The following is a 286,006-nucleotide window of genomic DNA, read 5'->3' as shown; positions in this document are numbered from 1 at the left end:
TCTCTACCTTTATCTCTGCTCTCCTCTCTGCAACTAATTGGTTTGCTTTTTTTTTTTTTTTCTGTTCGAAGAGCAGCTCTCCTGGGGCATCAATCTACTTGGTGGAAATCACTCCCAAGTTTACATGGTGCAGGTCCAGCCACTAACCTTCTCTCAGTCCCAATTTCTAGTTTCTGGAAGGGATTCTGGCTCGGCTTCAGTCAAGAGCCCACTTCTGCACAGTCAGAGGTAGTAGGGGTGGGGTGAGGCAAGGAGCCAGCACCAGCTCAAAGCTGGAAAACGGCTGCCAAGAGCCAGCCTGGGGCTGTAAATGTCAGTGTCAGGGAAGACGGGCTAGTGGGACAAACAACCCTAAAGGTGACTTCTGTGATGTTTTAAGAAGCTTCTCTAACAAGCCACATGGACACAATGGTAATGTCAAGAGAAAACTGGAAATAGACCAGATAATCAGCTCCTTCCTTGTTCTCAGTAGGACTCAGAGATGGGATTAGGGGACAAATCCCAGTGATTGACACGACACCAAGAGTTTCTCCTCCTCTGGCTGCTATTTGTCTCAGTATAAATTCTCTGGCAGGAGATTCCTCAGTCCTTTAAGCAAATAAGCTCTGTTAACACCCATACGCCAAAGTGCAAAAAGAATAAAGTTCATCTAGAACACAGAGTGTGGGCTCTATATCCAGAGCTGATGTAGGAGTCGGGTTAAAGAGAGGACATGGTTCTTTTAGAGGATACTTTTCTTAAGAGGATGGGTTAATTGCCAAATTCCTTCTCCCCACTTCCTTCTAGAGAACACAGTGTCGGGTGTAGGGACACAAGTTATTGTATGGAATGTTCTGGGTTCAAATCCTTTTCCTACATTACCACTAGGCTTGGGCAAAGACAAATACTGTATGGTGTCACTTATAGGTGGAACCTTAAAAAAAAAAAAAAAAGAGCCTATAGAAAAGGAGAAGAATGGCCATTGCCAGAGGCTGGGGGTTTTCCCTGGGAGATATTGGTTAAAGGGTACAAACTTTTAGTTATAAGGTGATTGAGTCCTGTAAATCGAACATACACATGGTGACCATAGGCAGTAATACCATATTGTATATCTGAAATTTACAAAGAGAGTAGATCTTTTAAAACATTTTTTTAATGCTAATTTAGTTTTTGAAAGAGATTGAGAGACAGAGTGTGAGCAGGGGAGGGGCAGAAAGAGAGGGAGACACAGAATCCGAAGCAGGCTCCAGGCTCTGAGCTGTCAGCACAGAGCCCAACGTGGGGCTTGAACTCACCAACTGTGAGATCATACCCTGAGCCCAAGTCGGACGCTTAACTGACTGAGCCACCCAGGTGCCCCATGGAGAGAGAGTAGATCTTGTCCCACTGCCCCTGCTAAAAAAAGAGACAATTATTTGAGGTGATGGATGTGTTAATTAACTTGATTGTGGCAATCATTTCACAATGTATATGTCTATCAAATCATCTCGTTGTATACTTTAAATACGTACGATTTTATTTGTCAATCACACCTTAAAAAACAAATTAAAAAACAAAAAGCCTCAAGCATGTTACTTAACCTTTCTAGACCATAGGTACGGTTGTAACAGTACCTTCCTCACAGAGCTATAAGAAGTAAATGAGATCACCCACGACAAGTGTTTAGCATGGCATCTGACTATTCTTTGACAGCTGTTATGTTACAGCCATTTTCGACGTACTACCTTTTACTAAGAAAAGAGCCTACCACCCTTTTCTTGTGTGATTTTATTTTCCACAGTGGGGAAGATAACCCTAACACAGATTGTGAAATCTCAGGTGCCGTTTTGCTTTAAACAGAAGATCCCCACCCCCCGCCCCCCACACCCAACATTAGAGTTAGGGGAAAACCACCAGCCTTCCCATAAAACTGTAAATACCACACAGCGTGTGACTTTGGCCTCTCTACAGCTGAGCTGGGTATACGGGGGTTACGGAAGAAGTTTAGGATGCTTGGGGGAAAAAACAAAGGAAAACAAAATATTATTAGCACTCCAGTAAATCAATCACAGATGGCCTTCAAAAATTAACCCAGAAGCAGAATGCTCATTTTCAGAAAGCACCTGCCTTCTTGAAATGATCTGGAAAAACCCCAAGAACATCTCCCATGTAAGTGATCCAATATTCACCACTTCAGCTGGAAATGCGGGGGAAAAAAAATCTTTGTTCTTTGTTCTTTCAGCCTTTGTTGCTCCCCCCACCCCCCCCACTACCCCCTGTCAACAGTAGATAGAGGAAAAGCACATAATGATTCTACCAGATACGGATAAGGGGACCCACCTCCCACCCTGGGAAAGGGGCTGGCCCACTCAGGGCTGAACATCTCTGCAAGCAGGTTGCAAAAGGGAGGCTGTCTCTCCGGGTCCAGGCCATGACTACTGTCTAGAGGGCACAGAATTGCCTTCCCTCCCCTGCCTCCCATAACCAGCGGGCCCTTTTCACTGAAGAGTTGTTTATTGTGTAATTGATGAAAGGTAATGGCCCTTGCAGATAATTTACCAGAGAGCCCCAAATTTAAACTCATGCCGCTGATTAAGATGGACATTCCCTCCCCTCCTCTTGGTCACCCAGCTCTCTAAAACATTAAGAAAAAAAAATTTTTTTAATGTCATTCACTCTTAAGAGACAGAGAGAGACAGAGTACAAGTGCAGGGGGGACAGAGAGAGAGGGAGACACAGAATCCGAAGCAGGCTCCAGGCTCTGAGCTGTCAGCCCACAGAGCCCCATGTGGGGTTTGAACTCGCGAACTGTGAGATTGTGACCTGAGCTGAAGGCGGGCGCTTAACCGCCACCCAGGCGCCCCTCTAAAACATTTTTAAAGCTCATAGGGCCTCCAAGAGTATCCTGGGTTATTAATCCCCAGCATCAGCACCCTTTTCTCTCACCTAAGATTCCTACAAAAAGCACAAAAAGGCCTACCTAATTTTTCCCTTTAAGCCTATTACCTGCTTCCTCTTTGGGGAAAAAGAGCTCAGCCAAAGGTTCCTGGCTGGTTGACCAGAGCCCCGAGCTGTGTGTCTGCTCAAAACTTCCAGTACATGGTTAAAAACCATTGCTAATGCTTCATGGAAATAAATATTTCAAAACCCCTTGCTTTCTGGCCTGCCAGATGGCTGTATTTCACACTTCTGACTGTGTCAGACTCCAAAAAACTTAGCAACTCAAATTTTTGTGGTGGGGTTTATGATCCTGGAATAGGGGTTGGGTGCTGCATGGGTAATATAGTATAGGAAGGCTTTTTCTCACTTAAAAAAACATTTCTTTTTTAATGGAATGAGTTCCACTTACTTCACTCCAATGGCACAGCCCCATGGTGGGAATATCGTTCGTGGGCCATTCCAGCTAGGCAACACAGCCAGCAAAAGTTCTTCTCTTATTTGTATCTACTTTTACACCCCCTCCACCTTCACCTCAAATCCTGTGTCAGGTTCGTTACCCTTATCTGTCTCGGCTCCCTGCACGCACAGTCTCAGGGAACACCGGTCTTTGAGATGGGTCCACACGCTGAGAATTCCTTGCACATCAGACACAGACACGCACAGGAGCCCAAGTAGCACTTAGAGCCAGAGAGTCCTATGAATCTTTTTAGATTCAAGGTGTCTCAGTCTGTTATAATAGAATCTCACAGACGAAGTGGCTTCTCAACAACGGAAATTCATTTCTCACAGGGCTGGAGGCTGGGAGTCCAAGGTCAAGGCAGATTCAGTGTCTGGTGAGAGCCCACGTCCCGGTTCATAGAGGGCTGTCTTCTCACTGTATCCTCACACGGCAGATGGGCTGAGAGAGCTCTCTGGGCCTCTTTTATAAGGGAACTAATCCCATTCTTGACCTGTTCCCATGACAGAATCACCTACAGAGGACACGCTTCCTAATACTTTCACATGGGGGGTTAGGCTTTCAACATACGAATAAACATTCAGTCCACTGCAATGATCTTGATTTTTCTTAGTTCCATTCTGACTGTTTTTCAGGCCTTAGGCTAAAAAGATACCTGGGTAGTATACCTTGTGTTTGTTCCTGCTAGTAGTCCTGTTATTATCATATAACGAATACATTTATTAAAGAAAAATTAGAAAATAAGAATAAATGAAAGAAGCCAAAATTCAAAACATATATATATATATATATATATATATATATATGTGCAAACAGAGTCTTATAATACAGAGAAAAGCACTACTAACATTTAAAAAAAGTTTTTTAATATTTATTTACTGTTGAGAGAGAGAGAGAGCACACCTGCGCGCGTAAGTGGGGGAGGGGCAGAGAGAGAGGGAGACACAGAATCCGAAGCAGGCTCCAGGCTCTGAGCCGTCAGCCCAGAGCCCGACGCGGGGCTCGAACTCACGGGCTCCAACGCACGAACTGCGAGATCATGACCTGAGCCATGAGCCCAAGTCGGACGCTTAACCCACGGAGCCCCCCAGGAGGCCCAGCAGTACTAACATCTTAGTATACATTCTTTTATAATTTGTCTGCATGTCACTACATCCCATATGTAAGTACTCCTATTTTGTGCCATCAGGCACACCGTATACTGTTTCGAAACTTTCTCATTTAACAATATGTTGAGAACATCTTTCCAAGGCCACATAAACCCTTCTGCACCCGCGTGCACACGGCGTCGGGATCGCTCGCAGATAGAAAGTGCTCCTTCCCCAAGTATGCCCACAGATTTCAAGACGTTCAGGGTCGGGGATGAGTTTAACCACCTCATGAGAGCAGGAGGATGACCTTTTCCTCTGACTCCCGCAGATGCTCGAGTCTCAGCTCTGCCTGCTCTGGGTGGAAGGAGGGGCTAGAAGAGCCCATTGGGGGCAGTGTGAGAAGGGGCGGCGGTCAGGTACCCTGTGTCCAAGGGAAGACAGAAGATCACCTCGAAAGCTCTGGGAGCATCAGCTCCGGGAGTGTTCCAAATGTAGAGGTCCTTGCTCTCACCTAGCCACGGATGAAACCTGATGTTCAGCATAGAAACATAAATCAGTGGCGCTATGGCTGCTGCCTCCTTCCCTAATTAGCATGAGAAATGTCATGTCCTTGGCAGGCCCCTCCCCCCCCCCCCCCCCCCACCTCACTCTCAGTCCAGGAAGCCAGTCGAGAGAGTTTTAGCAGCTGGGAGCCTCCTGCAGCCTTGCCAACCAGCCTTTCCCCGGGCCCGAGGGGACTGACACCATTCCTCGTGTCCTCTCCCAACAAGCCTGGCAGGAAAGCTGCCCTCCAGAAGTCAGCACCTCCCAAGAGCCTCCTGTGGGGTGACTCCTCACCTTACAGGGGGCCCCAAATGGCCAGAGGCCATGGTAGTCTCAGAGCACCAAGTCCCCTAGAGCTCTGGTGGCCAGCAGGAGCTGCCCGTGCACAGAAACTGTGATGTATGTGGAAAATTGTTCTTTACAAATTGGTTTTTTTAAAGAAGTTATTGAAACTAGGGGCGCCCGGGTGGCTCTGTCGGTTGAGTGTCCGACTTTGGCTCAGGTCATGATCTCCCCGGCGTTGGGCTCCCTGCTGTCAGCACAGAGCCCGCTTCAGATTCTCTGTCCCCCACTCTCTCGGCCCCTCTCCCACTCATGCTCTCTCTGTCTCAAAAATAAAGAAAAAAAAAAAAAAGAAAGAAAGGAAAAAAAAGAAGAAGCATGGACGCCTGGGTGATTAAGCATCTCACTCTTGACCGCGGCTCAGGTCATGATCTTGCGGTTCGTGAGTTCTAGCCCCCCATCAGGCCCTGTGCTGACAGTGAGAAGCCTGCTTGGGATTCTCTCTCTCCTCTTTCTGTCCCACTCCCCCCCCCCCCCCGCAAAAGAAAGAAATAAACTTAAAAAAAAAAAAAGATATTGAACCTCTCCCTTTGTCCACAAGTTCAGTTCTTCATGAGTTTTTGCCTAAATGAAGCTGGTTGTGGCTGATGCACTTTCATTTGTCCTACATGCCCTCAGTTTCGTCTTCTTTGGATAATTGCACCAGCTTTCCTTTTAGGGAAGTGTCCTTCTCCCAGTCCACAGGGGTGGGCACGTCACTAAGGCCTGGACAATCATAGCGCCCAACGTACCTGTCCACAGGGAGACTCTGTTCCATGCAGAGCCAACCAAAGTGCTTCCGTGAAATTTGATGTAAGGATTCTGGGAGGAATAGAGTCTCTTTCACTTCTGCATCAAGAAACAGTCTTGAGATTTCCAGCAACCATCATTCCCACCGTGTGGACGTGATCTGTCTGTAGTGTGACAGAACGTAACACACATAGAGAAAACTAGCAGAGTCCAGAGATGGAGAGAGAGATCTGATGGCCTTGTTTGCACTCCTGGATACAGCTGTCCCTGAAGCCTTTACAACCTACTATATGGCTTTCTCCTTCTTTATCTGTGTATTCAGCTTATGCTAGCTTAAATTGGGTTTTTGTGACTGTCAACTGAAGAAATTGACAGATACACCTCGAGACGATGTCCCTGCTTCTAGTCTCTTGCCCCCCTCATTCAACCTGTTCCCCTTGGTGTTACCAGAGGAAACTTTATACAGTATATTATGATGTATAAGACATTTATAAACTACAAACATGATTATGTCATTTCCTTATCTAAGAACTATCAGTGACTCCACATGATCTGCAGGATATTTCCAAACTCCCTATCATGGCGTGTTAGTCTCCTGAGGTCTGATTGCTGACTTCCTCAATCCTCACCTCTGATCGTTTCCTCTCATGCCTTCTTTATGCCCCTAAACGCTATCATCCCTTCACATCTGTCACTTCATACTCTATACGCTTCATATCCTATCGTCACTCTTCATACTCTGGCTTTACAAACATACCGGTCCCTACTTTAGCGTGTCTTGTTCTTTGCTCATGTTTTCCCATGTCCCTGCTTCTTGGCTGCCAAGGGAATTCAGATCTACCCTTCAAAACTCAGCTCGAGAGGCGCCGACTCTTTCCGGTAGAACTGGTCAATTTCTCTTTTGTGTCCTATTACGTCCCGTGCGTGCCTTCATCACGGTGCACGTCCCTCTGCCCTTGCTTATTTAACACGGCAGTCTCGATGACTGGACCCAAGCTTATTGAGGTCAAGGCTGTCAAGGCTTATGTGTTATTTGACTTTGAGCTCCTGGCACTTAGCTCTGTGCCTGGCATACAGTAGGCATACTGAGGATGTTTAATAAATGATCGAACGAATGAATGAATCATGAGTGTACCCTAAGGATGGAATGGCTCTGGGAGGCTATGTCGACAATCCCATTTAAACACATCTGGGACAAGTCAGCCCTACCATTTACACACTTATCTTTTCCTTTGGCGTCTCCATTTCCACCCTGACGTTGTGCTGTCCCAATCCGGAGGGCACTAGAAGGGATAACTGATAAAGCAAAATCAAAGTTTATCTCCCACATACTCAAAACATTTTAGAAAAAAGCCACTTACTTGGCTTTTCGTCACTCAACATCATTCTCAGGAGGGCAAAAATGGCACAGAGACAGTCAGTGTCCCCCGATTCTTGGCTCCATGAGGCCCAGGGCCACGCATGGCTCCTTCATGGTGATGGGCCCAGGCACTTAGAAGAGTACTGCATGGGGGCCCCCAGGTGGCTCAGTTGGTTAAGCGTCCAACTCTTGGTTTTGGCTCAGGTTGTGACTTCGTGGTTCCTGAGTTTGAGCCCTGCATCAGGCTCTGTGTGGACAGTGCGGAACCTGCTTGGGATTCTCTCTCTCTGCCCCTCCTCTGCTCTCACTCTCTCAAAATAAACAAATAAGCTTGAAGAAGGAGAAGAAGAAGAAGACGATGACGATGACACTGCATGAATGAATGACTGACAGATCACACGTCCAAGGCAGAGCAGCAACAGAATGCCAGCATCTTGAGCGCACCCAATATCTCATCTTTCTCTAGCCGGACACATAATTCTGTTTTCTAAAGCCTGTTGACAATGACTGACTCAGTCAATGACTGACTGACAATGACAATGACTGCCACCGCCTTGCTCAAGCACAACAAGAGCTGAGCCCTCAGCCTCTGACTTCAACCTTGTCTGTTCAGTCGTAATCCAGAGAGCCAGGCTGCACCACTGTTCGTGAAAACTGGTTGTCTTTACCTTTCTGGGTGACAACACCTAAGGATTGATCTAGGGAGGCAGCTGGCATTCGGGTGGGGCTGACACACTGTCAGAGAAGGGAGACGACACAGAGTCAATCCTTAGGAGACCAGAAGAGGCTCGCCCTGACAGCAGAACCTCACTGTGTGCCAGCCCGGTCAGGGATTCTAACCAGGTCCAGGGGAGAGGGTCTGTGTTGAGATGAACAATATATTATCCACTGACCCTGTGGATCCTGAGGGAACTTGAGCAAAGTCGGGCAAACCAGGAAGAAAAAGAGAGCATTTTATATTATGGTAAATACAAGTAAGTGAAACACTTCTGTTGCTGCATCGAAAAAAACTAACTTCATGGGGGCGCCTGGGTGACTCAGTCAGATAAGTGCCCCACTTCAGCTCAGGTCATGATCTCACAGTTTGTGAGTTCGAGCCCCGCGTCGGGCTTTGTGCTGATGGCTCGGAGCCCGGAGCCTGCTTCGATTCTGTGTCTCCCTCTCTCTCTGCCCCTCCCCTGCTCACACTCTGCCTCTCTCTCCCCAAAATAAATAAAGGTTAAAAAAGTTTTGCAAAGAAACTGACTTTACAAGGTCACTAAATTGAAGAGTAACAACGAAGTTAGAGTCCACAAGAAGACTGCCCTTCCTCTTCTCTGTCACCAACTGACAGTGCTTGTGACATGGGCGACAGACAAGGCCCACAGGGAGCAGGAGAGGAATGAAGCAGGGGGGTGGTCATGTCACCGAACTCACTGGGCCAGCACCTTCTCCAGGCCCCCAGGAAGAGAGAAGGCAGGGCCCCCAGGAGGTCTGAGAAGGAAAGAGAGGGGATAGGAGGTGGGGGAGCACAGGTGGATCGGGGCCCAGGGCTGAGAGTCCAGGGGGTTGTGCTGGGAAGAACGTGGAGCCAGACCTACAAGGATTTTGAAGGGGCCTGGAAAATGGGGGCTCCCAGTAGAGACCCCTTGAGAAACTCTCAGTGAATGGGGTTATTCTGATTAAAACAGCCTTTTATCAAGAGGAGGGGCGATAAGAAAATGCCTTTGCAAGTCTCTGATGTTGGTGGTTGAGTATGGACTCTTGCACTCACTCCCTTTCCCACTGAGCAAGTTCATTACCTCCTCATCCATAAAATGGCAGCAACAGTACCTTCGTTATGGAGTTGTTGGGGGATTAAAGAGATGATTCATGGGAAGCACTGAGCACTGTGCCTAACAATACTGCACTTTCAGTGTCACTATTTCCTTTATTTGCAATCCCAGGTGGGTATTGGTGTTGAGCAGGGCTCAGCACATTGGCAGAGGCTATGGCCCAAAACAAGAACCAACTATTCTTTGTTCAATAAACCTTTTTGAGCACCTTCCTTCCAGGCACTATTGCCAGGAACTCGAACCCACAAGGCAGCAGAAGGGTTGGTCACACCCAATCACACCCTTGCGTAGGATAGGCATCCGACCCAGAGAACATCTCTGTATTAAGTAGCAGTAAGCCGTCAGCTCTCAGGGAGCCGAGGTCAGTTTTGCAGGGCACATGCGAGGCAGAAGTATAACCACAGGAGGGCATGGGGAGGGAGAGCTAACTATGCATCTGCAAGATGGATTTTTGTGTCTGATTCTACGAGTGTCCGGGTTTTCCATTCTACTGACATCGTGACCAAGATGGCTCTCATCCACTAAGAGAGGGTAACGAGCTTTCTGAACACTTGGACCTTTAGTAAAAATTCCTCTGAAAACAATGCAAGAGAGACATCTCGACTGCCTTCCTCTGGGAGTGCCATGGGTCAGGTCTGTGCAGAGGAACCATCCAACGTTGTCATCGTGTGCCTGGCAATGACACATGCTAATGAGACTGAACCATGAAAGACACACGATTGGGCCCAGTGTAGGTGAATGCCTAGATGTAGGGCAGTTCCCAAGCAAGGCACAAAATATGGTTTGGAATTCAAGTGCAGCTGGTAAATCTCTTCTTCCGGGCTTCCCAGTCTTCCTTAATAGACGGTTTTGTGTGCCTCATCAGGGTTTCCATACCAGGCTAACCATGAATATCATTTAGGGAGCTTTGGAAAATGCGGATTTCTGTGCCCCACCCCCAGAGACACTGATTAAATAGGTCTGTGCTGTGTATTATTAAAAAGCTCCTTCGGTAATTCTAGCTAATTCACAGCTAGGTTGAATCACAATAGTAGATAATGATGCAGCAAGCCCGTGATCAGGAAGGAAGCTGAGGCTCACAGGCAAGGGTAGACCCAAGGCCACTAACTTAGGGCTTCCGAGGCTCCAACTCTTCATTCCCAGAAACAGGGAACTAGCGACTGCCTCTTGACCCTTACCACGGACTCCCTTTCACGGAGACATAGAGGAAATTCTAAAATCTGATACCAGCTGGCTTTCTAGAATTCTCTGAGACTATGAGTATAGAGTACTAGAATATTAAAGATGGGACCACTCAACAATAAAACCCAAAGATTCCCAACCTTTTATTTTCAAGAAACGTTCCGGTTGCTAGGAAAGTCGCGGAATGGTACTCTACCCTTAAGACAAGGAAGTACATGTTTTTCCTTTACCTTCCTGGCTTTGATTTAGGAGGGACTCAGCATCACCGACCAGGGCCCCGGCTACCACATTCTGACATCCAGTGGGCAAAGAGGACATGCCTCCCAGGGGCTGTTCCCAGGCAATGACTGTGTGGGGTGGGGATAATGGGGCAGACCCTTCTTGAGAGACGCTGACCATCCTTGACAGCAGTGTTGGCTCAGAGACTCCCAGACTGCTTTGCCAAACCCTCTCTAGACTGCACAGAAGTCGAGGATGCCTTTCCCAACCTTCCTCCCTCTGCTCACACTTGATTCGTGATCAAAGAACTCTCCTTCTTAGTCCTTCTTAGCCTCCTCTCTCCTTTCTCTCATGCGGACATTTCCTTTAACCAAGTCCTCACACATTTAATCCCGCTTTGCCCCCACCCCTACTTCTGGGAGGACCCAGACTAACAGGCCTACTTTGGAATAGCTGTAGTTCTGATGCTATACTGGTCCTCCAGGGACGTTCAGATCTGTGGCCTTTGGGGTTTGAGGCCTTGGACGTTCAGGGACTTCAGGCTTATGGCACCAAGCAAGGGTTGGGAAGAAAGACACAGAGTAGACATTTAGGAATAAATCTCCATAGCTGACTCAAAAGATGAGAGCCTCTGATTTTATTTCTTCATTACTACAAGGTAGAAATTCTTCTTCTTTTACAGATAATAAAACGGAGGCTCAGAGAAGCCAAGTAACCTGCTCGAGATCACTCAACTAATAAATGTCAAAGCCAAGGAAATTTCCAACCTCAAAGGTCACCTTCTGTCTACTCCGCTGCAGGAATTGTTCACAGAATGCAGCATAACGGGATGCTTAAGAGCACAGTTTGGAACCGGACTGCCTCGTCTGTAAAGGAAGGATAATGTACCTGCCTCGGAAGATGATGTGAATTAGTTTCGGTAAGTGCTGATTAAACATCTGCTGGTAGTGTCGTTGGCAGTAATGGCAGCCGTAGCAGGCTGGGTTTCCTCTGTGTGCGTCCATGAGGAAGTTGGGAATGGTAGACGGGTTCTAAGGGGACTGTGACTGCATCTGCGAGTGTGTGAAATAATAAGTCATTTATGTGACTGAAGCATGGGACACCTGGAAGGAAAAGTACTGAAGGGAAGGATTGACCAGGACTGTCTCTCCTGAAGGGTGAGTAGGACCCAGGGGCAGAAGGACACTGGCCACTGAAACCAGAGACTGTCCAAAAATAAGGGGATCCCCCGACATGGGGAGTGCAGGAGCGAAAGGACGTGGGCTATTTCTTCCAGAGAAGCAGGGGCAACTTGAGGGACTGAACACAGCCTTGCTCCAGATTTTCTCAGATTCCCCTGAAAGTCAAGAAGAACCTTAGAAGAAAACAGATTTTTTAGAAACTAGTTATTAAGCATGTGATTTACTTAATTGCTTAAAAAAACATGACTTGTCTTAAAATACTAGGTTGGGTTTTTCTGTTTTTTTGTTTTTTTAAGGAGAGAACAATTAGATAATGAATTGCATCTAGGTCTTGTGGGAAATAGGACCTAAAAAACCCCCGATGACCTAGAGAGTTTTTTTCTGGCAAGTAAGGAAAGAGAGCAGGTTTCAACGTCCACACGATCCCACCTTGTTCCCAAGGGTTTTGCGTAGACAAACTTTGTAGCTCCAACAATCTGAACGATTGGTGCATCAAGATACTCACAAGTCCTTACAGATGTTGCTGCCTTTCCTCGTGTAGAAGAGCATTGCCGTGACTCAAGCAAGTTCAGGACACAAGCTGGGAACCAGACTGCTGGGGAAGGGAAAGGCACCAGACGAGGCCGAGGCCGGAGCTCTGGTACCACTGAGTTCAGTGCAGCATTTACTGAGCACTTCCTATGCACTGTCTTCTGGGCTGGCCCCTGAGAATATAAAGACAGGGACTTCACAGAGCTCACAGGCTGGTGGGGACAGAGAGGCAGGCAGATATTCACGCAAAAATGTGACACGTGTTAAAAAAAAAAGTAACACATCATGGCACCGGGTTTGGCCCACTTCGTTGAGCACCTGATTCTTGATTTTGGCTCGGATCATGATCTCATAGTTGTGAGCTTGAGCCCCAGGTCGGGTTCTGCGCTGATGGTGTGGAGCCTGCTTGGAATTCTCTCTCTCTCTCTCTCTCTCTCTCTCTCTCTCTCTCTCTCTCTCTCAAAAATAAATAAAGAAACTTTAAAAAACAAAAAGGAACACATCATGCATGCTCAACACCCTAGCCCTGCTGAACTTCTTCCAGGCTTGTCGGTGGCCACACCCCAATCTTACTTCCAGTCATCATGCATAGTCTTCCTTAGGCCTGGAATCCTTTTCCTCCCCATCTCTTGCTTAAATACACTCCCTCAGAGATTCCCCCTTGGTCCTCAAGACGAGCTCCCCAGCTCTCTTCTCTAGGAGCTTACCTAGTTGATCCCCAAACAACACAGGTTTGAACTGTGCGGGTCCATTTATATGTAGACTTTTTTTCCCAATAAGTACAGTCTTATAAGTGTATTTTCTCTTCCTCATGATTTTCGTAATAGTATTTTCTTTCCCCTAGCTGACTTCATTGTAAGAATACACTATAGAATACATATAACAGCCTTTGTTGTAGGGCAGCTGTGAAAATCAAGTGGGTGTTAAACTATTTGGCACAAGGCTTATCATCCAGCAGGTGCCCCGTCCACAGCAGTTTCTGGGTTGTAACTAGATGGTGAAGGAAGCAGGCTTGTCTTTGGAACCCTCCCTCCTTTCATCTTGGGCCCTTTCTCCACCTTCCAGGTGTACGCACTCCCTTTGTCCGCCTCCCAGATGGCCTCTTTTTTTTATGTCGCCAAAAGCCCCCTCTTGTTCCCACATCACCCCTGTCCCCAAATCACCTCTTGCCTCTCTTCCTCTGAAGTATTCTGTATACTTGTTGAATTCGATCTCAAGTGCTAGGTCTCTGCCATCTCACATCAAGGCCCAAGTGCTCTTGAACAGAAGGTACTTGATCACACAGCTGTCTCATGGGGCTCCTGAGCCGCTGATCTCCGGCCGCGAAACACAAGAGCGAGCCCGCGAGCTCAGGCAGAGGGGCTTTCCTGACCCCTTCTAACTGGACTGAGCAGATTGCACTAAGTTTCTCAAACCTGTCTGTGCGGCCAAATCGCCCAGAGATCTCTTAAGAAAATACAGATTCCTTGGTTCCACCCCCAAATTTCTTTTTTTTTTTTTTTTTTTAACATTTATTTATTTTTGAGACACAGAGAGACAGAGAATGAACGGGGGAGGGTCACAGAGAGAGGGAGACACAGAATCCGAAACAGGCTCCAGGCTCTGAGCTGTCAGCACAGAGCCCGACGCGGGGCTCGAACTCACGGACCGCGAGATCGTGACCTGAGCCGAAGTCGGACACTTAACCGACCGAGCCACCCAGGCGCCCCACCACCCCCAAATTTCTTACTCAGAATCTCCAGGGATGATATGCCTGAAGACCAGGTGACGGCTTCACTTGCTCTTTTTGTTGTTGTTATTTATTTATTTTGAGAGAGAGAGAGAGACAGAATGCAGGAGGGGTCGAGAGAGAGAGAGACAGAATCTCAAGCGGGCTCCACACTGTCAGCACGGAGCCCAACGCGGGGCTCAAACTCACCAACCATGAGATCGTGACCGGAGCTGAAACCAGGAATCAGATGCCCAACCGACTGAGCCACCTAGGTGCCCCTGACTTCATTTGCTCTTAAAGTTGAGCAGATACAGGGCCACCCTGAGCAGGGGTGCCGTCCTTCCCTACCAAGTACGGGGGCTGTGAAGGCACAGCGAGGGTGCCCCATGGCCTGGAGAAGCAGCGGCCGGCACCAGCCTGGTGTCCCGGCTGATGCCTTTCTCTCCCACCTCTTCCTCGGTCTCCAATGCCACCCCCCTGTTGTCCAGGGAACCTCCATCTCCCCGCTATCACCGCAGCGACTGCGGGCAAAACGCCCGCCCCAACAGACTAAACGCGGGCAGCTTTTATTGAACGCAACGCCAGCTATGACATTTATCATTTCCCTGAATCACCACAACGATAGGAGACAGTCACCATTACCTATTTCATCTTACAGGTAAGAAAACCAAAACTGAAATTAAGTATATGCCCATGGGCACGAAGTCAGTATGTGGTAGGACTTGAACCTAGGGAAGTCCGAATTCGGAACTGGAATTCCTAACCCCTGCACTCTGTTGCCTTTATTATTTTTTTTTTTAATGTTTATTTATTTTGAGAGAGAGAGAGGGAGAGAGAGCGAGCGAGCATGAGCAGGGAAAAGGGGCAGAGAGAGAGAGAATCCCAAGCAGGCTCCGAGCTGTCAATGCAGAGCCTATCTTGGGGCTCGAACCCACAAACCGTGAGATCGTGACCTGAGCCGAAAATCAAGAGTCGGACCGCTTAACTGACGGAGCCACCCAGGTGCCCCGCTTTTCTGCCTTTATGTACTCGGTCGCTAGGCTTCACGATGTGTCTCCTTTGCACCGCAGACGACCGATTCGCCGTGTTTCGGGAATTTTACGCATTCTGCCCTGTGATCGTTGAGGATGAGCCAGCAGCTTGTACTCAGCAGCTTGGAGACCCCTTATTCCAGCACAGAATCAGAGCCTCCCTTTCTCTGTAGGGAGCCTCCCGGCCACTGAGTCACAGGTGCTGTCTTCCTGGGCTCTCGAAACAAGGCTGTTAAAGTGGCTCCCTTGTGTCACCTGCCTTCACAGCGGCACCTGCCTTCACAGTGTAATGCCCAGGGCCCTGGTCCTCCACCACAGCAATCAAATCAAATCGAAAACACAACACCTATAAGTAGACACCCTGTACTTCCTTGGTCCAGCCAAATGAATGTTTGGACCACTAGAAAGACCTCAAAGAGAGTACAGACTATCACCTCTACCTCTCACGTGGCGTTCCTCAACCCTGGATGCGCTTTCCAATCACCCGGGAAGCTTTGAAAGAAATATCAATGCCCGTGCCCTACCACCCACACTTTCTGATCTAACTGGACTGGGATGGCCCCCGGAGTCCCCAGTGATTCTAACAGGCAGCCGGGTTTGGGAAGCCCAGCTCCGGGATGCTGCTGTTGTTCTGTCACTAAGAATGTCTTTTAAACTTGGGGAGGTGGTTTTCTGTCCCCCTTAAGAAACTGACATAGCTCTTCCCCAGTGAGGGGGAGGGGGGGCGGCCAGGGCTCATTTTGAAAAATTTCCTTAATGTTTATTTATTTTTGAGAGACAGAGGGAGACAGAGCACAAGTCAGGGAGGGGCAGAGAGAGAAGGAGACACAGAATCCGAAACAGGCTCCAGGCTCTGAGCTGTGCGCACAGAGCCGGATGCGGGGCTCGAACCCACTAACCGTGAGATCATGACCTGAGCCGAAGTCGGACGCTCAACCTGACTGAGCCACCCAGGCAGCCCAGCCACTGCTTATTTTGAAAGAAGGTCGTTTCTCTTTCCCTTCCCCATGTAATTCATTGGTCCTCCTGGAAGGACTTTGATCACCCCATGAAGAGAGCTGTCTCTAAAATCTTTAGCAGATCTGTCTCTGTCTCTCTCTGTCATAACTCATCCCTTTGCCTCACAACACTTGGGGTCTAACAATCCTTCCTCACATCTAATCCAAATCCCTCCTACTGCAAACTCCAGTTTTCTTGTTTGTCCTTGTCAGAAACAAAGGGCAGCTTTCTCACTCGAGCAAAGCTCTTGAGGACTGATTGGTGAGGAGGCTGCCAACAGAGGGTAAATGCGGAATTGTCTGACCTTGGTTTTACATCCGCCCTCAGGTGCAATTCGTCTCTTCCTCCAGGACCCTGATGAGCTAAGAAGAAGGGCATTCTGGTTGAGGGTTCTCGATTTATTTATTTTTTTTAAATTTTTTTTAATGTTTATTTATTTTTGAGACAGAGACAGAGCATGATCGGGGGAGGGTCAGAGAAAGAGAGACAGAATGAAGCAGGCTCCAGGCTCCAAGCTGTCAGCACAGAGCCCGATGTGGGGCTCGAACCCACAGACCGTGAGATCATGACCTGAGCGGAGGTCGGATGCTCAACCGACTGAGCCACCCAGGCGCCCCGAGGGTCCTCGATGTAATTCCTGGGATGAATAAGGATGACTTGGGGTTTCTTTGTTATTTTTAGTCTTCCCATCTCTTCACTTATAAAGCAGATAAAATTGTAGGGGCGCCTGGGTGGCTCAGTCGGTTAAGCGTCCGACTTCGGCTCGGGACATGGTCTCGCGGTTCGTGGGTTCGAGCCCCGCGTCGGGCTCTGTGCTGCCATCTCAGGGCCTGGAGCCTGCTTCGGATTCTGCGTCTCGCTCTCTCTGCCCCTCCGCCCCTCACACTCTATCTCTCCCTGTCTCTCAAAAATAAAGAAATGTAAAAAAAAAAAATTTTTTTTTTAAATAAAGCAGATAAAATTGTACTGAGGGGCACCTGAGTGGCTCTGTCAGTTGAGTGGCTGACTCTTGATCTCAGCTCAGATCTTGATCTCGGGGTCATGAGTTCAAGCCCCACGTTGGGCTCCACGCTGGGGGTGGAGCCTACACTGAAAAAAAAAAAGTGTGTTAAGGAAAGGCCACCTCTAACGAACAGCTCATTCTTCCTCGCACTCGTTTCCACTGCTCCTCCCCCCACCGGAGTCTCCTTGAACCGATATCTCCACCTGAGTTTGTGAAGCAAAAGGAAGGAAAGCTAAAGCCAGTGTGTGAACTGGCTCTTTTTCTGTAACCTACAGAAACTAGGACACCAGCAGCACGAGGCTGTCGCATTTAATGTCTGTGGATTTGTTCCAAGGGACACGTTCATGGGTTGATCAACTGAACAGAGGTAGTCACCCGAGAACCTTAGGGGACTTACCCCAAGTGTCATGTTCCTGTTTGTTTGTGGCTGGGCAGACCGTGGTCACTGCTTCATAGCCACCCCCAGCGCTTGGAGGAAAAAGAGTATCCTACCTGCTCGGTGACTAATTGGTTGAAAACAAGTCTGCAATCTGTTAAGCAGAATGTGTCTCCCTTCTTGCCGCCCCCCTCCCTGCCCTATTGCCATGCTGTTAAAGTTATGAATGTCTCTTTCCAGTTTCCCCACTGGGATAGCTATGTTCTCGATGTTGTCTTCGGCAAATTACCGAAATAGAATTTATGATTCATTGACCCAAATTATATTCCCACTGACAATATCTGCAGAAATTCTGTTCAACAATGGCTTGCTGAGTTTACAGAAAACATACATCACTCCCTGGAATTCACCCTCCCCAACAAGGCCAACAGAAGTGCAAATTAAATCTTATCTGCTCGGAAGTCCTTGATGAAGAACACCCCGGTCTTGGCAACTCGACGAATATTTTCAAAAAGCTTTGAGAAAGCAAGCTTGTTAGCGTTCTTGCAGTTAAATCCCGAGGCATGTATGAAAGACCTCTCTGTATGGACCACATAGCCTATTTTCTTAAACTACAACTCTGACCTTAAGGTCTCATGCTTACTTTGTGCTCTGAGTACCTTAAGACGTTGTAGACCTTTTTCTCAGCAGGTGCACATCCTGCATGGTAATCAGGCTCTAGCTTTGATTTTTCTTGCTCATGATCTTGAAGAGGAAGCAAAGTGATCTAAAAAGTTTAGAAACCAAACTTAGGTTACTTTCCTTACTAGATAAACTTCTTCCCTGGTGACTTTTGCCTTTGTGAACTCATCTCAGAATGAAATAAAGGTTAAAACCCTAGTTTATCAGTTTACAGTCTGTTAAGCAGAGTGAGACGGAATCCCTGCAAAGCAAAATAGAAGGATTGAAGATATGATGGGCACCTTCCACCCCTCTCTCCGAGTGAATGCAGCCCTAAGAACCAGCAAGAATGCACAGGGTAGCTATTTGAGGACCCTAAAAAATAAGTGATAGCAGGTGGACTGGGAAAGCCCAGAATGTGAAATGCCAGAGAACCAGCATTGTCTGCCCTACCCCTGCCCGCCCCCCTTTTTCTCCCTGATGTTTCCTGGCTTGGACTCAAGGCAGCCCCAAAACTGGAAGCAAGAAGCAGATATGGATAGAGAAAATTCCAGGAGAAAGCCCTCTACTTCTGGCTCTACAAGCAGAAAGGAGATTCCGGATGCTTAGGAGGAATGGAGAAAATGGTCCATTTTTCTTTTTCTTCTTCTCTGTTCTGTTGTGCCCAAGTCCCAGACAACCCTGAGGTCCTGGAGGCAATGACAGCAATGGCGCCCGCAGGTACCTCAAACTCTCTTCCTTCTGGGTTCCTCTGTCTTTTCTCTCCTTTCCCCCTCTGCCTCGTCTCCCCAGATCTCTTTTGAATCCAACTCAGGAAGACAAAAAGCTTGTCATTAATCAAAATCTTTACACCAGTAACTGCTCAGGCCTGTGCTTGGAGCCCCAGTTCGGGAAGCTCTGTGTCAACTATAAGGACATAGGGTGTGTGTAGGAGTAAAGGTGCTTCCAGTTGCCTTGGGCTTAGGTATGGATTGATACTTAGAGAAAGGGGCTTTAGAAAGGGGGTTTTGTTCCCTCTGAAGTATTTACCTAAAATTCCTTAATCCATGAAAGCATTTTCACGTGAATCCTTTTTCCATTTATTCCTTCACGGAAGTGGCACACTTTCAAAGCATGAATGATGATTACAAGTCACTGGGGGCAAATATTCTAGTATCGGCTCAGACTCATTGAAAAATATAAGAACATTGTCGTGCCCTTCGACCACAGCAGAGGGTATCTTTTTATATGTAGATATCACTTAATTTCAGGATGATAACTGATGTATCGTCATGAATTTACCATCCACTCACTGAGAACCAACTATGTACAAAACACTGTTCAGACTTGGAGAAACAGATTTTGACTTTTAAAAGAGGATTTATTTGCACCGGTACATCCTGAAATAGCAAAGCGTTTACTGGTCTGCTTCTCTAGAATCCTGGTTGGAGCTTTGGACATTAAACACGTAATGCATTGACGTTAAATTTACAGGTATACAGACTTACAGAAAAATCTGTCGTCCCTACATAAAAGGGCAAGTTAGGTCTAGCAGAGAGTAGCCACCCCTGATGGTCCACCCCCCCAGAATCAACAACCCCCTTTGCAGTCAGGCACAGGCCCCACCTGAGACCCCGTGAATGGCCACATATGTGGGTGTGACCATGGCCACCAACGATGAGGACCTTGAGAGGGTGAGGAGGCCAAGTTTCCCCTAGGAAAAGCAGAGCTTCCCAGATTGATCCTGGACTTAAAGACAAGACAGTTCTCTCTGGAGTACAGGGGCACCTGAATCTACCTCCCTCCCTTCTCACCAACACTACCCAATGGCCCCAGAGTTCACAACTCCCTTGGAAAAGTCGCTTGGGGCACCTGATTGGCTCAGTCGGTTAAGCATCCGACTTCAGCTCAGGTCATGATCCCACAGTTTGTGGGTTTGAGCCCCACGTCGGGTTCTGTGCTCATAGCTCAGAGCCTGCTTCAGATCCTCTGTCTCTCTCTCTCTCTCTCTGCCCCTCCCCTGCTCACACTCTCTCCTTCAAAACTAAATTAAAAAAAACCAAAACATTAAAAAAAAACTTAAAAAAAAATCAGCTGCTCTTCCTTGGGTGGGACCACCTCATGGCAGTAATTCCCTGCCTGGGACGGTGGTCCAGCCTTATATCTACTATCCCTCTTCAGACAAGCTTCCTTGTCAGCCTGATCAATCCCAGGGCCTCGTCTAGGGCGCCATGATGACTTGTGTGTATCCACGTGAGCCAGAAGGGGATCACCGGACTTGTCCTCAGCTCCGCATCACCCCTACCCCATGTTTCTCTGTAGATCACCATTGCAAAGTGACATTCAGGGTCCCCTGTCGGAAACGGGACTGGCCAGGAGCTAGGATAGGGATAGAGGGATAGAGTTTCACCTTTGAAGCCATTGAAGCCAGAGAGAATGTGAAGTCTTTTCCATGCCCGAGCATCAGGCTGATAGGGTGCCGGAACATTTGGTGTGTCCCACACAGCGAGTCTGTAAGGCCTGAGCTTCCTGGTTTCTAAATGCAGTCATGTTGATCTGCACTGTTGCCTTGGTAGAGTTCCCAATCCTGACGAGGCTTCCGAGTTACCCAGCAGCTTGTTATAGATTCCAGACAGGCTGGTTCCTTGGGTCTGTGAGGTGGGGCCCAGCAATATTTTTTTTTTTTTTAAACAACCCACAGGGGTGATTCTGAGGCAGCATGAGCTGGCATTTGGAAACGATTGGTGTACATGATTGCCTCTGGACAAATTAAGATACGAACCGATTTGGCCTTCCTGAATCTTAGATGGTGACTGTGGCATTTAGACTACCCCAAGGGGTTCTGGGATCCCCAAGCATCCAGTTTACCACGGCCGTTGTACTGAAGTTTTATCCGAACTCCGTTTCTGCACATCTCTAACTTGCCTCCGGGACAGAAAGTGCTGACGGGAGCAAAGCAGAGGTAAGTAATGTGGAAAAGCTCTTAAGCACGGGGAGATGCTTGAGCAAACTGGCCTTCTCCTAAACAGTTCTCAACAGCCCTTTAAAAATGCAACAGAGCCGACTGTAGTAGTTTTAATCATATTCTGCTTGCCCGCTGGCTCCCCACTCTCCCGGACGCCTTCCTCTGGAGGTCACTGAGAACATAAAGTTCCCAAAGTGCTGGGCACAGGCCAAGTGGAAGGTCTTCGTGGAATTTTCTGTTTGTTTTTCACGTGGCAAGGTTACAAACTAAGACAAAGTCTCCAATCAGAAGATAATAGAGCAGCCATTGTCACTAATCCCTTCACAGGGCCAAAGTCTGGAATCTATCGCTGTGCTCGCTCAAGTCCTCTAGAACTGAGGTCACACAATAGCAGCAGAAGGGAAACAAATGAGGTGGCCGTCAGTAGGGGACCGGGGACAGGAGTTCTGATATGGCCGCACGATGGAAAATTACGCAGCCCTAACAAAAGAATGAGAAAGTGTTTATGCCCTGATTTGGACAACTCTTTGTAAGTGTAATGTTAATTGAAACAAATAAAAGCAAAAACGCAGAAGCAAGGAGGTGACATATGTACGCATTTGTTTATATCTGATTATATGTGCATTTCTGGGAGGACATGTTTAAAAAATACCATTGTTTGCCTCTGGGGAGAACTAAGTGTGGCAGACGGGGAGGGGAATGTGTAAGGGAGGGTTCGCACGTAATCTTTTTTTTTTTAATTCAAGCATAATTAAGATACAGCATTACCTTAGCTTCGGGTGTCCAATATAGTGATTCAACAATCCTATGCATTTCTTGGTGCTCATAGAGGATCCAAAGCAGGCTCCACCCTGACAGTGGTGAGTCCCAGTGTGGGGCTTGACCTCACGAGCTGTGAGATAATGACCCGAGCCCGAGTCGGGCACTCAACGGACTGAGCCACCCAGGAGCCCCACGATAAGTGTACTCTTAATCCCTTCATCTTCCTGCCCACCTCCCCTCTGGCAGCCACCAGTTTGTTCTCTGTATTTAAGAGTCTGGTTTTCGCTTGTCCCCCCCTTTTCTTCTTTTAAATTTAATTTTTTATTTGTTCCTTTGGTTTCTTCCACATAGGAGGGAAAACAACTCTTAAGGATCTACATTGATTGCGGGAACAGGTAATCCGAATGAAGCTACATGTAAAGGTATTTATATTTAGTTTTGGTTCGATTTCACTTTTTTTTTTTTTTTTTTTGCCACAAATTCGCCTCTCTAATCATGTTTTGCTCACCCTAATTTTAGACCAAGCCTGAGTTATATGAACACACACCAGCTGGACAGTGGGAGGAAACAGCTAAGAAGCCAGTCTGGGAAAGAACATTTGCCTTGGGTGACTGATGTGCAAATAATAAAGAGTGGCTATGGTTTGCAGCCCAGTTGTCTCCAGAAGGTGACAGCATTAAGGTCACGATCCACTAGTGGTGTGCCCTGGAATTTGCATACTCTTACTAAGAGTCAAAGAGTCTGAGTCAATCTAAAATTATGGCAGCTGGTTGCAAAAATGGCCCCAGTTACGCTGCCCCATGCAGTCACGAGCTTACTCTATGAACTGTAACTCTTCCTTTCAAGTAATAGAACCTATTTCCTCCCTTCTTGACCCTGGACTGGCCTTTTGACTAGTTTGGGTCATTAAAATGAAGCCAAAGTAGTATCGTGCCATACGCAAGCCTAGGCATCAGGAGACCTCCTACACTTCACTCCGTCTCTTGGAGGACTGCCACGGACGTGAGCCCGAACCTGGCCTAACGGCTGGGGTGACGGCCCTGAGCTGGAGCTCCAGGTGTGCAGGAAGGCCCAGCCAAGATCAGCAGAGCCAATCTGCCAACTGAGGGTAGACACGTGAGGATTAACCTGGGATCAAAGCTGTCCATCTGACTCCTACCCTCATGAGTTGAATACAAGCCTCTTGTTTTAAGCCACTGAGTTTTCTGGTTGTTTCTTGCATAGCCTTCCTGGGACAGCAGATGACTGGTACAGAACTTCTTTGCTGTCCTGGCTTTGCTTCCTTTCCATATCTAGTAGGCTACCGTTACTTTTATGATTGGAAAAGATAGGATAAAATAGGCAGAGAGGGAAAGGATAGAACCTGAGATCCCCGGGTGGGGGAAAACACCTATTTTGGAACAACGCTAGGAGCCTCAGACTACAGCAAACCCCCCTCGGGTTTAAGGTTCCCCTTAAGAATGTAACAGACACCGCCTACTCCCCCTCAGGTTCCCCTCGGGAATTTGACAATCAAAATACCTGACTAAAAAAAGTAAACCATAAAACTTATGGTACATGAGGGACAGTATGACCAGTCTGACTCCTCACACAATGGAAACGAGCCAATCAGGATTGGACAACCCAATACCCAGAGCCATCCAGCCAGTAAGGGTCGAGCCTGACAAGAAACGAGGGGGAAGTGAAGGCGGGCAAGAACCTTATGAAACAAGGACCCTTGCCTATAATCTGTAGGTATTCACCATCGAATGCCCCCTCTCTGTAAAGAGAGCTTTCCTACTATTCTTACTTCCTAATCTTATACTCTAATAAATTTTTGCCGGCTGCTCCTTGTGTCCAAGGAGGGTCTCACTTTTTTTTTTTTTTTAATTCAAGCATAATTAAGATACAGCGTTACATTAGCTTCGGGTGTCCAATATAGTGATTCAACAATCCTATGCATTTCTTGGTGCTCATAGAGGATCCAAAGCAGAACTTCTTTGGAAGTTCTCTTCACTCTTCAAAGAGGTGAGACAACAAATCCAGGGTATTGAGGTACAAAAAATCCTGCCATGTTTCCTCGTTACCTGCTCCTCAGTCTCCATGAAATTCAGCTCATTAAAGAGCGACCATCAGGTGTCAGACCTTTAATGCACAGTCCCTGACCTCAAGGCATGGACAGTCAGGTTGATGAGGTTTTGGGGTGATGGTGGGGTTCGTGGGGTCTGGAGCCGACAGCCAAGAAAGAGTTCTTGAAGAAGTCTTCAGTGTAGAAAGGTGATTTTCCTAAAGCTCGGGGCCAGGACCCATGGGCAAAAAAGAGCTGCCTCAGGACCCTGAAGAGACACTGGTTATATTCTTGGGAGCTGGGGGAATTAAAGTCAAGGGGAAGTTGCCAACGAGATTTTCATATGCTAAAGAAGACTCACAGATTACGGGAGGCTTAGCTATTGTCAAGCCAAGGTTGTTTTTCCCTCTAGCCAATCATTAGCATTAAGACAGTAGGGAGTCCCGGAGACACGTTTTGCTCTGCCTGCCTCACTTATTTGCCAACCGGCCGCAGGTTATAAGGAAATTTAATTTTATCTGCCATTTCCTTCTGCCTTTGTTTCCCACATCAGGGCGGGGAAGCCGGCCGGAGTGAAGTATGCACTGATTATCGTGATCACACAGGAGAGGTACACTAGCCCAGCCTGGAGGTTCGGCAAAGTTTCCTGGCAATGACCTCTGAACTGTTTCAAAGGATACATAAACGTTCGTCAGTGAAAGAATGTACAAGGCATTTCCAGGCAAAGAGCACAACGCAGGGAGAGGTAAGGGGGCAGGCACTTTTCACCCATTTTGAAACCCTTCTGGTTTCTAACCTCCACACCTCCCCTCACCCCTGCTTTTCTTCCAGTTTCCCCCAATTATAGTTTATGGTTCAGTCTCCTAGAGCCTTGCTACTCAAAGTGGGGCCAGCAGAACAGCAGCGGTGACATCACCTGGGGGCTATTGAGAAACGCAGATTCTTGAGTTCCACCCCAAACATGCAACCGAATATTCATTTCAACAAGATTCCCCCAGGTGGTTCAGACGCAGATTAAAGTTTGCAAAGTGCTTGTTTCACTATAACAGACGCAGATTAAAGTTTGCAAAGTGCTTGTTTCACTATAACACTAGCATCAGGAAAGCTAACAACTCGCCCTGTAACTTCAGCCATAGAACCTTTTATGGGTAAGTTTTACAGAAGGGAGGTGCACCAGCAGCGGTATATTACTTGTACCAACTACCCTTTTAGACTGTCTTCAAATACAGCTATTTTTCTTGAAGGCATGTTTTTTATTTTTATTTTTTAACGTTTATTTATTTTTGAGACAGAGAGAGACAGAGCATGAACGGGGGAGGGTCAGAGAGAGGGAGACACAGAATCTGAAACAGGCTCCAGGCTCTGAGCTGTCAGCCCAGAGCCCGACGCGGGGCTCGAACCCACGGACCGTGAGATCATGACCTGAGCCGAAGTCGGACACTTAACCGACTGAGCCACCCAGGCGCCCCTCTTGAAGGCATGTTTTATCTCCCTAATTAAATGGTAACCAAGAACTTCATTTCCTTGATGCACCACTCTTGAGTGCCTCGGGCAGAAAGGAAATGCCAAGATGACGGACAGACAGGCTCTTCCCTGTAGGAGTCTGCAGTCTAGTAAGAAGAGAAGTTCACTGTGAACAGCAACTCACATCCTCAAGCCTCACTCGGCTCCCTGCGGAGGAATATCCCTGGACCCATTTCTTGACGGCACTGAGCCTCAGTTTTCTCATCTGCAAAATGGGGGTAACACTTAAGTTGCAAGTTCACTGCAGGGATTAGAGATCATGTGTGTTCAGCACAGACCTGGCAGAGAGTCGGCATTCCACAAACAGGTGGCGTGAAAGAGAGATAAACACATGCGCTGACGGTGCAGAAAAGGGAGAGGTTACATTTCATTGAGGGAATCAGAACAGGCCTTGCAAAAGAACGAGTACAGGTAAGCACGAGACAGGCTAGTAGAGTTTTTGTAGGTGAAAGAAATTAAATGAGCAAACTCGTTCTCATAGAGATTACATAAGGAGACCAAGAACTCATCTGATTCCCCCCACCCCGCCCCTGATTTGTGAATTTATTAGTAGGTATAGCCATTTATTTTTTTTATTTTTTTTAATTTTTTTTTTAATTTTTTAACGTTTTATTTATTTTTGAGACAGGGAGAGACAGAGCATGAACAGGGGAGGGGCAGAGAGAGGGAGACACAGAATCCGAAACAGGCTCCAGGCTCCGAGCGGTCAGCACAGAGCCCGACGCGGGGCTCGAACTCACGGACCGTGAGATCATGCCCTGAGCCGAAGTCGGCCGCCCAACTGACTGAGCCACCCAGGAGCCCCATATAGCCATTTAAAAGGTAAAACAACTAGAGCCCTTTAAAAAATATTTATGCAGTTTATGCATTAACAAGTCGCCTTTACCGTAAAGATTAAAATGATGGGAAAGAAGATCTCCCAGAAAATCTGGGCCATATGGCTCCTTCACATCGTGGTTGTGCACTCAGATTCAGCCGTTGTGTTGACTGCCTGCTGCCCAGACAGAGCGGGGTGAAGTCAGGACAGAGCCCTGCTTCAGCATGAATGCCTCTGCCTTCTCGAGCTAACACACTCCCTCCGCCACTTAAGAATGCACAGAGCATTTGCCAGGTCGGGAATGCCTGGCTATGACAGCACCATTTGCAAAGTAAAGAGTCTATTTATGAAGATAATGGCAATACCCAGGCCAAGCCCACCGTGGGAGAACCTTGGCTCCTAATTAGCAAGAGCAGTGCATTTTAATGAGGACGCCTCTGGTAGGCAGTTGGCTCCTGCCTTGACTGCCAATGAATCTGGGGCAGAGTGAGCTTGTTGGCAGAGAGAACACAGAGCAGGTGAGGAGAACAAAACAGAGAGATGCGCTCATCTCTTGGAAACTTGAATCCCCAGAATTATTTGATTTCCCCATTATGCTGGCTGTCGTCCCAAAGGCTGTTTCTCTGGGAGCAAATAGCTCATAGAAGCAGCTATGGATTTTGGGTGAACTAAGGTAAGCAGATACATCATTTTGAACAGCCCTGGAACTATTGTGGGGAGCAGAGGCCTGAGAGGGTTGGAGGCCCAGAAACGTGGGCACTTGATACCTGGAAGGCAATGAAGCCACACCAAGAGGCCCATGGAGAAGCCCGAATCCTTTGCCTTCTTCTGATTGGGCCAGAAAGCCACAACGGCCCTGGCCTCCGTGAACCCCATGGAGGTGATCTAATACCTTCAACAGTCATTTAAGGCAGGACGTCAAAGTTCTGCTGAACGCTCACGGCACGCTGCTTGCTGACGGGCGCCCTTAAGAAAGCAGAACACCTCCAGCATCTGAGTCGTTTCTGGATTCTGTCTCAAGGAGAGTGATCTTCCCGCTGAAAGGGCAAAGGACTATTCATAGATGGGGACCGGTGATCTGCGATGCATGAAGGAACCGGGGGACCGCCCTAACGCTTTAAACAACGTCAGGGGCTGAGCCCTTGCAGCTTAGACTGAGTATGAGTGACTTGGTGGGTCCCTCACCGGTTACCTCTGAGGCACCAGAGAGGCCCGTGGGTTTGACAATGAGCCCCAGCAAGATAAACAACGGGATTTTCAAAAGAATGTTTGTGAGCAACTTGAAGAGGAAGGAGCGATCTTTAGGAACAGGCGTTAAGACCACTCTGAGAGAAAGTCATGGTAGAGACTGCTAACCATCCCCCAGTATCTTTTCTTAGCTTTTTCCACAGGAAGGGCTATTTCAGCAGAGTAAATGGCTACTGTATTCGTTTCCTACTGCTGCCATAACAAATGACCAAGACTTTAGTGACCCAAACCAACACAAATTTAATATTTTATAGTTCTGGAGGTCAGAGGTCTAAAATGCGTGAGCAGGACTGCATTTCTCTGGGGGCTGTAAGAGACCATCTTTTGCCACGCCTTTTCTAGCTTCTAGAAGCCGCCTGCTTTCTTTGACTTGTGGCCTCGTCCTTCATCTTCAAAGCCACCAGCACAGTTTCAAACGTCTCTCTGTCTCTCTTTGATCCTCTGCCTTCTAACTCTCCTGTCTCCCCTTTACAAGGACCCTTGTTATTACATTGGATTCCTGTAGATAATCAAGGATCATCTCACATTTTGAGAGCCTTTACTTAATCACGTGTGCAAAGTCCCTTTGCTGCATCAGGGAATCTATAGGACCTAGAGATTAGGACATGAGTGTCTTGGCTGGTGGCTGGGGGTGGGGGAGAGCAGGGTAGGGATTATAGGGATTATTCAGCCTACTTGAGCTACCTGAAATAGAAATGAATTATCCAGCCCTGTGACCAAGTCCTGGCTATGCATGTGAGCAAAAGCGAGGTATGTCCTTTTTGAGTCATGCCCTAAACCAAAGACGCATGTTATTTGCTAAAATGTCGATAAGGAAGTCCTTTTAAACCATGCAGATGAGGGCAGTACCTGGAAGTGTTTCAGAAACAAGAGCCCATGTCCCTGATAATTTCTTGGAGCAAAGCCAGCCTACCAGCTTGGACTTTTACACGAGAGAAACATAAACTGCTGTCTTGTTACAGCGCTGCAGACAGAACTCCGTGCAACTTAATGCATTATACTAGCAGGCCTCGGAACTATACTTGACGAAGCGTTTCGGAACTCGAGCCGCGTTTAACAAGGTCTCCTTTGATATCCGTGCGTTCGAGATGGAGAAATATGGGTTAAAGCCAACAATTAGGTGGGTTTATAACTGCTTGAGTAACCATAAGGGTACAGATTAATGGGTTGGTGTTAATCTCTACACAGAGCTTTTAATAATATGGCCTTGTTACAGTCCTTGCTCTGGACAGTCCAGACTATAGCTGAGATGTTTAATTTTCTTACAAGGGCCTCTTGGAGAGGGCTACAGATATAGGGTGGTATGTCAGGGATCACAACACACTGGTGAAGGGACTTAAGACTATGAGGAAGAGTTGAAAAAGCAGCAATGAAGATAGGAGCAGGGCCTTCAGACTGAGCGTTTGTTAGGTATAAGGTACAATGCTAAGTGACGTGGGATAGAAAAGACGAGAAGGACACATTTCCTTGCCCTCTTCTGATGGGGGAGATGAGGCATTTATATAAATGTATGCAAGGTATCACCAAAGCCTCAGCTTGCAGGGTGGCCCATAGAGAGCCTACAGCATGGGGGTTCCTTTGTCAGTTTCTATTTTGTTTACGTTTTGTCAGCGGTAGCCGAAGGTCCTTTTGTCCACCCCTGGTAGATGATGACTCATCAGAAAGTGTTGGAAATACTATTTTACTCTGGCAAAAAATCAACTTGTGTTTCCAGGAATTGGGTCCTTCCCAACCCCACAGGGAAGGCAAAGAAGTGTTGGGTGTTGCTAAGGACTGTACAGACTTTTTACTCCATCTATCAACCATCAAACTCTTTCGGGGAACCACTGAGCCCTTTTATGGTTAAAAAAAATAAAAGTGAATGAGAAGAATAAGGGCTTTGAAGAACGAGGAGAAAAAAGGGAATGAGGAGGAGATATGGAAAGGGGCCCTGAGTCTAGAGGGCATCTACTCCTGAGACTGGACCCATGTGGACATGGTCCCCAAAGTGCTAGGGGCCGTGGACCCCAAGAAGAAGCGTGGTGGGGGTTAATGCACGAGTGTCCTAAGCGGGTCCAGGACCGCAGCCTAGGTCTCCATCAAGGCAGGAGGGGATACCGATCTTGCCTGTGCTTCAAGTCCTCGCCTCCAAATCCCCTGCCCAGAGGCCCCCAGGACCCTCATGAATGCTAGAGAGCCACCATAATTGTTCTCTGGGGCTGACCTGGGGGGTGTTAGTGCACTCTGAGCTGGGGATGCCAGCATCACCAGTGAGGAGAGCACAGGAATACCTTGGATTCCCAGTAGCAGGGGCACTTTCAGCAGCTCGGAAAGACCACCACACCTGGATAAGCTGAAATGCCCTTCATATCCCATTATGGACAGGTTCTGGATGTCTGCTTTCTTTCTCTTTCTATGTACGATTCTTAAGAAGGTTCAGGACAGTTTATAGGCCAGTTGAGCAACAATGTCATTGTCCCCTAGCCCTTCCTGCCCTCAGGAACCAGTCCAAGATCCTCTCCCTGCCCCGGGGACCCCTCGCCGCCTTCGGGTCTCCTGGATATTGTTTCTCTATCCCATGGTAAGCGCGGGTTGCCGCCTGTTAGGGAAGACAGGTAACTAAACAATGCTATATACTGATTCGGTTTAGGATAAATGCCAATTAGAGACCATCAAAAAGTACTTCACAGGCAGAAAGAGTATTGACCCTCTCTTGGTCCCCAGCTGATGCAGGGTGTTCATTTGTCTAGGTGATAGAGCCCTGGGGATGGGTGATAAAATGGGGCACGATCTCTCCCTGGCTGGCAACGACAACTCAGAGACCCCTGCCAGAAATCTGGGCCGAGCCTGCAAGTTGCTTAGGAACGAGAGCTCACCAGCAGAGTTAGGAAAATGATCACGTCTTCGGGGGGGAAAAAAATAAAATAAGAAAAAATAAAAATACATTTTTTTCCCCCAACGAATCTTGATGACATTTTCCCAATCTACAAGCTTTATGCTGAATCCTGCTGGTGTTCCACAAACATCACTGTAATAGCTCCCATTAATTGGATGCTTGCTGTGTTTCAGAAGCTTTCCATACCTACAGCACGTTAGGTGGACAGTATCATTGCCTCAGAGAAGGGAAGAAGGCAAGCTGAGAGCCCTCACGTGATGTGTGCACTGTCCTTTGGGTGAAGGTGTGAGGCTGGGACTTGAACCCAGATTTGTCTGGTCCCAGAGCATGGGTTCTTTCCATGATGCTTCCCCAGGAACACGGTAATAACCGCAAAGAGCAAGTTTAGATCACAGGAATTACTTTCCACTTTCCACATCGCTCGGTGCATCGCCGTCCATCTGATCATTTTTTTACCTCCTTCTGCACTACACGTTGTAATGGCTGAGAGAAGTTTCATCACAGGCAGCTGGCTTCGGCTGGTTTGCATGCTCACAAAGAGAGAAAGAGCTGCAAAGATCCCAAGGGCATACATCTACCTTTGCTCATCCGGGACTTCTTGTGAAAACCTACCCTTCCCACACAGCTGCAGCTGCTTTGAATGAATGGGAGTTCATCTGGGGGGAAATGGTCTATTGCTCTGGGGAATTGCTGTCCTCCCCAGAGGCTGGAGGGCATGTACAGATTGCTAGGAACACCTTGATCTACCTGGGCACATGGGGTGTTTGTACACTCAGCAAAGGCCAGCAAAGGAATGAAGGGTCCCAGGTCTTCTATAAATGCCCATGTTCTCTTTCTCAAAAGAGTGAATGAGGTTCACTAGTTAATCCACTGCCTTTTTTTTTTTAATTGTTATTTATTTGGAGGCGGGGGGGGGGGGGGAGGCAGAGAGAAGGGGAGACACAGAACCCAAAGCAGGCTCCAGGCTCTGAGCTGTCAGCACAGAGCCAGACGCAGGGCTCGAACCCACAAACCACGAGATCATGACCTGAGCTGAAGTCAGAAACTTCACCGAGCCACCCAGGTGCCTCAAGTCTTGCATACACTAGACAAGTCAAATATCGGATGTGTTAAAGAATGAATACTACTTAGCATATAACATTTGGGGCGAACCAAAGACAGGCTCCAGCCTCTCTTACCACCTGAACCGAAACCCAAAGTACCAAAATAAGATAGGTAGTCAGAAAATTGGGTCATTAAAAAAAAAAAAAACCGGCTCCTTTTAGCATCACTACAATATGGTTAATATTCTGACTTTTCTCCCTGCCTCAGTTTACTTAAATGACAGATGAAGAGTGTGGATTAGATGATCACTAAGGTTCCTAGCACTTGGGTTTTATAATGTAAAATATCAAGGGCACCTGGGTGGGTCCGTCAGTTAAGCATCCGACTCTTGGTCTCGGCTCAGGGCTCGATCTCACCATTCGTGAGTTCGAGCCCCACATGGGGCTCTGCGCTATAAGCACAGAGCCTGCTTGGGATCCTTTCTCTCCCTCTCTCTCTGCTTCTCCCCAGCTGGCTTACTCTCTCTCAAAAATAAATGAATCAACTTAAAAAAAAAAAAAAAGAAAGATTATTTTTAGGAGAAATAAATGAAACTGAATTTTTCTCCCAGAAAAGTTGTTTTTTTCCCCTTGAGCTAAGACAATTTAGGGAATTGAATCTGAACTACTTCTCTTCCAAATTTCTTATTTTCTTTTTTTTTTTTTTTTTGGAAGTAAACTGACAGAAATGATGATTTCAAAAGCTAGAATAAAAATTCAGTCATTTCACAAAATTAGAGCCTCATTCTGAGTGACACATTAATAATGGAACAAGTGTACTGAGCAAATCGCATTAACTTTGTCACTTCGTAACAATAGGACACCAAAGGGGTGATTAAATTTATCTCCTTGACACAAGTGATAACTCCATACCAAATGCAGTGTTATATTGTGTAGGAAATGGCATCTTTCCCCTTCCTGTTCTAAAATGTTAGATAATGACACATAAAAAGTAATTAATAGATTCCTAGTCTGGGGCTTATGGAGCAGGTCGAATTAAACTGTTTCTTTTTTTTTTAATTAATGTTTATTTTTAACAGAGTAATAAATGCACATAGTAAAAAGAAAAAAAAAAGTCAAATGGTACTGAATGGAAAGAAGGAAAGTCAGCTGCCTCCTGCCGCCTGCCTCGTGTCCACAGCCCCACTCCTCAGATCCATCTACTTTCAAATGATAAGCTATTTCTTCTAGGATTTATTGCTGTGTTTGTAAAGAATTTCCTTATACTATTACATCTCGGTTCCCCAATTTTAGTTAATATCTATCCTTCTGTTTTAGAAGGTGAGGAGTTCATGCTCCTACACTCCTCTCTTTTCATCTCTTGCATTACTTTTCATCTCAATCTTTATTCGTTTGTGTTCAGTACTTACATCATTATCGCTACGTAAATAACACTCATTACTATTCATGATAGTATACTTGTAGAATACTACTAGGAATTAAGAATAGTATACTATCATTGCCTCTTTTGTTGTACAACTTTTTGTGTTTTTTTTCTAGAGTTGATAATTGTTTTATTTTTTTATTTTGAGAGAGAGCACGCAAGCTTGTGCTCAAATATACTATTAGTAGCCTGCTTACGATTTGAGAGCAGAGAGAGGGGGAGAGAAAGAATCCCAAGCAGGCTCCGCCTTGTCAGCGCGGAGCCCAGTGTGGGGTCCAAACCCGCAGATGGCGAGATCATGACCTGAGCCAAAATCAAGAGTCTGAAGCTTAACTGACTGAGCCACCCAGGCGCCCCTCTTTTGGCTATTTAATTTGCTTAGAATTTTTTTGCAATCCATGCTGGAAGTTATAGGTAATAATAGATTAGGAGCTGAAATCCTATTGACATTCTAGAACCTTGGGCTAAAAGAAATAAGATGAAAAGTAATAAGGATATATAGACAGGGTAGTACGTGAAAGTTCATAAAATCGTTGTGACTATAAGATGGGGACCTCACTTGACCGAAGTCTGAGATAGAGAGTCGTGTTCTTTCACTGATCTCAAACGCCACACGTCAGTAGTAGATTCACTTGTTAAAACACAATCAAAGCCTATATTAATTGAAATACACTTTCAGAACAGGAAAGATGGAGGTCCCATTTCATTCATGTTGCATAACGAGTTCCACCAGAGGGTGTACAGAGTTACATTGGACAAGGTCATGAGAATCTGGAAAACATGCCATGTGAGAAATAAAGAGGAAACTGAGATTGTTAGCTTGGAAATGACTTCGGGGGAAATTACAGTTGTCTCCAAATACGTGCAAGGCTTTCATGTAGAAAATGAGACTGATATGCAGCTTGACTCCCGGGTCAGATAGACGTAGGGCCAATCGGTGAGTGTCAGGGAGGCAGGTGCAGCTCAACGATGATAGAACTTTCTAACAACTAGATCACTTGTAGACATTTCCCTTGTCCCTCCAGCCTCCGTTCTCGCATTGTTTCTTTGGTCATAGCAGTTTAGACTGGGCCCTTGGCTGTCCGCTGAAGATTATATTTTCTACTCTTCCTTCGTATGGCCCTGCAATTAGGTTCAGATCATTGGGATATAAACAGATATGATGCATGCCGCCACTTGCTCATGCCTATTTTATTTTATTTTAAGTTTATTTTATTTTATTTTATTTTAAAGTTTATTTTGAGGGAGACAGAAACAGTGCGAGTGTGGGAGGGGCAGAGAGAGAGGGAGACAGAATCTCAAGCAGGTTCTGCAATCAGTGCAGAGCCTGACATGGGGCTCCAACTCCCAAAACCATGTGATCATGACCTGAGTGGAAACCAAGAGTCAGACACTTAACTGACTGAGACATCCGGGTGCCCCGTTGATGCCTTTAAAAGGAAAGGAGTGTGCCCTCTTCCTCTGTCTCTCTTCCTATGGTCTGGAATGTGGTCATGATGAGTCTTCTTCAATCTTGTGGGTAAACGTGCAGAGCAAAAACGATGGGAGGAACTTGAGTTCCCAATATCGATACTCAACACCCCTTCCTCAGCCTTGGACTATTTGAATTTTTTTAACGTTTATTTACTTTTGAGAGAGAGACACAGCATGAACAGGGGAGGGGCGGGGTGGGGGGGACACAGAATCCGAAGCAGAATCTGAGTTGTCAGCACAGAGCCCGATGGGGGCTTGAACCTGTGAACTGTGAGATCATGACCTGAGCTGAAGTTGGAACTTAGCCAACTGAGCCAGCCAGGTGCCCCTCAGCCTTGGACTATTGGAACTGTTAACTAAGAGAGAAACTTTCCATCTGTAAAATTTCTACCTGGTTAAGCCACATATTTGGATCTATGTTATACTATTGTACCCTATAAATTAAATAATAGAGATACTTTTTTCATGATCCCTTTGGTGAAAGATTATTTTTATTTCTACATCTGTATGTATACATATGCATCAAGACATGTCTGGAGAGATGGTTGTGATAATAGAGATACTTTTTAAGCAGTGGTCTTTAGGGGGTCATCATTGAGTCCTTCTTTTCTCTTATCGCACCGTTTTTTCCAACACTGAGCAATGAACTCAGTTCTGACACTCTTTACCTGGAGTTAGCATCAGATGCCACAGGTCAAGAGCTCGGTCCTATAAGCCTGTCCCCCCTCCAGATGGCAGTTACAAGTCCCGGCTGTCACCTGTGCTTCTGACTATAGGTCAGAGATTCCCATACCCCTTCCTTAGGATTTGCTAGAGCAGCCCACGGGACTCGAGGCGAAACATTTGCCTATATTTACCAGTTTATTATAAAAGTTATTATAAGGAACAAAGATGAACAGCCAGATGAAAGAACTGCGTAAGACAAGATATGGGGGAAAGGGCATGGAGTGTCTGTGCTCTGAGCATGCCAACCTTCCAGAACGTCTACGTATTCACCAACCCAGAAGCTCTCTGAACCTCGTCCTTTTGAGATTTTATGGGCACGTCATTGCATAGGCATGATTGATGAAATCATTGACCATTGGTGATTGAACTTGTAAACTCAGGCATGATTGAAAGGGGTTTGTTATAAATAACAAGACACTCTTGTCATCGTGATGGCTGTGGAGCTATTTCAGAAACCAAGAACAAAAGACCAAACACTATAACAAAAGATTCTTCCATTATTCTTACTGCTTAGGAAATTCCAAGGTTTGGAGGAGTTAAGTGTTAGCAATGGGGACCAAGACCAAATATGTATTTCCTATTCTAAATCACAGTATCATGCTTCTACTCAGTCAGTTACTATCTTTTTTTTAAATTTTTTTAATGTTTATTTTATTATTTTTGAGACAGAGAGACAGAGCATGAATGGGGGAGGGGCAGAGAGAGAGGGAGACACAGAATCGGAAGCAGGCTCCAGGCTCTGAGCCATCAGCCCAGAGCCCGATGTGGGGCTCGAACTCATGGACCGCGAGATCGTGACCTGAGCCGAAGTCGGACGCTTAACCGACTGAGCCACCCAGGCACCCCAGTCAGTTACTATCTTAATATCTCTATAATCTAGCCACTTCTCTCCATCCCTACTGCTACTACCTTGAATCAAGCTGCCATCTTTCTGGCCTCAATTGCTGGAGAAGCTTCCCAATCAGTACCTTCCCCTTCAGTCCCTGGGATATCCTCTATACCTCTCCTATCATATCTGAAATAACAGTTCTTTTTTTTTTAATTTTTAAAAATGTTTTTTATTTATTTTTGATACACAGAGAAAGAGAGAGAGAGAGCATGAGTGGGAGAGGGGCAGAGAGAGAGGGAGACACAGAATCTGAAGCAGGCTCCAGGCTCTGAGCCGTCAGCACAGAGCCCGACGCGGGGCTCGAACTCACGGACTGCGAGATCATGACCTGAGCCGAAGTCAGACGCTCAACCGACTGAGCCACCCGGGTGCCCCTGAAATGATAGTTCTTAAACCTAAGTCTTATTATGTATTTCTCTTCTTAAAATCTTTCCATCGCTTCCCATTATATTTAAGATAAAAGTAAAGTCTTAAGATGGTGTGATAGACAAAACAATGCCTTCCACTCCCAAGATGCCCCTATCCTAATCCCTAGAACCTGTGAATGTTACCTTACATGGCAGAAGGAACCTTGCAAAAGTTGACTAACATAAGGATCTTGAGATGGTAAGATTCTCCTGGATTATCTGGGTGGGCCCAAAGTAATCACAAGCGTCCTTACAAGAGAAAAGCAGAAGTGAGGAGAGTCAGAAAAGAAGATGGAAACAGAGTTTTGAGTGATGGGGTCTGAATGTGGAGGAGGGTGTCACAGCTCATGGAATACAGACAGCCCCTCAAAGCTGGAAGAGGCAAGGAACGTTATTGTCCCCTGGTGCCTCTAGAAGAAATGCAGCCAACACCTTGATTTTGCCCTCAAAAGTCTCATTTTCGACTTTCGATCTTCAGGACTATAAGATAGTACATTTGTGTTATTTTCAGCCATGCATTTTGTGGTGATTTGTTCTAGCAGTCATAGAAGACCAATACAGATGGCTTTCATCACCTGGCCCTCGCTTATTTCCCTTGTTCCATCTGTCACCAAGACCCTGCTTTCTCTGAACCCTGTCCCTTTGGGATTTTATTCCATAGGCGTGATTGATGAAATCATTGACAATTGGTGATTGAACTCATGCTCCAGTCTATGCTCCATCCCTTTTCAATGATTTGTAGCTCCCAACAAGCAGGGTCCTTAGTTTATGCTTTTTTTCTATGATCGTTTTCCTTGCCCCTTGCCTTCTCTCCTTTGTCTTACTACCTTTTCAGCCTGGGCTTTGATATAAATTTCTCTGGGAAAACTTCACTGACTACTAGGACTGGGTTTGGTGACCTTGCTATAGACGGATCCCCTTGCCAGCTGTTTGTAGCACTGTTAAATGCTTAACACACCGTATTCCTGAATTGTCCGGTTTGTAGTTATCTCAGAGCTTAGCATATATGTCAACAAATGTTTGCAGAATGATCTTTCACTGGAAGTAGTGTAGTAGAGCTTGGCTAACTACAGATGCTACAGTTACTAAGATACAGAGATACTATAGAATGGACCTTTTCAGTGGTTGAGGAAAGGGACCCTATCATTTGAAATGTCCTACATAAACACTACCCATCCCTTACATTAAGGTAAGTCAACTCCTGTGTATCTTCTAAGTCTAGATAGATAGATAGATAGATAGATAGATAGATAGATAGACATTAAACATACATAATTTTTAGGGGCACCTGGGTGGCTCAGTTGGTTGAGTGTCCGACTTCGGCTCAGGTCATGATCTCGTGGTTCCTGAGTTCGAGCCCCACATCGGACTTGCTGCTGTCAGCCTGTCAGCGCAGAGCTCATTTCAGATCTTCTGTCTCCCTCTCTCTGCCCTCCCAGCTTGTGCTCTCCCCCCCATAAATATTTAAATGAATATATAGAATTTTTAAATATATAATCAGCTTTATTGAGATATCATTTATACGCGATATAATTCATTCATTTGAATTCAATGGTTTTCAGTAAACTCAGTTGTTCCACCATCCCCACAATAAATTTTAGATCATTTTCATCACCCCCAAAAGAAACCCTGTGCCAATTATCATTCCCTTCCAAGTCCCTCAGCCCCAGGCAGCCCTCAATTTATTTTCTGTCTCTACGGATTTGCCCATTCTGGAAATTTCATATAAATGCAATCACATAATCTACGGTCATTTGTGACTGGCTTCTTTCACATTTTTAAATCTGTTCATCGGTTGATGGACATTAATGTTGTTTCCACTTTTGGGTTATTATGAATAAGAAAGTATAAGTCTTTGTTTTTCTTTTAACTTTGTTCTCCTTTTTTTAAGATTGTAATTGGCTATTCTGGGCCCCTGGCATTTCCATATGAACAATAAGTTTAGCTTCTCAATTTCTGCAAAGAAGCTAGTTCGAAGTAGGATAGGGTTTGTGTTGAATCTGTATAGGTACTTACAGCTATTCATTTTCTTCCAAGTATTGCTTTAGCTGCATCCCGTAAGTTTTGGAATGTTGTGTTTTTGTTTTCATTCACCTCAAAGTACTTTCTAATTTCCCTTCTTTTTTTTTTTTCCCTTCTTTTTTTAATGCTTATTTATTTTTGAGGGAGACAGAGCATGAACAGGGGAGGAGCAGAAAGAAAGGGAGACACAGAATTCCAAGCAGGCTCCAGGCTCTGAGCCATTAGCACAGAACCCGACGCGGGGCTTGAACCCACAAACTACGAGATCATGACCTGAGCCGAACTCGGACGCTTAACCAACTGAGCCACCCAGGTACCCCTCTAATTTCCCTTTTGATCTCTTCTTTGAACCATTAGTTACTTGGAGTGCATAGTTCAATTTCTGCATATTTGTGAATTTCTCAAATTTCCTTGTCACTGATTTCTAGTTCCATTCCATTGTGGTCAGAGAATGTACACTATACGGTTATTATTTCAATACTTTTAAATTTGTTGAGTCCCATTTTATGGCTTCACATATAAGCTTTCCTGGAGTATGTTTCATGTACTTTGAGAAGAATGTGCTTTCTGCTATTTTTGGTCGACTGTTTTATGGATGCTTGTTAGGGTTGTTTCATTGATAGGATTGCTCTCAAGACTTCTCTTTTCTCATTGATCTCCTGACTAGTTGTTCTATCCATTATGGAAAGCGGGATGTTGAATATTATTATTCAATTGTTTGTTTTCCTTTTAGTTTTTCAGTTTTTGGTTCATGTATCTTGAGGGTCTGTTTTCAGGTGGACAAATGATTGTAATTGTACCTTGATGATTGACGGATGCTTTTATCATTATACAACGTTCCTCTTTATCTCTGGTAATGCTTTTTTGTTTTAAATTTTATTTTGCCTGATTGTATTATAGCCACTTCAGCTTTCTTATGGTTTCTGTCTTAATGACATATATTTTTCCGTCCTTTTGCTTTCCACCTACTTGTGTCTTTGAATCTCAAGTATCTGTCCCGTAGATGCACATTGATACATATTGCTTTATTAATAAAATCTGAAAATCTCTGCTTCTTCATTGGATTGTTTATTCATATTTAGTGTTATTATTGATACAGTTGGATTTGCATCTGCTGTTTTACATTTTGTCTTCCATCCGTCTCATATGTTTTTTTTTAAAATTTTTTTAGTGTTTATTTACTTTTGAGAGAGAGACAGAGTGAGCAGGGGAGGAGCAGAGAAAGAGGGAGACATAGAATTGGAAGCAGGCTCCAGGCTCTGAGCTGTCAGCATGGAGCCTGACACAGGGCTTGAACTCACAAACTGTGAGATCATGACCTGAGCCGAAGTCGGACGCTTAACCGACTGAGCCACCCAGATGCCCCCATCTCATATCTTTTTTGTTCCTCTGTACTTCGTTTACATTCAGTGAATATATTTTAACATTTCAGTTCCTTTCATTTTTTCACCATACTGCTTTGAGTTATTTTGTTGGTGGTTGCTCCAAGGCTTACCATATGTATCATAACTTACCAGAACTAATTTTATTAACTTAATTTCAGTGAAAAAACTTACTCCTGTATGAACTATTCCTTCCTCCTCGCTTTTGGCGATTATTGTTATACATGTTGCACCTATACGTGCTACAAACCCAAATATACATTGCTATAATGACTACTTTATATAACTTTATGCCTATTTAAAAAGCTGATAAAAGAAAAGAGATCGGTTATATATTCATACAGTTTCTTATATTAGCCTTATTTTCTATTTCTGGCCTTCTTCATTTTTTTCTGTGGATCGGAACATCCATTGGTGTCATTTTATTACTACAGTACAGCTTTGCTCCCAGCTGCCTCCTTTGTGCTGTTATTGTCAAATACGTTGTATTTCTATATGCTATAGGCCCAACCATATAATTTGATAGATACCAGTTTATACAAGTGCGTTTTAAGTCAGTTAAGAGAAGAAAGAACACAGAGGCATTGATACTGTCTTTTAAAATTACATAATTCGGGGCGCCTGGGTGGCTCAATCGGTTAAGCGGCCGACTTCAGCTCAGGTCATGATCTCACAGTTTGTGAGTTCGAGCCCCGCGTCGGGCTCTGGGCTGATGGCTCAGAGCCTGGAGCCTGCTTCTGATCCTGTGTCTCCCTCTCTCTGCCCCTTCCCCATTCGTGCTCTGTCTCTCTCTGTCTCTCAAAAATGAATAAATGTTAAAAAAAATTTTTTTTAAATAAATAAAATTACATAATTATCTTTACTGATGCTCTTTGTTTTCATTGCATGGATTTGAATAACTGCTTGGGGTCACTTGCTTTCATCCTGAAGAAGTTCCTTTATTATTTCTTGAATCCAGAGGGGAAGGAAACCTGGAAGAGGGCGGTTTCTTGCAATAGTGAGCAGCAAAGGGAAAAACGGAGAATTGGGTGAAATCAAACAGGCAAATGACCGGCCAGCTACTCCACAGCACTTGCGTATTGCTTTACCAGAAATTTGAATAGGTCTGCTTTACTGATTCATCGAATTTCTCCTACTTGCCAGACGTGGGTCTTGGAGGTTTTCAAATGTATATTAATTTAATCTTTATAGAATGACACAATTACACAAGAGTTAAGAGCTTGGGTTTTTATTCTGGTAGAGATGAATTCAAATTTTGAACATACCCCCTAAAAAGCCTGTGACCTTAGAAAAGTTACTTAACCTTGTCAAGTCTCATTTACCAATCGATAACACCATAGTATGTGCCAGAGAGCTGCGTGATGGTCACATGAGAAAGTGCATGTAAAATGTTTATCCTCCCACACAAATGCTCAGTCAATAGCAAGCTTGAAAAAACACAGCAATATTGGATTGTGGTTTTGACCGTGATAGGGTACAGCTGTCAAACTCATTTTTATATTGTAAACAATGATAAATCTGAACAAAATGTATGAAGCAACACTTTTCAAGCTTTAGACAAGATATATAGGAGGGATTTAACCCCTTGAAGAATAAAAACACATTAGGTGGGCTCCATATTCGCTACAGCTTTCTGCGTGGGATTTGTTTACAAACTGTAGCATTAGACGGAGAAAGAAAAGATGGAGGAAACAGAGACTGAAGGTGGAGGTGGGGGTCACCAAGAGAAAACAAGTGAAAAAAAAATGAACAGAGCCTTTGGCGTTTCATTATAGACAACATCGAGTGATCTAAACAAAAAAGAATACCCATTTTGCACACCTTCCAATTCATTTTATGAGGCCAGAATTACTCTGACATCAAAATAAGAGAACGACACTACAATGAAAGGAAATGACAAATAAGTAACTTTCACAGACATAAGACAAAAAACATTGCATGAAATATTAGCACACTGAATCTAGCACTATATAAGTCATGACTAAGTAGGTTGTACACAGGCATGCAAAGTTAGTTCAATAGAAATCAATCAATGTAATTTACCACGTTAGAAGAGTAAAGGAGAGGGGCGCCTGGGTGGCTCAGTCGGTTAAGCACGAGCTTTGGTTCAGGTCATGATCTTGTGGTTCATGAGTTTGACACCCATGTCAGGCCCTATGCTGTCAGCTCAGAGCCTGGAGCCTGCTTCGAATTCTTTGTCTCTCTCTCTCTCTCTCTCTCTCTCTCTCTCTCTCTCTCTGCCCCTCCTCTACTCATGCTTTCTCTCTCTCTCTCTCTCTCTCCCTCTCTCAAAAATAAAATAAACATTAAAAAAAAAGAAGTATAAAGGAGAAAATCATAAGATTAGCTCAATAGATGCAGCACAAGAATTTGACAAAATCCAGCTAAAACTTTCAGCAAACTAGAAAAAGATGGGAACGTCCTCAATCTGATAAAGGGCAACTATAAAAACCCATAGTTAACATCATACTTAATGGTAAACAACTAAAGGCTTTCCCCCCAAAACTGGAAACTAGCAAGGTTGTCTGTTCTTACAATTCTATTAGTATTAGCTAGTGGAAAAGGTGTGGAAAGAAATTTTAAAACAAAACAGGAGACTTATTGGGGTGCCTGGGTGGCTCGGTCGATTAAGCGGCTGACTTTGGCTCAGGTCATGATCTCCCGGTTCATGATTTCGAGTCCTGCGTCTGGCTCCGTGCTGACAGCTTGGAGCCTGGAGCCTGCTTTGGATTCTGTGTCTCCCCCATCTCTGCCCCTCCCCTGCTCACACTCTGTCTCTCTCTCTCTTTCTCTCCCTCTCTTAAAAATAAATAAACATTAAAAAAAAAATCTTAAAAAGAAAGAGAAGACTTACAGATTATAAAGAAAGTTGTAAAAGTCCTTCATTCACAGACAACATGATAATGCGCTTGGAAAATGATTCTAAAAATCTAACCCCAAAACCCAAACTTAATAGAAATAAGGGAATTTAGTGAGGTCAGAGGATACGGTATCAACATAAAAAAAAAAAAAAAAAAAAAACGGTAATGAATATTTATATACTAGCAATAAACAACTGGAGATAACTTTTCAAACTATTATAACAGTATTAAGAAAGATCCTTGGGGATCAGTTTAATGAGCGACATGCATGATCTCTGCATTAAGAACTGTTGAGAATTGAAAGGCCTGAATGGGGGCGCCTGGGTGGCTCAGTCGGTTGAGCATCAGACTCTTGGTTTTGGCTCAGGTCATGATCTCACCAGTTTCGTGAGTTTGAGCCCTGAGTCGGGCCCTGCACCGACCATGGGGGGCCTGCTTGGAATGCTCCCTCGCTCTCTGCCCCTCCCCCGCTTGTGCTCTCTCTGTCTCTCTCAAAATAAATAAACTCTTTCGAAATAAATAAACTTAAAAAACATACTGAAAGGCTTACATAATGGAGAGAGAGACCATGATGGCAGATGACTCACCAATGCTGGGGAGACTGGGGGAATGGCATTGCTGCACATTATTTGTGGTTACTTTTTCTAAATACTGTTTAAACTATTACAAAATAATAGGATACCACCAATAGCTACCACTTGTTAGTGCCAGGTGTGACTAACAAATTCCTAAAAGGGCAGCTCTCGGCTCTTCTCTGCCGGGAAACTCCTTCTGGTTCATAGGATCAATGACAAACTCCTCTGGTATTCACAGGCCATCCACTATTAGCTCCGAGATTCCTATGTTCACCTCCCACATTCTGCCACACATACATCCTATACTCCAGCCACGCTGGATTCTCCAGCCAACTGAAGAATTTTCTTTTCTTCCATCTTCCAGGTACACGTATTCATGCCACGAAGGAAGCCACACTTGATACAAGCGGACAGTGATGGTTATGCTCCCATCTAACAGAGCTTGCTTACGTTTACGGCCAGGCTGATGTCCTACCTGATGTGCACTCCAAGTAAAGGTGGTTAATGTCGACCAGGAGCTTCTCAGGATTCCCAGCTTTGAATGCTAAATTTCCTTCTTTTACCAGCACTCCTGATTCTATAAACAATGAACCCCATCAACCCCAGCATTCCCCAAATCTCCCGGTAACTTGGGTTTAGTAGGATTTCATCAGAATCCAGGTATGTTATGTATCTATTTTCAAATGTTTATTTATTTTTGAGGCGGGGGAAGGGAAGAGAGAGAGGGAGAGAGAGAACCCCAAGCAGGCTTTGTGCCATTAGCGCAGAGCCCAACATGGGGCTTGATCTCCTGAACCATGAGATCATGACCTGAGCTGCAACCAAGAGTCCGATGCTCAACCGACTGAGCCACCAGATCCAGACATTTTAAATAAGGTTTTGAAGCATCTTGGCACAGGACCAACAGCTCAGCCCACTCCAAAGCCTCACAGCCAAATGGCCTGCAAAGGTCGCCCAGTGACTCACTTAAGGTTTTGACCTTCACGTCTTGGCTCATGATATTCCCTTCTTTTTAGATGACTCTTCACCCCACCCCGCCAGCCATCCTTAGCGGTGGACTGGTTCCCACAACCTAAAATACTTAGTACAGTGTGGGGCAGTTTAAGTACTGAAGGTATGATAAGTAGTTGCTGACTGAACCAGAGAAGAAAAATGGTTCACTGACACCAATCCCAGAAGAGAGAATAAACGGATGCGTTTGATTCCGAGTAAAGACAAACGGAGATAAAATGTGTGTTTAAACAATGCAGGCAACTCCCCTTAATTGGCAGCCTTCTTCAGAAGCAGATTGTCATAATAAACCAAACCCGCAATCATTCCAATTTTAGGGAATTCAAGGAAATTTGTTGGATATTTATTTGTTTCTTCTATTGTGTACTTATAGAATTACAAAGTTTTTTAGTATATAAATGTTCAGGGAAGCTTCAAATTGTTTTTCTTTTTTATTCTACTATCGTCTATTACAGCCAAAGGAGAGTTTTGAAATGGACTATACAAAGAGCCTCAAATCTATTGTTTTATATTTGTTCATTTGATACGGGGTGTTATCATATATTCAGGGCTGGCTTCATGGGCATACGCCCTATACAGTCACATAGGGTCCCACACTTAGAAGGGCCCTGTACTTGGTTTAATGCTCTACTCTTGCGGTCTCGAAAGTCTCGTTAATTTTGAACATTTTTGTTTTGCAAAGCGCCCTGCAAATTATGTTACCAGACCTGCACATATCCCCTCGTTCTCCACCATTCCCTCCCCTCCATGCACTTCTCTAGCTATAAGGCAATCCCAATGGCTAGAGAGAGCTGGAAAGCACGTGGAACCCTGAGACAGTTAGGAACCAGGAACAAGCCCCAAGGAAAAAAACATTGTGCATCCCGGTTGCTTTCTGTTGGCTGCTATAGCTAAACGGCTGCTCTTATCAGAGCAAATCCAGGATGCTGCTAGAATGAGCTGCTTGAGTTGCATTATCGACCAATCAATCAGGATGAAGCATTTTTTTTCTTTCCCTCATTAGCATATTGGGAGGGGGAACCTGGGCAGGAACTTTATACAAGCAGGGCCTCCCCATTGCTACGGGTGGCCAGCCTAGGTACTTTCTGGTAGAGCAGTGTCTCCCCTCACCTCTGTCTGTAACCACCTTGCCTTTGATTTTTGGGTCTGGCCTCGTTTCAAGTTCAAGAACCCAACTGCAATAACAATACCGGAGGTCTCATTTTCTCAATTCTCCAACCTTTGGGATTTCCTCTCAGTCCTCCCCCTATAATCTCTAGTAGGAAAGTCTGGAGACTTCTAAGCTAGTCCACGCTTCCCAGTTTGCATATGAGAAAACTACCATCCAGGGAGACAAGATCATCCAGCCACCGCTTAAATAATTTGAATGAATGAAGTTAGAGCAGGATACAGGATAAGGGGCGGTTCCTATCTCAGATGGAGCCTTGGTCTCTTTGCAGGCAGAGTTCCATGTCCCCAACCTCTCTCCCCTATTTTTCCATCTCCATTTCAATACCACAGACTCTGGAAAATTGAGCCCTGCATCAGGCTCCTCATTGGCAGTGTGGCGCCTACATGGGATTTTCGCTTTCTGCCCCTCCACTGCTCGCGCTTTCTCGGTCTTAAAATAGATAAATAAAAACTAAAAAAAAAGAAAGAAAGAAAGAAAGAAAGAAAATACTTCCTCTTTATAAAGAACAGAAATTGGCTCTGCTAATGCCAAACATGGGAATGAATCCCCTACAAAATGACAAAAAACTCTGCTTCTTTCTTCCCATAACAGCTTTTCTTTTCTTTTTTCTTTTAATTTTCTTTTTTCTTTTTTAAAATTTACATTCAAATTAGTTAGCATATAATGAAACAATGATTTCAGGAGTAGATTCCTTAATGCCCCTGACCCATTTAGCCCATCCCCCCTCCCTCACCCCCTCTAGTAACCCTCTGTTTGTTCTCCATATTTAAGAGTCTCTTCTGTTTTTTCCCTCTCCCTGTTTTTATATTATTTTTGTTTCCCTTCCTTTATGTTCATCTGTTTTATCCCTTAAAGTCCTCATATGAGTGAAGTCATATGATTTTTGTCTTTCTCTGACTGACTAATTTCACTTGGCATAATACCCTCCAGTTCCATCCACGTAGTTGCAAATGGCAAGATTTCATTCTTTTTGATTGCTGAGTAATACTCCATTGTATATATATACACTACATCTTCTTTATCCATTCATTCATCGATGGACATTTGGACTCTTTCCATACTTGGGCTATTGTTGATAGTGATGCTATAAACATGGGGGTGCATGTGTCCCTTCGAAACAGCACACCTGTATCCCGTGGATAAATGCCTAGTAGTGCAATTGCTGGGTCGTAGGGTAGTTCTATTTTTAGTTTTTTGAGGAACCTCCATACTGTTTTCCAGAGTGGCTGCACCAGCTTGCATTGCCACCAACAATGCAAAAGAGATCCTCTTTCTCTGCATCCTCACCAACATCTATTGTTGCCTGAGATGTTCATGTTAGCCATTCTGACAGGTGTGAGGTGGTATCTCATTGTGGGTTTGATTTGTATTTCCCTGATGATGAGTGATGTGCATTTTTTCCTGTGTCGGTTGGCCATCTGGATGTCTTCCTTGGAGAAGTGTCTATTCATTTCTTTTGCCCATTTCTTCACTGGATTATTTGTTTTTTGGGTGTTGAGTTTGATAAGTTCTTTACAGATTCTGGATACTAACCCTTTGTCCGATATGTCATTTGCAAATATCTTCTCCCATTCCGTCAGTTGCTTTTTGGTTTTGCTGATTGTTTCCTTTGCTATGCAGAAGGTTTTTATTTTGATGAGGTCCCAGTAGTTCATTTTTGCTTTTGTTTCCCTTGCTTAAGGAGACGTGTTGAGTAAGAAGTTGCTGCGGCCAAGATCAAAGAGGTTTTTTCCTGCTTTCTCCTCGAGGATTTTGATGGCTTCCTGTCTTACATTGAGGTCTTTCATCCATTTTGAGTTAATTTTTGTGTGTGGTGTAAGAAAGTGGTCCAGGTTCATTCTTCTGCATGTTGCTGTCCAGTTTTCCCAGCACCACTTGCTGAAGAGACTGTCTATATTCCATTGCATATTCTTTCCTACTTTGTCAAAGATTAGCTGGCCATATGTTTGTGGGTCCATTTCTGTGTTATCTGTTCTTTTCCATTGATCTGAGTGTCTGTTCTTGTGCCAGTACCATACTGTCTTGATGATTACAACTTTGTAGTATAGCTTGAAGTCTGGGATTGTGATGCCTCCTGCTTTGGTTTTCTTTTTCAAGATTGCTTTGGCTTTCCGGGGTCTTTTCTGGTTCCATACAAATTTTAGGATTATTTGTTCTAGCTCTGTGAAGAATGCTGGTGGTATTTTGATAGGGATTGCATTGAATATGTAGATTGCTTTGGGTAGTATTGACATTTTAACAATATTTGTTCTTCCTATCCAGGAGCATGGAATTTTTTTCCATTTGTGTGTGTGTGTGTGTCTTCTTCTTCTTTTGTGTGTGTGTGTGTCTTCTTCTTCTTTTGTGTGTGTGTGTGTGTGTGTGTGTGTGTGTGTGTGTGTTATCAATTTCTTTCATAAGCTTTCTATAGTTTTCAAGTGTATAGATTTTTCACCTCTTTGGTTAGATTTATTCCTAGGTATTTTACAGTTTTTTATGCAACTGTAAATGAGATCGACTCCTTGATTTCTCTTTCTGTCACTTCATTGTTGGTGTATAGGAATGCAAATGATTTCTGTGCATTGATTTTATATCCTGCAACTTTGCTGAATTCATGAATCAATTCTAGCAGCTTTTTGGTGGAATATTTGGGTTTTCCATATAGAGTATCATGTCATCTGCAAAGGGTGAAAGTTTGACCTCCTCCTGGCTGATTTGGGTGCCTTTTATTTCTTTGTGCTGTCTGATTGCAGAGGCTAAGACTTCCAATACTATGTTGAATAACAGTGGCGAGAGTGGACACCCCTGTCTTGTTCCTGACCTTAGGGGAAAGCTCTCAGTTTTTCCCCATTGAGGATGATATCAGCGTTGGGTCGTTTGTATATAGCTTTTATGATCTCGAGGTATGTTCCTTCTATCCCTACTTTCTTGAGGGTTTTATCAAGAAAGGATGCTGTATTTTGTCAAATGCTTTCTCTGCATCTAGTGAGAGGATCATATGGTTCTTGTCCTTTCTTTTATTGATGTGATGAATCACGTTAATTGTTTTGTGAATATTGAACCAGCCCTGCATCCCAGGTATAAATCCCACTTGGTCGTGGTGAATAATTTTCTTAATGTATTGTTGGATCCAGTTGGCTAATATCTTGTTGAGGATTTTTGCATCCATGTTCATCAGGGAAGTTGGTCTATAGTTCTCCTTTTTAGTGGGGTCTCTGTCTGGTTTTGGAATCAAGGTAATGCTGGCTTCACAGAAAGAGTTTGGAAGTTTTCCTTCCATTTCTATTTTTTGGAACAGTTTCAAGAGAATAGGTGGTAACTCTTCCTTAAATGTTTGGTAGAATTACCCTGGAAAGCTATCTGGCCCTGGACTCTTGTTTTTTGGCAGATTTATGATTACTAATTCAATTTCCTTACTGGTTATGGGTCTGTTCAAATTTTCTATATCTTCCTTTTTCAGTTTTGGTAGTGTATATGTTTCTAGGAATTTGTCCATTTCTTCCAGATTGCCCATTTTATTGGCATATAATTGCTCATAATATTCTCTTATTATTGTTTTTATTTCTGTTGTGTTGGTTGTGATCTCTCTCTCCTCTTTCATTCTTGATTTTATTTATTTGGGTCCTTTCCTTTTTCTTCTTGATCAAACTGGCTAGTGGTTTATCAATTTTGTTAATTCTTTCAAAGAACCAGCTTCTGGTTTCATTGATCTGTTCTACGGTTTGTTTTTTGTTTTTTGGTTTTTTGTTTTTTGGTTTTTTTTTGGTTTAGATGGCATTAATTTCTGCTCTAATCTTTATTATTTCCTGTCTTCTGCTGGTTTGGGGTTTTATTTGCTGTTCTTTTTCCAGCTCCTTAAGGCGTAAGGTTAGGTCATGTATCTGAGATCTTTCTTCCTTCTTTAGGAAGGCCTAGATTGCTATATACTTTCCTCTTATGACTGCCTTTGCTGCGTCCCAGAGGTTTTGGGTTGTGGTGTTATCATTTTCATTGACTTCCATATACTTTAATTTCCTCTTTAACTGCTTGGCTAGCCCATTCATTCCTTAGTAGGATGTTATTCAGTCTCCAAGTATTAGTTACGTTTCCAAATTTTTTCTTGTGGTTGATTTCAAGTTTCATAGCGTTGTGGTCTGAAAATATGCACAGTATGATCTCGATCTTTTTGTACTTACTTAGGGCTGATTTGTGTCCCAGTATATGGTCTATTCTGGAGAACGTTCCTTGTGCACTGGAGAAGAATGTATATTCTGTTGCTTTAGCATGAAATGTTCTGAATACATCTGTTAAGTCCATCTGGCCCAGTGTGTCATTCGAAGCCATTGTTTCCTTGTTGATTTTTTGATTAAATGATCTGTCCATTGCTGTGAGTGGGGTGTTTAAGTCTCCTACTATTAAAGTATTACTATCGATGAGTTTATGTTTGTGATTAATTGATTTATATTTGGGTGCCTCCACATTTGGTGCATAAATGTTTACAGTTGTTAAGTCTTCTTGGGCTATAGACCCCTTGATTATGATGTAATGCCCTTCTGCATCCCTTGATACAGTCTTTATTTTAAAGTCTAGATTGTCTGATATAAATATGGCTACTCTGGCTTTCTTTTGTTGACCATTAGCATGATAGATGGTTCTCCATCCCCTTACTTTCAATCTGAAGGTGTCTTTAGGTCTAAAGTGGGTCTCTTATAAACAGCATACAGATGGATCTTGTTTTCTTATCCATTCTGCCCATAACAGCTTTTCAAATACAGTAAAACCTTGGGTTGTGAGTAACTTGTTCTTCAAGTGTTTCGCAAGATGAGCAAACATTTCTAATAAATTTTAACTTGATAAATGAATGATGTCTTCTTACAATACGAATAGTACGTGATGCCAAACATCACATGATCTCAACTGAGCCAATGGTTCCTCCCTCTCTCTCTCTCTCTCTCTCTCTCTATTTTTCTGTGGGATTGTGGGTAATCATCTCCCATGCTCAGATGCTGGGTCTCAGGCTGCAGTATTTGGCAGAAACTGGTGATTTTTCAGACCATTAGAGGGTGCCCACAGCTGGCACTAGTGTATTTTTTGTCACTTCGAAGCATCAATGGACAGTCCTTTGCTTTTCCATACAAGAGTGAGCTTAGGAATATTTTACTTCATTCTAGGTCCAGCTTATAGACCCTTTCCTCTGCTGCCTTATTGCCAGTTACATTAAATACACTATATGACAAGAGTTTATTAATACTGTACTATAGTCAACATCCATGGGAGCGTATACAATGGCCCCCCGTGCAGAAAAAGACTGAAAAGAAAGGCGGTAAGAAGGAGAGGATTACGGTGGAAGTTGAGAAGGAAACCTCCGAGAAGTATTTGAGTGTATTCGAGTGGCCAAAATTGCACGATTTTGTAATAAGTCTACATGTACATCTCATCTGCCGAGGAGGAGAAGGAAAAGGCGGAGGAAACCCTCACCTCAAGTGACACCAGGGAGATGCGTAAAATGTGGGAAACAGTGCAAAATTTTGTAGAAAAGCACCACCCGAATAAGGCTGTAGCAGTGCAAGTGACGAATCTGTTTGACAATGCAATATCGCATTTCCAGGAAATCTGCAGAAGGAGGCAATAGCAAGTGTCGTTGGATAAATTCCTTATTAAGTTTGCATGAAAAGAAAAGGATTCCGTTGAGCCAATAGATAGCAGTGATTTTCGGTAGTGGTAGTGAAAGTCGTCCTACACTAAACCCTCCCCTCTCTTGTCTCCCTCACACCAGCCATGAAGGTTTACAAAGGTGAGTGCAGGTTAATTTGTTTGTTTTTCTTTATATCTTGTATTTCTTTACAATTTTTCATTATATTACAGTATCATAATCGTTTTTATATGAATATTTTGGGGTGGTGGAACGAATCACCTGAGTTTCCATTCTCTCTTATGAGGAAATTTGCTTTGATATACAAGCGCTTTGAATGACAAGCATGTTTCTGGATCGAATTATGCTCACAAACCAAGGTTTTACTGTAATTGCAATTAACTTTACTTTCACCACACCTTTCCCAGAGGCTGTTTGGATTTTCTTCTAGTTGAACACCCAGTCGTCTGCAATGCTCCAGAGTGAGCAGTTTCTAAGCGCCTTCCTATCCTCATCTGTTCCGTCTTGTTAACCTCAGAGCCATTAAAAAGTGAGATGCTAGGGGCGCCTGCTGGCTCAGTCAGTTGAGGGTCCAACTTCGGCTCAGGTCATGATCTCGCTGTTCATGAGTTCGAGCCCCGCATTGGGCTCTGTGCTGACAGCTCAGAGCCTGCAGCCTGCTTCAGATTCTGTGTCTTCCTCTCTCTGCTCCTCCCTGCTTGCACTCTATCTCTCTCTCAAAAATAAATAAAGGTTAAAAAAAAAAAGTGGGATTCTACTCCTGAAGCCAAGACTATGCTGTATGTTAACTAACTTGAGAATAAACACACACACACACACACACAACAAACCTAGGGCCCACTAATCCCTTCTTGCCTCATAAAAAAAATAATAATAACCTAAAACTAATAAAAACAAATAAATCCTTAGGTTATGAAACAGAAATAGGGCAAAGCAAAAGTATCATGGTGTGTGTTTTGTTTTATTTTAATTCGCTGATTAAAAAGTGCGTGACAAGCTTCTAGGACCAGAAAGACTGGCTAAGATTGTAGGAGAGAAGTATGTACCTAAGTTGGGCTTTTGGTTGCAAGTGAGAATACCCAACTGAGAGTAGCTTAAGCAAATATGAGCATATGTTGATCAAAGAACAATAAGTCCTCTCGCTTCTCCTTAAGTTCCAGTTGGAAAAGTTCCAGGAAAGGACTCTGATTGGTCAAATTGGGTCATTGTCTACCTCTGGGTCCAGGTCAGATGAGGAAAGCTCTACTTGGATCACACGGCTGGAGGAGTGGGTCAGAGCGTTACCAGGAGGAAGGTGAATATTCCTCCCAGAAGGGAAAGTTGCTGGGCAAACAGAAACAGATGTGCCCTACAGTGGGTGAGCCAAAAATTCAAATAGAGGAAAAGTAGAGACAACGACGATATAAGAATAGAGTTGATAAGATACGTTTTTTTTTTTTAAGGTAAACAAGTAATGAAATAAGATGTTGAGTGTATTGAATTCTTATTTGATACGTACTAAAATGAAATTTAGGATTTTGTGGTGGAAAAGAATTAGAGTCATGTAAGTACATCTTTTGTTAGGTTCTAAAACCCGTGCTGAGTTCAGAGGTGTAAGAAGGTGCTTTGAAAATTCAAACGGAAACAACTTGTGACCACTTGAAAGTGGACCAATGCCGACTGCTGAGGTGGGAGAACCTGGCTGAAAGACCCTGTCATTCTCCTGTCCTTGGCAGTGCTCCCTGGGAAGAGCAAGTGCTGTGGGCAGACATTTGCACTGCATTTCTAATGCACTGTTTTCTTGAGCACTGGGGAAACCCAGAGAGGGACACTTCATTTGTCCAATTAAAGATGGGCTTTCATTAAGTGCCACCCCAGAGCCCACAGACCAGAAGGCATATATGCATTAGTGGCTGTCCAGAGCTAATAAGACAGCTAAAATGTCACCAAGCAGGACCACGGAGTGGCTCTAGTTTCCTTGCGGTTGGAATCTGTTGAGTTAACAGCCCAGATCTGACCACACAGGCCTGGAACAGCGTGCAAGAGAGCCAGTGGGAGGAAGTTAGCCAATGTTGGATCGAAGCCAGTCAACCTTCTAAGAAAATGTGCCAGCAAGGGGGCAGGGGAGACCCTTGCCAAGAGAAAGCTTGTCTCCTGTGACGGTTTCTCATGGAGACATGACGCATTGGCTGACCAAGTGCTCCCACTGGCCCAGCAAAAATGTGTCCTGCTTCTCCAAGCCCACAGAACAATTCCTCTTCCTCCTTGAGCTGAAAAAGGTCAGCATGGCTGCCCAGGAGATAATCGTGACCTGGGGCTCTTCAGATAGCTTGTCCTGTTCTCTCAGAGGGCTTTGGTTGTTTACACAAAATGGAAAAACAATTAAAAATAAAAGGTTTTGATACTTCACTTTCCAAAGGGAACTACTGAGGGCTTTTTTAAAAACCAATCAGCAATATTTATTAAGCAGCTACTATCTGCAAAGTACTGTGCGAACTAACCTGTTGTAAATTCACAGGAGTGTGGTATCATTTAGCCATACACATGAGATTAACTATTTCCCAACCAATATGCCTGAGACTATATATCAGATGAATACAATCTTCTTCAGAACAATTCCTTCTTAGTCCAGTTGTATTATCTGTAGAAAGAATTTTCGAAAAATCTTTTCTTTGGGCATCACCTCTAGATCCCATGGTATAGTCTTTTGAATAGTTTCTTTTTTTTTTTTTAATTTTTTTTAACATTTATTTATTATTGAGAGACAGAGAGACGCAGAGCATGAGCAGGGGAGGGGTAGAGAGAGGTAGAATCCGAAGCTGGCTCCAGGCTCTGAGCAATCAGCACAGAGCCCGACCCGGGGCTCGAACTCACAAACTGCGAGATCATGACCTGAGCCGAAGTCGGTCACCCAACCGACTGAGCCACCCAGGCGCCCCTCTTTTGAATATTTTCAATGTTGCGAAGCTAGTGCGGGTAGAGGCAAGATAAAACTGAGAGATGTATTGTCTGATAAAGAAGAAATCAAATCCACACAAAGACCAGTATGTGAATGCTCAGACAGCTTTGAACTAGAAACAGCTCAAGTGTGGATCACCGATGAATGGAGAAACAACTATGATATATCCACCCGGTGACTAATAACTCCACCACAAAAAAGAATGGGGTCCTGATACAGGCCACCACACGGATGAACCCTAAAAACATCACGCTAAGTGGAATAAGCCAGTCACAAAGGATCATACATCATATGATCCCGTTTATAAGGAATACTCAGAAAAGGCAGGTCTATAGAGACAGAAAGTCAACTACAGGTTGCCAGGGCTAAGGGTGGAAATGGGTGATGGAGGTGTCCTAAAAATTGGATGGTGGTGACTTTTGCACAACTCTGTGACTTTAATAAAAATCATTGAAAATGCACACTTACAATGGGTGAGTTTTATTATACGTAAATTATACCTTAATCATTCCTTAAAAAAGAATTATTTAAAAAACTTCTTGAAACAATTCTTTATTTATTTATTTATTTTTAACATTTTTTTTTTCAACGTTTTTTATTTATTTTTGGGACAGAGAGAGACAGAGCATGAACGGGGGAGGGGCAGAGAGAGAGGGAGACACAGAATTGGAAACAGGCTCCAGGCTCCGAGCCATCAGCCCAGAGCCTGACGCGGGGCTCGAACTCACGGACCGCGAGATCGTGACCTGGCTGAAGTCGGACGCTTAACTGACTGCGCCACCCAGGCGCCCTGAAACAATTCTTTAAAAATGAAGTGTGAGGATGGTAAAATATCCCTACGGATGTGGGGGTGACTTGGGAACCAGATCCAAAGTAAATGCAGTACATGGAGAGAGCTAGAAACCACCCCTCTCCCCTGCCCCCACCCCGCCACCTTGCAAAGTTCCAAAATCAGCTGAGCAATTGCAGCACCTTGGGAATGAGTGCCTATCACCTCCCAGGCTAAGGGAGGGGATGTCAATGCTCATTTGCATACAGACTCAAGGGCACGGCTCCCGGAGGGCTATAACCATTACAGAGCTAATGCTTTTCCCCAAGCTTGCGATCCACGGTGGAGATACGCGATCTATAAAAGTACTGTCATCTATCAATAAACAAAGAAAAATAAATTCGTTAATGTCAAACTAGTAAAAGCCCTTTTTTTCCCTCTTTTCAAAGTGCGAGTTGATAGCTGAGTAAGAAATAGGCTCCCCCCCTCCCCCCATGGCTAATTTGCAAAACCCCTACATACAGGAATAAGAAAAAGCAGTTACAAGGAGGAGAGAAAGTCTCCAAATGTGGGAACATATTGCTCTCTCTTCCAGCCTCCCCTCCCTGAAATGTTACTGTAGTAACGGGCAACCTTCCTCTCAAGTCCTTTTGCCCCACGTCCAAGAGAAATAGCACCATGATTGATACTGGATCTTCAAAGTCACAAATATATAGAAATAAATTCAAGCCCTAGTTCAAATGAACGACTGCATGTTAGATGTCAGCTGACACGGGGTTGAAATCTGTCTCTCTTTGGCTTCAGTCCCAAAGCTGAAGTTGGCAACCTGAGATTTTTCTCTGGTGGTTGCACCAATGGCATCTCTCTCTGCCAACCTCGGTTTCTTGTCTTGAGATTTCTTTCCTGGAGGTCAGAATGATTTTTCCCCTTGCGCCCTGAAGGATAAACCCACACGGGGTGGCTATGACACTGAGCTCTGTGCCAGGATGCGGAAGTCAGATTAAGGATTTTGTAGGTCCAGGTTTGTATGATTTTGAGAAGTTTAGCACAGTGGGGAACTGGCCTTGTTAATTACTCAGATAAATGCTAATTGACCTATAAAATGCAGGATGAAGTTGTTAAGATCTGCTCCAACTGGCTTTATGGAAAGACGGAGGGGCTCAGGCTGTGGCTACAGCTCTCCTGAGGCAGGCAGGCAGGCAGCTATGTGTCACAAAACCAGATGGCCTTTCCATGTCAGTGAAGGGCCTCTTAAGGATATCTGAAGGATAAGAAGAGGCTCAGTTAAAGTACACTGTGGCGAACCAAGCTCCTTAACACGTTCTAGCCAGCTGAAACCTAATATCGAAACAAAACACCAAGCTACAAGTCACCAAGAGGGAACTCCAGGGTAAAAACATTTGGAGGACCAAGCCTAGGACTTGGGAAGCTGTCACTGAATATTCTCACCGTTACTGGGCGAGCAACAGGCAATTCTAGTGTATTTCAGCAGGTCTGGTAGGAGGGGGTGCTCAGCGCTTAGTTGTTAAAAGTTTAGCTAGGAAGCAAGTGTGAATGCATCATTACCACACGTGAGCACATTCCATGGTATTATGTCTGTTTCATGTTTGTGTCAGTTTTGCAATATAAATATTCAAAGGACACCGACTCTCTCCTCTTGAACTCAATTGCTAGTATTTAGCATAGATTCTACAAGGATGCTTGAACAATATTATCGGATTTTGCTGACTTTTATACAGGTCAGCAAGCTCAGCTGAAGAGTTAGAAAAACACAGCCTCTCATCCCAGTAAAATAAATTATGCGAGCCAAGAGTGCCTCCCAGATTTGTCATATAAATTAGCAGTAAAAAAAAAAAAATATATCTCCCAGACAAACTAAGCCTCGAATCTAATCCCCATGTCGGTCACCTCTTTTCTAATTATCACTAAAGCATGACTTAGCTGGATGAACCATAGCTCAAGAGGGAGCATTAAAGTGCAGACATTAGCCATGATGACTTCTCCCAGGCACTGAATAGAGTGGAAATGTATCTCTAAGACTGAGCAGTGGCCTGAAGATATTCTAGATTTGTGTTAAGGACTGACGATCAAAAGCAAGGAGAATCAAACCAGTGCCCAAAGGCAGATAAGAGGGAGCCTGCAATCTACAAGGTGCGGTGTCAAGACCCAGCGAACTTCAAGAAAGACAAATGGTTCTACCAAGAACCAACCCATATCCATCTTCCAAGGCTCCGAAAGCCTGAAACACACGGGTCAGCCTGCACAAGCCAAGAAACCATATGTGCGTCATGACAAGGAGAACATTAGGGACCGAACAAAGGGAAGGAAATGTTGGGCTCAAAGAAAGAAGAGGGAGAGGGGAGGAAAATGTTTTGGGCAGATGATTTGCAACCGGGTCTTAATTTATAAAGGTGACTGAGTGACAACACAGAGAGGTCAATGCCTTTGAAAGACGTTTTGTTACTTACAACTCCCAAGGGAAGGGGATCACACCATGCCACCCAGGGCCACGTAGTGAAGCACCAGGTTTGGTCAGGAGACAGAAGCAGGAGTGGGGAGTGTGGGGGCGGGGGGAATAGAGGCCAATAGAGGCCACAGCCTTTATTGGGATTTCTGCGGTAAGGATATGATAGGACAAGGTAAACAGCTGAGGATTGACTTGTTTGAATAATTCCTGAGAGCCTTGGGGGCATAGGGACTGTCCCTGGTTGTCTAGTACCTGAGTTGATTTAGGGCAGGGGAAATACTGGTTTGATGTGTGAGTCAGGTAAGGAGGTGGTTGGGAACAGGGCCTCAGGATTGGTTGGAAGGTTTGTAATATGGTTTTGAGGTTTCTACCGAAGCTGGATCACAGAGAAGATGCGAACAATTTTGGCTATCTAGTTTGGCCCTGTCATTGATGGAGGCCAAATAGACAAATACAGAATCTAAGAAGGCACAGAGCAGGGGAATCTTCTACATCCCTATATATTCATAGTACCCAATCCATTGCTGTACATGTGGTTGAAGATCAATAAATACTGGTTGGTTGGTTGATTGGTAGGGCAGACGGTTGCATAAGACTTTTTGGCCATCGAGAACCCTTGAGAGAGACAAATGGCACTCTCCTTTTTTCCCTAAAGCACACCCTCCTGTAGCAGAATTTGCCAGCCGCAAGCTTGTATCCCAAGTTGCTCAAGGATGAAATGGCTTGGGTAAGAGATATGTCGATATCTTTCTCGTGTAGGCAATCTTTGCTAGTAGCGATATGCGCACTTACGTCTTTATATTCCCGATCTATTTTTTATCCTTCGCCATAAACTTGCCAGGGATAAAACGTTCCCTCGTTTACTGGGAACAAGGCAGGCAAAGCAGAATCTTTGGTGGGTCCTCAGTAACGTTAGACATGCTCCAGGGGCTCCTCGTCTGACAGTCAAATCCAGATGTCTCACAATTATCCTGTGAGGCCTTTAAGAGCTGGCCCCACCCCCTCTCTGATCTCTCCTCCCACCCACTACCCCTCTGTGACTGTGCCCTGGCCACAGAAGCCAACTTGTAGCTCCTGGAGCACAGCAAGCAGGGCCTTTGCATTTACTGTTCCTTTACCTGGAACACCCCCAAGATATCCGTGTAGCTTCCTTTCTCGCCTCCTTCAGCTTTCCAATTCAATGTCACCTTTGTCGATGAGGCTTTGGCTACCCCATATAAACTACCAAACTATTCCCCTTACACACACGCGCGCACACTTCATTTTTTATCCTTTGCGTTACTTCCTTGTATACATAGCATTTATCACCAGTTCTACCACTTGCTGTCTTATATACTTATTTTTGTGCACATATGCCCCTTCTCCCCCCTAGTAGGATATAAATTCCGTGAAAACAAGAATTTTGGCAATCAAAAGCTAGAAGAGGGTCTGGCCCATGATTGTGCCCAATACACATCTGGTGAATGAATTAATGAATGGCCCAAATAAAAGCATACATTCCCTCTTGTTCTCTCGCTCGGATTTTTTTTTTTTCTCTTAGTTCCACACCCAGACTTCCCACGGGGTAAGAGAAACTGGCCACCGAATGACACACAAATTTGTTCTGTAAGAAAATCATTCCCACCCTCCATAGCTCTCCTCCTGTTAGCCCTCATCTGGGTAAATGGCACCACCATCCAGAAACTGGGAGCCACGTTTCCTGTCGTCTCCTGGTCCCCCCACGCTGGGTGCATGAGCAAGTCCTACATGGTCAACCCCCAGAACATAGGTTGCCCAGACTAAGCCACTATCCTGTTTCACTCAACCTCCTAACCTGTCTCTCCTATTCAATTCCTGACCCACCCCCATCCCCACCCCCACCCAGTTTGCCCACAGTAACCAGAGAGGGCTTTCAAAAATTATCTAAGATCAGGTAAGTACCCTAGAAGCCCTTGGATGTCTCCCCAGATTTCCTATTATCGGCCCCCATATTCCGTGTGGTCTGGCCCTGCTCACCCTGGAAACTCATCCTTTGTCACCCTCCTCCCCCTGCTCACTTTACTCCCGCCCTGCTGGGTCCATGCAACCTTTTGAGGATCCCAAGTTTATTCTGTCCTGGAACCTTCTTCCCACTTGCTTCTTCCGCTCTTCTTTGCATGGGTGGTTCACAAAGTCCATTCTTTAGACGTCAGTACAATGTCACCTCCTTAGAGAGGCATTCCACAGACCCGGTAGGTCTCCTCATGCTATATTCTATCATACCGTCTTGTTACTTCAAGTACTTTACGATTACTCATTATTTTATTTAATAGTCCATGGGGCCGTCCTTTCAGCTGGACCCTGGGAATTACACTCTCTAAAATGTTACCCTTATCCAGAGAGGTATCAGGCCAGAGAACTTGCACCTTTTTCCTCTCTGGGTGCCCTTTCTTAATGTCTCCATCCAGCAGTGATTGTTCCTTTACCCTCTTCCTGATATCAAATTCTGCCCTTCTGAAAGTAGCCAGTGTCAATGATGTATGTGTTAGCATGAGGGGACAAACTCCAATCAATTGCTAGTGTCTGCCTAGAGTCCTGTGTGGAGAATTCTGAGGTGTACCACAGGCTAAGCGAGACATTCTACTTTGACCAGTTCATGATGTGAAGCCCGGGTAAGGGAAGGAGCAGACAGGATATGTGGTCATGTATTTATCACATACTTAAGTTTATTCTTACTTGCTCCAAGATCATTTGCAATTTTATTCTTTCTCTCTCTCTCTCTCTCTTTCTTTCTTTCTTTCTTTCTTTCTTTCGAGAGAGGGCACATGTGAACGAGGGGCAGAGGGAGAGAGGGGGAGAGAGAGAGAGAAGCGGGGCTCGCCCAAAGAGGGGCTTGTGCTCACTCAAAACAGGGCTCGAGCTCACAAACCGTGAGATCATGACCTGAGCCAAAGTCAGATGCTTCACCAGCTGAGCCACCCAGGCGCCCCTTTATTCTTATTTCTAATTTGGCAGAAAGGATTTGGTCTTCTAGAAAAGCATTTCAAGTATCAACAACAAATGAGAAAGTTATTTCATAGACTCAGTACCTTCTTCAATCATATCACTAAGGAAACAAATACTTCTTAAAGGATCCTCAAGCATCCTTAAATGTTTTTGAATACGTAACTTATTTAATTATCACTTTTTAGAAACCCTCAAGAATTTATTATCACTTTTTCACGTAAGAAAATTAAGCTTTTACATATTGATCTTTTCCCCCATACAGCTAGTATATAACAGAGCTAGAATCTCCCCTCTGCTCTGGCATTTTGCAGAGTCCAGGATCATTTGCTACACATAAGTTCCTCCGTTGTCTTTGCTTAAAGCGGTCCTGTGGATCAGGGGGATGGGAAAGGATGGTTATGTGGACACAGAAGAGAAAACCTCTGCCCATGAATTGTCACCTACTTGGAGAAGTGGAACCTATCTATACTCACAACCCAAGACTCTTGAAACTTTAAATCCATAGACAAACAAGGGAAGGTGAATCTAATTAGAACTATACCTATAATGAATATTTAGATGATGAAAAAAATATGTAATTAGATCTGGCAGTGATGAATCAAGGAAGACTTTCTGGAGGGAATCATTTGTATGAGGTTTTGAAAGAGTATTGATAAAGGGGGGCAGGGATTCTGGGAATAGGAAAATGAGAACCTCATGTCTAAGATGGTTAGTTGTAGCTTCTCAGGTGGACCGTACTTGCGAATGTGTTAGAATGGGAGAAGCTGTGTAAAGAAATCCACCATTTATTTCTTTGGAAAACTCTATTATGTTCTGCTTAAATGGCTGAAATGTCAGGGTGCCTACAAAAGTTATTTTTAGGGGCGCCTGGGTGGCTCAGTCGGTTGAGCGTCCGACTTCGGCTCAGGTCACGATCTCGCGGTCCGTGAGTTCGAGCCCCGTGTCAGGCTCTGTGCTGACCGCTCAGAGCCTGGAGCCTGTTTCACATTCTGTGTCTCCCTCTCTCTCTGACCCTCCCCCGTTCATGGCCTGTCTCTCTCTGTCTCAAATATAAATAAACGTTAAAATTAAAAAAAAAAAAAAAAAAAAAAAAAAAAGTTATTTTTAAAAATTGATCGTTAAATTGAAACTATCTAGTGAAGGAATTATAAAAGCCAGCTGTCAGAAAAGCCCCCTCACTGAAAACTAAGGAGGCATCGCGGAGTTGTCACAGGGGAGTGATGAATAGATGTTGGGGACGTCTTCTCATTCTGTCTTTTTGGTTCTACCGCAACGGAAAGAAAAAGCAGATTGGGGAACTGAGAGTATGAAAAGATAAACGTGACTGTTGCTCGTGACCTATTCGGTGCCAAGACCCTTTCTTTTTCTGTCTCACAGGTGCGTCTTTAGCTACTATCTGTGGAGGTAGGAGGGTAAATTGGGGAGGCAGTGCAACGGAATGACCGTTTCATTGTTTTACATCCAGACTGTAATCGCTGAGTAGATTATCACCATCAACCAGGGGTCCGCCAGGAAGTACAAAAAGTTCTGAGAGTGACCGGGCAGGCAGGGATGACCTCTGACCTGCCTTCGAGGTCATCAAACCCACAGTGCTCCTCTTCCCAAACCAAATATAGACTGAGCTCCGTGAGTGTTAAAACAGCTTTGCATTTGGAGATTTTAGAAAAAATGTCCCAGCCAACTGGAGTTGGAGGCTGTTGTGGATCGCTGTTCTCCCAGCCTTCCTTCTGAAAAGGGCTCTTTCCACACCATGGGACTATGGTGGGCACATCGCTCTACAGCTGAACAATCCTGGATATAGACAGACAGGCATGTGACCTCACTACGGTCCTCTTCGGTCCATATATGGACCACTACGGTCCATATATGGACTGAATGATATGCTAGGGAGGGAAGGTTTTTCTCTCTTCTCTTTACCTCTAAGGAGGATATAAACCAGGGAGAACCAGAGATCACCTTCGTTGTCACCTGGAGAAAATCTGTCCGGAGTCAACAGAACTAGCTGCCTGCAGAAGTAAGAGGTGGTGACAACCGTCATTTGAACCCCAAGACCCGGCTGGGGTCGAACTCAGGTCACCTCTCGGCCTTCTGGCTTAGAGGGATGTAATACTGTGATTTATTATAAGAAACGTACATTTGGTGTCCATCCACATTTCTGGCTTCTAGAGCTCCTAAAACCCTTGGGATTTCATAAGCAATACGAGAGGCCAAGGTGTGTTTTGTATTCCGAACAAGCTCCTTTAAACCATACCTGAGTTTATGTTAATGAGGTGATTTTGGAAAGCCCCTAAGGATTTGGGCTGGTTGCCAGGAGAAGCAACCACGGTCATTAGGGGGTTGGAACTTTCAGCCCCAACCCCCTGACCTCCGGGGAAGAGAGAAGGGTTAGAGGCTGAATCACCAACAGCTAATGATTTGAGCTAATGAAACCTCCACAAAACCCCAAAAGGATGGGGTTTGGAGAGCTTCTGTGCTGGTGAACAAGAACCCATCTATGTTCTGGGACGGTGGTGCATCCCAGACTCCACGGGGACAGAAGCTCCTGTGCTCAGATCCCTCCCTTCCAGATCTTACCCTATGTATCTCCATCTGGCAGTTCATTTGTATCCTTCGATATCCTTCGAAGAAACCAATAATCTAGCAAGTAAACTGTTTTCCTGCGTTCTGTGAGCTGTCGCAGGAAATGAAACAAACGGGAGGAGGGAGTCATAGGAACAGCACCCCACCCCTACCCCCTGCCACCTTGACCCAGCCAGTCCATGGCGAAAAGATAGCTAAGATCTCATTCAGGAGTGTAAGGAATGAAAGATTCAAAATTTGGCTTGAAATCACTTCTGATCCTAAGCAGACCCGATGCTTAGAAATCAGAACTTCAGGGATGCCTGGGTGGTTGAGTACATTAAGCATCCGTCTCTTGATTCCAGCTCGGGTCATGCTCTCACTGTTCACGAGTTCCAGCCCCGCATCCGGCTCTGACAGTTCAGACCCTGCCTGGGATATTCTCTCTCTCTCTCTCTCTCTCTCTGTCTCTGTCTCTCTCTCCCGTTCATGTGCATGTACATACTCTCTTGCTCTCAAGGTAAATAAATAAACTTAAAAAAAAAAAGAAAGAAATCATGTGCTCAGGAAGGTTTTTGACTACAAGAGAAATTTCAGGGTAACGTTAGAAGGTTATTTTCTATTTAAGCCTGGAGGGAAATCCAAAAGTAGTTTGAGAGATTGAGAATAATTAAAAGGCAGAGAGAAAGGAATCAAATTATACCTAGGTGTTTACACTTAAGTATTATTATTTAAGTATTAATTAACACTCCTGTCACTTTTAGCTATGTGCCAGGTACCCTTCTAAGCACTTAAAAGATATTAGCTCATTTCACCTTTATAACAACCCAATGAGATAAAATAATGATATACTTGAAAATAATTTAACAGGATTTTACCATTGGTAATAATATCTACCATTTGGGGGGCTCCTGGGTGGCTCAGTCGGTGAAGCATCTGACTCCTGATTTGACTCAGGTCACGATCTCACGGTTCGTTGAGATCGAGGCCCATGTCAGGCTCTGTGCCCCAGGTCAAGCCTGCTTGAGATTCTCTCTTTCTCTCTCCCTGCCCCTCCTCCACTCATGCTCTCTCTCTCTCTCTAAAAATAAATAAATAAACTTAAAAAATATCTACCATTTTTAAGTGCTCACTGTACCTTTATTTTATGTCCAATATTTCATTCAATCTTCATGACAAACATAAAAAGCAGGTACAGTTACTATGACTATTTTATGAATAAAAAAACAAGCAAACAAACAAGAGAAGTTAGGTAGCTTTCCAAAGGCCACACAGCCAAGTGGTGGTATACTCGAATCCCTATCCGCCTGCCTTTAAAACTTGTACTTGGAATCACTGTACTATAGCCTATCAATATTTAGTTACTCTATCTTACTGTTCTAATATAGTTTTATATTCTCACAGAGTAAAACAAAAGCAGGCATATCCAATACCTATACATATTTAACAAGATTATTACCCAATACCATCATCTGTCTGAAGGCAGCTTATTCAAATTGGAGGCAAGGCACACAGGATAAAATTAAGAGCTTTCGAAAGTTGTCTTTGCAACTATCCAAGCTAATGAAGCCAGAGGATAAAACCATAGGCAGCATATCAACTTCCCTTAGGGACAGTTATTCTCATCTTAATTTCCATGCTGTCCGTTGACGGATGTTGATTGAAAGTCAGGTTGATGGGAGATCACAAGTGTTCTGAGATATTTTAAGGAGAGTTTGATAAAGCTACGATTTACAAAGTGTGGAAAATCTGCAAGGAAGAGTGCAGTGTCTTGCATTAATCACAGCAGGAAACCCTTAGACCTCCTCTTGTCCCCTTGAAGGTACATAAAGAAGCAGTTCCTAGAACCCAGGGAGGGGAGCTGTATGGAAAAGGACTGCCCACCCACACTGGGCCTTCATCAGAGCAACGTGGCTAACCCACAGCCACCTGGAAAGTAAGAGACTGGGGGGAATAACCCCCCCTGACTGCCTTTCTTTGCTACACTGTGATCTCCTTTCAGTGCCTCAAAGCCAACCCAAAGCCAGAGGGTCAAGGATTCTGTTGAATCTGCCAGCATGTGGGACCACAGGACAGGGTGAAAAGGGGGTGGGGACTGTCTGAAAGGCAAAAGGACAACATCCAAGAAGTTGATGATGGCCCACATCGGTGTATGTGCCTTGAGAAAACTGAATTTCCAAGCCTGCCCAAGTGTAGGTCCCTGAAACAGCCTAAGTAACCGGTCTCTATCCTCCTTCCAGTCGTGTCAGTCCAAAATGGCCTCGGACCCAAGTTGGACCAGCCTACAGCTTTGGTCTCCTTTGGTGTTCTTCCTTAATCGGTGGGCACCGTGGAGTGCAGAGTGCTGAAGGTCCCCCTCCCCCCCCCAGCTCAAGGCTAGCGCGGCATTCGCACCTCGAACCAACCTGTGGGGTGGCCCCGTTTGTTGTTCAAGCCAAAGGCTTCCTTGGGAAATTTTACCGCCGGTCTGCTCAGTAGATACCTTGCCCTGAGGTAAGCTTGGAAAGGTTACAAGTTTAAGCAACAGCCAGAAACTCTGGCTCCCGTTTCTAGACTTGTGCAAAGTACGTGTGGTTGCTGCACAGGCAACCCAAAGAGATGTTGGAACTAGTGTGTTTGTTTAAGCTGTCCGGTGAGATAAAGTGTCAACATGTTGGCTCAGTTCAATTTCCTTTCTTCATCCTTCCTGAGAAACCACTTGACGCAGGGGTTGCACACACACACAGCTCATCCTTTACTCATTTACTCGTGTGTGTTCTTATCCAGCTCACCTCGACGAAGATGTCCCACTGCGTCTTACTCAGCCTTGGGCCCTTGGGTTAACACTCTGTGCGTTGCTTGTTTCCCTCTGCTCTCGTCGCTATAAAAATTATCTGCTCTAGTCTCAGTCCTTACACCTGGCTGAAAAAATGGGGAGATGAAAAGAAAAACCTAATTGCTGCTAAGTTAGTGACGTGGCTTTCAACGTGTGCTCTGCCTGCGACTAGCTCTTGAAACGTAGCTTTAAAACCTCCCACTCACCAGCTCAGTGGTCTGAGTCATTTGGGGTTGCAGCTCTGAGGACTGAGGTCAGGCTCTTGAGCAAGCGGGACCTGTATCCTCGGTTCTCAGGGCACTGTTTTCGAAAGCAAGGATTTCTCTGTCATACAGTCACATGCGCTACTGAGGAGGAAGAAGAGCGGATGGAGAAATGAGTTCCCAGCAAGGGCTGAGCCTATCTGACACGGTTTTTAGTTTATTTAGACAAAAGTGACCAAGAGGAGAAGACTATTGCAAAACTTCAGCGTAACATTGCTACGGTTTCCACTACTTGACGTGGTGCCTTGCGTTCTCCTTGGCTAGACCACAGTTTCAGGTAACGATAGACTCCGTGGTCTCCTGTGCTTACACCTTAGTGAGAAGGAATCCATTTCGCAGTCTCCTTGATACGCGTTTTCTTTTTGACGCGTCGTGTCCCTTCATCAGCCACCTTTATGTGGTTCTAGACCACGCTGGTAGGGAAACCTGGCAGAATTCAGACGCCCCAGCAGTTTCCGCATCCCCCTTCTTCCACTGAAATTATAACTGGAGCCTCGAGCTCATGTGCTGATAAGACAAGAGAAGAGGGGACTCAGATTAAAGACAGAGATGAGCACCCTGGATAAAGATGTGAGAGACCCCAGACCAGGTTACTTGGGAACGCTGTAGACGCTTCTTTTCAGATAACCTAAAAAATAACGGGGAAGGAGATTGTCAGTTTGGATCGGTTGAGGTTCCTGGAACAAGAGACAGGGTAAGAGGACTTGGGCAATTTCTTTCCGGGGTACAGTTAGAGCCCAGTGAGGAAGAGTACAGATTTCGGAGTCAAAGAGACCCGGAAATGAGACCTGGTTCTCTGACTTACTGGCTGCAAAATCTTGGGCACAGCACTTAACCTCTCTGCAGAGACTTATAATGAGGATTAAATGAGATTAATGGAAACACAGTACTCAGGATAGAATCTGGCACCAGAGAAAGTACTCCATAAATATTAGCTTCTGTATTTAGCCTCGAGTTTTTTATTAATCCTTTCCTTTCAAACCCCCATGCCCAGCACGTGCACAGAGACCCATTCTCATGCAACCATGGAGCTTAGTCCTTTTGTATCCAGCCCCAAAGCTGCCTGTCTCCAGCTTTACCCAAGTTCCACAGTCTCAGCTACCTCTTACTAGTCAGCTGATATTGTAGCTTCTGACCTAATTCGATTATTTTTTAATTTTTAAAAAAATGTTTTATTATTTATTTTTGAGAGAGACAGAGAACAAGCAGGGGAGGGGCAGAGAGAGAGAGAGAGGGAGACAGAATCTGGAGCGGTCTCCAAGCTCAGAGCCCGACCTGGGGCTTGAACTCATGAACCGTGAAATCACGGCCTGAGCCGATGTCGGCCACTTAACCAACTGAGCCACCCAGGTGCCCCAATTTCTGACCCAATTTAAAGTATTGTACAGTTGACCCTTGAACGACATGAGTTGGAACAACGCATGTCCTCTTAAACATGTTTTTAATTTTTAAAAAATATTTTGATGTTTATTTTTCGGAAAGAGTGCATGCAAGCGGGGGAGGGGCGAAGGGAGGGAGGCAGAGGATCTAAAGCGGGCTCCACGCTGACAGCAGAGAACCCTACGTGGGTCTTGAACTCACAAACCATGGGATCATGACCTGAGTTGAAGTCAGATGCTTACCTCACTGAGCCACCCAGGCGCCCCCCCCCCCTTTTTTTTAGATTTTTTTAAATGTTTATTTAAACATGATTTTTTTAAATACAGTACAGTACTGTAAATGTATTTGCCTTATCATTATCTTAATAACATTTTATTTTCTCTAGCTTGGTTTACTGGAAGAACACAGTACAGAATACACATAACATACAAAATACGTGTTAATCGACTGTGTTATCTGTAAATCTTCCTTCCGGTCAACAGTACGCTATTAGTAGTTAAGTTTTGGGGGAGCTGGAAGGAACACACAGAGTTTTTACTGCACAGGGTGTCAGCATCCCTAGCCCCTTTGTTGTTCAGGGATCAGCTATAGTTGCCCCATGTCTGTTTCTTTCATTCAATCTCCCTCACGTAGAACCTGATGAAGATCCTATTATTGAAGGCTTGCCTATTTCTCTTCAATCTTCGAGTCTGGAATCTGTGTTCCAAGAGCTAAAATCTTTGAGCTGGAGGGAACGTTGGCATCATCTAGCCTAGGGTAAAAGCAACGTTGCAGCTAAGTCTAAGATGGGCGGAGAACTCAAAGGGCAGGGAGTAACATTTGTAGAGAAGTCTTCTCGGTGTGGTTCACTTCTGTAGAGAATCTTCAAAGAGGGTCAGAAGTTGACAGTAAGTGGAGGAGGGGAGGTTGTTTAACAAAGGAAATGTGCAAACACTGCATGTTCTAAGGTACAGGAACATAGAATGGCTAAAGGCTTGGGTGTCAGGAGGGAAGTTGAGATAAGGCTAGATATAGGAAGAATTTCAGAAAAGAAAGTCATGCAAACATTGAAAGATGTTTTCAGCATTTTAGGAACACAAATTTCTTTACCCACGTTGAGTGCCCTAAAGTGGATGGTGAAGACACACACTGTCTTTTCTGAAATAGATGATTAGTTCAATACCGTGTACATCAGGGTCTCGAAACCTGAGTTTATGTTTTCTTTTCTGTGATGACTTAATCTGAACTCTCACATCTGAGCCCTCCGCCATATTTCCAACAAACATTTAACGTAGCTTGAATACCTCCAATGCCAAGGAGCACAATCCTGGGAGAGGCAACTAATTCCGTCCTTTTAAACTTTAAATTTATTTTTCAACTGAGGTATAATTACATACAGTAAAACGCACAGACCTTAAGTATACAGTTTGAGACATTTTGACAAATATACCTGTGTGTCCAATGGCTTGATCAAAATGCAGAAAATTGCCATCACACAGAAAATTTCCCCATGATCCTTTCCTGTTAACCATCCTGCCTCCCTTCTCCCCCAGGGAGACCCAATTCTGATTTCTATTCCCACAGATTAATTTCGCCTTTCCTGGACTTCCCATAAGTAGAATTATTCAGTGGGTGTACTCCTGTCTGGCTTTTTTCCACATAATGTAATATTTTTGAGATTCATCTATGTTGCTGTGTGTATTAATAGTATTCACTGCTGGTCAGTATTCCACTATATGAATTAAATTACCTCCATTTGTGTATCCATTCTGCTACAGCTGAACATTGGCATGGTTTCCAAATTCTGGCTTTTAGAAATAACGCCACAGTGAATATTCCCATACTGTTGTTTGTAGACATAAGATTTCATTTCTTTTGGAATTCCTAGATCACAAAATAGGTGACTCCTTGTGAGAAAATGCCAGTTTTCCAAAGTGGTTGTACCATTATGGATTTGTAGTTCTTTATTGTTTTTGAGTCCTTTGTCAGAGATGTGTATTTCCCCCAGTGTGTGCCTTGCCTATTCTTTTTACTAACAATTATTTCGATAATCAGAAAATTTAATTTTAATGAGGTACATTAAATCATTTTTTCTCTTATTGCTATATATTTTTTGTATTCTAAGACATCTTTGTCCATGCCAATCTTTGCAAATATATTCTCCTGTGTTTTCTTCTAGAAAGTTTATAGTTCAGCCTTTACATTTAGGTTTATGACCCATCTCAAATTAATTTCTGTGTGTGATGTGAAGTAGGGGCTGAGGTTCATTAATTCCATATAAGATATCAATTATACAAGTACCACTTAAAAATGACGTCCTCTTCTCCACTGAATTTCATTGGTGCCTTTGTCAAAAATCATCTCAGTTTATATATGTGATTCTATTTCTCGATTCTCTATTTTTTTCTATTTATGCCAACACTACATTGTCTTAATTACCATAGCTGTACCGAAAGTCTTGAAATCATGTGGTACAAGCCCTTCAAATTTGTTCTTTCTCAAGAGTGCTTTGGCTATTCTCGGTTCTTTACATTTCTGTTAAAAATTTACTATCAACCCATCAATACATTTCATTTCTGAATAGCTCGATTCTTAGAAGTTCTTTTTAAATTTGAACTTAACTTTCCCAGCTCTCCTGTAATGTCTTAGTCTTGCTCTACTATGGAGGCGTGTGAATATGTTCACTTCCTGTTTCACAGAGGAGGCAGCATAGCACCGGGGAGAAAGCTTCCCACTTTGGAGCCAGACATCCAGGGGTTTAATTGTTGACCCTGGTTTTACGTCTTCCACAAGCAACTCAGTGTCTCTGATCTTCAGTGCCTTGGTCGGTGAAATGAAAATAATTTCCACCCTACAGGATTGCTCTGAGAATCCGAGAAAGTACATATAAAGCACCGAGCCCAGTTCAGGTCTTGGCACGTGATAGACACTAAAGAATGTTTAAAGGTAGTGATTGTTATTATAAACATTTAAAGATGATGGTTGAGCTGTTCCTGCCAAACCTCCATTTTAGGTTAAATATCCCTAGTTGTTCAACTTTTTCATAAAATATGATTTCCAGACATTGCTCTTGCCAGTTATATTTGAAATATTTAAAAAAATCAGTAAGACAAGGGCAGTGACTTCTCAGAAGAGAAGACACAGGCCATTGGGCAGGATCTGGAGGGCCCGTGGCGGACCAAGCATTAATCGATCTTTTATTTACTGGATCCTAGGGGAAGTCCATGGGGACTGGGACAGCGGAGGTTGGGGGTGGTGCTCAGAGGCTAGAGCAGTGACCCTTTGCCAATGGATATGCAAGTATTTCAATGTTTTTAGAACCAGAGCATCAGTACTGGAGGTTGGCCGGGGATTCTCAGCCCTCTTCTTGGCGAAGAGAACCTCTGATTTGTAGATGGGCCTCCAGATGCTCCAACAGTGCCCCTACCTCCTGACGTCCCTTGCAGGTAGGTGTGGCCCCATGACCAAGCTCTGGCAAAGGGGGTGTGAGCAGAAGCGATGTGTGCACTTCGGCTTTGTGCCTTTTCTCCCTCCCACTGTCGGGAATGAGCCTCTGCCTGTGAGCCATCGTGGACCACATGAAGGAGGTACCCTAGGATGACAGGGCCACAACACAGAAGAAGCCTGACCTCCTGACAACTTTGCAAGAGCAAGGCTGGCCCACCATCTAAGGTGAGAGCTCAGCTGTCTGCATAAGGGCATCGTTTTGGGTCTCCGTGGCCTGCAGCTGACGTTTTATCACAACTCATGAGAACATCGTGTGACCCGCTGTTCCCAACCTCACCCTAGTTTTCAGACCACTCTATAGCCACACGTTAAAACTGACCTCAGTCAGTTCGGTTCTGCCTCATCATCAGTTCTTTTTAATAGAAAAGGGTAGCTGCCAAGGGAGAGCAGGTATACAGGTTAGTTACTTCCCGTTATGGGCTGAATTGTGCCCCCCTGCAAATTTATATATTAAAGTCCCAGCTCCCCGTACCTTAGGAATGTGACCATATTTGGAGACAAGGTTTTTAAAGAGATGGTTACATTCAAATAAGGCCTTTAGGGTGAGCCCTCATCTAATATGTCTGGTGTCTTTATAAGAAGAGGAAGAAACTCCAGGGGTGGCCATGCACAGAGGGATGACCATGTGAGGACACAGTGAGAAGGCAGCCATCTGCCAGCCAAGGAGAGAGGCCTCAGAAGAAACCAACCTTGCTGCCCCCTTGATCTTGGACTTCCAGTCCCCAGATCTGTGAGAAAATACATTTCTGTTGTTGAAGCTACCCAGTCTGTGGTATTTTGTTAAGGTGGCCCAAGGAAACTAACACCCTGCCAGTTCCCTCATTGCCAGATTTTAATGACAGCAAACCTCACGATGGATTCTGCCATGCATGCAGGCACTTATTGATCATTTATTAGAAACAGGGCAGATTAAGTCTCTCCTCTTTTTTAGGAGAGCTCACCACACTTTACTTGAATGTGCTTTGCTAGGTGCAGAGACAACATTCCGGCGGCAACATTCAGTTAAACTTATGGTCTGTAAACAGGCAGCGAGAATCCCCAAGACGCAAGCAGACAGGACCATTTACAGAACACGATTCTGTTGCTGTCTCTGGAGCGAGAGGACTTGTATCCCTACACCTGTTCGCCTGTTCATGCGATAGATGGGTGTGTCTGTAAAATATTTGTGACAAGCCATTTTCTTGAATACTTCTGAATTCACTAACGTTAGCCCCTTTTTTTAAAAAAATTTTAAGTGTTTATTTTTGAGAGAGAGAGAGAGAGAGAGAGAGAGAGAATGAGCAGGGCAGGGGCAGAGAGAGAGGGAGACAGAACCTGAAGCGGGCTCCAGGCTCCGAGCTGACAGCACAGGGTCCGACGCAGGGCTCAGACTCTTGAACCGTGAGATCATGACCGGAGCCGAAGTTGGACCTGAGCCACCCAGGTGCCCCAGGAGAGTCTATTTTTAATGCTCATTAAGCTAATTAGCAAGCCACTAATGAAAATCCATTTTTTAACGTTTTGTGTGTGTGCTGATTAGTTAAAAAAAAAAAAAAAAAGAGAGAGAGAGAGAAAAATCACTTGTATTGATTGAGATTAGAATAACTAAAATATTTGTAACAGCTACCTCCCAGGATGGGCTTTCTGATTAGGATGCGAACTGACACCTCCCCTCCCCCCCTCCCTTAGCATGAATTTCTGATTAGGGCAAATGACTGCCTTAGGGTGCTCTCAAACCAACACAGTAGTATTTCATTGTCTAGGCTGAAGTACCTTTAGTAAATTACAGGCCTGACTGTAGCCCTTGAAGGAGGATCTTTAGTTCTAGAGGAGAAACACTCCTCATATAGGTTACTTCATATGGTATAGGTACACCACACACGGCTACGACACACAGATTATGTGGGTTTTCCACACATCGAGCAATTCTGTGAGGCCAGGTGGTTCAATGGAGTTTAATTCAGTCCAAACACTATCTACTGAGAGACAGCAGCAGATTCCACAGGTCAAGGGTTCAGACAACCCTACCCCCAACCTCAGATGCAAATCGAAAAGTCTAGTTTGTAGCACCTGTGCTTCTGACCAGCCGGCTGTAGATTGCAGGTCCCCACATCCCCCTCCTCAGGTTTGCTTAACTGGCTCACGGAACTCAGGAACACGTTTCACTTACTAGGTTACCGGTTTATTACAAAAGGATGCCATTCAGGAACAGGTAGATGGAAGAGACGAGTTGGGCGAAGTATGGGGGAAGGGTGTGGAATTTCCTTGTCCTCTCTGGGTGCATCCAGATCTCCATGTGTTCACCGACTTGGAAGCTGCCGAACCCCATTCTTTTGGGTTTTCATGGAAGCTTCATTAAATAGGCATGATTAATTAAATCATTAGCCATTGGGGATTGATTTGATCTTCAGGCCGGCACTGGTTGGGACTGAGAGTTCCAACCCTTTAACTTTAGATGGATGGTTCCCCCGGTAACCAGCCCTGCCCTGTCCTTAGGTTACCTAGGGGCTTTCCAAAAGTCACCTCATTAACATGAACTCTTGGGGTGCTTGAACGGGGTTTGTTATGCATTACAAAAGACACATTTACTGCTCCTATCACTTCGGAAATTCCAAGGGTTTTAGGAGCTGTGTGCCAGAAATGGGATGAAGACCAAATATGTATTTCTTATTATAAAATCACAATCGTTCACATCGCTCTCCTATTCCATGGATGCTGGAAGCTTTTCCTTACTCGTAGTCGCTGTATTGTCTGTAACTGACTTTTAAATACTTCAACATAAAGAGCGTCATGTACATGTATATAAACTAACTTTAATCCATGGTGGGGGACATATAGTCAACATTTGAAGGGTCCCAGTCAAGAATCCGTGCTCTTGTGATCAGCAGTTTGAGCCCCCCACACCCCCCCTCACCGCCGCCCCGGGGCAGGAATTCACGCTTCCAGAGAAGGCTCCCTCCGCCAAGAACTTGCAATATCATTATTTAAATCTGAATCAGATGATGCGCTAATTAGCATATCAGAAATAGTTTTTCACTGATGAAATCAGTGCTGTATCGGAAAGGTGGTTGGCTGGAACGGGCTTGCACGGACAAGCTAGAAGAATCCAGCATCCAAATGGCGTGCTGACTCCAGCCCCGGGGATGTCTGGTCTTTTGTACCTCTGCTTAAAGAGCAACTCTGTTGCCCGATGTGGCCCAAGAGTTTGGTGGACTCCCTGGCCTCAGAACACTGCTGCGTTTTCCTGGGGCCCTGGTTTTCCTGCAGGAAAAGAAGAAGAAGCCAGAGAGAGAGAGAGAGAGAGAGAGAGAAGCCAGAGAGCAGGGCCTGACCACCTGTGTGTGTGTGTTGTCTGTGTTGGCTAAGAACCTGCGTGCATGTGATAGAGCCAGATCGGAGACTTGCTTTAGAGCAACGTGTCACCTGGGGGTGAGGTCAAAGGGACACACAGAAACCCGAATAAAACACTGACAATTGCTGAAGGCCCAGATTCATTTAGCAACGATACCTGACCTGAATTCTTCACAATAACCATAGGTCTCATTTAGTGATCAAGTCTTTTGTTCAGGGTTTGAGCCCAACCCATTTAATCCTTTAAACCTGCCAAGGTTGGCAATTCATTTATAAGGGAAGAAAATTAGGTTTTCTTCCCTTTTCTTAGGAAAAGAGCCAGGTGAGCTCTTTCCCGAATGTCCAAACCAGTGCCTTACGTCTGCCCACGCTGCTCCCCAAAGCGGGTTAAGCGCGCATCGACCTCTTGTTACCTTTATGCGATTAAATGATCCTGGCACGATGAAATCCTGAGGAGGAGGAGAGGTGTAGGGTCAGATCTGACTTCAGTGGGCAGGGAAAAAGGGACACAGTGGGTGCCCCCCTGCTGGCAGGTGACTAAGACAGGTGGGGGGGGGGGCAGAAACCACACACTGTGCTTGGCAGACTGTGAGGTATTCCATGGCGTCATTATCAGAGAATAGCAGCCTTTTAGAATTAAGAATAGTCTTAATTTGCACTTCGTTGGGGTTTTCATTTACATAATGTTCGAATGCAAAGAAAATTCATACAAAAAAAAAATCCACTGCTAATTTAGCATTGGAGTTCTTGTTTAAATAACCACTGAAAGAGAAAGGATTTTTCACTTAGCGCTCAGGTTTAGGTGGTCAGGCAGTTTTCTAACTCTAGCATTGTGTCAAACCCCAAATGAGAAGGTGTTTGCCTCTGAGCAGATCTGTTGGTATGATCCAAACGCTAATCACCATTTCAATAACGTAGTTGGTGTGGAGGATTTAATATAATTTGTTTAAGGGTTCAGAGAAAATGTTTTATGCAGGGTCTCATTAAAAGTGCTTGCAGTCTCGAGTCTGGTGGGAATGATCATTATAACAGGTGTTAATTCAGCTGATGACACCACCCAGAATTTCAATTGTGACGGATTTAGGGATGGGAGGCAGAGAGGAGTAGGATCCATAGTGCCCTGGGAAAGATCCCGTATGTGCTAAGCAGGTGCCTCAGGAGGTAGATGGACCAAATGACAGTTTGGAGCATGTGCCATGGTCCTGGTGAAAGGGGTGATTGAAGGACACTCTTCAGGCCTCCCTGCCTGCCCGGCACCCCCTGACCACCCTGTACAATGGTGCTGACAAAAGGCAGTGAGGCACTGCATTCAAGGTCTCCCTACACCTTGCCCCTGGCCTTCCCAGCCTGTGTGTGGCACCACCCTACCCATTTGAGCCCACACCCTGCCTCGCTGCCACCCTTTGCCCTCGAAGCCTTTCCTCATTCTCTTCAGATGCATAAAATAACTTCCGGCTCCTCTTGGAAACAGCAGTTTCAGCCTCCCCCTCCAGTCCCCACACGTCCAAAGACACACGCTTGAAACTCCCCTGCTCAAAACGGCTTGTTCTGTGAAAACTCTTCCCCAGTTCACCTTCCCCAAACCCATTGATCATCTTTCTTTTTTTCAAAGCATAGCCTTTTCTGTTGCCAAAAGATAAACCGGGGTATAGGACAGATTTTAAGCGTTTTCGGAGCCAAAATGGGGGCCCCCGGGTGGCTCAGTTAAGTGTGTCTGACTTCAGCTCAGGTCATGATCTTGCGGTTCTTGGGTTTGAGTCCCCCTCCCCCCCACCCCACTTCGGGCTCTGTGCTGACAGTTCAGAGCCTGCTTCAGATTCTGCGTCTCCCTCTCTCTCTCTGCCTCTCCCCTGCTTGTCTGTGCTCTCTCTTTCTCAAAAATAATCAACATTCAAAATAAATTAAAAAGAAAAAAAGAGTTCATTTGAACAAAAGTTAACTCAAGTTGGGCAGCACCAACACGTTAAGTGGTTAGGAGAGCTCCTGGGAGCCGGGGAAAATACTTATATAGGGAAGGTGCAGAAGGGAAAAAAAAAAAAAAAAGGTAATTAGTTGATTGGCTCCAGCCTAAAGCCTGGTTGGCTATTTATGATGGGTTATCCTTAGGTTTTGATTTCTTTTTCTGTTTTTGGTTTATTTGTTTATTTTGAGAGAGAGAGAGAGAGAGAGAGAACGTGAGCTGGGAGGGGCAGAGAGAGAGGGAGAGAGAGAGAACCCCAAGCAGGCTCTGCACTAATAGTGTGGAACCCGACTCAAACCCACAAACTGTGAGATCGTGACTTGAGCCGAAATCAAGAGTCAGATGCTTAACCAGCTGAGCCACCCAGGTGCCCCTAGGTTTTGATTTCTTAAACTTGATGTATTTACAGGCTTAGGTCTCAGTTTGCTCACGTAGGCCACCAAAGCATTAGAGCCACTTCAGTCTAATTTAACTTAGTAGTGGCTCGGTCCTTTCCAGATACTTGTTCCCTATCTTCCCTATCATCGGGCGGTCGGCAATGACCGGATCACACATAAAAGTTTGTCACGACGGAAGGACTCACTTTTCTTCACTAGGCTGACTCACTTGGTGCTGACAGGAACCTCAGCTATCTTTCTAGTGTCCTTTGTTGCGGCCACTGGGATGGGGAAATTCCTTCTCCCTAGAGCAGTAATCATTCCATCCCCCCCAGCCATTCATTTCCACTCTGTAACCTATTATAATCTATTAAGTGCCAGACAGGGGGATAGGTCGGAAAAACCTAATTATAAGTTAGAAAAGGAGGTAAGTACTGTTAAAAAAAAAAAAAGACAACAGGCCCCAAATGGAGTCACTTGTGCTAAGCCCCATGCCACCAAATTTAGACTTAATTATAATTTCAGTCTCCTCCAGGAATGGACTCTTAAACCAGTCAATTTGGAATTACCTGGTCAGCACTTCTAAGGTATCTGCCTGATAGACCCCTGCGGTCCCCTAAAGAAAGGTGACCTTGCCAAAAGTAATCCATTCTTTGCTTTTGTGAATAACTTCCTCCTCCTGCCCCCTCTGCCTGTATTTCTTTTATTTTGTACAGCTCTTTGGAGCTCCTTTCTGTTGGATGGGATGCTGCCTGGTTCATAAATCATCAGATAAAGCCAAGGAGATCTTTAAAATTTACTCAGTTGAACTTTTTTTTTTAATGTTTATTTTTGAGAGAGACAGAGTGCGAGTGGGGGAGGGCTTTGGAGAGAGAGGGAGACACAGCATCCGAAGCAGGCTCCAGGCTCTGAGCTGTCAGCACAGAGCCCCACATGGGGCTCAAACTCACGAACCGTGAGGTCATGACCTGAACCGAAGTTGGATGCTCAACCGACTGAGCCACCCAGGTGTCCCTGAACTTTTGTTTTTTAATAGCACTAAGGTTGTTGGTCTAATGGAAGGAAGAATATGATCAACATCTCAGGAGAGGCATGTATCAAGTTTGTAGGGCTTTGGAGTGGTTGGGGGAGTATCTGGGCAGAATCAAGAAGTGACCTTTTAGTTGAAGAGTAAACAATGGCAAGGTGTGTGGGGCGTTTTTGTCTCCATTTTTGACTGGCACAGGAAAATGGAGGAGGGTTTCTGGGGATTCTATGTCTGAGTGGAATGTATTAGACAAAGGAGGGCCAAAAAGCCAGCATGGGTTAGTCTACTCTTCTTGTCTTGAGAGTGCCAAGAGCAATTCCGGTCATCACACACTTAAACTGAGTCTGTCCAAGTGGCTTTCCATGCCTCCTTACGCTCCAGTGCCTAAAGCCATGCCCACCCAGTGTTACTTGTTTTTAAAGTTTTTTTTAATGTTTATTTTTGAGAGAGAGAGAGAGAGACAGCGCGCGAGCGTGAGCGGAGGATGGGCAGAGAGAAAGGGAGACACAGAATCCGAAGCAGGCTCCAGGCTCCAACCTGTCAGCACAGAGCCCAACGCGGGGAACTCACGGACCGTTTAGAGCATGACCTGAGCCGAAGTCGGACGCTCAACTGACTGAGCCACCCAGGCGCCCCTCAGTTATTGTAAAGGCTCCAAGGGAAGGACATAGAAGTCTTTGATATGCAATTTTTCAGAGGTTTTCAAAGAATCTCCAGTTTTAGATCTTCTCATTCTGCCCAAACCCGGGAAGGGGCGTCCCAGTCTATACTCATGGAGAAGGAGATAATTTCCCAGTGTCCCTCAGCAGACCTGCCAGGAGTTTTTAATCCCGGAGTCTACATAACAATAATGACCTTTTCTATGTTTTTGCACCACACACTTTCTTGTCACAGAGGTTCAAGAAGTTGAGTTGCGGGGAGATCAAGGCAAGACCCCTAGGTGAGCAGTGGACCCAGAGGTTGAGGGCAGCCTTTAAAGCCTGCGCTCCTTCACGGGAACAAAATACCCCATTTGAAAATTCACAAGCAAATCCCTCATTACGTTTTTCTAGAGGAGTATAGAAAACAGGATTTGACCTGGGAGCACTATAACATAACTCCCCACGTGGCCCAATCGAGGGCCTGAGGAGGGAGAAAGGCAAATGAGCACCACGAGCCGCCTGTGGGGGGTTGAAGCAGGGCTGGGCCGTGAGAGGGGAGAGGACCTGAGCAGTTCTGTCTTTTGTGCTGGTTCTCAGGGCCTTGCCCACCCCTGGACTTGATACACCGGCTCTTCTCTCTGCCTCAGGGAGATCAGATGGTGGCAGAAAAAGTCAGAGCGGCTTGGTTTGAATCTACCTCGTACAAAGTGTGTGGCTTTGAGCCAGTGATGTGATCTTCCTTCCTGAGCCTTTATTCTCAAAATCTGTGAAATGGGGATGTCAGTAATGCCCGCGTTGGCCCACTTCCACGGGTTGCTGGGAGACGCCATTTGATAGATGATGTTGTTATAATGCTATGCAAATGTAAACTTCTGCTCTGCAAAAGTTACTCCTATTTCCAGAACCTCCTCTTTGAAGTTAATTTATTCTAGAGTGAGAATCTAAGTTACTTGTTCTGGGTGCACCGTATTTTTAACTCCATCAATTATCCCGGACTTTGCCTTAACGAAAGGAGTTTCTGACAACAGCAGGGGGGGTACTTCTGTCTTACCCTGGATGGTGAGATGGATGATAGTTATTTGGCTAACGTGATGGGTAGGGGGATAAATTTGACCACTCTAAGTGTTGGGCAGGGAGAGTCCCTTTTCTGTCTCGGCGACTTCTGGGGTCTGGTTGTGACTCAGAGAAGCCAACTTTGGAAGAAAGAAGTGGTGGGGGGTGGGGGGAGTGGTGGTGGTAAGAAAAGGTTAAGATTCAGCTGCATTGGCTCTTTAACCACCCCAAACCCTCGCCACAAGCAAAGGTGGGGGGGGGGTCATCCCTCCCCTCATTCATTTGCATTCATTCTGTAAGTATCACTGGATGTTGATTATGTGCCAGGATTATGCTGGGCACTGGGAACACACATGAGCAGGACAAGCCCATTGTTGGCCTCCTGCTGCTTATAGTTGGAGAGGAAGATGAGGTTAAGTAACGTGACCAGAGAGGAAGTATCAAAGACTGCGGGGGACTTAGAACCTTAGTGTGAGGGCTTGTAACCTACCTATGCTGGGTACAGGTGCTGGGAAGAGGGACAGGAGTTGGGGAGGCCGGGGGCAGCGGGGGAGGGCGAGCAGACAGATTCTGGCATTTGGGAAGGCAATGAGGGGAGAAAGAGAGAACAGAAAGAAGTTCAGTTAGGCTTTTGGGATTTTTTTTCCCTTCTCCTCATGGCTGTCCTTGTTACTATTTTAAAAGTGACTCCATCTGGATAAAAATGTGGGACGCCAAGACCTCTGGGTGGTTTTCGCCTAGCTTTATCTCCAGCCGGAGCTCCGGATGGCCTAGAATGGGCAGGACAGAGGAGGGCCGCTTAAAGGCTGACCACAGGCTCAAGACTTTGTTACGCAGCCGTGAGTCTAGTATTCCTACGCCTGATGATTTTCCTTGTGATACTGCACAGCACGGAGATCGAGGCCGTACACGTTGGGGCAGAGGGTGATGAGAGTACTGCCTCCCTCTGTCTACATTCCCACCCCAATGGTGATGTTGTTTTGGAGGCATGGAGGAAGTGGTGGCGTGTTTACAACCCAGATCCGGTTTTGAAGCTAGGCAGAACACCCCGCTCAATTGCACAATCCAGCTCCAACCCCTCGTAGGTGGCCTCACCTGTGGCTGCTCCCATCTCACGCTCACGTGGGGGTCCTGAAGCGGGCAGGGAACAATCAGGGCTGCAAAACCTCTTTTCGTGTCGCATATGAAGAAACCAGCGCCCAGACGGGCGAGATGACCAGAACAAAAATCACATGGTCACTTGGTTGCAAAGCCAGGACTAGAATGCATGTCTCTAATGCCACTCGTCCATAATACTCCTTTCTGCGGCCTTTACAACCGTAGTTATTTTATTTTATCTATGTGATTCTATCTGATACTCTGAGCAGTCTCGTGTGATAGATACGGATTAAGGTCCTTTTTTTGTAGATGAGAAAATTGAAGCTTGGGGAATTTATTCGGCCAAGTCCTCCAAGTTAGAAAGCAGATTTCCTAACTCAAAATTCAGTGTGCTTTCCATCGTGCCCTGTGGTTACGGGGCATACACAGTCTCTGGCTTTGCCGATTATCCACCTGAGAACGGCCTGGAATGTAGATAACGACCACAGAGGAGGGCTTTCAAGGAGTACATTAACCATGTTTGAGCATTCTTGCCAGGCTTCCTGCATCCAAGTTGCATATCAAAATCAAAATCAGCAAGTAGCTGGCCCTTGCAAATTGCCATCTGAGCCTCAAGCCAGCAGTTTTGTGTGGGAAAAGCGGCTCCTTATCTTCAAATCCACACTTAAGGGACCTGTGTCTCTGTTTTCTGCTGCCATCCTCATGCTGCTGGGACTCTGACACTTGTTCTTGTAGAGAAGTTCTCGTTAAATGTACATGGAAAAAAAACAATAATTGAATCATCTGCACGGTGTTGTGACTTGAACTGTGTTCCTCTCATTTATCCTTGGGGGTTAAGTAGGGGTAGCAGTGCCTTTGCTGTTGGTCCGGGGAGGCCACAGGGTGGTCCGCTTCTGGTAAGGTGGTCCTGACAAGACATCACTGGTCTAGATTGGGGGTGGGAGCTGGCAGTGGTTCCGTGGCTTTCCCAGAGGATAAGCGATCTGCTAGGTGGGGAGAACCAGGTGGTTCTGTGATTGTATTGAGATGGACGGCAAGATGGGGTTTGGAGGGAAACCTGCTTCGGGGAGAAAATGGGCTGGGAAGAGGTAGGGGACTGCAGAACCTGAGGCCTGGTCCCCAGCAAGTCTGGCATGGGGTGGGGAGGGTGGCAGAATGCTGGGTTTAAGGAGGTGAGGAAAGGCTGTCCCTCCTTTGGAAGGGTGACGCTTGGCAGGGGAGGGGGCCTCTGCTAAGCTAACTGGAGAGGACTCTAGGGCAGGGTGGAGAAATCAAGCTACTGTGGTTTGTTGAGAACAAGGAGCATTTTGGGAGAACTGAACCGATCACCCCCTGCTCCCTCTAAACCAAGGACTGGACGACCGTAGAAGCGGCCTCATCTTTAGCCTTGCTCCTTCTGTCTTTAGTCTTATCAAAACCCAGGATCTGAGACCTGAGCACAGTGAAATATAAAATGGAAGAGAGGAGGCCACAGTAGATAGGTCTTGACTGCTGCTACAAACCCGCAAATCCATGTTTACCTTGGGTGTGCCTCCGTAGTTCCAACCAGCGGAAACTGTATCTCGCGGTTCAAAGAGGGTCTGGATCTTTAAGCTGAATTGAGCTGTAACCTGTGTCCTCCTCCCTCTTTTGAGTGTCTGTCCCCTCCCACCCCCAGTGGCAAGCTTTAGAGGCTTGCGGCAGGTGTTGGCCGCAGGCTGAGAGGACTGGCATATTGTGCCCGTTTGGCAGCAGCGTAGGTAGGGTGGCTCAGTGCTTGGTCACCCTGGAGGGTCACAGGCGAGCCGCTGTGCCGGGGCCCAGTGTCAGGCACAGGCACTCACGTGTGCAAGGAACCACTGTATAACTGTGTGCTTGTCCCCTTTTGGGATGGTCCCTGGCTCTTACTGCCTCTGTGCGGGCGCGTATTTACTGTGCTCGGGGCCTGGGCAGTTGAGCTCGATGGAGGGTAGTTTTTGGCTGTGGCCACTTCAAATACGTTTTGATGCCCAGAGTAGTAGAAACCGTGTGAATTTCACAATGGGGGCGGGTTCATCTGGACCGTAATTTGCCGGCTGCCGTGTTCTGCCTTCTCAGAGCTCGTTTTCTTTGGCTCCGGGCTCTCCCTCCGAGGTGGGGATGCGGCGGGGGGCCGGGGGAGGTGGTCGTGCGGCGAGACAGGACCGGGGGCTGTGCAGTCAGGGAAGGAGACCGGTTTAGGGCGACCTCGACGCGACCCTGCGGAGGAGGCAACTAACTCCGGGGAAGACGAGCGAGCCCCACACAACTCTCGACCGCCGCAGGGAGGACGACGCGGTGCGCCCGCCGGCGGGCCAAGGGGACGCACGCTCGCGGGCGCTCGCTGCCTTGACTTCCCCATCCCCGCGCGGGGGAGGGGCCCGAGCGGCGCCGAGGCCGCCGAGCGCAGAAAGTGCGCGAAGGGGGGACGCGGCTGCGAGCCGCACACGTGACGGCGCCGCGCCAAGCCGAGCGGGACCCGGCGGCGGCGGCGGGCGCAGCGGGGCGGCCCCGAGCGGCGCGGGCGGCCTGGAGCCCCGGGAGCGGCGCGCGCGGCCCCGGCCCAGCCGCCGTCCCGGCCTCGCGCTGCACATTCTCTCCTGGCGGCGGCGCCACCTGCGGCAGCGTTCGCCCGAACATGGCGACACGGAGCAGCAGGAGGGAGTCCCGACTCCCCTTCCTATTCACCCTGGTCGCGCTGCTGCCGCCCGGGGCTCTGTGCGAGGTGTGGACGCAGACGCTGCACGGCGGCCGCGCGCCCTTGCCCCAGGACCGGGGCTTCCGCGTGGTGCAGGGCGAGCCGCGCGAGCTGCGGCTGTGGGCGCGCGGGGGGCCCCGGGGGGCGGACGAGAAGCCGCTCCGGAGGAGACGGAGCGCTGCCCTGCAGCCGGAGCCCATCAAGGTGTACGGACAGGTGAGCGGCTGGCCACCCGCCTTCCTCCGGCTCTTTCCTCTCCCCGCACTTCCTCAGCCCCGCATCCATCCTCTGCGGTGGCCTCCCAGGTGCAGGCACCACTGGGGACTTCCCGGCTTGCATTTGTGTTTTCCCCCCCTCGCACGAGTACAACCGTCAGCACTTGAATTGCATTGATCTTTCCTTCTTCCTGTCGATTTTAGCAAACGTCTGCCAGGTAAACTCGCGGGGTGCTGTGCACATTTCCCCGGGGTGGGGGCACACCGGCGTAGTTTCCAGCAGGTAGAGGAGGGGTGCAGCTTCATTTTACATGTGGCTGAAAAACGGGGTTTCTTTAGTGTGTATCGTCAGTTGGCAGTGGAGGCGAGGACCCCGCAGTTGCAGGATACTTACACAGAGCAGGCAGGGGAGGGGGTTTCCGCACCACAATTAAGGTGGGCAAACCTGAAAGCTGACTATCTTGCCGTGGTCAGAGCAAGGGGTGTGCGTGCGTCTGTGTGTTTGTGTAAGGGCTGAATTTTGTTGTTGTTGGTTGCGGGGGGGGGGGGGGGGGAGGGTGGTCTATCCATTCCACCTCCCCCTTTGAGATACTGACTTTATTTTTGGACAGGGATATTAACTCATGACACTTAGGGGTTTGAAAGACTGCAAGAATTTGGTGGGCATTATTCAGTAACTGATTTATGTCTATCCAGGCAATGGGTTTATTAGCTCATAAGTAACATGAATTTCGCTTTTATGGCCAGACTTACTGCTAGGAATAGCAAACCGAGTTTGTGGGGGTTAGTATCAGCATTGGCGAAATTAATTTGACCATGTTCTTTGCCTCATGAGACTCCCAGCCCTGTGGTTAAGATTGACATCAGCAGAGCTGGAAGGTCAGTGGTGGGGTGGGGGTGGGGGGAAAAGTGGGGCCAGAGGAGATGGCAAATTGCACGATTTCTGGAGTCAAAATGTTCCCATTTAAAGTAGAAGTTAAAAGATGAGTCCGAGTTCTGCCTCCCTTCACTGATTTTCTTTAGCCATGTCTTCAGGAAATACAGAGAGTTAAATATTCAACCCTTGAAGCCAGGAAGAACCTTATAAACCACCTCACTGATTGTGCCATTTTGTCGATAAAGAAACACAAGCTGAGAAAGGTGAAGTGACTAGCCCAAGGTCACGTGGGGCAGAGTTGCCTGCTGTTTCGTTTTTTGTTGGCATTGTCCCGGTGACCTTTGGGTGATCAAATAGTTGTGCTCTCTTTATACAAGGCTTCTTAAATAACTGCTTTCTAAAATTAAAAAAAAAAAAAAACAAAACACGGCTCCAAAGGGGCTTGGGATGGTGGCAAGTGGGTGGGAGCATCTGATTTCCATCAACCATCAGTCCCTGGGAAAGAGTGTGTGCCAAGGGGGCATGTAACTGCTGTGGGCAAGGGCTGCCGGAGCCCGCCTGCTTGATTTGTTTGTGGGTCCCGACCTTCTTCCCCTCTCCACCCCCATCTGAAACTTCTTTTTGTATGTTGAAAAGAAAACAGCAAGGTCCTTGCTCTCAACTGGGACAGCAGCATCCCCATGTTGGGTGGGGGCGGGGGAGGGGAAACAAGAGATACTGCCTTGTTCATTGAGTCTTAACAGCCACCCAGCTCTGCTGTCTTGAATCAGCTCTCTGGGGGCTGGGAGTGGGGAGGGGTGGGAGTCCATTCTTTCTGGAGCTCATGTCCCCCGCAGCTATAGTTTTGGCTGAGGGAAGAGCTTCCTAGGGGGCGCCCTGGTGGCTTAGTCGGTTAGGGTCTGACTTCAGGGCTCAGGTCACGATCTCGCGGTTCATGAGTTCGAGCCCCACGTCGGGCTCTGTGCTGACAGGTCAGAGCCTGGAGCCTGTTTCAGATTCTGTGTCTCCCTCACTTTCTCTCCCCTTCCTCCGCTTGCGTTCTGCGTCTCTCTCTCTCTCTCAAAAATAAATAAACATTAAAAAAAAAAGGAGCTTCTTAGTCTCAAAAATATGCATACAGGTGCCATTTCTTGCTGGGGTTTGGTTTGTGAGGGCTCCTGGGGATGTGGGGCAAGTTAAAGATGAACTGTGTTCTCATTGGGAATGACTCTCAAACCCTCCGCTTTTGTATTTCTGAGCCAACCAGATGGCGTTTGGTTCAGTTGAGGAATGGAGAGCTAGCAGGCGAACTCATAATGAGGAATTCCTACCACGAAGGCCCAGGGCAGTGTTTTTCTCTTCTCTGAGGCCCCGAGGTTAATAAAAGTGGGATTAACTCGAATCTTTAAGGATCTGAGTTAGGTAGAAGGAAGAACTTCCCGGTACTGGGCTATCTGCCTCAAGCATGTTTGGCACAGCCCCTTCAGGCTGAAAGCTCAAGAGTAGGTGACTGAAGGGCTTTGGCGCGTCCCTCTTGGAGCTCCGGAGTCCCTCATCTATTTGGAATGACCTTTCTAGCAAGGGTGACCATTCGCCTCTGTTTTCCCTGGGACAGACCTAGTTTGTAAGTTGTCTGTGCTGGTTATGAAAGCGCTGCCTTCACTCTCCAGTGTCAGGATGCGGACTATAAATTATATGTCCCTTCTGCTTCTAGCTCTAAGCCAAGTTCACTTCATTCCTCCCCTCCCCTCGCCTGTCAGTTTTTTTTAAACGTCTATTTATTTTTAATATAATTTATTGTCAAATTGGCTAACGTACCGTGCGTAAAGTCTGTTCTTGGTTTTGGGGGGTAGATTCCTGTGGTTCATCGCTTACCTCCAACACCCAGTGCTCATCCCAACAAGTGCCCTCCTCAATGCCCATCACCCGTTTTCCCTTCTCCCCCACCCCCCCATCCACCCTCACCCGTTTTCCCTTCTCCCCCACCCCCCCATCCACCCTCAGGCTTTTCTCTGTATTTGAGAGTCTTATGGTTTGCCTCCCTCCCTCTCTGTTTGTAACTATTTTTTTTTTCCCCCTTCCTTTTAACCTGAGGAATTGCAATATTTTCCCACAGTAGCCCGTGGAAGAGAGTGCAGTTCTAAATCGAGACGGGCATGCAAATGAGGGAGGGCAGGACATTGTTCATCTCTCACCCCCCCCACCCCAGAAAGTTTTCAGTTTAAGGGAGTAGATACAGCAGATGCAAATCCAGGCGTGTGACCGTGCTGGACAGGAGCAAATACACAATAAAGCGGCTACAACCCTAAGGTCGGATGTTAGTGGGTTGTGTGATACGGGAGGGCATGGGAGATGGAGGGATAAAGGGTCATCGGGCTCAGCCACTGCAGCTTCTTGCCCTCTGACCTTCGAGTGAGGTTAAGTGGATGCCTGGCAACACAGATTAGGGCTGGAAGCTGAAGCTGTCTGACCGGAGAAGCTGTAGGGGTGACGTTGAGGCCACCGGCTTCGGGAACAGGGGAAGGAGAGCTTCTGCAGGGAGGTAGCTGGCCTGCAGCTGAGAAAGAGCACTGTGTCGGAGGCAATGCCGGTTCTCTTTTTCTCCGGCTCCAGTCACCTACGGAGCAAACTAGGCATGGTTCCTGTGACGATATTCCTCCTCGTGTTCTGGAACGTGGGAGAGTGGTTTCTGCCGTGATCCCTTGCGGGCATGTTTGTAATAATAAAATATGGGAAGAGCAGTGAAAACAAGTTGCTGTCAGATATTAGGACTTTTCTGTCCCGGGTTCAGAGTTCCGAGGTTGAGCCCCGCCGAAAAAGGGCCAAGTCGAAGTCCCAAGTTCAGAGTTCCGAGGTTGAGCCCCGCCGCAAAAGTGCCAAGTCGAAGACGGGGGCCTCCATCGTTCTTGCCACACTGACTTTCTTCCAGACTTGACGCCTGCTCCCTGCCTCTGTGTCGTCATGCTTGCTTTTCCTCTGCCTGAGATGGTCTTCTCCCACTCCTGTCTTTGCTCGCAAAGCCCCTGTTCCCTTCTTCGGCATCCAGGGAACACCTCCAAGCATTCCCGGGCAGGCGCCAGTGGGAAGAGCTCTTTTGAACTTGGTTGCAGCACTTACTGCCTTGTGTTATAATTGCTTGTTTGTCTCATTTCCCTGTTTGCTCCTTGAGGGCATGGACCAAGCCTTTCTCTTCTCTGTGGCTGGCACTTGGGAAGCCCTTAATGAATATTTGTGGACCGACTGCCCGCTTGGAAGAGGAGGAGCCCAGAGGGTAGGAAGCACATCCAAGTTACAGAAAAGGTATTTAGGAGGAGGACCATGGCGAGCCCACAAACGGAGAGGGAAAGTGGGTTGGCTCTCTCCGTGGTGAGGGTAGTGAAGTCCTGATTTTGCTGTGCTGTCCTGGGGGTTATGTGGAACAAAGAGCTGGGATTCTGTTGTACAGAAGCCTCCCTTTTAGGGCTATCATGGTATTGCTAATGGTATTGTTTTGGGGAAAAAATCCTTTGGAATGAAGCGCAAAGCCTAACAGGATTTACAGGTTTATTTTCCTTCCAGTGAGCTCTCTCTTCATAATTCCTGCTTTTTTAGAGGCCAGGGAGTATTCAATGTCCTGATTTGAGACTGAAAATAAAGTGTCTGTTACAGCACAAGGCCCGGGGACAAAGAGCCTCCTTTGGGGGTGGGGTACTTGTGGCTTTAGATCTCTTTGGAGTAGATTCTTGCATGATACCCTTGCTTGGGAAAGAATCGGCGGGTTGATTCTGACGTCAGGATGCTTGACCTGTTTGCTTCCAAAAGATGAGAAGGCAAAGCATTTGTTGTTTCACGGGGCCTTCTATGTAGGTGAAGAGTTGGCCTGGGGTGTTGGGTTGGGTCGGTAAAGGCCGTGACCTTGAAAAACTTCCTGGTTCCACTTGGCATCTCGTCTTCTTGCGGGCTGCTCCTTGCTCAGGCTCTGGCCACCCTTTAGTTCATTAGGGGCTTGTACATCTTGGGGCACGGTGGGTGGAGGCTGTGGGAGGTGGAAGGGATGGGAGGAAGAAGGGATGGGGGAGGGGCGAGGAGACGGAGAAGTAAACAGAGAAAATGAAAAGCCTTCCAGTGGGTTCATTTAGCCTTCAGTGGGTAATACATGTTTATAAGATATGATTTGTGCAAGAATATAGCGAGAAGTAAATTTCCCTCCTTCTCGCGTCCCCTGTTTATGTTTTTGTGCTGCCACTGTCCTCAGTTTTTCTGTGTGTCTTTCCGGAAACATTCTACCCACATGTATGGCATGTATGTTCAGAAAATTTGGAACTTGCAATATCGATGGCTTTCTGTTATCCATAGCCGCTGATACCATGAGTAATGAATGAGATTCGCTCTGGCTCCAAAATGTTATTTATGGTATATGACTATCAAAAGGCAGGGACTTACGTGCAGTGTCAGAGTGTGAGATAGGTTGTTACTTTTCCTCCAGGCCAGGTGAAGGAAAAGGCAGTCTCGTTGCACTCAGGGCTCCTGCAGGCGGGAAGAGCAGCATGGTAGCTCTTGTTTCTTGGCAAGCTGCTGGAGAGCCGTTCCCTAGAGGGGAAGAGCCCAGATTTGCGAGAACGTCAGAACGCAGACATCACGGATCTTGGTTTTGCTCATGTTCTTTTTGAGACTATTTTCTTTATATTCTGCAAAATGAAGTCAGTGGTGTGTTTAATCAATTGCTCTGGGACCTGGGATCCAGGAGGCAGGTCCTAAGAGCAAACTAATATCCCACAGCTGAAGATGGATGTTGTCAGGGCATTTCATTGTCATATTTGGGTCTGTTCCTCCTTAGAGGTGACAGCCATCTTTGTATTGCCATCGTTCCATCCCAGGGCCGGAGGTAGATGGAGCCAGTCATGGGCAGACACAGGAACATTCTAATAACCTGGAAAGGAGGTAATCCAAAAAGTAACCGATTTACCTTTGCTCTGTATTTATTTAGCCTTTTCATTTAAAGCACCAGGTTACCCTCCTGGTTAAATTTTGCTTAGGTGGGGGCGCCTGGGTGGCGCAGTCGGTTAAGCGTCCGACTTCAGCCAGGTCACGATCTCACGGTCCGTGAGTTCGAGCCCCGCGTCAGGCTCTGGGCTGATGGCTCTGAGCCTGGAGCCTGTTTCCGATTCTGTGTCTCCCTCTCTCTCTGCCCCTCCCCCGTTCATGCTCTGTCTCTCTCTGTCCCAAAAATAAATAAAAAACGTTGAAAAAAAAAAAAAATTTTGCTTAGGTGAATATTGAAATGAGTTTGCTTTCTTGAGTAGCTGATCTGTGAAATGGCTGGCATAAACGTGTTCAGGGAAAGCCAGTTTGGCGTGTAGAATTTTCGACAACAAGTCAGATGCCGATAATTGAGAGTTAACTGCACAGAAATCTCTTCAAGCTGAGGTATTACGTTAACTTTTCAAAACATTTAAAAAAAAAGAGTTAGTTGTGATGGCAGTAAAGGAGAGCTCGCTACATTTTGGTTTGAATAATCGAGGGCTAGTATTTCTTCATAAGTGGTCTGGGCTGCTAGGGGTAGGGCGTTCACTTTGTTGAGCATAGAACCTTCCCGTGTATTCTCTAGGTATGCCCGAATCCATTGGCACATGGCATATTCAGTCCAGCCACGTAGATGCAAAAATCAATTTCCCTCAGTTTAAAATGAGCCACAGTTAATTTCGACCTAATTGATTGGTTTATCGACCTGTGGACCTGGGGCCTTCGAAGAAGTGGCATGGGCAGCCTTCTGGCATTGAAGTGGCTGATGATGCTATAAATCAGAGAAGGCAGGGTCGGTGGCTGATCAGCATCAAGATTTGGATTGTCTCTTACGTTGCTGTGAGACCTTGAGGTCTCGATTGTCACGTGAGGCATGCTTTGTGCATTTTGGGGCGGGTCCCCTAGAAATAGGACTTCATGACAATCAGGACCACGGTGGGGAGTCAAAAATAAGCACAAAATTCTGTTATCCACGGGGTCATTGTTAGCAACAGTGGTGACGTCCATGATCATGTCACTGCTGCCAGCCAAGAGCCGGAAGACCCTGTCTTCCTGGCCCCACGGCAGGTCTTCAAACACAGCGCTCTTTGCTAGCCCTTCCTGCGGCGACGGAGACGTTCTGTGTCTGTGTGGTCCAGCGTGTCGACTGGCACAGGACCGGTAGGACTGAGAACTGAATTTATTTTCTTTCACTTACTTTTAGTCAATTTAAGTTTAGGTTGAAACGGCCACATGTGGCCCTTGGCCACTGTTTTAGAAGGCATAGCTTTAAAAAAAAATTTTTTTTTTTTAATGTTTATTTAGGGGGAGACACAGACCCTGAAGCAGGCTCCAGGCTCTGAGCTCCAAGCTGGCGGCACAGAGCCCGGTGCAGGTCTCGAACCCATGAACCGCGAGAGCACGGCCTGAGCCAAAGTCGGACCTTCAACCGACTGGGCCACCCAGGCGCCCCTTAGAAGGCACAGCTTTAATGGATTGAGGGAGGCCTGCCTTTTGCAGTACTGGGCAACCTCTGCCTCACCCAGGAGAGAAGCCGTGGTGACAGCAGAGGCCAGCACTTGTTTCCGCCACAAATGGCGGGAGCAAAGCAAGAGCCGAGGGCTGTAGTCTAAAGCCAGGATTCGGTGGCCGCCGACTGCCAACTTGGATGTCGGGAGACAGTGGCCTCTCTTCCCCAGGTCGGAACGCATCAGCGGCCACGGGGCGTGCAGTGGGTGCAGCGTTCCTCTGAGAGGGGGGGCCCCTCTGGGCATTAGCCACTTGGGTCGTGAAGGCTGACCCCTGGGCCTTCACCTGTGACATGGCCTTGCACACCCAGCTCCCTCGTACCGGGCTTTGCCGGGGTGGTGTTGCACACACCATGCACGTCTGTTGAGCGGTGCAAGATGCAAGCCGTGCCTCGCCGGTGGGGCCGTCTCCTCCCCGCCCCTGCCCTCCGCTTCCTGTGTGCTTATTGATTTACCTCCGAGTAGCTGGGTCTGTCTTTCATCCCTGCGACCCTGCAGGCTGGCACGAAGACAAACATCACGGGCGTGTGGTCTTCATCACTGCATGCGGCCCCCCCCCGCCCCCTTCCTGGCCGGCCCCTTACCTTAGCATGCCATCGCTGTTCCTGCTGCTGCAAGCTCTTGGCTCGGAAAATCGGGACCCTTCACGATGATTTATCTCCAGTCCCCGGAATTAGATTAAAAACACAGCTACGAATTCTCAGAAAGGCAGGCTGATGTGATTATGTCCCAAATCTGAATGGCAGACAAGGGCAATAAAAAGATGTACTTATAGGCGTTTTGCGCCGCGCGGGGGCCGACGTGCTGTTTATTATTTATTCAGCCCCCTCCCCCCGCCCCCTTGTTGGTTTTTTAAATGAAGAAAGTAACGTGGCTTCCGTGTTTTAGAAAAGAGACTAGCCTGTTCAGTAGAAACTTTCCTTCCCCAAATAACTGTGGATCAGAGTGTGGGGGAAGATGGCTAGGGTGATTCTTACGTAAAATAAATGTGGGTTTGAGCCAAGGAGTGGATCCTGAATTTAAGACGCTAGCTGGTACTGGGGTGAGATCCATTTCACTCTGCCAACCGGGGGTGGGGGGGAGCTGAGGAGTGTTGTGATGGATTTGAACTCTTAGGAAACCTCTGTGCCCAGAAGAAATCGGGAAAAGCTGGGATGATCTCATTGAACCAGGAGGGCCAGGGTTCAAAGCAGCCTTGGGTCGGGGAGCCTGGGTGGCTCAGTCGGTTAAATGTCCGACTTTGGCTCAGGTCATGATCTCACCGTTTGTGAGTTCGAGCCCTGCGTCGTTGGGCTTGTGCTGACAGCTCAGGGCCTGGAGCCTGCTTCGGATTGTGTCTCCCCCCCCCCCCCTTCTCAAAAATAAATAAACATTTAAAAAAATTGTCAAGGCAGCCTTGGATGAAAGGCTGGTTTGGAGACTGTCACTGTGGACACTCAAGTGAGTGCCTCTGAGATGAGCTGTATATGGGGTAGTGGTCCAGGTAGTGGAGGACCCTGTTTCTCGTTAGCCCAGGGGATGTGTGCAAGGCAGTTCCATGAGGGTCTGCCCCGGGGACCTGGGAAGAAAGGCCAGTGCTGGCCTGCCTAAGGATCCCCGCAGAGGAACCTGCTGACAGCAGGGTGTGGGAACAGAGTGGAGGTGGGAGAGCAGCCGGTGACACCGTGGGAGCTTTTGGGGAGACGGGAAGCGTTTGAAACCTGTGCTGAGTTCTTTGCGTCACAGGAGACAGTGCACCTCTGCCTTACCTCGTCTGTATATATTTAGTCCCCTGGGCTCGGACAGGGGTGAAAGGCTGGTTGGCTCTGAGCTGGGGCGTTGAGCTCGCAGAGAGATGCCTGTGGGGCTTCCCACGGGCGCCTTGCCCTCCTGTGAGCTTAGGGGGCATCTCGTATTACCCTGGATCACATCCCTGGATGGGATGTGTTCTCCTCTCTCTCAGCTTCCCCAGTGTGTTAAAGGAGCCACCGGTAAGGTGAGAGCTTGATGCATGATTTGAATGTGGTCCCTTTGGGGCAAGGAAAGTTGTAGAAATCAGTGCCACCTCTGCACTGGAGCCTCGGGAACGGGAGCTTGGGTTACCCCACATTGCGGTGAGGAAGGCTTCCTGGCCGCGAGCTCTGAGCTAGGCTCAGGCGTTTGGCGTTTTCATCATTGTCCTATGTACGATGTCACCGTTGGCCCTTGAGGCCTCAGGATTCCAGCCTCGGTGATGCTGATGTTCATTTTTTTATACAGAGCCATTTTGTGAAGAATGGCTTATTTTGGTGTAAATGACATACCAACAAGAGGAAATAACGTTTTAGCATTTTGCAGGTTATGAAACGTATTCACGGGTAACATCTCGTTTGATGCCTCCCCCCCCTTTTTTTCCTGTTTGATACTTCTAACAGCCCCCTAAAATCAGGAAGATAAGAATTCTTCTCATTTCACAGATGGGTATTTGAAGGCTCAAAAAGATATAGCGACGTACCAAACGTCTTGCCGCTATTAAAATCGTAGAGACCAAGACTGAAAACCAAGCCTCTGACTTGTCTCCAGTTTACTGTGGCACATTTGCCTCTTGTAAATACTCGAGCGAAAGCTTCGCTTGCAGCCAGGGATCCACAGCCTGTTTGCTGTGAACTCTCTTTTCCTCCTGTAAAACCTAGAGATTCATAGAACTCTCCCCTCCCCTTGGCTCTCCTGGTTATACTCATTTTCTTCCAGCTTTTCAAATGGGACGGTTCCCGTGTCCCTCCCAGCTCCTGGCTTTTGCTCTGCTCTTCCCCCCGGTGTGGATCTTTCTCCTCCATCCCGTTTCTCCTAACTTCTCTCTCTTCATCTTTGTGGTCCCCACTGTAAGTCACGCCTTCTGGGCACTCACATCCTCTCCCTGACCTGAGGTTATGCCCCACTCCCAGAAGTCATCTGTTTCCTAACACCTGGCATGGCGTTTGCTGTATAGTAAGTGCTCAATAAACATTTATGAATGAACGAGGTGGAGGGTGATTTGTGGTGAAGCTGCCAAACCAAAGAGGCAGGGCAAGGTAAGTGCATGTGGTAGAGCCATCCTCTAAAGAGCTCTTAGAAATGGCTTGGGTTCCTAGGTGAATCCTCATTTGCGGTTAGCCCTGGCTTAGCGGGTCAGCAGCCTGTCCCGGCTGCTGAGCTGGCTCGCTGTAGCCTCTCCCTGTAATGCCCTGCTCTGGGGGCCTGTGGAACAGCACCTCTAACTCTGTCTGTGGACTTAACCTCATCTGCAAAACGTGCAAGTTGGTTTAGTTGTTCTCTGAGGTTCTTTCTGGCCTGATATTTTCTTCTTTTTCTTACCACCTGGTAAATTAGGGGCTGCTAATTTTCATGACAGGTTTTTTATAGTTTCTTATAAATTTTAATTAATTCATTAATTAGTTCATTATTTAGAGAGAGTAGGGGAAGGGGCAGGGAGAGAGGGAGAGAATCTTAAGTAGGCTCCATGGTCGGTGTGGAGCCCAACATGGGGCTCGATCCAAGGACCCTGGGGTCGTGATCTAAGCTGAAATCAAGAGTTAGACGCTCAATGGGCTGAGCCACCCAGGCGCCCCTCACAGGTTCTTTTTAATAGGGAGCCCTCCTGGAATAGCGGGGCTGCTATTGGCCAAATGACAAAGTGGGGTTCACCAGGAGGGGGTGCCACAGATAGGTCAGTGGTGGATAGATTCTTCTAGCCAAGGATCAGTCAGAAATACAGGTCAATCTTTCTGAACTGGTATTGTAAGTCATTGAAAATATGATTATTACCCTTTTGGTAGAGGGAAAGCAAAAGATATCCCCCTACCGACCTACCTACCTAGCTCTTCTCTAAAGCGAGCTCATGACCCCAGTGAAGGAGGTGGTAATGAAATGCATTTTTTTCACCCAGAGTCATTCTCTGTTTGTTTGCTCATCTGTAAAGTGGGCAGCTGAATTTATCAGCAAAGTCATTTATGAGTTCTGTGGCTGAAGCGTCTTGAGCCAACAGAGAAGTCAAATGTGTGAGCTGAGCAGGGGCTCTCTGCAGGGAGTTCTTAAACTAGATCGTAGCTCTCCTTCCGAGGTGGAGCGCCCAGGGAGGATAATGAGCTTTGCTAAATATAGTGAGGACACCGTCCTGAAAGGGGACACTCAGGACACGGAGGGGCCATTTGCACACCTAGCATTTAGGTCATGCAAATGGATGGTTTGACAAAACCTTGTTATTCTTGGGCCTCGGGAGTCTGTCTTTGGTTTCCTCAGGCCTGTCCTATAGTCCAGGGGATTTAGCAGCCTCCTGTCCTCGAAATTGAAGGACAGGGTATTTGCTTTATCCTTCATTGTAGAATTTAAAAAATCCTTCTTCGCATTTCGTTGCTGCTGAGGCGGAGGAGTGAACCAGACTGCCTTGTTTGTCCTCCTCATCCTGCGAGCTGGAAAGAAGCTGTGTAGGAGTGGTGAGGACCACAGGCTGTGCGTGTCCGTCTAGGACATCCCGATCTTTGGCTTTGACCACTTTGAAAGAGGCGATGGCAGAAGAAATGAAAGGAGATGATACGGGGCCTGTTCCATCAACAGCCCCCATCCTCCTGAATAAGCTTCAGCGAGTCTATGGGTTTTGACGGTTCTTCGCACCGGTCAGACTTGCAACACTGATTTCCCCCAGAGGGGCTGTGTGTCCTCTTGATGGGGGAAGAAACCATTTACGAGCCTCAAAGAACGCCTGGCACCTAGTAGGCCCCAGTGCCTTCATCAGTAGGGGAAGGCCGGAGCGGTCAGGGCCTCCATACAACAAGCAATTTATTTGTCCTCCTTTCTATTTATAACAACCCAGAGCTTGGGGCTGGGGCGGTAGCAGATTCTTTTTTTCCCTCTGAATAATGAGGCAAATCATTTAACCTCTTCGGGATGCCAGGGCACCCCGGGGGCCGGGGGGAGGGGGCTGAGAGACAACGTGGGGGTGGCTTGCACCGAGGTGTGCGGGGGTCCTGAGGATTGTTTGAGAGCTGGAAGTGGATGCTAGCTCGAGGCTGATTCTCCAGCAGGGGACTGGGGATCCTGGGAGCAGGGACCAGGAGGCCTGTGGGGACGCCGCGGCTCTGCGGATGCTGCTGACGGCCCTTTGAAGGATTGCTTTGGCCAGAGACCCGCTCCTCAGCCTGCCTCTTCTATGACTCATTCTGACTGCATATTTTGGTAGCAGGAAAGAAAGAACGAGATGAGTCAAAAAAGCAGCTAAGAGTGGGAGTTCTAGGTATTAGATCAGCACTTCGGAAGTAATGATGTTCTTCACAGGTCACCGATACAGGCTTAACAAAAAAATTATTGAGGTGGGGGTGCCTGGGGAGCTCAGCTGGTGAAGCATCCGACATCGGCTCGGGTCATGATCTCGCGGTCTGTGGGTTCAAGCCCCGCGTCGGGCTCTGGGCTGACAGCTCAGAGCCTGGAGCCTGCTTTGGATTCTGTGTCTCCCTCTCTCTCTGCCCCTTCCCTGCTCGTGCTCTGTCTCTCCCTGTCAAGAATAAGTAAAAGCATTAAAAAAATAAAATAAAAAATTATTGAGGTGAAATTCACATAACATAAAATTAACCATTTTATTATTAATTTTTGTAGCGTTTATTTTTTAAATTTTTTAATGTTTTTATTTATTTACTTATTTTAAATTTTTTTTATAATGTTTATTTTTTGAGACAGAGACAGAGTATGAACGGGGGAGGGCCAGAGAGAGAGGGAGACACAGCATCCGAAACAGGCTTCAGGCTCTGAGCTGCCAGCACAGAGCCCAACGCGGGGCTCGAACTCAGGAACCGTGAGATCATGACCTGAGCCGAAGCCGGTTGCTTAACTGACTGAGCCACCCAGGTGCCCCATGTTTTTATTTATTTTTGAGACAGAGAGAGACAGAGCATGAGCAGGGGAGGGGTATAGAGAGAGGGAGACCCAGAATCCGAAGCAGGCTCCAGGCTCTGAGCTGTCTGCACAGAGCCCGACGTGGGGCTCGAGCCCACGAACCGCGAGATCATGACCTGAGCCGAAGTCGGATGCTTAACCGACCGAGCCACCCAGGCGCCCCAAAATCAACCATTTTAAAGTGAATAGTTCAGTGGTGTGTAGGACATTGGCAGTGTTATGTGGCCACCACCCCTGTCTAATTGCAAGCCGTTTCCATCTCTCTAAACGAAAATAAAACCCCTTACCTAGTAAATGGTTACTTCCTGTTTCCCTTTCCCCCCAGCCCCTGGCAACCAGCAGTCTACTTTCTATCTGTATGGATTTACTCATTCTGCATATTTCATGTAAATGGGCTCATGCCACGTGTGACCTTTTGCGTCTGACTGCTTCCACTAGTGTAGTCTTTTTTTGAGGTTTATCCACGTTGTGCCATATATAGGATCATAGAATTGTAACAACTACTCCAGATACCCAAAGACGGCCTCCTCCCAAAAAGAGTGAGTCTTTTTTTCTTTTTCGATGTTTACACATTTTTGAGAAAGAGAGAGAGAGAGAGCTCACGTGCGTGCGAGTGAGCATGAGCGAGGGAGGGGCAGAGAGAGAGAGACACGGGGACAGGGAATCCAAAGCAGGCTCTATGCTGATAGCATTGAGCCCGATGCGGGGCTTGAACTTGGGAACCGTGAGATCACAACCTGAAGCCAAAGTCAGCCGCTCAAGCGGCTGAGCCGCCCAGGCGCTCCAAAGAGTGAGTCTTCCAGTTACCACGAGTTTGGTCGCAGGTACTAGGAGGGGAATGGACTAGATTCATTGCTCCCCAAAGAAGCTGCATTATGGACAGCTGGAGCGTGTCTTTTAAAAAGATGAATTCCTGGGCCCCAGTCAGGGGATCTGAATCCCAGAGTCTGGGGTGGGTTCTGTCCGCTGGGTTTGGGAGCCCCTGATCAGGTGACCTCTCGGGCCTGAAAGAGCTGTCTGTGAGCCTAGCGGGGGTGCGGGGGGTGCTGAAGCACCTCCCAAGTGCTGTTGGTGGTTGATGACGCTGTTTCTGTGTGGGGAGATTTTTCTGGCATGCGATTTTTCTCTGCTTTCTGAGGGGAGACCTCGGCCCCTCCCTGCTGCTTTTCCAGCTCCAATTAACTGTGTCTCATTTATCAAGTCTTTTTTTTTTTTTTTTTAAGGTGTTTCTCTAGGCTTGCCTTCGACTTCCTTTGTAAGAAAGCCCTTGGACGTTGTGATGCTCGTCCTTTGTGCCGCTCTCACCCCTTCACCTCTGTTAGGACTGGTGGAGGGGGCCTCGTAAATCTTACGTCCTCTGAGTAGAAAGACTTCAGCAAGGAGCATTGAGACCTCTTTCCTACTCTCCTCACCGAAGGCTTTGTCACCTATTGCCAGTGTGATTTGATTGTCACCTGCCACAGGGGACCGTGCTGAGGTTGCCCAAGTTAAATATTGGTGGGCTCTTTCATCCCAGACCCTGAGAACTTGGGTGATTCTCGTAGGTTCTGAATCCTTTATCGTATAGATGTTTGCATACGGTCTGTGTTTATTCCCCTCTGGTTCTAAGGGTGGGAATGTTTTTGGAGGGGAAAGGCTTGTGGCCTGAATTCCCAGGGCACCTGTGCTAGTGGGCTTCTGATCTGTAGGTGCTTCTAGATTCTTCCCAGAGGCATGAGCTGGAAGGGGAGAGGTGGGGGAACAGGAAGGCTGGAAGTAAGGCATGAGTTGCTGGTGGAGATTCCAATCTTAGCTGCTTTTTTCCCCTCTAGCGTTCTGGGTTCAATTATTTACTCCTTTCTCTTTTTTATTTGTACCTCTCGCTTGATGGTCGCCTGGACTTTCCTCTGGGAGTGAGAAGGGACATTTTGGAATGACATGTTTTCCTAAAAACATATCAGAGGTCTTTTCTTGAAAGAGGTCTCATTTCCGATAGATCAAATTAGACGCGGGCGCTCAAGAGCCAAAGCAAAGTAGTTAAGGATTAGCTCCTTTGTCATCTTGTCTGCCAGGTTTTATGGCACTGTTGTTTTCTGTCTCCCCTGTGACATCTGGGAGCACCTCAAGGAGGGGGTGGGGAAAGCTAGGGCAGTGGCGGGGTAAGGAACAGAAAGGAGAAAGGAGGTGTGGGGAGGGGAGGGTTTTCTGCTGCAGAACCTTGATAGGAAGACAGCTCAGAGGGCACCGCAGCTCAGGCTTGGACTCTTCATCAGCCCGAGAGGTGAGGGTGGTGGGGTGTGTGTATAGGTGGGCTATACAGAGACTACCCAGAGACCAGGATCTTGATCCTTCTATGCGTGCCCAAGACAGCTGAGGCTGGAGAAGCAAGAGGCTTCTCCACGACGTTGCTCCGCAAGAGGGAGCATGCACTCTCCTGACTGTTGGGGGCTGGTGGGGGGGGAGGCGGGCGGTGGTTTGGCCTGATTCTGACCATTAACACCAGCTCACGGCATTTTTGTTAGTACGATCCTTGGTTTGCTCATCACACGGAGGGGGTGAAATGTTAGCTCGGGGGTTGTGAGATGCCAGCCCTTGAACGATCCATCGGTGTCTGGTGAAGTAGGACAAATAAAAGTAACGTAGCTGGTTTTTCATAAAGTGGGACTATCGCACGAACTGTTCTTTGTTCTGAGATAGATCCTTACTGTGTTTTCGGTGTGAAACTGTCCTTCCTTTAAAAAATGGCAGTGATTGTAGACGGTGGTTATGTTGCTTAAGAGGGCTAACTGCATAACGGACGAGTCCCGGCAGTCCCAGTGGTGTCATTGGGTTGCCCAACTGTGGGGAGTTCAAAATGAGCGTGACTGATTAGGGGAGGGCTTTCTCCTCGGGGACGTGGGCTCCTTCCTGCTTGTGGTTCCGCTCACCTTTGGGGCTCTGGAGTCCCGGACGGAGCCTGCAGATGGGGAAGAAGCAGAAGGCCGGGAGGGGGCTGGGGCTGGTTGGCACCGCCACCTTCAGTCAGTCCCAGGCCACACCCCACTGCAAGGCAGCCTGGGCAACAGTCTGCAGTGTCCTCAGGAAGCAGAAAAAACCGGTTCAGAGACCAGCAAGTCAGGCTCTGACTGCTGTTTTTGTTAACGTCCCTACCTGGCAAAACAGAGTTGGCCAACCAGTCGTCTGTTGGCTTTTCTAATTTATTTTCATTTACTGGTTTACAGAATCCAGGAGTCCGGGAACTACTGCTGGCAATAATCCAAAGGTCATTTCTGGGGAGTCCTGGAAAAGATTTCCTCGCCTGGGACACTCTAAAACTAATTAAATAAAACTGTGCCATCATGTTTTTCTCTTGTTCCTCCTTGTTAGGCCCTAAGGGTGAGCAGTGGCCCCTCTAGGCCAGCCAGCCGGAGCACCCGGTGGCACAGATGTTTGCAAGCGCGTGGTCTTTCGGGGAGCCCGGGTGGCTCAGTCGGTGAAGCGTCCGACTTCGGCTCAGGTCATGATCTCACAGTTTGTGGGTTCGAGCCCCACGTCGGGCTCCGTGCTGACAGCTCAGCGCCTGGAGCCTGCTTTGGATTCTGTGTCTCCCTCTCTCTCTGCCCCTCTCCCGCTTACACTCCTGTCTCTCTCTCAAAAATAAAATATTCAAAAAAAAAAATTGAAAGCGTGTGGTCTTTCTGGCCTTAGCACTTTTTCTGAATGAGGAAGATGTTCCAGCGTTTTGGTTTTAAGCCTTAGGGGGTGCATGTCCTGTGTATGGGTTGGGGATGAAAGTGACCAGAGATTGATTACGCAGAAGACAAGAATAAGCGAAGTCATTGGTGATGCCAGAGAGAGCCTGAGAAGTTGGTTTTTTTTTTTTTTTTTTTGCAACCCATTTGTATCTAAAATAGCAAGGAATTCGTGTTTCTTTTTGGGGAAGTTGTGTCTGGTGGCATCTGCATTGGTGGAAAAATAGGCCGCCCTGGCCCAGTGTTCCAGATCTAAGAACCTTAGCTATTTGTGAGTGACAAAGGAGGAGTCTTGCTTTAGAACATTACGGCCTTCGCTCCTCATCGGTCCTAATGCCTTTGTTGGTTTGCCCTCTTTCAGGTTAGCCTGAATGACTCCCACAATCAGATGGTGGTGCACTGGGCCGGAGAGAAAAGCAACGTGATCGTGGCCTTAGCCCGGGACAGCCTGGCGCTGGCGAGGCCCAGGAGCAGTGATGTAAGTATTGGTGTTGTTCTGCACACTCCTGTGCCGCCAGCACGCCCTTTTGGAATGTGGTGGGGTTATCCTGCCAGAAAAAAACAGTGGGTAATTAGAGAAGGGATGGGGATACGTTTTACAACAGGGGAGAGACTCTAGAAGGTATTAAATACCCCCTTGTTCGTCGAACAGAGGGCGGCGCGGTCAGTTTTGCAATGAGATCCACGGGATGTGTGATTACTTTTGTGGAGTGATAGGGTATGATCTGGCTCGTTGCGTCTGTTCCACGAAATGCCAGAAGTGCATTCCGGGCAGGGCTGCGCGTCTGCCGCGGAGCCCGAGGGAACCCCTTACGGTTGGGTGAGCGGTGTTGAATCCCATTCTTTCCACAGTTGGCTTTCGGTAGCATTTAATCGTCCAGGTGCTTTGGATGTGTGAGACCAGGGGTCACAGACCCAAAGGCCCACGAGAGACCAGGTGGGTGGCCTCCACATTTACAACACTCTTATGTCCCCCGAGAAAAACGACCTCTCCCGTTTTTCTTGACGTGTGTGGCCTCCTGGTACCCTGTGGGTCGTTTTCCCCGCTTCGGTAGAGATACAGGTTCAAGAAGCATTCCCCCGTATGTTAATTTGAACATGGTGATTGATCCTTGGTCTCCGTGTCCTAGAGACACGAGGAAGTAGAAGGGATTTGCGTGCTTTGGAGGGGCCTGCTGTCATCGGCCCCAGCTCTGGTTGCCGTGGAGGGCCCGGCGTCGCCAGATCTGATCTCCGAGAGAAGCTCAGAGATCGGGCTTTTTCTGTGAAAACTGCTGAGTCTTACAAGTTGGCAGCTCATGTGTGGTTTTCGCAAATAACGTGGGCGGGTCAAGCACAATGTATGTGAGGGCCAGAGCTCGTCCTTGAGTCCCAGCAGTGCGGTCCCCGCTCCAGACTTCCCCGTGCTGGAAGAGGAACAGCCCCTGCCTTGGGTCAGGGACCGATGTCACCACAGGGTAAATCTGTGGACAAAGAAACACAGTGTGGAGCTTTGTTTCCTGTGCCTCGTTGGCCAGAGGAAACCTCCTGCTGAATTTGCTGGTACTGTCCCATCGGCCTGAAGGATCCACTTGTAATTCTTGAGTGTAGATTTGGTCTCAGGGAGGTCCCTCTCTGGGTATCCGCTGTCTGGGTCACATGAGCTCCGAGGTGGGTGACTGGAGGAAGCACTGGGGGCTGTTTCCTAGTGGGTACAAGCGAGGCAGCCATGGACAGGGAGGGCAATAGAAGGGCTGTGATGCATCGCTTTGCCCAGGGTGGCTGCTGGGCAGGGGTGGGTGGGAAACCCCTGTATTGACAGCCAGGTTGGGTGCAGTGCTCTGGAGGACAGCTGGACTTACTTGGGGGCAGGGGCTTCGGCCCCTTTGTAAGTGCGATCAGGGTTTGCAAACACAGATGGCAGCGTATGGATGCGGTCGGTCCCGTGAGGCCCACAGGCACCTGGGGATGTATGTATCTCACAGGAAACAGCTCTCTGCCCTACTGTGTTGAGAAGTCCTCCTTAGGGTTTTTTACACATTAAAAACATTCTTTATCTAGATTATTATTATTACTGTTATTTTTGTAAGATAGGTAAAAGCCTTAACCATTGGTTTATGGCCTTGCTGGACAGACAGGAGCCTGGGGACATTAAGTGGCCTGCATGAGGTCGCTCGGCATGTCTGTGGGAGGAGAGCGGTGGCTAAGGAGGCCCGATCACGCGCTGTGTGAGAGTGTCGTGTTTCTGGCATGGCCAACTTGTCTGTGCTTCGGCCCCCAAAGTCCCACATCCTGGGAGCCTCCTCAGTCCGAGGTGGACCGGGATGGCCGGTCACCCCACGAATTGCCACTCTGCCCAAACCCGGGTTCTCACGCTAAATATTTGGGTGTATCTTCCCAAGAAGCCATTGAACAGTCCAAGTGATAAACTATTCTGTAATGAAATACGTGATAAGATTCAATGGAAAGGAAACACAGTGCTTGGAGGTCATAAATAGGAGTGGTAGAGATTTCCCCCGTCTGTATACAGGCTACGTTGAAGCCTTGGCAGCTGGCAGTGAGATGTTCTGACGTGAAAAGTTAATGCAGAAATAATGACTCAGAGGCTGGAGTCGGTGGTGCCGGGATAGGAACGATCCAGACTTTCTTCAAAGAAGAGTGGGAACACGGCTCACAAGGCCCCGTCAGCAGGGCAGAAGGGAAAGAGCCTGCCCAAGTGAGGGACTGGGTGGGTGTGTCGGAGGACGGCCAAGTCATACATATTCAGTATATAAAAAAGGGCTGGATCTGAAATCCCGGAAGGTTTGCTTTTAAACAGATTAAAAAAAAACAGGACAAAACAAAAACCTGTCCTCATGAACTTGTAGCGAGTTGCATGGGGAATGACAGCCGAATGCCGTCCTTTTCTCTGATAAGTCTGGTCGACGAAAAGAAACACTCGGTGTTTAGGTGTCGTTTCGGTTCGTCCTTCCCACCTCTTTGTTTCTGCCCCGTCCTGACATAGTTTACGACGTACTCGGTGCAACGTCATTGGCCAAAGAGCTCTCCAGAGATAGTGTCCGAGGGAAGATCAGAATCCACCAGCTAAGGTTTTAGCAATGGTAGGACTTGCTGCCCTTGTGCCCAGAGTGGTGCGACATGATCGGTGTCCCCCAGCATTGTCCGAGGAGCGGGGCCAGTACTTGCTAGCTCGGTCACAGGGCAGAACTTGGTAGCCCGTGGAGCTGGCGTGTGGCTGAGCTCTGGCTCTGTAATCACCCTCCCTGGGTTTGGATCCCGGCTCTGCCGTTCATGAGCCGTCTGACCTTGAGCCGAGTCATCAACCTTCTTTTGGTCTTCTCATCTGTCAATGAGAGAGTGCTTGCAAAACCTTGCTCCTCAAAGTGTGGTCTTGTGAATCAGCAGCCAGGAGTATTTTCTTTTCAAAAGGAAATTTTTTTTTTTTTTTTAACGTGTGTTTATTTTTGAGAGAGAGAGAGATAGAGAGTGTGCGCAAGTTGGGGAGGGGCAGAGAGAGAGAATCCCAAGCAGGCTGTGCGCTCACCGGGGGGGCTTGAACTCACGAACTGTGAGATCATGACCTGGGCTGAAGTTCGATGCTTAACCGACTGAGCCACCCAGGCGCCCCACGTTGTATTCTGTTCCTTAGGGAGCAGTGCCTTGGAGAAGTCAGAGGGGACCAATCAGTGCAGAAACCTGTGCTGGGAGAAAGACCATGCTGTCGATGCACAAGATGAGTGGGCACAGGGTGTTTGCCCGGATTCGCCTGGAGATCATAGTGGGCAGTGAGTCAGCAGCCTGGTACAAGCCTGGGGGCAAGACTGAACCAGAATGTACCGGTGGGGGTGCAGCGTGGAGACCATGAGGCCGTCAGCCTTCTTGGCGTTATCTGTGTGCTGGCAGAGGCCTTTTCTGGGCTTCCTGGGTGGAGGAGGGTGGAAAGCTGTGCACAGCCCTCAGCCTGGGCTTTGCCCTATGGAGCTTAGTGTCTAGGTTAATCCAATAGAAATAAGAATTATGAGGACAGGATCGGGGCTCCTGGGTGGCTCAGTCGGTTAAGCGTCCGACTTCGGCTCCGGTCATGATCTCACGGTCTGTGAGTTCAAGGCCCGTGTCAGGCTCTGTGCCGACGGCTCAGAGCCTGGAGCCTGCTTCGGATTCTGTGTCTCCCTCTCTTTCTGTCCCTTCCCTGCCCTCACTCTGTCTCTCAAAAATAAATAAACATTAAATATTAAAAAAAAAAAAGAATTCTAAAGACAGGATAAAAAGATCGTGTTGGGATTGTTCAACCTGGAGAAAGGAAGAAAGGTTGATGAGTCCTTTACAAGAGCCTGGAGGTGTAGGAGGGACCCTCACATACTTAGTCTTCACTTCTAAGAAGTAGAAGTCCTAAAGAGATGGGGTTTGTTTGCAGGTGTGTATGAAGGAAGAGCTTTTTGGTGGTGAGGGCTGTTGTACCTCTGAGTATGAAATGGGGCTGAGAATCCCAGAAAGGACCTGTATTTTGTTAAAGTTGGTGTTTTATCCCTTCTCCTGCACACCTACTGCCCGGCCTGGAGATTCAGCGTATGATCTTCCTCTTTAACAGAGCGACGTAAGTACGTAGAAGAGAACGTTCTCTTAGAAGAGTAACTTGCAAGAGTGGAAAGACAACTGGAACCGGGACTGGAGGAACCCGTTAAGTTTTGTCACTTACTGGCTGTATGACCTCGGGCTGGTCGTGAACTTCTCTGAGTCTTAGTTTTTGTGATCTCTTAAATGGAAATAATTCTTCATTCACTCACTGACTCATTGCTGTCATTCTTTTTTATTCATTTATGGGATCCATTCATTTACTTCGCTCTGTGGTATATAATGATACTTACTAATGCGAGAAATCTTTACCGAGTACCTGTGATGTCTCGGGTATGCCGAGGGCGGCAAAGGTGAGGCTAACCCACAGAATTTTTAAAGTTGAGGGAGAATTTATATCGAAGAATATCATATACTGAAAAATGCTACCCTAATATGACTTATCATCACGTGTGCTTCTGAGGAGGTAACACATAGGGGATTATCCATTTTGGGGATGTTGGAGCTGGAGGGGGCTGAGTTCCCTTTTTGAGAAGCCATTAGTTTATTACATGTGACATGGGAACCTAACGGGGAGTCTCAGTGTCCGTTGTCGGTCAGGAGAACGGAAGTAAGAACTACTTTATCTTTTTACCCACTCAAATTATCTGCGAACTTCTCAACCTGCTGCATTTCTGAAGCCATTTTTATGGTGGCCTCTTACTGTGGTGCTTGGTAGTTGGGAGCACACATGTGTAAACATAAGTGTTCGTAATAGGGTTTCTTCCACGGTGGCCCAGATATGGGCACAGGCTCTATCTGTGCTCTTCTAACCTTGACATCTAATAAATATTAACGCCCTGTAGATACTCTCCGTTCCTTTGTACCTGCCTTGCGTAGTTCATTGTTTCCATGAGTTATTGTTTGCAAATATTTGTATGCTTACATCGTGTGTAAAGGGCATGTCTTTGTATGTCTCGTGCTTAGCACAGTCCTTGCCTCCTGTCAGATCCTTAAACCGTGTTTGCTGTTGCATCAATGGGCCTGGTGGCAATACCCTTTGTGGGATTAGTCCAGTCCTTCCTGTCCTTGTTGGGATGCACCTGTCATTTTTCTTCAGCGCTTACCCCAATGCTCACTAAGTATTCTTAATATTGGATTCATCAGCCAGCCTTGTTTTGAATCCTCTGATTATGTTAATTTCACGTTGCATAGGCAGCAAGTCTAGGTGCAAAATACCTGCCGGCTTCTCTTCTGCCATCTATTTACCCCAGGTGTAGTGGCTTTGGGATTTCTGGCTTTGGAGGCAAGCAGCCTGGATCACAATTCCACGCTGCTGCTTACTATCTCTGTGGCTTTGGCAAGTGACTGATCACGTAAGCCCCCCCCCCTCCCCCCATGCCTTATCTGTAAAGTGATTTTGATCATTGCAAAGAGCTACCTGAGATCTTTCACGTGACGGTGGTACAGGATCTGGCACCTCGTAAGCACACAGCGAACGACAGTTATTCTTCTGTTTTATTACTGTGGTTACTGGGTAGCCAGAGACCCGGAAGCAGGAGAGAAGAAAATACCGCTGGCACGGGCACGGCTCCTGTGGCTGTTCTCCCGAGCTGTATGTAGCATTAGCAAGCGTAGGCCAACTGGGCCAGGGATCTGGTGCCTATGTATTTAACCTCCCTGCATATTTAATCACTCAGCGCTTTCTTTCTCATCTCTGGGGCTACTCTGCGGAGGCCCCGGAGGGTTTTTTTTTTTTTTTTTTTTCTTTCATCTTCCTCAGTGCTGTAGGAACAGAACTTCCCAGCAGAGGATTGCAGGATTAGATTACCTTTTGGGGACATTTCGACAGATGGCAAAACAAGTTCCCAGTCCCTCCCCTCCCCTCCCCAGACAACCACATTCTATCTGCCGCTGGATGTAATTTGTTAAACACTTAACCCAGCCGTGGGGAGGAGGTCAACCTCGTCGCCATCCGTGGGTCTCCCCCTGCAGGGGGGTCGTGTCTCGGCGGCAGAAAGGAGCCTGTGTAGCAGGCATTGCCCTGCCGTCCGCCCCCCACGTGACTGGACGGAGAGGTGCCCCGCTTCTCCTGTGTGTGTCGTCTCTTGGCTTCTGTCGTTTCGTGACACCGGGGGCCTCTCACCCACATTTGGGATCCAGGGTGTGATTTGAGATCACAGGTGGGGTCTTTTCTGCTGCGTTTCTCACCAGCTCTGTCTTCTTTGCCCTCTCCTCCTCCCTAATCCAGGTGTACGTGTCTTATGACTATGGAAAATCATTCAAGAAAATTTCCGAGAAATTGAACTTCGGCGTGGGAAACAGCAGCGAAGCCGTGATTGCGCAGTTCTACCACAGCCCCGCGGACAACAAGCGTGTAAGGAAGCGCTGTCCCACCCGTTGTGACTCCCTGGGGCTTGATTCCATCCGGGACGACTGCTCTGCTAAAGGGGGGGCTGGCAGAAGGACTTCCTTGTCATCTGTTTGCAGCTTGGCAGTGACTGTTTTTCTGCTAACCTTGGGAGAACACGGTTGTCAGGGTAGAACTGTGCATAATCAGGGGGGCCAGGTGCCTGCCAGGCGGGATTTCTAGACAAACCTGTCGGGCTAATGCACAGAAAATCTGCCAGCTAATGAGCTGCCCTACTCACAGGTGGCAAACGCGTTACCCATGTGCGCCCCTCCCTCCCCCCAAACCTGCACCAGTGGAGAAAAGAAAACCAAGGCTGCAGACCTGCTGTGCCTCCTGATTTGTTTTCCCAGCTGGCTGGCCTGGGGCTTTGTTTCTGCAGCAGAACCCCAGGCAATTAGATTTGGAGGGAGCATCGATTTGAGATTGTCCCGGGTCCCAGAGAGGCGGCTGCAGAGGCGGGGAGGACAGGAATCAGGCAGCCTGCAGGGTTAAGGTGTATTTGATTGCTTTCTTCCCCACCCTGGTGAGTCCTAGCTCACTTCCAGAGTTAAGACCACTGCTTCTAAGGATGCTCAGAAACCTCTGAGGTAAGCATAGCTGCTGCTTTTTTGGGCATCCAGAAAGGAACAAGATCCACAGGCATCTCGGCCAGGTTACACCTCCTCCCTGCCCACCCCCCAGCGCTGGCTTCTCCCATTGCCTGTATTCAAAATATTTAGCCACTGGTATGGCACTGACCAATCAGAACAGACCCAGTCTGGAGGGAGCTGGGTCCTGAAGGCCACGCTGCTGGGCCAGGCATTAACCTTTTAGTTGCTGGATTGTGGACAGGTCCTGGGGAAGGGTCCAGGCCACTGGTCCTTAGGAGGGACCACTCCTGGGTTTCAAGGAAGCAGCTGTTTACTAATGGGTATAGAAACAATGCAAAAACAAATTTTTTTAACGTTTATTTATTTTTTAGAGGGGGTGGGGAGGCGCAGAGAAAGAGGGAGCCAGAGTCTGAAGTAGGCTCTGAGCTTTCTGACGCGGGGTTCGAACTCATGAACCGCGAGATCATGACCTGAGCCAAAGTCAGACGCTTAACCTGCGGGGCTACTCAGGCGCCCCTAAAAACATTTTTTTTTAATTTTTTTTTTTTAACGTTTATTTATTTTTGAGACAGAGAGAGACAGAGCATGAACGGGGGAGGGTCAGAGAGAGGGAGACACAGAATCGGAAACAGGCTCCAGGCTCTGAGCTGTCAGCACAGAGCCCGACGCGGGGCTCGAACTCACGGACCGTGAGATCATGACCTGAGCTGAAGTCGGACACTCAACCGACTGAGCCACCCAGGCACCCCTATTTTTTTTTTTTTAAACGAAAATAATTATTACTGGTACGTCGTGGTTCCTATCAGTCCTGCCTGATCTTGAAGAAAAGCAGCAGTTAGGAACAAACTCACCTCTTCCCTAACTCCCTCCGCAATGAGAAACAAGGAAGAGGTGCTGGAGGGAAGTGGCTCCGAAGACAAGATTGCCGGCCCTTTGCACCACACTCCCCACTGCACTTGGCCAGGCAGCCCTGGTATTCGGGGCTCCCACAGTTGGATGGGCCCCGCTGCCCCCAGGGCTTGACTCCCGTGAGGTGAGGAACCCTGCCCCAGGGTCCAGCTTGCTGGCTGTGCCACATCTCCCACGGAGAGATCCGTATGCCCCCCCTTGCCTCTGGGAATCAAATAACTCAGATTACTCACTTTGTCAGGTTGTGCCTGTTACCGTGACTTTTTACACATTGCCCCAGAGCTAACTCTCACTGCAGTTGTGGCCTTGGAACCACCCTGCTGTCCCTCTGGAATCTTCCTTTTCAGCTCTCTCTGCCCCCCTCCTCACCTCCCACTGCAAGGGCACAGAGGTCCGCAAGCAGGTTCTGACTTCCTTCCTGCTTGTCATGGGTTGTGGCGAGTGGCTGCCAGGCCCGCATGCACGTCTCAGTAGTCAGAAGACAGGAAGGATGATGTTCTGGGCTCGCGAAGATGGTTTGGTGCAGGAGGAAGAGGGGCCTTTGAAGCAACAGGTCTGAAGAGGGAGCAGGGCAGGGACCGGGGCGCTGGGGCGAGCGGGAAGAGAACTCCAGGGGTGGTTGTCAGGGAGCTTGAGGTGCCGGGGGGACGGGGCATGCCCGCGGCCTGGGTGCCCCCTCCCTGGAAGGTGCTACATCTTGGGTTTCTCGCGGGAGAGAGGGACGTGCTTTGCAGTTGGTGGGGAAACAGAAGAGGAACCGCCTTCTTGGAGAACCTGGTGACAGGTGGAGGCCGAGCCTGGAGCAGACTGAGTGGGTTGGAGACACAGCATTCTCTGCTGAGTTTCTAGTTCCCCAAAGAAGGTGGTCACCCCTCCCCAGACTTCTCAGGAAGGAAACCGTGACTCTCGTTGTGCCCGTTACTTCCGTTACTTTTGCCTTTGTCCCTTGGAAGGCAGATTGCCCCACCAGCCCCACCACTTCCTGAGAAAAATCACACAGGCCGGGTGCCTTACTGTTAAGTCCTGGTTGCGGGGCCCAGGCACGTCCCCTGGGTGAAGATGTCAGGGGGGCTGTCAAGGAGTATGGTTTGAAATGGTTGAAATGACCATCAGCAGCTGCCTGGAAAGGTGAGGATGTCACACAAGGGCCACGTGGAAGCCCGAGGGGCTGTGTAACTGTGCAAAGGGAAAGGAGGTGCTGGGTAGGCGAGCAGCTGTGGTCCAGTGGTTTTGCTTCACGATGGAGATGGAATGGCTCTGGGGGTCATGTGAGTGTTTGGGTCTATTTTTGTACCTGCCAACAGCCCCACTTCCTTCTTCTCAGCCTTGTGTGCTGCCTCCCTGAAGCAGTGCACAGCCCTGGCCACCCGCCAGTGCTGCTGGCCTCACAGTGCCCCTGAGGTCAGCCACGCAGTGTCTGCATACGCCTGGGGCTCCTTACAAAAGGCCCCCGAGTGTGCAGCCAGGCTTCCCAGCCTCGAGAGCTGGTCCTCTCTCTTTCCCTTCCGGAATTATGTTCCTTCATTGCCTCCTGTGTGCCCTTTGTCCTGTCTTTGTGCTCTTGGTTCCTCCCCTCAGAACTGGAGAGAATCACTTGTGCTAACATGGAGGTGAATTCTGTAGCTTTTTTTTCTTTTTCAGTTTAAAGTGAGAGAGCGAGAGAGAGCAGAGGAGGTGCAGAGAGAGAGGGAGAGAGAGAATCCCAAGCAGGCTCCACACTGTCTGCAAGGAGCCTGATGCAGGCCTTGAACTCGCAAACCGTCAGATTGTGACCCGGGCCAAAATCAAGAGTCAGATGCTTATCTGACGGAGTCACCCAGGCGCCCCTTCTGTAGTTTATGTTTCTAGACTCTTTGTACTTTAAAGAGGAAACATAGGTATTTTAATACATTTTTCAAAAAGAGTTTATTTTGAGAGAGAGAGGACAGAGAGAGAGAGAGAGAGAGAGAGAGAATGAATCCCAAGCAGGCTCTGCGCGTGTCAGCGTGGAGTCCGACACGGGGCTCGAACTCACGAACCGTGAGATCACGACCTGAGCCCAAACCAAGATCTGGATGCTTCACTGCCTGAATCACCCAGGCACTCCACGAAGAAACATAGTTGTAAGCCAAGAGCTGAATATTCGGTGACTGCCGACAGGGTGGCGAAGGTGGGGATACGTGAGGACACTCCTGAAATCACATCGCCCAGGAAGCACTTAGTAGGTCAGGTCAGCTCTTCTGGCAGATCTGTGGGGCTGGCCTCGGGCAGATTTGACAGCCAGGCAGGCTGGGGACCAAAGGCAGAGTAGGATGTGCTGTACTTCCTATCACGTGCACACGCAGCACGGTTACGTAACCACGTGAAGCCACACGTGCCCGAGCGCCGGCTGGAACCCACGGGTGTGCGTGGGGCCGGGGAGTCAGCGAGGTTGGATCAGGGAAGTAAAGGCCTCACGGGGTACTTGGGGTTGGAAATGGAGCTTCGAGGACAGGCATGATTCCAGTATCTCCGTGGAGCTGGCGGGAGTCCAAGACGGGGAACAGGCCACGGGCCGAGACTTCAAGGGGCCGGCGTATGTGGTTTCTGTGCAGGCGGTGGGGAGATTCACTTCTCAGGGGTGGAGCGTTTGCACCGCGGTGCTTTGGGGTATCGGGCAGGTGCTCATCTGAAGATGGTCGTGTTGGCTTTTGGCCTTGAGGACAGTAGGGAGCCATAGCAGGGTCTGAGTGAGGGGGCTTGCTGTAAATAGTGTCTTATAGGGAAATGTGTGTCCTGGCAACATGCGGGATGCATTAGAAGGGGAAAGATCAGAGAGGGGCCGGGAAGGGAACCGTCGTGGTAATACAGGCATGAAGTTGCCCAGTTGCTCAGCCAGGCCTCGAATCACCCGCTGAGCGTTTCGCACCCTGCCAAGCCCCAGAAGGCAAGAGAAGGACCAAAACCCAGTGCCCGGCACTGGTTTGCTCGTGGGCTCCACCCGTAGGAAGTGGGCCACGCTTGGCAGCACCGGGGATAAAAAAAAAAGGAGAGCGGAGAGTGTAAAAAGGAAAACGTGGCCGGCTGGGTGGCTGATTGGGAGTGGGGGCCGAGGGAAGGCAGCGGAGTGCCATCCGTAATGGTGAGAACTGGGGCCGGGGGACGGGGTCGCACGCATAGAGCGGGGGACGTGGCCGGAAGGTGTGGGAGGGCTCGGCTTTGGACCCGGCGAAATACCTCGGCGCGTTAGAGGGGAGATGCCGAGGAGGGCAGCAGTCAGGGTGAGACCGTAGATTAAAGGTCACCACACGCCTGATCGTGCCAGAGGAGGGGAGTCAAGGATGGGGTGGTCGGGTGTGGGGCGTGCAGGCGTGGCATGATTCAGCGTTGCCACGGGGCGGGGGAAGGGAGCTGCCCGCAAAAGCTTGAGGAGCAGAGTAAGAGAGGAGGCGCAGGAGTGAGCCCCGGGGAACAGTGTGCGACCTCGGCATTAAATTCAGGAAATGCTGCCTCTGTTGGAGCAGGAGAGGAAAGGCTTGGTGGCTGGACTGTTCAGGGACGGGCTCTGAACCAGCCAGACACCGATGTAGATGCTGCCTCCTGGGTCACCTTGGCCAGTGAACTTCTCTGCGCTTCAGTGTCCTCGTCAGTAAAGGAGATGACACTCATGGCTAAAGCCCTGACTTGCCGTGAGCACCAGAAGGATGGAATTTGGTAAGGCAGGCGCACGTTTGCAACTCAGTGCCTGGCGCACGCTGAGCGCTCCTGACACCTTTTGTTGGACTGTTTGTTTAGAGTAAACTCCGTGCCCCACGTGGGGCTCGAACTCACGGCCCTGACTGCACCACGTGCACCAGCCAGGCATCCCTGTTCTTGCCGCATTTAGCTATTATCAGGAACGATAATAAGCTCCCTGACTGGGAATGTGATCTTTAGATTTTTTAAATGGGACACCTGTCGAAGCCATGGAGTAGATTTCTAGAGGAGTCTTTTTATTTATTTTTATATCATATTTTAGTTTTTGAAAGTTTATGTTTGAGAGAGACAGAGCTAGCGTGAACAGGGGAGGGGCAGAGAGAGAGAGAGAGAGAGAGAGAGAGAGAGAGAGAATCCCAAGCAGGCTCGGTGCTGTCAGCACAGAGCCCGATGCAGGGCTCCAACTCGCGAAACCATGAGATCATGACCTGAGCCAAAACCAGGAGTCGGATGCTCAACCAACCAAGCCACCCAGGTGCCCCAGAAATCTTTTCAAACCGAGAACACTCCCTACCTTAGGAACCAAGATGGTTTCGGAGCAGGAAGATGGGCTCTGTTACTTCTAGGGAACGCCTTCGTGCCAGAAATCATGATGGTCCTCTTAGGATCATGACTGTTTTCACAACATTGCATTTGCTTATGGTAGTTTTTGGTTTCAAAACGTTTACTGGCCGCTCTGGTTAGATTTAATTAGGCTCCTGCAGACTTTGGAGTTTTGCATTAGATGCTGTGGAGGAAACAAAAACACATAGAGCGTGTTCTTGGGAATTGGGGAGGGAAAAGCCAAAGGGAAAGGAGCAGGAGCAGCGTGCAAGCGAATGCAGAGCATTAGGACGTGCCTGAGCTGTTAGCACCAAGAGGATTCTGAACAGAAGATTGATCTGGGTCAGATGCAGCCAATTAGGGGACGTGTGCTTGAATGGATTCCTTTGGGTTGTTGATTTCGGGGACTGGCTGGCGCCCGAGGAGCTGGGTCCCTCTTCCTCCGGTTCACGGTGACCCTCTGAGCCGCCCTTGCCCTTGTGGGAGCAGGGAGGCTTTCCTTCAGATCTCTCCTGTGCGTTCAAGGCCTGTCACCTTCTGTGCTTCGTGATCCGTTCCCTCAGTCCCTCAAGTCCGTGCTGTACTTTTTTTTTCCGCCCGCCCTTGTTCCCAAGCGCAAACTGCCTCAGACTCGGGATGTTCTTTCCCTGTGGAAGCCTTGCCCGCCTTTTACAAGGGCCGGCTCTTCCCTGGAGTCCTTTCTGGTCTCCCGAACTGGAACGAATCTGTGCTCTGCGCTCCTCGTAGGACTCTGTCCATGGTGTCTCACTGAATCGCATTTTCCCTCGAGTTATAGTTATCCACGGTCGTGTCTTTCTTTCTGCCACTTCGGACCCTAAGGATTCTGTGTTTTCACCGTGGCATCGTACCATCTGGTCCGTGGTGAACATTAAACGCACATTTGTCAGGTTGAATTGCCTCCGTCGCTTCCCCTCGAGAACTCTTTATTTATTTTGAGAGAGAGAGAGAGAGAGAGGAGTGTGAGTGAGTGCAAGTGGGGAAGGGGCAGAGAGAGAAAGAGAGAGAGAGAGAATCCCAAGCAGGCTCCGCACCACCAGTGCAGAGCCCGATGCGGGGCTCGAACTCATGAACCGTGAGATCGCGACCTGAGCCGAAGTCGGACCCTCGACCGGCTGAGCCGCCCAGGCGCCCCTCCCCTCGAGAACTCTTTGGGTTGGCCGTCACTCTACAGTCCGGCTTGTGCAGGGGCTAAATAGGGTGCCGCCCCCTGCTCCCCCAGGCTGTTTCCTGCCGTGCCCCACAGTGAGTCTGCCGGCCCCACGGGCTGCACGGTCCTCCGAGCTGCCCTGTCACCTGGCCTCGTGTCAAGGAGAAGCTCATCTTCCTAGATGGGTGTGATTTTAGGGATTTTGCTGGGAAGACATGCCCCGTAGCTGCTCAGAGGACGGAGGGGTAGTAGAAACAGTCCTGTCTGTGTGCAGCAGGTCTGAAGAGCAGGACTTCTGTGTCCCTGCTGCCACTAGCCACCCTCCGATTGTGACCGAGTGACCTGCCAGAGAGGGAGAATGGCCAAGTCAGCTGAGAGAAAAGAAAGGAAGGCTTGACTCGCGCCGTTACCTGGTTAAAGGAGAGCAGTCTTTGGCTCTGTCCCAGCCCGTGCCGCACCCCTTCCTTCCCTGAGCCTTGCTTGGCAAGCACCGGCATCTCCTGGCCCGGGGATGGCGAGGAAGCCGCACGGAGGCCCCACAGGCCCCCAGCACCGCACGCGCTGTGAGAAGCGGGGCTGTGGGTGGCCCTGGCCAGGTCTGCTCTGAACTTGCCTTTTTTTTTTTTTCCTCTTGCAGTACATCTTTGCAGATGCTTATGCCCAGTACCTCTGGATCACGTTTGACTTCTGCAACACCCTCCAAGGCTTTTCCATCCCATTCCGGGCCGCCGACCTCCTGCTGCATAGCAAGGCCTCCAACCTTCTCCTGGGCTTTGACAGGTCTCACCCCAACAAGCAGGTAAGGGAGCTTCTGGAACATAGTCAGGTGGGGCTTCTCGAGTTTTCTGCTCTGCCCGTGTGGATCGTGTGGCCTCTGAGTGACCTCCCCCGGCCCCTCCCTCCCTCCTCCCCCAAGCTTAGCCTTTGTAGCTATTATTTCACTTCCCATGGCTAAGGAAAACTAGATCTCCCTGGCACTTTCAGAATGCATCCCGGCCAGGGGGTGACGCCAAGCACTTGGCAGGCCCTGTTAAACATTGTGCCTTTCTTGGTGTAGATGCACCTTTGTGGGTTTGGGGGGTAAATCGAAGCTCTAGAAATTAACCAGAGAGAGCCAGCTAAAGAAGTGTGGAGTCTGAGCTCTGCTGGGACCCCTTAGTGAATTTCTGTTCTACCTTTCCCATCCTCTACTGTAAACACACTGATTTTGTACCATTTAATTGAAATGACCATTAAATTTAAAATTTTTCCTCTTCGTGCGTGTGCGTGCATATGCATATGCAAATATAAATGTGTGTGTTTTTTCCTCCTTGAACCTGGATTTGAAGGAAAGCAAGATGGGGAGAGAGCCCCTGTAGGATTTATATCTCAAGGTTGAAACTTGCCAAATCGACAGCATTGGTCTGGTCTAATCCTGTGAAGCCTGTAGACCCTGTGGGTTTGGATTAATGATGACTGTTGAATGGCTTTGCTCAGAGGAACCTTGGAACCTTTCTCTTTCTTTGCTGGTTGTTTAACGAAAACATGATCTGTTTACACTTACTTGCCTTAGGGAGTAACCTAAGTAAGGCTGGGTCAGTTTACCAGTATAGGTGGATTATTGTTTTTTTTGTGGTCCCCTGCTGCTGCTGCAGCTTTTTCTTCTTCTTTTTTTAAGTTTATTTATTTATTTTGAGAAAAAGAGAGAGAATCCCAAGCAGGGTCTGCTCTGCTGGCACGATCTGTGAGATCGTGACCAGAGCTGAGATCAAGAGTCGGATGCATAACCAATGGAGCCACCCAGGTGCCCCTGCTTCATAATACATGGTCACTAGGGCCAGAGGGGCTCAGGTCCGGTGTTTGGAAGTTCACGGGCTTTGGCAAAGATCAAGATCGGCAAGTTAATTACTCATGGCCGTATCCTTTGTGTTCAAGGTGTTTCCCTTTGGTGCTCTTTGCCTCTGTGCCTAGCCGGTGTTCTCTCTGTTCCCCTTTAGTCACCATGACCCCTTATGGTTTTCTTTGTTTGTTTCTATGAATATAACTTGTTGTCAGATTGGCTTACATGCAACACCCAGTGCTCATCCTAACAAGTGCCCTCCTCACTGCCCATCACCCACTTTCCCCTCTCCGCCCCCCATTAACCCTCAGTTTGTTCTCTGTATTTAAGAGTCTCTTGTGGTTTTCCTCCCTCTCTCCCTCTTTGTAACTATTTTTTTCCCCCTTCCCTTCCCCTATGGTCTTCTGTTAAGTTTCTCAAGATCCGCATATGAGTGAAAACCTATGATACCTGTCCTCTGCCTGACTTATTTTACTCAGCAGAATACCTTCCAGTTCCATCCATGTTGCTGCAAATGGCACGATTTCATTCTTTCTCATTGCCAAGTAGTATTCCATCGTATATATAAGCCACAACTTCTTTATCCATTCATCAGTTGATGGACATTTAGGCTCTTTCCATAATGTGGCTATTGTTGAAAGTGCTGCTATAAACATTGGGGTACAAGTGCCCCTATGCATCAGCACTCCCGTATCCCTTGGGTAAATTCCTAGCAGTGCTATTCCTGGGTCATAGGGTAGATCTATTTTTAGTTTTTTGAGGAACCTCCACACTGTTTTCCAGTTTGCATTCCCACTAACAGTGCAAGAGGGTTCCCGTTTCTCCACATCCTCTCCAGCATCTGTAGTCTCCTGATTTGTTCATTTTAGCCCTTACGGGTTTTTAAGGACACTGTTTCCTAAGCAGGAAGAATGGAGTGTAATCCTTTTGTTTTTACTCTACCTGAGGGCTAGTCTTGAGTAAACTGTAATTTCTGATGATCTGTAAATGGAAGATAAGCCCCAGTCATTTTTTTCTTGTAGCTCTTGAGGTCTTAGTAACTATGGGGAGGAACTTCCCTCCCTGCCCTTGTTTGTATTTGGAGTAATCGAGCTGGCCCTGGTGATCTCTGTCCCTGTCTTCACAGCCAAAGTGTTATTTAAGGTGGGGTTTGAGGGCCAGGCCATTCAGGTGGTGGGTGCTGCTTGGATCCTGATTCCTTCTTGTCCTTTTGGTCTTTACAGCTATGGAAGTCGGATGATTTTGGCCAGACCTGGATCCTGATTCAGGAACACGTGAAATCCTTTTCTTGGTAAGTCGTCCATCGAAGGAGTTAGAATTACATAATCACCTTTTTTGAGTTCTGGCTCCTTCATGGAGGACACACCTACCCTCACCTGAAATGCAAAGCCTGTGGTTCAGAAAATGCACGCTCCAGACCTGGGAATTAGAGGTGCCAGTATAATACACCCAGTGTGGGAGGTGGTGGGGGATGAGAAAGGAAGGCTATTTGTGAGAAAAGTGGCAGAGCTTTTGCATTTTTCAATCCATCAGGGGACCCAGGGGAATCTCCAAGCACTTGCATGGATTAGAATTTCTAAAGACCTTCACTCTTCGAGCATGATAACAGAAGTGTGGATTTTTCTGTATAGAAAATTCATTCACTTGTTCATTCATAACTTTTTTTTTTTTTTTTTTTTGGCGTCTGCTGAATATAAAACATGCTAGATGCTTTAGGGTAGAAGTTGAATAATTTATGGCCAGAGTTACTAAGGAGACTGCAGCTTAGGAGGTAAGAAAAGACGTTTCGTGCGCAGAACACGTTTGGAAAGAAGCATAGAAGTCATGGACGTAGCAGGAGAAGCCAGAGGAGGGACACAGTCCTTTCCAGATGGGAAGGCCACAGCTCCATAGAAAAGCTTGCTGTTTACTGAGGATGTGTGCGGCAGGCTGGAGGTCGCCGGAGGGCGTGGAGGTGCGCGGGCTGGGATTCCAGGCAGGAACAGAATGGCCCGAGGCAGAGATGAGACACTGTGGTCTCTGGTGGAGAACACAGAGTCTGACTTTTGGACCGTATGTCGGGTGAAGTTTGGGGGAAGGGATGTGGGTATCCGAATCTGCAGTGCTTGGTAAAGGAACCCGGACTGAATTCTGAAAGCGTCGTGGAGCCATTGCAGGGTTTTGGGAAGGGAGAGTGAAGTCAACAGAGCCACCCTTCAAGAAGTACAATTGTTTCTAGTCCTACTTGTCCCTGATCTTTCACAGTTGCAGGATGCGGGACGCAGCCTTGAATACACGGATTTGTCCCCGTGTGGGCGAATGTGCAGAAAAGATTCCCAGAGAAGGATGTGCTGGGTCAGTGGGTCACTCCACCGGTTCAAAGTTGAATCTTCCCAGATAGATACTTGACCTTCACTGCCCCCAGTCAGCTGCTCCTGTAATCTTCCCCATTTCACTTTCTAGTTGTACAGGGCAAGAACTTTGGGTCGTCACTGATTTCATGTGTGTTTCATGTGTCACATCCCACCTACCAGGAAATCCTGTCGTCTCTTCCTTCGGTTTACATCCAGGATCTGCTATGTGGCTGCTACTTTACTCCAGGCCACCACTGTCACTCATCAGTTGTCCACCTGGTCTTTCTGCTGCCACTCCTGTCCTTCTGCAGTTAATTCTCAGTACATGGCCTGGTTGATCTTCCTAAAAACAGGTCTGATCTTGTTCCTCCCTCTGCGTTGAACCTTTTAATATGCACCAACGTTTCTCTCAGGTTAATACCAAGTACGTTCCTACCACAGGGCCTTTGCACTTACTTTCCTCCCTGCCTAGACAGCTCTTATTCAAGATATACGTATTGCTTACTCCCTTACTTCATTCAAGTCTGTTCACATAACACTTTCTAAACGAGGCCTATCTTAAGGATCCTACTAAAACTGCACCTCCTCTCCTGTCATTGTCTGTACCCTGCTCTATTCTTTTCTTGCGTAGCATTTACCAAGATTTTTAGGCTTATCATTTGTCTTTCTCTCAATAGAAAAAAAGCTCCACAAGGGCAGAGGCTTTGGTCAATTTTGTGGACTGCTATATCCCCAGTGAATAAAGCATTGAGATTGTGACTTTGGTAGAGATTGCCAGATCTTCTATAGAGAGTATCAAATTTTGCTCTCATCTCAACCACATAGAAACGTGCCTCTCTCCACAGCCAGTATGTTAGGTAAGACATGCTTACCCTTAGTCTGCATTTTATTGTGAATGAGTTTGAACATCTTTTAACCTGGTCAAGAGTCATTTTTATTTCTTTTTCTTATGACGGCGTGTCTGTTCATGCCCTTTGCTCTTTTTCTATTGATCGGTTAGTCTTTTTATTGATTTCCAGGTGCTCTTTACATATTTAAGGTTAGTCTTGTGAAATGACATATCACACATGTATGTTCATTTGTATTTATAATTCTTGGTTTATCATTTCTCTTTTGACCTTTCCACGTAGTGTTAGTTATCGCTAAACGCAGAGTGGCACATACTGTTTGTGCTTCCGTTAGCTCCTTATTTGAAGAGGAATGTCTTGGAGTTGGTATTGCTTCCTTGGCGAAGGAGGTCCGTCAAGACGGAAGGAGGGGTCTCCCAGCCGAGTATCTTCAGGCGCCCCTGGACTTCCTTTTCAAAGAGGGCAGCTGTTTCTGGTCCTTTCGTTATTTTCCTTGGGTAGCGGTTGTGGCGTCTCAGTGAACTTGTAACCACAGTCTTATCCGAGTATAACCTCTACCCCAGGAATACCACTAGAGCTTTCTTTGAGTTTTATTTTTATTTATTTATTTAGGTTTATTTACTTATGTTGAGAGAGAGGGAGAGAGAGAGAAAGAGCGAGCAGGGCAGAGATAGAGGGAGAGAGAAAAAAATCCCAAGCAGGCTCCACACTGCCAGCATGGTGCCTGATGTGGGGCTCGAACTCACAAACTGTGAGATCATGACCTGAGCCGAAATTGAGAGTCGGACACTTAACTCACTGAGCCACCCAGGCGCCCCTGCTTTGCTTGAGTTTTACAGGGACACATTGCCCTTTGATCTGTTTAGGTAACCGTATATCAAGAGGGCAAACCAGCAGGAAGACCAAATAAAGGAACTTCACGCTTGGGAATTTGTATGTTGTACCTTTTGCCTCCGTGCAGATACGCAGATATCTTAGGGGAAAGGACCGGCTTATCTTATTTTAGATAATTACACGTCTGGTGTCAGGGAATTTCAGGCTATTTGGAGGATTTCCCCCTAGGATTTCCCATAATACGTGAGAGCGTAATCTGACCTCTCTGCGAATAATGGCATACATTTGTTCAATAACGCGTGGCAGCCTGGGAGCAGCAAGAGTCAGGAAGACCAATGATCTATGTAATCCAGAGCTGGAGACGGGCAAGACAGGACAGTGGGAGGGCTATGGGGGAGGGACTCAGAGGTTCCCAGTAAAGCATCACGAACCGGTGTTCCGTGAGGCCGGGTGAGGCCAGGTGACCGCGCTCACAGATGGGAGCAAGCCTCTGCATTTTCATTCCAGTGAGGGCAAAGAGAACCGGAAGTAGTGGAAGGCAAAGGAGCGGAAGCTTGTAGGTGGCCTGCCTTTCGGAAACGGGAGGTCCAAGTATGGATTGTGAAAGAGAATTGGGAGAAGAGTCCCAGCTCTTTCTCTCTCTAGATACTGCCTGCTGCCTTTGTTTAGGAAAGAATAATAGAGGTGAGCTCTGTCTCAAAATAATCTGAGTCAAGGTCCCTTCCTCTCTGCCTTTTTAAAAATATCTAGCAGCTTTGTTTTAATTTGCATATCCTCTAGGGTAGAGGAAGTACTTTAATCAGTACTTCTAATTGTGGAAAAGCACAGAGAACATGCCACAGCACCCCCACACATACGCACCCAGAGCAGAGCGTCTGATGATCCCACATTGGGACCAAGGCTGCTGGCTTCTCCAGTGCCCTGCTGAGACTCTGGATTGTGGGGCCAAAGTCAAGTCTTCTGTTTTTTTCTCTTGCTTATCTCCTCCTTCCTCCCTTCCTCTTCCCTGCTTGCTTGCTTGCTTTCTTTTTTTTTTTTTAACATTTATTTATTTTTGAGACAGAGAGAGACAGAGCATGAACGGGGGAGGGTCAGAGAGAGAGGGAGACACAGAATCTGAAACAGGCTCCAGGCTCCGAGCGGTCAGCACAAGAGCCCGACGCGGGGCTCGAACCCACGGACAGTGAGATCGTGACCTGAGCCGAAGTCGGACGCTTAACCGACTGAGCCACCCAGGCGCCCCTCTTTTTTTCTTTCTTGGAGCACATACTCTTGACAGTTCGTCTCTGAAGGAAGTCTATATCAGAGACTTCATTATCCTGAGAGCCATTGTGAATATGGCCCTGTGCAAAGACAGGTACAGAAGCGAGTCCTGCCTTTCCTTGGTCATCACTGTGTCCTCCCTGTGAAGCTCTCCTCCCTGTTCTTCTAGTTATTTCCCCCACATGTTGAATGGTCTGCCTGGCCTGGGGTCTTGGGAGAGTTAGGAAACCTGGGGCAGATTCATCGTCCTTCCAGCTATTGTTTGGGGCCTTATTTGGGGCGGGGGGGGGGGACCCCGGTTCAGAGATTCTTCTCGAGGGAGTTTGATCTAGTCAGCGTTACAGTTTTTAAATAGCCTTTGTACCGTGGTCTACAGGTTCCATGCAGCAAGGTTCAGGTCAGCTGGGAGCCCTGTAGGACAAAAAGAAATCTAAGACGTGGCCTTTAAAGCATCTGTACTTTCTCTAGGAGGCTCAGACACGTTATGGTGAACAATAGATTACAGTGAATAAAAGGCACCACTGTGTCAAGTCACGAGAGTGATTCCAAAATCCACCCACCCAAAGCAGCTTTGTACCTTTGTTTGAAACTCAGATAAAATTCATACGAAAGGCTTGAAATTGAACACTGCGCAGATACATTGCCTGGGTTGGGAGAAGGGTGGAGAGCTTTGGGGGGGAGGGCTTCCTGGAAGAGGTGCCTTGAACTTGACCTCAGAAGATGAATAGGATTTCGAAGTGCAGATCAGAGTGCATGCAGGGAGCATCCCTGCAGAGGGGTGCTCTGTTGACAGAGCATGGGGAGTGGGGGAGCAGTGAGCTCTGTGTTTCTGAAGGACCTCGGCGAGATCGGTACGCGTGGGAAAGAGTTTGTGAAGGACCCTCACGGAACGTGACTTTGCACTGGTTGGATGATTCCCGATTGCATGGACGGGTGACGACAGCACAGGATGGACAGAAACAGAGAGGGCAGGGTCCGTTAGCAAGGCTAGACTCACTGGTGCGTCAGGTGGTTTCTTCTAGAGCTGTTCTTCTGAGCACGTACCGTCCTGGGGACACACAGTCTTTCGTTCTCTGGGGCTCATAACTTGGGGCCAGAAACTCACTGACAGCCTCGAGCAGTCCATTGCTTTATTGATTCCGAAATAGCCCGCCTTTTACTTTTTCTTGTTTTCATTCTTCTCAAGCATGGCCGAGGCTTGCCTGGAACCCAACCCAGGGCGCCTGAAAGAGACCAGTGAGAAACTTGACAAAAGAGTATCCTGGGTAGACCCCACCTTCATGCCCTTCAACTCCCGTTGGCTGTCTGCACAGAAGAACCTCCATTTGTCCAACGGTTAAATGTGGTGATGGTAGCAACTACTCTTTTTTTCCTCTAGGGGTGTTGATCCCTATGACAAGCCGAACACCATCTACGTCGAGCGGCACGAGCCCTCTGGCTACTCCACGGTGTTCCGAAGTACAGACTTCTTCCAGTCCCGGGAGAACCAGGAAGTGATCCTGGAGGAAGTGAGAGACTTTCAGCTCCGGGACAAGTACATGTTTGCTACCAAGGTGGTGGTAAGTTGCAGGCACTAAGGAATAAAGTCCCTTTGAGTTTCCTTTCTGAGGTTTGGCATGCTGTGATACAGCAGGTGAGTTTACGCAAGCAGGGACTGGATTGGGGCGCCCACGGGAGCTCGACTGAGGGGCACTGGACGTAGATGAACCTTCCCGTGGGGCTTGGACGGTCCCGGGAGGCTGGAGGAGGTGGAGACGCTTAGACAACCACTCAGGGTGTCTGTGGGGCCTTGGAATATGTCTCCTGGTAGCAAAGCCTCCTTGTGAAACACGTGCTTCTTTGATGGGGCTCCTGGGTGGCTCAGTCGGTTAAGCATCCGACTTAGGCTCAGGTCATGATCTCGCGGTTCATGACTTCAAGCTCCGCGTCGGGCTCTGTGCTGACAGCTCAGAGCCTGGAGCCTGCTTCGGATTCTGTGTCTCCCACTCTCTGCCCCTCCCACACTCACGTTCTGTCTCTCTCTTTCTCTCTCTCTCTCAAAAATAAACAAACAGTTAAAAAATTAAAAAAAAAACAAACACAAACCTAAACACACGTTTCTTTGACATCCCAATTAAAAGAACACAGAAAGGAGAGGTGGGGCTCAGTGGTGATTTTCTTTCATCTCGCTGCCTGATTCCTTTCACATTAGGGTGATGTCTTTGGGAATTCTGGACACATGTTAATTTCCATGGCTAATAGAATGTGTAGTCACTGGCTAGTGGGAGTTAATGCTCGAAGAAAAGCAGTGATTAAGCTTCCAGCTGTCAGTAAGTAGCTTAACTTCTCAGCCTTTGGGAAAACCGTCCCCTTGATTTGATGTGTTGGATGGAGCCAGATGCTGGAATGGAGGGCTTGCTCATTTAAAGGCAGAGTTGATTATTTAACAGGGCTTGCTTTGCCATTGTGTCAAATTGTAGGTTGCAACCGTACTGCCCTTGTGTAAAGGAAGAACCTGCCCTGACCCAGAGCAGGCTGGGCTGCTCTTTCTGGAGTGCAATAAACTTATTTTCTCAATGGCGGCCATTCCCTCCTTGACCTCAGGCTCTGACCATGGCCGCTGGCAGGCGCTTTCCTTTCCATCACACTTGACCTTAGGGACTAAGATCAGGTGTAATATTCTCCTCCAGGTTCTCACTTACTTGTATGATCGGTAGCTGGCCAGGCAGAAGCAGGCCACCCCACCTTGGGAGGACTCCGGGGTGGAGAGAGGACATCCCCCGCAAGGAAAGCAGAGAGTAAAGGTTGAGGTGAGAAGATGTGGGTGGCTAGAGGCAAGATAGAGTCCCCATTACCTACTTTGCAAAATGGTTTTATTTTTATGTTTTTAAACACTTATTCATTTTTTTGAGAGACAGAGACAGTGCAAGCAGGGGAGGGACAGAGAGAGAGGGAGACACAGAATCCAAGGCAGGCTCCTGGCTCTGAGCTGTCAGCCCAGAGCCCGACGCGGGGCTCGAACTCACAGAGTGTGAGATCATGACCTGAGCCAAAGTCGGATGCTTCACTGACTGAGCCACCCAGGCGCCCCTGCAAAACCACTAAAATTATGGCAGTTTTTCTTCTGTCAAGCTGTTTGCATTGGGTCACTTGCTGGTCCTTCCTTTCCTGCCTTGCCTGTCACTTTCTCTCACACATGCACAGTGGCCACTAGGCAGGCACCCTTGGATTGTCCTGGGCAGAGGTGTGGTGAGGGGAGCTCAGGGTGAGAAACCAGGCCTGAGAATCGATTCCTTGTGACATGTTCTTAGCCCTCCTGAGGTCCCGGATTGTTCCCAGTTTTTCAGGGCTCCTGGATCTTTCCTGTGTGAGTTCCTTGGGCCTGAATTTATTTATATGATTTTAATTTCCTTCTATTGACCGAGTTGGGGCTGAGGTGGAGCGCTATTTTACGTCCCTCTCACCCCTATTATTTCTGGATCTCACACCCAAGAGCTGAAGTTATATCCCAGCTGGAACTTTCTGTGCCCTCCACGCGGACCTAACAACTATGTCTGTTCTCTCTCGACATAGCTGCTTTGCAGACTGCTGGCAGCAAGTTTACTGTTGGTCCTGGCCAGTGGTCAGATGAGAGGCCATGTCTGTTTTGTTCATCACTGATGTAGTACCCAGCATGCTGCTCGGTGCTTGATCCAGAGCAAGCGTACAATAGTTGAATGAATGACATCTTCGCCTGTCTAGTTTAGAAAGTATAGGCCAGTAGATTATTTTTGGTGGGGTAGGGGGTGTTAAATGATCGGTATTTTCATTGTCAACTCTCAGCTCTCTGCATGGCTTGATGGTGAGCCACCAGGTTCCGAGGTCAGTGGTGTTAGCTCGAGGCTCTAGGTCAGGGGCAGATGAGGTCGGCCACCCCATGGAAGCGTTTCTCAAATGGCGGTCTTAGGAGCACGCACAGCACCGTCACACAGGGGCACGTATTCCAAATGCAGATGGCCGGACCCAAATGCATTATTTTCTGAGCATTCCTAGGCTGCCGAAGAATCTCCAACATTCGAGAAGCTCTTCCCTGAGGCCTTCTGTCTGCAGATGCTTTCGATAATAGTCCATTCTGTTGTCCAAGGAACATTGTAGATTGGATGGGTTGATGAGGGAAGAAACACAACTGGCAGTGGATGATAAAATGAGTGTTTTCTCCCTTTGAATTCCTTCGTTCTTATTACATTAGACTGTTGAGCCACGAGGATAAACAACATTGGACTTGGTTGGATAACCCTATCAGTGGGAGTGTTGAGGTCTGCAAGTATAACTTCTTATCTGGGGTGTACTTAGCACTCGGGCTGCCTGGGTGTGGGGAATTCTGAGTGACCTTAATATTAAATTGATTCAAATCAAATCACGGAGCTAATTGGAAAACCACAGAAAATTGGTCTCGGATGATTAACTCTCTTGCTTTTCTCCAGTACCATGAATGATTACAATTCTCTGCCAGTTAGCTTTTTAGAACACGTGGGGACAGCCATCTGGATTCTGGACTGAAGCTGGTATCTGACTCTTCAGCATCCGCTGGTGCCCTGTTGGCCTGGATCTTACGTCATATGTGCTTTTGGTCTGATGGCCTTTGATGTATGTGTTTTTATAGTTTACGTATTTATTTTATTTTTTCATTTATTTTTGAGAGAGAGACAGTGTGAGCAGGGGAGGGGCAGGGAGAGAGGGAGAGAGAGAAAATCCCAAGCAGGCTCTGTGCTGTCAGCGCAGAGCCCGATGTGGGGTTCCAGTTCAGGAAACCGTGAGATCGTGAGCTGAGCTGAAACCAAGAGTCGGACGCTTAACCGACTGAGCCGCCCAGGTGCCCCTCCTTTCATATCTTTTTTAACCTAAGTTTAATTTTTATTCCTTGTTTTTTGGCACAAAGTTCACTTACTTGTCTTCATAGTCCACCTCACAATGATAGGCCGTTAAAGCAGCATCGAGATACTTCTGCAAACCAACTTCGGTTTGTTAACTTGGCAATCTGTAGCTGTTAGGTTCTTGCCGGTAGATATCGACAGTTGCCAGAATGTGGGAGGTGGGTGACAGCTAGCTGCTCCTCTGTAGGTTCACCACCAGCTCACCGTGGTCCAAGCCAGGTTCAGACCTTTCTGGCACAAATGTGTATCAGTAAGCAAAGACCCACTCTGTATGGGCTTGATGGTATTTCCTCTGTTCTTACAGGTGATGCAGACACAATGTTCTAGAGCAGGGATTGGCAAACTATGGCCCTTCCCTTGTTTTTGTCAATAAAGTTTTATTGAAACAGGTATTGCATTTGCCCCCATGTTGTCTGTCACTGCTTCCATGTTACAGTGGCAGAATTGAATAGTTGCATGGAGGCAGGATGGCACACAAAGTCTAAAATATTTCTCTATGGATCTTTACAGAAAACTGACCCTTGTTGTGGAGGCAAGATTCTGTTACCCTTTGAGTTGGCATCAGGCAACTGGAATCCTCTAGCTTGATAAGTCATAGGCATTACCCCTAAAAGTTTAGGTTACGGGCCTCCTTAAATTGTTATGTCCTGTTCATGCCAACGTATATATATCTTTAGGATATTATCGCCAATTCAAATACCTTGCATGCTGCTGATCTCCCAAGACGGCTCATTTGTACTTCTGCTATTCTGACCGACCAACCACTAATTTCGCTATTGAAAACCAGTTTCTAATGCTCATTATGCTAATTTAAAGTCTCTAAGGATGATAGAGATAATGAGAAAACTTAGGAATTGTCTCAGGATTGTGGGCTTCTCTATGAGAAGTTAGCTGACCATAGTTGCGGCGTGAATTTTAGGATGACTGTCCGAAACCAAGCTATCGACAAATTATTTTAATCATAACATTACTTCAGTGCGCGTAAACATAACGCTAGGTATAAGCACTTAATGCTTATAACTTAAGCGCAGCAGTAAAACCCAAACACATTTACAGATTGTAAATAAAACTATAATACCAAGAAGTTTAAAGTTAATTTTTATAACACCTTTATTGAGATATAATTCTATGCCATAAATTCCCCCTTTCATTTTTTTATTTTTTTATTTTATTTTTTTTGTGTTTTAACTAATTTTTTTAAAATTTTTTTTTTTAACGTTTATTTATTTTTGAGACAGAGAGAGACAGAGCATGAACGGGGGAGGGTCAGAGAGAGGGAGGCACAGAATCTGAAGCAGGCTCCAGGCTCTGAGCTGTCAGCACAGAGCCCGACGCGGGACTCAAACTCACGAACTGTGAGATCATGACCTGAGCCGAAGTCGGACACTTAACCAACTGAGCCACCCAGGCGCCCCAGATTCCCCCTTTTAAAGTATACAGGTTGTCAGTATATTCACAAGGCTGGGTAATGCTTATTGTTACCTGATTCCAGAACAGTTTCATCACCCTCTTACCCCCATTCTTTTCTCCTTGCCTCCCAGCCTCTGGCAGCCACATATCAATTTCCTGCCGTAGAGAATTGCCTGTTCTGAACTTTTTTTTTTAAGTTTTATTTTTATTTATTTGAGAGAGACAGCGCGAGTGGGGGAGGGTGGAGAACTCCGACCAGGTTCCCTGGAAAGCCTGAAGCTCGAATTCATGAAACCAAGAGTCGGGTGCATAATCGACTGAGCCACTGGGCGCCCCGCCTGTTCTGGACATTTTGTGTAAAGAGAATCTTCTCCTATGTGATCTTTGGTAACTGTTTTCTTTCCTAGTATAATATTGTCAGATTTCAGCTGGGTTTATTGAGGATGATCAGAATTCATGTGTTTTTAGGTTCATTGCCAGTTCAGATCTCTTGTTGAGCCCCTCTGGGGAATTTTTTTTCTTGTGAGTCATTGTACTTTTCCACTCAAGAATTTCCATTTATATAATTTCTATATCTCTATGGATATTCTTTCTTTGGTGAGATAGTGTTCTCATACTTTCCTTTGAGTTTTGTGACATGGTTCCCTTTAATTTAAAAAAAAAATTTTAATATAATTTATTATCAAATTGGTTTCCATACAATGTCCCGTGTGTATCCCAACAGTGCCCTCCTCCATGCCTATCACCCACTTTCCCCTCTCCCCTACCCTACATCAACCCTCAGTTTGTTCTCAGTATCCAAGAATCTCTTATGGTTTGCCTCCCTCCCTCTCTGTTTGAAACTATTTTTTCCTCTTCCCCTCCCCCATGGCCCTCTGTTAAGTTTCTCAAGATCCACATATGAGTGAAGACATATGGTATCTGTTTTTCTCTGAATGACTTATTTCACTTAGCATAATACCCTTCAGTTCCATCCACCTTGTTGCAAATGGCACGATTTCATTCTTATTGCCAAGTAGTATTCCATGGTATATATTAACCACATCTTCTTTATCCATTTGCCGGTTGATGGACATTTAGGCTCTTTCCATCATTTGGCTATTGTTGAGAGTGCTGCTATAAACATTGGGGTATAAGTGCCCCTATGCGTCAGCACTCCTGTATCCCTTGGATAAATTCCTAGCAGTGAAAAAAAATTTTTTTTAAGTCTATGTATTTTTGAGAGAAAGGCAGAGCAAGCAGGGGAGGGGCAGAGAGAGAGGGTGAGAGAGAATCCCAAGCAGGCTTCACAATGTCAGCATGGAGCCCATTGCAGGACTTGAGCTCATGAACCTGTGCCGAAACCTGTGTCGGATGCTGAACTGACTAAGCCACCCACGCGTACCTCCTTTCATTTTTTTGAACTTATTTATAATAAGGATTTAAATTTTTGTCTCTAAATCCAATATCTGGCCTTCCTCAGGAATGGTTTTCACTGACTGTTGTGTGTGTGTGTGTGTGTGTGTGTGTGTGTATGGGCCATACTTTGCTATTTGCTTGTCTTGTCATTTTTTTGGTTGAAAGTAAGACATTTTAGATGATATAATGTGGCAGCCCCTCAAGGCAGGATTTTTTTGTTGTTGCCTTTTGGTATTGTTATTGTTGCCTATCTTTGTTTTGTTTGTGAGTTCCCTGCATTCATTTTGTAGTGTTTGTATTTTTCATTGTGGAGGTCTATGAAATGTTTGATAATTAGGTTTAGCGATCTGCTAATGATTGAATAGAGATTTTTTTAATGTTTATTTATTTTTGAGAGAGAGATAATGAGCAGGGGAGGGGCAGAGAGAGAGAGAGAGGGAGAGAGAGAATTCCAAGCAGGCTCAGCACTGTCAGGGCAGAGCCCGATGCAGGGCTCGAACTCACCAACTGTGAAATCGTTACCTGAGCCGAAATCAAGAGTCGGACACATAACCAGCTGAGCCACTGAGGCGCCGCTAGAGATTTTCTTAAATACTTTGAACTTTCTGGTAGCTTTTGCTAAGGGCCACTGAGCATGGGTTGGGGGCCTGCTCTCAGTGCCATCTACAACTCTGCCTTAGCCTTCGGTTCCTGTTCCCGTAGAGCCCGAAGTTACTAGCCAGCCGCGAGAGATCAGGCCCTTTTCGCTTCAACCCTCATCATACAGCTCGTAGATGCATGTGTGTGAACTCGTAGATGCCCTGGGATATTTCACACCTTATCAGAGCCTCTTACAGGCATCTGCTTCCCCCGGTTTTCCTTCCACGCTTTTTAGTTAGCCTTTCGGTAGCTCTGAGTGGTCCAGCAGCTGTGATGTTAAACCTTTGCCAGTTGTCACTGTTTTCCGTAAATGACCTGGCTGTAGGTGTGTTTGTGCAGCGAGCGGAGTCAGGTGATATGAACAGAAGGCCTGGGGATGCAGTTTTGAAGCAAGCCATGGGAGTAGTCTGTGCGTCTGTGCTCTCCGGGGACCGCTAGGCTGCTGGTTTTCACAGTTAGGTTTCCACGGCTACCACAGAGCGAGAGAGAAGGGGACGGGACTGAGGCCATGAAGTCGTCTCTATCGCTGTGCTTCAGTCACGCTTCTTGAGTAAGTGCCCCTTGTGTTTTGGTGAGCCTTTATTTAATTTTTAGAACTCTGAGAAAGTTGACGTGGAGAGTTTTCTGTCAGCGTTCCTGCTGCCTTTCAGACACGAGCGGAGTTTGAGAGTTCTTCCTCTGACGTGCCGGACGTGCTTCTGATGAATATTAGCTTCGTGAAACTTTTTATAATTGTGGGCGTGTTCAAATGTGCACGAAAGAACAGTTTATACCGATAGGATCTCCTCCGCAGGTGCCGTCATTCGGCCTTAGTATTATTTATATTTTGCGATGTTTGCTTTATTACATTTGCTAATCTCTTTTCATGGGTGTCTTGGAATATTTTAAAGCAAATCTTAACTATATGTATAAAATATATATAAACTCTTATCTGTAAATATTTCAGGATAAACAACATTAACGCGGACGATGATGTTTCCCTGAAACTTTGTTACTGCTCCGAAGGAGAAGGTGGCCGTAAATGCTGTAGCCCGAGAGCTTCTGAATTGGTGTCCATCATGTGCCTTGGGGTCCCTCATTCTCTGGCCACTTTTCTCTGTGAAACTGTGAATTGAATAGCTCACTGTGACATCCTTTGGCCCTTACTCAGCAAGAATGCATCATTTATTTAGATCTTTTCTTGCTCTTTTCTCCTTGATGTCTCATTTCCTTTTTTTGCTTTTTTTTAAATGTTTATTCATTTTTGAGAGAGAGAGAACGAGTGGGGGAGGAGCAGAAAGAGAGGGAGATACAGAATCCAAAGCAGGCTCCAGGCTCTGAGCTGTCAGCACAGAGCCCAACGCGGGGCTCGAACCCACAAACCACGAGATCATGACCTGAGCCAACGTCGGACGTTTAACCGACTGAGCTGCCGAGGCACCCCTCCTTTTTTTGCTCTTGACCTAATCTCAAACATGAATGCAAGTGTGCCCTCTGAAATTCAGATTATTCAGATACACATTTATTTTTCCTTGTCAGAATGAAAACACTAAGTGAAAAAAAATCATCGTAAATTCTCAGACCCTATAATATTGGCAATAAGTTGAAACATTTAAGTAACCTCGGATGCTGGTGAAAGTGTTTGTGTTGGGAGATGCGTTAACTGTGGGCTTTTCAGGAAGGCTATTTCTTCCGTCAAAAATGAAAATTTTGACCTAGGAGCTTTAAGAATGGCATCCTACATATATTCTTATGTAGTTCTGAAAAAGGGAATATATACAAGCATAGTCACCGAAAAGTACTTCTGGAGATAACACCAGTGCCCGTGAGCTGTTAAATGGAAGATGTCTAAGAGCCTCTGTTAACGAAAAAAAGTTGAATTGCATAGCAGTATTTTTATCACTATCTACTCTGTATATAGAAAATAAAATTGCATGTATCCAGTTTGCATTGTGTTTGGATACTGGTAACAGACTAGAAATGAAAGTGGCTTAATGAAGACAGAGGCTTCTTTTTCTCGCATCAGTGCTGCCTCGAGGTTGGCAATCTAAGGCTGGTATGTCGGTGCCCTGCTGTCATGGGGGACCCAGCCCTCTCTCTTCCTTTTTCACCAACCTGGCTAATGATTTCCATTCTCAAGGTTCCCTCTTGGTCCGAGACATCTGTAGTAGCCTTTAAGTCTTTATGGGAGTTAGGAAGAGTGAGGACAGGTAGAAAGGCCAAAGTAAGACCGCTTCCAGCTGATTCCATCCCTTTAAGCAGCCTTCCGAGAAAGCCAATACCACATTTCTGTTTATACCCATCGATTAGCACACAGTCACATGGCCACATGAGATTACGCACAAGGCAGAGAACCCTAGTGGTTTATTTGGGGTGGCAGTCAAGGTCCTGGTGCTAAGGAGAAAGGAATCATGGGTGTTGGGTAAGTGTCGCCGGGTCTGTCACTATATAAATATGCTTTCAGGCATGATGGCACAGAATACTTCTGTAAGCACCCATGAGAGCCCGTTACCACTGGGTACCCTGGGGAGCAGAGTAGGAGGAGAGAGTGAGGGGAGGGAGAGTGTCTGCATTTTACCTTCTATCCGGCTGTACTGTTGGCTATTTCTTTCTCAGGAGCACGTTTTACTTCTACAATTGTGGTAAAGAGAAACTCAACAACCACAGAAACCCGTGGTTCATTAAGGAAAGTATTAGATCATCTATCTGATAATCCATAGTGTGCCACAGTTTCATTGTTAATGTGTTTCTTGGTGGCAGGAAAGTATTACGGTAACTCCTTAAGAGGACCTGAGGAGCAAGCCGGAATGTCCAGGCTTAGGAATCATCATGGTCCCAGAAGGAAGTGGGACAGATGTGTTTTGAGGTTTCTTGTGACCTTTGTATTCTGTGACTTACTGCATTTATGGAGTAAGACTGGGCTTGGTATGAGTTCCCAATTCTCCTGCTGACCAACAGCTGGCATTAAGAACGCTTACCGGGGGCACCTGGGTGGCTCAGTCGGTTAAGTGTCCGACTTCGGCTCAGGTCATGATCTCACACTTCGTGGGTTTGAGCCCCGCGTCGAGCTCTGTGCTGACGGCTCAGAGCCTGGAGCCTGCTTCAGATTCTGTGTCTCCCTCTCTCTCTGCCCCTCCCCCACTCGCTCTCTGTCTCCCTCTCTCTCAAAATTAAATAAACATTAAAAAAAAAAAAAAAAGAACGCTTACCTGATGATGGGCCCTGGTGTCACTGAGAAAAGTGGCTCCTTTCTAAGGTATAACCACAGTAGGAAGTAGTAAAACATAAAGCATAAAATAAAAGTGTGTGTTTCACTGACATTTGTGTATTCATGTATATTAATAGGGATTTATATAGGGTAACTTAAATGAATCCTCTGACCTTTATAAATAGCTATAAAATTTTATTGACTCAAAGAGGGCTTTTGGAATTTATGCCTAATGGTTTTGCTGGGCACTGTTTCCTCGTTCAGGTAATACGTTCTGCGTTTTTAACGATCCTGTCGTTTCCTGTGGCCCCATACGGAGTACAAGCCATTAACATGGTTTCCAGTGTGCCATTTTGGAAAGGCGGTGTTTTGCGCCTCCGTACCTGGCTTCTGTAAAACAAACTATTTTCAACCATTTGTCCGGTGTGGTTTGAACATATGAGTATATATATGGCTCCGATGAATCAAGAATAACTTCGTGTCCAGCGGCTTGCTTTTCCAGCGGTGTTTATTGGGCGTATATTGGCACAGGGGATTCAGTTGTTACAGTTAAGAGCAATTGGTATGTTTCTTACTCTGTAGGAGTTTGAAGTCTGTAATAAACAGTAGCAACATAGCCAAAGGTAAACGAAGCCAAATTAACCCCTTCTGGCTGGGGAATCCCACCGTTCCGCTGAGCTCAATCGTCATCTGCGTGATTACGTCCACACGGAGGGCGCGTCTCCATTTCTGTCCGGATAGACGTGCGACATTTGCTGTCAGGGCTCAGTCCCGTGCTTTGAGAGCTGGGAAAAAAAAAAACCACCTTGAGCCTCTATAGTGGTTCTCCTTTTTTGAATCATTGAATCATTGGAGAACCTGGTAAAAAGCATCTACACAAACTATTCGCATATGTGTTTACAAGGTTCCTGGACCATTGAATCCCGTCGACAGAGAAGTCCTGATGCTGAGCAGCTTCTCATTTTCATAGATGAATAAGCTGAGACCTGGAGAAACTGACCTGAGTGAATTCCTGATAGTGATTTCATGCACATTTTCAAGATTCCACAGCTGCACTTTGGTGTCTCTAAAACACAGTGCGTTGTGGCCAATGTCCTGTGGAAATGCCCGGTGCTCTACCCAAGAAAACACATCCCGGCAAAAACGTTCATCAGTGAGAAGTGTTAAAAGATTGAAAAGTAGGAGCAGTGAAGGTTTCCTCAACTCTGTGCAAGTTAAAGCCAGGTGTCACCGAGAAAAAGTGACTCCTTTCTTTTTTCTTTTTTTTTTTTTTTAAAGTTTGTTCATTTCTTTTGAGAGAGAGAGTGAGAGAGCACAAGCAGGTGAGAGGCAGAGAGAAGGAGAGACAGAATCTTAAGCAGGTTCTACGCCATCAGTGCAGAGCCCCATGTGGGGCTTGAACTCATGAACCGTGAGATTGTGACCTGAGCCGAGATTAAGAGTCAGACGCTTAACCGACTGAGCCGCCCAGGTAGCCTGAAAAGTGGCTCCTTTTTAAGGTACAACCACAATGGGAAGTAATAACATATAGAGTATAAAAGGGTGTGTTTCACTGACATCTGTGTATTCATATATATTTATAGGGGTATAAATAGGGTAATCTAAATGAATCCTCTGACCTTTAGAACCTGTAACCTGAAAATAGGGAAAGAACAGGGAATAAGTTAAAAAAAATTTTTTTTTTAATGTTTAAGAGAGAGAGAGAGAGGGAGAGACAGAGCGTGAGTAGGGGAGGGGCAGAGAAAGAGGGAGACACAGAATCTGAAGCAGGTTCCAGGCTCTGAGCTGTCAGCACAGAGCCCGACGCGGGGCTCGAACCCACGAACCGTGAGATCATGACCTAAGCTGAAGTCGGACACTTAACCGACTGAGCCACCCGGGTGCCCCAATGTGTATTTATTTTTAAGAGAGAGACAGAGTGCGAGCGGGGGAGGGGCAGAGAGCCAGGGAGACACAGAATCGGAAGCAGGCTCCAGGCTCTCAGCTGTCAGCACAGGGCCCGACGCGGGGCTCGAACCCATGAACTATGAGATCATGACCTGAGCTGAGGTTGGATGCTTAACCAACTGAGCCACCTAGGCGCCCCAGGGAATAGGTTTTATATGCGTGGTGTGTGGCTGACCTCACCCTGTGCTGCACTGGGGAGCTGTCGGGGTTAAGCCTCCACCCCCACTCCCAAACCTAGCTTCAGCCACGGGACCATCTTCCCTTCCTCCTTATCTGGTGTTAGGGAGTATCTAGTACCTGTCGGAGACCAGTTGTCTGGGATGAAGGTCATGTAGCCTGAGCCGCGGCCTGAACACAAACGTTGCAAAAATGTGCATTTGCAGTCACACTGTTTTGTGCTTTTGGTAGAAATAGAGGGGTCTGACTTCTCCGTTTTGCTTCTTCGCTTATTTTGAGAGGCCCGAAACGTGGCACAATTGACATTTCCCCCCTCCTTTTCCTTGGCAGCATCTCCTGGGCAGTCCGCAGCCGTCTTCTGTCCAGCTCTGGGTCTCCTTTGGCCGGAAGCCCATGCGAGCGGCCCAGTTTGTCACAAGACATCCTATTAATGTGAGTGGGGTCCGCTTGGGGGTGGAAAGAAGTGTATCGTCCCCATGTAGGGTTCGGGGGAAGGGTGTTGGAGGAATGTCCTTCTGGGTAGGCGTTGGATGGAATCCCCCTGCATTCACTTGCTAGATGGGTCTCTAGAAAGAACCATTATGCTTTGGCCATCTTGGTCTGTTTTCTCCCTCTTCCCTGTTTGAAGCACAACTCAACGGGAGCCTTCATTTGCTTTATGTGGAGAGGGATTGGCGGGGAGGTTTGGGACCGGAGTCCGTGGGCTCAGTGTGCCAGTACTGAAGGATTGGGGAGCTAGTGACCACAGTTATTGATGAGGCACCTGCTGTGTTGCTCACAGATGGCCGGGTTCCAAAACAGGATAAGATTTGGGTCCCACCCTTTTAGAAACACACAGGTTGGACGTGCGGAGAATCGAGCCGAGGAGGAAATCATATGTGGTCAAACGCTTGACTCCCGCATGTGTGTGTTAGCATGTAGAGATCAATAGGGACGATCTGCATCGGCTGGGGTCATCAGAGAGGTGACCACAGGCAGGAGGTGGCATTTAAAAAAAAATTTTTTTTTTTTATGTTTATTCATTTTTGAGAGAGAGAGAGAGAGAGAGAGACAGAACATGAGCGGGGGAGGGGCAGAAAGAGAGGGAGACAGAATCTGAAGCAGGCTCCAGGGTCTGAGCTGTCAACATAGAGCTTGACGTGGGGTTTGAACTCATGGACCATGAGATCAAGACCTGAACCAAAGTTGGGTGCCCAACCGACTGAGCCACCCAGGCTCCAAAGGTGGCATTTTTTTTTAAATGTTTATTTATTTCGAGAAAGAGAGAGAGTGCATGTGCCTGAGTGGGGGAGGGGCAGAGAGAAAGAATCTCAAGCAGGCTCCATGCACAGCCCAACACCAGGCTCAATCCCTTGAGATCATGACCTGAGCCGAAACCAGTCGGACACAACCGACTGAGACGCCCAGGCGCTCCGGGAGGTGGCATTTGAAGGCCTTGCCTTTAGCAGCGGGCGTGGTGGCAGGCTGGTAGCTGAGGTGGAGAACATTCTTATCAATTCTTTGCTTTTTATGGGTTCCGCCTTCCTTTGGTACCTTAGAGACAATGCAAGGAAAGGAAATGCACATTAATGTGTATCGTGCTTTGTACTAATGATAGATCTCCTGGGAAAAAGAGGGAGGAGACATTATTAACTACAAAGAGGTTCTAAGGTCATTTACGGAGTCCCGCGGCCCACTCTTTCGTGCCCCATTTGCCAGTAAGGGGCTTACTCCAGCTACAGGGCATCCTCAGCCCCTCGACAGAGAAAGCTGGCTAAGCCTTCACCAAGCTTTGGAAGCTGTCCATGGGCTCCGGGCCTACACCTGTCCTTGGGACATTTGGAAGTCATTACTTTAGCGTCCATAAGGAAAGCCCACTACGCGGGTGTGTTTTTTGACTTGTGCGTTTTTTGGTTCTTGATTCCAAAGGAATATTACATCGCAGATGCCTCCGAGGACCAGGTATTTGTGTGCGTCAGTCATAGTAACAGCCGCACCAACTTGTACATCTCGGAGGCAGAAGGGCTGAAATTCTCCCTGTCCTTGGAGAACGTGCTGTATTACAGCCCAGGAGGGGCGGGCAGTGACACGCTGGTGAGGTAAGATGATGAGTCCCTCCCCTGCTTTCTTACATCGCTGCAGCCCCCACCATCACGTTGGGTGTTTTTCAACGTTACCTGAGCATTTGGACTCACCTGGTGAGTTTCTGGAAAGCCCGATGCCTGGCTTGTGGTGCTATTTAACCACTTTGGGGTGTGGCTGGGGTAGGAAGATTAAAACAATTTTTGGGTAATGTTTATTTATTTTGGAGAGACAGAGCACAAGTGGGGGAGGGACAGAGAGAGAGAGGGAGACACAGCATCTGAAATAGGCTCTGAGCTGTCAGCACAGAATCCGATGCGGGGCTCGAACTCGAACAGCGAGATTGAGCTGTCAGCACAGAATCCGATGCGGGGCTCGAACTCGGGAACAGCGAGATCACGACCTGAGCCAGAGTCAGACACTTAACTGACTGAGCCACCCAGGCGCCCCTGGGGTATGAAGATGTTAAAAAGCCCTCGGGGGGATTTGGATGTGATGCCAAGGCTGAGCATGTGTCAAGCCCTCCCTGGGTTCCTGTCCTTCAGTTGTCTGGCTTTGCGGTCTCTGAGTCAGTGGGAAGAAGCACTTGGAAAATGTCAAGCTGTCATGGGTAGGCTGGTGTGGGTAGCCATGGGGCCTGGCCTCCAAGTGACTCAGGTTAATTGACATTTTTTTTTTTTTTTCTTACTGTAATTGCAAACATTACTCTGTGGGTGTCTATGGGAAGGGACCCGTCTGGTGAAGCTGGCTGGAGGGCAGCGAGGTCTGGCTCTGAGGCCACGACCACCAGGTCAGAGGGCTTGGGATTGCCGTCCATGGTCTCTCATCAGGCTGGTGATTGATGCGGTCACCACTTCTCTCAACAAGGACACGGCTGCTCTGGGCCAGAGCTTGTTCCAGGCACCGCAGTGAGATCACGTGACCAGTGACAAAAAGTCAAAACAGGGCCCCCGTTCCATGGAGCTTTTGTTCTCACTGGGGGAAGACAGAACATAGACGGATATGTGATTTGCGGGGTGATGGGGAGTGCTGGGAAGCAAAGGGAAGCAAGTTCAGAGGACGGGATTATGAGCGTGTTGTTTCGTATAGGCCGGTCATGGAAGGCTGTTCTAGGACAGTGACATTTCAGCAGGTGCCTGAGTTATGTGAGGGAGGGAAGAGGCAGGTACCTGGGGAAGGGCACATAACTCAGCAGGTGCCTGAGTTATGTGAGGGAGGGAAGGGCAGGGAGAGGGAACAGCATGCACAGAGGCTGTGAGGTTGGGCGCTGTTGGTTTATTTTAGGAGCGGTGAGAAGGCCAGAGTGGATCCAACAGCTGGAGGAGGAGGGAGAGAACCCAAGATATGGGATCTAAGAGAGCAGGGCTCAGATTGTAGAAGGACTTCGAGAGCATGCAGAGAACTTGCTTTTTCTTCTTTCTAAGCGGCATGTGGAGGGTTTTGACCGGAAGATGGACATGGTCTGATTTAACCCCTTACATTGTTTAAAACCATTTTAAACACTGTGAACCGCATTATATAAAGGAGAACACACGAAACATAAATGGACAGTGTTATCAATAATTTCAGGTGAACACTCCTGTGACTTATCTTTGAAAGAAGCCATCTGGATGCTGTGTGCAACGCAGACTCTGGAAAGATTCTGGGAAGCAGAATGGGAAGATTCTGGGAAGCAGTGTTAGAGAAATCCAGGCCAAGTGGGGATGGCTGTGGGCTGGGCCCAGGGCAGTAGTGGCGGAGATGAGGGAAATGGGCAAATTCTGATCCTTTGCTGGTAGATTTGCTGCTCGGCTCTGGAGAGTCAGGGGCCCACTGCTGCCTGGGCTGGGCCATTGGCAGAATGATGCCCGGTGCGGAGTCAGGGAGTCAGGGAGTCAGGGAGGGCTGGGTGAAGGGCAGGTGTTGGGGGAAAAAAGCAAGACTTCGGATCTGGACTCACCAGGTTGGATATGCCTGTTGGATGCCCACGGGGAGAACTTTCTACATGGTCTCTGCTAGTGCTTTTCCACTCCCTGTTTCGGCTCTTTTGGAGGTGTGTCCTATTTTATGCCTTACTTTCCGCCCCCCCCAGTATAAACTCACGAGTCATTTATTATTCAGTGTGTGTTAATGTGTTCTAAACCGTTCCTACCATGATTCAGCCTCAGATTTTTCTGGTTTGGTCAGTGGCAGGCTCTTTGGCCTGGTTCCTGTGTCCTTTTTGTTTTCTTTTTAAAATAATTTATCGAGGTGGAATTCACATAACATTAGCTTACGTATTACCCGTTACATACATATCAGATACATATATATCTGATATATATATTAACGTTTAGTTTTGAGAGACAGAGAGTGAGTGGGGGGAGGGGCAGAGAGAGAGGGAGACAGAATCCAAAGCAGGCTCCAGGCTCTGAGCTGTCAGCACAGAGCCCGACGCGGGGCTCGAACTCACGGACCATGAGATCGTGACCTGAGCCGAAGCGGGACGCTCAACCGACTGAGCCACCCAGGCGCCCCTCCTTCCTTTTATTATAATTAAAACTATAAGCCATTATTCCTCAGGCCTTTTATAGATTCTGGGTTTTTTTTTGCCCCCCTCACCTTTGAGAGCCTCTGGCTGTGGAGCAGGTAAATCCCAGCTTGCGGAAGGTTTCCTTATCCTCCACATTCGTCAGGTAATCAGGACAGAGATCTCAGGGCAGAGCTGAAGCCAGAAGCCGAGGAGAGCGGCTCCCCAGGAGGCAGTAAGCTCAGTTATGTGACCGTATGTCCCTGTCATACACACGCACGGTCCTTTATTTGGTCACAAAGGTCACTACCGCCCTGCCTGAGCATACGATCCAGTTTGGAAATTGGAAACAGATTTATGTATACACTCACAGACCAACACAGGCTCAGCCTTCTGGTCGCTCTCCTCAGATTTTATCTCACGACTGGAGATCTTCGGATATAAGCTCCGTTGAGTCCGGTTTTGTCACCCGCTTCTCCATCTCAGCAAGATGAAATGGGATAAGGGTGAGTGAGCGGATTAGGTGGGCAGGCTGATTAAGAAAAACAGCACGGCACAAAGCAAAACAAAACACAGCACTTCTGTGGTATTTGAAATGAGTTGTTCTTTGGACGCAATAGGAAGAGTGCCAAAGAACCGATCCTAACTTGCTTTGAGAGCTGGAGAAGGAGTTCCTAACGGGGTGACCCTGGCACTGGGGGGATGGGCAGAGCAGAAATGTCATGGAAAGTGATGTCTGGGTGGAGGACCAGGTGTGGAGAGGCGATGTCAGGCCTGGTGGGGGGCAACTGAGGAGAACCTCAGATGAGGGCGAGGCGGCCTTGGGTTCTGCCGGGAGGGTGGTCGAGTGGCCCTGGTGCGTGGCCGGGGAGCAGGGGCAGCTGCTGTCGTGAGGGCTAACGAGAAGAAATGTAGGAAAATGGATGAACAGAGGGCGCTCGGGGAGAGGTGAGTTGTCGCAGGGCCAAAGGGGAGCCGACAGGACAGTCTGGGGAGCGTGTGAGGCACAGAGGACAGGTTTCTGCTTGGATCCAAGAGCCAAAAATTCCAGGGGAATGACCAGAGGGAACAAGCAGGGCTCTTTTGATGAGAGAAACCCAGACCTCCCGAATGCGTGAAGGAAGCCAGTGGAGCAGCTTCATGATGATGGAATCCAACACCGTATTGCTGAGGCAAACAGAGAGCAGGTAGATGATAGATCTTGAACCGATTTCCAAAGCAGCAACCAAAACATAACTCCAGGAGACCTAAGGAAACCACATGTCAGAATATGTGGTCTCAACACCCGTATCTTACTTAGGATTGTGCTCTGTCTCTCACCCTGAGGTAGCTTTGTCAGTGCTTTTTAAAAATGTTCTTTTTCAGGGGCGCCTGGTGCCTCAGTCGGTTAAGCGTCCGACTTGGGCTCAGGTCATGATCTCATGACCATTGAGTTCGAGTCCTGGATGGGGCTCTGTGCTGACCGCTCAGAGTCTGCTTCGGATTCTCTCTCTCTCCTCTCTCTCTCTCTTTCTCTGCCCCTCCCCCGCTCACACTCTGTCTCTCTCTGTGTCTCAAAGATGAATAAACATTAAAAAAAAAATTTCAAAAATTTCCTCGTCTGCCTCAGAGCCTGGAGCGTGCTTCTTTCTGTCTGAGGAGGCCAAGCACCTAACCAGCTCAAGATTTATACAGCAGATCATGGAAGAAAGCACTTCTGCGTTTTGTTTTGTTTTGTTTTGTTTTGTGTTTAAACAAAGCCCAGTGGCTCAGAACCCTTCTAAATAAAGGACACACTTCCAGTTTTGAAAGCCACGTGTGAAGTCTGGTTAGCACTTCTCCGCGATCTGTCGCATTTGAATCCTGTGGTACCATTTCAGTGTAGAACTACTTTCCAGTGAAATCAATGTCCTAGCATGGCAGTTCAGGCCTGGGAGGGCTTATTCTCTGCATCACTGTTACCAAGTAGAACCTCAAGTTTCTAGAACCATCCTCGCTCGGCATATGGCCTCCTTGGGTAGGGATTCTGCTCTGCTTTCTGACAGAAACCCTGTGGGCTTCTGTCCGATCAGCGTGTTGGATAATTAGTCGAAAGTGTAAGGCTGTGTAAGCTGTAACACCGTATTCCTGCAGTTGGGGTAAAGCCCCAGCTCTTCTATTAGCGTCTGGCAAAACCAGCTTATTGTTTCCCGTTGGCCGAGGCTCACCGGAGGATTTGCGGTGAATTTGTTAGTGAAGAACTGGGTGGGACCCTTCCATCAGCTTTCTGTGTTGTATTCAGCATTCTGAACTCCCTACCGAGGGGATCAGCATCCTGGCCTTCAAGGTTAAAAAACAATCACGTTAAAAAAAACCCAAAAAACCAACAGATTATTCAACTGTGACAAGGGACGGGGTGCTGTTACGTGCTACAATATGGGCGAATGTTGAAAACATGGGAAAGTAACCATAAAAAAGGCCACATGTTGCACGATTCCGATGATAATGAAACATCCAGAATAGGCAAACCTGGAGAGAGGAAAACTAGTGGCGAGGGCTTGCCAGGACCTGGGATGGGAAGGAGACGGGGAATGCTTGCCAATGGGTATGGGGTTTCTTTCTGAGACGCTGGAAAGGTTCTGGAACCAGATAGTGATGCTGGTACAACATAACGTTGCCAAGTGTACTTCATGCCATTGAGTTCTGTCCTTTAAAACAGTTAAGTTTTATGTTATTTACAATAAAAACATACCAAGGAAATGTCAATTCTGGTTCGCAGCTGTTTATTTTCTCTTACTGCAGGTATTTTGCAAACGAGCCATTTGCTGACTTCCACCGAGTGGAAGGGTTACAAGGAGTCTACATTGCTACTCTGATTAACGGTTCTATGAATGAGGAGAACATGAGATCAGTCATCACCTTTGACAAAGGTGGCACCTGGGAATTTCTTCAGGCTCCAGCCTTCACAGGATATGGAGAAAAAATCAATTGTGAGGTATCGATGCTTTCATCTTGTTTGGGCTTTTACTACAAATTTTTATGCGGCGATCTGCCCTTACAGTTCCCAGACTCAGCACCCAGGCACCCGGGGCTGCCGTGGTGAACTCCCAGGGGCACCTGGGATGTTTTTAAGTTTTTAAGGGAAACGCATGACAATGTGATATTTGTTCGTCACCCTGTGAAATGCTGTCTTGAGTTAGTTCCTAGTTTCAACATTACTTCATGCTGTATTTCTTTGGGAGGCATCGTTCCTTGGTGAAGCTGGATTTTCTAGCAGGTGATAAGATAAAAAGCAAGTGGGAAAATCAGGGTGGAGCAGGAAATGACATTGGTATGATTCTAAACTTTGAGAGGTTACGTAGTACCCATCAGGTGCACATATCCCTTAATAAAGCAAATGTGGTTAAGAATGAAATAGAAATTTTGTTTTCTGTCTCTTTCTCTTTCTGTGTATATGTATATATGTGTGTGTATATATATGTGTGTGTGTGTACATGTATATATACGTATGTATATATATATATTTTTTGAGTTATTAGAACATGTATACTTATTTAAGTTGCTTGGCCTTAACTACTTAAAAAACAAGCGTTGGTATTTCTTCTGGCCTGAGGCTGCTATAAAAAATTCATGGGGATACTAATTATGTTGTGAACCAGAAAAGTTTTGGAAACTCTGACATTTAAAGTCCCACATTTATGTGGAACTTGAAAAAAAAAAATGCTTTCTTTTTTTTTTTTTTAATTTTTTTTTTTTTTTAATGTTTGTTTATTTTTGAGACAGAGGGAGACAGAGTGCGAGTGGGGAGGGGCATAGAGAGAGGGAGACACAGAATCTGAAACAGGCTCCGGGCTCTGAGCTGTCAGCACAAAGCCCGATGCGGGGCTCGAACCCACGAACCGTGAGATCATGACCTGAGCCGAAGCCGGACGCTTAACCGACTGAGCCACCCAGGCGCCCCCAAAAATGCTTTCTTGAATAGAATTTAGGATTCTACAATTTTCCCAATCAGTGGCTCCATCTGAAAAGCTGAGAATATGCAAAGTATTAGTTGGTCTCACTAAAGGGTTCCCCCTCCCCTAGGTGGCTCCTTTCTTGTCCCTTGGAAGAACAGTGCGTTCTTGGCTTTGAGTTCCTTGGCCTTACGTGACACCCCACACCTCCACTTTCGCCTTGCACAAGGGATCTGGGGTATATAAAGTAGGTGGGCAGAAGGAACTCAGAAAAACTCGAGCGGCAGCGGTTCTTGGAAAAACCGTAAGAGTTAGACAGTCACCTGGTCTTTTGGGTTTTTGAATTTTGTTTGCCCACGATTGTGTCGACTCTACTGTATGCTGTATCTGTGGCCATTGGGAAATTTGTTTTGGAGGCTCTTGCTTTCCCCAGGCTTCTCGATTACTCTTCCCTATTTGGCAACAGGTTTCAGCTTACCGCATGGAGTCTAACTTGGGGAAGAGGCAGGCTATAAGTAGATAAGAGGCAAACATCCAGGTGCTTCTTTATTCAGGAGTGCCTTCTAGATTTGGGGAGTGTTTCGTGAGTCTGTGTGGATGGGGGTGGGCTGCTTTTGAGTGTCTGCTGGGGGTCTGAGCCCTAGTTTTATAGAATTAGTGGTGTTGTTGAAACTCAGCTTAGGGGCGCCTGGGTGGCTCAGTCGGTTGAGCGTCCGACTTCGGCTCAGGTCACGATCTCGCGGTCCGTGAGTTCGAGCCCCGCGTCAGGCTCTGGGCTGACGGCTCAGAGCCTGGAGCCTGCTTCTGATTCTGTGTCTTCCTCTCTCTCTGCCCCTCCCCCGTTCATGCTCTGTCTCTCTCTGTCCCAAAAATAAACGTTAAAAAAAATTAAAAAAAAAAAAAAAAGAAACTCAGCTTATTCCCCTGACTCGTCTGTTTAGTTATGAGTTGTACAACAGTTGGTCGAGCTTTTCGTTTCTGCTTGTGAGTTTAGGTGGTGAAAGAACAGGTTGGTCGGCACATCTTTCTTTGAGACCCAGCCTAACTTGTTCCAGTTTTCATTTGCGAAACTGCGATGCCAGCAAGGTGGACGTTTGTTAGATCCTTTTTTTTTTATAAAAACCAGCGTATCTTGCAGACCATGTCAACTTTTACCTATTAACGTGAGCGCACCCAAGAGTTACCGTGTCTAGAACACCAGACGTGGCCGGATGACATTCGACCATCACATTCTGGCCAAGGGAACCGGGCCCGACCACACAGCAAACGGCTTTGTTTGCAGAACTGTTAAAATCCGGATGTGAAGTGGTGGAGGCGAGTTTGAGTAACTCGTTTTGCAGTGGACGTTCATCGCAGGGCCGGTTCTTGGGACGAATGCAGACTGCATCACAATTGTTTTCATGTGGATTTTTAGATCTCATGTGTTGTACATCTGGGAGCTTTATGACTTCTGATTCTTGGTGTTTCCTCTGACGGCGTTGCGTAAATCCTATTTGCAATTGATCTCTCCCGACTTAAACAACGAGTGCCCTGAAATCGTTTTCATTTCTCTTCGGTCCCAAATCACGTGAGAGTTATCTCTGGGTAATCTAGAGGGAGTGACAGCTTTCGATCTATTTGAGTTGACACTGATTTCTAATTGCCGTTCTCCGAGAGTCTCCGAAGGAATGTTTTAATTTTATTTTTCTCTTTTCTTCAGCGGGAGGCATTTGTGTGGTTCGGATAATCGCATCCACCTGGGGTGGGAGGGGGGACGGTGCGGGGACAGCTGGGGCGTGCGTTCTGGTTTCCTCTGGGCCAGATTCCCTTTTCGCTGTGTGTGGCCGCGGTGTCCTCACACGGGCCCCCGTGTTTTGGGGGAGCGGGAGGCATCCTGTCACGTGCTGATGGGGTCTGGAACTTGTGTCCCGTAGCTCGCCCAGGGCTGTTCCCTCCACCTGGCCCAGCGGCTCAGCCAGCTGCTCAACCTTCAGCTCCGGAGGATGCCCATCCTGTCCAAGGAGTCCGCTCCCGGGCTCATCATTGCCACCGGTAGGTCTGCTTTGCTGCTTCTCACATAGGCGCTGAGCTCTTTGGTTACACGCAGCCGAATACGCGGTGACCACGGACACCTGCTGCGGCAGGTGCCGTTTGTGGTTTGGAGACGTTCTCAGTCGCTAAATACCACTTTGGATTCCTAGCTGGGCAAGGCGGGTATCTGACATATTCTTGAAATTGAAAGTCATTATTCCTCTTGCATTTCAGGGTCAGTGGGAAAGAACTTGGCAAGCAAGACGAACGTGTACATCTCCAGCAGTGCCGGAGCCCGATGGCGAGAGGTCAGCTTCACCCCTGCCCCCCCCCCCCCCCCCCCCCCCCGACCCCAACCCTGCCCCCAGCCTCAGCCCGTGTTCTTGTTTGTCTGAGAACACGATTGGGCCTCAGCATTTCAGGAACACTTGTGGCCTCAGGTGGAGGTCAATGGCACCAAGTATGACTGTAAAATAAAGAGGGGAACCCAGAGCCACACATGAGCGCCCGCTGCACTGACTTGCGTCCACACCTTGTAATGTGGGCTGGCGATTTTGCCGAAAGTTATCCCTTTGAATCAAAAACAGACCTTTTCTTCCCCCTGCCTTGTAAATGTAACTAAATATCCCAAGAGGACAAAGCAATGCCCGGTTTGCAGGGCCTGGCATGGGGCGGGTACTCAGCATAACGTTTGCAGACCCTGTCGGCAAAGGACGGTGTGGGTATCTGGTGTGAAGCTGGCTGTTTTATTTATTTTTGTATCTTTTTTTCGTTAAAACTTTTTAAAAATGTTTATTTTTGAGAGAGAGAGAGTGCAAGCGAGGGAGGGGCAGAGAGAGAGAGGGAGACACAGAATCCGAAGCAGGTTCCAAGCTCTGAGCTCTCAGCACCGAGCCCGACGCGGGGCTCGAACCCGTGAACTGGGAGAGCGTGACCTGAGCCGAAGTGAGTCGCTCAATCGACTGAGCCACCCAGGTGCCACAGAAGACTGTTTTTACCTTAAGTTCGTAGAGCTACTTTGGGTCCTTAGGCACTGATCATACTAGTTCTGAAAGTAGAATTCGCTTTATAGTCCCAAAATGTTCATCCAGCCCTGGACATTAGAGAATTGCCAAACTTGTTTAAAAAAAAAAAAATGAGAAACAACGCTTTCAGCAGCCTCCCATGCCAAGGGGTTGCTTTCAGGGGCACTCTCCTGCCTGTGTGGGGAGCCACCAGGAGATCGCAACAGACTACTGGGCAAGAATTTAACTGAGTACGTCCCGCATGATGTCAGGAGGGATGTAGCGTTCTCAGAAGAGCCAGCATCCTCACGGTGCTTCTTATTGGGGAATGTGATATGTACACGTTCATATTTACTTCTTTATTTATTGTTATTGTTTTTTCTTTGAGCGAGAGAGAGAGGGTGCAAGTGATCCAGGGGGAGACTGAGGCAGAGAGAGAGAGAGAGAGAATCCCAGGAGGGGCAGAGGGAATGAGAGAGAGAGAGAGAGAGAGAAAGGCAGGGCTCACCCAAAGTGGGGCTCGTGTTTATCCAATGAGGGGCTTGAGCTCACTCGATGTGGGACTTGAACTCACAAACCGTGAGATCATGACCTGAGCCTAAGTCAGATGCTTAATGTCTGAGCCACGCAGGCGCCCTGTACACATTTATATTTAAATATGTACTATGTGAAGCATTAATAATACCCGACGTTTGTTTGGCTTCTGTACAGTTTACAGAGACCTAGCACCTCTCTCCTACGAGGTAGGGCTTACCGTCCTTCAGGCTGAGGGATCTGGGACCGAGACGTCGTGTGTGCGCGTAAATAAAGAACCATCCAGGGGCGCCTGGGTGGCTCAGTTGGTTAAGCGGCCGACTTCGGCTCAGGTTATGATCTCACGGTCTGTGAGTTCGAGCCCCGCGTCAGGCTCTGTGCTGACAGCTCAGAGCCTGGAGCCTGTTTCAGGTTCTGTGTCTCCCTCTCTCTCTGCCCCTCCCCTGTTCACGCTCTGTCTCTCTCTGTCTCAAAAATAAATGTTAACAAAAAAAAAAAAAAAAAAAAAAAAAAAAAAAAGAACCATCCAGGATGGTGGAGAACATAACTCCGTGTTCGGGTGAGAGATGTCGTTCAGGCCCAGGAGTCAAAAAGCATGAACAGTTTGGAGTGTGGGGGGCATCCTTGCGCCACCCCCTTGGGAAGGATTAAACAGCTGGCTTTCCTCTTCTGGGGAGCCAGACCTTCCTTTTGAAACGGGGTGTTCTCTCCTCAGCAGATAGGCTTGTGGTTTGTTTTGGACCTTCTGATGCCGGTGTCCTCTGGGATTTGAACATCTGCGAGCGCTCTCCTTCAGGGTAGAAAGCAGTGGCTTGTTCCTTCTCCAGTGAAGCAGTGTCATGTGGCCAATGCTTGGGCCACTCTTGTGCCTCCTGCCAGGCATGCTTCATGCCCGCCAAGAGCAGGCATTGCACAAGGGATCTTATTTTTGGAAGGAGGGGAGAGGAGGGTTGAGACTGCGTCTGTGCGAGTGGGCATCTGAGTGCGCTCAGGCGGTGTTCGCATGGGACAGTCTGGGGGTTTGAAGGGCATGGGTGGTGACAGGGGAAGTGTGAGATAGAAATGCGGTGGGCAGAGGCTGCCCAGAAAATTGGTGACTGTACTTCTTGTTCCCCTCCCGGTACTCATGAGTAGCGTAAATTCCCCGATCCCGAGTTCTTTTCTGTGCCGTCTTTCCTTACCTTTATCTGTTGAGGACAGTAAACTCTGCATAGGAAAGGGTACGGTTTGATCAGAATTGGTCACCATCCCTAAACCGTCGCCGACCCCACAGTTAAGACAACAAGCGTTTCTGTCCCTCCCCAAAGTATCTTTCTTCCCCCTTCGCAGTCCATCCTTCTCTTGACCTCGTCCCTGCCAGATTATTAGTTAGCGTTTTCTAAAGTTTTATATAAATGGATTCATAATATGCCACCCGTTTGCCTGGCTTCTGTCCCTCGTCGTGGTGATTTTGAGGTGTATTCATGAGGTTTCATGTATCAGGGGCTCTTTCCCATTTTGTTGTTGATTGGCGTCCCACTGTAGGGGTATTCTACAGTTTGTTTATTCATTCGTCTGTTGATGGGCATTACAGTTTTTGCCGATTGTAAATTATAGCGGTTATAACATTTGATTACGTGTTGTTTTTTTTTTTTTTTTTTTTAGCTACATATTTCTATTTCTTCCGGGCTGATACCTCAGAATGGAATGACTAGACAGCTTAGTGGGTCTTATGTTTAACTTTTTAAGGAATTACCAAATTGTTTTCCCAAGTGGATGTACCATTTTACATTTCGACCAACAGTGTGTGAGAGTTCTGAATGCTTCAGGTCCACGCCAACACTTGGTATGGTCAGTCTTTTTAATTTTAGACAGTTTTTTTTTTTTAATTTTTATTTTATTTTTTAACTTTTTTTTATTCTTATTTATGAGACAGAGAGAGACAGAGCATGAACGGGGGAGGGTCAGAGAGAGGGAGACACAGAATCTGAAACAGGCTCCAGGCTCTGAGCTGTCAGCACAGAGCCCGACGCGGGGTTCGAACTCACGGACCGTGAGAACATGACCTGAGCCAAAGTCGGCCGCCTAACCGACTGAGCCACCCAGGCGCCCCTAGACAGTTTAATGAGTATGCAATGATGTCTCATCACGGTTTTTAAAAAATGTTTATTTAGTTTTGAGAGAGGGAGAGAGAGAGAGAGCGTGAGCAGGGTAGGGGCAGAGAGAGAGGGAGGGAATTCCAAGCAGGCTCCTTGCTTTCAATGCAGAGTCCTCTTTGGGGCTCAAACTTATGAACTGTCAGACTATGTATGGCCTGAGCTGAAATCAAGAGTTGGCCACTTAACCAGTTGAACCACCCAGCACCCCTCATTGTGTGTTTTAAAATTTTTTTAAATTTAATTTATTTTCTAAAATTTATTTTGAGAGAGAGAGAGAGCATAGCAGGTGAGGGGCAGAGAGAGGGGGAGAGACAGAATCCCAAACAGTCTCCATGCTGTCAGCACAGAGTCCGATGCGGGCTTGAACCCATGAACCATGAGATCATAACCTGAGCCAAAATCAAGAGTCAGGCTCAGTCTGACTGAGCCACCCAGGCATCCCCCTCATCATGGTCTTAATTGGCCTTTCCTTGGTGACTAATGATGCTGAGCTTCTTCTCATATGCTCATTGGCTATTTAAAAATCATGCTGTGCAGTGTTCACATCTTACACCTATTTTACTTTAGTTTGTTTTAATTAAAAAAATTTTTTAAAATGTTTTTGTTATTTTTGAGAGAGAGAGAGAGATCGTCACGCGTGAGCTGGGGAGGGCCAGAGGGAGGGAGGCAGAGGATCTGAGGCAGGCTCTTCGCTGACAGCAGAGAGCCCGACGCTGGGCTTGAACTCCAGGAACCATGAGATCATGACCCGAGCCAAAGTCAGACGCTTAACCAACTGAGCCACCCAGGTGTCCCACTTGCCTTTTATTTTTTTTTTTTTTTGATGATTATAGTGGACACCATGTATTGTTGGCTGATAGATGTTACTCCTGACTGTCGAGAAAGTTAGACGAGTCTGGGAGGTCCTGGGACCTTTTCTTTGTGAGCCTGGATAAATCTTCTGTGCCCTTTGGAGCTGAGGTTTTCCCCATCTGAAATTGGGTAGTTGGTTTAGAATTATAAAATGACAGCCTGTCAGAGCCGACCAGGGTCCTTATGTGTCAGCATCGATGATGAGACTGAGGCTCCCGCACGGTGGCTGGACCGGGTCGAGGGCCAGTCTCCTGAGCACCTGCCGCCTCTCCTTGTCCCACAGAATCTGCATGAGTGGGTGGGTTTATGGGGGAAGATGAAGTGGCAAGACGGAGCAGGGACAGCACAGGCCGTGGGCTGGGATAGCCCTGGAGCCATTACTTAATTGTCGAACGGAATTCAAGAGTCGGATGCTTAACTGATTGAGCCACCCAGGTGCCCCAGAATACTTTTTAAAAAGAGATTTGAAGTACCATTTTTTAAAAGTTTATTTATTTATTTTGAGGGAGAGAGAGAGAGAGAGAGAGAGAGAGAGAGATCACAAGCAGGGGAAGGGCAGAGAGAGAAGGAGAAAGAGAGAATCCCAAGCAGGCTCCACACTGTCCGCACAGAGCCCGACTCAGAGCTTGAAACCATGAACTGTGAGATCACCCAGCCAAAATCACGAGTCGGATGCTTAACTGACTGAGCCACCCAGGCGCCCCTCAGAATACTGGTGACACCCAATGTTGGGGGAGTTTCCCCTCACAAGGAGCAGTTCTCCAAGTCTCTGGACACCAACTGGATGTCCTACACTTGAGTCCTACACTCCAGCCAGCTGGAGTCAGCACAGACCCCGAAGGATAAGGGTTCAGTCTCGTGTGAGACTGAACCCCACCCCACCTCACCTCTCATGCTAATTGCAAGGTACAGGTTGTCACTTATTCTTCTGACTGAGCAGCTTATAAATAGGACGTTCCTATGAACCACCTCCCCCCCCCCCCCCCCGCCCCGCCCCGCAAGCTTCTTGGGTTCCATAATTTGCTAGAATGGCTGACAGAATTCAAGGAAATATTTACTTACGTCCATCAGTTTATTATTCAGGATATTACAAAGGCTATAGATGAGTAGCTGGATGAAGAGGTACATAGGGCAAGGTCCAGAAGGGTCCTGAGCTAGGAGCTTCTGTCCTCGTGGAGGTGAGATGTGCCAGCCTCCCAGCATGTGGATGTCTCCATCAACCTGGGAGCTCTTCACATCTTTCAGTTTAGGGGATTTTTTAATTTTTATTTTTGCTTAAAAAAATTGTTTTTTTTTTTTAACATTTATTTATTTTTGAAACAGAGAGCGCGCGCGTGCGCGTATGAGCGAGCATGAGCGGGGGAGGGGCAGAGAGAGAGGGAGACACAGAATCTGAAACAGGCCCCGGGCTCCGAGCTGTGAGCACAGAACCCGACGTGGGGCTCCCAACTCGTGGACTGCAAGATCGTGACCTGAGTCGGATACTCAACTGACTGAGCCACCCAGGAGCCCCAGGGATGTTTTTTTTTAATGGTGGCTTCATCATTTAGGCATGATTGATTATGAACTTAGACTCTCCAGCCCTCTGTCCTTTCCCCAGGGGATGGGGTGGGGCTGAAAGTTTCAGGCTTCTAATCGTGTTTAGCTTTTCTGGTAGCAAGCCCCTGTACTGTCCAGGGGTCCACCGAGAGTCACCTTATTAGAACAAAGGACTCTCCTATCATCCAGGAAGTTCTAAGGGATATAGGATATGTAAGATACACATCACTCCCATCAGTCAGGAAGTTACAAGGTTTTTAAGAGCTCTGACCAGGAGCTGGGAATGAAGACCAAAGTACGTAATTTTTTTCATTATCGTACCATCACATATATGATATGGTATTTACGTTGTTTGATTCTTGACTATTATACTAATCTCGAATTACTGGGATAAACTCGATTTCATTATGATATATTATCCTGATTAAAAATTTTTTTTTAATGTTCATTTATTTTTGAGAGAGGGAGAGACAGAGTGCAAGCTGGGGAGGGGCAGAGAGAGAGAGAGAGTGAGACACAGAATCCGAGGCAGGCTCTGGGCTCCGAGCTACCCGCACAGAGCCTGACGCGGGGGGTTGAACTAACGAATCGTGAGATCATGATCTGAGCCAAAGTCGGACGCTCAACCAACTGAGCCACCCAGGCGCCCCGATATATTATCCTTATTATATAAGGTTAGGTTTGAGTCGCTAATACTTTGTTACAGATTTTTACATTATTCATGAGAGAGATATTGGTCTGCTTTTTTTTTTTTTTTTTTGTAATGTCTTTTCAAGTTTTGGTGTTAGGGTTGGGCTGGTGTCATAGAACAAGTTGAGCAGTGATTCCTCTTTTATGTAAAAGTGGTGTTATTTTTTTTTCTTGAATAATTAACCAGTGAATGTATCTCGACCTAGAGTCGTCTTCTGTTTTTTTTTTATTTTTTATTTTTTTAATTATTTTCAAATTTATTTTTAGTAGCACATTTTTATTCTTGGGAGTCTTCTTGGGAATGTTTTGGTTAGAAATTCAGTTTCTCTGGCAGATAGAGAACTATTCAGATTTTCTACGACTTGTGTCTGTCTTGGTGAGTTTCATCTAAGTTATTGAACTTATTGGGTTAAAATGACTCAAGGTATTTAATTTTTTTTAATGTCTATAGGATCTGTGGTGATAACCTGTTTTCATTCCTGATATTGATAATTTGTGTGTTTTTTTTTTTCTATTTTGCTTTTATTAGTTTAGTTACTGGTTTGTCAATATTATTGATCATTTTAAAGAACATGCTTTTGGCTTTGTCTCTGTTCGTTCTTTTGTTGATTTCTGCTCTTTTGTATTGTCTTTAACGTTATTTACTTCGGATTTACTTTGCTTTTCTTCTTGTAGTTTTTTTGGTGTAACTTTAGGTCACTGATTTTAGATATTTTTCCTAATAGAAACATTTAAAGCTGTAAGTTTCCTCTAAATACTGTGTTAGCTACGGCCACAAATTTTAGAGATGTTATAATTTTGCTGTCACTCATTTCAGAATATTTTTTAATGTTCCCCTTTAAAGTTGAGATGTAATTCACATACCATAAAATTCACCATTTTATTTATTTACTTATTTTATTTTTTGGGTGTGGAACTCAATATAGGTCTTGAACTCATGACCCTGAAATCAAGACCCGAGCTTAACCGACTGAGCCACCCAGGTGCCCAAGACTGTTACCATTTAACATAATTATTGATATAGTTGGATTTAGGTCCATGATTTTATGTATGTATATATGATCTTTATTTTTTATTCCTCTGTTCTTCCTTTACTGCCTTTTTAATATTATTTAGATAGTTTTGGCATTCTACTTTTATTTAGGTATTGTCTTTTTATTATATTTGTTTATATTTTTTAAATAATTTATTTATTTTGAGAGAACATGGGAGGGGCAGAGAGTGAGAGGGATAGATAGAATCCCAAGCAGGCCCCACCCTATTAGTGTGGAGCCTGACGTGGGGCTTGAACCCAGGAACCATGAGATAATGACCTGAGCCAAAAGTAAGAGTCGGTTTCTTAACCAACTGAGCCACCCAGGTGCCTCTCTTTGTATTTTTTTAGTGGTTACTCTGAGGATGACAACATGTATATTTAATCTTTCATAGTCTTTTTTGAATTAACATTGCTCTTAACATAATGTTACACCTAACCTAAAATTTAGAAACCTTGCAAGCACGAAAGTCCCTTTCTCTTTTCCTGACCTTTTTGTTATTATTCTGTGTATCCCATCGATATACATTAAAACACTATAAGACAGTGTTTTTGCTTTTGTTTTGCTTTACCTGTTTTTAAATACCAGTTTTAATACCAGTTTTAAAGAGTTCAAGGGGGAAAAAAACAGTCTCTCATATTTACCCAGGTTATTTCTTTTGCCCATTCCTGAGAATCCCTGTAAGCCCCTGATAGGTTTCCCTACAGCCTCAAGAAACTCCTTTAGCATTTTTTGTTGAGCAGACCTATTGGCTACGCATTTTCTTGGTTTTCCTTCATTTGAGAATCTCTGTATTTCGCTTTCGTTCCTGGAGGATATGTGTGCTGGATATAGAATTCTGGTTTGACAGTAATTTTCTCTCACTACTTTAAGGACGTGCTACTATCTTCTTGCCTCCCTGGTTTCTTATGAGAAATCTGTAGTCATTTTAGTTTCCAGTTTCCTGTATGCAATGCGTCATTTTGTGTAAATGCTTCAATATTTTTTTCCTTATCTTTGGTTTTCAGCAGTTTTCTTGTGATATATCTAGATGTGGTTTTCTTTGCGTTTTTCCTGTGTGGGTATGCTGATCTTGAGTATGTGAATGTATGTTTTTCACCACATTTGGGAAAGTTTCAGCCATTATTTCCTCAATTTTTTTTTTTTCCCTGCTCTAGTCTCTTTTTCCTGTTATTCTTGGACTCCAGTTACACATGCTTAGACCTTTTATTATTGTCCTCCCTGTCTGTGGAGCTTTTTTCTTTTCAATCTTTTTTTGTGTGTTCTTTTTTTTAATTTGAAAATGTTTTTTATGTTTGTTTATTTTTGACAGAGAGACAGAGTGCGAGCTGGGAGGGGCAGAGAGAGAGGGAGACACAGAATCCGAAGCAGGCTCCAGGTTCTGAGCTGTCAGCACAGGGCCTGCCAGAGGGCTCGAACTCACGAGATGTGAGATCATGACCTGAGCCAAAGTTGACTGAGCCACCCAGGCGCCCCTGGTGTGCTCTTTAGGATGCATAATTTCTACTCTTCTATATTTATTGCCAAGTTCACCAATTCCTCTGTCATTTCCATTCTGTTGTTGAGCCCATTAGTGAATTTGTTACTTCAGATGTTATATTTTTCTGTTCTAAAATTCTTTCCTTAAAAAAGAGTTTCCACTTCTCTGGGAAGAATTCATGTCTTTTGTTCGTTTCAAGTGTGTTTTCCTTTAACTCATGAGACAGAGTTATGATCGTTATTTAAAGTCTTCGGTTATTCTGGCATTTGAATCATCTTGGTGTTGGCCCCGTTGATTGTCTTTTCCCTTGAGAATTGGACACGTTTTATTGATATGCTTGCATGTTGAGTAATTTTGGATTGTGTGCTGGACATGTGAATGAGATGCATGGAATAAAATCTACTGGAGGAATGTCGATATTTTTTGTTTTAGCATGTAGTAAATCTGCTCAGATTCAGACTTGAGCTTCCTTTTTGTATTCTGAGGGCGGCAGTTAAAATCTCAGTTCTGTTCGCTAAACCTTTGCTTTGCTGGTTTAGGTCCTGCTGCACACATGTTTAGTTTAGGGGTTGGGCATGAGTTCATATACACAGAATTAGAGGATTTACTTGTTCGACACTTTCCCCTCTGGGATTTCATCCACATTCTCCCAGGCTTGTAGAGGCTTCGTTTCCTGATTCCTTAGCCAGAAACAGTTTCTCCTGAAGGTTTAGCCATCCATCTGGGACTGAGGTATTCCATGACTGGGACTTTCCCTTGGGGCAAAGCCATACCAGGGAACCCCAACCTTGTGGTAGCTGATTCTCAGGTTTTTAAGTCCCCTACACAAGCCACCTGATTTTGTTTACTTTTCAGCATCCTTGGGCAGCTGATTTTTGTATCTTGTTCAAAGTTTTCAGTTGTAATTGGCAGGGACGATGGACTGCCGTGGGTTTATATAATCACGGTAGAATTCGAACTCCGGTTGGTTAATTGTTAAATTTTTTTTTAATGTTTATTTATTTTTGAGAGAAAGAGAGAGACAGAACGTGAGCAGGGGAGGGACAGAGACAGAGGGAGACACAGAATCCGAAGCAGGCTCCAGGCTCTGAGCTGTCAGCACAGAGCCCGACACGGGGCTCGAACTCACAAACCGCAAGATCGTGACCTGAGCCGCAGTTGGACGCTCAACCGACTGAGCCACCCAGGCGCCCCTCCAGTTGGTTAATTTTTAATCTCTGGTTGGTGAGAGTAGATTTGGGTTTGACTCCTGCCTCTACTGTTTATAGTCAGCCCCTTTAATGTGAACCCTACTTTCTTCATTTGTGAAAAAAAAAAACCAATTAGGATATGAGAACTTGCTGTCCTATCCCAGCGTCGTGTGGAGCAAACGAGGTAATGGATGTGAATGTGCCCTGAAAACCAAAACATTGTATTCAAGTGGTTGGTGTTGCTGCTGCGTTTTCATGTGTGTGCCCGTGTATGTGTGTGCCTGTGTGGCGTGCATGGTTTCTGCCCAGTCACCTCCACAGCGGTGGCATCAGCGCTGGCTTTTCCTCTTTAGGCACTTCCTGGACCTCACTACTATACTTGGGGAGATCATGGCGGCATCATCATGGCCATCGCCCAGGGCATGGAAACCAATGAGCTGAAGTAAGTGTTTCCGATGAAGCTTTTTCTTTTAACGTCACGCTGTACTCCCCAAAATTTAAGTCTGTGAGTATAAGCGGATTATCTCTCTACAGCCCTAGATTGTTGACGGCACAGTTTATGACCTCAGCGTAATAACCCCCCATTTCTAATAGGGGGATGATAATCTGCCCTTCCTATCTCAAGGGGGTATCATAAGGAACAGATGAAATAATTTTATTGAGCCTACAAAGGACAGCTCTCTATAAATGTAAATTAATAATGACCAAACAATTAACTAGGGACTTTAACTTGTCTTTCTTTGCTCTGTGTGTGACATAGAATGAGCGATAATAAAAACAGTCGATAAATGATAATAGTACCTGAGTAATCATTTCAGAATGCATTCTACGTGGTAATCAGTTGACTTCTGCTGTGATCCATTTGGTTTTGGGATTCATAGGAACAGACCTAGAAGGGACATTTGGGGTTAACTGCTTCATGTTGTAAATGAGAAAACTGAGGCTTAGTAAGGTAAGGTAGCTTGCCGAGGATTCCCACATCTGTTAGTGACAGGCCGGACTGGTACTCATGTTAAATTGCATTCTGTACTCTTTGCAGATGTATTGCTCTGAAAAGCAAAAATGTCAAGGGTCTGTAAACTCTGCCTGCGTAAGTCTGCTTTTATCGGAACCGGTTCTTTGATTATTTTTGTCTGAGTTAGGACAAAAGTTAGTTTTGTTAACGTTACATCAGGGCACACGGGCTGTCACTTCTCCCTATTTTTAAAAAAATGAGCCTGTGGCTCAGTTGGTTGAGCATCTGATTTCAGCTCAGGTCATGATCCCATGGTTTGTGAGTTCGAGCCCCGCATCGGGCTCTGTGCTGACAGCTCCCTCTCTCTCTGTGTCTCCCTCTCTCTCTGCCCCTCCCCTGCTCATGCTCATGCTCCCTCTCTCTCTCTCAAAAATAAATAAATGTTAAAAATTAAAAGAAAGTTTATTTATTTTGAGAGAGAGAGAGAGGGAGAGCTAGAGCGCACATGCACACATGCTAATTGAGGAGTGGCAGAGAGAGAGGGAGACAGAGAATCCCAAGCAGGCTCCTCTCTGTCAGCACAGGGCCTGACACGGGGCTTGAACCCGCAAACCGTGAGGTCATGACCTGGGCCAAAATGAAGAGTTGGACGCTTAACCATCTGAGCCACCCAGGCGCCCTCCCAGTTTTGAGCTGAACCCACAAGATGTATTACTAACGGAGGTGGAGAGGCTTCACTAATCATCTTGTTTAATGCAAAGAAGAAAGCCTTCTTTTCCTTTGCTCCTTTTAGAAACAGGGTTCAGCAGCAAGAGAGAGGTGGGTGGTTTGAAAAAAGAGGCCTTAGCATCTGGTTTCCCCTGTGGTGAATTTGCCCTGTGCTGAGGAGCCTGGCCTCAAAGAAGCAGAGAGAAGCCAAGTCCTGGCGTCTGGCTGTTCTCCAGTCCGTATGGCCCTGGTCAGCTGCTTCTCTCGAGCCAGGAGTCAGAAGCCCTGTTTGTACGCAGCACTGTATCCGCATTCCGATTGGCGTTTGCTCCCATGAGGACAGTCACCGAGCGCTGTGCTTCCCACATCTGAGCTGCCATTTATTTACCTATCCGTCCACTTATTTATTTATCCATCAATTATCAGTTTGCATCTCACGCGCTTAGCAAACCTGAATCGTGCCGGGTACTGAGTCTCTAAAATAAGATGTTTCCCCTCACTCGGAAGGAGCCCATCCTCCAGGACTAAGATCCCCAGGCCAACAAACGGTGTGACGGTTGGGGCACTGCCGTGTGAGACATATGGTAGGGGACACAGTTTGGCTTCCTGTGCGTCCCATGCCGTTGTTTGAGTGGCAGTCCGATCGTAGAGTCAGTTTCTTGTTCTCCTCGTTTAACTTCTCTGCAGGTTCCATTTGCATTCCGGGCTGGCTTCACGGAAGCCGTTCGCGTGACTCTGGTCCTCTCACACCATCTGTCGGTGCACCCGTGCTCCGGGAACACAGTGTCATTGCTGCACTAGCAGGAGCGGCACATGGTCAGGAAAACAAACCTGCTGCCAGAAAATCACTGTGCCTTCCCCAGACACTTAAAAGTGACCGCGGGGTTGTGGACTGGAGGGTTTGTGGGCACTGTGGCGCCTTTGTATTGCTCCGGGGTGTTTGGAGGCATCTGTATGGGTGGCTCAAATAAAGCACTTGCAAATACGAGAATATTTTCAGGCCTCCTAGTGACAGGTGCATGTGTCCCGAATAGGAGTCTGAGCTTGGCCTAAATCTCTGTAGCCACCTGGCATTTACTTAGTATGTTGCTTTCAGAGGTTTTTGTTTTGGTTTGGTTTTTGGGTTTTTTGTGGTAGTGGTGGTTTGGTTTTGTTTTCTGCTTCTCCTGCTTCTTTGCTTTTGACCTGTCACCCTGTGCCATCCGCTTCATCAGAAGAGAAGCAGGAAATAATACTATGGTTAGTTCATATCCTCAGACTGCAGTGTCCACTTACTGTGATACCTGAGCACAAACAGAGGATTTCTGTTGCAGGTCTAGATGTGTCGGGCCCCTTCGAGTCTGGCCTCCCCGACCACCGTGATCGCTCTCCTGGAGTCTCGCAGCATTTATTGGCTGTCTTATTATTTGGGCATTGATCACATATGGACGTCCTTCGCCAGTTACCCTTTCGTTATATGCCTGACTTTTTCAACTCATTAACAATACTCTTTTGCCCAGTGTTTCTATTCTGTAAAGGCTAGCAGGTGCTTAGTCAGTGTTTGATTGTTCAATAAATAGGTCATGCACACTTAGTCTTGCAAGATTGCCTATTTCTTTACCGATTTATTTAAGCATTTATTTGTTTTTGAGAGACAGAGCACGAGCAGGGGAGGGGCAGGGAGAGGAGAAGGCACAGAATCCGAAGCAGGCTCCAGGCTCCAAGCTGTCAGCACAGAGCCTGACACGGGGCTTGAACCCATGAACTGTGAGATCTGAGCTGAAGTTGGACGCTTAACCGAGCCGCTCAGGCGCCCCTCTTTACTGATTTATAAAACCAGAAGGGGTGCGGGACTGTGGCAGGTGCACGGCTCTGAGGGGACCGCTCCCACAGTGCTCTGCCTAAATGGCAATTGCTGGAACTCAAGTAGGAGTGGCAGGGGGTGGGGGTTGGTCCCCCAGATATGTGCAACCCAGAGGCATCAGGGCTAGCCCAGTCTACCTTCCTCACTTTTCACATAAGGAAATAATGTGACTTGTCAGTAGTTAGGGCCCAAGCTGGAACTCGAGCATATTTCTCTTAGATAATCATTTCACGTCAATTACGCGAACATTTGTTGAACGCCTGCAATGAACCAGACGCGGTTCTAGGTACGGAGGATGCAGAGGCCAGTGAGGCATCATTCAGGAGCTGCCTGTGCCCACTGTGGCTCTGTTATGTCTCTGAGCCAGCTACAAAGAGAGGCCAGGGGAAGGACCTGTTTCGAAAGGGAGCTTCCTGACACAAAGCCTTAGGGAAGAAAGCCATCATCAGGAACAACAGGAACTCTCGTAAGAGTTTCAGTAGGGACAGAGGTTGGAACATTGCTTAATGTAAGAGTTAGGTTTTTGTTTCGTCTTGTTTTGATGGTGGTTCTTTTAAATTATTCACATCTGGGGTGCCTGGGTGGCTCAGTCGGTTAAGCGTCTGGCTTCGGCTCGGGTCATGATCTCACGGTTCGGGGGGTTCGAGCCCTGTGTCGGGCTCTGTGCTGACAGGTCGGAGCCTGGAGCCTGCTTCGGATTCTGTGTCTCCCTCTCTCTCTCTGCCCCTTCCCCGCTTGCGCTCTGTCTCTCTCTCCCTCTCTCTCTCTCAAATCTACATTAAAAAAAATTTAAACTATTCACGTCTTTCTTTCCCTGATTAGCACAGATACTAAGAGTCGGCCATTACTTGTTCAGCTCCTGCCTGGACTCTCCTCTGAGGCCTTTCTGTTACCTTTGTTATTGTTAATTGAAACTGAGAGCAAGAAGTGGAACCTTGTATTTTTTGCTCTTGTGTCTGCATGTCTGAAATGAGTAAATAAGAACCCCTTCTGGGGATTCAGCTTCATTCGATCAGCACGTTGTCACCGTGAACCTGCTCAGGGGATGCACGGTTTTCTTGTGTATAATCGGTGTGTTCTTCAGAGAAGGGGCTGCTGTGTTCTTCCACTCTGATAAAACAAAATAAAACAAAACAAAGCAAAACAAAACCCAAACACAGGTTTGCTGACTTGATCATGAAGGGCAAGATCATTTTCCGTTTCTTCTAGGCAGGTTTACCTGCCAGCAAAAGGCTATTCTTGGTAGTTTACTAATAATATTTTGGACTCGCCCAAAAGCGTCTTTCCTCACAGATTTTTAAAAAAAAATTTTTTTTTAACGTTTATTTACTTTTGAGACAGAGAGAGACAGAACATGAACAGGGGAGGGTCAGAGAGAAAGAGGGAGACACAGGATCCGAAACAGGCTCCAGGCTCTGAGCGGTCAGCACAGAGCCCGACGCGGGGCTCGAACTCACGGACCGTGAGATCATGACCTGAGCCGAAGTCGGAAGCTTAACCGACTGAGCCACCCAGGCGCCCCTCTCATAGGAGATTTTTGATTGAATAGGGCTTTCCTCCCGGAGCCCCGAAAGGACAGTGCAAAGATTATATCCGGCAGTGCAGCTGTCTTTTCTGGACCTGAGTTCTGGAAGCAGCCCCTTGGTTCCAGAATGTGGGAGGTGGCGGTTAGCCCGCACGCTTGTGGCAGCATTAAGGCGGCGGGGGGGGTACCACTTACTGGGACGGTTGCAGAGAGAGTCATCCCTACCTGCTTCATTTTAACCCTCATGTGGTCTCTTCGGCCTTTGGGTTATAGTGAAGCCGGTGTTATCACCTGTTAATTGTTAAGAAACTGAGTGATGGGGTTCAAAAAATACAGTGCAGTTCATTTACTTTCCTTTAGCAAATGTTAATTAATGCCCCTTCTGTGTGCCAAGAAAGGTGCCAGCTGCCAGGGGCGGGAAAGTGAGGAGGAGGGCTCGTTTCTGACAAAGGGCAGTCTGCTCGAAGATGCTCACAAAATCAGGTCATGAAAATAGAGTACGGGATAAGGTAGAAGGAGCACACGGTGCTGTGGGAACACAGAATGGGGGCCAGGGAGAAGGAAGGAGAAGGAAGCCAGGAGAAGGAAGAAGGAAGAAGAGGAAGCTTGAGCGAGGTTGGTGTGCCATTTCAGGGTTAGAAAGACCTTGGCCAGAGAAGGTCCGGCCTGAACCAGGGTGGAAGGTGTAAGCTCGAGTAGTAATAGAATGCAGACTGCAGGGAGGGGGCCGTGAGACATGGGGATTGAGGTCGGTGTAGGTAGGGGCTGGGGGCCGGAGGACCTCCATGCCTCCCCGGAGAGATCAGACTTGCCTTTCAAAGTCGGGGGTCCTAAAAACGCCTAGAGGGTTTTCAGTAGGGGAATGACAGGGCTAGATTCACGTTATGGAAAAGATGGCTCTGGCCAGCTGAGGAGGATGAACGTAAAAGAAGCAAGAGTGGAGGTGAGAGAGGAAGCTGGTGGGGGGACTGAGCATTTTGGGGGACAACGTCTGCAGGGCTGCTTTTGACTAGGATGACGGGGGACGCTGATCAAACCCTTCGTAGAGGCGCAGGGGAAAGCGAGGGGAGCAGGCCCTGAAAGGCCATCAGAGGAATGTGGGTTTGGACACGGTGGGCTGAATTGCTCTGGGCTGTCCAAGGGGAGATGTCCAGCAGGAATCTGGACGTAGTCCGTCATCTGGGTTGGCCTTTCGCGAGTGCTTGAAAGCATTTTTATGGAAGTCCACCAGTCTTTCCTTGAATAGTTTGAGTCACGGGAAATTTACCAGATCACGAGGGGCTTCCATTTCACTTTGGGACAGTTTGTTCATGTCTCCATTCGCTCACCATTTTTATCCATTTATTCCTTTACGAATGGAGGTTCTCAGGTCGGAGAGAGCCCCAATTCTCCTCTCTCCGGATTCTAGCGAGTAGGCTTAGTTCTGCCCCCAGGAGACGCACACAGAGGCCCTTTCCTCCTTCCCCTGAACACCTTTCAGGATCTGAGGCCCCTCCCTGTCCTCCTGTGTGTCTCCCATTCCGTGGCAGGTGGCTCCGGTTCCTGTCCTCGGATGCTGTGGGATCCCGACCCTTCGCCATCCGGGTCTCCTTTAGCCCACCTCACGATGTCAGTGCTTTCAAATGTGGGGCCCAGATCTGACCCCAACATGCAGGGATGAACACCAACGCAGCTCTGGACACCCAGTTTCTGCCAGTGAGAACCCAAGACTCTTTTTACACTTCTGACCGCCTCCCTACCTTTCTAGCTTCTACTAAATCATCTCGTGGAAACTGAGATACCAATTTACGCGCCATGAGATGCTCAGATTGTAAATCCACCGTTTAGTCAGTGCTGGAGGATGCCTCGTCAAGATGCAGAAAATTTCCATCACCCCAGAAAATCCCTCTGTGCCCCTTCCTCCAATACCACCGCCCCCCCCCCCCCCGCCCCTCCCCAGCTGGAGGCAAACTGATGGTCCGATTATATTTTTATCACTGTAGGTTACTTCTGCCGCTAGCAGAATTTCCTGTGTTTCTTATTTGGCTTCTGCTATCCAGCATCATATTTTTGAGATCCTATCTGTGCTGTGATCTCTGTCAGTAGGTTTAGTTCAGTTTCACCGTGAAACCTACAGATCTTTTTTTTTTTTTTTTTCGGATGGATTTTATTAAAGGCACGATTTTCTTTTTCTTTTTTTCTTTTAATTTTTTTATTTGAGTATAGTTGACCTACGATGTTACGTTAGTTTCAGGTGTACAACGTCGTGATTCAGCATCTCTGTATGTTCTGCTGTGCTCACAAGTGTAGCCGCCATCCGTCACTATACGGCACTACTGTAATATCATTGACTTGAGACTATATTTAGTAGTAGTACTTTTATTTTATTAAAAAAGTTTAAAAAAAAATTTTTTTTTAACGTTTATTTATTTTTGAGACAGAGAGAGACAGAGCATGAACGGGGGAGGGGCAGAGAGAGAGGGAGACACAGAATCGGAAGCAGGCTCCAGGCTCTGAGCCATCAGCCCAGAGCCCGACGCGGGGCTCGAACTCACGGACCGTGAGATCGTGACCTGAGCCGAAGTCGGACGCTCAACCGACTGAGCCACCCAGGCGCTCCTAAAAAAGTTTTTTAACGTTCATTTATTTTTGAGAGAGAGAGAGAGAGAGACACACACAGAGCGCGAGTGGGGGAGGGGCAGAGAGAGGGAGACACAGAATCGGAAGCAGGCTCCGGGGCTCCGAGCTGTCAGCACAGAGCCCGACATGGGGCTCGAACTCACAGATTGAGCCGCAGTCAGACGCTCAACCGACCGAGTCACCCCGATGCCCCCAGTAGTCGTAGTGGTATTTTAAAAGTTTATTCACTTTGAGAGCGAGAGAGTGAGCATGCGGGCAAGCAGGGGAGGGGCAGAGAGAGAGAGGGAGAAAGAGAGAGAAAATCCGGAGCAGGCTCTGTGCTGTCAGTGCGGAGCCCAAGGTGGGGCCCGGCTGGAACTCATGAGACGTGAGATCTTGATCTGAGCTGGAATCAGGAGTTGGACCCTCAACCGACTGAGCCACCCAGACGCCATGAGATTTTATTTTGAATAGGTGCGTGTAGGGTGGAAATGCCACCTTCAGCATTAATGGAAACTCCAGAAGGAAACTAGGGTAGTTAAACATGCAGCATACTTTCCTTTCCTTGCATCTCTGGGAGTACGTAGCGGTCTGTCTCCACAGACATAACCCAGGAGGCCCGTGACTTCCTTTGCTATCGTGTAGGAAAACAGCCTGAGGATGAAGACCACAGAGAGGAAAAATGATCAAGGGGTGGAGAAAACAGACTGAATCCCAGCGACAGCTTTGCCCTCCTGAGGGGACTTGTGCCATTGGACTGCTCACATTCATGAAATAACGCATTCTTTTAATTAATTTATTTATTTTACCTCCAAGCCAGTTTGAGTCGTATTGCAACTTCATGATAAAGGCAGTATAACCCTTCACTAGCTGGGTAACCTCAGCAAATGACTTATCTTATGGAGACTCAGTTTTCTCATCCGTGGAAACGCCTCACAGTATTTTTAACATGGTAATTTAAACAAGGTAATTGATGCAAATAATCGAACGCATTATCTCGACTTAGAGTAGTTTTGTCACTACTTTTTTTCCTTCCGTATAGCGTTGTATTGGTTTCGGGTGTAGAATTTAGGGGTTTATCACTTACGTGTAACACCCAGTGCTCATCCCAACAAGCGTCCTCCTTGTGCCCGTCACCCATTTGGCCCATCCCCCACCCACCACCCCTCCAGCAAGCAACCCCTCAATTTGTTCTCTATAGTTGAGTCTCTAATGGTTTGCTTCCCTGTTTTTATCTTACTTTATTTTTCCTTCCCTTCCCCTGTGTTCAATCTGTTTTGTTTCTTAAACTCCACATAGAAGCGAAATCATATGGTATTTAAGACCAGATTTTCTCCATCTGAGCAGGTGTCTGAGCAGGTAGGCTTTTGAAACAACATGGGAACTTTTTTCTCATGTTTGCTTATTCTTTTGATGTAATAAGAAGAGTGTTTTGAATCCTGTTTGGGCATTAATTGCATTACCAGTCCAATTAGCCTTGTAGGCTTTGCACATTTGATGGGTTGACCTTCCATATTGTTATTCATGTCTTTGACTAAAGCAGGGAGCAGTGTGGGGACTAGCGATCTCATTTGGGGTTGGGTTCACACCATATGTCGGCAATCAGCACACGGGGACTTGTTTTCCCAGCGGTGAATTTTATCTAGCTGTGTGGTCCATAGAGATCCTTATGAAAAAAGAACGTTCTCTATCATTGCCCTCTTCTTCAAATCAAGGATGACCTTGGGGCGCCTGGGTGGCACAGTCGGTTAAGCGTCCGACTTCAGCCAGGTCACGATCTCGCGGTCCGTGAGTTCGAGCCCCGCGTCAGGCTCTGGGCTGATGGCTCGGAGCCTGGAGCCTGTTTCCGATTCTGTGTCTCCCTCTCTCTCTGCCCCTCCCCCGTTCATGCTATGTCTCTCTCTGTCCCAAAAATAAATAAAAAACGTTGAAAAAAAAAATTAAAAAAAAAATCAAGGATGACCTTGAGAAAAGGAAGTGGGATTCGATTGTTGTGTTGTGACTTGGGTGTGAAACCATGTGAGTCCCAGCCCTGACTTCCTTCTTTTCTAAGGTCTCTCAGATCAGCTGTTTCCATTCTTGAAACCATTTTTTAGTTCCTTTTTTTTTTTTAATGTTTATTTATTCTTTGAGAGAGAGACAGAGACAGAGAACGAGTGGGGGAGGGGCAGAGAGAGAGGGAGACACAGAATCTGAAGCAGGCTCCAGGCTCTGAGCTGTCAGCACAGAGCCCGATGCAGGGTTTGAACTCATGAACCACGAGATCATGGCCTGAACTGAAGTCAGATGCTCAACCGACTGAGCCACCCAGGCGCCCCCATTTTTATGTTCTTTAGGAAAGTAAAACTATTCTTCCTCCTCTGGGCTTCAAGAATCTCTGTTCTTTGTGATTCTTTTAGAGATTCTTATCTGCCATCGTATTTTGAACTTTTTCTATTCTCTAGAACGTTCTCTCTTTTGTACTCATTTTCTTTTAACGTCCCTGTCTTTTTTTCCTGCCTTGTCCAGTCTGAAGATCATTCTTGGTAAAGATACAACCAAAATAGAAATTGAGTGCTTCTGCCTTTTTTTCTTCTTTCTATTGTTACTATTTATACCACTGACCATCAAAAGGACCCTTTCTGGTTCTTTATAGAATTTCTTGCTAATACTTTGTAGAATTTACTAGGCAACCAACCCACCATCCCACTGACTCACGAATCTATCACTAATTGTTATAATTTGAAGCATAATCTTTGACTCATTTTGGGTTTGTTTGCTCACGGTTGCTGCAGATTACTTGCCATCAGAATTATAACGGGAATTAACTAGCAGATAAGCACTGCTCTTTAATTTTTTTTGCCTTTGGTTGTATGGCTCTTTTCTTATCATGAACATATTTAAAAATCTGAGTTCATCAAGGACCTTTCCGTACAGCCACACATTAATGTCTCAAATATTACCACTTCCCTTATTTAGTGTATCTGTGTTATATTTATTTTACAAATTTATTACATTAATTATATTAAATGACCTTCCCATCCTCTTGAGAGTTTTGACCCTGCGATTATGTGTGTATTTTTTTTAACATTGAAAAAACTTTTTTTAAATTTATTTATTTTTGAGAGACAGAGAGAGATAGAATATGAGCAGGGGAGGGGCAGAGAGAGAAGGATAACCAGAATTCAAAGCAGGCTGCAGGCTCCAAGCTGTCAGCACAGAGCCCGATGCGGGGCTCGAACTCACAAACTGTGAGATCATGACCTGAGCCCAAGTCGGATGCTTAGCCTACCGAGCCACACAGGCACCCCTATGTGTGTATTTTTATCTGAACATTTTCAATCCTCCAGTCCTGAAGGTTAGGGCTCTGATGGTCTTTCCTGACTGTAGGAATACACAGGTGACTTGGTTTGTTTTCTTGCAAGGCTGTTGTCATTTTCACCCCATCAATACATGTTGTTCTTTAGGGGATCAGAACCTGGTCTAGAGTAGATGTCTCCCTAACTGTTGCAGTGGTAATGTGACTTGCTTCTTTCCCGAAACTCGGAAAAAGCACCGCTTTCTTTTTTTTTTTTTTTAATTTTTTTTTTTTTTAACGTTTATTTATTTTTGAGACAGAGAGAGACAAAGCATAAACGGGGGAGGGTCAGAGAGAGGGAGACACAGAATCCGAAACAGGCTCTAGGCTCTGAGCTGTCAGCACAGAGCCCGACGCGGGGCTTGAACTCACGGACCGCGAGATCGTGACCCGAGCCGAAGTCGGACGCTTAACCGACTGAGCCACCCAGGCGCCCCAAGCACCGCTTTCTAAATGCGCAGTTTGTTCTCAAATACAAGGCTCTGCTTGGCCATGTATCAGTCTCATCAAAGTGTCATCCCATCAGTCATCTGGGAACCTCTCAAGAAGTGGGGTGCTTCATTTCCTAAGGTTATCGGGGGTTCAAGGAGCTCCTAAATAGAATTACGGGGCTGTGCAAATGGATGGACCTCCAACATTATCCCTGATAGCTCTCATCCTGTCTGGATAATAGGCCAGCTTTTCCCATTCATTTTCCTTTAAAAGTGATACTCAGCCGTTAGCTCTTCACACTGGTGCAAGGAGAGTGAATGAGTTAACTTATCCCTATATCTGCTTCAAAATCAGCTTCAACCAAATGCAGTTCAACCAGATGAGGATTTCTCCTCTTTGGAAGATCCGTAGGGGAGTCACTTGGTCCTCGTTGACCTTCTTTATTTATGTTGCCTTGTACACCGCTCCCCACCTCCCATTTAACCCGTGGCCTCTTGCAGAAGTACCCATTGTCATCATCTCGATTTGGGAGAGAGTGTTTGGATTGCATGATGTTGTGAAAAGATTTGTGTCAAGCATTCTTTGAGGAAGCAAAACTAAAATCTCAAAAATACAGGAAACGTGAAAGAAAGAGAAATTTTGCACGTAGGATTTAAGAGAGAAGCGAGAGCTGACACTGAAGAGAGCTCTAACTGAGTGGTTTCTCATGTTGAGCATCTTGGCCAGCTTCCTGGGAGGCGAAGCAAGTGTTAGGTATTCCCCATCTCCCTCTGCACCTCCCCTCCCCCTCAATACAAAAGATCATGAAAAATCAGCACACTTATGTCAGTGCCGCCTATTTCTTTAAAGAGCTTGCTTTCTCGTTCTGCTGTAGCAAGAACAAGTCCTCCTTGGAGACTTTTCTCTGGACATATTTTTCCTCCACCTTAAAAATCTGTCAGACCGCGGGAAAAGGCGGAAGAATTGTATAAAGGACACCCGCAGAAGTTTGCCCAGAATCACCAGTTGCTAACATTTTGCCAGTTTGCTTTACTTCTGTCATCTATTCATCCTGCCTGCCTGTCTGTCCATGTGTCTATCCTTTTGTCATTTGTGGGTTTAAAAAAAAAAATGTTTATTTGTTTATTTTGAGAGAGAGAGCATGAACATGAGCGGGGTAGGGGCAGAGAGAATCCCAAGCAGACTCCATGCTGTCAGTGCAGAGCCTGATGCGGGGCTCAGACTCACAAACTGTGAGATCATGACCTGGGCTGAAATCAAGAGTTGGATGCTTAACCTACTGAGCCACCCAGGCGCCCCTTGCTGAGCCATTTGAAAGAAAGTTGTAGCCATCGTGCCCCTTCACAGCTAAATATTTAAAACATGTATCACCAATACGTACGGGTATTTTCCTATGCACTCAGAATGCCATTATCACATCTAAGGAAATTCACATGAGCTCAGTGTCCCTTAGACACTGTATTTATATTTTCTCAGTTGTCCCAAACTGCTTACAGCTGCCTTCCCCCACCGGTCTGGGATGCAGTCAAGGTTTACACATTGCGTGTGGTCGTTAACACCTCTTTAGTCTCTTTGTAACAAGCCTTCCGCCTTTCTTGGTTGGTTTGTTAAGTTTTTCACGGCCTCAGTTTTGTGTTGGAGGAATCCCGACCAGTGGCCATGGAGACCGTCCCACGTTCTGGATTTGTCCGGTTGTACAGAACGGTGCATAGATGATATTCTCAACGCTTTATCCGGGAGGCACGTGACGTCAGGTTGTCCCATTGTTAGTGATGCTAACTTTGGTGACAGTTGTGACTCTTAACCCATTGTAAAATTGCATTTCCCCATTTGCAGTGAATGACTCATCTGTGGGTTGATGTGAACACCGTGGTCCCCATGTGAACCATGTGGTTGTAGCATTCAGTGGTCTTCTTTGCCTGACTCGGTCATTACAGTGCGGGTTATGGGACGGTCGTTTTTCTCATGCTGTCATTGTTTTCAATATGTATTGGGTAGCATTGTAGCATAAGAAAAGCATCTTCCCCCTTCCCTTTTCTCTTCCTTTCAGCATCATTCGGAGACCCCTGTCGTATTTCTATTGGGTGTATAATCTGTTACCGTCATTTTTCTGTTTTTGTGTTCAGATTTTCCCAAATTGGCCAGTTGGAGCTCCATCAGGCTGGCTGCTGTGTCCCTTTGCACTGACTCCGTTAGTCTCTTAGCACGTCCTTGCTTTCTGGCACAGCCTTGAAGGTTCCCTGCTCCGGCTGTTCCTCCAGAGAGTCCTGGCTCTTATCACTAGTGAATGTTACCTGGAAACCAAGCCCTTGCCCTAGAGACTTTAACTGTAAGTAAGAATCCTCTTACTCGTCCTTGGCAGATACAGTACCAACGAAGGGGAGACCTGGAAAACGTTCATCTTCTCCGAGAGCCCAGTGTTTGTGTACGGGCTCCTCACGGAACCCGGCGAGAAGAGCACTGTCTTCACCATCTTTGGCTCCAACAAGGAGAATGTCCACAGCTGGCTGATCCTGCAGGTCAATGCCACAGGTGCCTTGGGTAAGCCGCTGCCTCCTCGGCCCTCTCCGTGGAGATATTTGTTGACCAGGGCATCGGCTTCGACACTCTGCACTCGAGAGAGTCTGTAAGCCGTTGAAGGAGACGGACACGTATGCAGTAAGCGGTTGGGAAATACAGAGGTAGTTACTCAGACAGTTCTTAGTAGGAGCAGGTGTTATGTCTTGTTAGGTGTTTCTGTCTAGTCGCTGGCGCATAGTAGGTCTGCGTGCGTGTGCGTTGAACAGGTGAGTAAATGAAAAACATCCCTCCACATCAGCAGTTCTGCTTTGACAGACTCAGCAGGTGACTCCCGTGTGAATGGCAGTGTGCCCCATGTTGCAGGGACCTCTCAGCCGTCTAGGATCTCATCTGCCGTCTGCTAGTGTAGGCACAGGATGTGTAAGTAAGCAGGGAGAAGTGTAATCCAGAGTCTTTCTTCCTCCCCCGTTCCCTCTGCAGCCCTACTCTTTCCTCCCCCTTCTGGCTCAGCCGACATCATTCCAACTATCTGGAACATCCCCTCTGCTACCCATTCCGTTTCTCCTAGTCGAGATCCTTTTCACGTCTCAGGATCCAATGCACTTGGCCGCTGATATCCCAGCCAGAGGACCCCCACCCCCCGCCTCTCGTCCGTGCCCAGAACATGAGCCCACCCCTCACGCCGTGAATTACAACTTGTGTCTGTCACCCTGTTTATATCACTCCCCATCGACTAGATTACAAGGGTCTTAGAAATAAGAACCTGTCTTGTGCATTCTGTATTTTCCGCCCACCGAACAGCCGGAGAGCCTTGCAGCCAGGGCTTAATAAGTAGTTGCTGATTTGAATGGCATTGAGTTGACGGCTGTTCATCAGTTTCAGGCAGCATGCAATCTGACACGGCTATAAAAAAGATGCAGAGTACCAGTACAGACGTAGGTATACTTTGGAATTCCCGTAGAAGCCACTCTGCTTAAATTCCAAGTGAGTACGGGTGGATGGAGTGACCGTCCAGGTTGTCTTACCATTTCTCAGCCCCTCCTTCCGTGAATCTTCCACGAACTTTCTTCCAAGCAGTGACAGCGGACTCTGTTGCTCTCGGGCCATTGCTTCCAGGTGTGCCCACCCTACCCCCCCAGAAAGCAGGCAGGAGACACCACCCCTGGGTGACACCATCTACCAACTAACCCTCTGATACCCATTTCTAGAAGGCACTGCAGAATCTGCTAAAATATTTCAGAAGTTTAGAGAGTGCCAAAGGTGGCTTGCTTCTTCCCAGACTTCTCAGACGAACGTCTGTGTTTCAGGCGGTATCATTTTCATTTGCCTGGGTGCCTCCTGGCATCAGAGCAGGGTGATCAGGGGCTTGGGACAGTTCCCGAGGTCTGCGTGCCCGCTGAGAAGCACCGGGATGAGCCGGACGTGGGTGGCGGGGCTGAGGGGCGGGGAGGACAGGAAGGCCCACGTGGGTGTCCCTCGGACGCTTCATGCCGCGTTTCCTTTTCCTCAGGGGTTCCCTGCACGGAGAATGACTACAAGCTGTGGTCACCGTCTGATGAGCGGGGCAACGAGTGTTTGCTGGGACACAAGACTGTGTTCAAACGGAGGACTCCCCACGCGACGTGCTTTAACGGAGAGGACTTTGACCGGCCCGTGGTCGTGTCCAACTGCTCCTGTACCCGAGAGGACTATGAATGGTGGGTTCTTCCTGGATGCCTGGGGACTGGGTTGTGTCTTCCTCAGCAGTGAGCAGTGTTACATACAGGCTAGGGCATGGTCCCTTCCCCTGAGGGAAGGAAGGCAATCATAGGAAATATATATTTCCTTTTTTTTTTTTTTTTTAATTTTTTTTGAGGGGTGCCGGAATGGCTCAGTCGGTTGAGTGTCCGACTTTGGCTCAGGTCATGATCTTGCAGCTCGTGAGTTCAAGCCCTGCGTCTGGCTCTGTTCTGTGCTGACAGCTCAGAGCCTGGAGCCTGCTTCAGATTCTATGTCTCCCTCCCTCTCTGCCCCTCCCACTCACACTCTGTCTCTGTCTCTCAAAAATAAAGACTAAAAAAAAAAATTTTTTTTAATGTTTATTTTTGAGAGAGAGAGAGAGAGAGAGCGAGTGAGCAGGGGAGGGGCAGAGAGAGAGAGGGAGACACAGAATCCAAAGCAGACTCCAGGCTCTGAGCTGTCAGCACGGAGCCCGACACGGGGCTCGAACCCACGAATGGTGAGATCATGACCTGAGCCGACGTCGGACGCTTAACTGAATGAACCACCCAGGCGCCCCAGAAATAAAGATTTCCTAAGAATTTTTGATGTGCCAAGAATGGTGCTAGGCACTTTTTATATAGGTTATTCCATTTAATTCTTATAGCTACGAAATGTGGGAGAGGAGTTACATCCTAGGGAAGCTGCCATAGTTTATTTAGGAATGGATCACTCTGGGATTTATTTCTAGGAGGGCGGCTTCCAAAGGGAACACACTGAAGGTTCCTGTGTAAGTAACTCCTTTTCCTTAGAAGCCCTATCCTGTAGGGAGTGTGCTTCTTTTTTTTGTTTTTTTAAATTTTTTTTTTTAACGTTTATTTATTTTTGAGACAGAGAGAGAGCATGAACGGGGGAGGGGCAGAGAAAGAGGGAGACACAGAATCTGAAACAGGCTCCAGGCTCCGAGCTGTCAGCACAGAGCCCGACGCGGGGCTCGAACTCACAGACCGCGAGATCATGACCTGAGCTGGAGTCGGATGCCTAACCGACTGAGCCACCCAGGCGCCCCTGGGAGTGTGCTTCTTTATCTGCAGTGAGGGAATGTCAGTGCATGTATATTTGTATACTCATCAGTCCTGGAGCAGAGTACCCAAGGCAGGGCTGAGAATGGTGACAGCAGAAGAAATGACAGGTCCACAGATAACTGTGGCCAGAGAGGGAAAGCCGCACGTACCTTGGAGGAGGAAGGGGTGCCTTTATTGTGATTGTTGGCAGGAAGGAGGAGACTGATTTGGGGCTTGGAAATCAGGAAGTTCCTGGAGGAGGCACTGTTAGAGATGGAAGCGCCTGGATTTGTGGACGGGAGCATTCTGAGAAGATGTGGCAGCACTGGGGAGGCGGAGGGGTGGTGGGGAGGTCATTGGTAGTTTGGTTCGGATGCCTTGTCGGTATGAAGTGGGGTCAGTGAGGGGAACTGAGGCTGGTAGGTAAGGGTAGAGACAGGGGTGTGGACCTTATTCTGTAAGCAGCAGAGGGTCTTTGAAGGCTTTGAGGAGAGTCGCTGATCAGAGCAGAGCTTAGCTTTGGAAGATGATTCTAGCAGTAAAACACATAGGGTCTGGGAGCCCGTAGGCAGTCCCTGGTGCCTGTAATCCAGCATGAAATCACCCCAGGCTGGGCGGGGCTGTCAGTAGAGAGCATGGGTATCGAACTAAGCACGTCACTCACTTCTCAGCCACTGCCATTCTCAGAACAGCTAAAGTTTGCTTTAGGAAGCCACACTTATCTCGATGAAAGCCAGAAGCCTCTGATATGTTCTAGCCTGAGGTCGGAACAGGGACATGGGGTAAACGTCCTAGGCTTTGCGAGCCCTGCGGTCCATGATGGTGGCTTGGCGACTGCTTGTGGGAGCACAGAAGCAGCCGTAGGTGGATGGGCATGCCTGTGGTCCCAGAAAGCTCTGTTTAGAAGAACAGCTAACCAGATCCGGCCAACTCCTGCCCTAGACCCATGCTTCTGAAAGTCGAGCGTGCGTATGAATCACCTGGGATCTTGTTAAAATGCCAGTTCTGACTCCAGTTCTGGGGCTCTGTAGCTGGTGCCCTGCTCTGGGTGATCTGAGCTCGCTAATCTGCCAACCCATCCTTTGAACAGCCAGGTTTTAGACCGTACAGGACGCGCATTCTCTTTGAAAGCCGTGTGGTCCTGAGATAACGGCATAGAGCCTTGCAGTGTAAAACCACAGAGCTGTTTGACGTTCCCAGGGTTGTCCGTTCAGTGCCCCTTTGCTACCTTGTGTTCTCTCTTAGATGCCCCCAAATTGTAAATTCTAATCTGAGAGCTTTTGCTGGCCTGAGGTCCCCTGACTGTAGAGGCCCTAATCATGGAAAAGTTTGTAAGGCTCTCTCTCTTCTCTCTTTTATCCTAACTACGTCAAGACAAAAGGAAATAATAAACATGTAAGAAACCCTAACAACTCTCCTTTGTTTTTGGTTTGTTTTCTTAAAGACCCCTGCTGTGCTTTTTCTCTAAAATCTGCTCCCTTTCTACCAAAACGACAACAACAGCCAACAACCAGAGGCTGGTGTGCCTTCTTGGTAAACTGGCTTAGCTCCCACTGGTCTCCCGTGCTCATCCCAGCTGACTCGTGGAAACCCACTAGGGGCTGAGGGTTCAGTTTGGACGGGGAAAACCACCTGTCTTGCCTCTCACAGAGGTGGGCTTTAGGCCAGATGAGATCGTGAGGGTGATGACCCATGAAAATGATAAAGGATGTATTGATTTCAAGGCCTCTGATTGTGTAGCTGCTAGAAAGGAGCTGGCTGGTCTGTGTAGCTCCTGGAAATGTTTGGGGGCTTGGACCGCAGCAGTGAGGACGGGATGGTCTGAGGGAAGACTGTAGGAGGGGAAATGAGAATGAGTGAGCTTGTGGTTTCCGTGCGTTAGTTCAGCTGCCAACTGACAGCTACATGTGAAAGTCTGGTTGCTTCTGACGGTCCTTTCTGACCTCTCTGGAAAGCCCAGCCACTGGCCCATATGTTCCTTGATTTCAGAGTTAGTTTCTTTCGGAAGCTGGGCTTAACCCTCCCAACGTGTGTTCACGGCCTATTAGGCCGTGACCTACAGATTGCAGAAGCCTAAGAACAGGTGCTTTGCCATTGGAGGCAAGTAAATAATTAGGTAATGCTCCACCTAGCCCCCAAAAAGATCGTAAGCAGCCGTTCGGTAAAAATGACCTGATTTAATGAATGAGACGTGTTCCACACAGTAATAAAACTCTCCCTTCTGAAAAATTCCTACAAATTGCTGAATGTCGATTGTGGCGTAAGGAACCCACAGACCCCTCAGCCCCGTACCTGTTAACGCTTCTCGTGGAGAAAGTGTTTAATAAGTAATTTATTGGTCTGAATAGAGTAAAGGAAGCCTTTCTTTCTTTTTTTTTTTTTTTTTAATATATGAAATTTACTGTCAAATTGGTTTCCATACATAAAGGAAGCCTTTCGAGTAGAGCATGTCAACGTGGAGAATCTCTTTGAATTCGAATTTTGGTTTTGGGCCGGGCTTTGGGACGTATATAGTGTCACTGCCTCCTCTTGGGGTTGTTCACTGCGGTAAAGGGCAGAGTCAGGACTAGACCTACTGTCCCTGGTTCCTACTCCAGCTCCCTCCCCCCGCCTCGCCCCCGAGCTGAGTATTTTGGCAGAGATGTGGCCCCCAAATTGTGGAAGCTCTCGTGGGCCAAAGTGTTGTGTCCTAAAGTACAGCATGAGACACCCACGGTGATTTTAGGTAGTGCATGGACATGGTCTTAAATAACATTGAATCATTCATTTAAAAAAGGTGATTCTTTTAAATTTCCTTTCTAATGCTTGTCAGCATGTCAAGGAGAAAGTATCCCTGAGTGCTGGTAACTCTTTAACATTTGCTGGTCCCTCTTAACAAAGAGAGGGCAGACCCAGGGCCTTTGGGTGGGGAGCTAGATCCAGCTAAAAAAAAGTAATATTATTTTGTTTCTGGTGTAATGATTTGTATTGCCTTTGTCTGTTTTTGGCATATGATCGCGGTTTGCCAGTCGTGGTTCAGATACAACGTTTCTATTGAAAGTGTGTTAGCATAAAAAAGGGAGTGTTCTTCAAAGGGACATGTTTAGTAACTTACAGTAAGTTGGTAGGCGTTATGGGAGAAGTCACAAGAGTTGGTATTGACATGCCCCAAGTACACAAGCCATTGGCCCTAACAAACCCCAATTGCCTTTGCAGTGACTTTGGCTTCAAGATGAGTGAAGATCTGGCATTAGAGGTCTGTGTTCCGGATCCTGATTTTCCTGGGAAGTCATACTCCCCTCCTGTGCCTTGTCCTGTGGGTTCTACATACAGGAGAACAAGAGGGTACGTACCCCAACGTGCTGGGGACATGTCTGCACTGGGTTTGAGAGAGCAGAGAAAGCCACCTAGGCTCCTTTCATACTCCCACTGCTTGGATTCGTAGCGGGTCTCAGGTAGCTTGGGCAATATTTAGAATTAGGATGTTTACAAACGCTTCTACCCTCTGTGAGAAAAAAATGCAAACCTGTAAGCTGCTCTGTAGCTCTAGCTATATGTTAAGTCATAAACTTCCGCAAGGACACATCGTCATAGGACTTCGTGGAAGGGATACATGTATACTCTTGCCCGGGACAGTCTTCCCTGTTATCTGGGCTTCCCGGTGTAATTATAAGCAGAACCAATTGAGAATGATGAAACATCCTTCTTGTTCTATAGGGAAGTGAAGAGATGGATGTGGATAGGAAATAGGTTTCCAGGTATGAAGACTTAATGGCTGTTCTTGGATGTGTCTGACCTCTTGCTCTTGGGGCGGGGGGGTGACAGCTATCGGAAGATTTCTGGGGACACTTGTAGTGGAGGAGACGTTGAAACACGGCTGGAAGGAGAACTGGTCCCGTGTCCCTTGGCAGGTAAGAGGTGGTTTCTTGCCTTTGAGTTCTTGAGACGTCATTGTAGTGTCCTTATGATCTCACGTTGGTCCAGTCTTGTGGCCCTTCTAACTCAGTGGTGGAAAAACATAGAAATTACAAGCATCACAGACCTCCCCTTTTCCTCTAACCTTGGTATCCAAACCAAATTTATAGCCTTATGCTTGCATAGGAATAGAGAGTAGCTTTTTGAGGGAAATCCCTTTTGGTCATTGAAAAATGTTTATTCGGCATCTCTTGTGTCCTAGGCACGGCGAGGGTCTTTTGTGTGTTCCTTGGTCTGTTTGTCAGGGTTGGAACATAAAGAAACTATGGCTCTTTGGGAAGTAGCGAAGTGGTCTATCTTCATTTTTATGATAATAATTATAACGAATACTTGAATGGAGCTTCACACTTTTAATGTACTTTTCCTTGTGTTGCCATTTTAATCCTTATCACCACCCAATGAAGCAGATACTATCATGAGTCCGCTTTTTTTTTTTTTTTTTTTTTTTAAACGAAGAAGCATGTTCAGAGGAGAGGATGAATCGACCTGTTTGAGGTCACGCATCTGGTAAGGGACAAAGTTCAAATTCAGACTCTTAAGCCCCATGCCCTTCCTTGGCCATCGCCCCAGTGGCAGATGAGTGTCATTCGCATTATTTTAGGTGACCGTTATGCATGCTCATTGGGAAAACGTTCTTTGGAGCGAGGGTTCGCGCTGTAAGGGGACGGTGTGGTCCAAACGTGCGTTAAGTTGACTGGTCCAAACGTGTGTTAAGTTGACTGAGCGGTGATGGCACAGGTATTTGCAACCCAGGCAGGAGACGATGATCCCCTTGCAAAGAGTTCACCTCCCGGCCTCTTTTTTCTTCCCTCCTCTGTTTCCGGTTCTTGTTCTTGCAGAACTTCCTTATTCCCTGTGAGCCCTTCCTCCTGCTCTTACCTCTCGGTGAAGGTGGATGGTTGGGGCTGCTTGGACCCGTGGTGGTGGTGGTGGTGGGGTCTGATGGAACAGCCATCGGCACCCCGCTGAATCACGAGAAGCGCATGGCCCTCCGCAGACAGGGCAGAGCGCCCCCCTCCATTGCTCACCGCTTGCCAGCGTTTGCCCCGGTGTTTTTCATGCTAAGCTCATTAGTCCCTTAATTTAATCTTCCATCATTACCAGAGTCATTAACGTCCCTCGCTGTGGAGACTTCAAAAGAACACGGCTTCAGCAGATTCCTGCAAATGAGCAGATAATATTCAAATATGCTCCTCACGAGAGCTGTTACTGATGAGGGTTTGGGTTAGTAGGGTTGGAGTGGTTGCTCTCGGGCTGGAGTGCATACTTTCATAATAAACATTTCTGAAGATACTTCTGTAAGGGACAAAACAGTGTGTGGAAAACCACCTAAACTGGTAAGAGAGCTGTTTTCTTTGCTGAGAGGAGAAAATAGAACAGGGACCAAAGTAGAAAAAAAGCACATTTGTAGTGTAGACCACCTCCCAAATGTAAAAAAAAAAAAAAAGAAAGAAAAAAAAAGACGCATGGCACAGAAGGCAGGGGTGTACCAGGAAAGGAAAGGATGGTTTCCTAGGGCTGATGGGAACCACAGCATCTTTGTAAAGATTGAGGTAATCTGGGCATCTGGTAATCTGGGCATCAGTTTTTTTTTTTTTTAATGTTTATTTTTGAGAGAAAAAGAGAGCATGAACGGGGAAGGGGCAGAGAGAGAAGGAGACAGAATCTGATAGAGGCTCCAGGCTCTGAGCTGTCAGCACAGAGCCCCACGTGGGGGCTTGAACCCACAAGCCTTTAGATCATGACCCGAGCTGAAGTCGGACACTCAACTGACTGAGCCACCCAGGCACCCCTGGGCACCCTTTTTAAAAATGAAGTCGTCTTCCTTCCTTTATGAGGACTGTAATAACACAGATGTCTGGGCTCTTCCTAGGCTGGGATTGGTCAAGAATTCTGTTCCTTTCCTAAGCACTGAACACCAGAAATGGGAAATGTTCCTCTGTCCCTAATCCTAAGGCAAGTCTTTCTGGACTCAGGCTCTGCTATAAAGGCATCAGGTGGTTAGAAGGAAAACCAGAGCCCCAGCATGGGGTTTGCAGATGTTGGAGATGCGGGGTGGAAAGCTTGCTGCTGTGAACGTATCCTCCACGGCCCCCTGTGGCAGCTGCGACAAGAGTCCTTGACTTCCCTGTCACGTACGGGCTTGGCAGTTTTCGTCTTAACGGCCCCCTTCACTGGGAATTACAGTGGGAAGCTTCCCTTGAAAACCAGAAGAAGAGATTAGTTACCCCGTGGTGGCGGCTTAGACATTTTTGAAGTAAAATGAGACCAAAGGAAAAGTAGGCAGACTTAACCTTTATTAAAAATTGTATGTGGGGGCACCTGGGTGTTAAGTGTCCAACTCTTGATTTCGGCTCAGGTCACGATCTCCTGGTTCATGAGACCGAGCCCCACGTTGGGCTCTGTGCTGACAGCGTGGAGCCGGCTTGGGATGCTCTCTCTCCCTCTTTCTCTGCCTCACCTGCTTGCATGCTCTCTCTCGAAATAAATAATCTTTAAAAAAAAAAAAACCGTAGGTAGATTTTTTGGGGGGGGGATGCATTATCTGTCTTCTAGCTGGGAAGCAGGCAGCTAGTTCACGTGAACTCAATGAAGGGAATCAGAGAGAGCGAAAAACGGTCACCCTGCAGGCCTGCGGCAGAGAGATTCAGGTCTTGGTCCCACACACAGCATACTGTCCAAATGGACACGTTAGACGTGGACGGGGCTGTGCTGCTCGTGTCCATCGCTGTGGAAAAATCTGAATATTTTCTCGGCCGTTCCCTAAGTAGAAGAGAGAGAAGACTAGCTCCTCCGGTGACTGGCTGTCTGACATTAAGTAAGTCGCCTCAAACACTCTGGGCCTCTATTTCTGTGTCTTCAAAAAACGACCACGTGAGCATCTCCACTGTAAGAGGCAGCATTGTGTAGTGGGTAAAATGTAGGTCCTGGAGCCAGACTGCCCAAATTCAAGCCGTGGCTCTCCTACTTCCGAGTTGGGTGACCTTGAGTGCGTTAACCTCTCTGCTGTCGGTTTTCTCACGTATAAAATCGAGCTAACAGTCATGCTTCCATCAGGCGGTTGTTACGCCCGCGAAACAAACGCCGGAAGCTGGTATATACACTGTGTAAGTATTTGTTAAGTAGAGGTAGAATCTTCGGGATGATCGCGTGGTGAGACGTTTCGTTAAGTATTCGAGAACAAATGTAGCCTTACTGTTTTGGAAACACACTAGGTTGATATAATTGCCCTGTGTCATCGTGAGTGACGTTGGATGGGTGAGCAAACAGATTAGCTACGAGTCTCCGTGACGAGGGGTCTCCAGTCAACATGATTACGGTGCCGTGTGATACAGTCCTGTGACGAGGGAGAGCATACTGCGTGGGGTCATCATGTTCTCATGTGTAACTTGAAAGACTTCTAGGTCGAGCTTAGAAGCGTGGATGTTGGAGCATGCCTACTGGGGCACCCAGATGAAAAAGAGCAAATGTAACGAGGGACACGGTTTGCAGACACGACAACGGATTTATAGGGGTTGAAGTAGCTTGTCCCAAGTGGAAAGGCGATTCTGCTTTCCACATCTCGATTCCCGTGCTTTGCCACTAGATCCACGCCACGGGCCCGTGGCTCTGAGGTTTAGGCTTGAGAAGAAAACAGGCGAGGCATGCCAAGACCTCCTCAGCAACCCCCGGGCCCACCCTCTCTGTTGCTTTGTGTGTCTGTGCAGAGGAGAATGAGTTCATCCTGTACGCCATGCGGAAGTCCATCCACCGCTATGACCTGGCCTCAGGAGCCACGGAGCAGCTGCCTCTCACTGGCTTGCGGGCCGCAGTGGCCCTGGACTTTGACTATGAGCAGAACTGCTTGTATTGGTCTGACCTGGCCTTGGACATCATCCAGGTGCGTCAACCCTTCGGTCTGCTCGCGGGGGCTACGCCTCGTGATCGCCCAGTCCTGATAAGCCTCTTTCCAAATAGCCCACTTCTGATTCCCAGCAGGTATTAGAAATGGGTATTAGAGGTTTTACGTGGTAACTCATTTCAGGGCCGGCTGATGAAAATTTTCAGTCTTCTCTTTTAGCATTTTCTTGCCCTGCCTACTTCTGTCCTTGTAGGAAGGACAGAGGGAGCCCAAGCCGGCAGTCTGGCTTATAAGGGAAGCCTCACTTTTCCTGCTGGGAAGATTTTAGGACTAGCAGCGTAGGATTATTAGTCACTATCGCACCAGCTGCCTCTTAAGCGTCCTTCTGCCGAAGCCATGACCCAGTAATACTTGACTTCTCCATGTAATTATCCACTTGAGCTATTCCGAACACAGTCAGGAACTGGGAAGTGAGCTCTAAAGATCCCCACACAGGCCAGATAGATAGCCATCTACACTCAAACCCATGCATTTTATTTATTTATTTATTTATTTATTTATTTATTTATTTATTTTAACATTTATTTATTTTTGAGACAGAGAGAGACAGAGCATGAACGGGGGAGGGTCAGAGAGAGAGGGAGACACACAGAATATGAAACAGGCTCCAGGCTCTGAGCAGTCAGCACAGAGCCCGACATGGGGCTCGAACTCACATACGGCGAGATCGTGACCTGAGCCGAAGTCGGACGCTCAACCGACTGAGCCACCCAGGCGCCCCAAACCCATGCATTTTAAAGGAGAGCTATTTGATCTTTATTCATTGCCCACTTAATCCCTTTTAGAAAAGCAATTCCAACAAGCTTTCTCGGGACTTCCAACCCAATTTTCCTGGGGCCGGGTTTTGAGGAGGGTGGAGATGGGGGGTGGGGGATGGGCATTGGGAGGGACTGGTGGGTGGAGCTATCCCAAGGGAGGAGAGCCTCTGAAAACTGACCCAAGAACTCAGAGATAACAGCAGTCTGGCTTCGTGTATTTTAAAAGCAAACAAAATCCTGCTTCTCCGTAATCTCCAACCTCATTATTGTGATACGGCATCGTTCAGTAACCGGTGTTCGTAACGCTCATGCAGAGTCATACAGATGATTACGTTGTGTTTAGGTGTTCTGCTGAAAACAGGAAGCGGTGACATGTTCTAGAACACTTTGCCCGGAAACCGGCTTCGCTCACGTGGAAAGTTGACTCATCTAAAACCTCGCATCCCTTGCCAGCCAAGCCCGTTGAGGAAACGGTTACCATCGGGGGGAACCGAGCTGGCGCGGGGTCGTCTGCGCGTTTCACAGCCTTTGTTCTTTTTCTCTCTTCAGCGCCTCTGTCTGAACGGGAGTACAGGGCAAGAGGTGATCATCAACTCCGGCCTGGAGACCGTAGAGGCCTTGGCTTTTGAACCCCTCAGCCAGTTATTGTACTGGGTGGATTCTGGCTTTAAAAAGATTGAGGTACGTGTGTCCCATGCTGTCCGTAATTAAGCGAGCAGGGGGTGCACCTGGGCCTGGAGTCACGTTTGACACCGAGGTGGCAGCTAGTGTGTCCCACCCACTTCTCTGGAGATTCTTCGAGAATTCCAGAGAATGGGCCAGCGGAGCCTCTGGAAAGGGACGAAAAGGGGGGAGGTTCAGAATTCTTGCCCTTTGCCGTGAAGGGCCCACGTGAGAACAGGATGCCTGGACCCACCTGACAGAGATTTCTTGAAGGTGCCCTGAATGGTTCTGTTTTGGCTAACGGCAGCCTGTGGGAGTAACCATAATGATAATCATAATAACGACACAGCATGATTATCGTGCCGTAGTATCAGTGCTCTAGTATGACTGTTGTCGACCAGAGTCATAAAGACAACGTCACGATCATGATCACCATCGTTATTATTAAAGGCAATGAGGACTCCCTGGGTGCCAAGCCCCACTAGAACCACTTTGCATGAATTATGTGATATACTTCTTACAACAACCCTGTTAACAGTGGGTACTTTTTTTTTTTAATGTTTTATTTATATTTGAGACAGAGAGAGAGAGAGACAGAGCATGAGTGGGGGAGGGGCAGAGAGACGGAGACAGAACCTGAAGCAGGCTCCAGGCTCCGGGCCGTGAGCTGTCAGCACAGCGCCCGATGCGGCCTCGAACTCACGAGCAGCGAGATCATGACGTGAGCTGAAGTCGGACGCTTAACCGACTGAGCCACGCAGGCGTCCCAACAGCGGGTACTCTTAATATCCCGTTTTTACCTGTCTGTGCCTTAGCTACCTAAGGCAACGCGAGGGTCAGGAATGGCCTCGACAGCACCAAAGTCATGGTCTCATAGGCACGCTCACCTCCTGGACGTCACGGCTGCGGCCCATCGTCCCCAGCCCTCTTTGTACTGACGATGTGGAAGCATGGCACGCGGGTGGTGCAGGAAGTGCAGTAGAGGCAGGGAGGCTCAGAGAGTCGGGAGAAGTTGCCAGACGAGACCCGCGAAGTCGAGAGCCAGACCTGGGTTCGGTCTTTATTCTGGAAGCCGAGTGACTCAGGCGAGTTTCTTACCCACCGAAGCTTCGGGTGCTTCGTCTGCGATACGAAGGTTCGTTTATCCACTCAGTGGTTGGACGGGTGCTTTTTCCTCACGTGCTTACGTGCCAGGTATGGTTTGAGGTGGTGGAGAGACAGCAGTAGGCGAGCCACAGGTTCCTGTTGTGATCGAGATTAGAGTTTCGTGGAGGCAGCGAACTAATGAAGAAAGAAGTCTGTCAGTTCCGTCAGCGACGCGTCCTCCAGAGAATGTCCGGGGTGGGGGGGGGGGGCAGTGTGATCGTGTGACTGCACAGTCAGGCGGCATGCCACGAGGTGGGCAGGAAGGCCTTGAGGATGTGACACCTGAGCGGAGCCCTGAGGACAGGGTGATTAGCGTCCACGCCACAGCGCGGCTGGGGGAAGTGAACAAGAAGGCGCCCAGTGCCTTGGACATACTGAGTAGTGCGTCTGTCTTGCCCTTCCTCTCCTTTCTTTGATGTGTGTGGTCAGCACTTTGCCAGGTGCTGGAAGGATGCAGTAAAGCGTAAGCCCCCACACAGCATACAACTCAGGTCCCGTCTGTGCAGGATGGTGAGGGGAGTCACGGACAAGAAATGCCGACGCTCGTTGCTCGAGGCAGGTCAGAGGCGTTAAGCCGAGGAAGTGGGGCCTGGAGGTGAGTTTTGAAGGAAAGACACGATTTGATTATGGGGCAGAGGACAGGCCCAGGAGGGGATATGGTAAGAGCAGACGAGGACGAGGAGTACGTCAGGCTTGGAGACCCACGAGAAGGCCAGTCCCACCAAAGTTGTAGGGGCTGACGTGGAAGAGAGAGAATATGGAGGAAAGAAAATGAACGGTCTGTGGAGGCTCCTTTTTTGTTTTTGAGTTTTTTTTTTTTTAACGTTTATTCATCTTTCGAGAGACGAGAGAGAGAACACGAGCAGGGGAGGGGCAGAGAGGGAGACGCAGAATCCGAAGCAGGCTCCAGGCTCCGAGCTGTCAGCACAGCCCGACACGGGGCTCGAACTCACGAACTGTGAGAGCATGACCTGAGCCAGAGTCGGTCTGAAGCCAGAGCTTAACCAACTGGGCCACCCAGGCGCCCGTGTGGAGACGCTTAATCGTGAGGCGGGAACTTTGAGGATTTGTTTTGTGGACAACGTAGAGCCACTGGTGGCTTTGGAGCCTGGAGTGACGTAGGTGGGTTGCTTTGTGCAGATCTTCACGCCCCAGACCTGGGGCACAGGCGGCCCGTGTGGCTCCTCTGTCAGACCACGTGAGAATTGTCCCATGACCGGAGGAGGGAACAGCTCATTCCACCGGGAAGTTTCCCAGATGGCGCCTGCAGGGGAATCAGGCAGTCATAGAGGCGCGTGTCTGTAGGCAGCAGCCCCATGGGAAACTGTGATGTGGGCCTTTCAAGGAGCTCACATCCATCTTGGCCTTCCACCCACGGCTCCCACCACCCCCCCCCCCCCTTTTTTTTGGTCAGGTAGCTAATCCAGATGGTGACTTCCGACTCACGATTGTCAACTCCTCTGTGCTCGATCGGCCCCGGGCCCTGGTCCTCCTGCCCCAAGACGGGTAAGTGTGGCCCCAGAGGGAGTCAGCATGTGTCGGATGCTACAGCAGACAGATTTTCGTGGAAATGCAAACTGCTGAACACAAACTTGTTTCTGATGATTACGGTTGAAATAATCTGTTGACTTCGAGTTTTGAAGCCAGAGCTCAGTCATCTGGTCAGGTAACTCTACTCCCTTTCCGTTCCCGAGCATCAGAGTCTCTGCACCCAGATGTCTCACATCTGTGGGGTGTTTTCTCCAACGAAGGGTATTATTGAAAGCAAGTCTCTCGGTTAGACGTGGTCAGGCCTGGTTGGATATCGTAAGGATCTTTACCTGGAGTTTGAGGCATGATGCAGACATTTGATCCCGTCCATCTTTTTCCTGTGCGCCACCGCCCCCCCCCCCCCCCCCGCCCCAGCTTGGGTGGCTTCTCTTACTAACAATTTGTATGCACCTGGGAAATGCAGAGGTGCTTTTTATTAATTTCTTAACTTAAGGAAACATAGCTGAAAGGAAATTCTGGATTAGGTTTTCAGTCCTTCTAATATTTATGATACAGAATTCAATCTGCTTTTTAAGAGAAAAAAATGTATATGTACCTGATTAAAAACGTTACGAGAACAGAAGTTTATGACATGAAAAACATTTGTTTCCTCCTTTCTCACTCTTAACCCTTCTCGCTCACGCATCCTAGGGGTAACCATGATTAGTGGTTTCTTGTGTAGCTTTCAGAATTCTCTTTTACCCGTATACAAGCGTATATCCTTAAAACACATGTACACGCCCGTGTGTCAGACAGAATCGGAGGACATTTGCTGTTCTGCATATTTTAAACATATTTAACGTGGTTTGAAGATGACGTTTTCATGTGAGTGCTTGTAGATTTTTCAGGCTTCGTAATACTCTTTTGTGTATACCACAGTCTGTCACTTTCTCTGTATATTGACGTTTTGGTGTGTATACATATATATCCACCTAAAAGTGTGTGTGTATCTGTACACACATAATACATATACGTGTACACGTATGTATATATATACGCACTTGCTAGTAAGAATGATGCCGTGATGAATAGCTTTGTATATTGCAGTCACGTAACTTGATTATATCTGTTTAAATTCCGGTAAAGGAATTCCTGGGTCAAGAAGTTAAGTATCTTAAGTATCACAATTACAGATTATAACAATAATGCTGAACGAACTGGCCTTATGTTTGTCGATGGGCTTCTTACCTCCTTGGGGTAGCATGTGACCCCACCCCCCACCCCCCCACCTTTCCCCAGGTCTGATGTGATGTGCGTTCTTTGCCGGTTTTGACCAGGGTGATGTTCTGGACTGACTGGGGAGACCTGAAGCCAGGAATTTATCGGAGCAACATGGACGGTTCTGCTGTGCATCGTCTCGTGTCAGAGGACGTGAAGTGGCCCAATGGCATCTCTGTGGATGACCAGTGGATCTACTGGACAGACGCCTACCTGGACTGCATCGAGCGGATCACCTTTGATGGCCAGCAGCGCTCCGTCATCCTGGACAACCTCCCCCACCCCTACGCCATCGCCGTCTTTAAGGTGGGGCCTCCTTTGCTCCCACCTTGGGCGGTCTGTTAGAGCTGGGGAAGAGTGTACCGAGGTGAAGAGCTGCTCTTGTCTTACAGAGATGCTTGTCTACTTCTGGAAAACCGGCCCATTTCTGAATTTGAGACAGTTTCCTTTACAGTTTCCTTTCCTTGACATCCTTTACGGATGTCACAGTTGCCGGGCTGCTCACTGTTCACATTTCAAAAGATTAAAGGTTGAGGTTGTTTCACAGAAAAACCCCCGTTTGCCCTTGAGTGCCGGTAGTCTGGGCTCCGTGTCATCTCCTGTGAGGCTTGTCCGCCTCGTGCCCTGATGGCTTCAGATGAGCTCTGTACCACCTGCGTTGCCCGTCGCTCCTGCTTCGACTCTAGAAAACAGAATGGTCGCTTCTCCCCGACGTTGGGAAGCAGATTTCGAACCGAAGGGGCTGGACCGTGGGCAAACTTGATTGCCCATCGGTTAGTTTCCTTCGGGCGGTCCCTTCTGTGCGGCTCTTTGGTGAGGTCTGGATAAAATCGCTGCCTTGCCTTTCGGCGGAATCTTGATGAGGCTGGTCATTCACCAGTGAACGTCAGGCATCGCCCCGCACGGGCAAACCCGTGTTCTCACGGGGGGTCCAGAACAGGAGACCCAGGAACTACGCTAACGAGCACGGTTTTCTTTTTTCTTTTTTTAGAATGAAATCTACTGGGATGATTGGTCGCAGCTCAGCATCTTCCGAGCTTCCAAATACACCGGCTCTCAGATGGCGATTCTGGCGAGCCAGCTCACGGGGCTGATGGACATGAAGATTTTCTACAAGGGGAAGACGACTGGTAAGGCGGTGTGCCCCGCTTCGTCTTTCTCTCTCTCTGTCTCTCGTGGATCTCTAGGCGGGGCTGGGCGTGGGCAATCCCTGCTCAGGCGGGATCTGGCAGCCTGCATTTTTATTGTCACGACAACATGCACATTATTTAATGTCTTCCTAATGACATCTTAATTTCTTTTCTAATGGTACACAAACAGCTGGAAGACAGCGTGTTTTTGCCTGCCTAGCGTGTGATACTTGGCGGGTAATTACACCCCCCTCCCCTGCCTTTGGCCCCTGACTGATTGGTGCTGTGGCTTCTGTTGCAGCTGGAGAGTCCCAGCGGGCGCTTAATCCCTACTTGGCAACCTTACAGGGCCCAGCGCTGTGCTGGGTGTGCAGACAGTCGCTGCCTCCTGATGGGATCGTGTCTTGTTCTCGGGTTGCCCAGATGACCTGTTGCTCATTGAGCACCTCCCTATATGATGCATTAATGAATGTGTCCCGCCTGCAACTCTTAAGGCCCATGAAGAAGGGGATTGTGGGTTTTTTGTTTTGTTTTTTTTTTTCTTCCCTTCTGGCCTCAACAGTTTTGCCACTGCCTGGCACTTAGTAGGGCTCGGTATTTGTGGAAAGAGGTCATGGAAAAGGAAGAGCTGCCATTGGATGGAGACAGTAGCTGTCTTTTTTTTTTTTTTTTTTAAATTTTTTTTCTAACGTTTTTATTTATTTTTGAGACAGAGAGAGACAAAGCATGAGCAGGGGAGGGGCAGAGAGAGAGGGAGACACAGAATCCAAGGCAGGCTCCAGGCTCTGAGCTGTCAGCACAGAGCCCGACGCGGGGCTCGGACTCAGAGACTATGAGATCATGACCTGAGCTGAAGTCGGATGCCCAACCGACTGAGCCGCCCAGGTGCCCCAGTAGCTGTCTTAAAGATTGCTGGCGGAGGCTTCGAGAGCTGCTCCGGTGCCTGTGACCCTCTGGTCCTGGAGAAAGCCTCCTTCCTTATTTCCTGCCCTTTCCGTCTGTATGCCACCCGTATGGTTGGCTCTCCAGAAGAGACGGCAGGATGCTCTGGGAAGAATAGTCCTTTTAAGAAGCACCCTATTTTTCTCAGCAGGATTAAATAGCACCCTGGGTCTGCTGACTCTCCTTTATTGACAAACTGCTAGGTTTCCCGGTTTGAACTAGAATGTTGACATTGTTTGGTGGGTTTTGGCTGGCCTTGTGCTAAGAGAAGATTGTCAAAGGGAAAAAATACGGTTATAGATACCCTTGTTATTTGGGGGAGACCAGTGGAGATAGCATTGAGAACACCCTTAGGAAACCATATGGAATGCTGGAAATGTAAGTCTGTATTCTTGTCCTGCCTTTGCGACTGACCTGTGACGTGGGCAGGGGCGGTACTGGGATCCATGGATCATAGATTAGGGAACGACATCTCAGATGTTGTGAATTCGCTCTCTCAAAGGTCCCTCGCTGGTTTAGGAGCCGGGCTTTTGTTCCAGTTCTGCCACAGAACGTAGGGGTCACTCTCTTCTCGGACATGGTGCCTGTTTTAAAACAGGGAGAGATGAAGGACTGCTTCTCAGCTCCAGGGGCTGAAACTCAGGGCCTTTGTCTGATGGAGGACCCCCACCCCTGCTGATGGGCGTGGGTAGCAAGCCCAGTGAGTCCTCAGCATTCCTCTGGATTAGCACTCCTTCCAGAAAGCAAGTCTGCCTTTTGACAAGCGCTTGTAAGCACATGTTGGTGAGCACACGGCAGCGTTCAGATGAACCGCTGACCCTTGGGCTTCCACCCCTCCCCGGTCTCGGCTGGTCACTTGCTTCATTCCAGCTGATGGGCAGTCACCGCCAGGTCCCGGGGGGGTGGGGGTGGTGTGCTGGGGGAGCGAGTTTGTGGTCTAAGCATGTGCATAGGTGGTCTCCTGGGGCTGTGCACACGGGCCTGCGAGCCTCACCTTGGGCATGATTTCCCCTTTGTGCCTGAATGAGCCCCCTTCATTTAAACCATCCAGAGTAATTCCGGGAGTCTGGCTGGGGTCTGGACGGAGATGTGTGCCGGTGGGTAGCACACAGACTCGGGCCTGCAGCCTCAGGACCGGTCGCTGCCTTCTCTTTGGTCCTTCCTCCATTTGCCTTTCGGATTTCCTTTTTCTCCTTTGCGTGAGCAGGATCCTTGCAGCCGGCCTCCTGCCCACAGACACAGGGCCGGAGAAGCAAGTCTGTGATCTCTCAGGGCTAGTTTAGGTTAGCTGAGCACTTTTGAAATGACATCTGGCTGCCAGCACTGCCTGTATGCAGCAGGTGCCTCTTGGCCTTGAACTTGTTTGCTCTAACCTGCCTGATTTTTTTGGACCCTGTTTTGCACATTCGTGACCTCTGGTGCTAGTCAACCTTTATTATTTTTATTGTCAGCTTCTAGCGCACGTAGGACTATTAGCCAAGTGTAAAATAATAATCGAGATGATAACCTACATTTATTTAGGGATTCCTGTGTTATCAGTATCACGCTAATGTGCTTTGTGGGCTTGAATGACCTCAGTTAACCTTCCCCAAATCCTGTGTACTATTAATATTTCTGTTTTGTAGATGAGAACATGAAAGTCAGGTTCATGTTTCTGTATCATACGTGTAGTTAAGTGTTAAGAATTTGCACCGTGGCCTGATTCACTTCCAAGCTTGACTTCCACGAAACTGTTAGGCTCTGCTCCCTCTATCATCTGTTGTTGGAATAGCAGTGCCCTGGTATATGATGGTGATATGGAAGTCCTAGATGTTGATTGATTGTTGTTCGTGATAAAAATTTGTTCACTCCGAGCATTTGTCCATTTGGGTGATTTTGGTTATAACCAGACGCCTTTCTTGATCTTTGTCCCTGATTAGTTTTCATGTAGGGTTACTGGAATTTATTCTCCACAAAGAGTGCTTTTTTCTTTTTCTTTTTTTAAATGTGTATTTATTTTTGAGAGAGAGAGAGAGCACAAGCAGGGGAGGGGCAGAGAGAGGGGGAGACAGAATCAGAAGCAGGCTCCAGGCTCTGAGCTGTCAGCACAGAGCCCGACGTGGGGCTCGAACTCAACGAACTGCAAGATCATGACCTAAGCCGAAGTCAGAAGCGTAACCGACTGAGCCACCCAGGCGCCCTGAGTGCTTTTTCTTTAAAGAGCTTAGTTTACAAGGCTGTTGATTTTTTCAGTTGATTTTGCAATGGATTAAAATACTTTGGAGCTCTTGGAATGGTCCTTCAGAGTCTCAGTAACCTAAGGCTTTTAAATATCTGTAGTGAGGGCAAACACTTATTCTCTGAGGTGGATTTGATTTGATCATTGTCAAACGTTTAGATAATTAAGCAAGATAATAGCATTTCTGTGTCCTAAACTGGTTCTGGAGGAATTTTCCAAAGAGGAGATCTGAATATGTTCTGAATCTGCCCAATGAAGGCATCATGGGGCTGTTTGGTCTTTGAAGGGGACATCTTTGGAGATGATGACTGCCATTTGTCCACTCTTTATATCAGATTGATGGTCTTTGTATTGTCTTCTTTGCCCATGCAAGACTGCAGCCTCCTGTATAGAGTCCGTGGCCATGTTCTGGGGGTGGAATTCTGCTGACTACTCTTTCCATGCTCTCCCAGCTTCTCTGTGGCACCCCATAAGCTCCTACCCAGTGTACCTCTTGGGGTCAGTGACTGGGTCTGCTTGGTTTGGGGTTTGCCTCTGGACACTGCCTCTCAGACCGTATACATCTCTGTTTAGAACCCCATTTTGGGGGTGCCGGGGTGGCTCAGTCGGTTGAGTGTCTGATTTCGGCTCAGGTCATGATCTCGTGGTTCACGAGTTAGAGCCCTGAGTCAGTCTCTGTGCTGAGAGTTCAGAGCCTGGAGCCTGCTTCCGATTCTGTGTCTCCCTCTCTCTCTGCCCCTCCCCTGCTCACGCTCTCTCTCGAAAATGAATAAACATTAAAAAAAAAAAATTTAGAACCCCATTTTGGGTTCGGTGCTTCTGGCTCTTGCTTCCTTGGGTAGAAACCTTTGCTCCACATGTGAAAGTGTTAGTCGTGTTCTTTTACAGACATAGCCCATGTGAAAACATCATCCTGTCCTGGAGTATTTTTTTTTTTTTTAAGTATTCTGTTACCGTTCCATTTCTTGGAACACTGAATGCTGTGTTGTCCTCTGAATACAAAGAACATGTTCCAGATCGTTTTGGAGTTGTTTTGCATTAGTGACAGCTCTGTGTTCTTCCCTGTAGCCTAGAGCATGTGTATTTTGAAAAAGGAATAATCTCTCCTCATGGAACAGATCAGGGTGAACTGATCTCTGGCATTTCTGCTCTAGTCAACCGGTTATTCTGCTGTGGAAACTCTACCTGTGGAGTTGGTTAAATATTTGTAGAACCCTTTTGAATGTTTCATCATATGGATTCTCCTCTGCGAATGTATTTCGTGTCTTTGGTAATGCTTCGTACTCTCCGGTCCTTAGCATCTAAACAACACTGTTGCTATATATCATGGTGACTTTTATTTTTATGCGTGTGCTAGTTAAACACTGATGAAGTGCCAACACATCCAAAGCCACTGAGCGTGTCATCACCCATATTAATACCAGTCATCATTAACGAGCCCTGTTTTCCAACCTGCAGGTCAGTATAGGCAATGACATGGCTAAAATCTCCCCGCATGGAAACAGGTTACCTGGATGTGATTGTGGTCGGTTTGTCTGTCCGTTAGACAGCACAGCTGAAGGACTGTCATCAGCTGAGTTTTATCAGAGCGTTTATGTGTATTTCCCCCCGAATTTGATGATGGACAGTCACAGCCAAAAGAACACGCTTACATTTCATAATTTATGTGGCTTTTATGGTGCTCCATGGTTGTATCGTGTTTCCAGCTTTTACCCAGTGGTGTGTGCATCCTCTCCCGCCTTGCCAGAAGGATGTGGAGGGTAGGAACATCCCTTTCCCATCATTGTGCATCCACAAAAGTTCTCTCTCCAGAATGCAGCGAAGGATTTTATGGACTTGCGTCTGGCCCTCTCTGTGGAAAGCTGAACCAGAGAAAAGACTGGAAATAGGGATAGATCAATGTTAACTAGTCCTTGTGTGGATTTAGTGCATGACAGATAGCACTGAGGCTAATGGGCACCGTGGCTGGCTTTTTATTCAGCTCGGCCGCTGCACTCGGGCGCAGAGGAATTGAAAAGCAGAGACCCGGCTGTTCGTCTGGGCCCTGTCATTACTCAGGTGCATGTTCTTGTTAAGGGTTCTTGGGTCAGAGGAGCAGAAACCCAGTCAAGCTAACTCAAGTAAAAAGTGCAAACGAAACCATAGAGATTGTAAGGAACCCAAAGAGAGGAAACAGAGGTGAGCCTTGTGGGGACAGGTGCAGGAAATGGTAAAGACACCACTTCTGTCTCTCTCTCTCCTTCTCCCTGCGGGGCCCTGGTGTGGCCCTTCCCCTCCCCTCTGGAAGTCTGCCGTATTCTCCCATCTGCCTCTCTGGAGTCTGTTTCTGCACAGCCTTGACCTGCACGGGGTTTGGTTTGTCCTGCCTCACCTTTGACACCCACGCCGTGTGACTTCTCTCCCGGCTCGGGCTCCCCAGTTGCTCTGTTGTTTTTCCATCACCCCAATTCCAAATTCCCAGGAGGAACAGCGGACGCCCGGCCCTGAGCAGAGGTTGTCGGCGAGGTTCGAGCCCCCGCACTCGGCCCTTCCCCTTTCTCTCTTTCTGCGCTCCGCGCCGTCGTGTGTCTGTACGACGAGCAGGTTGTGTTGATGTCAGTATCCCGTTCGGTGTTTTTTTTAACCTGGATGTGACCGCCGCTTGCCTTCTCTCCAGGAAGCAACGCCTGTGTGTCCAGGCCGTGCAGCCTGCTCTGCCTGCCCAGGGCCAACAACGGTAAGAGCTGCCGGTGTCCGGAGGGCGTGTCCAGCACTGTCCTCCCGTCCGGGGACCTGATGTGCGACTGCCCGCAGGGCTATCAGCGGGAGAACAGCACCTGTGTCAAAGAAGGTGCGTCCCTTCTTCTTTTCTACCCTCCTTCCTCCTTCCCTCTCCCCTCCCCTCCCCTTCCCTTCCCAGTGCTGTGTGTTCCCCACGTTGCTGGGTTATTGAAATTGCCGCGGGTAAGAATCAAATCCGCTAGATACATACAGACATCCCGGCTCAGGAGCTGAGGCCTGTGGTACTTCAGTCCTCAGTGGGAGTCCCCTCTTTGTCTCCTTCTGCCTCTTTTTATTTATTTATTTATTTGTTTGTTTGTTTGTTTATTTATTTATTTATTTTTTTTAAATTTTTTTTGACGTTTATTTATTTTTGAGACAGAGACAGAGCATGAACGGGGGAGGGGCAGAGAGAGAGGGAGACACAGAATCTGAAACAGGCTCCAGGCTCTGAGCATTCAGCACAGAGCCCGACGCGGGGCTCGAACCCACAGACCGCGAGATCATGACCTGAGCCGAAGTCGGACGCGTAACCGACTGAGCCACCCAGGCGCCCCTGTTTGTTTATTTATTTATTTTCACTTATTTTGAGATAGAGAAAGAGAGAGAGCGAGTAGGGGAGGGGCAGAGGGAGAGAGGAGAGAGTAAGAATCCTAAGCAGGCTCCGCACTGTCAGTGCAGAGCCCGACGTGGGGCTCAAGCTCACCAACCGTGAGATCATGACCTGAGCCGAAGTCAGACGCTTCACCGACTGAGCCATCCAGACGCCCTTCGTTCTGCCTCTTCCTTTCCTCATCCACCCCTCTACATCCGGGTTCTCAACTTCTCCTGCTTCCTGTCAGTTGGACCAAACCTGACTTGGAGAAAGGACTGGTCGGACCCCTTCACAGCTCACCTGGGCTCAGCAGCAGCTCTTTCCCACACCCTGTCCGCCCCCCCCCCCCCGCCCCCGCAACACTAGCCCAGAAACAACCAGAGTGTTCACAATGACGTTGCAGAGGGTCTTGAGGCTTTACCTCACGCCGTGACCAACTGGCTCTAACAACCCCATCCATTCTTGCTTTGAATGTGAATACATAGGTTCTAAAACTTTTCCTCTGAAAACCTGTCTTCGTCTTGCTTTCCTGTCTAATTTGTGCCCTTACCACCTCCGCAGTCCTGGCCCCGTATATTACTGTCAGTGAGGGGAACCTCTGGAAGGGGGCCCTGCCAGGAAGCGTCCGAACCCCTGCTATTTTCATTCCCAAGGTTATATTTGCTTTGTAATCACGGCCTCCCTCCTCACAGCAGCCTCTTAGTCCCGGGCGGGGGGAACACACGAAGCGGCCCTGGGGTCCCTTTTCCATAAGAAATACAAATGGAGGGGTGCTTGTGTGGCTCAGTCGGTTAAGCGTCCGACTCCTGGTTTCGGCTCAGGTTATGATCTCACGGTGTGTGAGTTCGAGCCCCGCATTGGGCTCTGTGCTCATAGTATGGAGCCTGCTTGGGATTCTCTCACTCCCTTTCTCTCTCTGCCCCTACCCTCCTTGCTCCCTCTCTCTAAACATAAATAAATACACTTAAAAAAAAAAGAAATATAAATGGAAAAAAGATGACCCTGCCCTTCTTAGACACGGGAGATTCTCTTTCAGGCTCTGGACATCCTCTTACATCTGTTTTAGAAAGAAACAAAGTTAACGCTAAGTTAACCAAGAGGAGAGGGAAAGGCTTTTCTATATTTTCCATTAGAATGCCTTTGGTTACCCAAACAAGAGGCCAGTCATCACGTGTTCTAGACTCAGTTTACCAAACAACGCGTTTTTCTTTCTCCTGTGTGTCACGGGTAGAAAAAAACCTCAGAGTATTGTGTATCCTTTGGTACCTACTTGACTGAAAAATTGAAGATCTATGAATATATATAATACTATGTACAGAATACAGATGGCTATAACTATGTTGACTATGTATGTTTTCATACTGTGTAGACATAGTCCCTTAAGCAGTTCCTTGGATGATTAATATTTTATAACGTTGATGGGCTGGTATCTACCCATTGGACCCAACCTGCACCATCACTGTCCTTTTTCATTCTTGTAACCACCCCCGGCACCTCTCTAGCTCCCTCTTACCCCTTAATTGTAATTGAAAGAGGAAATAAGGAGGCCTCTATAGTAGTGCAGGTGAGCTTGGCACCCCCCCCCCCCCCCCTTGGCCATTTAAGGCCTGTTATTTGAGGAAGAGAAGCGGAAAGTCAAAAGAGGAGAGTCTTGCGGTCCAGCAGTAAGAATAATATTGGTTTCGTTTCCTCTTCTGCCTGCCGCCGCGGCCAGAGAACACCTGTCTCCGTAACCAGTACCGCTGCAGCAACGGGAACTGTATCAACAGCATTTGGTGGTGCGACTTTGACAACGACTGTGGCGACATGAGCGACGAGAGAAACTGCCGTGAGTCTCTTAGCTTGGCCGGGCGTCTGGGATGTTACACGTTTGTGGTTACTCGCGAGGCCGGTCAGCTCCTCCCAGGTGCGGACCTGCCACCCCGGATGGCCCCTCATGATCAGCGATGCCCGTTTAGGCTGATGGGGCTTGGAGAACAGAGAAGAACATGTCTCCACCGCCACTTAGATACGGGTTATTGTTTAACACCCAACCCCCACAGGTGAGGGAAGTGCTCACTACAAGGGGTTGACCAAGAAGCATCTCGTGGCTGAAACTGAGCTGCCTGGGGCGTCAGGCGGCCTGGGCTGTAACTGTGGCCCTACTACTGTGATAAAGCTGTTGACCAGGTGACATTCCTTGATCGGTAAATTCAACCTTTTCAGAGATTGGAAACAGGTTTTACTTTGTATGCCACTCCAATCGGCGGATATCAGCTGCCTGCCAGGCTCTAGAGTGATCATCCTAATTCACTGACGATGCCTGGTTTGGTTTGAAATGCGGGGCTGTTGGGGCGCCTGGGTGGCTCAGTCGGTTAAGCGGCCGACTTCGGCTCAGGTCACGATCTCACGGTCCGTGAGTTCGAGCCCCGCGTCGGGCCCTGGGCTGTTGGCTCAGAGCCTGGAGCCTGCTTCCGATTCTGTGTCTCCCTCTCTCTCTGCCCCTCCCCCGTTCATGCTCTGTCTCTCTCTGTCTCAAAAATAAATAAACATTAAAAAAAAAAAAAATGAAATGCGGGGCTGTTGATAGGTGTGCATGGAAACATCCACTCCAAAGAGTGTATACTTTCTAAGGGTAACAACTAAAATATATGATTGTGTTTAGCAAGGCTTAAAGACAAACAAATAACTACGTATCATGGGTAATTGATTTACTTCCAGTTTTTAACTTTTAGTAGCTTCGACATTACCTTGTAAGGAGGTGCTTTGCCTTCTGACAGTGAGTAATACGTTCAGACATTCACTCAGCAAGTATTTGTTGAGGACTCCTTTGTTCTAGGCTCTGTGCTCTGTTCTAGGCTCTGTGCTTGGCTCTGTGCCTGGCCTCAGGTGATCAGGTGGACAGGTGGATCAGGAGTTTACAGTCTGTAGGGGAGTTGGAAAAATAGAGGCAGTTACAGAGGAGCCTATGAGTGCTGTGATGGGGACGCACCATATGCGTCCAGGAAGAGCACACAAATCAAGCTTGGGTAGGTATTAATGGAGAGCCCTGAAGAAGGGTGGGTAGAGGTGAGCCAAGCAGAGGTGGAGGGAATATCGTGGTAGGCAAGAGAACTGCAGGTATGAAAACCCAGAGGTCAGAGTGCGTGGTGTGGGGCATCGGTGACAGGAATGGAGAGTTGGCCTAGGGATGGTCCCCAGAGCAGCAAGGGCCTGTGAGCTTTATTCAGAGGAGCAGTTGGGAACGGTTGAAATGACACGATGAGATTTTTGTCTTTGGAAAGATAAGGACTAGGAAGAATGCACTGGAGCGGAAGCGGACCGGGAGCAGGCAAGCCAGAAACTAATCCGCAGGCTTCTCTTTCAAATATTTCCCCATGGGAAATCCAAAAGCTCGTTGACCATTTTGTGCTGTAAGAACAGGTCGATGGGTGCCTCCTGGCTCCATATACTCTTCTGGCCTCCGGTGGACGTACTTAGCCAGCCACCTGTGGGGGCTGTGCCAGGTTCCCAGGCTGTTGCATCCAGAAAGTAACCTCAGGAGCAGTCAGTTCACTGATAAAACTACGTATTGCCCTTCCTGGCTCACAGGAGGTTTTTACTAAACCTCTTCTTAATGATTTTTTCTTTGGTTTCAGTGGTTGCCATTCACACCCAGGGAGAAGAGCTTACTGAATGGCAGATTTGGGAGAACGTTAGGCTATCTGGGTGTTTTCTTCTTTTCTTTTCTACCAGAGTCTCAGGAAGGTGTGGTGTTTGTGGGGGAAGAGCCAAAGCTCCTTAAAAACTGTCCACATGAACAACAGGGGAGCCTACCTTGGAAAGGACTTTATTACACAATGGGGTGGGAGAGGAGACGCTTCTTAGAATTGGCACGTTGGGTGAAGATTGCCAAGATATGATTAGGCTTGGTGGAAGCAGAGAGATTTAAACTAGACGACCTTGTGTCCAGTGATGGGGATTCTACCCTGGGTTTTGGTGTCTACTCGACGGATAAGCCGGGATCTTGTGTTGGTTCAGCGTTAGGAGGGAAGGACCTCCCTCCATGTTCAGGACTTGACGCTCTCCCCGCCCAGCCCGTGAGCTCTGCACGGGCCTCACAGGCTTCCAGAGAGTTCACACTCGTCCTCTGGGTCAAGTTGGCAGCTGGCTCTGAACCCGCCCTGCTTTGGTGTCACCGTCAGCTGGGATTGACCTTCCCGGGACCATGGGACTTACTTGCTGCTCTGTTCTTTCTCCATTGACTCCACTTGGCCCAAGTCCCGACCAGTCAGATGTGGCAGAGGGGAGGGGTGGCAGGGGACCCAAGAGAGTGGTGCTTGTCTGTGCCTGCTCAAGCGGCTCCCTTATCAAGGAGGAGGAGAGCCGCGCTTATCCTGACGGTGGAGGCGCCCCGGCCGAGGGCAGGGCTGCAGGAAAGGAGCAGGCTGTGGCTGGGCAGTCCTGTCTGGGAAGTTAAATGCAACATCCCGTCAGCTGCCAGGGGGTGTGGCAGGGGGGCATCCTGTCAGTTCATCTCCCTCTTGCGCGCACACACGCTCCTGTGCTGGGTAGCTGTCAGGTGCTCTGGGTTTTGACATGAATCCCCTGCAGCCTTGTCATTTTTGCATTCATCCTCTGCCTCCCACCATGAGCTCAATTACAGAGAAGAAATGGAGCCTCAAATAAGAGCTGCTGGGGATGTGTCACGGCAGCGTTGGCTTTTCATTTCACGGCACAGCCCCACCCTCCGCCCCAGGATTCTCTTCTGTCACATCCTACCTTGTGTGTCAGCTGCTTCCGAGAGCAGCCTTTCCTGGAGGGTCTTTGGCTGGGGTCAGGGGGTTGTGCTCACCTTCAAATAAGTTCTGTTCCAAAGAGGGAGAGGAATCTGTACCCGTTCGGATGCAGTCGGGCAGAGGAAGGACGAGGAAGAGACGTGACATCTGGTGGGAGCCTCTTCTATTTTACAGCCTATCTAATGGGCTCTGGTCCCAAACCTGTTTCCTTATTTATTTTCACAAGCCTGTCACAGGGTAGGTATTGTATGATTTCCACATTACAATGGAGAACACAGAGGCACAGGACGGTTAGGTTACATAAGTAAGTGGTAGATAACAGAACCGAGAGATCCGTATCTAGTCTTTCTGTCATCACAGCACTTGGCCCCATCACCTTATCCTCTTCCTGCTGTGCAGGAAACAGGCTCAAGGAGGTTAAAGTTAATTGCTTGAGGCAGAGGCAGAGCCAGGATTTGAAGCCTGACAACAGGGACCGCGTGCACGCTGCAGAATCCTTGCCCAACGCTCCCTGTGTCATCGAGACGAGGAGGTGCCAGCTTCTTGTGCGACATTGGGCTTCTTTAATGGTAGTTTTTCTAGATGAAGGTGTTTCTGCCACTTACTTAGGAAGACCCCTCCGTGTCGGAGCGGATCGTAGGAGGTAGTCCAGCCCATCAGTCTCTCTCCCAGCTGGATGGTGGTTTCTCACTTTCCCAGCCCGGTTCCCATCTGGAAGCTGTCTACCGAAAGACACGCTCTGATCTCCCTTGGTCGTAAATTTCAGGTTCTCATGGTTGTTTTTTTTTTTTCCCCCCCCTTGGTTGGCTCTCCAGGGAAATGTTTGTGTTTGGCAGGGGGAATGAATTGTTCCTAACGAGTATGTTGTGTCTCCTGTCTTAGCTACTACCGTTTGTGATCTGGATACCCAGTTCCGTTGCCAGGAGTCCGGGACCTGCATCCCCCTCTCCTACAAATGTGACCTCGAGGATGACTGTGGAGACAATAGTGATGAAAGTCATTGTGGTAAGGAGACACGACGTCCAGGAGCCCCGTTCCTGAGCAGGGCGACACTCTTTGCTCACTGGGCTGTTGTGGGTTACAGATGCAGAATTTCTTTTCTTTTCTTTTCTTTTCTTTTCTTTTCTTTTCTTTTCTTTTCTTTTTCTTTTCTTTTCTTTTTTTTCCTTTTCTCTTCCTTTCTTTTCCTTTCCTTTCCTTTCCTTTCCTTTCTTTTCTTTTCTTTTCTTTTTTCTTTTCTTTTCTTTTCCTTCCTTTCCTTTCTTTTCTTTTCCTTTCTTTTCTTTTCTTTTCTCTTCCTTTCTTTTCTTTTCTTTTCCTTTCCTTTCCTTTCCTTTCCTTTCTTTTCTTTTCCTTTCTTTTTTTTCTTTTCCTTTCTTTTCTTTTCTTTTTTTTCTTTTCTCTTCCTTTCCTTTCTTTTCTTTTCTTTTCTTTTCCTTTCTTTTCCTTTTTTTTCTTTTCTTTTCTCTTCCTGTCTTTTCTTTTCCTTTCTTTTCTCTTCCTGTCTTGTCTTTTCCTTTCCTTTCCTTTCCTTTCCTTTCCTTTCCTTTCCTTTCCTTTCCTTTCCTTCCTTTCCTTTCCTTTCCTTTCCTTCCTTTCCTTTCCTTTCCTTCCCTTCCCTTCCCTTCCCTTCCCTTCCCTTCCCTTCCCTTCCCTTCCCTTCCCTTCCCTTCCCTTTCAATTTTTTTTAAAGAAGTTTATTTTTTATTTTGAAAAATAAAGAGTGTGCGTGCAAACAGGGTAGGGACAGAGAGAGAGGAAGATGCAGAATCCCAAGCAGGCTCTGTGCCACGAACGCAGAGCCCCGCACGGGGCTCAAACTCACAGACCATGAGATCATGACCTGAGCTGAGATCAAGAGTTGGACGCTTAACCGATTGTGCCACCCAGGCGCCCTGATGCAGGATTTCTGAAAGCGTCTCTGGGTTTATGATAGTCCAGCTGCATGACCACCATGGTAGGAATGATTCATTCAAAAAATAACAGCCCCTGCTTGTACCTTGCAGAGGCGCTGTAAGCATGGATATGATAGTGAGGAAGATTTCTAAATGAATTTAGGCGGTTCGTAACAGCTGTATGTGGAACAGACTTGGCCCACACATCTGGGCGGCTGTGAGATTAGCCTCCCGAACACACAGATCAATACCTTTGTGAACATTTTTTTTTTTAAATTTTTTTTTTTTAACATTTATTTATTTTTGAGACAGAGAGAGACAGAGCATGAACGGGGGAGGGTCAGAGAGAGCGGGAGACACAGAATCGGAAGCAGGCTCCAGGCTCCGAGCCATCAGCCCAGAGCCCGACGCGGGGCTCGAACTCACGGACCGCGAGACCGTGACCTGAGCCGAAGTTGGCCGCTTAACCGACTGAGCCACCCAGGCGCCCCAGTGAACGTTTTTTAAAACCAGTCTAACTCAGTAAACTCTGTTAGAAGCCCAGCAGATGGTACGAACGTAGTTTGAACATCTGTTTCCCGAATGGAGGTTTTTACATTTAGAAAAATCAGTGTGTTGGAATTGCAAGGCGTGATAAGGAGTTCTCTAGTTCAGGTCCTTTCAATTTCCAATTAAATGACCGAAGGGACATATTTCAGGTGATGCTATTAGTTTCTGTCAGAGTAGGAACCCGGAGCCTTGTTTCCCACCCGACCCCCGCTGCTGCCCGGCACCGGCCCTGCCCCGGTTCACGAGGCCTGTCTTGGTGAATGGCTCTGGTACCCAACTCCGCGTTGCTGACTGTGCAAGGAGGAAACATTACACATTGCACACAGTGTACCAGATTGGAGGGATCCTGGCCATGAAAGGGAAGTGAGAACGGAGGCCAGACGCTGACCCCAGACATCATGATGAGTTGGTGTGGCCGTGCCAGTTCTCTCTGCCCACCCACGGGGCAGGTCCGGTCAGGCTGTGCCTGTGCTTACAGATGGGGCCTGCTGTTTTCACCAGCAGGCAGTTTGACCCCAGGGACTGAAATGAGGAGAGCAGGGGAAATGCTCCTAGCCTGGCTCTCTGAGGAATTTTGTGGGATCACGTCATTTTCCCTCATCTCTGTACACATAGGAAGTTCTGGAAAGCAGTCTTCAGGATCCAGTGCTGTTCTCCCTGCATTTCTTCCATCTCCTCCTCAGCGCCCTCAGAGGGGTGAAGGGCACAGCTTGGTAGGAAGGAGACCCCAGTGGTGTCGCTCACTGGGCACACGTTTGACCATCCGCTGGCCGGATTCTCCCTTCATGAGCCTGTTCATGCTGGTGTCTCCTGAGTCCATCCTGGGGTCTCAGGCCCTGACATCCTCAGAGCCAGGTCCTCTTAAATATCTGAATCCCCAACTTCACCCTCAACTTGTCTCCTGAATGAGGGCAACTCAGGGAGTCACCCTGGGCCCCAGACTTGGCTACCTCTGGGCCCCAGACTTGGCTACCTCTGTTTTCATAGAATCTTTTTTTTTTTTAATGTTTATTTACTTTTGAGACACACACACACACACACACACACACACACACACACACACACACACACAGAGTGTGAGCAGGGGAGGGACAGAGAGAGGGAGACACAGAATCTGAAGCAGACTCTAGGCTCTGAGCCATCACCACAGAGCCCGACGCGGGGCTCAAACTCATGAACCATGAGATCATGACCTGAGCTGAAGTCAGATGCCCAACTCACTGAGCCACCCAGGCGCCCCACATAGAATTTTTAAAACTCCATTTCAGGGGTGCCTGGGAGGCTCAGTTGAGCGTCTGACTCTTGGTTTCGATTCAGGTCACGATCTCAATGGTTGGTGGGTTCGAGCTCCGTGTCGGGCTCCACGCTGACAGCTCAGAGCCTGCTTGGGATTCTGTCTCTCCCTCTCTCTCTCTGCCCTTCCCCCACTCGCTCTCACTGTCTCTCTCAAAATAATTAAATAAACTTAAAAAAAATTTTTTTTTTAATTCCGTTCGAAAGTTCTGTTTTAAAGGATGGTCCCAGGGCCTGTAAATGGTGTTGCCAGGGAAGCCTGCTTGCAAGTCTTGGCCAGGCTGCACGGGCTCATTTGCTTCAGGACCCCACCTTTCTAGAGACAGCTGGCCAGCCAACATCCCTGGAGCTCTGCCCACAGAAGCTCCCCAGTTTCCTGTGTTTCGGGAGCTCGGCACTGACCTCACGTTCCCCTATCTGAGCATCGCATCCTAATCAGCCCCCTTGGAGTTCTCACTACCCCCTTTCTGAAACCACAGGCTGATACTAGAAGGCTTCTGTTTCTTGAGAATTCTGCTTTTTGGACAACTAGAGCATCGCCCCCCAACCTTCCCATCGCAGTAGCCATAGACGGTGGTAATATTTGCAGAGTGCACCGAGAATAACCCTGTTCTTTCCTGGAGGCAACCAGCAGCAGGAGTATCTCGGGGCACCCGTACCCCATTTGCAGCATGCTGGCTGGAATCAATCCTCAGCGGCCTTGCAAATCCCCGGTGCAAGTCCGTGCTATGTCTGCATAACTGGGGATGATGCGGATAATGCGTGCCCTGCTAACCCTGAGGGGCTCTGGCGCCAGAATGGAATTATGAGCGAGGCTTTGTCCCCACGGCTGTGTGGTCTCTCTCTGTGGTCTCTCCTGCAGAAATGCACCAGTGCCGGAGTGACGAATACAACTGCAGTTCGGGCATGTGCATCCGCTCCTCCTGGGTGTGTGACGGGGACAATGACTGCAGAGACTGGTCTGATGAAGCCAACTGCACCGGTCAGTACTTCCTGCTCTCCCTGAACGGCGCTTGTCTGTATGTGCGCTGGTTAGCCTCGCAGCCCTACGTGATCGTAGACTCTAGGCTCTGAGAACTGGACCGTAGACATCAGCCAATTGGCTGCTCCTCAGAGAGCTGGTCTGTGATGAGCTTGTGCCGACGGGTAAACCAACATCCTGCTTTCTTCATGGAGAAGGTCTTGCTGTGAAAAAAGGATTGACTAAACGGGTATCCTGATACAGTCGGTTCACATTCTGGCTCAAGCTTATTTCTTCTTGACCATTAATACACAGTTGACAGACTTGGTCCCTTGTCTGGGGACCCTACATTGGGTAGCACTGGACTAGCTCGTGGTTTTGATTGTTTTTTTTAATGTTTATTTATTTTTGAGAGAGAGAGCGAGAGAGAGAGACAGAGCGTGAATGGGGGAGGGGCAGAGAGAGAGGGAGAGAGAAACACAGAATCCGAAGCAGGCTCCAGGCTCCAGGCTCCGAGCTGGCAGCACAGAGCCCGACGCGGGGCTCGAACCCATGAACTGTGAGATCACGACCTGAGCTGAAGTCAGACGCTTAACCAACTTGAGCCGCCCAGGCGCTCCTAGCTCAGGTTTTTGAATGGGGAGCATCAGAGAATTCCCCAACGGTGAAAGCCTAAAGTGTACTGTGCACCTGTTTGGGGCAAGATTTTATGAAAAATAAAGTTGGAAAGAGCATGAGGATATGAGAGAAAGGCTGGGCGGTGTGATGTGGAGGTAATGTTTGAATTCTTCTGTTGAGTGATGGGTTCACTCATGTTCATTATACTACTTTTTATGAATGAATGAACGAATGAATGAATGGGGCCCATTTACATTACGGTGGAGTGGAGGAGAACGAAGAATTGGGAACGCTGTGGAGGGGGGAAAAAAAAGACTGATCCCATTGCCTGATGAGTAAATTTTCTCTGCAACTTCTTGAAATTCACTCAGTTCTACGTTTAAATCTCTCCAGTGATGGGGCTAAGGTGGTTTCACGTACCCATTTCGTCGTGGTGAGGGCAGATCTGCTTCTCGGCTTTGGTTTTCAATTCACTGTTAACTACATTAACTTGTCATTCATGCAGTGTGGATCATGGCTCTTGTGGCGGGACTTCCAAGGCCCCTGTCTTAATCTCTCTCGCCCCCAGCGTGCCCCACCGGTTCCTACACTGCCCAGCATCTGGGAGCTCGAAGCATGCCTACCAGTGTGTAAAAGCAAATAAAAAGAAGGTTATGTGATCAGATCCCAAATGTAAATAGAGACATCTTGTGTCGTGATGCTTTAGATTTGGTTCCTGTAGGGCAGAAGTGACCTTTGACCCCTTTGTGTTCTCCCACTGCCCAGCCCCTGGGAAGAGTGCCTGTTCAGGGAACTTTTGTCAATTTGGCAATTTACACAACTGCTTTTCTGTACTCATCTGAGTTTCGAGGTGACCTCCTGTGGCCTTAAAGAGTACATGGCCCTCCCCGAATGCCCTGTCATCCCACAGGATGATCTGTGATGTTACCAAATTCTGTCCCCTTGCAAACTTACCCTGAACTTGCCCTTTGTCCTTTCTGGTGTGATCTGTCAGTGTCTGAACCTCTGTTCTGGGGGCACTGCAGGAAAATGCTTCTCTCCAAACATGAGCATGGCCCGCAGAAGGAGGAAAAACCAAGGTCTGTGAAGGAATTGCCGTCAGCCCAGGAACCACGAGTGCTGTCTGGAAGCTGTGGGTTTGGGTGGATGATTGGGTAATAAATTAGAGGGGTGCACTTGGGCATTTCAGTTTGTAAATTGCAAAATGATTGAACATCTTGTTAGCACAACCGCGTTAGTCAATTTTGTGTTTCAGCAGCATGTGCTGATCTTCCGGGATGAATGATCAACCCGTTTCTATGGGTGGGCTCACCGTAGACTCCTGATTTTCCTCTCTCATTTTTTTCTGGCAGGGCTGTCTGGGGAAAATGTAGAGTGTTTGCACCTCACCTGCTCCCCTGTTCCCATGGCTGTTCTTCCAAAGCTATTTAAAGATGATTCTCCTTCCCTGTCATCTCCGAATCGATGGCGGTCAGCTGTGAGCTCATTAGGATGTATGGCGTGTCACTTCATTTCCTGACCTAACAAATTAAGTCATCTGCAAAGCCAGGGAAAATAGATCGGGGTCGACTGACTTCCTGTTGGCCTCAGCTTGCGTGCAAGGTCTTTGCTCTTCTCCCCCCCCTGCTTTTTCCTTTCACGGGATTGAATTTCCTTTATTCCCTTCTCCCCACCTCCCTGAATGGAATTTTGAACTTAAACTTGATTTCTGTTGTATTAGCGGTTACACTTAGACGTCTCGTGTGTCTTTGTAGTAACATCTGCCTCTCCTCAGAATGCCTGCATTCCAGTCTCTGCACATGGTCCCAAGACTAACAGACTCAGTAAATACTTAGTATTTTAGTTTCACATTTTAAAAATCCTAATATTAGCCATTGCTATTATATTTTAGTAACCATTTATCACTGCTTCTTGTATCTGATGCCTCCCTTCTGAGTACATCCTTCTCCATTTCTTGGCAGCAGGAGTCCGTGAGTGGTAAACTCTTTTAAGTTTTGTTTATATAAACGTGTCTTTATTTTGCTGCTCTCAAGTCCTGAGTTCAGATGGATCTGGGTTTCTGGGTTTGTGGTAATTTTCCGCAAGTATCTTGACGAAATCATTCTGTTTCCTTCTGGCCTCTTCTGTGTTGATTTGATTTCTCCTGTCGGGTGATCTGTTCAAACGACAATCAGACGTTCTTTCCTCTCGAGTTCTCTGTAGGTTCTTGTTGATTCGTTTGTCTTGTGGTTGGTGTGCAGCTTCCCCCATCTAGGTGTGGAATTATTTTTATTTGTCCTGCTCTTGAGACTTGTTTTCCTTCTCGGGTCTGGGGATTTGTTTTTCATCGATTCTGGGGAACTACAGCCATGATCTTTTCAGCTCTATTTGCTACTTTCTCTGCTTTGGTCTTCAGCAGTTACTGTCAACCATTTTGTTGGACTGTGCCCTTCTGTTGTTCATGGTTCCTGTTTTTGTATCCCCTGTCTCTTTATGACTCTTTATGACTGTCTATAGTCTCGGTTACTTCCTCAGACTTCTCTTCCAGTTCAACGGTTCTCTTTTCAGCTAAATCTAATGGGCTGTTTCACAAATCCCCTGAGCTATTATTATTTCCATGACTACATATACATTTTTTAAGCTTATTTTTGAGAGAGAGAGAGAGAGAGAGAGAGAACAGGGGAGGGGCAGAGAGAGAGGATCCAAAGTGGGCTCTGTGCTGACGGTAAAGAGCCCAATGTGGGGCTCAAACTCACGATCCGTGAGATCATGACCTGAGCCGAAGTTGGACGCTTAACTGACTGAGCCACCCCTGGGCACCCCATGACTGTATTTTTTTATATCTCGAATTTCTGTCTCTTTTCTTTATGCTTTACGTTATTACTTTTATTTCACTAATCATTGAAGTTATATTGATATTCTCATTTGTGTTCCCTCGTTCTCTTCCCAATAGTCCAGTGCTGTGTGTTGAATGTGGCAGTGCTTTCCTACCGCATTAATTCATTCATCCCTTCTGCCCCCCCCCACTTGTATTTGGTTAATAATTTCCATCGGGTATTCCAGAGGGTCCTGCTGAGTCATAGAAGATCTGTCCAAGTCAGAGAGTAAGGTGTGGGATAACGGCCTCTATTAGAAACCAGGATGCTCTAATTTCATGGTCATTTACCCCATTAGCCCATCCATTCTTATAGTCACTGTGAATCCTGCCGTGTGAAGGATTCCTATTTTTCTTCCCCAGTTCTTTAGTCTGTATTAAAGCCCATCTCTTCTATCCCTGTGATTAAAAAAAAAAAAAGTATTAATTGAACATGTATTATTTACTAGACACTTAGTGTCAGAGAGCTAATAAGTTACTCAGGTGGTGGGAAAATTCAGAAAAAGAGAATGTGTTAAGCATTGCATTCATACCTGGCCACTTAAAATGGAATGGTGCAAACTGATGAGTCTTTCTGAGCGCAGCTCCTGTGATGGATTTTGGAGATCTCCGACATGCCTCCCAGAATGGTCATTTGGAAACTCCATTAGCACTCTGCAATTGCTTTCAATTAAAAGTGAAATGGATAAGCTGAATAATAACAAGCAGATCAGTATGGTAATGAGCTTAGGCAGCAGCATATTTTATGAAAGTGAGCAAGGCTTTGCTGAGGAATATTTTCAAGGGCTGTCAGACTTGGAAAACCAACAGATCAAAAAGTATTCCAGGCAATGGCTGTTTACTGGGGCAAAAAATCATGTACCCTGTTACTCCTCTTACCAGATAAGTATATTTTAAAAAAAGATGTTTAATGGATTCCTTGTATCAAAGGTTGTAAAATATTGAAACTTCCTGTAGACCTGTTTGCATGCTACGCATATATCCTTGGTCTTCAGAGAGAGAGGAAGACAGCAGATAATGGACCACCACTTGTGTTAAAGTGGCTTGAAAGATCAGGTTCTTTGGATTTCCGACTGCTGCAAAAAATAGCCTCAAATTCAGTAGAAATTCTCGAGGGCGTTGGAAGCCAATTTTCCCAACCCTTGAGTAGCAGTTGCCAACCATCTTGATTGAATAAATAACTACAGTATGCACTCAGGAACCCACTTTTGTTTGTCTTGCCTCCTGGGTTGCGCAGACATCCTGTCCACACAGTTCAACTAACAGAGGGCTCATCTATCTCGGTGGTATTATTTTATGTCAGTTGTCAAAAAGGCCAGGCCTGGCTTTCATTCGGCCATGAACAGGCACAAGCGGCTTTCTGTTTCAGTGGAGGAAGGGCGACTCTCATGGAGAAGGTGGTTAGTCGTGTTGGTTGGGTTCAAGGCACCCATTCTGCGTCTGAACCAGCCTTTGATCAGGCCTTCGAGAAGTTGCTAAAGGACTTCCAGGTGGCCTCAGCCCACGTATGCAGCTAGGGCTGTTCAGTTATAACAATAGCTCTGTTCTACTTGCCTCTTTTGAAATGATTGTCGGGGACACCACGTATTTATTGTTGGCTGGTGGATGTCACTCCTGACTGTTGAGAAAGTTAGACGAGTCTGGGAGGTCCTGGGACCTTTTCTTTGTGAGCCTGGATAAATCTTCTGTGCCCTTTGGAGCTGAGGTTTTCCCCATCTGAAATTGGGTAGTTGGTTTAGAATTATAAAATGACAGCCTGTCAGAGCCGACCAGGGTCCTTATGTGTCAGCATCGATGATGAGACTGAGGCCCCCGCACGGTGGCTGGACCGGGTCGAGGGCCAGTCTCCTGAGCACCCGCCGCCTCTCCTTGTCCCACAGAATCTGCATGAGTGGGTGGGTTTATGGGAGAAGATGAAGTGGCAAGACGGAGCAGGGACAGCACAGGCTGTGGGCTGGGATAGCCCTGGAGCCATTACTTAATCGTCTTTGTGAACGTGGGCGAGTTTCTTCATTTCTCTGAGGCTGTTTCTCACCTGTGGACGGGGAATAATCCTTACATCATAGGTGGTTGTGAAAAGCAAATGATTTTTCTGGTTGTTGTTTTTAACGTGTGTACATCGGCACTTGTGTAACATTTCCAGACCCACAGAGCCAAGCGATTGCTTCATCAGGAGGCTGCCCCCCACCTTCAGGGCGGCCCCGGGTGCCTAGCTCCTGGCCAGGGAGGAGCTCGGGTGCTCCCCACGCGTACCTTTTGACCCAGTGCGGTGTCTCTTTAGTCAGCCCCTGGGCGGTTGGTGGGGGAGCGGCCGTGAGGGCGGCATTCACGCACTCTCTCTCCCCTTTTGCCGGCAGCCATCTACCACACCTGCGAAGCCTCCAACTTCCAGTGTCACAACGGGCACTGTATCCCCCAGCGGTGGGCGTGTGACGGCGACATGGATTGCCAGGACGGTTCTGATGAGGATCCCGTGAAGTGCGGTAAGTGCAAACGCTCCAGCCTTCCCCTGGAGCTTCCCCGGTGTCTGCTGGTCGGGAAAAGAGGCCACAGATGGGCCGGGGAGTCCTGCTCCACCGTTCCTCTCTGCCCACTCTGACAACCAAAGAAGCCTGCCCAGGTTCCGTATGGCATCGCGCAGGACGTAAAGGGGTGTGTGACACGGTCTTCGTTGTCAGGCAAGCCGTTTGGCCTCATTGCTTTTCCATCGCAGCTTTGAAGCAAAGCAGTGGAAACCAATGAACGCACCCAGAGTGCTAACTGCAGTCACCAAGGGCGGAAATTGCCAGGGTTCTGCCAGAACTTAGCCAACGGTTTCTCTATAAATAGCCTATTTTATGACTGAGAGTTCTCTGTTATGGTCCTTTGGTAAAATGGACCCTTCCCCGAAGGTAGAACATTTTCAGCATAAGTGATTTAGAAGAGAATTCCGAGGTCATCAGTTACCTTCACAAAATAGCTCTGACACGAACACAACGTATGAAATCCTCTTTGATACCAGATATCTTTAAGGTTCCCTCTCCTTATCCTTTTCTCTATAACGTCTGTCAGAAACCAATCCCCCGTGTTTCTCCTCTGCTCTCAATATTCTGCTCACAGAATACTTCAACATTTCTTGGCCACCAAATGTGTGTTTTCCACACTAAGCAATTCTTCAGTACCAGCTGGGTGTCCCACAGTTAATTCATTCCTTACTTTGTCTTCCTTGGGATAGTGTGAGACCTTACAGGGGAAGGGTTTGGTCCCCAACGCCACCCCCCCGACTTCAGATGCCAGTCACAAGCCTCAAATTGCCACCTGAACTTCTGACCGACCGGCCATAAATCCACATTCCCACGTCCCCTCCCTTGGGTTCATCGATTTGCTAGAATGGCTCACAGAATTCAGGGAAGCGCATTTCCTACTTGATTGAAAAAGGACAGAATGAACGTCCTGATGGAAGGTACGCGTAGGGCAAGGTACAGGAAAGGGATGTGGAACTTCCGTGCCCTGTCCAGACCTGTCACTTCTCCAGCCTCTCTGTGCTCAGCAGCCTGGAAGCTCTCTGAGCCCCATACTTGTGGATGTTTATGGAGGCTTTACGGCATAGGCATGGCTGATCATTAGCTGTCTCTAGCCCTCGGCCCTTCCTGGAGGATGGGGAGTGGGGTTCAAAGTTGCAAGCCTCTGGTCATGGCATGGTTTTTCTGGTGATCAGCCCCTATCCTAAAGCTACACAGGAGTCTACCCAGAGTCGCCCCATCAGAACAAAGGACACTCCTGTCACCTAGGAAATGATACGGGTTTAAGAGCTCTGTGCCACTAACCAGGGGCAGAGACCAATAGATCTATATATTTCCTGTCATTTTACACCATACGTTCTGGATCTTCATGGGATGGTAGTCATTGTCTGCACGTCACATACTCTGTTCCTCTCATGTCACCATATTAAACAAAGATGTTTGCCTCTATCTGTATTTTTCTGTAGTTAGCATTTTCATGGCAGATGCACATTCACTTTGTATTTCTCTGACGTGGTTTACTTGGTTGCTTCCTGGTCGGGCATTAGCGTGTTTTTAATTTTACGCTGTCATACGTAGTGAAATTATTCACTTCTTTGGAAACGAAGGTTTAGTTTTTCTTGAAGGTACTCGTTATGATATGTTTTCTCAGTATGGAATTGCTGGGTCAAGGGTTCTGATGTGTTTTCATGATTCTCATTAAGTGTCGCCATATTGCATTTCCGAGTGATTATGCCAGAAGCATCTCTATCAGTAACATAGTGTATGTTTCCCCAAGTCTCCCTTGATCTTACATTTTATCTCTTTAGTTGTTTTCACTAATGTAATAATGAATGGGAGTTTGTCTCGTGTGATTTTAATTTTATACTTTTATAGAAAGCTTTTATACTTAGCGGCATTAAATATTTCCCTGACTCATGGTACTCACTTACTGTTTCTGTTTGATGTCCTTAGAATAATTTCCTAGGCATGATGGCTTTTTAGGGGATGAAAACACATTTTCTTGCCTGACACATGCCCCTCCCGGAGCCATTCTCCTAAGAGTTGGGTTTGCAGTGGCCCGTGACTCACGTGCTAGAACTTACAATTAAGCCTAATGGCCAGCAGCAGCTCTGTGTTCATGAGAAAGGGTTACCTCATACTAAGAATTCTCTGCTAAGTGTAAAACCTAAGATTCTTAACATTTCTAGGATGGACTTTGTCCAAAGGGCTTTGGCTTAGAATTCCTGAAGAATTAAGATGGTGATTTATGAGAGCTTTAAAAGACCAGGGTTTATAATCAGGATTCAGCTCCTCCTTTTCTTTTTTTTTCATTCACCGAAGGTTTTCTTGAAAATATATACTCCGTTTTTTGAGTAGGTAACAGGTTCAAAATGGAAAAAAGTATCACGAGGTGTGGGGGCAAACATTTCTCTCCCCATCTGCCGGACTCTCACCCTGTCCGTGTAGGAAACTTTGGTTGGAGACCCTTGTAGGATGTTTTTGTGCGTATGTGCACGTTTAAATATAGTGTGTATTCTTGCACTGTTTTACACGAGTCGTATGCTATGTGTGTTGTTTCTCACCTTGGTTTTTTTTTCACACAACTGTGTATCTAGGACACATTTTTACAGAGTACTAACTACTTCTTCAGTCCCTTTGTAACAATCTGGTGCTCCGGTTGTACGTACAGCAAGGTCTTACAGAGTCCCCTGTTGAGGGACGCGTATGTGGTCCTCAGGGTATTGCAAAGAGTGTTGCGGTGAATAGACTTATACCTACCCGATTTTCCACTTGTGTGGGCAGATGGCGTTTTTCCAACGGCATCGCCGGCTCAAGGCACGCGTGCACTTGCAATCGGGACAGCCGTTGCCCATCTCCCACCCTCCTGAGGGGTGGTACAGACCCGTCCCCTTCTCCCCTGCCCCCCCGCGATGGGCGTGCATGCCTGCCTGTTTCCTCTCCGTCATTTCCCTCCGTTGTCGGATTGCATTTCAGAGAAGAAGTGTAACGGCTTCCGCTGCCCGAACGGCACCTGCATCCCCTCCAGCAAGCATTGTGACGGTCTGCGGGACTGCTCGGACGGCTCCGACGAGCAGCACTGCGGTGAGTCCCCTCCCGGCAGCGGCGGGGCGATCGTGGAAGAGGTTGTAGCTCGGCGAACCTTGTCGCTTCTTCGCAGTGTGTTTGGGGATTGGCCCGTTGTTTGGAACTGAACGCTTACTTCTCCTACTCCCCTGTTGCTGACTGTCGCTCGGGTACCATTTTTGGCCGGGGGACCCTCTTACCCTCCGTTTCCTTTCTACTCGTAGAGGTTGTCTCGGGTCACTGGTGCTCCTGCCTGAGTGTGCTTTGCCTGGGTCCATCCCTCCCAACCCTAGATTTCTGATGTAATTCTGGAGCATGAGCTGAGCGTGGGGATTTTTTTTTTTAACGTTTACTTATTTTTGAGAGAGAGAGAGAGAGAGAGAACGAGTAGGGAAGGGGCAGAGAGAGAGGGAGACGCAGAAGCGGGCTCCAGGCTCTGAGCTGTCAGCACAGAGCCCGACGCGGGGCTCGAAGTCACGAACCGCGAGATCGTGACCCGAGCCGGAGTGGGACGCTTAAGCGACTGAGCCACCAGGGCGCCCTGTAAGCATCAGGACCTTTAAAAAGTGCCCTGGGTGTTTGTGATGGGCAGTCCAGGTTCAGAACTGTTGTAATAGTGGAGGGGTGGCAGTCGGGCCTTGGGGGCGGAAAGCCAGCCCATACGTGGCCTGTCATATTAACTGAAGTTTTCTGTAAACACAGACACTCCTCCTGCTTCCATGCAACCGTAGCAGAGTGGAGTGGTTGTGGTAGAGACTGTATGACTCTCAGAACCTTGCAAGCTTGCCCCCTGGTTGTGCCGCTCCCCGTGCTCCAGGAAAACAGAACCAGTAGGACGTGTGTGTCCTATACAGAGAGATTTCTTTTCAGGAATCAGCTCATGCAGTTTTGAAGGCTGGTGAGTTCCGAAATCTGCAGGGTAGGCTGGCAGGCTGGAGACCCAGGGACAGGCTGATGCTGCCGTTCAAGTCCAAAGGCCATCTCCTTGCTGTGTCCTCAATGGCATTTTGTCTGCGCCTGCGTCCCGGGTGTCTCTTCCTAGGATGCCACCGCCCACACTGGGCCAGGGCCCCACCCACATGAATTCCTTTAACCTTAATGACCTCTTTAAAGGCATTTAAAAGGGGTTCTGTCTCCAAATACAGTTACACCGGGGATTAGGGCTTTAACATACGCATCGTCGGGGGTATAATTCCATCCATAACACCGGTCCTTTATAGAAACAGTAGTAGAGAGTCCATATTCTTTTTTCTTTCTTTTTTTTTTTTTTTTAAACGTTTATTTATTTTGGTAAGAGAGAGAACAAAGCCAGGGAGGGGCAGAGAGAGAGAGAGAGGAGACACAGAATCCTAAGCAGGCTCCAGGCTCTGAGCTGTCAGCACAGAGCCCGATGTGGGGCTCGAACTCACCAACCGTGAGATCATGACCTGAGCCGAAGTCGGACGTTCAAACGACTGGGCCACCCAGGCGCCCCGAGAGTCCGTGTTCTGTGTGGTGATGAAGATCTCATTTGGAAAACAGGACACTAAGATCTCTCATAACATTGTCCTCAGAGTTTAATGTACTTCCGCGTCAGGTGCTCTCACCCAGGGCTCGGCACACAGGAAGTGCGCAATAAATGATGCCTCTTGTGACTGTTTCCCGAATGCGCGCGCGTCCGGGAGCATCCCCTCAGGGCCGGGGAGGGCCCCACCAGTCCTGAATTGCTAACGCCTTCTCCCCTCCCCGGGCCCCTTCCAGAGCCCCTGTGCACGCGCTTCATGGACTTTGTCTGCAAGAACCGCCAGCAGTGCCTTTTCCACTCGATGGTGTGTGACGGGATCGTCCAGTGCCGCGACGGCTCAGACGAGGACGCGACGTTCGCGGGATGCTGTGAGTGGGCTGGATGGGGAGGTGCCCGAGCCACTGGAGACACTCTGGGGGGAGCGGGCCACTCAGGTTTACAGGTCTTGCTCGAGTGCCCAATCTTACCCTTCCTGAGAAAGACTTACCTTTGTGGCTTCAGAAGTGTGCTTTTTGGTCGTTGGTATACGTATAAGGGGGAGGCGCCGAAGGTCCGAGGTCTTGGCCCAAGCGGGACCTTCTCCGACAGGCCTTTCCCACGGCCCATCCCTCTGTAGCGTCCTTATCTTGCTCCTGTGGCCTTCCCGGCACTAGTCAGCCCTTGGCACGCTGTGTATTTATTTGCCTGCCTGTCTCCCCCTGCCGGAATGTGGGCTTCACGAGAACAGGGCCTTTGGTTTGTTCACTGCTGTAGCCCCATTTTCTTAAGTGTATTTCTTTTGAGAGAGACAGAGACAGTGCGAGTGGGCGGGGGGCGGGCAGAGAGAAAGAATCCCAAGCTCGACTCGGGGCTTGAACCCACAAACCGTGAGATCATGACCCGGGCCGAAACCAAGGGTCAGGCGCTCAACTGACTGAGCCACCCAGGTGCCCCTGTAGCCCCCTTCTTAAAACAGGGCCCTGCCCGTGGTAGGTACTCATTCTAGTCAGCTCTGGCCACCATCACAGAAGCCCACAGACTGGGTGGCTCAAAACCACAGAAAAGTGTTTTCTGACCGTCCAGAGGCCACAAGTTTGAGGTCAAGATGTCAGGAGGATTGGTTCTTCTGAGGCTCTCTTCCATGGCTTGCTGATGGCTGCCTTCTCCCTCACGTGGTCTCCTCACCGTGCCTACCCGTGTCTTGCTTTCCTTTTCTTCTAAGGACACCAGTCTTAGTAGATTAGGGTCCACCCTAATGACGTCACTGTAATTTCATCACTTCTTTTTTTTTTTTTTTTTTAAATAATTTATTTTTGAGAGAGAGAGAGCAAGCACGAGTGGGAAGAGGGACAGAGAGAGAGAGAGTGAGAATCCCAAGCAGATTCTACACTGTCAGTGCAGAGCCTGACGTGGGGCTCGAACTCACCAACCATGAGATCATAACCTGACCTGAGCTGAAATCAAGAGTCGGACGCTTAACTGACCGAGCTACCCAGGTGTCCCTAATGTGACTTATTTATTTGCGAGACAGAGGCAGAGAGAGAAAATAGAGTGGGAGTGGGGGGAGGTACAGCGAGAGGGGGAGACACAGAATCTGAAACAGGCTCCAGGCTCTGAACTGTCAGCACAGAGCCCGACGCGGGGCTCGAACTCACGAACTGCGAAACCATGACCTGAGCCGAAGTCGGACGCCCCACCGACTGAGCCACCCAGGCGCCCCTCACTTCGTCACCTCTTCAAAGACCCCGTTTCCGAGTACAGTCACCGTCTGAGGAGGCGGGGTGGGGGGTGAGGCCATCGGTTGGCTTTTGCTGTCAAGGCGGCCGGTGGCTGGTCTGTCTCTTGGAGGAGGACGTTTGCCCTTCCCTCTTGTTTCCAAGTGGGGGCACTCCTTCGAACTCGTCGGTGTGGCAGTAACCTGGAACCTTCTTCCCTACCTAGCCCAAGACCCTGAGTTCCACAAGGTGTGCGATGAGTTCAGTTTCCAGTGCCAAAACGGAGTGTGCGTCAGCTTGATTTGGAAATGCGACGGCATGGACGATTGCGGCGACTACTCTGACGAAGCCAACTGCGGTAAGATCTCGGGCCTCCAGCCTCCTGTCCCTAGCCTCTGGGTCATGGCGACTCCTGTGGTCAAGGAGGGCCACGCTCAGCACACTCCCACGCAGGCTCTGCCTTCTCCGTCCTCAGCACTCGTTCCTGCCAGCTGGCGAGCGAGTCTCCATGTAAGGAATCGAGTCTTGAGGTGGCAGCCTGCCCCCCAGGAAGTGTCGGGGGCCAGGGTGGTGGGGGGGAGAATGTTTTTGCCCATTCCTTCTCTTTCCCCAGCTGGGAAGTTCACATTATGTCTAAGGAATATGGTAGAGGAATTATGGTAAATATTTCAGAGCGCGCTTCTCTCTCCCCAGGAAAAGTTACAGATTTCACAGTTTTGGGTTTTTCTTTTTTCCTTAAATTTAAATTCCAGGTAGTTAACATACAGGGTAGTCTTGGCTTCAGGAGTAGAACCCAGTGATTCATCTCTTACACGTGACACCCAGTGCTCATCCCAACAAGTGTCTTCCTTAATGCCCCCGACCCATTTAGCCCATCCGCCCACCCACCATCCCTCCAGCGACCCTCGGTTTTGTTCTCTGCATTTAAGAGTCTCTTATGGTTTGCCTCCCTCTCTGTCTTTATCTTATTTTTCCTTCCCTTCCCCAACGTTCATCTGTCGTGTGTCTTAAGTTCCACGTATAAGTGAACAGATTCTGCGACTTAATAGAGTCTTTGTCCTTGTTGGGGCATCGTCACTAGTTAGGTCATCCCTTTGGTAAAGTGTCAAAAAGTCGGGCGTTATTTGTAAGATACAGAAGCCTAGTTCAGCGAAGCACGAGTTGGGATCCGGGAAGACGGGCTTCTGTTTGCGGATATGTATCTTTTTGGCTGCCCGCCGTATCTGGTAGGGTTGTGCCGGCTGCCCTGGGACCTGGGTATCTGTTTGGCCTTTATGTTCACACCTGGTGCCGGGCTAGTGACTGACTGTGTGGTTCCTCTCCCCCAGAAAACCCCACAGAAGCCCCAAACTGCTCCCGCTACTTCGAGTTCCAGTGTGAGAATGGCCACTGCATCCCCAACAGGTGGAAGTGTGACAGGGAGAACGACTGTGAGGACTGGTCTGATGAGAAGGACTGTGGAGGTAAGGGTCCTGAGGCAGCCCCATGCCCAGGAGTCACCAGCACACTGCCCTCCACCTTTCTGCACAGAACGTCGTTCTGTCTCCTCACTGTCAGGCCGGTTCAGTGATCCGGGGTGGGGGTTGGGTAATAACTCTCTCAGTTCTTTTCTGTCCTCTCCCACTTTGAAAACCAGTGTGGCTGGTTCCTCCGGTTTCTAGGTATTTTGCAGGCCCCGGAAAGCGCTCTGCAGCCTGGCTGCTGCAGGATGCGGCCTCCGCATCTGCTTGGGGCTTGTTAGAGATGCAGTGTCTGACCCCACCCCAGGCTGCCTTTGAGTCAGAATCTGCATTTTAACAAGGCCTGCGGGTGACGAGTGTGCCTCACTACATCTGAGAAGCACTGGTGTGGAACGCGAGCTCGTTCCCTTCCCTTCCCTTCTGGCGTTCTCCCGTCGGAACTGGGTCTCAGGGGGGTGCTGTAGTTGACTTTTCACCAGAACAGCGTTCAGCCTCCGTGGGATGAGCTCTCTCACCCTCCCTGTGCGTTCTGAGTCACCTGCCCTCCGTCAGCCTGCAAAGGCACTGAGCCCCTATTGAGTAAGAGCAAACTCGTTCGAATATTAGCCCAAAGCAAGCACGACAGGATAGGTGCATCTGCCTCAACAAAGGGAAAAGATTGCCGTCCGTTCTGATGCCCCAGTAGAAATGTGTGGTTGGAGGTCACGGCTTCCTGTAACACTCTGGGTTTCCTCGCTTGCTTGTGTTTTGCTCAGATTCACACGTTCTTCCCTCCCCGACTCCCGGGCCCTCCACGTGTCTGCCCAATTACTACCACTGCAGCAGTGGGGCGTGCGTGATGGACAGCTGGGTATGTGATGGGTACCGAGATTGTGCAGATGGCTCAGACGAGGAAGCCTGCCCCTCGCCTGGTGAGTGCCGGCCCTGCCCTCTCCCGTGGCACCTGCTTCTGTGGAGCAGGGCCTCAGGGGTACGCCCTGGGCGCGGCGTCGCCGGGCTCGGTTTCCCCTGCCTCCTGGGACCCTGTGCTCGGTGGCCAGGCTGCTGCTCACCTCCAGAGCAGGGAGACCCGTGGAACTTGTGACTGGAGTGTCTCGTCTCCTATAACCGCCTTTTGATCTTCCTGCACGAAGAGGCCAGCCACCTCGCTTTCCACCCTGGCTGTGGTCGGGCCACCTTTGCTTCCTTCTACACAGGAAATTAGAATGGGAATTATAGGGAAAATATTTGTGTGTGTTAACACTCTCCAGGGGAGAGTCGACTTTCCTGCCCACTAGCTGGAGGCCCTCCTACTAAAGGAGGGTAAGCACTGCCATCTAGTGGCCCAACGCAGAGAGGCCTCTGAAGGTGTGGGCAGTAAACCACGTTGCTGGAGGCGGGGGTAAACCCTGAGACCCCCTGTCTAGTGCATGCCCTTAACTGCAGGCAGGACAGAGGTAAGGGTGCTGTGTTCTTTCCTCAACCGGATTCTGTTGCAAATTCAGTTTATAATGAGAAAATAGACAGTTGTCCGCCATGCTTCGCAAATCCTTTTCCTAGCAAACTTCTAGGTCAACACTCATTTTCCTCCTTTAAGACTCATCCGTCCCATTGCTTCACTGTTTAACATCATCAGTGGTTTCCTCTTGTCCCGAAGATAGATCCCAACCCTTGAGTCTTCTTTTCTTTTCTTTTTATTTTTTTATTTTATTTTTTTTTTTAATTTTTCAATATATGAAATGTATTGTCCTTGAGTCTTATTTTCAAGACCCTTCCTTGCCTGCCATTGCTTCGCACCTCTGCCAAGCTGGGTTCCTCCTTCTCATCCTGTCTGGAAAGACCTGCTTCTTCTCTGCTGATATTGTTTCAGCAGGGTTTCTGCCTCACCAGAGACCTCTGTCCTCCTTGACCTTGTCCTCCTCCTACTCCCCCCCACCCCCCATGAAACCCACCATCCATCACGGCAAAGGGAGGCATGGATTTTGCAGCTAAAAGAGACCTTGATACGCCCTCCGTATTTATCAAAGAAAGTATGGAACAAAGACCACCTGTAAGGGAATCACTTGGGGTGTTTTTTTTTTTAAATATAGTTTTCAATTTTTTTAAATGTTTATTGAATTTTAAGAGATATATAGAGAGAGACAGAGCATGGGCAGGGGAGAGACAGAGAGAGAGGGAGACACAGAACCCAAAGCAGGTTCCAGGCTCTGAGCTGTCAGCACAGAGCCCAACGCAGGGCTCGAACTCACGAGGTGTGAGAGCATGACCTGAGCTGAAGTCAGACGCCCAACCTACTGAGCCACCCAGGCGCCCCGCACTTGGGGTGTTTGTAAAAAATACAGAATTAGGATTTCTGTGTGGAGCTCAGGAGCTCCCCATGTGACCTGTAGGTTCACTAAAGTTTGAGATTCTTGGAACAAGTGCACCATCATTTTCCGTCACAAGGCCACCACCATGGGGCTTTCACCGAGTCCTGTAATTGATATAGTTGATATTGATCTCTTTTCCAGTGTCACGTTTACCCATTGTCCTTTTGATCCCTCACTATGATCTGTCATGTGCTGCTTCCTGGTCATTTCACGTGTGGGAATCTTTCCTCCCCAAGCGATTCTGTGGACCTTGTATTTTTGGGGATCGTGCTGCATGCCGCTTGGAATCCCCACTTTGCCTATTACAGGAATAGGCAAATAGTTAGTGTCCCAAAAACGTTTCTCAAAACAAATTGTAAAAAAAAAAAAAAAAAAAATTTTTTAAATCTCTGTCCTTGGCCCCCAAGACCCAGCTATCTGGTTAGTGAGTGTCTCGATTCTCCTTCTCTCACAATTGTCTTTTGGTTATCAGAACTCTGAGCAGGGTGTTAACAGACTCTAGCAAATTCTGCTTAATCCAGTGAGCAGATTCCTATTTGGATTTTCCATTCAACTTCTGTGATTTCTTTTGTATGTACGTCATCAGTGCAAATTTAATTCAGGTTGTCTCCAGCTCTCAGATCTGGTTTCTTTATTGCAAGTCTCCTAACCGGTCTCGGGGTTTTGTGTCTCTCCCGTTTTCGGTGTACCTTCCGAGAGGCCGTATATTGATGCATGATCTTGTCCTCCCCAGTTTGGAACCTTCTAGCGGCCCCCTCACTGTCCAAGCAGTAGTGCTGTGTGATGTGCCTTGGCCTGGCTTTCTAGCCTCATATTTTACTGCTTTTCCTCATGCACCCTGTTTTCGCAGAGTGGTTCTGGGGGTAGGAGAGGCCCCTTTGAAAACCCAGTTAAAACCATGGAATGAGCCCAATATCCCAGAGTTAGTAACTGGTTTTTGTTGTTGTGTTTGTTAGCTCAGGTTATCGTGTGATGTTTGCTAACGCTCTCTCTCTCTTCATGACCTCTGAGGGTAACTCTCCCCAAGGTCACCGTATCAGTGATTTCTCAGCCCCAGTGTTTCTCTGGGCAATTTTCCTTCTAATGGCCTAGATCTCCCTTTCTGGGCCCGGGGGTCTCCAGGCCCCCTGCGTGCCCCTCCCCTGGGCCTTCACTGCCCTCTTTGGGATTCTCTTTGCCTTTCTCCTGGTTTAGATTCGCTGCTTCCTGGGTCTCGTGTTTTGCTTTTCTCGGTTTACTCCCTTGTGTTGTTGGAGTACACCCTCTGGTAGTTTTGCCAGATGCATGTGGTGGCACAGTGGCCGAGGACACAGAGAGGATAGCCTTCAACGTGTATGTCCCCTGAGTTTGCTGCTTGGATTTGTTGTGCCTGTTGCTGTCGATGCCTGGGCCACAGGTGCCTTGTGGGACATGTTTTCTCCATCCTAAGGACTTGTTTTACTTCTCTCATGTTGGAGCTTCTATTTTCTGTATCCTAGATTTCTCCCCTCCCCTCCCTTTCCCATTCAATCCCACTTTTTGGTAGAGCACATTTTCCAGAACGTTCTCAAGAAAAGGGAACGTGGGAGGTATCATTGAGGTCTTGCTTATCTAACAGTGTTTTTCTTCTGTCTTCAGATGTGGTTGATGATTGTTGGTCCGGGCTTGGAATTTTATGTTGTCAGTAATTCTCCTTAAGAATTTGGCTCCCCTGCCGTTGAACCGCTCTTGGGAAATTCAAAGTCATTTTGATTTTGATCTTTTACATGTTGCATGTTTGTTTGTTTGTTCATTTTTTAACTCTCTGGAAGCTTGTAAGGTATTCCCTTTGGCTCCAGTGTTTTGAAATCTCACAACGATGTGCTTTGATGCAGGTTCCTTTCCATCCAGAGTGGTGGATGGACGCTGATAGGCTCCTTTATTCTTCAAATTTATGTATTTGAGTTTGGAGAGTTTTCCTTGAAATATTCCATTAATGGTATTTTCTTTTCTGTTTTCTCTTCCGGGAACTCATGTCATTCATGCATTAGATCTACTGACGTGGTCTTCTTTTTCTATTTTTTTAAATTTCTTTCTCTCTCTCTCTCTCTCTCTCTTTTTCTGTTTTCTGGAAGACTCACCCTATCTTTCAGCTCTACTACTGAGTTTTCCATGTCAGTTACCATGGTTTTTAATTTTAAGAGATTTAAAATTTCTAGTACTGTTCCTTTTTCATGGCATCTTGTCTTTTTTCATGCAGAAATCTATATTCTTTCATTCTGAGCATATTCAGGATATTTATTTTTTGAAGTTTTCTTCTTACAAAATCTGTTTCCTCCAGATTTTCTTTATTAGAAGGGAAGAGGGTCCACACTGGTTTCTGTCTTTCATGTCAAAGGTTTTGCCCACATAATCCTGGGGTGTTTGCTTGTGTTTAAGGCTGGGGATGAAAACACTGCCAAGAGACTCCCCACAGCTTTGAGTTTCATGCTTGGGCTGTTTGTTGGGGAACTCCTGATCCCCAACAAGAGTTGGGGTTACTTGAGGGTTTGTCCCCGAGGCTGGTCAGTTGCCCTAGAGAAGAGTTTTTACAGTAATCTACTGCCTAGAGAATAAAGGTGTCACTGCCACGGTTTATGAGGAAGGGGACCAGGGTCCTCGCATTCAGCAATCTGTGAGTTTAACCCCTTTCTTCAGTACAGCATTCTTGCTCTTAGCTAGGCCTGACCAGCCCTTTTTACCCTGCACATTGTCTACATCCACCTTCCAAAGTTAGATGCCCACGTCTGGTTGATCCGCCTTCCATATCCAGAGCTCACCTTTGTCTCCAGGCCCCCATCGTAATTCCCAAAGCACTGTCATTTCCTAAATTTCCTAACACGTCGAGTTGGTTGCTCTTGCTGACCGGGTCCCTCAGTACTGAAAAGTGAATTAAAAAAAAAAAAAAAAACCAACCTCTTCTTCCAGCAAATGTCACTGCTGCCTCTACTCCCACTCAGCGTGGGCGCTGTGACCGATTTGAATTTGAGTGCCGCCAGCCAAAGAAGTGTATCCCCAACTGGAAGCGCTGTGATGGCCACCAGGATTGCCAGGACGGCCAGGACGAGGCCAACTGCCGTGAGTAGTCTCAGAGGGAGACGCTAAATAGGGAATAGTGTAAAATGCAGATGGGCCTTTGGGACATGAAAAGAACAGGGCAGATTAATCCCACACTCCCCCAAATGATAGCAGGAACGTTTCAGCCCAAATGAAACAGCCACACGGTAAGATGAACATTGAAAATAATCAACAGAGAAGTGCAGTAGGACCTTCCTCCTGGGTGAGATTAACTCATTGATTGGTATTCTTTTTTTTTTCTTTTTAAGTTTATTTATTTATTTTGAGAGAAAGAGAGTGCTGACGCAAGTCGGGGAGGGGGTTGGAAGGGTTGAGAGAAAGGGAGAGAGAGAATTTCGAGCAGGCTCTGCGCTGGCAGCACAGAGCCCAACACAGGGCTCAATCCCATGAATGGTGAGCTCGTGACCTGAGCCAAAATCAAGAGTTGGACACTCAACCAACTGAGCCACCCAGGCATCCCCTCGTTGGTATTCTTTAAATAAGTTTATTTAACCTGTTCCAAATTGGCCTTATTCATAAGGATGTTGCCTAGTTAAGAGCCTTAAAATAAAAACGTGCTTCGTCTCCAATTCTCCCCAATCCATTCATCCGAGAACCCTATCAAAAAAGGAAAGGAGGAGTGCCTGGGTGGCTCAGTCAGTTAAGCATCTGAGATGGTTGGTTTCAGCTCAGGTCATGATCTCATGGTTCGTGGGTTGGAGCCCTGCATCAAGGCTCTGGGCTGGTGGTACAAGACCTGCTTGAGATTCTCTCTTTCCCTCTGTCTCTGCCCCTCCTCTGCTCATGCTCGCTCTCTCTCTCTCAAAATAAATAAGCTTAAAAAAAAAAAAAAGGAAATGAGATTAGTATGGCATGATTCTTCTCAGAAAAGCTGGTCCCTGAAGGCCACTGCATTCTGTTCTAAGTGCTTGTTAATCATTTGTTATCAGTTTAGGAATCTTCACAGATTAATAGCAACTAGATTCTCAGTTTCTAAAACCTACATTTTGCCACTTTAACAATGTTGAGACATGTTTAATAAGCTGTTGTTTGATTATATTTTTCCACGTGGGGTAATTCTGTGTTGGGGATCTTGGCAGTCTCTTAAAACAACGCCTTTCACAGGGTTTCTCCCTGACCGTTCTATATGAAATGACCCCTGCCCAGTGTTCTGTTATTATTCTTCTCTTTATGTTTCTTTGTAGTTGTTAATCACTATCTAAAATACCAGAGTTGTTTGCTGTTCCTCTTAATAGAAAGTAAGCTCTATGAGGTTAGGTCCTTTGTTTTACACATCACCATAGTCTTAGCATCTGGAACGGTGCCTGATTCATGGTAGCCCTCCGTGAATATTCACTGGATGGGTAGATGGTTGGGTAGAGGGATAAATGGAGGGGTGGATGGGTGGGTGTGTAGATGGATAGATGGGTGTCTAGATGGGCGGGGGGGTGGATGGATGGATGTTGAGTAGATGGATGGTGGGTGGGTAGGTGGATGGATAGATGGAAGGATGAATTCCATCTTGAGTTTCTTACACTAGTGGGTCTCAAACATTTTCTAAATGCTCTAATGCAGTTTTATTTGTAACCAAGCCCCCCTTGCAACTTCCCCAAAGCAAACCAGTTTCTACTCAGCATATAACAGTGCTCTATAATACAGTGGTTTTCCAGGAGAAGGGGGATTATAGTTGGTAAAAACCTCACATTTCCTTTCTTTCATCGCGAATTACTCTAGTAGAGAGCTCTTTTAAAAGCGTAGCTAATTGCAGTCTATACTTCCACACTAGAGACATGCCATTTTTAATTCGCCAGTTGAGGAGGGTAGTTACGACATTCTACCCCGCCTCAACCCCTGGATCTCTTCATCTCTAGCAACATCTCTGTCGATCCCTTATCCATTCCCGTTGCCATCCTGGTTCTCTCGTGAGCACATTATCCGTTCTTTCTACCTCCGTCTCAAGGTGTGGTTGTCAGAGGTCGATGCGGTGTTGCAGGTAGAAAACGGGATTACTTGTCCTTGTTCTGGAACAGAAGTATTCAAGCCAATTCTGGTGAATCGCTGTGGAGCTTGTAAATGACTGCATGCACTCTAGATCACTTGACTTCAAAGCTTTTGCTCTTCCTGAAGGCAGGGTCCAGCGGTTACCGTCAAAGAGGCATCACGGTCCCATTGTGGGGGGGTTACCACTCCTCATCCCGGAGGCGTATTTTTTTATTAATTTTTTTGAACGTTCATTTATTTTTGAGAGAGAAAGAAAAAGAGAGAGGGAGCGAGCAGGGGAGGGATGGAGAGAGAGACAGAATCTGAAGCAGCCTCCCGGCTCGTAGCTGTCAGCACAGAGCCCGACGCGGGGCTCAAACCCACACACTGTGAGATCATGACCTGAGCCGAAGTCGGACGCTTAGCCGACTGAGCCACCCAGGTGCCCCCAGAGGCGTATTTTGAATCAGAAGCTGATTAGTTCGGAGAATGCAGATCCCTTTTCCTAAACACGACAAACCGTTACCATAACGTAGCCCTCCCCTGTGTTGCAGCCACACACAGCACCTTGACCTGTATGAGCATGGAGTTCAAGTGTGAGGACGGCGAGGCCTGCATCGTGCTCTCCGAGCGCTGTGACGGCTTCCTGGACTGCTCAGACGAGAGTGACGAGAGGGCCTGCAGCGGTGAGTGCCACCCCTCGGGCCCTGGGCTCAGCCTCAGCTCTCCCCTCCCCCACTCCAGCGGGAACCCTTGGGAGCCTCCTCAGTCTGAAGAGGAAACCGCTTTTTGCCCAGTTTTGGGAGCACCCGGTCAAGTGAGGCTTGTCCTGCCTCTGTGGTAGTTTGAACTCATCCCCGTGAGGGAAACACTGGTCTCGGATTTGTTTTCTGTGGACGTCCCACCTCGTGTGGGTGCACCATGCTCCCAGAGCCTCAGGCTTTGCGGTGGGGTGAGCTCGGTCCTCCTGTGTAGAACGTGTCTAGAAATCGTCCTAGTCCTTTTGGGCTGCCGTAACAGAACACCACAGACCGAATGGCTTATAAGCAACAGAAACTTCCTCCTCATAGCTCTGGAGGCGGGAAGCCCAAGATCAGAGCACCCGCAGATTCCGTGTCTGGTGAGGGCTCATTTCCTGGATCATAGATGGCCGCCTTCTGTGTGCCCTCTCACAGGGAAAGGGGTGAGGGAGCTCTCTGGGGTCGCTTTTATGAGGATACCAATCTCATTCACGAGGACTCCATCCTTATGGCCTGAACACCTCCCAAAAGCCCCATTTCTTAATACCATTATGTTGGGGATTGAGTTTCAGCATATGAATTTTGGCGGGGGGGACACAAACATTCAGTCTACTGTAGCGGCAATGGATCGTGCTATGACATTGTCCCTGGACCTGCAGTATTTTCTGTTGAGAAACAGCTTACCTCCATGCAGACAAGGAGGCGAAATCTAATGAAAATTTCATGACCGGATATTTGGGAGACCCCGAGAGAGGTTGTGTAGGAAGGTTTGAACTCTTTTTCTGGAATGTCTTAAGATGATGACAGTGGCTTGACAACGTGGATCATGATAGGTCTGCCTAAAAATCAAAGGACCTCTTGGGTCCTTTGGAATCCAAGGATACCACTTTCCATCCCTTCTTCTCCATCTCTCTAGATGAACTAACTGTATACAAAGTACAGAATCTCCAGTGGACAGCTGACTTCTCTGGGAATGTAACTTTGACCTGGATACGGCCCAAGAAAATGCCCTCCGCTTCTTGCGTCTACAACGTCTACTACAGGTGGGTCCCGTCTTTGCCTCGGGAGAAGAAAACCGTGTCCTTACCACCACTGGATGTGCTGTAAACCCTCGTGGCGAGCACGGCGTGGCTCCCCGCCCGCTGAGGCAGGCATCCCAGCAACCCCATGCTGCTTTGACGTGACGGTATCTTTATTCTTTTGGCCAGGGTGGTTGGAGAGGGCATATGGAAGACTGTGGAGACCCACAGCAATAAAACAAGCATGATATTGAAAGTCTTGAAGCCAGATACCACGTATCAGGTTAAAGTCCAAGTGCAGTGCCTGAGCAAGGTGCACAACACCAACGACTTTGTGACTCTGAGGACGCCGGAAGGATGTGAGTGTCACAGTTAATTTTTATGGAGCGCACAAGCCCTTAGGTGGGGTTTTCAGAGTTTCTCAAGGACGCTTGGCAACGTGGGAACATAATTACGTGTGCCTCACACATGCAGAAGATTTGTGGCGAAAGTTTATGGTCCCACCCGAGTGGTTGACCATGTATGTATTCTCCTTATCACGTCACGTAATGTTTTTCTACCCTAAGAAGTTAATTTCAGATTGTGCCCACCGTTGCCTCCTTTGCATTTCTTATCTTGTTCCCGTCCCTACCTTCCGTCTCCAGGTATTTCCCGGTACTCGGGATTGTGAGGTCATTGTGAAACCATGAGGCACGCCAAGACTATTGAGGCTAAGTGGTAAAGAAATTTCCCGAAACTCACGTGTCCTAGAGGGTTCCCTGCTTCTTCCCCTCTCACGGTGGCTGACACTGGGTGACTGTGCGTGTATTCCAGTGATCCTCTTTCCCAAGGTTTTGTGAACGTCTCATCTGCCAGTGCCCGTGCTGACATTTAGATTACGGTTGGAGACATCACTGTGAACTCACGCTGGTCTTCGTGTCCGTGCAGATGCCGACATGTGAAATAGATTCAGATAGGCGTATCTAGGCGTATCTTGGTGTACACGCGTGTATTTGCACGCTTTGTCAGCTGAGAAGGCCCAGACGGAGAGAGGACTCCACAGTAGCAGTGAGCGCACCTGTCAGTAAGACCTGGGCTTCTGTGCCATTCTTCAAAAAAGGAAGACCTTCAAGGAGGGCTCCTTGAAGAATCCGTTGATTCCAGCGCTAGGGCGGGGCAGCTAGGACATGAGCCTACAGAAAGCAAGGAAGTGCGTGTGTGTGTTACGACTTTGTTAAATTAACGTTTGTTCAGTAGAGCCCCTGGGGTGCCGGACGGTCCACCGAAGACCACAAAGGAAAATCGAAACAGAGAGGTTTATCATTCGCAGGTTCCCCAGGAAGAGCCACAGCACACCCGAGGGGCCACATGGGCAGGGGAAGGCAGGGTGCAGGCAGAGAGAGTGGCGGGTCCCGGGCACATGCCCTTTTTAGGGCTCCCGGGTGCAGTACATTGGGGTTCCTGTGCTGAGGCCGGATTGGTCAATTCAAGCCAAAAACAGGGGGTAAAGCTCTGTGGAGCACACCAGGGGAAGGTCCGGGGAGGCAAGGGAGACCGTTGATCACACGTTGATCAGTCGTGTCAGGAGCTCAGATTTGCTTGTGGCTCTGCAGGCTGCTTTCTGGGGCACACGCTTGCGTGAGGGGCTGGTGTCAGTGGAAGACGCCTGCAGGCTGCTTGGCCAAACAAAACGGAGGCTCAGGCAGCAGTATGGTACTGCTAAGGAGGATCTTGGCTAAGTTCTTGGCGTCCCGGAGCGATCTTTGAAATACCCCATTCGTTGATTTTCTTTCCACAGATAATTAGCTGAGCACCTAGTATGGCTCAGGTGTTAGGTTAGATACGGGAGCTTCGGGTGAATGAGACACAGTCCTGCCCTTGGAGGGCTTGCCAGCCACCGATTGTTGATGAATGCTCACCGCATCGGTTTGCTGGGGCTGCTATAACAGAGTGATGTGGACCGGGTGGCTTACACGACAGAAATTTATTTTCTCACAGTTCTAGAGGCTGGGAGTCCGAGATCAAGGTACTGGCAGGGATTTTCCTTCTGAGGCCTCTGTCCCTCTGGTTTGCGGATAGTATCTTCCGCCTGTGTGTGGGTGTGTAAGGGGGGATGGGAGGGCCCATAATATTCAACATTTGTGGCTCATCCACGTGGATAAGTACGCTGCAGTCAGAATGAAGTTTGCCCAGAAGGTATCGTAGCTGGTTTTCACGTATGGCGGCGTCTCACCCAGCTCTTGAAGGCAGTCACAAGAGAGAAGATCCAGAAATGTCTCGGCCGTGCCCGTGTAATTAAAGGAAAGTAGTTAAAGAGCTTGCTTTGAGGGTGATCCCATTCATTCGGGTACAGAAGTTCTGCGCCGTTAGAAAGTCTTACTCCTCTGTGGTCATGCCCGTGGTACGAGGGTTGTACGAGAAGTCGAGGCAGCAGGTGCTGTGCTCGGCGGTTAGGATCTCAGCATTGAACGCCCAGTGCCTGCAGGTGATTCTGTCCTGCAGCCCTTGTGAGCCTCACACCTACATCACAACCAACGAAGCCGTGATCTCACGTGTGGACAGCACACCTCACATTCCAGACGAGAGGAAAGGTTTGTCGATGCCAAGGCCAAGCTCACGGCCTTTCCCGGTGGCTTCTTGCCAGTGCTGGCTCTAGATTCTTTCTGGTCTTTGTGGTCAGTCTCAGGGAAGTTCCTCCCATTTACCCAACACGCAGATGGGCTTTAACCCTGCCTTGACTCTCTTCTAGTGCCAGACGCCCCTCGCAATCTCCAGCTGTCGCTCCACAGGGAAGAGGAAGGCGTGATTGTGGCCCACTGGATTCCTCCCGCCCACACGCATGGCCTCATTCGAGAGTACATTGTAAGCATCTTCACGTGCGACTGTGTGAACAGGAGATTCTGGGTCTGCCAGCACAGCAGGGTGTTCTGTGTGCCGAGCACTTGATTTGGGGTAGCCTGGTAAATAGTGGTCCACCTGTTAGAGGATTTTACATATCACCTCCCTCTCTCCTCCTGCCTCCTCGTCAGGTATCAGGACGTCCCAGACCATTGGGTACCCTGCTGATAATTGTTTCTTCTCGCTTCAGGTGGAATACAGCAGGAATGCTTCCAGGATGTGGGCGTCCCAGAGGGCTACCAGTAACTTCACGGAAATAAAGAATTTACTGGTTAACACTCCGTACACCGTCCGAGTGAGTGTTAGCACCCGGTTCGGCCATCCGGGCGGCCTTAGAGCATGCCTTTATGAACGACTTACGAATAGTCTGCTAAAAACCCAGCCCTTTGCTGGGGGGGGGGGGGGGGGGGGCGTGGCGGCAGGGGGAGGCATCATTTTTTTCAATCTCTTAAATCAGTGCCACAGAGAACTTGAAATCAGACTTCCCTCAGATAACCAAGAATTTATGGTAAATGCAGCTTTACCTGCTTTTCACCCCGATTTTCTGCTCGCGTTTCAGCTCCCGTACGTCTACGCTTACCACCTTTCTGCTGATCCTTGGCTGCAGGGTGGTACAGAGCTATGGTCACTGGCATTTACAAGCCAATATCGTAGGGATCTTAAGCAATATGTTATTAATACCTTTAGCAGAAAAGAGAGAGATTTTGTGCAGAACATGTTTGTTGGGACCCTTAAGGGCGCACACCGACTCCATGACCCTGATCATTTCCCCATTACCCTTTTTCATTTGTGTGTCTGCACGGCCCCACGCCTCCACGCGCACACGCACCCCCCCACCCCTGCCCTTGACGTCCGTCAGTCCACACGAATGCCGTCATGTCTGCACTGTCACGACCCCCTTTGCCCAGCTTCCTCTTATTAGCCCCTTGTTTCAGATGCTGGGGCCTCTGAGTGTCCCGGATCCCTCTGTGTAGAATGTTTGCCACCCTCATTGCCAGGGTCTCAGCCCCGTAGCCCACTGGGGACCCTCGCTGTATGGTGTACTGCCTTTATCTTCTACTAATTCACACTCTGATTTGAAAAGGTGGCTGCGGTGACTAGCCGTGGAGTAGGAAACTGGAGCGATTCTAAATCCATTACCACCGTCAAAGGCAAAGGTAAATGATTCCAGCATTCGCAGATTCAGAGGAGAGAGAAACCCTTCAGAAATAACTTACAGTATGACTGGGAAACGGAGAAGCGTAGATGAGAAATCTTCACGCATCCTCCTTCTGCCCAACATGCACACAGTTCCAGGTGTTTCCATACTGCCTTAGCTACAAAGTTTCTTCGGGTGCCTGTTGAATGTCCTCCTACCCCTGAGCCGAGCATCTCTAAGGATGCAGACGTACAAGAGGGATTTCCGAAGGCCGTCGCGCCCAGCTCTTATACTCATGAACAATATCCAAAATCAAAGGATTCCTTCCTTCTCGCCAAGGGTACAGAGGATTTTGTCCATGTCCATTTATGGTGTTTGTAAGATCCCCAGGCTGACCCTTGTGTCTTCCCCAGCGGCGCTGACAAACCGTGTGTAGATGGTAGTTCCTAGCACCAGAGTTGACCCTAGTGATGGCTGACTGCCCGCCAAGAGCCGGGTACTCGGGAGCACCTGCTGCTCGGCATATATCAGCCCATGTCATGGATGTAAGAACAGATAAGGAAGTAGAAAGAAGCGAAGTCACCTCCCACGCGGTCAGTAAATCGCAGAGAGCTGGGAGCAGACCCTGATCCTCCTGGCTCCAAAGCCTGTGCCTTTAGCCGCTGGGCTGCTCTGCTCCCCTTGGGCCGAGACGCGTGCTCCCGCTGCCCTGTCCCGCTTGCACGTGTCCTCGTGAGGGCAGGGGGGCCCGGCTTGGTTTCCTCCGCCCTCGTGTCACTGGTGTTGAGGGCGAGCCAATGAAATAATTGAGGAAGGAATGAGTTAAAGCGATTAAAATGAAGGCTTCTGGCATACTTGGGGGAGGCGGATTACAGCCTCATGTTCCTCGGCGGTTTCCTGATCTTAGCCTTGGCACTCGCGGCTTTCGTTTCTGGACAGAAGCGTCCTATGGGACACGACTGGGGGGCTTTAACCTGAGCCTGCGCCAGTGAGAAACAGGCTGTGGTTTATGGAGAGTCACTATCTGGTTGCCTTTAAAATTGGGGCTCATTGAGATCAGGGCAAGAGGAAGGCAAACTTAGTGAAGCCAGCCATTCTGTAGCAGGGTGCTCTTGGGTAATTAGAAAAAAATGGACTGAGTTCACACTCCCCTAGGGTTTTTGCTGTGTTGTTATTTCCCTCTCCAAAACCCATCAAGGCATGCTGGCCGTACGTATCGAAAAGAAGGGACCCTGGAAGGTCAGCAATAAAACATGTGCCTTGAATTCTCTCAGCGCAAATCACACCTGCTTTGGAAAGTGTCTTAAACTTCTTTTGTGCGATTTTGTTGGTGAGCCTCAGCTCATAACAGGTTTTGGTTCAGGCACGTGCAGGAGGTCACGCTGTGCTGAATCACAAAGTGTGTGTTGCGTTCAGTCCGTGATCCTGTGTCCTCGTGATGTAACACACAGGACAGACGCAGTGGCGTCAGCCAGAAGCACCATGTTCATCATGGGATGTGGTGGGTTAATAACAACAGTGTTTCTCATTGAGTCCATGAGATTGAGTACATTGTATACTTCTTGTGTACTAAGCACCTTGCTTCCTTTTTACATGAATTGATCTCCCTTAAAACTTACTGATTCTGTAAGTATTCCTAGCTCATTTTGTAGCTTAAAAAAACTGGGCTTCGGAAAGGACTGTGACCTATCCCCAGTGACCACGACTATAATTCAGGTTGACTTTACAGCAGCACCCACACTATTTTGCCCTGAGTCGGCGGCCTGAAACTCCTATCTTTTCTTCTTCCTGCCCTGCTATCCTTTTTTCTTCCTCATGCTGACTCTCATTGCATGGTTGATCATCTGGAGGGACTCCTCCAGATTTTGGTACGTCTCTTTTACCACCAAATCTTATCCTCTCCTTCAGGTGTCTCTTGCCTTGCCTGTATCAGAGGCGCATGTGCTAAAAACTCAAGTATACAAGTTTTCATTTAAATACTGTCTTCTGGGGGCGCCTGGGTGGCTCAGTCGGTTGGGCGTCCGACTTCGGCTCAGGTCACGATCTCGCGGTCCGCGAGTTCGAGCCCCGCGTCGGGCTCTGGGCTGACGGCTCAGAGCCCGGAGCCTGCTTCCGATTCTGTGTCTTCCTCTCTCTCTGCCCCTCCACCATTCATGCTCTGTCTCTCTCTGTCCCAAAAAATAAATAAACGTTAAAAAAAAAAATTTTAAATACTGTCTTCTGATAATAGTTATCCCACTAAGCCCTTTGGATTGTGGCTGGCGGAGCACCATCCGCCATCTTGTGGACGGGCCTTCTGAACGTCAAGCGCCGTGCTCATCACTTGCACTGAGAGGGCTCTTTTCCCTCTGCCACTTTCTTTTCACACACACCCCTCCCTGCCCCCAGTTCTCAGCTTGGGCTCTGGCCTTTTTGAGAATGCCAGTGACTTACTAGTTCCTTCCTCTGTCCGAGGCGGGACTTTACTGGACACGGAAAGAAAAGGCACATTGGTTGAGTTAACATTAGTATGAAGGGAAGTAAGTTGCCTCCGGTTACACAGTCGTTAAGCGTCTAAAACGGGAACTTGAGCTCGGGTTTGCCAGACTCCAGAGGCCACGTGGTTTGCATCTTGCCACACGTGCATTTACAACTTCTGCCTTACGATCTGGCCTGCTCTCAACTTTTGAAGAGGCCGCTGAGACCTCCTCAGTGCCAATAAAGGTGGAGCTTTCTGTGATCCCCGCACGTTTCAGAACCAGGCCGCCGCTGGGCTGTTTGGGGGCATTTACACAGTGGAACTTTTCTGCTCCACCTGATTGCCAGGAGAGCGGGCTGAGCCGAGAGGGTTACGTGTTCGCCGGGCAACTGTGGACCCAACCTCAGCTGCAGGACGACAGTGGTAAAAGAGACGAGTGAAAGCAGCCCAAGAAATGCCCTTTCTTCCCCAACTAAAAAGATCGCTTTGTCTGTTGAGTTGAAAACTGTTCGGCCCTGCCTTCCTCACTTTTCGTCACGTGCCTTCTCTTTTTGAATTCCTTTTTGTTTTCAGTGATCCCACCACCAGATATCCGCATTGACAGCTACAGTGAGAATTCTCTAAGCTTCACCCTGACCATGGATAGTGACGTCAAGGTAACGTTGGAATTTCCAAACAGCGGCGGGTGGGGCTCTCCTTTGTATGGAGCTGGTGCCGCATGGGCCAAATCAAATGAGATGAAGAAAAGCGAGGGATTCGATCCAGTAAACCCAAAATACCACAGCCAGGTCGGTTCCTTCCCCCGACGAAGAACAACGTGAGTCTTTGCACGTAATTGTTCTGCCTCAGCCCGGTGCCTTTTTTTCCTTTTTTTTTTTTAAACCGTATAATTAAATGGTTCACAGCTACAATGCAAATAAAGAGTTGGTGTTAACAGAATATGTATGCCCTGTAATTTTCAGCTTTATTGGATTTCCTGGTGCTAAGCACTAATGCAGAGGTTCCCACAGGGGAAGAGAGAGTCGGATGCCTTAGAAACATGCCCCCTTGTAGCCACCGCGCCCCCTCCCCTTCCAGCGCCCCCGTCCGCTCTGCGAGGCCTGTCTGCAAAGCCGGCTCCACCGGGGTTCTCTGCCTGCCTGTGGTTTTCCAAGCTGAGGTCCACCTTCCGTAGCGTTCTTGTCTGTTTTGCCTCGTTTCCCTCCCTGTCCGTGAAGCGGTGGTGGGACAAACAGCCTTCAGAGCCCCTTGTGCCAATTACGGGACTGCAGTTTGGGGGCACATGCCCTTGGCTTCAGAGACCGTTGGTGTAAGAAATGGCCTTTATATAAACCCTGTCTGTATCACAGTTTTTGGTCTTGCACGTGTTTTTTGGCTGGTGTCCCATATTTAAAGGTCTTTAGATCAAATTCCTTTATGAGCTCAGGACTTCGAAAAGGTAGGCTTTCCTGATACATGGATAGGTTTGCTCCTGTTAGACAAGAAGAGCTCAAAGGGAGCCCCTTTTGTAGCGACCTCTTGGCCTTGACTGCAAGGATCGCCTGAGCTGAGATTTATCCTTAATTACCATAACGTAATTATCTTTAAAGTTTTTCCTCTTTCTGCCTTTGTGAACTGGCTCTTGTCCTTTTATTCTGCTACAGTGTTTTTGATTTCATCAAGCCCATATTTTATATTCTACATAGTCTACTGTTTGTTTTTAAATTTTTTTGGGGGGGATTTTTTTTTTAAATGTTTATTCATTTTTGAGAGAGAGACAGAGCCCGAGCCAGGGAGAGGCAGAGAGAGAGGGAGACACAGAATCTGAAGCAGGCTCCAGGCTCCGAGCCGTCAGCACAGAGCCCGACGCGGGGCTGGAACTCACCGTGAGATCATGACCTGAGCCAAAGTCGGACATTCTACCGACCCAGCCACCCAGGCACCCACCCCCCCCCCTCTTTTTTTTTAATGTTTATCTAATTTTGAGAGAGAGAGACACACACACACATACACACAGAGTGTGAGCAGGGCAGGAGAAGAGAGAGAGGGAGACACAGAATCCCATGCAAGCTCCAGGCTCCAAGCCGTCAGCACAGGGCCCGACGTGGGGCTCGAACTCACGAACCATGAGATCGTGACCTGCGTCGAAGTCTTATGCTTAACCGACTGTGACACCCAGGCGCCCCTGGTTTTAGAACTAGGGGCCAGGTAACTAAATATTCAGTGATCGCACACTTGGAACCAGCCTAAAGATCAAAAGAAACAACCTGTCTGCTGTAAGAAAGGAGATGCCGAAAGCAGCCATCGTCAAGGGGTGCCTTTTGCGTTTGCTGTGCTCCCTCGACTGTGTACTGTTCCTCTAACCTGTTTCTTCGTTCTCGGCAGGTGAATGGCTATGTGGTGAACCTCTTCTGGGCATTTGACACCCACAAACAAGAGAAGATAACTTTGAACTTCCGGGGGAACATCTTGTCGCACAAAGGTAACACCTTGGAGCTAGTTGGCACGTGAGCAGGGAGGAGAAAGGAGATGGATATTTCCTGGTGGCAGAGTTTGTGTGGGGGCCGCCTGGAAAGGGAGGCTCTCCCTTGCCTGCTGTTCTGGGTGGGCAGAGTGAAGAGACTGTAAATGACCCCTGCTTCCGGGGGGTGGGGTGGGGAGGTGGTCCGCTTGGCTCGTCAGCCTCCTTCTCTAGCTTGGTGGCTCTTCTGTTGGCTCTTAATGGAAGTTGGAGGCTTCAAAGAGGAAAAACTGGAAAGAAGCTAGATTAACCCTCTACCGATGATTTTTTAGCTCCAAAAGAAAGTTCTGGGAGTGAGTTACCTGCACCTCTTCTCTGGCGTGGTTCGCTCCTGCTTTGCTAATGCGAGGTCCACAGGGCGTGGTGCATAGTTGGTATTCAGTGCACGTTTGTTGAATGGATGGACAAGCGACCTGAGCTAAGGGAGGAGGGAAGGAGGTACCCCAGTCCCTCTTATACGTGTGCACCTACTGTGCACAGGCATTTACCTAGGCGTTCTTTGTAACCTAGGCATTTTATACAACCCCAGTAATAAATCTATGGGGTATGCTCGTTTCATGGGTGAGAACCCAAGGTTCAGAGATAAAGTCGTTCCCTCGGAAGGTGGCAGCTTTAGAACCTGCAACTTTCTGATTTCTGAGGCTATGATCTCATTGTCTCAGTGTCGCACCGATAGAAATTGGCAGAATCAGAAACAGTAATCGTCTTGCCCGAAATATATTAGGGCTAGCTAGATGCGAGGCACCCTGCCGAACGCTTTTTTTTTTTTTTAAGCATTTTATTTTTGAATCCTTGGAATAGTAGCTGCTGTAAGTGTAGTTGTTCTTTTCTGTCTTACAAACAAGGAAATGGACTTCGTTTGAATACAGTTGACCCTGAACAGTTTGGGGGTTAGAGGGCACTGACCCCGTTGAAAATCTGCATATAACTTTTGACTCCCCTAAGACTTAACTACTAACAGCCTGCTGTCGACCAGGAGTCTTGCCAATAACATGAACAGTGAATTAACACACATTTTGTATGTCGTATCTGTTATATACTATGTTCCTACAATAAAGTAAGCTTGAAAAAAAGTGTTCTTAAGAAAATCATAGGCAAGAGCCAACATACATTTATAGTACCAGATTATAAAAAACCCATGTACAGGGGCACCTGGATGGCTCAGTCGGTTAAGCGTCCGACTTCGGCTCAGGTCACGATCTCACGGTTCGTGAGTTCGAGTCCCACGTCGGGCTCTGGGCTGACGGCTCAGAGCCTGGAGCCTGCTTTGGATTCTGTCTCCCTCTCTCTCGGTCCCTCCCCGCACTCGTGCTCTGTCTCTGTCTCTCTCAAAAATAAATAAAAATATTTTTTTTAATATTTTTTTTAACGTTTATTTATTTTTGAGACAGAGAGAGACAGAGCATGAACGGGGGAGGGGCAGAGAGAGAGGGAGACACAGAATTGGAAGCAGGCTCCAGGCTCTGAGCCATCAGCCCAGAGCCCGACGTGGGGCTCGAACTCACGGACCGTGAGATCGTGACCTGAGCTGAAGTCGGACGCTTAACCGACTGAGCCACCCAGGTGCCCCTAAATAAAAATATTTTTAAAAAAATAAAAAATAAAAAAATAAAAAACCCATGTACAGGTGGGCTCATGCAGGATCAAACCTGTGTTGTTCAAGGGGCAGCTGTCGTTTTATATCCTGCCCTTTCCACTTAACGTAAAGTTGTAGGAATTTTCTAGTCTCATTAAATATTCTCGGAAACAACTTCTTTAAAAAATTTCTTTAAATGTCTATTTTTGAGAGAGAGCGCATGAGCAGGGGAGGGGCAGAGAGAGAGGGAGATATTTTTGAGAGAGAGACGACGCATGAGCAGGGGAGGGGCGGAGAGAGAGGGAGACAGAATCTGAAGCAGGCTCCAGGCTCCACGCTGTCAGCACAGGGCCCGATGTGGGGCCCGAACCCACCAACCACGAGATCATGACCTGGGCTGAAGTCAGACGCTCAACCGACTGAGCCACCCAGGCGCCCCTCGGATGGTCAGCTTTAAAGAAACTACCTAGTGCCCGTGCAAGTGTGTTATTTGTAGGAGTCATCAGTAACTAACGCTGGGATGAACTTGCAAAACGATGAAAATCCTACAGCATGTGGGGCTCACTTAAACCGAGAGATTGCCTTAAAAAAATAGGGTATCGGGGCACCTGGCTGGTTCAGTCGGCACAGCATATGACTCTTGATCTCAGGGTCATGAGTTTGAGCCCCACACTGGGTAGAGATTTTTTTAAAAAACGCTTAAAAAATAGGTTGTTGTATAGCAAGTAACAAATTCTTTTTTTTTTTTTTGATGAAATTTTTAATTTTAATTCCAGTATCATTAACATCCAGTGTTATATTAGTTTCAGGCGTACAATATGGTGATTCAGCGCTTCTGTGCGTTACGCAGTGCTTACGACAATAAGTGTGCTCTTAATCCCCATCACCTGTTTCACCCAGCACCCCCCTACCTCCCCTCTGGGGATGTCGGTATGTTCTCTGTAGTCAAGCGTCTCTTTCTTGGTTTGTCAAGACACAGATTCTTGACTGATACCTCCAGCTCCCTCCTGACGTCTTCTTGTCCCTGTTTTCAGTTACCAATCTGACCGCTCATACGTCTTATGAGATTTCTGCCTGGGCCAAGACTGATTTAGGGGATAGCCCTCTGGCGTTCGAGCATGTCATGACCAAAGGAGTCCGCCCACCTGCTCCTAGCCTCAAAGCCAAGGCCGTCAATCAGACTGCAGTGGAATGCACCTGGACTGGCCCCAGGAACGTGGTAAGTCAGCCAGGGTGACCTTTGCAGAGTCGGTATGGACCCTGCCCTGATGCGAGGCTAGGCAGCAGCCCGAGGGCTTTCTCCTCTGTTACCACTTCCTCGTTTCTCACCCAAACACAGACCGCTCTCTTGGTCAGTTCTGGATTACCTTCTAGAGGCACCTGCCGTCCCAGCCCCAGCATCCCTTTCCACACCTTCGCCTGGCATCCGAGAGAAAATATGCATGCTCTTTCCTGTCGAATAGACTGTAAGTTTCAAGAGGGGGTCATGTTCCTGTCATGGGGGACCCACCTTGGCTCATGGGCGTGGTGACACGTTAGCAGCACTAACAAGACCCTCCAACTCCTCCCCACCTATGTGACACCCCCCCCCCCCCCCCCGCCGCGCCCCGGCCCCCGGGGCTGCTCCTCCCACATGTGCCTCCCCCCTCCCCCTTCATCCCAGTATCCCTGCTGCACGTTACATAGGTCTTTTGTTTTTTATCATTATGTATGCATTTTGACTCACTATGATCAGATTTGTGCTTCCGTTTTGAATGTGGCTTTCATTCCCCATACCTCCCCTTTGCTTTTAGGTGGGTCTTCCCAAGGTTCTTGGCACATTTTCACCCCCTCCTGCGTCTGTACCTTGGCTTATGCTCTTTCTCCTCCTGGAGTCCTTCTGTCCTTCTGGTCTGCAGTCCAATCCCACTGTCTTCTACTTGATGCTTTTCCCGTACGAACTCCGGAGAAATGTATAGTTGGTGCCATTCAGAGACCTGTCTCATTAGATACCGCTTTATCCTCGTTGACATTTTCCGTGCATTATTTATCTCCCTAACTAGTCTGTAAGCTCCTTGAAGGGTTTCTGAGTTTGCAAAAGGGAGAAGCCCGTAGAACTAAATCTGTAGGCGAGACTTAGTCCTCACCGTGACTGGTGAGCATGGAAGCCTGTGTCTTGTCCTCTGAGGGCATCTCCAGTGTGCATCTGGAGTGATGGGGAATGAACCAAGGTTTGCACGTAATTGTAAGGTCGGCCTTGAAGGAAGGGGAAGTAAGACACGCCGAGAACCCTTTTTCCTTCTCCCACTTGATCCTTTCATCAGCTCCCTGGGGTCAGTGTTCTCAGTTTACCAGTGAGGAAACAGGCCCAGAGGGGTGAGGAGGCTGGCCAGAATTGAAGCTGTAAAGCAAGCTCAGGTCTGGCTCAGACCTGTGTGACAGCTTCTGCTCTTTTGTCGCTCCAGAGCCCGATTCTGAGGCGGGGGCAGAGATGAGACGTCCAGAGCCATGCCCGGGACCCACCCCCTTCCCCTCAAAGTAGACTCTCTGCACAAAGGGCCTTTCTCGCTTGCGTACCCAGCCGAGGCCACGGCCACCTTGCCGCACCCAAGCGTGTTCGCAGCGCGGGGCCTGGTGATGGCACTTTGAGTCGTTACTTGACCTCAGGGTCTCTGATTACACGTGGACTCCGAGAAGTAGCCTTGCTCTGCCTCGTCCTTGCTCCGCGTAGCTTTCCGAGGGCAAGAAGGCCAGTGAAACCACCTGTCGGAAGCTCTCCGCTTCTTCCCGACTTCAGTCCACTGAGGACGCGAGTTCGTCACCCACGGTTGCCCTCTCCACCGTGGGAACTGCACAGCTGCTGTCCATCTCTGGGGCCCTTCTTGCACCCTGGCCTCCTTGGCTCTTGGAGCCCTCTCTTGGCCCCTGGCCGGAGCCGCCCCACGCCGCCCCATCCCCAGCAGCCACGGGCCTGTCCTGTGGAAACCAGGCCTGCTTCTGAGGCTGGAGGTCCCCACCCCCATTCCCGTCTTATGCTTTGAGCACCTTCCTTTTCCTGTTCTGCTCCTTTTGCTTTGCTTCTGACTCCCTGGAGTCCCCCAATTCTTTCTTTCCTCACCTCCTACCAGTGTATCACCCCCTTGGGGCTTCCCTTCCCCTTCCCTGTATGCTTTCCCCTCTCTGGCCCTGGCTGCTGAGCAGCTTCGAGAAAATGCACAGCTCTCTGGGCCTCGGAAGTCCCCGCGCACGTCCCTGGGCCGTGCCCTCCGGCCCCACCTCCTCTCCAGACTTGTACAGCTCTCTTCAAGCCCCCGTCTTACCTGCCCATGCGTGCTTTCATGCTGCCTGACAAAGAAAGCTTCCATTTTCAAGGTCACCTCAAGGGCCTGGAGGGCTGGAGCCACACCGTCATCTGTGTTGCAGGCGGGAGGAGAGCTGAAAGAAGGGCTCCTCCCCCTATGTTAACGAGCCCGTCACTCAGGCCCCACGTGACATCTCTGCTTAAAGTTCATTGGCCAGAACTTTGTCACCTGGCCTCCCAGCTTCCGGGGAGGTGGGAAGTGCAGATTTTCTTCCAGGTGGCAATTCTCACTAAGAACCAGGATTCTCCTAAGGGGGAGACGAAGAATGGGTGTGTTCTGGGCAGCGCCCCATGTCCGCCCCGCTGCCTTCCCTCCTCACCTCCCCCTACAAATGCACTCGCTTCCTCCCCAATCAGCACTTCCGCTCAGCTCCCCTCTTCCATCCCTGCTTTTCAGGTAGCATGCCCCCTGCTCTCTGGGACCCACCGCCCCCTTCTCCGCGGCTCCTCGTGCAGTCGCTCCCTGTAGCATCCCCTGTTCTGTACTGGCAGCTTGTCATTTATAATCGTGTCTGTTTTTCTTCTCTGCTCCTCCTTCCTCAAAAAAAAAAAACAAAAAAAAAAAAACGAGCTCTTGGAGGACAGAGAGCACCCGCCGTGTTCATCTGGGTGGCCGTGGGTTCGCTGCCAGCCCCCAGGGCGCCTTCTCTGTAAATGCCGATGAAATACATGCTACATGAAGACTTTTCTCTCCTAAGCTGCCCTGCAGCAGGGCATAAACTAGGGATTTCAAGAGAATGAAGTCACTGGCCACCGAGCTGATGTCCTCTTCCATCCTCTTGACCAGGTTTATGGCATTTTCTACGCTACATCCTTCCTTGACCTGTATCGCAGTCCGAAGAGCTTGACTACTTCACTCCACAACAAAACCGTCATTGTCAGGAGGGATGAGCAGTATTTGTTTCTGGTAAGGTTCCCGTACCAGGGGGTCCAGAGGACTTTCTGTTCTTTAAGGATGGCTTAGATCCTGGGCGCCTCGCTCAGACCGAGACCTGGGGAGCTGGACGCGGGACTCCAGGATCTGAGTGTGTGAGGAGAGGGTAGTTCCTCTTCTGTGGCAGCATCAAGTTCCTGCTTGAAAAACAGAACGAATGACCCCTTAACCCACCGCCGTTCCCTGGTGGGGGATTGCGAACTTGGCAGATGGGTCACAACAGGAACAGACACACCCCGCTTTGTCCGACTCCACTTCTAGGAACGTAGCCCACGTACCTGTCTGCACGTGTGTGCCAAGATCTCTGGAGAAAGGTGTCTGGTGCGCTCTTGCTGGTGACAGCAGAAGGTTTGAAACGCGTGGCTGCCAAGGCTGGTTAAGAAGAGCGTGGCTGATCCTTGCAATGAACTACAGGGCGACCCTTCAAAAGACAGAGAGCCCCGTACCGAGGGGGAGACATCTCTGGGCTCTTATTTTTTTTTTTTTTTTTTAATTTTTTTTAACGTTTATTTATTTTTGAGACAGAGAGAGACAGAGCATGAACAGGGGAGGGGCAGAGAGAGAGGGAGACACAGAGTCTGAAACAGGCTCCAGGCTCTGAGCTGTCAGCACAGAGCCCGACGCGGGGCTCGAACTCACGGACCGCGAGATCGTGACCTGAGCCGAAGTCAGCTGCTTAGCCGACTGAGCCACCCAGGCGCCCCTCTGGGCTCTTATTAATGGCAAGAAGCGAAGAGCCTAACGAGCCGTGTAGTATTTTCTCATTTGTATAAAAAAATTAAGAAGAGGCTACCTAGACGCACACGCACGTAGGCACGCATGTGTAGGAGGCACACGTGTGTAGCTCTGCGCTTAACGTGTGCACGGGACACCGGGAAGGAAGCACCTAAGACCATTTCCAGCGATACTTCTGGGAAAATGGATCAGAGATCTGGGATGGGTGGGGAGTTCTTTTACATTCTGTGTCTTCTTTTGCAATGATTGAATCGTAATTGGGTACGTGTGTCACTGTTTTGTGGGGGAGGGAAAAAAAAAAGTCTTAGCGCGGACTGCGTGCATCCATGGGTGTTTGTTTCAGGTCCGGGTGGTGGTGCCCTACCTAGGGCCGTCCTCCGACTACGTTGTGGTAAGGATGATCCCAGACAACAGGCTCCCACCTCGTCACCTGCATGTGGTTCGCACCGGCAAAACCTCGGCTGTCATCAAGTGGGAATCCCCGTATGATTCTCCTGACCAGGACCTGGTGAGCGGGCCGGGCATTCGGCCGGCCATGCGTGTGCTGTTGGCATGGTTTGGGAGCGGAGAGGGGGTCCTGTGATGGGACCAGGAAAGCCAGCCCTGGTGGCGGGAGCTCAGCAGGAGGTCTCTCCCCCCGTTTCTGTCCGGCCAAAGATGGGGTCCTTGCAGGTGCCTCTTCTTAATCGTTGCTTCTCCATGATTTCCAGCTGCCATATTGGTTGGTCCCTCTTTCTTCTCTGACTTCTCCCCTTCCCTCCCCTGATCCTCTGAAGCAGGGTTGGCAGACAAATCCCTGCAAGCCGAATCCAGGTCGTTGCCTGCTTTTATAAATACAGTTTATTAGAACCAAACTCTTACCGTTCGTGTACATCTTCCCTGTGGCTGCTTTCATGTGACACGTGGCAGAGTTACATAGTTCTGGTAGAGACCCATTTGGCCTTCAAAGCCTAAATGTACTTTGTATCTGAACCTTTACAAAAAAGTTTGCTGGCCCCTGGTCTAAAAGAAGAGGCATTAATTCTGAAAAACAGCTTCTGTTTTCCTTTGCTCCAGGCTGCCCTCTCCGTCATCCCAGGGGTGGGTGGTTTTATTTATTTTTTTTTTTAATTTTTAAAAAACGTTTTATTTATTAAAAAAAATTTTTTTTAATGTTTGTTTATTGTTGAGAGAGAGAGAAAGAGCACAAGTGGGGAGGGGCAGAGAGAGGGGGAGACACAGAATCCAAAGCAGCCTCCAGCTGTGACTTGTCAGCACAGAGCCGATGTGGGGCTCGAACTCATGGACCATGAGATCATGATCTGAGCCAAAGTCGTATGGACCCTCAACCGACTGAGCCACTCAGACACCCCTTATTTACTTTTGAGAGGGGGGGGGGGGGCGCATAAGTGGGGGAGGGACAGAGAGGGAGACACAGAATCCGAAGCACGCTCCAGGCTCCGAGCTGTCAGCACAGACGTGGGGCTCAAACTCACAAACCGTGAGATCTTGACCTGAGTCGAAGTCAGACACTTAACCCACTGAGCGCTCGTGGGGTGGATGGTTTTAGATGCTCTGTTGCTAAGGCTTTCCTTGACTCTCAGCTTCTTCCTGGTGATGGAATCTCCTGCACTTACCACATGGCCCTGTCTTTTTCTCTTGCCTCCCTATATGTAAGAAGCAATCTGGGGGAGAGAATAAGCAGAGCGTTTTGTCCTTTTATCTCCTCTGACAACATCCCGAAACTATCACAGCTGAGGAGATGCTCTGAACACTCCATTTGGACTTTTCTTGCCTGTTGCAACCTATTTGCTGATGCCACAATAAATATAACTTTCCCTAGGCTTGTTTTTCGCGTTGAACTGATAATTCTGTGCACAGTTCTGGGAACAAATACTTGTTCCAGATTTGGACCTGGCCACCCCGAAAGGCTTTCCAAAGAGCAGAGTCAGACTGTGGGGCTCAAAACATCGTCGCTCTGGGTCGCAGCCACTGATGCGCTTATGTCCTGTCATCCGCCATCGAATTGCCAAGAGTTAAAAAATGCCGACTTTCTGATTACCCTTAAGGTCTCTCTTTCTTGTTCTAGTTGTATGCAATTGCGGTTAAGGATCTAATAAGGAAGAGCGATAGAAGCTACAAAATAAGATCCCGCAACAGTACCGTGGAATACACCCTTAACAAGTTGGAACCTGGAGGAAAGTACCACGTCATTGTCCAACTGGGGAACATGAGCAAAGATTCCAGTATAAAAATCACCACAGGTAAACGGTGGAGAGCGATGAGGAGCCCTCTCGCGCAGTAAGGTGCCCCCAGGGCTGCTAGGAAGCCTGTAGAAACACAACATCTCTCAGGAACCGCACGGGAAGTGTCGGTATCCACGCCTGGCGGGCAGGGCAGGGTTCCAGGGCCTGGGCTACAGGGTGGTGGCCCGGGGGGACGGCTGTCGTTCTCCGTGTCCTGCATCGCTTTCGCTCTCCTTCTGCCTAGCTGGTTTCGACATTTGTAGGGGCCCAGGGCAGGAATGCCCCCAAAGAGGTAGGAAGTGAAACAGCCTCTGCCCCGAAAGCCGAGGATGGGAACCTAGGCCGAAATCACAGTGGTTTCTCGCGGCCAAGGAGGGAGGCCAAGAATTGGGCAGCGTATTAAAGGGGGCTTGCTGCCACTCCAGAGCTGGCTCAGCCGTCAGACTCTGGTTCAGAAAGCAGGTCACGAGCTCAGGTCCCTGGCTGGCAGCAGACGGTGTCAGGATGTCCGCGACAGAGGCCCCACTAGGCTGGCGGTGTGAGCAGCGGGTCAGGGCCTGACTCCAGTGTCACTCCAGGGCCCTCTTGTCGGGTACAGCCCCTGGCCCCTCACTGAGCAGTCAGGCTCCTCAGGTCTTGGGGCGGGACCGGGGAGACAGGAAAGCAGACTGCAACCAGAGCAGAAGTCCAGGAAGGCTCTGGAACCGTGGTCCATCCCACCCCCTCCCTCTCTCCCCGACCCAATTTGTTTTCGGCCATCTGTGGCTCTGAGGGCCACTAGAGCAGGTGCTATCCAGATTTGGCCAAAGGTATTATAACGGCAACAAGAGAGATGCCACTTAGGGAGCGTCTACCTTGTGTGAGGCTCTGTACTAAGCAACACATGGGTTCCGTTTCTTCCTTGACCTAGCCTCTCAAGTTGGCGTTATTTAATCTCCCTCTGACCAGAGAGAACAGCGATTCCAATACATAGCCACTAACCGCATCCTGCTGAATCTTTAATTTTCAGTTTCATTGTCTGCACCTGATGCCTTAAAAATCATAACAGAAAACGACCACGTCCTTCTGTTTTGGAAGAGTCTAGCTTTGAAGGAAAAGCATTTCAATGAAAGCAGGGTGAGTTCCTCCCTCCTCCACAATGACTTCGGGGGTCTAATTGAAATGCAGCTTTAGAGATGGGCTCGTTACCAGCCCGCTGGCGCGTCAACAGGGGGAGAGAGAAAGAAAAGGGCACGGGAGCGAACTTGAGAACAAAAGGGCCATTTTCTGTGGGCTCGCTAATTACTCAGAGGTTTATCCTGCCCGTTCAAGAGAGCCCTGCACTAAGCACCTTTCATTCCTGAACTTGTTTTCCCCCCGCAAGACAGGGGAATGGGCCAAGCCCTCCCTGTGCCTTCTGACAGTCCCGGAGCAGGGCTGTGGCTTCAGTGCCGGGGACTGAGCTACATCCATGCTGTGGCATCGTGGTTTCTTTCCGGTGATGTCCGAAGGAACAAGAAGTACCTGCAGATAGTCCGTCAACATACAGAAAAGACTTTTGTTTTGTTTTGTTTTGTTTTGTCACTGGCAGACCCATGACTGTATTCGCAACAGGAGATGGGAGGGAGGAGGAGGGCGAGTAGATCTGCCAATCTGTCACCCAAGGGTGGACAGGTTCTTGAGCGGACCTGGCTTGTCCCCGTTGTCAGCAAAGCACGAGCTGAACAGAGACACGACAAATCCACTGTGGCTCTTTCGCGGCACAGCGTCGGTAAAGGGCGCTGGGGTTGTAAATGGTCACCCTGTAATGCCAGAAGCAAAGCTAGAGTAAAATTTGAAAACCCTCACAACTCTCCCCGCCGGGACGGATGCGTGGTTAATAAACTCAAATATAAAGAAAGCTTTCAAAGCAGTTCAGAAGACTAATATTCTGATTCTGGAAAAGGTACCGGTAACACAGTAAAAACTCCAGCAGCAGTGGGCAAAAGAAAAAAGGATCAATCTCACTGGTGATCTGAACAACAAAGATAGGACCCTTTCAACATTAAATCAGCTAAGTTTGGCAGGGGAGGGGGAAGAGTATTACCAGAATGAGCCGTAGTTGGGGAGATTAGCATGCTGGGAATACAAATTGGTTCAGCCTTTCTGTAAGGCACTTTGGTGATACATGTCAGAAATAAAAAGCGTTCGCATCCTTTGGCCCGGCAATTCTTTCAGGATTTTATTCTCAGGAAACGATGTGCATAAAGAATTTATGTACAAGGCCCTGTTGAGGGCCTTGTTTTATTTCTGATAGCAAGAAAGAGGAAATAACTTTAGTGTCTAAAAGAAGAGGATGTTTCATAGTTAATTAAGTGAATGACCGACGTTTGTATCATTCGGATGTTTTTCTTTACACCTTTATGTATGTTGCACGCTCTTGACAGCACATACGTGCTAGATAGAAGCAATCAATGCTAGTTTCTAAAGAAGAATAGGGGGACAGGATTCCAGGTAGGCGGTATTGGGAGGCCCAGTTTGGCAGCCAGTGGTCCGCCTCACGGCCCAGCTTTTAGGTGGAGGTGACAGGTCAGTATTTGACTCCCAGTGGAGGGTTCTGGCATAAGCATATAGCGTATCCTTCTCCTCTCCCCCTGGCTTAGAGTTCAGAGAATAGACAGGTCAATGGAATGGGGACCAAGAGTCCGTGAGTATGCAGTGGGGCCCAATATGTGGATAGAGCTAAGAGAGGAGGTCTTTTTTTTTTGGTGCTGGTGGGGTGGGAGTTGGTAGCTTTGAGACTGGAATATTGGGAGATTGTCATAGAAGTCCAGAAGTCCGTTCTGCCCCCACCCTAATGTTGAAGTGCTTTCTGGTCAAGGCCAAGTTGGTCTGGGGCCACCATCAGCCTGGAAGAGCTAGAAAGTGAGGAGCTGGGGCGTGAGCTGTGGGCTGACAGGGAAGTTCCCACACACTGTTCTCCCTAGAAATGTCCTGACTTTCCCAGCCCCGCTGCTGGAGTCCCACCACGACCCGGATTTATCGTGAGTCAAATCCCATTACATTACAGCAAACTGTTGCTGAATTGTCCAGATTCTTTGTTGCGTTTCGTATTGCTTGAGATGAGTGGACTCTTGACCAGAACTTTGAATGTGTACCAAAATATTTATCAAAATGGCTTTCATTAGGGCTATACTTTTCCACTTTGCAGCTCACAAGTGGGCGTGGTAGTTATTTGGGATGGGAAAATTGCCATTTTCTGAATCCAATATCTCAGTGGTAACGTAAAAAGATCTAGTAAGAAACCCAAAGTGCTTTCGCATCTATAAAAGCCTGCAATAAGGAGCTCACATAAAGTTGGAACCAGTAATAGAAGCTGTCAGATTCCTTACTTAACTTCCTGCACAATCTCTGGTGTCTTTGTTTTCAGGGCTATGAGATACACATGTTGGATGGAGCCATGAATATCTCAGCTTACCTTGGGAATACTACTGACACTTTCTTTAAAATTTCCAACCTGAAATTGGGTCATAATTACACTTTCACTGTGCAAGCAAGATGCCTTTTTGGCAGCCAGATCTGTGGGGAGCCTGCTGTCCTGCTGTATGACGAACTGGGGTCTGGTGAGTCACTCGTGTGGCCACTTTCCATCTTCACTTCTGGGGAAATAGATGAAGGATGTGGCGTGGTCTGATGAATATGTGTCTTTCTTACGCACATTTAAAATATTCTTTCAGGGGCGCCCGGGTGGCTCAGTCGGTTAAGCGTCCGGCTTCGGCTCAGGTCATGATCTCACGGTCCATGAGGTCGAGCCCCGCGTCGGGCTCTGTGCTGACGGCTCAGAGCCTGGAGCCCGTTTCAGATTCTGTGTCTCCCTCTCTCTCTGCCCCTCCCCTGTTCATGCTCTGTCTCTCTCTCTGTCTCAAAAACAAATAAACATTAAAAAAATTTTTTTAAATATTCTTTCAGTTCAAAAAAGTCATTTGTGCATCCGTGTAATCAGGCACTGATTTATTTAACAACTATTTCCCGAGCCAGGCATGGCGTGAGGAGCTGGAGTTACCGTGTGACCAAATTCTGAATGTAGAGCCTAGAAAGGGCATAGGTTAGCAGTAGGTTTTGTTAAAAAAAGGAGATTCTGCTTGGGAAACACTAGGTTAGTGTGAGTGCTACTGCTTGTTGTTTGCAGGACTTCTCAGAGCCTCTAGTATGCTAATATTCCCTGGGATTCTTCCAAGTCAGTAGCTAATCTCCTTCCCATAGAGTAACCGATTGTATAGCCTCCCCCTTCGTCTTAGCCGCCAGTCCAGATCAGAACCTGAATTTGGCCTGGCATCTTGTCTTATAAACACTCACAGATACCAATGTTGGGTCATGCCGAGGGCAGAGGTGGGGCAGGGGAGAGGAACCTTTCATTTGCGCAGAAATGCTGCTTGTGTCGTAGTAGCTTGGCCAGCATTTCAGCCAACGTTTTGCCACTGGTCTTTTCAGTTCCATTTACTCCCAGCCAGGAGCTCGCCGATGCTTAAGCCAAAATCTTGCGTTAGAGTTGTTGTGTGTTCTGTCATGTCATGTTTCCCAGGCACCTCCCTGAGGGAGGACGACCTTGCAGACCGTGTCCCCTTTGGAGAATCATAGCGTTATTAGAGGTTCTGAGAAGGTCTTACAGAAAACACACAACAGAAGTCTTGTTAACCTAGCAGTTCCTAAATAGAGCCTCCTTTTTAAGCAAAACCAATTAGCAACTGTGAAATAGACTCTGGGGGGAAAACAACTGTTGCCTTTATAAAACCAAAATCGTCCAGCAGAAAGAATCTCTCAGTGAGGCCTCCATTTTCCACCACAGAAGCAGGGTGGCGGAGGTGAGGGCCCACTCATTCTTGTTTCCTCCGCCACACTGGTTCCTCTTAACCGTTCCAGGCAAGAGCATTGCCCTAGTTTACCACTTCACAGCTGGGGTTACGTTGGGACATACGAAGTAAGACTCTGCTACGGCTTTTCCCCGTAGGTCAATAACGAAAGAATGTAAAGACATGCGTCTTGAGTTGTTAGATTAGGCTCGCAAGAAATGGCTGTTCTCTGGCCCATCTGGTTGAGCACCTTGTTGGGATGAACCCCTGGGTGGCTACTCAGCCTGCCCTCTGAGGCACAGGCCTGTGCCACAGCACCTTGCCCCAAACCAGGGAACTGCCTCAACTCTTCATAGGACAGGGAAGGTCCACTTTGCTTCCTTAGCTAAAACGGGCTCCCAAGTTCCATTTTCCTGCCTCACTCAGACTTTCCCCAGGAATTTAAAAAAAAAAAAATTTTTTTTTTTTTTGATGTTTGTTTATTTGCGAGAGACAGAGCACGAGCAGGGGAGGGGCAGAGAGAGGGAGACACAGAATCCGAACTGTCAGCACGGAGCCCGACATGGGGCTTGAACCCACGAACCGTGAGATCACGACCTGAGTCGAAGACAGACGCTTAACCGACAGGCGCCCCCTCCCCAGGGATTTTTAAGACTGGCCCTAACCCAGCAGGGGGATGGCTTTGCCCTCGGGCCCTATTGGTACAAATCTATCTATACATCATCATAAAGGGAGAATTTGTTGAAGATAGTGGCAAGTGGGCATCATTGTTAGGTTACAGACACCTAAATGGCTTTGCCAAGTGGATTGTTAAAATGTTAAACGTATATGGAAGGGTTCTCTCTCTCTCTCTTATTTAAGTAAGGAAAAAAACCTCATAAAACTTCATGAGCTGTTAAGTCAGTGTTGCAGTTAAGGGATCTCGTTTGCATCACTCGACGGAGCTTCAGGTATTTGCTGTTCAGAGTGACTTCGGTGCCAAGTAGGGGGAAATAATTGCAACCTCGTTAATTACTGGTCTGATTTCACATCCTCTTATGTAAGGCCAGCGAGTGGTCTTAAGTAAGAACGCTAACGAAATCAGTGTCGCTACCCCAACAAAGGTCTCCCTTCCAGGAGATTATCTAAATCAACAACGAGGCAGTGATTAGGAGTCTAACGTAATTACCGTGTTTGCATGCACAAGGCCCGTGGTCTCTCGGCTCGTGGCACGGCGTGGGGACCCAGCCGGCCGTCACGGGCAGGAACTCGTCACACCGGGCAGGCGGTTCGGGTAACCGTTCGGCAAACTCCCCGCTTTCTCGGCGGGCGGCTCTGCCGCCTTTGCGGAGGGGGCTCATGCGTGGCTGTCTTAACGTTGGCAGGTGCGGGTGCGTCCGCGGCCCGGGCGGCCAGGTCTACGGATGTGGCCGCCGTGGTGGTACCCATCCTGTTCCTGATACTGCTGAGCCTGGCGGTGGGGTTTGCCGTCCTGTACACGAAGCATCGGAGGCTGCGGAGCAGCTTTACCGCTTTCGCCAACAGCCACTACAGCTCCAGGCTGGGCTCGGCCATCTTCTCCTCCGGGGACGACCTGGGTAAGTGGGACGGGGTGCCCTGGCTCTTCCTCCCCACGCAGACCCCTTCCAAGCCGGTGGCCTGAGTAGGAAGTACGGAAGGGTCGATCGATAGGCCCGGGGCTTTCGATACCCCCGAGGTGTCAGCAGGTTTTCAGGAATTCCCAACCCCTCTCCATCCTTCCCGGACCCGGAGGTCCGGCGTCCTTGAAGAGCCCGGTCAAGATCAGGAGTCACGCCTTCCCAACTGACTTCCGTCCAGAGAAGCCTTTTCCATCTGGCTGTGCCCCTTTCCGATCGCTAGGGGCACCTCCCCAGTCATTCTGCTTTTTACGTACCCATAACGTGGTATGGAAGAAAGAAAGAAATACCTTTTAAAACGTCTACGTGCTCATTATAATTACGAAATGCCGTAGAGCTAGTGGACCACTTGATATAATAAGTTAGGCGTGTTTTGGGGTCGTCCCCGAGCGCAGACATGTGGACTGTGACTTTACATACCTAGTTTTTTCCCTGTAAGCCAGCTATAATATTTTTTTGTTTATAAAGGTATTTGTATATTCCCCTATCACTGATCATTTGATATTAGCTTTGCTCCCTCCTCTTCTCAGTTTCCTGTCTTGCTTAGTACAAGTATTTGGTCTGCTTTGCGTGAATGGGGCGGGTTCTTTGCTTCCGTTACTGGGGGCAAAAGAAGTTAATGGTACCACACGGTGATCACTGAAGGCGGATCGTGACTTGGTTGTACAGGATTGTACCGGGGGCCACGAGGGGACATCCTTTAGTCTGGGAAGCTGCCCTCAGATAGCTTCAACACCTCTGAGGTCCTTTGCCTCAGAGCAGTGTGGGTTCAGAGGAGAAAACGGATAAAGAAGCTCACAGTGTTGTTGTAGGGTGTGGATAACTCCCAATTAGGGAACCTAAGTCACCCGTTGGACTTTTGGATAGGTCATAAGGTTCTCCTTCCTAAATGATTTCCTTTCTTTCTTTGGTTAAGTTCAAGCTACCATTAAAATAAGCTTGGTCACCCGTGGACAGGGAGAAGGTGACCCAAGAGCGTCAGGGGTCAGCTGAGCTCGGTTTCGGCTTAGACCACTGTGCCTAGAGGGCCGCGGTACCGATTTTCCAGGCTGGGGCTCGCGACGGTGTTGGGGGCGGCCGGGGCGGAGGGGTGGGTGTCGGGATTGGGTGCAAGTGCTCTGGAACTTACCAAGGACCGACTGTTTTGCCTTTAGGGGAAGATGACGAAGATGCTCCTATGATAACTGGATTTTCAGACGACGTCCCCATGGTGATAGCCTGAAAGAGCTTTTCCTCACTAGAAACCAAATGGTGTAAATATTTTATTTGATAAAGATAGTTGATGGTTTATTTTAAAAAGATGCACTTTGAGTTGCAATATGTTATTTTTATATGGGCCAAAAACAAAAGACAAAAACAAAAAAAAAAAACAAAAAAAAGGAAAGAAAGGAATGAGTACACTTTGTAGTCATCAACTGTGAACTTCCAACCAGGTTGATTTTAGTAACCAAATTGCTTTAATTTCATATTAATGTAGTCTTACAGGGCTGTGCTTGCTGGGCATGCTTTTAAGTCTGTGAGATCATTTTGATTCAATAAACTGGCCTTTCTTTTTATTTTTCTAAGACACAGAAATGTATTTAATAGAAACACTTCAAGAGAGGGTGACGGGTGGGATCCCTCCCTCCTCCTTGAAGGTGTGCTCAAACTTTAAATTTCGTTCAGATTCAGTTTACATGAAAGTGTGTGTGTTATAGGGGAAGGTTCTTTCCTGTTACTTTGTTAATTTATTGGGACTCTGTATAAGGCAAGGCTTTAGCGGTCATCTGACACCAACACTGCCCGTTAGGAACCCCTCGCCTTGTAGGGTCGGAAGCAATCCATTTTTAGTCACTCGTGTGTCACCTGATGGTATTTGGCAGGAGAGCGCATTGAGTCATTGCTCCGTTTCAGTCAGTCAAACAGACAGCAGTTTCTTCTCTTATGCTAACTGAGGGAGTCTTACTATAGCGCCTTTCACAGCTACAAAACGATTAACCCTGCTTTACTACACCCCGGTGTCATGGCCCTTGCAAAAAAAAAAAAAAAAAAAAAAAAAAAATCACCCGGGTCGTGGGAGAATCCTAGGTCTGTGCCATGATAGATACACTGGCAGATATAGTACTGCTTTGTCCTTTTTGGCTTTTTTGTTTTTACTCACCACTGAAGAATCTCGAATGTAAAATTTTGTATTTGTGTTGAGGTGGCCACTTACTGTCTTTAAAAATCTACACTGATATATGCAGTCATTTTGAATTGGGTCAGTGCCTTCTCTCTCTCTCTCTCTCTCTCTCTCTCTCTCTCTCTCTCTCTGTCTCTCTCTCTTTCTCTCTCTCTTTTTTTGTTTCCTTCCACCTGCTTCCCCCATACCCCTGCCCCGTTTAAAGGGTCCTGTTCGCTCTTAACAGAGATACAGGAGATCGACAAATCCGAGACCGTTCTATCCAGTTTGCAGCTGGAACAAGACTAGAGTTTATTCTCTCTGTAGAACAAGCTGAGCTTTTTTTTTCTTCTTCTTCTTCTTCTTCTTCTTCTTCTTCTTCTTCTTCTTCTTCTGCCTTTAAATGCCACCCTAGTATTCAGTTCATGGCCACTTGATAGGTACGTGGAATCCATTGTGGACTGATGCCCGCCCTTTAGACCTAGCATCGTAGGCACCAATGTCCGGCGTTGTTGTGACTCCTACCGTACGGACCTCGCTGCAGAACCTCTCAGCCGAGAAGCAGTGAGCTCTGGGGATAGTCCAAAGTCATGTTTCTGAATGTGTGTCCTTTACGTGCGAGCTTTCTAAAAACCCCATCTCCTCTGAGATGCTTTACATCACCTTCTCACAAGTATTTGCTTACTTTTAACCAAAAGTATCATTCTTGGGTGATAATATAGTTTCGCTCTAGCTAGTGATTGTCTGGAAAACGAAGAGCCAATTCCATTTTCTTCGTGCTAAAAGTTTTAATTTATATATGTATATATTTTCAGGGAGGAGTGTCTTAAACTATAGACATGTAGCATGTTGCGTGGGTAAGGCTCCCTTTTATTTTAACACGTGGTGGTCATGACGAGCCTCCTTCCACGTTTTCTCCCTTCTTTCTCTCTCCTTTGTTACTTTTTCAAAGAACGGAAGTTCTTTGGTTTTATCTCGTGTTGTCTTGGGGTTTTGTTCGGAACTCCAAGGCCTACCCCCCACCCCCACCCCTTTAGTGAAGCTCTTTTAGTAGCTAAAAGATAAACAGTCTGGTGGGAGGCAAGTCGTTTAATTGAACCCCTAGAAAGTATGTTTTCTTCTTCTCTTTTTCGGCCAACTTTTTGGTGGCATTTGTGAAAGCTGATATAAAAGGCTCTGAGACTTTATTTTCAGTTATTCTGTAGGCAGGCCTTTGTTTACAGGGCCCGTGTCTCCAGTTGGCAACTTGAGACATACCTGAGCTTCCAGTTCTCGTCTCCAGCACCTCCCAGTGCTTAGTGCACAGTACTGTATAGACTGGCCATCACCCCTCTCCTCGGAAAACGCCACTGTGCTGTTTGAGAAAAAGCAGCCTTTTAGGGCTAGAGTATTTTATATACACAGAAGAGCTAAGTTTCTGAAGACTAAGCTAGGTAGATACAGCTATGTGCAAATTGTATATTTTTATGAACTTTTGAAGCACCCACTCTTCCTTCCCTCCGCGTGGCTTTGTGGGGTTGTGGTGTATATACACGCCGTCTGCAGGAGTCCAGAGGTTGGAGTGACCACAGGAAATGAGAACGCAAACTATGTGCAGCCTTTGAACGTGACCAGATCATTGTCTTCACTGTGACCAGTTGGAGCCCCTGGTTGTTTGTGAAGAAGGGGCTTTGTACCTCGTTGGAGATGCCACCTCAAAAGTTCACACCGTACAGGAAAAGAGTTCTCTTCTCTCCCAGCGCGCACGTTAGAATGTCAGCAGCCCGCCCGCACGTGGACCGCGACGGACCACGAACGGACCGCTAAAATTTGGCAGGCAGGGGCACTGCGTACAGAGTTTTCTCCGGAAGCTGACTTTGCCCCTATGTGTATCGAATGCCCCTCGAGCCTGAGGAGACACGGGTCCATGCGGATGACATGACAAAGAGTAGAATTCTGCAGAGGAGTCTGGGGAGAAGCCACGTCTATGCAGGCATTTCCAGACAGGTGAGAAGTTCCAGTAACTCCTGGCTGCCCCGGCATACTGGGTACATGGTTATGATGGTGGGAAACTGGTGGAAACTTGGGATTTTGGGGACAGAGCTTCCTGGGGTTCCATCTCTGCCAGTATCTCTAGGGATATTTGGGTGGAACAGGTGTGGGACGCAGAGCTACATGCTCTCTCCTGCCCATCATCCTGGCCTACTAGATTAAGCTACGCTTCAGCCTGTTAAGGACCGTAACCCTTCTCAGATAGCGGCCATTCTGGGGGAACTGGGGAGGGCGATGGTGTGGTGAGGCTCTTGTAGATAACCACCCACCTCCCCTGGGAGAATCTTACCTCCAAACATCCACCCGGCGGTCACTCCATCTTGTAAGATGATAGTCCCGGTACTTCCTTAAGGGCAGAAACCTCATCTTGGTAGGTTTGGGTGGTCACTTTCCTACTAAGGGGATCATGGTGAATCTCCGAGAAGATTTTTCTCTTCCTTCGGCAGAGTTGGGAGACCCCTCCCTCAAGGGGTCCGGGAGATAAATCAACCGAACACCATCTCCATATTGATTTTCCGAATTGACCCTCAGACCCTGTGCAGAATCTTCACTTTGTTGAGATTGTACTCTTGACATTCCTAGCATGTTATTTTTCTTAACTGGAGCGTGTGCTGCCTTTCAGGTACAATTTTTGTGTAATAAAAGCCAGTGCATTAAGTTCATATAGACTACTTTCTATGCAAGACTGAGATATGGAATAGATAGCAAGAGGTATGCTTAGTCGGGTACATGGACAATGAGCACGTTCTCGGAATGGGAACCACCACTGAACGTGGGTTGAGGGAGGATAGGTTGTGCGTATGTTTCTGCCCACCGATTTTGAGCAGCCGTGTCAGGAATTAAATCCTCAGAGCCAAGTAACCCAAGAATGGTATTTGCTTCACGTACAATAACGCAAATGGAATAAGTATGAATGCTGAGGGAACATTATTCTCAGATATTCCATGTCATTTCTCATCTAAAGACTCTTGTCACAAATTATTAGAAACTTTAGGCAAAATCGAAAGCATTGGAAGCAAAATAAAGGCCTACTCTGCTCTCATTTAAAGTGAAACACCGTATACTTGTTTCTCTCCAAGGTGACATGAGGCATTTATGATTTCGATTGCCTTGACGCGTTTCCAAATCACCAATTTATGCTGAAGATTTTACTATATTGTTGCACAGTTTTACGATAATTTTTGTCTCAATGTCAACTTTTTTCACTGAATAAAAATTTAACTGGGTGAAGGAGACACCTATATGAGAACCCACTCTCTACGCGTGTCTTGAGTTGTTCTTTTGAGCGCAATAAAGATGGTCTGTACAGCGTCCGGACGCTTTTTGATTTGCCTGGTTTGGGAGGATGTGTATTTGATAGACGAGAGAACACGAAGGCCTGGGATAATCTTGTCATGACCAAGGTGCTCTCGCGTGGTGGATCCTTGAAGAACACGATGCCTTAGTGTTGGCCGAGGAGCGGGGAGATGTCAAGGCAGCTGTTCTCGCAGTGAATAGAATTACTCCACAGGGGCAGTGACTTCCTTAAAGCTGTCACTACATTTGCTGAGACACCATTGGCTAAGAAGGCAGTTTTCAAGTCTTCCGAGAAGAAAGCACAGCAGTGTGATGTGCTGTGTTGTCAAAGAGCACTTTGAGGAGGTTCCCGTGGGCAGTGGGGTCGTGCGAAGGATGCTGCCAGCCCCTCTGATGGGTCAATGAATGGCAGGTGGGCCCATCAGTCAGGCCTGGAGAATATGGAACGGGAGAGAAGGGGAGGCAGGTGTTTCTAATGCAACAGATCTGCTGGTTTGTCGCTTTTGTTTAAATATTGAGCCCAAAGAGAACCCCGAAGGACTGTCCTTCTGTTGTGTAGAAGAGGCAACAGAGGCTCGGAGAGGCTAAGCAACTGGCTTCGGGAAACCAGAGCATGAATGGCAGAACCAGCCTCCAGTGCCAAGAATTTCTGACCCCACACACTGCCTCCCCACCCCCCACCCCACCCCCGTCACCATTCAGCGTCAGAACACAGTCTAACACGTCGCACCCAGAGGAATCCCAAGGGTGAATTTACCTGGTCGTGACCTAGCCCTTGGGTCTGCAGGTTTAGATAATTTGTCAACACGTTAGTGAGTTCGTCTCTTGTGAGCAGGTGCACTTTAACCAAGCTCCTGAGACTGATCTGCGACAAAATAATGCCCATTGAGTAGCTCATCACGGGAAGCAGTCCTGTCACTTAGAATGTTAGCATGGCCAGTGCATTCTCGCCCTCCCAGGGCCCTCTGCCCAGGAAGCCAGACACAACTAGAAGGTTGCTTAGTAACATGGACTCAGAAGAAAGGAAATGGGAGGGACCCAGGTGAGAATAGGGGTTGCCCAATAAATATTGAATGAATGAACAAATGATTGGCATGCCAATACAAGAATAATGTACTCCATATGAACTTAGTATTTGAAACCTTTGGGTTGCAACTCTGTCCATTTCTGAGGAAAGTCTCGCCAGTGGGGTCTCGATCCTTGATGTCCCTTCGCCAAAGGTTCCCTCCACCAGGGCTTGGGCACCGCCCATATCTGCCACTGACTCCTCTTTTTTTGGGTTTTGTGGGTGAAGCAAGCTCCCCGCCCCCCACCCCTTCACTAAAACATTATATAGCTAATGTTAATGAACCCTGACTGGGTTACAATAAAATCATCCTGGCCTGACAGCCATTGCACCTGTAAAATTATTCTGCCTATTATATGTTGGTTTTAAAGTTTAACTCTGGGAGGGCGTTGTTTTGGAGTCTGGGGGACCACGTCAGGGTAGCCCCCAAATTCTGACTTCATCTGTCAGCTATGTCTCGTTCCCCAGTTGACAGCAAATTAAAAATGGAAAGGCACTGCTAAAGGCAGATAGCCTGACTATAAAAGAAAAACTAAGAAAGAACCTTACAGTTAGACTACCCAAAAACCTCTACAAAGGAACTCTCGACGACAACTCGAGGCCATTTACCAAAAAGCCCTATAGACCCCATAGGGCCAGTCCTATACATTAAGTAGTTCACTTGATGAGCATTATAACAGGGCCCTTCTACTGAACCCCTATGCTTTGCCCCTCACTGCTAAACTCTAGAAACAGCTTTTTGCAATTTTAGAAGTGATCCTGTGATTTAGATATGAATCTGTGTTTTAGAAGGTGAGTTACATTAGTCTTAGGGGAAGTAACCGAGATCTCACGTGTGGTAAGTGGCAACAGTCAAGATTTGAATCTAGATTTATTCCATTCTGAAATTTATTTTCTTATTCACATGCTACTTTGCCCTTTTGGTTTCAATATTAGAGGTCTAGAATAGTAATACTATGTGGTTAGGGAATTTAAGGGCACAGATAATACAATTTTAAAGGATTTCCCCCAGGAAGATTACGGATGACATTTGGAGACATGACGAGATAGACTTAAGTTTCTTTGCAAAATCATATATGTGAAACACAAGATGCTAGATCCATGAAACCTTTTCTTTAAAAAAAAAAAAATTGGAAAATGTTTTTGTTAAGAATCCAGCGCTGAGAACCACAGAGAATTCTTTTCCTTTGTGACAACCCAGTTCGATTTTATCAAAATCCCATGCATCTTGGGGAAAGAATGTTTAACGGACGTCTTATTCACGGTTATTTAGGTACACGGTGGGGCACACCATTGCAACATGTTCCAGTGGGGTGATAATTGGACTAGCACGAGACCATTATGGTCCCAGCAAAAAGAGGTAGCTGCCATTCTTTTCATCCAGCGCTAACTGGCTTTGATTCCGGTGCCCCATTAATTTTTTTTTTTTTTTTTAAAGATTCTGTGTAGGGTAATTGGAGCCTGCAATAATTTCCAGAAGAACAATGATGTTAACGCTTTTAAAAATGCTAATGGTACCATTGTTAGAGCTGCAACCTTATTTAATGCCAAAATGACAACTGGTAATGTTTGGGAATATTTGTATGAAAACAATGACATTTCATACTTAAAACTTGGCATCAGCAAACTTTGAGGGAGAAAAAAAAAAAAAAAAAGGCTTGGATTTAAATGTAAATCAGCTTTTTATGAAACTTGCCCATTGGTTGGAGACCAGTCGGGAAAGCCCTCAGCATCGACGGAATGAAGATCTCACGATTAAAATTTCGTTTTCAGCCTCTCACTAGCAGAAGCCGAACCTGTTAGTTACCCCGGGATTGACGAAGCCTCAGATGGAGCTCAACTGTCTGGGTGTGTGTGCATGTGGGTTTTATGGAATTCTTCATAGGCGGTAGGCGAACAATGCAGGAGCATCACGCTCTTGACTTCGCATGCACACCTCATTCTGAACCCCAAATAGCTTGATTGCTCCCGAGAATCGGCACTACCGTTGGACGAAATTGTATCCCAACGTATGCATGTTGCAGTGATTCCGGTGAATGTGCTTAAGACCCTGAATACACTGCCCCCAAAGGTGGTTCCAAATACCCGGTAGCCACGATGGGACTTGACGATCAATGTTAGTAGCAAAGCCAAATTGCGCTCCGGTGGGAATTGTTCTGGGGGTTTCTTATACGTTAACTCATTTAAACCTCACACCAATCGTTTAAGGAGGATATTATTATTCTTATGTTCTAGATAAGGAGACTGATGCACAGAAAGATAAAGAAAGTTGCCCAAGTTCACACCAGCTAGTGAGGGGCAGAACTGGGATTTGAACCCAAGTAGCCGGGCTCCAGAGTCTGTGTTTTTAGTTACTTCACACAGCCACTCCCAAGTGTCCCTTCTGATAGCCCAGTTTGGATATGTCTACATTCGGATTTATTTTAACCAGCTAGTTTACCTTTTTAAATAACACTATTGGGGATTATACTTTTTAATGTTTTTTTTTTTAAATTTTTTAATGTTTATTTTTGAGAGAGACAGAGTGCAAGAGGGGGAGGGGCAGAGAGAGAGGGAGACACAGAATCCCAAGCAAGCTCCAGGCTCTGAGCTGTCAGCACAGAGCCTGACGTGGGGCTTGAACTCTCGGACCACGAGATCGTGACCTGAGCTGAAGTCAGATGCTTAACTGACTGAGCCACCCAGGCGCCCCTGTCCCTGCAACCAGTTTTGACAGAGACTTACTCCGAAGAAATGTGGAACCGGAGAATTGTCACTTCATTATCTCTGGCTCACTAAGGGTTCCCCATTCACCGTTTAGTTTCCAAACATGGGAGAAACAGCCATCAATGCCTCCCACCAAAGGAAATAGCATGAACCGACATAGGAGAGCGTAAGACAGATGCATAGCAGACGATGGTTTGCAAACATGGTTGTCACACTAAGCATGTTTGGTACAGAATAATCTGGCTAGCCAAGAGGGATGTGTCTGGATTCTAAGAGAGAGAAGGGAATGGTCTGAAGACGGCTAGAGCCTAGGTGGTTTGCCTGTGTCTGCGTGACCCGCGTAGGGAAGGAAAAGAGGGAATTGGGAACAGTGCTGGAGGGATTTAGTGTCAGAGGGTGAACTTTTTCTCCACCTCAACTGGAAAGGGAATGTGTTAAATGGCAAGACAGTTACGTGTTAAATTGCAGCGTATAGATAATGGCAGAGCTAGACGGTAAAAAAAAAAAATGTGGCGTGAGTCCCCTGTTGGATCCCTTACAAATATCTACCCTCTCCAGGCTAGAGAGGTCTCAAGCAGGAGGAAGACAGAGAATTCTGAGGATTGGGACAGTTCCTGAAGAAATTAAAGATTAATGTCAGGTCTCAAGCTCCCGGCTGGCAAGATGCAAACCTTCCTGGTCAGTGAGGCACCTACTCGGTTCCTGGATCCTAGAGCAGCGTTCATTCAGGAAGTCCTTGTTGAGCCCGTCCTCCGTCTGAGGTCCTGTATTGGCCATTGGAAGAACAGTGTAGAATATAGCAGACAGGATTCTTGCCCTCTGGCACACGTAGGATGGAGCCTCTGCGTGGCGAGGCCGTCCCGAGTCTTGTGTAGATGATCTCAGTGATTTTATACAAGAGGACACTGAGGCGGAGAATGTGATGTGACTTGCCTCAGAGTTGGGTTTATCAGCTGGCTAATCAGCCTTAGTCTAAAAGTCTGAAGTCAAGCCTGTTCTTGTGCATCTCATGACTACACTGGGGGAGGCAGGAGGCTCCAGTTTGATTCTGAGCCTAAGCCAGAGGCTCCAATTCAGCTTCTAAGAGAAACTCTACCGGGGGTAGGAGAGTGTGTCATGGGAGGCTTACCTAGATTGGATTAATTATGTGATGCATTGTTTCCTCGTGGCTATTGCTTTTTACACGTAGACTTCCTTAAATGGAAGGGACGGTGAATGAAAAAGGATGCCAGGACCCAAATACTGTTCTGTAACTTCACACTGTGCTTTTTATTCTTTTATACTCAAGAAATGAAGGCTGGGGCGCTTGGGGGGCTCAGTGAAGCGTCTGATCTCACAGGTCATGATCTCACAGTTTGTGGGTTTGAACCCTACGTCGGGCTCTGCGCTGACAGCTCGGAGCCTGGAGCCTGCTTCGGATTCTGTCTCCCCTCTCTCTGCCCCTCTCCCGCTTGCCCTCTGTCTCTCTCTCTCTCTCAAAAATAAACTTTCAAAAAAAATTTTTTTTAAATGAAGGCTGATTGTAATAATGTCAGCAAAACATATGAAAAGTAGGCCATCTTTTTATTTACAAAACGCAGAGACTAAAATTTTGAATAGCCCACCTTTTAAAATTTTCCCAGGGCTTCTCAGCTCCCTTCCTTTAGCAGAGATAATGGAGTGCAGATACATCTATCCTAACCACTTCATCCCAAAATCTACAATTCATACTAACTGATACTGAACATTAGCCTCTAAAACATAAACGAACAAGGTGCCCTTTCCTCTTTGGTCTGAACCCCATGGTGGGATTTCTTCCCCTCACCTCACCTTTTAGCCCTGGAAACATTGGTGAAATCAGCCGCATGCTAACACCCAGGGGGCCTGTTGTGAGTGCAGCATCCTTCCCCGCAGGACCCCCGGGAGGGTCACGATGGACTCCTTCCCTGAATGTTTGTCAACTTTGGTGACAGGGGACCCAGCAGGATAGAGGGTGAGAAATATATCCCTGGGTCCCGGCTAGCCTCTTGCCATGTGCCATTCTTAATTTACAGAGCAGATCTTCTCTGCTAATCTCCAGGTAGGGAGGGCTATGTGAGGAAATGACACATACCTGTGGCCTCAGGCATGAGATGGCTTATTGCTAAGATCAATCACATTACAGGATTCATTAGACAATTAGTTTTCTGTTTGCAGAGATCCTTGGCCATTGGAACCCTTTGAAAGGAAATCCATTTTGCCGTCTGAACTTGGTAAAAAGTCCCATAACTTCTATCTGGGATGGCAAGATTAAGTTCTCTAAAATTAAAGGCCATATTGTCTACTTGTTTTCTGTTACCCACATTTCCCACACTGCTCTGATTATTTTGGAAAAGCTTGCTCGGTGGACAGATGGATGAGTGGATAATATCTCCCATTTGCCGAGGACTAATTGTATGCCAGACTCCACCATTTCATTTCATCTTAAAACGCCTTGAAGTGAAGAGAATCTCCTCTCATTTTACACAGAAGAAAATAAAGCCCGCGTTTAGCAGAGGTCTGTTTGACCCCGAGGGTCTTAACCCCCCACTTACACTGGTTTTTGGATGGTCCCAAGTGTGGAATCAACAGTGGGGTTTTTTAGCGCTTCCCATATTCAGAGCCCCAGTGGTCCCAGAGGGGAGGGAAACAGGAAGGAGAAGACAGCTACGCAAGTTGATACTCTTAGAGCTACTGTGCGCGTTAGAGTGTGGACGTATCTCCACGATGTGGCAAACTTTCTGAATAAGGGCCAGACGGAAGCCGTCTTTTGGGGCCTCGCTCATTCCGATTTCAGGTGGGTTGGCTCTTCGCACAAAGGTATAAACAGGCCCGAAGTGGCTGTGGGAGTGCCCCCCCCCCCCGCCCCCCGGTGGGACACGATGCACAGAACGTGAACTCTCCATTTCAGGGACATAAGTCAACCACCTCCTGTTGGCGGTCAGCCTGGCGCGGGGAGCTCCGGAGTGAGGCCCGGGGATCTCACCAAAAAGCAGGTGGGTCATTGTGGAGCAAAACCCCCATCATCCATCATCCTGGGTCCTGGTGACACGTGGGGCAGCGTGGAGGCGAAGAGGCAGAAAATACCGAATCTTTGAGACTGGGGCTCCTCCTTCGTTGTTATGTCCACTCCTTGGCTCTGTGGAACCAAGGAGTGTTCAAGGAAGTGAACATTCCTTGACACTTAGTCAATCTGTTGGTTGAGTGAAGGCATGAGTCAACCTGTTCTCGAAGAATGAATCCATGAGTATGAGGTACAGCAGAGAACGGCCCAAATCCCACACGGTCATGGTGTGAAACGTTTGCTCTCATGTGCTGCCGTGGAAGCTTCAGCCGTGAAAGACCCAGGGTTGTCCTGGCTTTCTGCTCTGCCGTCCTTTGCCCGGTTTTCTCACTTTGGGTCTCCTCGTGGCCTGCCGTCTGTACCCAGGGTCCTCTTCTCGCCATCACGTCCGAGGTTCGGGCAGCGAGAAAGAGGAAGAGGGGAGGACAGAGAAGAACCTCAGAGCTGCACCGGCTCCATTCGGAGAACTTTCTCCGCATCTCCACCTAACAAGTAGCGGTCATGTTCCCTTTCTGCAAGGAGTCTGGGAAAGGTAGTTCATTTGTCCCTGGCTCGTCGCCATTTCCAATGACGGAGGGCTTTTGTTGGAAGGAGGAAGGCGAGGGTGGATATTGGCCACACAGGGGCCTTTGCCACACAGCGTCTTTGGTATGTAAAAGGAAAGCAAACGAAAAATTCAAGAACAACAGTCCCCCGGGGGCGGGGGCGGGGGAGTGGAGTAGGGGTGGGGGGGGCAGGTCATATAGGTCCTCCCTCAGAGGGAGAGCCCATGAGCTGAGGTAGCAGCCTGCTTCTGCAATTCTGGCTACGGGACCATGGACCACAAGGGGGAACCCATGACCAATGTCAGCCAAGCACTTCCTGGGCACCAGGAAGCCTTTCACGCAGAATTTCAGCGCTTTCTTTGTGCAGAATCGCATGTAGTCAAGGCTCTGGGCTCTGGGATCACAGTCTGAGTTCAAATCCGGACTGGGGAGCTGGAGATTCGGGGTGCGTCTTCACCTCTTTTTTGCACTGAAAGTTCCTCTCCTGTAAATAAGGATCCTTTAGCACCTACCTCATAGGGATGCTGTGAGGATTAAATTAGGTAATTGGGCGCATTAGATAATGCACGTCAAATGCCGTGACTAACAGCATTAGCTAGGAGGCCATCCCCCTCTGTGCTTCCCAGAGCTGCTGGGGGAGAGTCCCCCATTGTGTTCCTCCCGGCATCTGGCTGTGGCATGCTATGGGCCCTGGTCGGGGTGGGGGGCCTTGGGGGAGGGATCGCTGGCCCCATCGGCAGGGAATGGAGGGAGAGGAGCTCTACTCTCAGGAGCAGCCCTTCTTATTCTACATCTAATCAGCAGCCCCCACACTAAGCAAGGGTGACCTGAGACAAAGGAGGCACCAGGTTATCCACGATCTGCAGGCCAGAGGGCATCAACTTTGCCAAGACCTGTGACCGGGGCAGAGGCCCACAGAACCTAGAGGGGTTGAAACAAGCCTTATGTTTGGGGAAATTGGGTGAGGCATCTGGGCGGAGTTGGCGTTAGACCTGGGTCACGTGGAACCAGTAGGAGTTTGCCTAGTGGGGAACACCTTCTTGTGACATCTTCTAGAACACCACAAGTGTCCTCCAAGTCCAGAGGGAAGCGTGTTGGAGCCACTTCCTGTTATTCTCACAGAAGTCCAGAGAGGCAACGCTGGGTTCAGAGATCTTGACCATGACCCCGAGCCTTCAGATCTCACCATCACGCATTCTGACCTCCATCCACCTTCTCTGTGTCTTATGGTCGAAGTGCTTATGAGCTTTTCTGAGATGGGAATGTGGGAGGGGTGGGCTGAGTAGTGCCGATCGAGTACAAACATACGACGTTTTATGCACAGACACATTCTGGAATTTTCTGTGTCAATCTGGTTGTTGTTTTTTTTTGTTTTTTTCAAATTCAATAGAATCTTAAAGACTCGAGAGGGAGTTGTCATTTAATGGAGTTCAAACCTGCCTCTTTTTATCAAGTGAAGGGTCCTTTTGTGATGCAAATAACGTCTCCCTTCCGTGAGCAGAGATTCTGTCTTGGCTTTCTTTAAATGAGACACACCCCTGTGGGGCAAAACGTGGGGCTTACACGCAGCATTTTAGACATAGCCTAGCATCCACCCCTGCCTTTGTTGTTTGTTGTTTGGTCTTTGTTTATATCAGGTATTATTTTGGCCACTGGAGGGCCCTCCAGATAGAGAATGACTGGAGAATCCCAAATATGCTCCGGAGCCCCCGGCTTCAGCTCACACCCAGATTTTTGAGCATGCGGCATTTCTTGCAAATCGGATTTAACTGGGGAGAGTAGCAATAGCATTGATGTCCCTTTTATTTAGGAATTTAAGCATAAAAGAAACCTCTATTTAAAAGAGCAGCTTTGGGATTATAGTCTATTTGGGGCTGGAAAGGAGGTGCTAATCTTGTATGTGGAGAGTGATCTTGCAGAATTCAGCCCAGCTTAGGAGAGCAGAGCTTTGAACAAAGGTTACCTCTCTGCGTGGAGAGAATCACACCAAGATATACGGAGTGAAGTGGGGCCACAGAATTTCTTTTTATCACGAGGGAAAGAGAGTTGAGGTAGGACTGGAAGAACCGTGTGGAAGGTTGGCCCTTTGCACCTACTAGAGCACAAAGTCACAACTGTTGATGTTCGTGCCACCTCTTTTCTCCTGCCGTCAGGGTTTTTTCCTCCCCTATTGTCTGAGTCTAGTTCAGAGATTTTATTTTGCTGAATGTTGACAAGTGACCCTAACTTCTGAGTTCAAAGATGTCAGTGCAGCACGAAAAATTCCACCTCCAGCCCCCTGGGGATCAAAATACGTACCTGTTGCAAAACCAGGTAGAAATGGGAAAAAGCGTCAGGGAAAAGATCCAGAAAAGACATATGGGTCAGTGGCCAGATTTCCTCAGTTTATAAAACAAATAAAACTCATCAAAACTCTCCAGGGCAGATCAATACCAGACCGGAGTAAAATGAAGTCTCCTATTTTAATCCGTTAGGGCCTGAAACAAGACCTGAAATTGATTGTATTGATTTGCATGGTTCCCCTGACCTAGTAATCTTCCAGAACCTTGTGCAGGGCAGTGCAGGTGACTGGCGGACTTGGAGGCAGCTTTGAAGATTACATCCTAACAATGGAAGAACTTTGCGTCTTATCAAAACCGATGTGGGCACTGGGGGTACAGCTAACGTATGTCAAAATCCATAAGGACTGAGCTGGGTCTCATATTATTTGTCCAGCTGTAGAATGGGAAGAAATCTTTTTGTTTTGTTTTTTTTTATTTTTGCTGACTCATCCTTTAGATGATAGTTCGGTTCTCAGACCCACCCAGAGGCCAGCTCTTGCTATACTTATGTGGGGGTAAAACGGAAGAACAGAAGGAAATGGGCTCCGATAGAGAACCTCAGTTTCCCTTTGAACTGGGGAGTTTTTGGTTAGGTGGGCAAAAATGAGTAGACAGACTGACTTCAGTTCAAATGAGTAGACTTCTCTGAGAACCTCAGAAGTGGCCAGTAGAGAGCTCAGGCTATGTTCGACAGATGAACGCAAAGGGAGGTAAAGGGACTTAACGAGATCTGCCAGCCTGGACCTTTTCATGTGACCAAGTTCTTTTTCCTTTAGATTAACCGCTCACGGCCTGTGAGTTTGGGAAAGGCACTGTTCCTGAGGGTCTGTCTCAGAATTTTGCTTCTGACCCAGGGAGTCAAGTACAGGACCCACCCAATTCTGGTTGTGGGTTATAGGATACAGTTTAGATGGTCCCTTAGTGTGATTTCCTCTGGCAATGAGCTCCCCAGAAACTAGAGAGAAGGACTGAATTGTTGGGTCTTGGGAGAGAGAGGCTAAGGCGGAAGCAGGTTGACTGAAAGCGGTTATTTAGGGGATTAGACTACAGGAGGGGTAGCTGGGAGAATCAGACTTCTCAGAAATGCCCCCAAACCCGGAGATAGGGCCGGATCAGTGTCTGGAATCCTCTCTCTGCCTCTGAACTCACAGCTGTCATTGTCTCCAACGCTCCCTTGACATTCAACATACATTTTCTTCTGACATATTTGTATTGTTTTTTTTTTTTTTAAACTGTATGACAAATAGTTGCGCTGAGTGAGCGCTGGGCACCTAGCAGGCAGGCAGTAAATATTTGCTGAACGTTGCAAGAAGGCTGTGGCTTGGCTGTCAGTATGGCTCTTATATTCAGAATCCATCCCCGGGGCTCCATTCATAGGAGGCTGGGTGGATCTCACGTTAAAGGGTTGGCCAAGCCCTGCCTGACCAGAATGGTCTCTGTGAATGCTGGAACATTCTCAGACATGCTGAGTAAAAGGCATCGGAGCAGGAAAGAGGGATGGCTGGGGGAAGCGCAGCTGGGAGTTTTCCTAGAGACGCGGTGCGGTTTCTTTGTTCTGGTAGGTTTCAGCCAGAAGGAACAGCAAATTTTACTGTCTGCAAACCACCAACGAGCTACTCCCCCCGCCTTCACCTCGTCCTTCCCAACCTGGGAATTCATTTGCTGCTTCTCTCTCCTCCTCCTCTGCCCCAGAGCAGTCCCCAGGGACAAAGCTCTTTGTTGTGAACACCCGAGACAATACGGAAGTGCACAAGCCCCGGGGCAAAATCGGGACCGTCCTCCACGAAGAGTGATCGCCGGGGCAGAGACTCCCCCCCCCCCTCCGCCCCCCCCCCACCTGTTGCTCTCCCCCTTTCCCCGGGTGAGCGGCAACCTGCATTGTGCTCGGGACGCACGCGTTTCTACGCCAGGCTCAGCAGATGGCGCCGGTGAGCAGAGCCGTTCCCTTCCCTCCCCCGCCCCTCCCCGCGGCCAGAGCCTCGCTGGTCTAAAGCGAAAACAGATGTTTTCATCATTTCTGGACCTGGCATGTGACTTGTAGTTCAGCGGTGTGCCGACATAACCCAGAGTTGTGCGTTCTCCTCGTCGCCCGCAAAAGAAAAATTCTTCAACGAGCCTTCCTCCTAAGTGAGCCACTGACACATGATCTGTTTAATCCAAGGGGGCGCATGTTTAATCGAGCTCCCCAACTGCAACCGGCTTTGTAGCCCGCCTTGGCTCTGTAATTGGGAGGTTGTCTTTTTTTTTTTTTTTTTTTCCCTTCCAGAGAAAAGCCAGGGCAGCCAGACTAGCTATCTTTACACCAAGGGCTGGGGAGAGGCGCTAGCTTTTTAAAATAGCCCTGGTCTGGCTGGCTGGCGAACGCGTCTGCGTGGGAGCCAGTGCGTCCTGAACAAAACAGGAAGGCCGGGCCGGCGCGCCCTGTTCCCCGCGCCCACGGCAGGTGGCAGCATCGGCCCGGGCTGGCCTCCGCCGCTGGCCAGCCCCAAAGCAGGGCCCTTTTACTTTCGGTGGCCTCAAAATTATTAGTTCCAGATGAGTTCTTGCAATTGTAATATTTGGTTTAACCCAATCTGCCCGATTGCGTCAGCACACGTTCAAATACAGCCGTCTGAAGTCTAACCAGACATCAGAGGCATGTTTCAGGGGGTGTCAACATTCCGTACCCTTTGAAAGAATTAAAAAAAAAAAAAAGAGCTTGATTTATCCAAAAAAAAAAAAAAAAAAAAAAACACGACGAAAGAAGGGTGAGCCTGCTTGGGGCTGGGGTGCCCGAGAGGGAGCGAAAAGGGGAAATTCAGGGAAGGCGTAACAATAGAACTTTGCCGGCTGGAGCCTGCTAGAGTGGAACTGGATTTATTTGTTGAACTAGGAAGGGACCTCTGGGCTCTTTGAACGTTAGAGCAAATAAGCAAAACTGGTGGGCATTTGGCTTTCTAAGAGAAGAGCCCCTCAAGTCACGTAGCTGCCATTGTCAGACATAACACACACACTATCTGTCCGCTGCTGGGCCCGGCTGCTCAGGAAGGGGGTGGGGGGCAGCTTTCAGGAAGGGGGGGACACACAGCTTTGAGGGGTGCCCGGGAGTCTCCCTGCTGAGGATGCAGACCAGGTTTCCTAAGGACACCAGCCTAAGGCCCCAGGGGAACCCAGTTAGAAGACAGAGGCCCTCCTTAAGGCTCCCGGCCAGTGGACCTGCCGAATCCTCAAGTGTCTTCCTGCTGCTTGACATCGGGGGCGCTGGGGACCCTCTCTGGTGGTCTCGGGGCTTTTCAAATGTGTCAGCTGAGGCTGAAAGGCTCTTTGAGCCCTGGGGCGGGGTAGCAAAATAGGCACAGGCAGTCCCGGAATCTGCTCCAACGACCAGCTAGGAAAGGGCATCTTGCCTCCTCTAGCTGAGATGGAAGACTCTGGCGTCAGGAGATAGTCCCCGTGGGGCAGGCCTCCCCCCTCCTGCTTGCACCCCACTTTGGAACCCGTGCACAAATTCTTCTAGCTCCTCTCGCAAGGTTGCAGCAAGCTGCCTGCCAGCCAACAACAGGGAGCCTGGCTGTTTCCCCGCAGGTCTCTGGCTTGACATGGTCCTGATCGAAAGCCGGCAGCCGTCTGGCAGATGCTTCTAGTCCTGCGCGTCGGGAGCCAGTGGCGGGCGCTGGCGGCAGGCAGGCAGGCAGGCGGACTGATCGGCCATCTTGGGGGATGTGGTTGGGCCCTCTCTCCCCTCCTCCCCCCTCCAGCGGCCACCCCACTGCCTGGATTACACGTAGGAAGGGTGGTGGGACCTCCGCACAGCTGGCCAAACACCTCCAGAATGTTTAGGGATCCAAGCCTCCTGCCGTTTTCCTTCCAGCTAGAAAAATACATGTGTCCCCACAGGTTGCTGGGGAAATGCTGAGTGCCCGTGGTAGGAGTGCGCCTCGATCCTAGGGGATGCTCGCTTTGGAGGAATGATCCAGCAGGCGACGTGTGCACAATATGTACCCCGGTCTCCTTACAGCAGGCACAGTTAGGCAATTCCAATATTCCTTCTCGCTGCCACACTGACTTCATTCACTTGGGAGGATCAGCTTTTCAGATCCTATTATCCAGAGGATCTTAACCCTGGCTGCTTAAGAATCACCTGGCCCCTACTCCAGAGCTCTTGAAATCAGAATGGAAACGAGGTGAGGGATGGGCATCGTAATTTTAAACCAGTGTTCCCCCAGGCAGATGATTATAATGTACGTCCAGACGTAAAATAATAATAATAATAATAATAAATCACTGCAATTCTATTTCAACTTCTCTTGTTTTACAGATGAGGTTCCCAAGAGTTAAGGGGTGCAGCCAAGGTCACGCAAGTTCAAGTCCAAACCTGGAATTTCTGTATAAGACCTCTGGCTTCTCCGTGGTGATTGAGCGTTTCCTCAATCTTCAAATCTTTAGGGACTGAGTCAAGCCACCTCCTCTAGGCAGTTTCTCTCGTTCAGCGTGGCTCTCCAGCAACCACACGCCTGTGTTGCTGTTGCCTCTGAGAAATTTGGAAACAACAAATGCTTCCTGAGGAATTTTCAGGTGTTTTTTTTTTTTTTTTTTTCTGGTTTAAATAAATGCTTACGCTCCGTCAGGAATGAGAACCACCCCTCACCGATCTCCCTCATTTATCACTTCTGTTTCCAAGAGGGATTCACACCTGCAAATGCCTCTCATGGTGACAACTGGTCCGAAATGATCTGGTTTTATGGGTGAGGCAAGCGGGTCCTATTGACGTTCAGCGACACGTTTGAGTAGAATGGATGACAGAGGTGAGGCGAACGTGGGGCATCCTACCTATCTTAGCCCCGAGCTCCAAGCCTTCCTCTTGCCACCCTTTCCCAGGACTACACAAAGTACAGTTTGCTTCTCGGTCTTTCCTCACGGGAGGCAACAGGCACCCTCCAAAGTAACTCCATCCTGCCCAGGCAAGGAACAGTCACAGGAACCCTGTGAAATAGGGTTTCTGAGAATAGGTTTGCCTTGAATACTTTGAGATCTTCGATGCTTGAAGGTTGAGCGAATTGCCCCTAAGTCATCGGGAACAAGAGAGACAGAGAATCCAGATATCGTCATGGCGACCAGGTAAACTTGAAAGGAAGCTTCAGCTTCTCTTCCAGCTCTGACGTTCCATGCGGCAATCAGGCCCCGCTCTCTGGGACCTTCCCGTCTTCAGTCAGAGACCAAAGAAGCATTATAATTAGATACAGTGTGTGAACCTTGACCGGGTCCTAGATCCAAGGGGAAAAAAGCTATAAAAGACGCTTCTGAGACAATTGGAGAAATCTACGTGTAGACTGCATACTGGGACGACTGATGATTGTTTTGATGTGATCATGATATTGCGGTTTTCTAGAGAAAGTCCTTATCATTGGTGGCATGCCGAAATATGTCAGGCTGACCGTCAGGTTTGCTACTTAACCTTGAAATGCTTGGGAGAAAACACCAGCCGCGTCACCAGTGTGCCAGAGTGTTCGCAATTGATGAATCAAGGCTGGAGCCTATTGGTGTTTGTTGAGTAGTTATGCAACTTTTCTGTAGATAGGACATTTCCAAAATAAGAAAGCAAGACACAAAAGGAAGTCTCTCTGTCCTCGAGGGGCTTGCCATTTACTTACCACTTCCTGTTTGCCAGAATGGGCAAGGAGGCTTGTGAATCACTGTGTTTAATCAAAGGCAGAACAGAAAGGCTGGCCGGTGTAAGTAATACATTTGGGAAGCTCAGAACAAAGACTGGCTCATCTTCCCTGGGGTGGTGGTGGTGGTGGTGGTGGTGAGGGATGTCTTCCCAGGTGGGGCAGTGTTTGGGTTCGGTATAGAGAGGTGTGTACTGTGTCCATAGGGAAAGGGCCAGAAGGGAATTTCGGGCTGAGGGGACAATAGAAGCAAAGTACAAGCCTGAGATTGTTTGGGGAACAAGGATTAGGCCGGTGTAACCGGAAGATCGTTGGCAGGTGAAGGGATACACCAGGATTTAAAGATTGGTTGCTGTCTGATGATGGGTGGCCTTGAATGTCCCTGCCCCCAACCCTCCTACCCCCCTCCCCCCTCTCTCTGAAGGATAAGAGATGAGCTCCAGCCATTTTCATACTGCGGGTTCAAGCTGACCATGTTCCTACCAGAGATTCTTGTAGGAAGGAAACGTTTCCTGCCGAATCCAACAGCAGCTTAAATCCCACGTAGGAAACAAATTCAAACTATGGCTCTCTCAAAGTGAGAGCAACCGAACATATACTTTATTCTGCATCCACAGCTGTCTGCTGTGTAACCATCGACACTCAGCTGTCTAGTTAATGATTTTTCTATAGCAGAGGCCTGTGGGTTCTTCAAAACCAGCATACATGACTCCTCTCTAAAATTTTCCCCCAATCTCTGCGGATAGAATTAGGTGCTCTGGCCTTTTCCATTCCCATTCTTGAAACTCACTCACGGGGCGCCTGGGTGGCTCAGTCGGTTAAACGTCCGACTTCAGCTCAGGTCACGATCTCGCGGTCCGTGAGTTCGAGCCCCGTGTCGGGCTCTGGGCTGATGGCTCAGAGCCTGGAGCCTGCTTCGGATTCTGTGTCTCCCTCTCTCTCTGCCCCTCCCCCATTCATGCTCTGTCTCTCTCTGTCTCGAAAATAAATAAACGTTAAAAAAAAAAATTAAAAAAAAAAAAAAAAAGAAACTCACTCACACTCATCACCCTTGTTGTGGGGAGCACGTAAGGCCAGTCTCAACAGCAGCCAGTCCTCCATGTTCTCAGAGCCAATCTGGTAACTTTGCTGTTCACAGCACTTATCGTATTGTGCTGCGAGCGTTTCCTTTGTCCGTTTCCCCTACTAGATCACGAGTTCCTGAAGGGCAAGTACCTTGTCTGAGTCGGCTTTGAGTCTCCATGACTTAGCACACTCCCTGGTACTTAGTAGGTGCTCAGCAAACGCTTACTGCAAAATGAGTGGGTAAACGAATGGGCAGAAAGAAAAGTATCTTTCGTTCGCATCCAGTCAGGCGTCTGCCCCGTTAGTTCCTTATTTGAGTGCCTAATTGAGAATTGACGATTTGCGTAGAAACCGACAGCCATAAATAGGTCACAGAGAGTCTACCTTATTGAAGCGTCGTCTCTGTGTTTATTTGTATTAGTGCGAATTTTAAATATGGCCCCCTAAGACAGTGAGAGTCTCTAGTGGGAAGCTGTTTATCGGATGCATGTAAAAGAGATCAACTCTGCCTTTGAAATCACAGTGGGATTTCAAAATGTATCAACACGGAGCTTGGGAAAGGAGTTGAGTCATAAACCATAATAATCATAATAACTTTGCTCCTACATGTGGCCCTTTTCACCAGCAGATCCAGCAAATACACGGCAAACACTAATTAAATCGTAAGATTGCTAGAGCAGTGTTCCTGTCCAGCCTGTATGGGAAGTGCATTCTCATCACATCCACAGGGGCATGGCTGTGTCACCACGGTCTCACACACCAGTAAACTGTGTGTAGAGAGTCAAAGGCACCAACTTCAGAGCACAAAGCAGTTTCCACGAAGAGACCAGGCCAGGAACCATGGGGTCTGTTCTGATCACTAAATAACTATCCTTAGTCCGTATAACAGATGGCGGCTAATTGTGTTGGCTTGTGTGTTTTGTCCTGGCAGTGTTTCCTTGATTACTGTTTTCAAAATATTCTCTCCATCCCTGTCCCCACCCTCCTATCTCCCTACCCCCTCTCTCTGGAGGGTAGGAGATGAGTCTCCAGTTACTTTCATGCTGCAGGGCCGAGCTGACCGCGCTCCTACAAGAGATTCTTGTAGGAAAGACAGGTTTCACGCTGAATCGAAGAGCAGCTTAAATCCCACGTAGGGAAGCTTGGAGTGGCTTTGGTGACTGATTCCACTGATGACGAATGGACACGGGCGATCTGGCTGGGCTCAGGGACTTGGCCCTACGATAGCGAGGGATTCTCGACTCTGGGTTCCATCTCCTTAAACCGGAAGCACAAGAATCCTCCCCCGGCAAATGACGAAGTCTGTGACCAAAGAATCACATCGCCACACCCTCTTCTGAGCGCTATTCATAGAACCATTTTGGCTCATTTCACTTCAGTGAAATTCAGTGATTATTTATTGAGCAACTCTCATGAATAAGACACTATACCAGGTGCGACAGGGGCATGGTATCATAGGTTAGACACGGATTCTTCCCCTCAAGGCTTTCTAGATCTACATCCCATCTCTACTCCAATTCTTGTAGGACCACAGACCTGATTTCATCCACAGATTCTATTAGATAAATTGGCATAGGGGAGGGAGATCCCAGGAAATATTTGAGAGAGAGAGACAGACAGACAGAGAGCAAGCAGGGGAGGGGCAGAGAGAGAGGGAGACCCAGAATCCGAAGCAGGCTCCAGGCCCTGAGCTGTCAGCACAGAGCCCGATGCGGGGCTCGAACTCACAGACCGCGAGATCATGACCTGAGCCGAAGTCGGCCGCCCAACCGACTGAGCCATCCAGGCGCCCCCATTTTCATTATTTGAGTACATTTCTCTTCCCTTGACTCTGGTGCCAAGGGTCCGCAGCCATCAGAATGGAGAGTTGAAACTGTGGGCACTGGGTAAAGACCCACTGAAGGGGAGCTGGGCAAGGAAAGTTTTCAAAGTGGCTAAAAGAAGATGCTAGGTCAGTTTTACCTATGAGCTCTCAGGCCCCCTTAGATAAAAGGGAGTGCTAAGTCTGAAATTAATTTTGCTCAGGTTTTCCAGAGTTCTTTCCTGCGGGGCCTTTTCTTGAGTTACTGTGACTCTAGAAGGTTCTGTGTTTTGTGCTATAATGAAGAGGCTTCCCAAAAGCCGCTTTCCTGCTATTAATTCTGCCATCCATTATCCCACCGATTTAAGTTGTATTTATTAAATATCTGCTGGGTGTCTAAGCATTGCACTCCTTGCTAGAGGTAAGGGGGCTCCATCCTCAAATACTGGTTGCATCACTTACTTGTTTGTAGAGAGAATAACAGCTCTTTCAGTGGGAGGTTTTGAGGCTTAAGTAAGATGATGCATGTTAGAGTGTTTCCTAATTCTTAACTACGGCATTGATGATAGCCATTATTGTTATAGGCACCCTCAAAGAGCTTACAGTCATGCTAGAAGGCCATGAAACACACGTGTGAAACACTTACACTTAGCACATGACTAAAAACCTCAATGTCGCAGTGCTTTCTGTCAGGACCCCAATGCTCCAGTGCCCCCTGTAAGTACCCCAATGCTTTCGTACCCCAATAAGTTTCTCAATGCCCCAGTGCTCTCTGTAAGTACCCGATAACCCAGTGCCCTGTGAAAGTTTCCAATGCCCAGTGCCCCGTGTCCCCTACGAGTACCCTAAGGTCCAAAGCCCCCTGTGAGTACCCCAATGCATAAGTTCCCCAGGGTCCCAATGCCCTCTGTAAACACCCCAATGCCCAGTGCCCTCTACAAGTACCCTAATGCCCAGTGGCCTGAGTACCTCAATGCTCCAATGCCCCACATAAGTTCTCCAATGTCCCAGGGTCTTATGCAGTATCTCAATGCCCAGTGCTCTCTAAGTGGTTTGACCTAACCCATACTCCTTCTTCCAACGTAAAAATGGGGCAATAAAGAAGGCTGCCTGGCACCTTTCGATGATGTAATGGGTTTTGAATAGCGCCAAATTGTCCTTCGTGCCAACTCAGCCATACAAAGGTATTGCTTGAGCATTGTTTCCACCCCTTTTCTCCTCCCAACTGTGGCTCCACTAAGCCTCTGGGCAACCAATCCCCTTGCTCTAGCCGGACTGGACTGCTTTGCTTTTCCACAAACCCATCTTGCCCTATTCCACCTCTGCATCTTTGCTGGTGCTGGACCCTAAACCTAGAACTGGCTTCTCCTTTCACGGTGTTATTGACTCCCTTTCTCCGTACATTTTGTCTCAATCTTTGTATTCCCATGGCAACCAGTACAGGGCACGGCACATGGTATGTGTTCAATAAATATTTATTGGATGAGTGGTTAATTTTGTTCTCCATATTATATTCGAAAAGATTTAATAAAGGGATTAGCTGTAGGAGGCACTGTGCCAGGTGTCCTACTGAGATAATTACATGAAGGATTCCTGTCCCTAAGTAGCTTAACATCTAAAACTGTTAAACAGATATAAACACTCATTTATAGCAGTCAGTGACCTGGGTCCTTAACCTGGAGCCTATTGACAACTGTCTCTCTTTATGAAATTTCTGAAACTGTATGGGAAAAGTTTGCATATGTGCACATTTTGCGGATAGGGTCCCCCAACCACAATGAGAGTCAGAGCAGAAGATGTGGTAAAAGGCAGCAAATTCTGGATTTGATTCTGGATTTGTTGATGGACTGGATGGCGACGATCGCAGTCGAGCAGAGCCAGAATACTCATGCGTTTTCTATTGGAACAATTGGGTAGATGTCCTGTCATGTACTGAGGGAGCGATTTTGGTGAGGGAGGTGGGGGCACAACTGGGGAGAGGGAAATTGATAGGTAAACAGGAAGTAGGCTGGCGATATCTATTAGGCATCCATATACAGGTGCCAGTGAGCAGTTGTATATATATGAAATGGAGCTCAAGGGAAAAGTCTGGGCTGGAGATATAAATTTGGGAACTGTCAGTATGTAGGCGGTACTAAAGTCGCAAGGTTAGATGTCACCCAAGGAGGGGGAGAGAACCACAGAAGAATCCTGGGGCTTCTTGAAATGTAGAGATATGGAGGAGAAGGATCCAGTAAAGGAAACGTAGGTAGGTAGAAACTGATTTCGGAGGAAAACCAGGTGAATGTGGATCCTCGAAGCTTAGAGAAGATGGTGTTCAGAGAAAATCAGTGGCCAGACGTGTGAAGTTTCTCTCTCAGAGACTGCATCACCTTAATGTACTTGTTTACCCGTCTGTTTCTCTGGTTAGACTGAATTTCTTAGGTGCAGCAATCGTGTCTTAGTTAGTTTAAAGTTTATTTATTTATTTTGAGAGAGAGAGAGAGAGTGAGTGAGCATGAATGGAAGAGGTAGAGAGACAGGGAGACAGAGAATCCCAGGCAGGCTCCATGCTGTCAGCGCAGAGCCCAATGCGGGCCTCGAACCCATGAACCATGAGATCATGACCTGAGCTGAAATCGAGAGGCAGACGCTTAACTGACTGAGCCATCCAGGAGCCCCATTGTCTTAGTTATTTTTAGAATCACCAAGATATACGTGGCACAAAGCTGGGCGCATAATCAGTACTTGCTCATAATGGAATGAATGGAAAAAAAAAAAAAATCTCAAAGGCCAGGCAGGAGAATAAAATGCCCTGGAGGCAGAGACCACTATGGCTGAGATCAGCGTCGTTTCTAACGCGCTTGGGCGACATGTAGGAGCGGGTGTGACAGGACATGTCTCCATACGGCAGGACGCAGGGCTGTTGCGCTGCCATGTCAGAGAGCTGGAGCCTTGGTAGGACACTTAAGCAGCAATGTCATCTGCGCACAAGGGCACTTGGCAGGGAAAGCAACGGCACGTCCACCCCCACCATCTGCTTAGCTGATTCCCAGCCCACTGGCTCCGGCGTCACTTACCTCTTAATTACCATCCTTGGCTCCCACCTGGCTTGAGAGGCCAGCTTTGCTTCCTTGTTGCATTTTAAGCTGTGACCCTATGAACCCGTCTCTCCTGGCTGAGGTCGCCTTCGGTTGCCTTTTAGCCAGCCCTTCTGCTCTGAGATGTCCCGAATTTGCCCATTTAGGGGTTCCGAGCAGTCTGACAGCCTGGTGGTCCTGGCACCTCTCAGCTAGTTCTGTCCACTCACGGGCAGTGCCCCCACAGGACAAACTGGCAGTTAGAGGCTTTGAGAGTAACTGGCAGGAGATAAAACCAATTAAGAGGGCAGTGGAGAGTTGCCTGGGACCGGTGGCATAGTCTACCACAGGTGGCCTTTCCAAGTCGGGATGAGGGTAATTACCTGAGTCCTCGATGCTGTGTATAGTGTTCTTATATCCTGGAAGGGATCCCACTCTAGTTGATTAATCTCACCCCAGTGATGCCTATTCTCCAACTATCTTCCCTCTAAAGGAGTTCAGCTTCCTTTTTTTCCTTTCTCAAGTGGGCGAGGTGGCTAATGGGTTTATGGCATCTTGGTTTTATGGCATGATCCCAGAGTGGAGAGCTTTCCCCAGCCGAGGCGACCCAATTTGCCTCCTCTTAGCTAATGCTTTTTTCTGAAATCCCAGTCAATAGAGAACCCCCCAGATTTACCCTTGTCTTTCTGAACTGAGCTGCTTCTGTTCTAGAGGCAAGTTAGTCTTTCCCTGGGTGACAGCTCTGGAAGGTAGATTTGTCCAGCACGTTTGTGTGAATGTGCTAGGGAACAGGAGCCTTGATTAAGAAGCCAGCAAGGAAATGCATTTCCTCATTGTATCCCTTACAATCCCAAGGGGGAAGGAAAGAGAGAGGAGTCTTTTTTCCTCCCCTTTTTGCAGATGGCAATTCAGACTTAGAAATGATGAGTTAGCCCCAAGGTGGACCTGGGACTTGAACTTGGCTCTTCACATTCCCACCACAGGGTGGGAGGAGTCACATGTGATTCCTGGTTCATCCTTCTGGGATGAAGGTGGTGGAAAATGGCGCCCAGCTAGATCTCTGCCCATCTGGTGTATATCAGAATCTTTAGAGTGGGCAAAGGAGGGAAAAAGGGGGTACTTTCCAGAAATATATTCATTACACTTTCATCTTTAGAAATTGAATGCTGACACTACAAGCCACTTAGCAAAAGCCCTAATGAAAGCTTGACTAATGAGGCTAGGGTTAAAAAAAAACATTGGAAACCAGCTTTGTGCTCGATCTCTCCTGGAGAGCTATGGTCCTGGAGCTGCGACGGCCACTGCACAGCTCAGCCATCATCTCACTGTCCCCCGACCAGTCGCAGGGTCAGAAATAGCTCTGGAGGAGTGAGCCATCATTGGAACTCTTACTACCAAACTGTGGTCTCACACGGAGTGCATTCTGGTGAATGGGTAAACCGAGGCTGACCCTTGATTAATCACAAAGTCTTCCTAAGCACACGTCTAGTGTTATGCTAGGTCCTTTGGCCAACAGAGAAAGCCCACAAGGAGTTTGCATTCGAGGTAAGGAGTCCAAATAAAAGGCTCGGGGTTGGATTGAGCCACATGACACTACTAGACACGTTTATAAAAAAGAAGAATCCATACGTTACTCATTCGGCATATTGAATACTAAATATCTCCCGGCTGCTAAATCTCTTCTATCAAGCATTGAAAAGGTGGGGAGGCATAATAGTCAGGATAAGCTATGCTACACGGAAGTAACAACTGTCTCCAAATTCCAGAGCTTGAACACAACATAGGTTTCCACTGGTTGCTCAGGTAACAAACACACCCAACAAGTGTGGTCAGGAGTTGTGTGTTTGGAGGCCCACACGGATGGAAGCTTTCCATGTTGTAGTTGTACTTTCTGGGGACATGTGAGCTCTGAGGTTTCCAAAGAAGGGAGGAGAAGGGTGGATGGGCACACTGGCTTTTAACCCTCAGCCCAGGAGTGACATATGCCACTTCTGTTCATAATTTGTTGATCTGAACTAGTCATATGACCTTAAGGTCATGAAAGGGAAACTGGAAAATACAGGACCCATGAAATATTTGATGACCGCTAACAGCTTCTGCCATAGGTGGGGAAAAATAGAGCCCCTACCCTCAATCACTGTGCAAAACTGTGACACAAGGCAGATAGTGCCACACGGCATCAGAGAGATGACGATGGAGTGCTGACGAAGTTTAGGGGCTGGGTAGATTTTGGGGGCTGAATCCGGGACACGATTCCGGAGAACGTGGCATTAGAGTGGTTCCCCCCCCCCCCCCCCCGCCTCCGGGGTTGATGGACTTTAAGAACCATGGATATTCGCAGAAAAGCGAAGTAGGGTAGTGAGCAGGAGGGCAGGATTTGTGACGAGGAAAAATAACATTAATGACAATGTTAATAAGAAATACTTGCTGAGCACCAAGTATATAGCAGGCCCAGTTCTAAGCGCGTCACATCCGTTAACTCTTTCAATCATCTCAATAATCCTTTGTTGAAACTGAAGTTCAAAGACAGAAGGAATTGGCCAAGGCCGCACCAGCGTGTGGCAGAGCTGGGGTCCTCCTCTGGGCTCTCCGGCTCCAGAGTGGGTACCGCTGACCACTGGTTGGAGAAATAGGCCAGGGCCAGATCCCAGAGGGCAACGGACACCAGGCTAATGTGCCCGAACGTTTATCTTGAAGGCAGAGGGTGCAATTGAAGGGTTTCAAGCAGGGCAGCGACATAATCAGGTTGGCAATGAAATCATGAATGTCCTAAGGTCCGAGTGTGAAGATGGTGGAGAAAATGGGGGAAGGCTTTGTGGAGAAGTACCCAAAGCTGAGTTCTGAGAGATGAGGGGACGAGGGCCCATCGGAGAGGAATAAAGGGCCTTTGGGTCAGGGGCCACTGATGGTGAATAAGAGAGCTTTGAAAGTCAGGCCAAGGAGACCCATTTAGTAGGAAGGAAAGAGACACCGACTGCTTTGAAGACACAGCCGAAGAATGTGTTAAGAGGAGCCCTAGTGCCCTTCACTGTCCCCAGCCCGATTCTCGTACAGGCCCTAAGACACCTGGCATTTCAAAGCCTGGGGGCATTTTTAAAGTAAACCCGAAAGTCTCGTTGTCATTCTTCCAAAAGATCTCTGCACGACAAGCCATAAAATAATTGAAGTCAGGTTGTTGTTTTCTTTTTTTTTTCTTTCTTTCTTTTTTTTTTTTTTAATTTTTACAAGAGCTGTTACAAAGGTGTGAAATATTAGACACTTGCGCATCTGTGAATAAGATTGTAGGCTAAAACGTGTGAGTTCCCGTCTTGGCTAATGAACAGGAATATGGTTTTAATTTTTGAACTGCAAAAATGTTCCGCCTTTTTTTGATGGTCCCTACAGAAGCCTCTGTATTTTAATAATTCAGTAGAGCCTAATTACTTTAATTAATCACCTTCTTTTCAGAGATGTCAGTGGGCTTCCTTCCTTATTTTCTTGTTACTGTAGGTACTGCTGGGAGTTTTAAGAAATTTTGAAAATAATACGTGTAATAGCACAGGTTAACCCCTTCACGAGATCTGAGATGTGCGTCCTTTTGCTTAGAGCACTCTGTCATTCTCATACGATGGGTGAGATTATACCCCAAACTCCTGTCTCTTTTGTCACGCTCCCTGACCATGACCGGTTAACAAAACTATCTCTGGTCATTCCGTGCCTTAAAAACTGCTGTCTGGAGACAAAAGTAAAATGCTATTTAGAGCAAGTCAATATTTTTGCATCTTTCTGAGTCATGATGAATATACTGGGAATGACAATAGCTTTTATTGTACAATCAATATAATTTGCTTCCCTTGCAGGAAAACATAATTAGCTATAGTTCACACACTGGCAATGAAAATGTGCTCATTTCTGAAGTTTGTTTGTGGGCGGAGAGTGGGGGATGTCCCCTCCTGGCTCCTGCCCCAGGCTGACTGGGGTTAACTAAGCAGATCACCTGACTTTGGGGACCTTTGTTAGTTCTTTGCATCAAGCAGTGACGATGCTTTTCTACAGAGTTAATAATACATAAGTTGCATATTTAGAGGTTTAAATTTAGAGCCCGGCTTTGAATACAATCTGTAGCACTTAAATGACAGTACTGTAATATTGATTTTTCAACTTGCCCCATAATTCTCCCTCTCTCTCTCTCTCTCTTCCCCACAAAACGGACACCTTATGATTTTTATCCATTTCCCCAGTAAATGGAGAAGGGCACTTAACTGGTTCCTATGTTAAGATATAGAGAGAGAAGTCACCATGTAACCTCCCTTCATCTGTCCTGGGACCAGTATGTCCCCCTTGGTGGCTGCTTGGCCCCCCACTCCCCAGTGTGGGCTGGCTGCCTGCAACATCATTGCCATGCATTTTACACTCCCTGGCACTATTCTCTGGAGCCTCCGCTTGGTTCAGGCGGGGCGGCTTTGTAAGCAGTGTGAGGCTTTATGAGAACTGAGGACAAAGTGAGGTTTGAGTGGAGACCTTGTGTGAGTACAACTCTTCAGGATTCCTGGTAAAAGGCTGCAAGGAGGCCTCCTGTTTGGGGCTCAAGGTTGAATGCTTTTATTTTGAAATGCTGGCCGAAATCAGATTTACTCAACCCCGACTTTGGCTTTGAACTGGAGCATACACACGCTACCTGTCACCTGAAGGGTGCAGTTAGGGTCTGCACTGGGAGCTGTGTTTTCTACCAGGGCTGAGGGGTGGACGTGAGCAGAGACTGGCGTTTGTTTGGCTGGAAGAAAAAGAAAGGCAGATTAAAACGTCTCTCTTTTTGTTTTATCTCCTCCCATTTTCTGCTCATGCCCCACCTTCCAACCCCTCAAATCTCCAATAAGCTCAGAAGTCAACAGAAATCTGTAAGAAAGAAATTGATAATCGGATCAATTCTTGCCATGGATCCAATAAAGGCTTGTGGTTGAAAACCCTCTTGGTCCTTCTGGGTCTCCTAAAATCTTCTACTGCGATCAGAGATGTTAATTGGTTGAAACTGCCTGTGGTCTTAGGAAGTGCTCCGATTACAAGGAGAAATCCTTTTATGTTGCTGGATTCCAGCCACGGAATCTCTGAAGTAGGAATCTGGCAGAGGTTGAGCCCCCTCCGGGGTGTAAATAAACTGGCCAGGTCTATAACCCAATAAGAAGTCAATTTATTGCATGTGTGTTTCAAGTCACCCCGCCCAAACCCTGCACATTTATTAAAGAAAAGGTGTGGGTTACAGCCGGAGCCCAGACAATGGAATATGGCAAGGGAGGTGGATGATTGTCAACTCTACACGGTCAGTGGAGGGAAAGAGGGGGCCTGCAGGGATCAAAGCTTGTCTTCCTGCCCAAGTTTGCAAGGAACTTTCTAGAACCCAGCAGCTGAGCATGACTGGCACACAGAACTGCTCACTTTCCTAGCCTGGAGGCTGAGACTCAAACGGCTTAAGTGGGTGAACGTTTTACTGCCCGGGTCTGGAAACCCGGGGGTGACATTCTTTGCCTCTCCGCGCGCGCACGTGGTTGTTATCAGAACCGGAGGTTTCGCTGGGCCAGATCTGGCTGTGACCCACAGAGATGCCAGGGCAGCGTGTTGGGAGGCGTCTCCCAAGCCTTAGGCAGGGAACATGCTGAGCCCCTGGTTTACGCACGCGGCGTCCGTTTCACTTACATTGCAAAAGGTTGTTTGGGGTTCACCCGATTGTGATCAGGACTAGAGGACGCATCAAAGCCTCCCCCCACCCCGAAGCCCTAGCATAATTACGTTTCCTGAACGGTGTGTGGCAGGGTGAGGGTGTGAAATGTGCCTGGTCTCGTTTGCATACTGCTCCAGACTGCCGGTGACAGTGAGCTATTAGTGAAACCCAGGACAGTGTGAACAAAGCTGCCTCTAATGTGCTCATTCTTCAGCATTAGTCCATCGGACAATACTACCCACCTACAACTTAAAAAAATAGACAAAAAAAAAAAAAAAAATAACAACCCTCCCGTAAATTTACAGTACCCCACTCTAACATAGCAAATACAATAATAGTCCAGCCAGAGTCTTTTTTTTGGGGGGGTGGCTTCCCCCCCCCCTCCAACCCCTTCATTCTCATTGGCTCCTGCGGAGTTCCAGAGAACCAATGGGATTCCTCTTCTTCATTCATGTCCTAGCAACAAGCCCTGTTCCAATCTTTCTCTGCCAAACTAACACCTGAAAAATTACATCATGAATAATGGCAAAAGCAGCAAGGGCCAGAGAAGGGCCTTTTTTTTTTTTTTTTCCTTTTTCTTTTTCTTTCTTTCTTTCTCTCTGTTTTTTTTTTTTTTTTCATCTGCTGCAGAGTTCATTTAAGGTGTTTTCATCTAGTTTCTTAAAGCGACAATGTCCCGGATTTTTGCCTGTGTGTGTGTGTGTCTGTGTGTGTGTGTTTCCAGCACATCGGTGAACATATAAAATATAAAATGAACAGTAATTAAACGTACTGAAAGGTCTTCAGGTGAAGCGAGGGGAAAACATTTCATAAGTTGTGTTTCCTGATCCCTTTAACAGCCCTCTTGCAGGGAAGCCCTCGGAGTGGAGAAATAGATTGTACATATAGTATATTCTTTGGGAAGTGACTAAAATATCCCAAACCGCAGAAGTTGCCCACCCACTCTCCCGTACGAAAATACAGCCCTTGCTGGTGGCTCCTCTCGCTGCGGTTAACTATACCCAAGGCTCTTTGGAATAAAGGGCTCATTCTGTTAAGGGGGTCTTGGAGCCAGGTTAGGAACTGCCTTATGAATGTTTGAAAGGTGTTGGGTTGTCGCGGTGAGGGGCTACAGGGTGGGAGTGCCGTGAGCACGTGTGTGTCTGTGCACGTGCAGGGCTGCAAATGCAGACAGGCAGCTGGGGAAAATGCAGGAACAACGAGATCCAGATGACCAGGGAGGAAGGAGGTTGGTGGAGGAATCAGGAGGGGGAGGTGAGGCGATAGGGGAGGGGAGGGGAGGGGAGGGGAGGGGAGGGGAGGGGCGGGGCGGCGGGGGACGGCGGGGGCCGGGGAGGAAAAGGCTGCTGCGTACGCAGGCTCCTTCTCTCCGAGTGTGCCGGGGTTTCTAATGAAAATGTCCACCCTTCAAGGCAATTTTCAAGACCCAGACGTTGATTTGCCGCTTCCGGCTTCCCCCACCCCACCCAGTCTAGCGCAGACAGCGAGCGGTGAGGCGCAGACACAAAGAACTGCAGCCTTGCGCGCGCCCGGAGAGGGAGAGGGCGGTGGTTAGCACCTGCTCGCGTCCGCGTGCACTGAGCACAGCCAGCCGCGTACCCCGGACTCCCCCAGTGCTAGGTGCTGAGGCCCACGCACCCTGGCACCCTGGTCTCCTTGTAAGCGTCTGTGAAGTGCCTGTGGCACCGGTGGGAAGGGACCCAGGGCCCCGGAGGCCGTCTCGGGTGCCTTGCTCGAGAAGCAGAAAATAGATATATTTGATGTCTGGCTCAGACTCGGGAGTTTGCAGCTCGCCTCAGCCATCGCCTTGGCAGCGGAGTGGTTAGAGGTGCTGGCTGACAGTCTGCCTTGGTACTTGTGAAACCGCATGACTATATAAGGCCCGGGAAGCAAAGAGAAGGGTGCCAACCCGAGGGATGGGATGGCAAGGGAGGGGAGAGAATTTGCAGGGGGCTGGGCTGGAGATGTTCCCCTTATCCATCCCCCCCACAAGTTGCAGCAGGGATAGTAACTCCTGCAGAAGTTCTGTGACCAACTGTGGAATAATCAAGAAATAATAAAGGGCGGGGAGGGGTAGGAGGGCAGCTGTACCAGGCATTTGCAGGAATAGATGCTCTTTCCCTGGGGGCGTGCATGGCAGCTGTCTCCTCCTCTGGCCTGAGAGTCAGCTGGCTTCAGGGAGGGCCAGGGAGGAGACCCAGAAGTCCAAAGTCTGAAATAGGTTAGCGTATATCATATGCCATGGTAGAGAGAATTTGGGTCCCCTAGCCCGAGGGGCAATTTTGGAGAAATAGAGAGCCAGGCAAGCCAGGCCAGTGAAAAGGCAGTAGGGGGAAAGATTGCTGGGATGGCTTAGGGTGTCTCCTGTGAGTTCTGGCTTTGGCAGGGCGATCCATCTAGAGCAGAGCTTCCCCTCTCCCACCCATTGTTGCTGTTGGAGCATCAGATCAGATGATTCACCCGCAAAGTGCTTAGAACAGTGTCTAGAGCGTACTCAATCACATTAGACGTTCATTATCATCACCACCCACCGGCCTTGTGAGCGGATCTGGAACCTCGAGATAGAAGGGGTGCCGTCCCCAACTGCATCCGCCTTGAAGTGCTCTCTACGCCTCCTTTGCTTCTGAGGTGGAGCACTTTTCTGCTTCTCCTCCCACCTGCCAGGCCCTGCTGGCCATTGTGGTTTGTGGCACCTGTGTCCTCTGGCTGGGCGTCGATTGTCAGTTCTCCTCTGGGCTCTGTCTTGGGCCCCTACTCTTCTGCCCTCGTACCTCTGCTTGTGCCATCTCATCCTCCCCGAGTCTTTGATGACTTGTCCCTCCCTGATGGCTGCGGTACCACAGCTCCAGCCCACATCTTCCACGTTTCAGGACTTTTCCAGGTGAGTGTCCTCCAGGTACTTGAGATTGGGTATGTCTCTCATGTCCTCCTCCCACCCCCGATCGATTCGAGGTCTGACCTCATCACTCCTGCTCAGGCTCCTCTGAGTTGCTCCCCTCCCAGGACATGGATTTGACCTTCCAGGCTTCATCTTCTGTTTCGCTCTCTCCCTTGCACTGAGGGCTCCTGCCGCACTGACCTTCCCTTGGTTCCTTCAAAATGCTTTCTTCTCCCCCACTGGGGCCTTATAATGCGAAACGCACCCCTCAACTAGATAAGTCCTGCCCACTTGTCCTTAAGCTCTCAACTGGATGGGAGCCTCGAGGAGTCTTACCCTGCCCTCTTCTTTCTTTCTTTCTTTCTTTCTTTCTTTCTTTCTTTCTTTCTTCCTTCCTTTCTTTCTTTCTTTCTTTCTTTCTTTCTTTCTTTCTTTCTCCCTTTCTTTCTCCCTTTCTTTCTTTCTTTCTTTCTTTCTTTCTTTCTTTCTTTCTTTCTTTTTCTCTCTTTCTCTCTTCCTTCCTTCCTCTCTCTCTCTTTCTTTAAAATGTTTTATTATTTATTTTGGGGAGAGCACCTGTGGGAGAGGGGCTGGGAGAGGGGGACAGAGGATCTCAAACAGGCTCTGTGCTGACAGGCTGACAGCAGTGAGCCTGACGTGGGGGCTCGGACACACAAACCGGGAGATCATGACCTGAGCCGAAGTTGGATGCTCGACCGACTGAACCACCCAGGCACCCCTTACCCTGCCCCCTTTAGACTCAGCCACGTTCCTTTTTCCTGTGGTCGCATAGAGCGGTACTGCTTCCTTTGGCTTCGAATTGCACATTCCACTTATTTGATTAGTGTCTGCCTCACCCGAGGTCTGTAATGCCGTAAGAATAGAGACTTCATTTTTTTTCACCATTATAACCTTCACTCCCTAGCATATAGTGGGTGCTTAAAGAATATTTGTTGGATAAATACATAAAAAACTCTCCCATCTATGTGCCACCCGTGAACTTGATATATATAATTTCTTGCTATATATGAATGTAGAATCCAGTGAGGTTGAGAGCAAAGCCCTGTACTTTAGTTCAATTTATGTAATCTTTTTTGATTATTTAAAAATCGACATTATTGAGGCATACCAACATACCTCGTTTTATTTCACTTTGCTTTATTTCACTTGCAGATAGTGCATTCTTCACAAATGAAGGTT

General features: G+C 47.8%; 1 protein-coding gene and 2 long non-coding RNA genes across 4 annotated transcripts; 2 read left to right on the top strand and 1 right to left on the bottom strand.

Annotated features, from left to right (window-relative positions):
* Positions 1 to 20,814: 20,814 nt before the first annotated feature.
* Positions 20,815 to 22,987, top strand: LOC109278733 (uncharacterized). Its single transcript, XR_002085811.2, has 3 exons — positions 20,815 to 21,068; positions 22,185 to 22,255; positions 22,353 to 22,987. It is a non-coding gene; the product is annotated as an uncharacterized LOC109278733 (long non-coding RNA).
* Positions 22,988 to 82,239: 59,252 nt separating this feature from the next.
* Positions 82,240 to 254,918, top strand: SORL1 (sortilin related receptor 1). 2 transcript variants are annotated; one of them, XM_053900357.1, is made up of 49 exons: positions 82,240 to 82,976; positions 100,295 to 100,411; positions 106,715 to 106,840; positions 114,438 to 114,599; positions 116,843 to 116,910; positions 122,276 to 122,456; positions 134,878 to 134,979; positions 136,456 to 136,625; positions 141,857 to 142,049; positions 144,921 to 145,038; positions 145,252 to 145,325; positions 155,832 to 155,920; positions 169,239 to 169,417; positions 170,907 to 171,093; positions 175,354 to 175,482; positions 175,963 to 176,048; positions 179,820 to 179,992; positions 181,321 to 181,452; positions 183,995 to 184,086; positions 185,388 to 185,634; positions 186,320 to 186,458; positions 192,275 to 192,448; positions 194,688 to 194,801; positions 198,613 to 198,735; positions 202,330 to 202,449; positions 208,258 to 208,383; positions 211,378 to 211,485; positions 213,208 to 213,339; positions 214,892 to 215,023; positions 215,994 to 216,128; positions 216,881 to 217,036; positions 221,399 to 221,548; positions 224,062 to 224,193; positions 225,164 to 225,290; positions 225,456 to 225,625; positions 227,995 to 228,107; positions 228,334 to 228,438; positions 229,228 to 229,300; positions 232,313 to 232,395; positions 234,104 to 234,200; positions 236,850 to 237,034; positions 239,943 to 240,062; positions 241,168 to 241,332; positions 242,893 to 243,067; positions 244,059 to 244,165; positions 246,438 to 246,630; positions 249,222 to 249,434; positions 250,649 to 250,747; positions 253,180 to 254,918. In XM_053900357.1, exons 1-48 carry the CDS (start codon positions 82,701 to 82,703, stop codon positions 250,714 to 250,716), a joined length of 6,636 nt encoding a protein of 2,211 aa, XP_053756332.1. In that variant the 5' UTR covers positions 82,240 to 82,700; the 3' UTR covers positions 250,717 to 250,747; positions 253,180 to 254,918. The 2 variants fall into 2 exon arrangements, with proteins under 2 accessions (XP_053756332.1, XP_019324395.2); XM_019468850.2 differs by lacking the exon at positions 253,180 to 254,918 and having other exon boundaries at positions 250,649 to 251,050.
* Positions 87,760 to 91,232, bottom strand: LOC109278492 (uncharacterized). Its single transcript, XR_002085684.2, has 3 exons — positions 90,925 to 91,232; positions 88,254 to 88,400; positions 87,760 to 87,846 (listed from the first exon to the last, which is right to left on the bottom strand). It is a non-coding gene; the product is annotated as an uncharacterized LOC109278492 (long non-coding RNA).
* Positions 254,919 to 286,006: the final 31,088 nt, after the last annotated feature.

Source organism: Panthera pardus, unplaced genomic scaffold (assembly GCF_024362965.1).
Source record: "Panthera pardus isolate Hobbes unplaced genomic scaffold, ASM2436296v1 HiC_scaffold_12, whole genome shotgun sequence".
NCBI lineage: Eukaryota > Metazoa > Chordata > Mammalia > Carnivora > Felidae > Panthera > Panthera pardus.
Note: the sequence above shows the minus strand (reverse complement) of the source record. Positions and strands in the feature narration are given on the sequence as shown.

Excerpts from the sequence above, each read along its gene's own strand:
- SORL1 (XM_053900357.1), top strand. The coding sequence starts at position 82,701 with ATGGCGACACGGAGCAGCAGGAGGGAGTCCCGACTCCCCTTCCTATTC. Across the intron at positions 142,050-144,920 it reads GAGAAAAAATCAATTGTGAG|CTCGCCCAGGGCTGTTCCCT; the intron begins GTATCGATGCTT and ends TGTGTCCCGTAG. Across the intron at positions 240,063-241,167 it reads ATGAGCAGTATTTGTTTCTG|GTCCGGGTGGTGGTGCCCTA; the intron begins GTAAGGTTCCCG and ends TGTTTGTTTCAG.